At 34.3% G+C, this 280101-nt stretch overlaps 28 protein-coding genes, 2 long non-coding RNA genes and 2 other non-coding genes across 62 annotated transcripts; 12 read left to right on the forward strand and 20 right to left on the reverse strand.

Moving 5' to 3' along the window:
• Nucleotides 1-21735: 21735 nt before the first annotated feature.
• Nucleotides 21736-22648, reverse strand: LOC110175977 (uncharacterized). Its single transcript, XM_020942172.2, has 2 exons — nt 22380-22648; nt 21736-22308 (listed from the first exon to the last, which is right to left on the reverse strand). The coding sequence occupies exons 1-2, from the start codon at nt 22476-22478 to the stop codon at nt 21922-21924; spliced, it is 486 nt and encodes a 161-aa protein (XP_020797831.2). The 5' UTR covers nt 22479-22648; the 3' UTR covers nt 21736-21921.
• Nucleotides 22645-25448, reverse strand: LOC147642733 (uncharacterized). Its single transcript, XM_086839241.1, has 4 exons — nt 25246-25448; nt 25049-25171; nt 22724-24988; nt 22645-22652 (listed from the first exon to the last, which is right to left on the reverse strand). The coding sequence occupies exons 1-4, from the start codon at nt 25364-25366 to the stop codon at nt 22645-22647; spliced, it is 2517 nt and encodes an 838-aa protein (XP_086695367.1). The 5' UTR covers nt 25367-25448.
• A 1274-nt stretch (nt 25449-26722) lies between these two features.
• Nucleotides 26723-27938, forward strand: LOC110175947 (putative RNA-binding protein 18). Of its 2 annotated transcripts, none has more exons than XM_086839144.1 (5): nt 26723-26957; nt 27025-27101; nt 27217-27291; nt 27359-27451; nt 27515-27938. In XM_086839144.1, the coding sequence occupies exons 3-5, from the start codon at nt 27223-27225 to the stop codon at nt 27800-27802; spliced, it is 450 nt and encodes a 149-aa protein (XP_086695270.1). In that variant the 5' UTR covers nt 26723-26957; nt 27025-27101; nt 27217-27222; the 3' UTR covers nt 27803-27938. The 2 variants fall into 2 exon arrangements, with proteins under 2 accessions (XP_086695270.1, XP_020797793.1); XM_020942134.2 differs by having other exon boundaries at nt 26814-26957; nt 27171-27291.
• mRpS25 (mitochondrial ribosomal protein S25) lies at nt 27891-28726 on the reverse strand. The gene is made up of 3 exons (XM_020942136.2): nt 28457-28726; nt 28193-28387; nt 27891-28123 (listed from the first exon to the last, which is right to left on the reverse strand). The coding sequence occupies exons 1-3, from the start codon at nt 28591-28593 to the stop codon at nt 27952-27954; spliced, it is 504 nt and encodes a 167-aa protein (XP_020797795.1). The 5' UTR covers nt 28594-28726; the 3' UTR covers nt 27891-27951.
• Nucleotides 28727-28793: 67 nt separating this feature from the next.
• Nucleotides 28794-29991, forward strand: nmdyn-D6 (nucleoside diphosphate kinase 6). The gene is made up of 2 exons (XM_020942291.2): nt 28794-29234; nt 29297-29991. The coding sequence occupies exons 1-2, from the start codon at nt 29029-29031 to the stop codon at nt 29562-29564; spliced, it is 474 nt and encodes a 157-aa protein (XP_020797950.2). The 5' UTR covers nt 28794-29028; the 3' UTR covers nt 29565-29991.
• A 30-nt stretch (nt 29992-30021) lies between these two features.
• On the reverse strand, nt 30022-54858 carry sbm (L-type amino acid transporter sobremesa). Of its 12 annotated transcripts, none has more exons than XM_086839149.1 (11): nt 54719-54816; nt 38720-38891; nt 38441-38538; nt 37433-37479; nt 35584-35685; nt 34194-34300; nt 34058-34133; nt 33494-33992; nt 33327-33423; nt 32251-32569; nt 30022-32178 (listed from the first exon to the last, which is right to left on the reverse strand). In XM_086839149.1, exons 3-11 carry the CDS (start codon nt 38461-38463, stop codon nt 32108-32110), a joined length of 1341 nt encoding a protein of 446 aa, XP_086695275.1. In that variant the 5' UTR covers nt 38464-38538; nt 38720-38891; nt 54719-54816; the 3' UTR covers nt 30022-32107. The 12 variants fall into 12 exon arrangements, 8 of the variants coding, with proteins under 8 accessions (XP_086695275.1, XP_086695274.1, XP_086695271.1 ...); XM_086839148.1 differs by lacking the exon at nt 54719-54816 and adding an exon at nt 39449-39715; XR_015273092.1 differs by lacking the exon at nt 38441-38538 and having other exon boundaries at nt 32251-32507; nt 54719-54832.
• A 2412-nt stretch (nt 54859-57270) lies between these two features.
• On the reverse strand, nt 57271-58655 carry Gr10b (Gustatory receptor 10b). Its single transcript, XM_020942349.2, has 3 exons — nt 58425-58655; nt 57623-58348; nt 57271-57429 (listed from the first exon to the last, which is right to left on the reverse strand). The coding sequence occupies exons 1-3, from the start codon at nt 58653-58655 to the stop codon at nt 57271-57273; spliced, it is 1116 nt and encodes a 371-aa protein (XP_020798008.2).
• An 887-nt stretch (nt 58656-59542) lies between these two features.
• Nucleotides 59543-61019, reverse strand: Gr10a (Gustatory receptor 10a). The gene is made up of 2 exons (XM_020942348.2): nt 59946-61019; nt 59543-59701 (listed from the first exon to the last, which is right to left on the reverse strand). The coding sequence occupies exons 1-2, from the start codon at nt 61017-61019 to the stop codon at nt 59543-59545; spliced, it is 1233 nt and encodes a 410-aa protein (XP_020798007.2).
• A 1767-nt stretch (nt 61020-62786) lies between these two features.
• On the reverse strand, nt 62787-64423 carry Or10a (Odorant receptor 10a). Its single transcript, XM_020942293.2, has 5 exons — nt 63882-64423; nt 63517-63704; nt 63164-63453; nt 62909-63061; nt 62787-62837 (listed from the first exon to the last, which is right to left on the reverse strand). The coding sequence occupies exons 1-5, from the start codon at nt 64418-64420 to the stop codon at nt 62787-62789; spliced, it is 1221 nt and encodes a 406-aa protein (XP_020797952.2). The 5' UTR covers nt 64421-64423.
• Nucleotides 64424-73471: 9048 nt separating this feature from the next.
• On the forward strand, nt 73472-84398 carry Gs2 (glutamine synthetase 2). 2 transcript variants are annotated; one of them, XM_020942230.2, is made up of 5 exons: nt 73472-73704; nt 75993-76165; nt 82294-82634; nt 83111-83302; nt 83382-84398. In XM_020942230.2, the coding sequence occupies exons 1-5, from the start codon at nt 73694-73696 to the stop codon at nt 83772-83774; spliced, it is 1110 nt and encodes a 369-aa protein (XP_020797889.2). In that variant the 5' UTR covers nt 73472-73693; the 3' UTR covers nt 83775-84398. The 2 variants fall into 2 exon arrangements, with proteins under 2 accessions (XP_020797889.2, XP_020797887.2); XM_020942228.2 differs by lacking the exon at nt 73472-73704 and adding an exon at nt 75667-75828 and having other exon boundaries at nt 75981-76165.
• A 1391-nt stretch (nt 84399-85789) lies between these two features.
• On the reverse strand, nt 85790-95830 carry Evi5 (ecotropic viral integration site 5). Of its 4 annotated transcripts, XR_015273094.1 has the most exons (9): nt 95383-95830; nt 93637-94672; nt 93465-93579; nt 93223-93240; nt 91984-92651; nt 91803-91920; nt 91639-91737; nt 90533-90836; nt 85790-88848 (listed from the first exon to the last, which is right to left on the reverse strand). XR_015273094.1 is itself a non-coding variant. In XM_086839151.1 (8 exons), exons 1-8 carry the CDS (start codon nt 95618-95620, stop codon nt 88708-88710), a joined length of 2433 nt encoding a protein of 810 aa, XP_086695277.1. In that variant the 5' UTR covers nt 95621-95830; the 3' UTR covers nt 85790-88707. The 4 variants fall into 4 exon arrangements, 2 of the variants coding, with proteins under 2 accessions (XP_086695277.1, XP_086695278.1); XR_015273095.1 differs by lacking the exon at nt 93223-93240; XM_086839151.1 differs by lacking the exon at nt 90533-90836.
• Nucleotides 95831-100248: 4418 nt separating this feature from the next.
• Sk1 (Sphingosine kinase 1) lies at nt 100249-105391 on the forward strand. 2 transcript variants are annotated; one of them, XM_020962994.2, is made up of 2 exons: nt 100249-100420; nt 101811-105391. In XM_020962994.2, exon 2 carries the CDS (start codon nt 101874-101876, stop codon nt 103857-103859), a length of 1986 nt encoding a protein of 661 aa, XP_020818653.2. In that variant the 5' UTR covers nt 100249-100420; nt 101811-101873; the 3' UTR covers nt 103860-105391. The 2 variants fall into 2 exon arrangements, with proteins under 2 accessions (XP_020818653.2, XP_086695279.1); XM_086839153.1 differs by having other exon boundaries at nt 100263-100462.
• Nucleotides 105392-117569: 12178 nt separating this feature from the next.
• On the reverse strand, nt 117570-118162 carry LOC147642734 (uncharacterized). Its single transcript, XR_015273096.1, has 2 exons — nt 117842-118162; nt 117570-117738 (listed from the first exon to the last, which is right to left on the reverse strand). It is a non-coding gene; the product is annotated as an uncharacterized LOC147642734 (long non-coding RNA).
• Nucleotides 118163-119363: 1201 nt separating this feature from the next.
• On the reverse strand, nt 119364-121383 carry LOC110175963 (uncharacterized). The gene is made up of 2 exons (XM_020942155.2): nt 120976-121383; nt 119364-120913 (listed from the first exon to the last, which is right to left on the reverse strand). Exons 1-2 carry the CDS (start codon nt 121381-121383, stop codon nt 119708-119710), a joined length of 1614 nt encoding a protein of 537 aa, XP_020797814.2. The 3' UTR covers nt 119364-119707.
• Nucleotides 121384-122189: 806 nt separating this feature from the next.
• Nucleotides 122190-126843, forward strand: Ntf-2 (nuclear transport factor-2). 4 transcript variants are annotated; one of them, XR_015273097.1, is made up of 5 exons: nt 122346-122617; nt 123603-123674; nt 123743-123841; nt 125134-125451; nt 126454-126843. XR_015273097.1 is itself a non-coding variant. In XM_020942263.2 (4 exons), the coding sequence occupies exons 1-4, from the start codon at nt 122510-122512 to the stop codon at nt 126565-126567; spliced, it is 393 nt and encodes a 130-aa protein (XP_020797922.1). In that variant the 5' UTR covers nt 122190-122509; the 3' UTR covers nt 126568-126843. The 4 variants fall into 4 exon arrangements, 2 of the variants coding, with proteins under 2 accessions (XP_020797922.1, XP_086695281.1); XR_015273098.1 differs by having other exon boundaries at nt 122392-123033; XM_020942263.2 differs by lacking the exon at nt 125134-125451 and having other exon boundaries at nt 122190-122617.
• A 429-nt stretch (nt 126844-127272) lies between these two features.
• Nucleotides 127273-130658, reverse strand: LOC110176048 (uncharacterized). 2 transcript variants are annotated; one of them, XM_020942262.2, is made up of 3 exons: nt 128864-130658; nt 128152-128275; nt 127273-127796 (listed from the first exon to the last, which is right to left on the reverse strand). In XM_020942262.2, exons 1-3 carry the CDS (start codon nt 128915-128917, stop codon nt 127579-127581), a joined length of 396 nt encoding a protein of 131 aa, XP_020797921.1. In that variant the 5' UTR covers nt 128918-130658; the 3' UTR covers nt 127273-127578. The 2 variants fall into 2 exon arrangements, with proteins under 2 accessions (XP_020797921.1, XP_086695280.1); XM_086839154.1 differs by having other exon boundaries at nt 128868-129379.
• Nucleotides 130649-132573, forward strand: Mgstl (Microsomal glutathione S-transferase-like). 2 transcript variants are annotated; one of them, XM_020942096.2, is made up of 2 exons: nt 130649-131532; nt 132167-132573. In XM_020942096.2, the coding sequence occupies exons 1-2, from the start codon at nt 131401-131403 to the stop codon at nt 132491-132493; spliced, it is 459 nt and encodes a 152-aa protein (XP_020797755.1). In that variant the 5' UTR covers nt 130649-131400; the 3' UTR covers nt 132494-132573. The 2 variants fall into 2 exon arrangements, with proteins under 2 accessions (XP_020797755.1, XP_020797754.1); XM_020942095.2 differs by having other exon boundaries at nt 130649-130806.
• Nucleotides 132574-132654: 81 nt separating this feature from the next.
• On the reverse strand, nt 132655-133763 carry Nubpl (NUBP iron-sulfur cluster assembly factor, mitochondrial). The gene has a single exon (XM_020942236.2). It carries the CDS (start codon nt 133642-133644, stop codon nt 132739-132741), a length of 906 nt encoding a protein of 301 aa, XP_020797895.2. The 5' UTR covers nt 133645-133763; the 3' UTR covers nt 132655-132738.
• A 147-nt stretch (nt 133764-133910) lies between these two features.
• On the forward strand, nt 133911-136642 carry LOC110176056 (uncharacterized). Of its 2 annotated transcripts, none has more exons than XM_020942269.2 (4): nt 133911-135453; nt 135508-135687; nt 135744-135992; nt 136050-136642. In XM_020942269.2, exons 1-4 carry the CDS (start codon nt 134074-134076, stop codon nt 136440-136442), a joined length of 2202 nt encoding a protein of 733 aa, XP_020797928.2. In that variant the 5' UTR covers nt 133911-134073; the 3' UTR covers nt 136443-136642. The 2 variants fall into 2 exon arrangements, with proteins under 2 accessions (XP_020797928.2, XP_086695282.1); XM_086839156.1 differs by having other exon boundaries at nt 136059-136642.
• Nucleotides 136643-137022: 380 nt separating this feature from the next.
• Cbs (Cystathionine beta-synthase) lies at nt 137023-141972 on the forward strand. 3 transcript variants are annotated; one of them, XM_020942106.2, is made up of 4 exons: nt 137023-137140; nt 140004-140228; nt 140295-141336; nt 141404-141972. In XM_020942106.2, exons 2-4 carry the CDS (start codon nt 140006-140008, stop codon nt 141711-141713), a joined length of 1575 nt encoding a protein of 524 aa, XP_020797765.2. In that variant the 5' UTR covers nt 137023-137140; nt 140004-140005; the 3' UTR covers nt 141714-141972. The 3 variants fall into 3 exon arrangements, with proteins under 3 accessions (XP_020797765.2, XP_086695283.1, XP_086695284.1); XM_086839157.1 differs by having other exon boundaries at nt 137115-137211; XM_086839158.1 differs by lacking the exon at nt 137023-137140 and adding an exon at nt 139467-139571.
• A 640-nt stretch (nt 141973-142612) lies between these two features.
• Nucleotides 142613-146106, reverse strand: Stt3A (catalytic subunit 3A of the oligosaccharyltransferase complex). Its single transcript, XM_020942324.2, has 6 exons — nt 145965-146106; nt 145374-145702; nt 144915-145304; nt 144420-144707; nt 143738-144223; nt 142613-143530 (listed from the first exon to the last, which is right to left on the reverse strand). Exons 1-6 carry the CDS (start codon nt 146062-146064, stop codon nt 142976-142978), a joined length of 2148 nt encoding a protein of 715 aa, XP_020797983.1. The 5' UTR covers nt 146065-146106; the 3' UTR covers nt 142613-142975.
• On the reverse strand, nt 143605-143689 carry LOC147642735 (small nucleolar RNA Me28S-U3344). The gene has a single exon (XR_015273112.1). It is a non-coding gene; the product is annotated as a small nucleolar RNA Me28S-U3344 (small nucleolar RNA).
• LOC147642736 (small nucleolar RNA Me28S-U3344) lies at nt 144786-144869 on the reverse strand. The gene has a single exon (XR_015273111.1). It is a non-coding gene; the product is annotated as a small nucleolar RNA Me28S-U3344 (small nucleolar RNA).
• An 861-nt stretch (nt 146107-146967) lies between the features above and the next one.
• Nucleotides 146968-182404, forward strand: bves (popeye domain cAMP effector bves). 3 transcript variants are annotated; one of them, XM_020942089.2, is made up of 9 exons: nt 146968-147322; nt 156033-156303; nt 156439-157152; nt 172948-173105; nt 173201-173303; nt 173381-173530; nt 174613-174754; nt 179323-179355; nt 180536-182404. In XM_020942089.2, the coding sequence occupies exons 3-9, from the start codon at nt 156595-156597 to the stop codon at nt 180598-180600; spliced, it is 1209 nt and encodes a 402-aa protein (XP_020797748.1). In that variant the 5' UTR covers nt 146968-147322; nt 156033-156303; nt 156439-156594; the 3' UTR covers nt 180601-182404. The 3 variants fall into 3 exon arrangements, with proteins under 3 accessions (XP_020797748.1, XP_020797749.1, XP_020797746.1); XM_020942090.2 differs by lacking the exon at nt 179323-179355; XM_020942087.2 differs by lacking the exons at nt 179323-179355; nt 180536-182404 and adding an exon at nt 175734-175927.
• LOC110175913 (uncharacterized) lies at nt 157856-164453 on the reverse strand. The gene is made up of 3 exons (XM_020942086.2): nt 162732-164453; nt 159490-159734; nt 157856-159044 (listed from the first exon to the last, which is right to left on the reverse strand). Exons 1-3 carry the CDS (start codon nt 163406-163408, stop codon nt 158596-158598), a joined length of 1371 nt encoding a protein of 456 aa, XP_020797745.2. The 5' UTR covers nt 163409-164453; the 3' UTR covers nt 157856-158595.
• On the reverse strand, nt 168920-170605 carry LOC147642737 (uncharacterized). Its single transcript, XR_015273099.1, has 2 exons — nt 170390-170605; nt 168920-169706 (listed from the first exon to the last, which is right to left on the reverse strand). It is a non-coding gene; the product is annotated as an uncharacterized LOC147642737 (long non-coding RNA).
• A 9591-nt stretch (nt 182405-191995) lies between the features above and the next one.
• stg1 (stargazin-like protein) lies at nt 191996-202841 on the forward strand. Its single transcript, XM_086839159.1, has 8 exons — nt 191996-193079; nt 198416-198591; nt 199199-199294; nt 199549-199689; nt 199752-199969; nt 200452-200849; nt 200908-201548; nt 201608-202841. The coding sequence occupies exons 1-8, from the start codon at nt 192178-192180 to the stop codon at nt 202270-202272; spliced, it is 3237 nt and encodes a 1078-aa protein (XP_086695285.1). The 5' UTR covers nt 191996-192177; the 3' UTR covers nt 202273-202841.
• Nucleotides 194177-195857, reverse strand: LOC147642738 (uncharacterized). Its single transcript, XM_086838972.1, has 3 exons — nt 195771-195857; nt 194386-195709; nt 194177-194330 (listed from the first exon to the last, which is right to left on the reverse strand). Exons 1-3 carry the CDS (start codon nt 195832-195834, stop codon nt 194177-194179), a joined length of 1542 nt encoding a protein of 513 aa, XP_086695098.1. The 5' UTR covers nt 195835-195857.
• Nucleotides 202842-206277: 3436 nt separating the features above from the next.
• unc (uncoordinated) lies at nt 206278-210979 on the reverse strand. The gene is made up of 5 exons (XM_020942103.2): nt 210495-210979; nt 210113-210421; nt 208535-210054; nt 207537-208480; nt 206278-207477 (listed from the first exon to the last, which is right to left on the reverse strand). The coding sequence occupies exons 1-5, from the start codon at nt 210820-210822 to the stop codon at nt 206406-206408; spliced, it is 4173 nt and encodes a 1390-aa protein (XP_020797762.2). The 5' UTR covers nt 210823-210979; the 3' UTR covers nt 206278-206405.
• A 6006-nt stretch (nt 210980-216985) lies between these two features.
• ldd (lipid droplet defective) lies at nt 216986-236980 on the forward strand. 3 transcript variants are annotated; one of them, XM_020963005.2, is made up of 15 exons: nt 216986-217530; nt 228948-229370; nt 229444-229586; nt 229640-229723; nt 229779-229922; nt 230012-230071; nt 230427-230566; nt 230629-231638; nt 231693-231813; nt 231878-232068; nt 232135-232472; nt 232536-233194; nt 233257-234512; nt 234570-235275; nt 235334-236980. In XM_020963005.2, the coding sequence occupies exons 2-15, from the start codon at nt 229069-229071 to the stop codon at nt 236201-236203; spliced, it is 6024 nt and encodes a 2007-aa protein (XP_020818664.2). In that variant the 5' UTR covers nt 216986-217530; nt 228948-229068; the 3' UTR covers nt 236204-236980. The 3 variants fall into 3 exon arrangements, with proteins under 3 accessions (XP_020818664.2, XP_086695286.1, XP_020818665.2); XM_086839160.1 differs by lacking the exon at nt 230012-230071 and having other exon boundaries at nt 217069-217530; XM_020963006.2 differs by lacking the exon at nt 216986-217530 and having other exon boundaries at nt 228925-229370.
• A 28215-nt stretch (nt 236981-265195) lies between these two features.
• On the forward strand, nt 265196-266417 carry ccb (central complex broad). Its single transcript, XM_020942292.2, has 2 exons — nt 265196-265851; nt 265932-266417. Exons 1-2 carry the CDS (start codon nt 265320-265322, stop codon nt 266150-266152), a joined length of 753 nt encoding a protein of 250 aa, XP_020797951.2. The 5' UTR covers nt 265196-265319; the 3' UTR covers nt 266153-266417.
• A 4283-nt stretch (nt 266418-270700) lies between these two features.
• Nucleotides 270701-274455, reverse strand: LOC110175967 (uncharacterized). Of its 2 annotated transcripts, none has more exons than XM_020942160.2 (7): nt 274305-274455; nt 273718-274239; nt 273537-273650; nt 272853-273470; nt 272074-272730; nt 271656-272000; nt 270701-271586 (listed from the first exon to the last, which is right to left on the reverse strand). In XM_020942160.2, exons 1-7 carry the CDS (start codon nt 274329-274331, stop codon nt 270915-270917), a joined length of 2955 nt encoding a protein of 984 aa, XP_020797819.2. In that variant the 5' UTR covers nt 274332-274455; the 3' UTR covers nt 270701-270914. The 2 variants fall into 2 exon arrangements, with proteins under 2 accessions (XP_020797819.2, XP_086695288.1); XM_086839162.1 differs by having other exon boundaries at nt 273537-273653.
• Between the last annotated feature and the right edge of the window lie 5646 nt (nt 274456-280101).

Genomic DNA, 280101 nt, shown 5'->3' on the forward strand with positions numbered 1-280101 from the left:
CATAATATTTTTGTTAAGTGCTGGCACTACACTAGGCCAGGCCGTAATTATTGGGCTTTGATTAAATCTTTTCCCAGTGTTTGTGGATGTGTTCGAGTGTACATTGTATGAGTGTGGGCGTGGCAAATATATACACACACACCCACACACATACGCATTCATTCGTCGAGTTGATTATGCCAAGGAAGTTTGATGTTGTCAAACAAAAGTGTACAACAAAACACAAGTGGCTGGATGTAAGCAAACCGGCTTTAGCCTCATGACCGACTGATGACACGGTGTGAAGAGTTGATTTCTACAAAGAGATGACACTAAATAACGATATGTAACTAAGTATATCGAATTGATAACGATATAGAGGCTAAAGGTGCTTAACTCCAATTAATTTGGTATACAAGTTGCGAATACGTAATATTACGTATACGTTGATTTTTCTATGAGCAATATCAAAAGGTAACAGGTTTTTGGAAACCCTAAATGAAAATTGGTATTTATTAATAATAAAATACTAATTTTAATAATAGACCAAAAACCTTATTGAAATTGAGTACAAAGTTAACTATAAAGAAATTGCGTATACGTTATATCTAGCACAAATCGCATTTATTCTGTATACTTTTGCAGGTTAACAGGTTTATAAACATCAAAAATATATTATTAAAATGAATTTTAAGAGGAAAAACCAATTTTGGAGTTGCTTATAGAATTAAATTTGAAAACCCTGTGTATACGTTATATTACGTATACGTCGCATTTTCCATGAGAAGTATCAAAATCTTAGATATTTGAAAACGAGTAATTTGTACAATTAATTTAAAGACAAAAGAATTAAATAAGCAAACATGGCGTATACTTAATATTACGTATACGCCACGTTCCTTCTAACAAATAATAAAATCTAAGAGAATTATTTTTAAAAAACACCTAAAACAATTAATTTTAATACAAAAATCCATAGAAGTAGTAGAAAATTTAATACGTAATAATTGCGTATACGTAATATTACGTATACGTGGTGTAACTTCTAAGGTTTATTAAAATTGGATTTTCAAAACCCTATTAAAATAATTGGAATTAGTTTGTATATAGCAAAAATACTGGACTTGCCTAAAGAATTTAAATATATTATGGTTGCGTATGTGTAATATTAGGTATACATCGCTTTTCCTATGACATATATGAAGGAATAAAAGGATTTTAAAGTCGAAAACAAAAAAAAATGCTATTTATTTCAATATGAAAAGAAATTAATTTTGGTGTTCTGTAATAATTTATAATATATCAAAGTTGCGTATACGTAATATTACGTATACGTTGCCATCCTTAATATAAAAAGTTTTACTTTCACATTTAATAACTTAAAAAAAAAAAAAATTGAAGCCTACAATTTGAAACATAAACACTTGAAATAATTAATTAGTTTATTATATTTATATTTATTGTATACAATAATTTTTAAAAAATATTTAATTAGACATCTAACGATACAAGTTCTATATATATTTTTAGACACAAAACACAAAATTTTTAACCATTAACACATTCTCTTTTATGTTAAATGGTTTTAACATTTATTAGAGCTTCGATATTTTTGAAATATCAACCTATATAAATATATATATATGTATATATGCAACTCTATCCTGGCTGGTCCCTCAGGCCATTCGCCGTTTTGGGGCCGTTCATCATGGAAGGCGTCGCAGCTGCAAGTGACGCCGCCAAATGCCAAATGCAAACATCGAGGAAGCAGTCAGCAGAACAAAAAGAACAAAAAAATAGGAAAACGAAGGGAAAACATGAACGCAAAATCAAAGCAAATGCCACAGGGCAAGGAAGGGGAAAATCGGAAATTGAGGGAAACATATACATATACATGGGGTTAGTTCTGGAAAAGCCAAAGGACAGACACCCAAACAGTGAATGACAACAATCGAAATGCAAATAAATAATGAGTCAATAAGCAGAAGGGTTTCTTTTTGGGTATTAAAGAGTTATGTGAAAGATAAATATGGCTTAGAAATACCTGTCTTTTTAATCTAAATCTAATTTAAAACCTTTATACTCAATGGTTTACCCTTACCAATTAAAGAACAATCGCAAAGAACGGAATAAATTAGTATGTCAACTTTCCCTTGTAGTTTTCCCTCTTGAAAAGTTATCTTTTTTTCGGTTTGCCAAAGAGCACTGAAAATAATTTAAGCATCGAAACCCACAATCAAGATAATGAAAGACGTGCTGCCTTACACACACATACACAGAAAGCCCTTGTGTGTGTGGATTACAAAACTTGACCAGAAAACCCAGGGAGTGCAATGGCCCGTATAAATAGGCAATAGTTTTTGCCAAAGGCGTACAATGGGTAAATAACTCATATTTCATGATAAAAAATTAATAAGTACCTTAATTAATTAACTTAATTATTAAAAACATAAAATATATATCACCAAAAACTATTTATATAAAAACGTAAACCTCAATTTCCTTTAGTTTTCCCCCACAAAATTTGATCATTCACACCATGGTTTGCTGCCACAAAAGCCACACCAATGGTGGCGACAACGCGGCAAGGTTAAAGGGGTGGTGACTAAGGTACACACACACACACACACACACACACCTCAACCTCGGTCGCCATGACCGCAGTTCCCAGAATAGACCAGCATCCGAAATGCAAAAAAAACCGGCAGAGAATAACCAACCACCAGAAGGGAATTTTGCAGTACGCCAATGTGTCTGCTCCCCCGTGTATTTATGATATTTTGTAATGGAAAACCGCAAGCGTACTCTAATTAGCAAATACATGGCACACACACACACACAGGACACACACCACACACGGACACGGACCCACGCGTGCACGTGTGGAGCATCTTTATTTGGATATTACGCATACGCAGAGTCATCAGTTCAGACTCTTACAGTTTGTCAATTTTTTTGTTATTTAGGGAGCCTGCTAAAGGAAACAAATTTGTTTTAATGAGTACATAAAATTGACAAAAAGATGTGAACATGCAGATGGGGAAAAACAAAGGACATTTAAGGTTCTTAAGATGTCTTTTTCATAGCAAAGGATGTGCAGTAAAATGTCCTGTGAGCGTGTAGTAAATTTATTTTAAATTTAAAACTATGAATAACTAATAAATAAATATTTATTGAGGAACATTCCTATACTAAATAAATATATTTTAAGTATTAGCTTATGTGTAATGTGATATATATTTAAACATATAGAGATATAGGTATTTAAAATATTTAAAATTGACTAAATATCGATACTATCTTTTACTCCCAATTTGCCTTATTAAATTTATAAATTGTGTAACCTGAAAAAAGCTTAATAAATGAATTAACACAAGGACTTTCAATGCTTGATCCTAAAAATAACTGAATATCTAAATTCTTCTAAAAGAAAATACCTATTCTTTATTTACTTTGTAAAACATAGTAATTAGAAAATAGTACATATATAATATATCATATTCCAACTAACACTACAAATTATTCCCTACACATCTCTTACCGTATATTTCAAAATTTAATGAGATAATTGCAATCCCCCCGATTTTCGGGTTAAACATTGACGAGATTTTGATGCTCAGTTTTCCGATGGACAACCACAATGGGGCGTAATTATGGTATTCCGGCTTGGACAATGGCATGAGGTATGAATGTCGCATTAAATTGTGAGCTTTTAAAGCCAGAGGAAGCCGGTAAAACAATTTCACACACATGCATTTATAATTCATTTCTGTATTTTGGACAAACGCTTTATCCTTACCCCCACCCACCCTTTGGAAAACTCAACAAATTAAGCTTTAATGAGCCGCAGAGGAAACATTTTTGTGTGCTGTGCACTTTTTAGTTGATTTATTCCCAACTCCTTAGCGCCTAAACTCCGTGGGTGGTGGCAGATTGCAGCCAATTAACGCTGCTGCTGCAATTAATTTTAAATGCATCGCATCAAAACTAATTGCTCAAAACTGAATTAATTAAAAAAATACAAATACTGCCAACGCAAGCCAAACAAACACAAGTAACCAACCAGGAGCAGCAGCAGCAGGAGGAGAGTGGGAAATTGTCAATGAAAACTAGTCGAAGCAGGAATACCCTTTAATGGTATTACAATGGTAAAGTTAAAAATTTATTTAATACAATTTTATTTTAATTATATCACTATATTTCCAGTTCTATAGTATTTGTTATTTTAATTGCTACATTAGCCACAAAAGTAGTCTGCTGAATTCCAATTTGTATTTGTTATATTATATTTGTTTGAAATTCTGGTAATAACAATAATACACAGCTAAGAGTAACATATAGCTTAAAAAATTAAATACAAATATTTGCGTTAATAAAATTTACAAAAATAAACAAAATGTAATATACATAATACAATATAAATATACAAATTATTAAAAATGGAGAGTATCTTTTTGCATTGACGTTAGGAAAAATAGAATATCGATATATTGATTGTGTATCGATGAATATTTTGAGGTTGCGATAAATGTTGGATAAAACGATTATACGTTTGGTATTTCGGATATAAAAAAGTGATAAAAAAAAGATAATAATAATAATCAATAAACAAATACATGCTAATTAAATAATTGTACCTGAAGATCCAATAATATTGATCATTTAAATTAGTGTGCAATATTTTTCGATATTTTACAAATTGATTATTATAATTTTACAATTTTACAAGTAATTCCTTAAACATATAGTATAAATTTTAATGGATATATTTCATGGAAAAATTCCTCTCGTTTTACTATACCTAGCTTAGCAAACATACTCCTGAAGCTGCACTAAAAATTCCCAACGAGGTCTAGCAGCAAACTGATGACTTTCAAACTTAAATTGTATTATAAGTGTTTCTATTTATTCTTAACATAAAAATCCTTTAAAGACATAAACTATAAAACTCAATAGCTATTCTTTTATGCTCTTGAAGTATTTCTTTCTGTATTATTTCTGCTTATACTTGATCGCTCAAAGGCGTGCCGTAAATCTTGGACAGCCTCACATACCCCTTGTGTCAGGATAAAGCGAGCATTGGCAAAAGGAAGGCGAAGGACGAATTGGAATCGGAGGAGAGCTGGGCGGACGGGGAGTGTGGGAGGAGGCAGAAGGAGGAGGATTAGAAGCAGGGGGTGTGGCACTGGGGGCTGGCCCCTCAGCGCCTGAGCGTTGCAGCAACAAAGTGTGGTGAACGGAGGCGCCATATTGTTAACAATTCTGTGTGCATACTAAAATGGCAGCACCTCTCCACCTCCACCGCCTTTCAGCTGGTTTCCCTTGATGCCGTTGTGTTTAATTTCTTTTTGCTGCTGCCGCTGCTGCTGCTGCCATTTCTTCTGCTTTTCCAACACTTTGCCCCGCCTACGTTTGCCACGATTTTCCTCTGCTTTTCCGCTGCTACCGCTGCTGCCTTTGCGCGCGGCATGCAAATGAAATGTCATAAAAATTGCAACTCGGCAGCGACGCCGACAGTCGGCAGCGGCGTCAATGTTGCAGCTGCCACAGTTGCTACACAGAGAGAAAATATGGGGTATAGGGTATATATAAAATAAAGAAACAAACAACAATAAAAGCTTGGAAAGGCATAACATATAATAAATATATCTATATCTTAAATGTTACATTTAGTGATGCTTTCAACATTCAACTTTATATATGATTTTAAAGAGTTTAAGAATTAAAAAACTATACTTCCGCTTACTAAAAAATTAATTTTAATATAATTGTGTAATGGTTTTTAATTATTATATATAAAAAATACTTCATTTTAAAGCTACTTAAACTGCAAATTGAGAGGAAATGTTCTAAATCATACATCTAAAAAAGTATCGCACTTCATATCATATCAAAAACATGATAAACTTTGATATACAGAATTTATATCTTATAAAAGAATCAATAACATATTGCATTTTATGATAGAATTTAGATATAAGCAAAGTAAAAATAAATATCAAATGTATTTAATTTATTCTTATTCCATTTCCCTCTTACAAAGATATGAAAATCGATTAATTACTAATATAGCAACGTTTATAATATAAAATATCTTTAAGAATATCAATAAATATGTATTTTTTTGTTAAACCTATTCCCAATTCATATTTAAATAACATTTTGTGAGAACAAATAAAATCAATTTCTTATTAATATTTAATTTTTTAAAATTACTTTTGCCGTGTGACGCTGCTGCTGCTGTCAACCGCAGCAACGAAGCAGAGAAGCAGCGTGCATATTTTTTCAGCAATTTTCTTCCTTTTTCCAATTTTTTTTTTTTTTTTTTTTTAATTTTAGAAAAATGTAGACAACATTTTCTTTCCTTCGGTTCTTCTGCTTTGCCTGCCTGCTGCTGCTCCTTCGTACTGTGGCAATGTTGCATAAATGAGAACGGGAATAGAAAAATGCACAGAGGCCGCATCACACCACACACTGCACACACTACACACACCACACACACTACACACACTACACACACTCACACACACACACATGTCCTGAGAGAGACTGGCCAAAGAAGAGGGGCGTGGGTGTACAAAAGGGACGAAGAAGGCCAACGACAGTTTAGAAAATGTGTAAAAGTATTAAATTTCAGGCGTCCAGGCCGCAACAGCGGAACTGAATGGCATACAAGGAGTTCCGCCAGGAGTTCAGGAGGTGGCCCCAGAGCTTGTGGTTTTGGGTATTGAGGGAGGGGGCTGAGGGGGCTGGGCCACCAGGATCAACGGACACAGAGCTGCGGTTACCCCACCGTCCCCAAGGTACAGAAGGAGCAACAGCAATGGCCACAGGACAACAGGATATTGTTACTTGAGGCGTTACCAAATAAATAAAAAAAGATGTATGTATGAAGCGTAAGCTGCCAGCAAATTAATTACTCTGTGCTAAATGTAATTACTCTCGGAAATTGTGCCAAACTCTTACCTGATTTGTAATCAATATTACTTTAGGCATTTCCAGAAATTTTTTACTAATTGTTGTGCTTAAAGGGGTATTGGCTTTTAATAAATACAAAACTTTAACTAGAATTTTCGAAAAAAAATTGTGCCTGACTATTGCCTGATTTGCAACACAAAAACCCTTTAAAGAATTCCCAGAAATTCTTAACTTTTATTTTTGAAAAATATAAAAAAATAAATATAAAAATATAAACCTTTAACTAGAATTTTAGGTGTCTAATTTATAACCAATATCCTTTAAATTCTTAACTAATTTATATCCCTTGAAGGTATAATAAATACAGGACTTTAACTTGTATTAATTGCAGGAAACTGTGTTTAAATGTTGCCTGATTTGTTAACAATATCCAGTTAAAAATTATACAAATTCTTAACTAATTTGAATATTTAAAAAGGTATAATCTTTAAATAAATACAAAGCTTTTACTTGTATTTGTTGCCTGATTTGTAAACAATAACCTTAAAATTCATAATTAATTTACATCCCTTAAAGGTTTATAAAAAACAGGACTTTAACTATTATTTTCACCTTTAAAAAACCAATACAAATTTAAATTCTTACCCTAAGATTTCGTTATCAACAATTATTGTAGTTTTCTACCTTTCTTTGGTGGTCATTCCTCCTTTGCTGTTTATCTTCAGGTATATCCTGCCTTTCCCTTTTGCCTTTGCCATTTCCATTGTACTCATTTCTATTTTTCCTGGTATCTTTTCTAAGCTCCTTGTGGACACATTTCCCCCATTTACTCCTCCAAAAAATTCTCTCCATTATCCTATTGGATTGAATGCTTATGCGTCCTGCTGCCATTTTAAACGACCGCCTTAACTCTTTCGAAAAAAAAACAGCAGCAGTTAAAGGCGAAGAAGAAGATGTATAACCAGCTAGAAGCTAGGGAACTTTTCTCCACCCAACCCCCAATTTTCCCCACCATCATCTGGCACCACTTCCTCTCCACACACTCAATGCACTTGATGATGATGTTGCTTCAACTTCTCCTTCCCAGGGAGCCATGCTATGCCATGTGGCTTGGACTGCCCGGACTGCTGATGACCACAGGCACCGCACACTTGACAGGCACCCCTCCAGATCCCCCAAAAAAAGACCAGGGACTAGGGACCCCTTCGGAGTCCACTCCGGGAGTCCGCCTCCTCCTCCTCCTCCTCCTCCTCTAACAATGTGCCAAATGTGCGTGCAAAGTTCTTCCACATCGAGGCAACTTTCATCGGGCTTAAGCCCGGGTCTAGGAAAATCGGTCTCATATGGCGGCCCTGTCTAAAAGAAAGAGTATCAGACAAAGTCCCCTCTTTGGGCAGAGGCGTTGCAGGATCACATTTATATAAAGCAAAAGGGTTTTTAACTCGTTAAATTTAAGTCTATATAAAACTAAGCAAGCTGGCTTTATAATGTTTCATTGTTCCTATTTTGCTAACTATTATTTGATTATAACTTTCATTATTAATCCTATTATACCCTTTTCAGGGTATTTTAATTTTAGACAGAAGCTTAAAAACAAGTGAAGGAGTCATTTTCTACCCAATAAATCATATATATTATTGATCAGCATTAAGAGCCAAGTCGATCTAGGTATCTCCCACAGAAAAAGAAAATTTGGAACATTTCTTAAAAATTTTATAAGGGGTTACATCGATAAATTTTTTGAAAAATTAAAAAAAAAATATATATATAACTCTTTTAAATTTTAAATTACTTATGCAGATTAATTAAACTAACAAAAACTAACGTAGAAAAGCTTTCCGAATTTACATTTTTTTTTGGCTTAGTTATGGGGTTTAAAAACATTGATTTATTGAAAAAATTGTCATATAACAATATAGAAACATACATTTATATTGATTAAGAGAATGCGAATATTTTATTTTATTTTATACTTCACAGTATCATACTTACTTAGTTCTTTAATTTGTAACTTAAATTAGAATTCCAAAACTCTACAAAAATCACTAACCTTAAACAAAAATATAATTTTTTAATAAATGATTTATTTTTTCTATTATACAAAGTTCAATTTCATACTAATATATTTAAGCTTAATATTTATAATATCAATTCCCCCTTAAAGCATTAATTTTTAATTTCATATAATTTGAAAATCCCCCTCCAGCGCCGCCACTGCCCCATTCCAAATAATCCTCCCCTTTTCCCCCAAATTCGGGAGGGGGAAAATTCCTCGAAAATACTGCAGGAGGGAACTGATCAAAATTATTTGAAGCTTTTGCAATTTTTGTAATTAAGCGAACAAAGCCAAACATTGGCTCAGGCATTTTGCTCATTGTCCGAGCGGTGGGTCGAGGTCGGGTGATTGGTGGTCAGTGGGAGGTGGGAGGTGGGAGGGAGGTGCTTTTTGGGGTGGCTTTTTTCGGGGATTCCCCCTCGAATGTGCATGTGTGTGTGTGGAATCTGCTGCTGCAAGTGGCAGCTGAAAGTGCCAGTTTTATTGTTGTTACTGTTAGTGTTACTGCTGCTGCAGTTGCCTTTGCCATCAGCCTTTACTTTTGGCTGTAAAGTTGCCGGACAACTGAAAAACTGCAGCATGCAAATCGAAAAATAATTACAATTGCGCAAAGTTTTAAAACGAACAGACAACTGAGGCTGAGGCTGAGGCCGAGGCCGAGGCCGAGTCCTGTAAAGGAAACGAGGGGCAGGCGGCAGGATGAGTTATCCTTAAGGCCATGGAGGGTAGCAACGGGTAGGGTCCTGATTTCTTTCCGTTTCCGTTTGTGAGAAGAGGTTTGAGGGGGGACACCGGTCGTCCAATGTCAGTGAGAATTGTAGATAAACCACATATGTAAGGGGACAGAGGGGTGGCTAATACACAGGACTTTTGAGCACTGAAAAAATTATAATAAATTTGTAATGCATTTGATTATAAACTAAAATCTTTAAATACATAATGGTAGAAAGTAACGAGTCTAGCAGGCATAGAAAGGAAATAGCTAAGGTCACACTAGCGTGAGAAGTTGCAGCGAGTAAAATACGGTAACGAAAACGAGTAACTGCGGAGTCACAAAAACGAGTAAACTTGATAAACTTTTTGATAGTATCCTGTTTAACTTGATAGATAACTATAAAATATATTTCTTCTGGCCTGTTCAGATTCATAGTTTTTTGGAGTAATTCATTGGTAAGTCATTAATTATATTTTAGTTTATATTTAAATTAACAAGTAGATTCGCAGAGAGTGGAAAACGGTAACGATAATGTATAACTTTTAGAGCGGAGTAACGATATCAATCAGTAAAATGTTAAATATATCTTCTACCCTTTTTCAGCTTCATAATTTTTATATTTAATTTGTTATTATATTCAATGAATTCTTAGTTTTTGATTTCCCAACTGCTTTTCTCAGTGCTTCCATAGCGTGTGCATTGTGTCCGTGTGTAGATTGGTTGTTCATGTGTTCTTGTGACAGGACATTTGGACAGTTCTAGCAAAAGAATAGGAATAGAAATACGAAAAGGAATTTTTTGGGGCAGGAATAGGAGACAGTGGCTGCTCCCCAAAATGCATTAGACCCACACATACGCACACACTCTCTCTCAGGGAAATGCCAAATGATTAGGCGCTTGCCTTCACCTCCTCCATCTTCCCCTGGCTGACTGCTTGGAAAACTTTGAAAACTCATTCAGTGTCATGTAGATTTTTCGTATTTTTGCGTTTGCTCCGACAAAAAATAATTGTTAGCTAACTTTTTGCCAAGCTCATAAAACTGTGCCCTGTCTTTTTCTGTCTCTCCGAAACCCATTCCCCTACCCATTTTCCCCATTTTCCATTTGCCATTTCCCTTGCCCGCAGGCAGTTATGCTGCTGGGTTGGTGGCATTTTAAAACTATTGTTCATTTCAAGCATCAAGAAACTTGCCAAATTGTTGTTGAAGCGCTGTCGAAACTTTTTAATTTTGACGCCTTGGTAGGTAGTTGCTGTTCCATGTTCAAAAACCTTGGTTTTCTGAAAAAAAATAATGCATAAAAAAAGAATTTTCAAAACATCAAAAGTAAGACTAGCGGAAACTCTAATGTAAATTCAATAAACTGACTAGGATTTTTCAGGGTTTTGCTTAAAAGAAAACATTGAAAGGAAACCAAAATGCAAGTCTCTAAATAAGCCGCTGTGACTTCGTTTATAAATATAATAAATTAACCTCAAAAAGAGATGCTTGATTAACTACAATAAAATATTAATCATTATTAAGAAAGCTAAACAAAAGCATTTAAACAAGTCAAGTACTCTCTGAAGTTGACTTCCGAAACACACACACAAAATACATGCCACCGATACCATCGGTCATCATCCGGGCACTAATCTCATTTGGATTTCCATTTCGTGCTTAAAGGACATTGCTCATACGACCATTAATCCGGCAAGAGTGAGACGGAGAGAAACAGCATCGCCTTTGATTCAATTAACTTTGTTTATCGCGCATAATGCATGGATTATCAATATCAATTGACATCAATTTCGGTCGCTGTGGAAACCAATCGCATTACCAACAGCAACGTCCACCAATCGGGGGTACCAAAAATGTTTGGACAGCGTTTTGTTCTGTGGCATTAAAAAGTTCTCCTTTTTGCTGTCCTGGCCTTGCCCAGGACGAGGGCTCGTGATGGCAATGGCGATGGCGGTGGCGGCATTCCAACTAAATCCTCCCCAAACTAATTGAATTGAACGAAAATTGAAATGAACGCCGCCGCCGACATGGCTGTTTTTCATACGTGTGTGCAGTGAGAGAAAAAATAGGGGATAAAAAAAGGGATAGAAAAAGGGGATCAAGAAAAAAGGGGTTTGAAAAAAGGAGCTGAAAAGGAGATGCCTCCATAAAGTAGGCAATGATTTGTGGACTATGATTCTAGCGTATTTTTATTTTACTATTAAATGGGATTTTTCGATATATTTAAATAGTTTAAATTTAAATTCAAATATTAAAATAGTTTAGGGTATTACAGAAATGATTAGTTAGCGTTTCTTTAAATTATTTTTCAAATTTAAAACACTAACAAAATATACAAAGAATTTAGTCCTTAAAAAATGCATAGCATACTTTTAGACACGTTTTTTAAGGGTTAACAATCCCTAGTAATTTCTAAAGCATTGTAGGACATAGTATATATTATATAAATAAAAAAAAAAACGATAATAAATATTAACAATATAATATTATTGTAAACAAGAAACTCAAACTGAACTCCAATCTTGACTGATTTTTCATCCTGCATCCTTTTTAATTTGTGCGGGTATTTGTTTGTATGTGTTCACTTAAAGCTGACCCTGTGACCCATTAAATTCCCCAGCATCCACTCTTCGGCGGAAAGCGAAAACACAAACCAAAGTCATTTTAATTTTAAGACGAGGATGAAGTTGATTGGGGATGACAGAGCAGCGTAAGCCTGTAGAGTATGCCATTGCTTTTTATACATACAAACACATATATACATATATGTTGCTTTAATTGCCAACAAACATACACACACCCAGAGAGATACACACAGCTCGCACAGATAATTAAAAAGTTTTTTTGCCGCTGTAAAGTGGGAAAAATCGCATATTCCCATCTTCAATATCAAGAGCATTCCCCTCCCTCCCCCCACATTTGCTCATATCTTGAAAATAAACCAAAAAAAAAAAAAGAAAAGACAAAAAAAAAAAAACGAGAGTTTGTGGGAGGAGCTCTACAACTTGCCACAATTTATGCATTATTATATGTCTGTTGTGGTTTTTCATTCCATTCTTTTGCACTCTCGGATTGTCTACTTTCAGCTGAGATACATATGTAACGCAGGGTATTTCGGAATGAAAGGTAAAAAGTTGACAATTGAAGGATTACCATTGGGTAAGATTTTTAAATATGAAACCTTAAGTTTTTGATATTAAAAAAAATATGTAAGAAAACTCAGCCAAAAAGCTATAATCGTTTTAGTTTCTGAATCCCTTGAAACTATGTCTAAAAATATACAATGTAATTTTTAAACCCAAAAAAGTTGTTAAATTAAAGAAAGCTACACGTTCAATAGAATTTTAAACCCCTTAAAACTATGTCTTTATACAATATATGAAGTAGCAAATTCATTATAAATAGGTGTTTTTTTTTGACTAAATTTATTTTGTGTGATAGTTTTCGAAACATTTTTAGGAGTTTTCAAGACCCCTCTGTGTTTTTTTAACACAACTCGGATAGTATTATATTAGTTATAAGAAAACAATATCGAAGAAGGTTCAATATGATTTTTTAACCTCTAAAAATATAAGAGTTCCTAAGGCATTTTAGTATTTAAACCCTGCAATATAAATATATATAATATATCAAACATAACATAAACTGGAAATTTAATGTTGTAAACTTTTGTTGTATTCTATTGAGTGTATTTTTCAAAGATTTAAAAACTCCCTATGCTTTCACTAACTTCCTTCAACTGATTATAATTAATTGTATAGTTTTTTAAATATTATTTTATTTATTAAATAATACCAAGAGCACCTAGTCTGCGAACCTAGACTTTTACTAAATTGTGCAAAAAATGCTGTTACTCTTAGATATTTTCAAGGACCCTGTAGGGTATCCCCGAGTCGTTCAATCAGCTGCCGAAGCAGTTCAAATGGTTGCTCCTACATTTATGTTGTGCTTTTTATTACCGACGTCAAAGAAAGCGTCTTGAGATGAGCGAGAGAAAGTGAGAGAGAGAGTGAGAGACAGCAAGAGAAAGTGAGAGAGCGAGCAGCCAAATGTCATTTCGCCTTGGCTCCCATAATCAAAGCAGCCTGCGCTCTCCCTCGCACGCGTGCTCCGCTTTTCGACACATCAGCGACGACGCGACGGCGCAGCCAGCGTTGGCAGAATGTAATTTGTTTTATGGTTTTGTAACAGTTAGTTTCCATGTACACATATGTAAACATACATACACACATACATATATCTATCACACACACACAGAAAAGGGGAATTACTTAAGTATGTTAATTTTTTCTGAGTATAGCAAATTTACATATATAAAATGGGATTATACTAATAATTGTTTAGTTTCGTTGATAAATTTTATTCAATTAATTTAATTAGCAATTTTATCACTTACTTATGAAATACATTATGCTTCTTTTTTTTAATACTTAACAAAAAACAATATTAAAGAAATAATTATTAATATAATTAATAAATATATATATATATCGGAAATATAAAAAGCCAGGGATTTAAAAAATAAGCATTAGGAAATGGGTTTTTGAATGTATATCGAAATAAAAAGTTCGATAATATATCGACCAACATATCGCTCTAACTATCATATCGAAATTATATTAAAGTTCAATACATTGCAATTTTAAAAATTAAAAAATATAGAATTATTATATATAATTCAATACATAGCAATTTTAAAAATTAAAAAAATATAGAATTAGACATTAATATATGAGAACTATCAAAAATCGATCTTTTAAATATTTGAAAATTTCATTTTTATTGTTATTTACTATCTACTTTATTGTAACTTATATTAAACCAAAATCTTGTATTAATTCTTTAAATTTGTATTCTAAAAAATAAAGTTTGAACTAGGTTTATTCTCATTTGGTATACAAACCAAATAGAATATCTAGTTATGGAGCATATATTTATTTTCCCAATCGGAAATATCATAAAAAGTCGATTTATTTATCAAACTTCGCATTAACTAATTAGTAACATATCGACAGAAAGCCCTGTCATTAATCAGCAACCTTTTGTGAAAATTACGAACATTTAAATTTATTTATAATATATATTTTCTAATTTATTTAAATTAAATATCCAAAAATATAAGACAGCTCAAAACTCCTTGCAGTGCACTCACCAACACAGATACAATCTCATTCTTGAGTGCATTCTGTGCTATATAAATTTATGCAGCACTCGTCATGCCTTATTATTGTTAAAGATTCCAGCAAGCAGAATTCGTCGAATAAGCTTTTTAATTAAAATTAAAATCAAAATCTGTCTGCCTCTGCTCTTAGCCAATTTGCATTGCATCTTAAGGCAGTTTGCACCTTTTGAAAATGCTTTCGTTGGGCGGCTGGAAACTATGTAACAATCTTGACTTGGTTGTAATTTACAACACATTCACTCACTCACTCAGTTTTGTTATAGTATTTATTTGAAATGGAATTAAATGCACTCATCTGAATTAATTAGTGCTAATTGGCATTATAGAACTAATCAAAGATGAGTTGAAATCCATCGAGGAGCTTCTCATTTAGCCGAAATATATATCAATATATTAGAATCATTTTGTTTGTGATGCAGTGAGAAATTTGAATTTAATTATTATTAGACATCTTTGCACCTTGAGGTGCTTGATGGGCATTGCAACACCTTTTCAAAGGATGCTCCAAAAGTTAAGGATAAGCGTTGTATCCTGCTCCTTCTTTCAGGACAGAAGTTTTCGGCTGAGGCTTTTTATTGCCTTCATATTTTGCATGTCGTGATCCTAGACGCTGTCATAAATTGCGCAAGCCTTGCACAAATGAACTGTACACGGATGCCCTCGGAGGCAAAAGAGGATGCAGGACGAAGGACAAGAGAAGATATACACACACACACGCAAACATAATTTGAATACCTCACAAAAATGCACATTTATCGCATAATTCTCTCGTACATCAGCCTGGCAAGGACATACACACACACACACACACACGCAGGATCCTGCCTGTTCTTGCCCTGTCCTATTTTTTTTCTGTTGAGTAGGGTCCTGCCTTTTATATGGGGGCCAGTGGCTGGCAGGACCTAAAAGGGATTTTGTCTACCAGGCTCTGCGTTCCGTTGAATGCATGCAACTAAAATTATTAATAACTGATTCAGTTAGCTGCTACACAGAGAGAAATAAGTATTACATAATTGGAACTAAAGGGTCCTTCAAAGGATAGATTTCTTATAACTACCAATTGTTATTGGAACAAGGTTTTTTTGGTGTACCTTCGAAGTGTCCTGGAATATTAAGTACCTACTACTCCCCGTCCCTCTTAGTATCCAGCTGGCAGGATATCAAGTCCAGGACCTCTCCCCTACTCCTTTACACCATTTACTAAACGAATGTCCGGCTTCCCGCTCTCCACAATGGAGAGAAAGAGAGAAAGAACTCATGACAAAATCATTACAACCATTTTGTTGTAGTTATCGTCCTGTTTCCATGTACATATATGTATATGTAGAAAATGTATGTACACACTTGCATACATACATAAATATATCCTTGCACCGCCACATCGCCCTTACGCCATAATGTTGGTCTACGAAATGGCAAAAGCTGTAAAAAATTTCCATTTTTATAACAACTTAAGTCACCAGACGACTCTACTTTTCCAAGCACTTGAACTGGTTTTGCGTCTCATACAAAAAAAGTTTTGCATGCGTGCCGCCCCAAACGTAAGTATATATAAATATTTATTTATAAATATATATGAACATATCAGCATATCTAAGCTATAAACACGGAACAAAATTGTGTCTTAAAGGAGTTCTTAAAACTTGATTAAATAAAGACATTTGATTTATCAAAAAAATCAAATTTTTAGAAAAAGAATGTATAACTTTTATGAAAATCGGAATACTATATAATATAACTGCCAGAGAAATGGTTGGTAAAAATATAGAGGATCAGTAAGTATTTTTCAAGAGTAAGCAATTATGAGCCGTAATTAGATAAGATCAGTAAATAGCTGTAATCAGTAAGTATCTAGGACTAGTAAGTAACTATGATCATTAGTTAAGTATGATCAGAAAGTATCTATGAACAGTAAGTAACTCTGAACAGTAGGTATATATGATCAGTAATTAACTATGATCAGTAAGTATCGATATACATTAAGTATCTATGAACAGTGAGTAACTATAACCAGTAATTAACTATGATCAGTAAATAACTATGATCAATAATTAAGTATGATTAGTAAGTACCTATGACCACTAAGTATGTATATATAATCAGTAATTAATTTTGAACACTAGTAAACAATGACTTGCAACTTTTGTAACACAACACGTGTCTAAAACTTGGCTGGCAGAAGACACTTCGTTCCGGGGCAGTTAGAACAAGTTGGGAATCATATGCAAAATTTTACTAGTATATAAGTCGAAGCATGGCGAATCAGTAGACTATATATATACATATATATAGCTTCCATAGGAACGATCAGAATATTTTAAGAAAAAAAAACTTTTAATAAATTAATTCAATTAATTAATTAATTTGTTATTTAAATGTAACTACCAATACAATTAAGAATACATTCTACATCCTTACAGCTTATTATTCGTACAAATTTTGTATCGTTTTTAACCGGAACCGGAAGTGCCAGTATGTGGTCGAGTTGGGGATTATTAATGATCGTTTGCTATCGCTACTTAAATGGAATATTGTGCTTATTTATAACTGCTTACTTGTACTTTTTTTTATTTATTATTTATAATTTTTTTTCATTAACTTAATTAATTTATTTGTTAATTTATTTCATATCAATTAAAAAATCGTACGAAATGTAAGCTGACAAAGAATGTATGTAGCTTTAGGAAAAGGAAAAAGAGAAGGCTAATTAATTGATAATTAATGATCTCTTAACTTAATACCCCATTAACTTCATCTTATTTTTGTCAGTGCATATTTGTAATAGTATGCGTGCATTTTTAATAGCAGTTATACTCATGAACTAGAAAGAGAAAACGTTGAACTTAAAAAAAAAAACAAGTAAACGGGGGAAGAACCGAAAAAGGCAGCAAAAATTGTGTCCATTCTGAAATCCGCCGCAGGCGCGGTGCACACAGGGCAAAGTGGTTAAAAGGAAAAGGGACAGGAGCAGGGGGGAGGGGAAGGAAAAGTGGATGGAAAAGCGGGCGGATAAGCGGAACGACATGTGCCAGGCAGTGTATAAAGTGAAGACATTTCTGTAAAACTACCAAATGTATTTATAAAGCACCGAAAACAAATGACAAAGTTAAGCGAAATGCATCAAGTATTAAACATTAAGGAGATATTTCTTATAAATTTGAGTATCTAATTATGTTATATTTAGTTAAATAAATCATAAATATATAGAAAGAAAAGATTTGAGAGCTTCTATCTTCATATAATGGCACATTCCTGAAGGGACCACATATAATTAACAATTTAATTGATATAGCAAAACATTACATTTTATTTAAATAATATAAAAATATTATTAAATTGGTTATGTTATTATACAAACTTTTATGGGAATTTAAAATGAAGTCTAGTAAATGTTATAAATACAAACATTGAATCCTAAGGCTCAGTATAATAAAAAAATTTAAACTACACCACTTTAGTAATAGTACTTTTAATATATATATACATAATTAATTAAAATTAATTAAACCATAAACATACATACAGTGTTTGTTGATAATCCAAAATATTCAGTGCATTGTAGTAAAGTCCTGGAAAACTCCTTGAAATATGCAACAGCCGTCCTTCGTACAGGATGGAAATAACTTGATGCGAACTCATGTAGACACTGCTAATGCGCATTGTATGCGATAAGTTCTGCCTTCCTTCCTTGGGGACTCCAAGGACGACATCCGGACATCTTCATCGTCGTCAAACTGTGAGCCGAAAGCCTTACAATTTGTGGCTTTACATATTATTATTACAAAATATAACCTTTCCCAAGTGTAGAAGATGATCCGGTTTCCTATAAAGTAGAAGAAATTAAATTTTAAAAATTTATTGGCAGTTGGTCAAGTCTTATACTCGCTCCACTGTGCACATCATCGCTGAAGTTTTGCATCCGCCAGTTAGCCACTCCACATGCTGACCCTTGGCCCCTTGGTTCTATATCCTAACACCAGCTCTGCTGTATCCTGGCCCAGTCTCCAGTCTAGTTTGTCGCACGACCAACACAAATTACCATCGTTGAGCTGAAGGACCACTAACAACCAGACGGAGATGGGAGCCGAAGATGTGCGAGATCCCAGGCACATGGAGAAGGAAAAATGGGGGGTTTTTCAGGGGGGAGAAGGATGCAGTTGGGGTTGGTTATGGCGAGACAATGTCCGCTTTGAGTTAAAGAGTGATGATGAAAAACTGGTTCACTTGATGCTTGTCCTCGGACCGCTGCAGGAGCTGAATCGCTGATGCTGCTCATGCTCCTTCTCTGGCTGTTAGTCCTGCTGCTGTTCCTTTTCCTGCTCCTTTTCCCACTCTCCTGCTCCTGCTCCCTTTCCCACTCTCCTGCTCTTGCTCCTTTTCCCCATCTCCTGCTCCTGCTCCCTTTCCCACTCTCCTGCTCCTGCTCCTTTTCCCACTCTCCCGCTCCTGTTCCTGCTCCTTCTCCTGCTCCTTCTCCTGCTTCTGCTCCTCCTTCTTTACCCACTTCCGCCTCCTGCTCGTGCTCCACTGCTCCGTTTAAATAATTCACCGAGACGAAACGCTGGACTCCGGCATGCATATCGAGTTTGTCCAGCCGGACGCGCTCACATACATATGTAATTCAAGGAGTTATCACTGACACGAGGTCACAGAAGGCCTGAAGCCTGGACACTGGCAAAACGTTGTATTCAGATAATCCAAAAGGATCCAAAGGCTGTCACAAATACAGAGCTACTTTTTACACTTGTTTTCAAATGCTACAATTAATACATACTACAAAGGCATGAGAGTCCTTGAATCCTTCCTTAAAAAACCCATGGATAGTCTGCTACTTGATCTTGACCTAGAACCCATGGTTTCATCATAAGTTTTTGCTGTGTGTTTTTGCAGTGTATGTGTATCTGTGGAATGCAGTTTAGTATGCATGCTGCAATTTCTATATGGCCATGACGCTGCAATTGCTTGCTTGTGCTCCTTGTGTGCATATATTTTCACCATGCTTCGTCCTTCGTCTCATCCTTTTTGCGCATAGTTCTACGGTAATTTTTTATGGCTGCGAGCTGGGTTCGCCGGGTTTGCCGGGTTTGCTGGATTTGCTGGGAGCAACATGTTGGTCATTTGCTGCATACGTAATTCTGGCAGCAAATCACTTGATGGGCGCTGAAATGATGCCAATTTAGTTGTGGGTGCATGTCATGTCAGCCAACTGACATTAGCGAACGGACCAACCACTTTAAGCAGCAAAATAACTGCCTTGGTCTTTGGTTTAAAGGTTGAACAGCTTCCTGTAAATCTAAAATGATAAAAAGTTATTATTAGAAAATTTTGAAATATTTTTTAAACAAAAATATAGCTGTCCTTAAGCCGTAATAACCGCCTTGGCCTTTGGTTTAAAGGTTGAACAACTTCCTGTAAATCTTAAATGTTAACAAATTACTATTAGAACATTTTTAAATATGTTTTAAACAAAAATAAAGCGTACAGAGCAATCACTTTAAGCCGCAAAATAACTGCCTTGGTCTTTGGTTTAAAGGTTGAACAACTTCCTGTAAATATAAAATGATAAAAAGTTATTATTAGAAAAATTTGAAATATTTTTTAAACAAGAATATAGCGGACCTCAAAACGTAATCAGTGCCTTAACCTTTGGTTTAAATGTTGAACAGCTTCCTGTAAATCTAAAATGATAAAAAGTTATTATTAGAAAATTTTGAAATATTTTTTAAACAAAAATATAGCTGTCCTTAAGCCGTAATAACCGCCTTAATCTTTGGTTTAAAGGTTGAACAACTTCCTGTAAATGTTAAATGTTAACAAATTACTATTAGAACATTTTTAAATATGTTTTTAACAAAAATAAAGCGTACAAAGCAATCACTTTAAGGCGCAAAATAACTGCCTTGGTCTTTGGTTTAAAGGTTGTACAACTTCCAGTAAATATAAAATATTAAAAAATTACTATTAGAACATTTTTAAATATTTTTTAAACAAAAACATAGCGTACAGTCACTTTAAGCCGCTAAAATAATGCCTTAGTCTGTGGGTTGAATGTTTTAGTTTACGGTTCTATAAATCTAAAATAATAAAAAATTTTAGTACAACATATTTGCAAAAACATATTTTATACAAATACTTACAAATACTTTATTTGAAGATAAAGGGAGCTCTTTTATGTGCAATTTCGCTGTGAAACCCTAAGATTGATCTAATTACTATGTAAATTATCTTTATAGTTCTATTAAAACTTACCCTAATTTATGGACACTGTATAAATAGTAAGGAATTATACATAGTTAAAAAATTATAGTGTGTATAACAATCTTAGATGAGAAAAAATTGGCAAATATAATTCAAGTTCCACTCGTAAGTAAACTTTATAACAAAGCTTGGATTTCCTTTTAAATTTCTCATTTGAATCTTTAATTGTCTTACTCTAATCTTTAAATTCTTTTAAATCTGTTAAAACAAATGTTATATTATTAATCAAACATAAATTAAAGCAATGACTATGTTTCATTGAGGTTTTTTTTTAATATTGATAACAGCAAACATTGTTGCTTTCTCATTTTATTCATTCATTTTTAAACATCAATAACTGCAAACATTTATGGTTTTCCCACATCTAGCTAGTATTTCAAGACTTCTTTAAGGCATTAAGTTAAGTTAAAATAAAAAATATATAATATATATCAAGTCTGCATTAAAAATTAAAGTATTTAAAAAACAAGAATGGAGAATGTAGGCTAACTTTGCCTAAACTTCCTGAACATCCAGTTACTATACATATAATTTGCAAAAAAAAAAAAACACTATAGTTTCGTTAACTTTAATTTTAATTTCAATATTTATGTTTATTTAAAAAATATATAAATTTGTACTGATGGAATTGTGCAACATTCTTAATAAACATAAACAAGAATCATGATATTTCATAATACTTAAATATACATGACAGTGTGACTTCTTTTGTTTCTTTTTCCAGTGACTTCGTCTTAGTTGAGGGTGTGCCTCGCCCAAAAGGATGCCGTTTTTGAATTTCTCGAGATCAACCGGTGGTAAATTGGATATGCGTTTAAGCTCCGCGCTCATCCCGAGCTTCCCCACGAGATCCATCATTTTGGTCTTCATCTGTGGATCCATCATAATCGCCAAGTCCCATACGATGTTTATCATAAACCGCCTTCCTCTGTTGCTTGCGCACTTCGATCTTCAATTTGCTCGATTTTTTTATAGGTTCGGACTCATCATCAATGGATAGAAAACTCAAGTTGATAGGGCTATGTGGCTGTGCAGAATTTGGCGATGATGATTTTAGAGCACATATTTCTTGTATCATCTTTTGAGCCTTCTCCTCCAGATTACATTGTTTTTCCTCGAGGTTACGCTTGTCCTCGAGAAGACTGTAAATTGTCCTGGCCATGCGTTCCTTCTCCGATAGCATATCCGCCACCTTCGATTTCTAAATACATACATACACACAAAATTTAACATTTAAGGAAATTAACAAAAAAAATGTATATAAAATATTACCATAGATTTTTCCAGCTTTTCGTTCTGCTCCTTGAGTTTCTGGCATTCATTGTATGCTGTTTCAGCAACCATTTTCTGATTAGTTAAGGCATCTTGCATAGATGCAAAATCCTTCTCGTTGCCCTTAAGTTGCGCTATGAGTGCAGCCTTACGTTTATTATCCTGATACAAGGATTTGATCTCTTCAGCCTGCGACTCTGTCTCCTTCGTCAAAGAGGATATATTCAAGTTTAGGAGATTCTTCTCCCTTTCAATTCCCACAGTTTTAGCATCCTATAATGAAGAATTAATTAAATCAATAGTTAAAATGAAAGTGTAAATTAAATTTGCTTTATTTACCAGACTTGCACGCAGTTGGTCGCACTCATTGGTTAGATCCTCGATTTCTTTGCGATCAGATGCCGCATCCTGGCTCATCTCTATCAATTTCTGATTGTTTTCCAATTCTTGATCCATTAGATGCTGCTCCAACTGAATTATGTTCTCCTGCTGTTCAGATAGTTGAATTTGCAGATTGGTGATGGCCACATGCTCAGCTTCCGCCTGGTTCTTTAACTTCAGCTTAAGCGAATTATTCGACGTTTTTTGTGCCTTAATTTTATCTTTTAAGGTGTCTATAAATTCATTGAAATCGGCAATTTCCTCTTCGTGCTGTATTTCCTTTTCACACATCTTATCCTCCGCAGCCTCTAGCTTCGCTGTCACATTTGAAAGTTCCCCATTTGCAGTATCATTTGCATCCAGGATATGCTTCAAATCCGAACGAAGTTTTTGTATTTCCTCGTCGCGATTCGATGTTTCCTTTTGCGAATCCTTCAGTTGAGACTCCAGGGTGATCACCCTTTCCTGCACAGTGATAAACTCTTTATTTACCTCCGAAAAGGATAACTTTAGCTCTTCATGGCTATCAGACTTCTTAGCAGTTTCTTGCAGCTCCTGTACTATGATTTCGAGACTTGACTTTTGCTCAACCAAAGTATTTAAATATGTACGCATCAGATCATATTCTCGCTGGAGACTTTCGTTCTGCTCCTTCATCATTTCAAGATCATCTTCGGCTTTTTGTATTTGTTCCTGTAACTCTGCCCGCATTTGTACCATTTCCTCCGAGTGAGCAATTTGCATCCGGTTCATGTTCTCCTCTGCCTGAAGAAGATTCTCTCTGAAGGCGTTTTGGTGTTTCGCGATCTCTTCGTCCACTCTACGTTGATTTAACAAAGTAAAGGCATCCTTAAAGCGTAAAAGCTCATCCTTAAAACAAGACGTGACCGTTGAGAGTTCAGTTGCGGAACGCAATAGTTTTTTCCTGGTATCCTCCAATTCTAGCTTATGTGCTTGGAATTTTTTAGGCTTTTCATTCTTCATCGCCTCAATGATTCCCGTATACTTTAGTTCCAGGGCAATAATCTCATCACTATGCATCTTCACTTTCGATTCTAATTCTTTTTCGATTTGTTCTACGTACTCAGTTGGTGGAATTGTCTGCATCTGTTTCGGATAATCTTCGTATAGGGAACTGAAGCCAGTTCGCACATGTAAATCCAGGTCATGAATAAATTTTGTTAATTTGTCAAACTCTTCAAAGATATCCTTTTGAGAGCCCGGCTCTAAAGTATTAACGGCTTTCTCCTCGAAAGATTGACCTGGCTGTTGCGAGGTCACCTGAGATACACGAGTTGGTAGATCCCTTTGAGGGGCGATATCCATATAAAATTCCTGCAACTCCGGCATCTTAGATGGACGAGGCAGACGACTGAATTCTGGAATGATGGCCTTGGAAATCTCGGGCTCAGCATCGGTCCCGGACATCGTGACCGGACAGGAGCCGCAGCGGCGCATTATTTGAAACGGCTGACATGTGACATCCCCAAGCTCATCGTCATAAATCTCGGTATCGTGACGCTGCATCATCAAGGGATCGATAGTGTTTACCTGCGGATGTACCCGGATCATCTTGGCCAGCATCACAATCTTCATTGTCGATTGTGATTCCACAATGCTCGATGCTTTAATAGTTCCAATAATCGAGATGTAGGCGTTGCCGCATAGCGATGCCTGCAGAAATCGCGTTAGCTTACATTCCCCGAAATTGATATTCGTTTCGGGATAATTGAATGACAACTTCTTAATGACATTGCTCAAACACATCAAGCTTTTGTCGATATATACCCCACCAGTGGCTCGGGATGTAATCGGGGAATCCCCACTTAAACGCTCAGTTCCAGACAAGTCCACAAAATCGAGAACACTTTGAAGGTAAGTGTTGCTAAGGTCACACTTCCACTCGGTGATGACACGAAGAATGGCATGTGAATTGTCGGTACGCAACATATTACCCTGGCAGACAAGTTCCATAAGCTCGTTCTCGTTGGATATTATGAAATCCTCACAATTGACCCAAACCATACCATTGTGACCCTCAATTATCTCGAGATCTTGATTTTTCTCGTTAAACAAATCATTTACCTTCTCATTGAATATTTCGAAATAACTTGCATGCACCACAATGTCGTAATCGGCTGTTAAAGAGATTTGCTGGAAAAGCTCTCTAACAGCCATTTCCATAATTCCACAGTTCTTCGCATCACCCATCATCGTATAAGTTTTCCCTAAGAATATCATTAATCAGCGTCTCAAGCAAGTGAAAGAAAAAAAAATTACGGACTTACCCGACAATTTCTGGCCGTATGTGAAAATCGTGCCATTGATGCCGTGCACGCATGCGCGCAGTATATGCTTGCACATGCGGTTGAAAACTTCGAGGTTACCGGCTCCCTCATCGAACACAGAGTCTATGGGGACAGGCAGGACAGGTTTTCTATGACTACAAAAAAAAAAAAAAAGCGGAAAGTGCTACATCACTTACCAAATGTGTTGCGATCCCCAGTGCTGTCCACCAGTTGGATGGAACGGCCTTTAACCACCCACGCGGATGAAAGGCCGGCCTCGACGGGGCGCACACGAATGCACACCTGCATCGAAGCCATTTTCTTTTTCTTTTGCTCCCGAAAACTTAGAACTTTCCGGAACACACACTCGCCTCAGACACGTGAAAATTTTTGTGACCAATTCGAATGACATCCAGTGACAACGAAAGATTTATTAATCATCGATAACTATGTTTCATAAATCTAAAAATTTATCGTATTATTGCGTGAAATTGAAACAACTCGGAATGGATCGGAAGTTGGAATATTAATTACATATGTAACGCGCTAAATGGCGTCACCGACCAACATCTCATAATTTGAGTATTTTAAATGTCTCTTGTGAATTAAATCTCATATATTTGATCGTATAATATAGCATTTATTAAATCAAGCTTTTCTAGCTGGTTAGAAAAGCGCTTCATGTGAGCAATGTTGTTATTTTGAAAATTGATTACCGTCTAAAATTGATATAAAACTGCGTTTAAAATTATTTATTATAATTTTAGTCAGAAGTTTGCAACGCAATGATAGATACATTTCCGACTATATAAAATATATATATTCTTGATCATTATCAGCCGAGTCGAACTAGCCATATCCATCTGTCCGTCCGTCTGTCCCTCTGTCCGTTTCTACGCAAACTAGTCTCTCAGGTTTTAAGCTATCTAAATTAAACTTTATAGTTAGTCTTCTGTATACTCTCACTTGTAAATATGTCGGAATGGGACGGATCGGACGACTATATCATATAACTGCCATAGGAACGACGAACAAATTCATAAAATTAAAAACTATAACTTTTTCAGTTTTCAAATTTAAGGTCAAGCCGTTTTCACAATTTTGTGTTAAATTTTATGAAAATCGGACAACTATATCATATAGCTGCCATAGGAACGATCAAGAAATTAGTACAATAAAAATTATAACTTTTTCAGTTTCCAAAAGATTTTCTTAAGATTTTAGATATAGCCCTTATATATTATTATAGAAATTGGTTTTTAATTTTATGAAAATCGAATGACTGTATCATATAGCTCCCGTACAAATGATCGGTAGATTTAGAGGAAAACGCAAAACTGTGAATGTAAAACTGTAACTGTAAAACTGTAAATATATTTTTTGGCATAAATATATGTATAATTTATATTGTATTAATTCCTAGTGATTAAACTGTAACCTGCTAGGGTATAAAAAGTTAGCTTTTTGATCGGTCAACTCTTTACTTTTTATTTTTTTATATATTTCATCATCTCAATAACCAAGGGAATTTTAAAATCAGAAAGTTAGTCTTCCTGATTTTAATATTGGTTTATTGTATACATCATTTTGACGCTTAAAAATAAACTTAAATATGATGTTAACACTTGGCTTTTAGTGGAAAAAGCTATTTGCATGGAAACAGCTGTTTTCAGCGGCCATTTTTTGCAGAAGTACAGTTATGTAGGGATTCCCCAAATATGCGAAATTTGAATTTTTTTTCAACAAATAAATCGCCAAAGAGATAGCTATTTTCTGTCATGAGATTCATCCCTGGACTTAACCGTGGTGAATTTCCGTTTTCAATACACAGCTGACGGCAATTCACCACGCACCAAAAATCGTAGATAGTTTTGTGTTTATTTTTTTAGCAAAGAAAATGGAAAATGCTGTGAGTCTTAAAGCCTAATCGGAGTATATATTATATAGATAAACACATATTGAATAATTATATGCAGGCATCCACATCGAGCAGCGGAAATACAGAGGAGCAGCGACGCATTTGGGTAGGAAATCTGGACTCTCGCATCACCGAGTAAGTTGATTGCAGCGGCTTCTTTTATAATCGGTGCTAATTATTCCCTTTGCATATTGCCTCCTATCGGTTCCAACTCCTCAAACTGATGCAAAAATGCGGTGCCATCGAGAAGTTCGACATGCTGTTCCACAAGGGCGGCCCCATGGTTGGCCAGTCGCGTGGCTACGCCTTTGTCACATTCGCTCAGGTGAGCTCTCCCAGTCTTTGCAACTGCTTCAGTTTCTTAATCCGAATTCTTGCTTAATCCCTTCCAGAACGAGGGCGCCACTAATGCCCTGCTGAAGCTAGACGGCACCAGTGTAGGCAATCGCTCCATAGCTGTTCGCCTGGCTAAAAATATCAAATATGTAAGTTGCTCTCTAGCTAATTGATTTCCTTATCAAATTAATACCTGGTTTATTCTCCTCCAGGATGACCTGCAGAAGCCCAAGCCGCGCATTGAAATCCCTGCTTTGGGCAGTGGCAAGCGTGAGGAGAAGATCAGCAAGTCGGAGGCCATAAGAGCCATTGAGGCCAAATTAAAAGTACTGGAACGGCAGACAGATGACAATCTCGAGCTGAATACCATGGGCAGAGGTGAGGCGAATGTGCCCTTCATCCAGCGCTATCAGTTCAACAAGGATCGGGATGGAACGCAGCGCTATGGCAAATCTTCCTCAGCCCCATATCATCGACAGCAACGACCCAAGCGTCGCTAGAACCTAAGCATCCGCCTCCACAACCATATAGTCTGTAAAAATAAAATCTTTAGTAATCTTAGGGCGCTACCTCAGCAGACGAGCCTCCTTGCAGGTGTAATTTACAATTTATTTATTAAAAAAAATGACGCAAAAATATAAACCTATATCTACTTGGGTGCAAACTTGATCTTGCCGCGCATGTGATCGGGCAGTGGAACAGTGCCTGGGCATGGCACCTGGCCGGGAATCTCGCAGATGCAGTGCCTGCCGCAGCCGTAGCCAAAATTGGCCGGATTGTCCTTACTCTCCTTCAGACGCGTCTCAGCATTCAGTTGCTCCCTGGAAAAGTACCAAGCAAAATGAATTAGATACAGGTTTACAAATAAACTCTATGGATTAGGTGCCTACCGCGTCTTACCCACCACCTGGATGAGGTGCTCGATAATGTCATCTCTGTTACGGCTGTCCACATCGATTAGCATGTCCCGGCCGTCCTCAAAGTAGCAGCGTACAAACGGCGACGGTGTCATATTCTTTAGTGTGAGCACCTGCACATCCGGGTTCTTGAACTGCACTTGCGGTATGTTCCAGAAGACAAAGTCCCTGTCAAGCACATTTTAAAAATAATTATAGTTAAAAGTTAAATAGAAAAGTAATCCAATTAAAACATACCGGGCTCCGGCATGATGGTCGCCGTAGGTGTTGTAGTTGACGCTAAAGATGCGCACGTTGTCCTTCAGCACCAGCTTGCCCGCATTCAGGTACTTCAAAGTGCGCCGAATGGGCTCGCGTCCTTTCATAAACGGCATGATTGTGTTTTAATTGATATATTAACTAATATTTTAGGGAAAACAAACGATTTAGTGCGGTTGCTTGTGTAACGGGGCCAGCTGATGGGCCAGTGTGACCGCATCAAGCGGGGGAAGAGCATGAAAACAAACCGTGGTGACAGCAGCTAGCCAAAAATAGCTAGATTTTGATTAGCGGTTTATGACGTTTTCTCTTCTTTATATTTATAATTGCGTTTAGTTTAGCTTTTAGTTCTGCTTATTTTACTTTCTTAATTATATTTATGTATTTTTTTTTTATTGTAATAACACATTTTTCACAACCAGTTTGGTGATTGCTGCTCCCAGCCGGTTTGTCATTTTTTTCATTAGCTAACTATGGTCACACTTGTCCGCTCGGGCAACTTTTGCAAATAATTAAATTCAATTTTTGGAAACATTTTATTGTTTCGCTGAATGATGACTGAAATAACACTTGCTCTGATTAAACCGCACGTGCTGCGTAACACCTATGCAATGCAGCAGATTCTGGCACTGATCGGACAACACTTTACCGTGCTCGGCCAGAAGGAGGTTCACATTACGAAAGAGCTGTCTCAGCGATTCTATGCGGAGCACCAGAATAAATTCTTCTATCATCGCCTCACCAGCTTCATGAATAGGTAATAAACATATTATTTAGTTTCTTAAGATATAGATGGATAATATATGTATATAATTTTAGTGGTCCCTGCTATGCCTTGATTCTACAGTCGGAGGCCAGTATACAAAAGTGGCGGAATTTGCTGGGCCCAACAAAGGTCTTTCGTGCGGTTTACAGCGATCCCAACTGTATCCGGGCATTATACGGACTGTCCGATACCCGTAATGCCTGTCATGGATCCGATAGCGAAGCCTCAGCCCGCCGGGAGATTAGCATACTGTTTCCAGAGTTCAAAGACGCTCTTTTGGATGCACAAGAACCCAAACAGGAGACGACAACGACGACGTAGCCCAATGATAAGGCCTAAAAGCAGTTGTTATTGCATAAATATGGCTTGTAGACACTCCAGGTTGAGCCTGGAAGTACTTGTGCCTTAAGGACTTTGGATCTCGCTAAGATGAAGGTATTGCCAGGACATTTCCGAATCGCCACAGTCTCTTGTTAATTATTATTGTTCCAGCACTCGTTAAAATTGTATGTATAGTTTTGTTTTTAAGTAAATTTTGATATTTAACTTAAAATAAGCCTATAATTAGAAATATTAATAGTCTAAGCATTATTTGAGTAACATGAAAATTAAAAAATTATAGAAATATGAGCCTGACATTAGATTAGTTGACCAATGTTAATGTGCGTTTTAAAAATGCATTAAAATACTTTTAAAGAAATCGTAAAATCAATTTAAATAAAACAAAATCATATTTATAAGTAAAAAATTGTTTTTTTTTAATCATTAGACATTATTATGTGTTTCAAAAACTTTATTTCTTCAATTTTTGTTTACATAATACAATTTCTTTACTCATTAGGTGGTAGGTACATGTATAGATAGAGATTTTCGATTTGTTTCTGGTTAACTCCGTTTAACTCATTTTAAATAGTTGGGAATACAAATTTATAAACTTAACAAATTATATAAATATATATGTGTAAGTTCTGTGCTATCCCTAGATAAGGGTACAGGTATATGTATTTAAGTATCTATATGTTTTTTTTTTCTTTTCTATTTATTTTTTGTATATCGGTTCAGACCCTTTCAGCTTATTTCTGTCATGTCTTGGTGAATCCGTGATTGAGCTTATACAAAGCCTTTTTGTAATTTTGCTGGCTTTAAGGAACAAAATTAGGACAAAAAAAAACGGTTATCGGGGGAAGAATGAAAGGATATATGTTTGGGCTTTAGGTATGCTGCTCAAGGACAGCAAAAATTGGAAAAATAAACTGAATTATGGCTATAAATTTATAAGTTATTCGGTTTAGAGCGAGGTGGCATCAGCATCTACTGTCTTTTTCTAACTCGCGTCAATGAGAATAAAAAGCACATATATTGAATTGAAAAGAGATATAAAAACCAAAAACAATGCTATTTATGTATGTATGTCTCTGCTATTTTAATAGTAATAATAATTGTAATAATAATAATAATTATAATAATAAAAGTGGCAACGATTTGTCAAAGCTCCCTATAGACGATGCAAAAAAAAATGATTTATTTAACAAGTATTCTTAGTAGTATTTTTGTTTGCTCTTTGCCTTTGTTTTTCATTTTTCTTTAGTTGACCTTTTTCTATTTTTTTGTTAGCATTTTTCTCAGTGTTTTGTTTGTTTTTTTACTTTTTGGTATCAATTACAAATCTTTAGTTGCAGTCCTACAAAATTTTAACAGGCGGCGTCTTTGGCGCATCAAAAGTTCGAAACATTCAGTTAGGGGTTTTAAGTTTTAAGTTTTCTTTTCTTTTTTTCGTTTTTTCTTTTCTTAAGTTTTGGCCTTTGTCCTCATTTTTATTTTTGTATTTAATCCCCATAAGCCCCGCTTGTTGCTATATAAATATTGCTATTCCAACCGATCTCTAGATCGCTAAACACGTATATATATGCATAATGCGGGGTAAATATATAAAAAAGCAAAACGGGAGAATCAACTTTGGGGAGATAAAAACCGAAAAGCTCTTCTGCCGGCGAGTATTGTTGTCGGTGTGTAGTTTTTCTTTTCTTAATTTTTAGGTGGGTACTGTACGGATTGGTCAAAGACAATATAAAGCATAAGATGCATTACGCGATGTTAATTTTGACAAAGAGCTTTATATTGCCTACCGATTGGGTGGTATCTTCGATTTGTACCTCCTATAGCCCCCCAAAAAACACTTTGGCGATTTGAAATCTCTCATGAAATCTCCTCTTAAGCCATACGCCATTTCCATTTTTTCCTTCGGTTTCCCCATGGATATTTCTTTACATACATAAAATCAATAGGGACTTAAAACTGCTTAAGGGTGTGTATGGTTGTGTATTGTTTTGTCATTTGTTTTAGTTTTTTTGTGTTTTTTGTTTTGTATCTTTAAGTACTAGAACATAAAAATATATGTATGTATTTATGTATATATAGATTTGTTTTTGGTTTGTAAATACATACGTACGTATCAACTATGCAACTTGGCCTATGCGCGCTACATACAATTATTAAAGATATACACATATATCCATACTAAATAGTATCCTGTATACGCAAATATATAATCTTTGAATGTAACCAGCTCATAGCGTAAAAAGACTATTTCGAATAGTTTCCGTTTTGTCAACGACAACGTCAATATATACATATATGTATATATATATATATATATATATATATATATAGGTTGCTCTTATAATTCCACGACAGCTTCACATCATCTCACACTATACCCAGTCATCTGTCTATGCTTCCTTCACTCCTAATATATCCATGTATAGTAAATAAGCGAATGTATATATATATTTGCTTCATTCCCTCTGCTGAGGTCCGGTGAGGTCCTCAGTACCAGGCCCAGTCCCACCTTATGCGTGTGGCTTTCACTCGAACATGGCCATCGATGAGGTGGGCACCACCTCCAGCAGCAGCTGGAAGAACAGGGTCACCTTGTCTGCAATGTGAGGAAAATGATTCAATTAGTAACAAATTAATTATAATTATTAATTATTAAGTAGGGACTTACTCATAAACCTCGGTGTCATGCCCAGCTTTACAAAGGGCACATAGAAAATGAGGCCTGCAAAGATGAAGAGCAGGGCATAGAGATACTCAATGCGAGGCGTCTCAAATATCGGGGCTGCCACAAGATAGATGGAAATGACCAAGACCACAACGGGAATGATAATCGGCACTTTGTACGGCCGTGGATAGTTGGGTTTGGTGTAGCGCATCACGATCAGAGCCAGCATAGCGCCACCATAGAATATCCAGGCGGTGAAGCTGAAGAAATCAATCAGCGAATCAATTGTGCCATGGAGCACCATTGCCGAGGCAATCAGCGACTGCCACAGAGAAGGATAGACATATATATATATATAGAGAGAGAGAGAGGGGAGAGAGGAGGTTGAAAGGAGGTTAAATAGGGTATTCGGAGCACTAAGGATGGTCTTTTAAGAATATTTATTTTAATTTCAATATATTTATTATGTACAATATGTGGAAAGTACTTTTGAATATCAAGTCTACATAAAGTGAAATCAATTAACAAACAAAATGTGATGTAAAGAATAAGATGAATAACGCTAAGCGATTGTATTTGCTAAAATTTTTGGGTTTGGCTTCAAGATTTTACAATATGTTTTTGAAAACTCACACAAAAAAAGAGAGAAGAAGATCTATAGCCTGACATTGTATCTAGATCTTCCTCTCTGTATACATTTAAGAAGGTTCTGTAAATACTCCTATAAGGAAGCCTATGCTATACTTAGTCCTTAAAATCTCAAAAATTGAGCAAGAAAGAGAAATCTAAGCCGCTACTTATCTTATTTCTTAGAATGCCTTTGCCTATATATCTTTTAAAGATCAATTAATATATTTATACAAGATTATTTAAGGAATTCTTTAAATAAATAATGGAATGTAATCCTTAACTAGAATTATTTTAGTATTAAGAAGTTTATAGATAAATGTATCAATGGAATAATTATTAAATAATGATTTTTGTATGTATTTTAAATGCAAATTTACTAATTCCTTCTATGATTTCTTACAGAAAACTATGCAGATGATAGTCCTATGAAAATATTCTTAGATACTTACGTGGAATATCAGGCCTGGGGCAGGTGTGAGGCGTCGCACATGGACATAGGAGAGTATATCCAACAGATGACCCTCTCGACTGGCCGCAAAGCACAGACTACAAAGGGAAATAATATAATTCATAAGAATCTACATAATAAACATTATTCTACAATATATTCCCCTACCGTCCAGCTGCAAATAGTGTGCCATTGGCACTGCCAAAGGTGCTAATGGTGACACTGAGTGGCATCAGCCAGGCAAGTGCTCCTAATATGCGATTACCAAAGGTAACAGCCACTGCCTCCGATTCGATCATTTCCTGCGGCGACATGGCCGCCAGATAGGAGATATTAATCAGAGCATAGCAGAGTGTCACCAGCGGTATACCGATAATAATCGAACGCGGTAGATTCTTGCTGGGATTCTTGATCTCCTCGGTGACATAGTTGAGATTATTCCAGCCATCGTAGGCCCACAGACCCGTGTAGAAGGCCGTGGCAATTGCACCCACATTTGGCATTGGGCCATTAAATGCATTCGACAAATGCTGTGTATTGCCCTGCATTAGCTTATAGGCACCGCCACAGATTACGATCACAACGGCCACCAATTTGGCGGCAGTGAATACATTCTGCACGGCCATACCCAGATTAACGCTGTAGCAGTTCACGAACAGAATCATCACTGTAATGGAGATGCAATTGAGAGTTAAGTAGAGCTATAAGATATGGAAAGCTATAAATACTCACCGATTGCCACCAGGGCGACCATCTTGACCACACCCCTGGGCGGATCACATTCAGTCACAAAGGCCTCAACGGCATACTGTGCAAATGATAAGCATATTATAGCCATTTGAGATGGCTTCAACACCAATGTCGATACCCATGAGAACAGAAACGCCGGCGCCGGTCCATAGGCATCCATAAAGTACGCCCACTCCGCCCCCGATGATGTGTTCATCGTGCCAAGTTCAGCGTAAGCCAGAGCGCCTACGCAATAAGTGGAAAACCAAGGGAAAATTAGAACAAATGGCAAGTGTATCATGCTTAAAAAAAAAGTAAAAATAAAAGAAAAGAGCCCAGCCTAGAGGTCACTTAAACGACCTACGCAAAATTGCTTACAAATTCAATTTGGCCCTCAACTTAGGGTTCAATTTTCAAGTGTTTCTTTGGAAAAGTTAAACATCGAAATATGTATAAATAAAGGTTAAATATTTGTATATATATTTAAAGGTTACTTAAGTACTTATATTTCAAATAATGTGTATTATTTTTCAGTTTTACAATTCTCTTAAAAGTTCAAAGGAAAAAATTAATTGGTTTCAAATTTTTACCAAAAAATGTCATCACAAACAGTGACTTCTTCTTACATCTTTGAATTTATGTTACGACCAAAATATAGAAAATTGAATTGTAACCTTATAAATATATTAAATTTAATTATTATAGAAGTTTATATATATTAAATTTAAATTATATTTCATTTAAATAATACAGATTTATAAATCTAATCTTATACCCTTTTCGGGTATTATCATTTTAGTCAGAAGCTTGTAATGCCATGAAGGAATCATTTCCGGCCCTATAAATCATATATATTCTTGATCAGCATCAACAGACAAATCGATCTAACCATTTTAGAAAGAAAAAAAATTTTAAAATTTTTTCAAAATTTTATAAGGGGTTTCATCATTAAAATTGTCAAAAATGTTGAAAAAAATTTTCATTTTTTGAAATACAAAAAATGAGTATACAGATTTGTTAATCTTATAAAAACTAACATAGAACCTTTTCCCAAATTAAAATTAATGGATTTTTGGCTTAGTTATGAGATTTAAAAAATGTGATTTATTGACAAAATTGGGATTTTGAGAAATATTGAATAATTTTAATTTAGTTATGATCGATCTTTGTTACAATCCTATTATATAAATTTCGGCTTCCCGAAGTTTGTTTATTTCTTGTTCTAACATATATTCTATAATATTTCCCACATTTTAATGAGAATATTCTTAAGATGTCAAGTAAACAAAATATTAAAACCTTGATTTTTTCAAATAACTTATGTTTCTCTTCATTTTCTTGGCTTCTATAAAAATTTAAATGAATAACTAATGACCTCAGTACTATATAGTGAAGAGTAGCGTATTTTTGGCCACTTGCCAGGCGTGCAACAAGTTGATGGGATGTAGATAATGATGTGTAAATAAGTGGGTCAGCTGCATGCGGTGCACGTGGCTGGTCAAGGGATTAACGTATCGAATAATACTTACCCAGCAGCGAGAGCAGACCACAGGCAAGCCAGATTATAAAGCTAACTCCAACGGAACCAGTGCGAACCAGTAAACCGGAGGGTGACACAAAAATTCCAGACCCTGTAAATGAAACAAAAGTACTATATATAAGGAGAGTTTAAGAGAGTTATGGTTGGTAATGCCTGACTAAGGTATGTATATTCAGAGCAAAAAATGATGGGCATGAAAATAAACTAAACTAAACTAATAAAGGATATAACTAAATTAATAAATAAATTATCTAGGTACACGAAAAAACATCTAACATGTTGTATAATTTAATATTTTACAATTCAAAAGTCGGAAAATTGCTATAGAAAATTCCTAAAGTTGAATAGCTCAATAATATTCCCAATAAATTCCTAGTTCTCAAAATTCAATACTATGGTACCCTGTAAAATAATATATATGTATTAAAAATATACATATATCCCACTGTGCAATGCATACGTCACAGCTGCAATTGAAAAGAACAGCTGATTTTCCGTGGATTCATTTATGTTAATGTGGGTGGAAAATATATGGAGAGAGAGAGAGAAAGTCAGAGAGAGAGAGAGAGAGAGAGCGATAAATCGCAAAATATGTAGAACAGTGGGTGTTGCCGACGTCATCTGCGGGCGGGAGCTTCGGAAAAAGCTCCGAAATAAACCACGAGGCAAATAGCACAAATACCGGTAAATAATGGGTTTTTCTTTTCGTGCAAAGCATTTTCCCGGAGCGACAGGCGCATCCGGCGAGCGAATGAGAGCGAAAAAGGAAAGAAAAGAGGACAGAGAAAATGTGGAGAAGGCGTGCAACAATTTGGTAACACAACTGCGTGCCACAAACTGGCACCATTGCCTAAGGTCAAAGTGCAATACCGATAATAGCCGGTATTCGTGTCATAAATGTGTAACCTAACCTAACTTTGGATATATACATACAGTCAAGGGTAATGCAATAGGGACTTCTAGGAATATTTTAAAATATTAATATACCGTATGACAAAAATGATAAAGACTATCTGAAAAGGAGATCAGTAAAATGTCTGATTTTTTCTATACTATACATATTTAACCGTTTATTTTGATATTTTACGATATTTATTAAACCAATGTATAAAAATTCACGATATTTTCATAATTAAATACTTATTTTGATGGATAAATTTTGAAAGAAGAAATTCCTTGAAAACCCTTTTAAAATTCTGAAAAGTATGCTACAAAAATTTCACTGTAGAGATTTTATTTTTTGTTTTCAAAACCTTTGCTATTTCTGTGGCTTCTTGAATGTAATATATCCAAATTAAACTTATTCAATTCAGAATACTTATTCTCTTGACCGCAATTGTAATTTTCTTTGGAGTATTTCGCTGCAACCTTCATATACACGTTTATTTTACTTCATCTCAATAAAAAAAATGAAGGAAAATGCCGGGAAAATGCCATGTATACATATATATATATTCATGTATACACAATACAACACCCACGGGCAGACAGGCAACACCTACACATATATCCCGGTGCTATGAATATGTACTGCCACACGTAAATACATATATCTAAATTTATGCGAACGTATTTTTGGCCATGCGCGCCTCCAACAAAAAATAAAAAAATGCTATGAACAAAAAAATGTGCCTCAAAAATGTTAAATGTGTAAAAAAACAAACAGCAAGAGAATGAGAAAAACGAATCAGCAACAACAATGGACACAAGAAAAATCCCCATTTGACACGGTCCAGGGAAAATCGCATGTTTCTCTTGATTTTCAAGCAACTCAGTGACTTTTCTCCTCGCTCATGTTTTATGCATTTTCTTTTAGCTTTTCATTGTTTTGCACTTACCTATCATGGTTCCAACAATTAAAGCCACCCCACTGAAGAGGCCCAGCCTGAAAGGACACAAAGGATATGAGGTAAATTTAGTTTAACAATTTTCCAAGTTGGCATTTTATACACTGGATGCTAATCGGTTTTTAAAAAATGCAAAAGGGTGTCTCGGTTAAGATTAGAAATTGAAGATTTTTAAACAAGAAAATAAAGCTAAATTCGGAGACCGAATATATTTTTATATTAATAATAACATTAGAGTATAATATTTATGTAGGAGAACAGCGGTAGGATATACATAGGTTACTTATTACTCTTTTATTACTATTTTATATTTATTATTTAAAGACTATTCATTAATATACATAGAAACAAAAAGAAAAAAACGTTAATGAGCACAAAAACTTTGGACTTGTTTTCTAAAAATACATATATGTTTGCATATCGTTAGTTCGATGTCAAAATCCAATCTGTAAACTTGTTAATTTTAAGTGAGTAAAGTACAAGTTTTGATTAACACCAAAGTGTTAAAAATAAATCAGCTGTAAAGCACGTTTCGGTCTAGGTAAATAGAAAATGTTTACGAAAACACACTGAAACAAATACCGACAACAACTATTTATGAGTAAACAGTATAAGATCAGGCATTAAAACAGAGAAACGTGAATCGCAAAACCACTTTTTGGGGTAATATTTTTCAAAGCTAATAAATTTACCAATAAATTAAAAAACTAAAAATAATAAATACATAAAAGTACAGCTTAGTACATATTTTTATAGTTAAAAGTTAGTCCAGTAATTTTTGATATTTGTCTAAATTGTGTAAATATTTAAAACTAATAACAAGGTGAATTGATAGCATATTAATTAATAATTAATGAATACAACGAGATTCATAAGCTCTTGTTTAGTGATTTATTAAAAAAATAGGGTAAAAATAAAAACAAACAATTACAATTGTGGGATTTTTTTTGTTCAAGACATACAGCGATATCTAGATCAGATTCCATTTCGCCGACTTACCTAGCAATCGATGTGGTTACCATCACTGCAACGCTAATACCAGTTGGGAATTATAACGTCACAGGGGTGGGAAAAACCTCGCAACTAGGCTCATCGATCTGCCATAAGAAATACATATCTAAAGCGTTTGGATGCTTCGATTGCTGCTCTGGGCAACGGTCATATCATCAGCAATGGAAACTGACGTTTTCATATTTATAAATTTATTTTATTTTTTTTTTTTATGTTTTGCAAAACAATATTGATAAAATATATATAAATATATATATGATATCCTACCTTCTCTCGAGGTGAACAACGTGGTTCTGCGTTGAGCCATTCCTCTCCAGCGGCTTCCGCATCCTCCCGGTCCCTGATGCGTCGGTCTCTGTCGCTTCGGGCCCTTCTGTCCCAAGAGACCCATTGGCGCACATTGTCCCGTTGCTCGTTGCTTTTGTTGGCACATTATGTCCTGCAGGATCGACCAAAAAAACCAAAAAAAAAAATATTAGAACAGAACAACGGATTAGCATCGAATTACAATCGAAAGTATCATCAAATCACAATCAAAAAAATTCATATAAATGGATAAAATCAGATCACATGGATTATTTTCGTTTTGAATATTGATCTTAAAATATCTGTTCCAAAATAATCAGACAGAGAGCACATGGGCAGAGGGATTAGCATAGAAAAAGTATTATATATTTCGAGATATGTTCGTTATTTGTGGTTTCTAAATTAAAAATGCCTTGGAAAATTGGATAAGAATATACAGTTAATATTACACGGAGATTAAGTTATTTTAATAATCCGGAAAAAACACACACAGGTCAGGCACTAGAAAAAAAGTATATTACACGAAAAATAGTTTTACATTTTACTTAAATATTTCTTTTAATATTCAGAAAGTAATAACACAAAAACCATCACAAGGATAATCTACTTCATTTCGTTGAGTATTTGTGAATCATTCATAGAGAAAAATATGAATGAACACTCTCACACAAACACACACACAAAACACACCTCTATTATCTGTTGAATTATTATTTTTGCATGCGGTTTTTTGCAAGCAAAATAGTTGTGATATTTTATCGCGCATGGCATGGACGGATAACAAGTTGCTAAAATTATTTCGCCGCGAATTTCAGCTCTCAGCGACTACGAATATAAGTGAAGCGGCCAAAACGGGAACAGGAACGTTGGATAGAACGGCGGTGGAACGAAAAGTATCGTTGAGCTTTGGGCGACAAATAGCAAGTGTCCGCCTGCCATTTGGCGGCGGCGTCAAATAGTCCGCACGGCGAGAGCTTTCTCCCGAGCGTGGTCCGAGTGCGAGCCGAGTGACAGTCGGGCCACAGCCGATGGCAGCCGATGGCAGCCGAATAGCAGACGAACAGCAGACGAAGTGCTGACGAGAGGCTAACACGAAGAGAAGTTAGGATGCTGTCAATATGATAAAGACCAGTGATGGCCAAAGGCAATACTTTTGTCCAACTGTACCCAAAGATATTTCTAATTTTACGGTACAACTGTAGAATTCTTCTGCAAATTTTTCAAATTTAACGATACAAGATTTTTTTAACAAGTTTTTCTAATTTTAAGATACAAAATTCTCCCTTAAGCTATCCGTTTTTGATCAAATTTTTCTAATTTTGCTATAGAAAATTATGCCTTCCTTAAGGTTCAAATTCTTCAATGAGTTCTTTTAATTTTACGGTACAAGATTTGCCTTTCCTTGAGGTTCAAGTTCTACTACAAGTTGTTCAAATTCTGCGGCAGCAGATATTCCATTGATGTACAAGTTCTACAACATTACATTAAGAATATTACCATAACAGATTCTCCCCTGAGGTACAAACTCCTGCACCTTAGCAAGAAAGAAAGGCATTAGATGTCCCTAAATTAAACAGGCTTAGTCCAACTGTAGTTTCCTAAGGAAAGGCACTGTACAAGTACCTATGTATCTAACGGATTTAGGTACAATATTCCAGTTTGCACCCAACACTGTCGCGTACTCTCTCTCACTCTGCCTTTCCTCCCCCACTGGCTCAGATTCGCCGTTAGCTTTTCGTCGCTGTCTACGTGACAGAGTTTTGTGTATGTATAAAAGTCCTCCCGTGCTTCTGACTGATTTATGAAATTTGTGCCGACTGTCGTATGTTTTCTATATTTTTTTGTTTCATTATAAGATTGTCAAGGTGAAGGCATCTGGCTCTCTTGCTGGTCGCTCTTGTTGGCGCTTTCGCTCTCAAGTTTTCCGGCTATTAATAACTTGAAATAAAAAATTTCAAATTGAATTAGTCGGCTAATTCACCCCGGCGACGTCAGAAGGTTCCAATGCATCCACACTCTCTCTCCCCATTCGCACTCTTTCTCTCCACTCTCCACTCTCTCAATTAATTGTTTGTGGCGCATTTCATTCGCCTCAATTGACCGTTGATTTAATTTTTTTTTCTTTTTTTTTTTTAACAAGTATTTGTAGGGGGACTCCGGAGCCTCTCTATTAGGTCATGTGCTGCTACTCCCATCTTCATCTACGTCATTGGGTCTTTGTCTCTCTGTCGCTTCTTGTATATTCTCTCTCCCACGAGGCGTCGAAATTTCATCAGACCGCCGACTCGTTTGTACCCAGAAATGTCCATACATATGTACATACATACATATTTATATGTGTACATCCGTGCATACAATTGTGTTTCCAAAGTTTCATAGTTGCTTTCCCTCACTATTTTCGTTTCGTTCGATTCTTCGCCTGGATTTGCCCCCAAAAAATCGTATACGTATCGAGAGATAGTGTTAAACAAGTGAGTGTCTATAGGCAAAAAACATAAATATCATACGCATTCGGGGATTTGGGATACACAAGCCTTCACACACGCCGGGAATTAAATAGCAAACGATTTTTCACTGACAAAGGCATCAAGTTTAATAAGTCATTATTATTCTAACATATTAATTATATCATTGATAAAATATTACTGAAAGCCTGCAGAAATGCAGAAAATTATAAATATGATAATACAATCTGTTTCGGTATTAAAAATGATTATGTTTGAGACAACTTTGCGTATACGTAATATACGGATTGGTAACGTATTTACTACGTTTGCATATATCACTCTTACGTTGGTATTTTTTTAGATAATATTAAAAAAATCCTTTTTTTTTTAGATAATAATAAAAAAATACTAATTTCGAAGTTTCGAATCTGTAAACACTGTTTGGGAACACTCTGTGTATACGTAATATACGGATTTATAACGTATTTATCACTTTTGCATATATAAGTCTTATGTTAATATTATTATTTAATAGATAATAATAAAAAAAATCCTAGTTTTGAACATACAAATTTGTAAACACTGTTTGGGAACTCTCTACGTATACGTAATATAATATTACGTATACGCCACTTTGAACATATATTACCCTAGCAATTAAAGCTTTATTAATTTATTATTATTTTTATTTATTGTTCAGTATAAATTACAAATCAAACTATAAATTTTAAGGTTTAAAGTAGTAGTAAAAGTTTACACATTTGGGGAAATACTGCGTATTCGTTACGTATACGACCCTTGGGAAATAAATTACCCAAAAACTTTCAACTTTCTTTACTATTTTTCAATGGAAATAACACATTAAATAATAATTTACATTTTTAGAAGTATTTATCATGATTGGGGGGCAACACTGCGTATACGTGATATAATATTTTTATTACGTATACGCCACTTTGACAAGAATTTTAATTTAAAACTTTATTTAATATTTATTTTTTATAGGAAATGTCAAATCAAAGAATTATTAAGAAGTACAATTACAATTACATTTCCTACAAAAGTAGTAATAATTTTTGTGAACCCACTGCGTATACGTAATAAAATTCTGGGTTTTTGAAAATATATTACTCTATTTTTTATTCTCTATAGGAAGTAAGAAGTAAGAAAATGATCATAATATGCAAGTTGAAAATTAGTAAGCTTATTGGTAAAACACTGCGTATACGTGATAAAGTACACGTTACGTATACGCCACTCAAAACATAAATTTAGTCAAAAAATAAGTTCTTATTAGTTATTAGCCAAAATCAAAATAAATCATAATTTCCAAGCTGAAAAATAGTTGTTAGGAAACACTGCGTATACGTAATAAAAATATACATTAAGTATCCGCCACCGTTAAATTTATTATTTAAAAAATAAAAATAAAGAAGTTTTAATAAATCAATTTTAACCTTATAAGTCATAGTTTCTGAGTAAATAATAATAATCATGTATACGGGAAACACTGCGTATACTTGATCAAATATATTTATTATGTATACGCCACATGGATAATAGGTAATTTACTTGAATATTAAAAAAAAACTTATTTCTAAGTTAAAAATTTGTTCCAGAAATACTTAGTCAAATAACTATTTAACAAAATCGTTCAGCAAGAAAATTATAAGCTACTTTCTTGAATGGGATATTTTAGGGTATTTTAAATTGCTTGGGATTTCAATATATGAACAATTTATTATATTTTTATAAACTGCTCCTGAGTTTCATTAACAAATAAATCCAAGCTCGACTTCATGCTGATAAACACAACAAGATCTTGTAAAAGCGAAGCAATAGTATCGGATATATATATATATATATATGTATGCATATACATTTCTAGATATATTCTGTTTATATATATTGTATATCAAAGCTCAACTCTCTACCTGAAGGCTAAGAAACCTAAGAGAAATGCACTATTGTTTTGACCGGCACAGTACCGAGTGTATAAATAAATAATCTACGTCTGTACCAGGCTACATATATCCCATAAACATAAATAAAGGGGTCCTATGTTAAGCTCTCTGTCGCCTTTCTTTCTATATCTCTCTCTCTACCTCGTCTTTCTCCTCAATGTATATGTTTTTCTGTCATAAAAGTCACGAGGCCTGTGAACATTCCGTCTTCTGATTGCTTTTGTTTTTTTTTTTTGTTTCTTATTTTATTTTGTTTAGGTTTTTAGCCAAAGGGGCGTGGCAGGCAGGTAGCAGACATCGAGTACTTTACTTAGCGATCTTAATCATTCTAAGCCAAACAAGTGCAAAAGTAAACAAATAAACAGAACGAACGATCGAAATAATTCTAGAAAACGAACACTTTATAGAGTTTGGAATTCACAGACAAGCGCTAGATCAAGTTACTTTATGATATACTTAGTGAAATCATTCAAGCAAATTAGATTTTTGTTGTAAGATTTTCTTTAACTTGGTGAATTTTGAAGTTCTTAATAGTTAATATTTTATAACAGATTATTGAAAGGAAAGTGCAGCAGATTGTTTTAGCATACTGTTTATCTTGATCATAAAAGATAATCTGGAAACTTTGCTATCGATGGAACTTTAATATTTTTAGTGTTATATATGAACTATCATGATCATATCATTATATCATAAAAGATAATGTGGAAACTTTGCTATCGATGGAACTTTAATATTTTTCGGGTTATATATGAACTATCATGATCATATCATTATATCATAAAAGATAATGTGGAAACTTTGCAATCGATGGAACTTTAATATTTTAAGGGTTATAAATATATGAACTATCATGATTATTACATTATACATAATAAGAAAATATTATAAATATTATATATATTATTAAAATAGTTTATATAATTTTAATCATTAAAAAAAACAGATGGATGTAAGACACGGTTTTACTTTTTTTCCTGGGACATCTGCTTAAATATTAAGTAGCTTCTCTTTTCCTTTTTTAAATATTATATTAATGTTAACCCAAACATTTTCCCGAAGTGTATTCAATATATTCCTCTTTCCCTTTCTTTCTTCTTTCTTTCTTTACCCCCCACCCCTCCCTTTTTTACCATCCAACTCCAGTGACGCAAAGAAGTCGCTGCCTGCCAGCGCCACTAAATGAAAATGAGTAATAATCACGCGCTACATAGCACGGAATTTCTGCACCCCCTCGGACCCACTGATTTCCTCAGTGATTTTGCTCGGCAAATACTTGGCTATTTCTTGCAAATGAAATTTTTAAATATGCCAAGCTCAACGTCGAACAAGATGATGGGGAAAAAAAAGAGATCTCAAGAGAGAGAGAAAGGGGGTGCATCTTAATTGGCATTTGGCCAAATAAAAATCATTTTGTTGGTAAATATTTTCAGGTTTCAGTTAATTTTGTTGTTTTATTTATTGTTTCTTTTTTTTTTGTTCTAAATTGAAAGGTGTATATAGTGACTGTAAGGCATCGATTCACAAAATAAATAAATAATACAAATACCGAACTGAAGCTTAGAGGTTAATTTAAAAAATGTTTCATCAGGGAAACCCCTTGATTCATGGATAAAAAAAATATTTAATTGCATAAATCAGAAGTAATTTTAATTACTAAGAAGATTAGAGTAAAAAAAGTCATATAAAAATATATATAGAAAATAAAAATACAAAATAAATAAGTTATATTTATTACTTGGCAATATAAAATGTTATAAAGCATTTTGCAATGAATCCCCTTTCCCCCGTTTCACCCTCTCCGATCATTTCTTTCATATAATTTAATGAAAATGTATTCAGGCACAGCCGCCGCCTTGCCGAAAATTTAATTTAACATCATTTGTTTATTATTTAGCCTTCGTTGGCTGTTAATTAAACGGCGCATGGAAATGCCTTTATCTAACCAGCAGCTTGTGTCGCAAAATTCATTTGTGCTAATTATCAAAAAAATACTTGCTTGTATTGATTGATGGATTGATTGATCAACTGTTGGATCGATTTACCTTTGACCAAAACGAGTAAAGACCCGCAGTCATTCAATAAATTAAGGATTTTGGTCACAAGTGTTTGCTTAACCCTCCACTGACACGCGAGCCCAAAATAAAACCACACGCCACTTTACTTAACTGATTTGTTTCTGTTCCTCGAGAGTCCCGAGTTCCGAGTCCCGAGGAAGCCGTCAAAAGTGTCAATGGCCCTGTCCCAGACTTAAGTCCCAGCCCCTCCGAAAAGTGCTCAATTCGGTCGCCCACTTGTCCATAACCAGATCAGATGTTTATGCGGGATTAAAATTGGGACATTGGTTCATGATAAAAAGAGGTTTTTAAAAAATTATGATTATGATTATGTTTATATGTATTTTTTAAAACTATTTTGTTTTTATTTTCATTAGTGAGTTAGCAATATAATGTTTATTGTTACTGTGGTGTAGTAACTTTTACAATACTTTATTATATTTACAAATGATATGCAGCTGTTTTACTTGCTTCTCAATTTTCAATTCTCATTATATTTGGTTAATGGAGCATATACATATATGCGTGACATATTAATTATAAATCATTCATTTAATTTCATTGAGCAGTTCTTAACACCTTCTAAGCGCAGATGTTTGGCTGATAAGTCAGGTGTGAACCAGTTGAAATTTAATTGAAATTTAATCTGTGACTCAATTGTTTATATAGGAGCAAAGAATCATTTAACAAACGGGTTGGGTACCGTTGGGAATTGGATGTATACAATATATTCCATATAAATACGAATTATTAAACATACCTTTTATATACTATAAGTTGGTATATATCTTAATCAATATAAGATTTCCTTTTAATTTCTTTAAGATATTTAACTCTTTCCTAAATTATATTTTTGGGGTCCTACTTATTATTAAAATAATTATTTTAAAGCTGTCTTATTAATAATAACACTGTACTTTTTCCTTTTTAATTTGATATAATATATAACATTATATTTAAATCTAGTTTGATATAATATGACATATATTATAAATAGATCATATTATGATAATTAAAATAAAATTGAATATATTATGGAATATTATTTAGAATTTAGATTAAATAAAACGGTCCTATATTATATTATATTATATTATATAATTACATTTAAATTAAATATAATATCATATATTATCTCGAACTAAAATTAAATCAGTTTTATCCGTGTTCATGATATCCTTTTGCGCATAAATCATGAAATACACTTCTGAATTTCTGTATTATTTTCAATATATATCTTTTGCTCCATTTGCGTCAGACAATAACGGAAAAGACCCACCTCAGCCCCTTTAGATCTCGCTTTATTGGATGCTGTCGAAATGTAGTCTAAATTGAAATGTATCGTTTGTCGTTTAACAGCGCTGTTCGCCTCTCCCTCCCTCTCTCTCTCCAAGCCTTCTATGGATTTCGTTAATTGAGATCCCGCAATGCAATCGGTGAGGGAGGGGCGGGGGTGAAACAGGGTGGCAACGGCACAGGCGGTGGGGGGAGAAGAGGGAGGGAGGGAAGGGTCATGAGGCGTTGGAAGCACGACAAAGTCAATGTCAAGGCGACCCGTGCACACGGGTGGCAAGTGTCGGGGGGAGTGGGGGGAAAGTGTAAAGGCGTGTCGCCATCTTGTAATGCCAAATATGTACATGAAAGAGCAAAAGGAAATGAGAAAAGGGAGAGGGGGAAATGAGAAAGGGAAAGGGTTAAATGGGAAAGAGAACGGGACAAGAGAAAAGGAGAAATATTGTGGCATGTGCGAGAGGTCGCAAATGAAATCAATTTCATGTAATTTGAGTATAGTTTAGTGATTACTAAAAGTGATTACTATAGTTTTTCAAACAGAAAACAAAGAAAGGTTCAAGATACTGGAATTTCCTATAGTGGAAAGATTTTTATTTCAGGAATTTATCGAGTCTATCGGATATCGAAATGAATTACAAATCTTGAAAAATTCCAATTCCTAAAGAATACTATTGGTAACCCAAAAGAAAATTAAGTAAATATAGTAAACGTGATCATAGATAAAGAAATTTTCAACTGTTTATAGAGATTCAAAGAAATTACAACAAATTAAAAACTAAAAAATCAATAAATAATATATAAAAGAAGCTTTGTTTTCATAGAAAACATTATAATGATATTTGTGTGCCACCAAGAAACCTTGGCAAAGGTCACCGACTAAAAACTGACAAACCCTAAACACAGCAAAAAAAAAAAATATATATAAATCTTTTAAGGAATGATGTGGAAGAAGTAAGGATATTGCAAAGGCTTAGCCAAGGATCTCAGAAGTGATTCAGAGCCTGGAAAACCCGTTTTTAGCCCAGGAGATTGCCATAGATTTCGAACAAGGAGTGTGGGATGTGTGATATACCTCCTGGAATTCCCGCAAGGAACAATGATCGAGAAGATATATCTAATATATTAAAGTATTTACCAACAAACCTAGTCAATCCCTATAAGATCCTATTGCAAACTATAACATTATTAATATTAAGCTGCTTAATACCTAATCCGATCATCATTCTCGTCTATCCTGCTTAGCTATTTATAATCCTAATCCAAATCTGTCCAGTTGATCTCTATATACAGGCTTATGCATTTTTCCACATCTCTTTTCAATTTTCTACAGACGGACCTCGGACCTCTAATTATCGTATCGCTGTTTTGCCTTTTCCGTTGGCATTTCAATTTAACTCAATTGATTTTTATTCGACTCGTGACGGCGACTACGAAGCCACGTCTCTGCCGGCGTTGATGATGACGCTAATGATCAGACGTTATAATTACAAAGCGATAAATTTATTTGAAAGACGAACAATCGAGAACTGAGACAAGACAACGAGAAATTGAAGAAAAAGTGTTTGTTTTTGGTCGAAAAAAATGGAATACTATAAATATTTACATTAAACGAAATCAACATCAATCAATTTATATACATTTCTAGGGAAATATATGGAGTTTATATTGAGAGACTTGCTTCGATCTTAGTTATTAAGTAATTAACTCTTTCAAAAATTCATAATACTCTACCCATAATTTGGATATTTGTCTATATTCTTGTTTAAATAAATATGCAAACTATATATCCGTGGACTGTTAATGGATTGGGAAAACGCTTCTAAAAATATATCACTAAACAGCTGCACTCAAAGGCACGGAAAACGGAAATGGTTCTCCCTTTACGTTTCTCCTCCTTCTGATTTTTGTTTGTGGTCATGCCTGGCCTGACCTGGTCCACAGTACAGCCTGTCCTCGATCCCGTTATCTTTTATGCATGGTGGCAACCTCGGCACATGTCCAACTGGGAATCCAACTGGATATAGCAGCAGGCCGAAAAAGTTTTGTCTTACCTCCCCACACAATGCTCATGCAAACTTAATGCTTGAATGGTGAAGCCCAAGAATTGGCTTCTTCGCAGGCTGTTGCCAGGAGGTCACAAGGAGGAGGTGGGTGGTGAAAAACAACACCAGACAGATGGAAAATATAAAACACAGAGAGAGCGAGAGAGATAGAGAGTCACTGAACTCGATTTTTTTTCCTGCTCGTAGCGCCATTCAATTATTTGTGAGCCCAGCAAGGACACGCACACACAGGAGCAAGGAGAAAAAAAAAAAAACAAAACAAGTATACACAAGCACGAAACTTTTTGCTCGTGGGCGGGCTATGAATTTTAGAGGCTCGTCGATTTTCCCCCTTGTAAACGCTTTTTCCATATTTTTCCCATATACTATAGTTGGTGTTGTGTATTATTTAAAGAGCTAACTATGTAGAAATATATCTATTTATATCTATATATTATCAATAAACTAACAAACCTAACTAAGCTGTTTGGAAAATGAGCATTTCTTTTAAAAATGTGGCAACTCTTCGTATTTTCCCCTAATCGGGGAACTGAAGATGATATATTTGATAATGTTTGTTGCGTTATTAATTTCTTTTCAGTTTAAGATATTTCACAAATTTACAATTAAAAGAAAGGTTAAATATCTCAAAGAATTTTAAAATATTTAAATTCTGAAAAACAGTTTAGTCTATAAAACTTTAATTTTTGCTTGGCCACAGAATTCCAATTTGGGAATTATAAGTGCACTCGTTGTAATAACTTTAGCTCCTTTTAAGGTTCTTTTACATGTTCATACACATTATTTTATCCTTCATTCAGCTTATATGGTTTCAAAAGAAAACTTTATCCTACAAATCAATTTGTTTTGCCAGCAAGTTAAATTTTAATTAAAAAGGGCATTTAATGTTTCTGCGAGCTGGGTTTTTTCCCCATCAAAATACAAATTCATATAAATGGGCGGACAGAAGGCGGTCGGTCACACGTGTCGCCTCTGCATATCCGCGGGTCACGCCCCTTCGTTGGCTCGATGGGCGGTGACCACCTGTTTTTATGGCACACACCCCACATTTAGACTTACGCAATGGAAGCCGGCTCCCGGTGACGTTGTCAGCTGCTCATACATACAAACACACACACACACTGACTGGATATTTATGTGCAGGATGTGCGTGCGTGGGCCGAGAGTCTGGGCCAAAAATAGCTGAGCCAGAGAGCAGTATATATATATATATATTATGATATCCCGACTTGGCTAGAATACCGGTATTTTGCCCAAGGAAAAAAAGCTTATTTTGGCTTTAACGCCTGCGCTGTGGATCGTGTCCTTGGCAGGACATATCTCGCTGCTGCTGCTCCTGCTTCTGCTGCTGCTGATAACAGAGCCCTCTCGCTGGCCGCCTTATCGGCCGCATACTTTCACTAACCTCGTGTATCCTGGTAGCTGGTGTGTCCTGCTGCTGCCACAGAATCCTGAGCGCCGCATAAGCAACGTAAAAGTTTCTCGGCAACGCCAGAGTTCCACCCCCAAAAAAATATCAAGCAGCACGTAGCACATAGCACACGCTTTTTGCAGGGTGGCTCCAAGGGCGACCCACCACCCACCACCCACCACTCACCACCCACCATCGCATATTGTAATTGTGCCACCCACTTTGGGCAAGTGACAAAGCCAAGGACAATGCGTGCGGACAATGGTGAACTCCTTAGCCCTGGTCCTCAATTTAAGAAATGGCGCAGACAACGCTTTTGCACGATTTCGGAATGAAATAAGCTAAGTGCTTGCCATTGCTTAACCCTTGTTTGGCAATACAATAGAAAAAGTTCGCTAGGTAATTGCGATGACTATTAGATAGTTAATATTCTCTGATTAAATGTGATTGTGGGAATTTAGTTAGAGAATTTAAATATTTTAGTATATATTTTTTGTTCAAAAGTTCGTGGTATTAATAAATTGCTATTTTATTTATTATTATGTTTAATGAATTATTTAAATATTTAAAAAGTAAGAGGGACAAAGCTTTGATTTTTTTACATTAATTAATAAATACTTGGCATAGCAGAAAATATGCAAATAAAAAACGAAATATTGATATTTGTCAGGAAAATGTATGTTTCGTTACAATATATGCGACATAAATTAATATAATGTTTAATAAATTTAGCAAAAAAAAATTGGAAAGGGAAACAAATGAATTCAATAACATGTTTCAAACATTTCTCAATAATATCGATAACTTGACTTTAAAAATTCGATAAGTTAAAGATATATTCGATATATATATAAACGATTTTTATTTGATATGATATTGAGATATCACTCTCTTTTATTGAAATATCATATCAAACTTTTCTTTAAACATCCTTTTTTCCCTTCCCAATTTTTTCTCCCTCAAAATATTAATTATTGTTTATCAATAATAATTTATATAATTATTATTATGCATTTTAACATGTAAAAAATATATTTTCAAAAAATTCAGTATTGTTTATCTGTCATTAGGACAATTGCTAATCACTGGCTAATATTTATTTGTTAAATGTTTTGTTTATGACATGTAATTGTTAAGGAGGTTGGTAAGGGGGCGGAACTGGGAACTGTCCACACACTCGATGGGTTGCACAAGCGAGGCGAACGCGGACCTCAGAGATCTAAGGGAAACCACCGGGCGACATCTTGCTCTCTTCTCTAAGTGTGATTAATGACGGCAGCTAAATGCATCCGATCATCAGTGAAAACTATTTTTGCACTTGCACAATAGACGGCAATTACAGAAATTAATTTTTTGCTATAAGGGAATGATATACTATATAGGAGATAATGCGTTTCAAGCTTTTCCAAGAAGAGTTTTGGGTCTCACATAAATTTAATCAAATTTCTCAATAAAGAATATTAAGGAAAGACAATTTAAAAGGGCTGCAAGCAAATTATTTTACTGACTTCAAAATGATAATATTTATAATACCTTATAATTACACAAATATCTAACAATTCTTACGATTATTTTTTCAAACAAGAGAGGAAACTAACTTTGAAAAGCCGAAACTTGTATACCCTTTATCAATTTTTTTAATGACAATTTTATCGAAAAAACAAAGTTTAAAAATTCATAACTTAGTCGAAAAAGCATTAATTTTAACTTGGGAAGCTATTTTATGTTAGTTTTTCTTAGTTTTATAAATCTGCATACTCAGTTAAAAATTTTAAAACAACTAAAATTTTTTTAAATTTTTGACAATATTAACGATGTAACCCCTTATAAAATTTTGAAAAAATTTGAAAATTTTCTTTTTTCTTTCAGAGATGGCTAGATCGACTCAGGTTTTCATGCTGATCAAGAATATATATGGTTTATAGGGTCAGAAATGATTCCATCACTAATTTGCAAGCCTCTGACTGACACTATAATCGTCTTCAAGGGTGTAAAAATGATAAATTAATTAATAATCTTCCTAAACGGTATAAATGAAAACTATATCCCATTTACAAAATAAATTACTGCAAATAAGACTATTTTTAGATATTTAAAGGAAAGATTATCCGGGTTCTAGAGGACAATGGTACGTATACGTGATATTCTATGTTGATTGGAGCGATGTTACGTATACGTAATATTTTCATTGGGTTTCAGATTTTAAAAAATCCATATCTAAGCCAAAAACGCATTAATTTCAATTCGGAAAGCTGTTTTGTGTTAGTTTTTATTAGGTTAATAAATCTGCACACTCAGTTTTACATTAAAAAAATTAAAAATTTTTTGTCAAATTTTGTCAATTTTAATGATGAAATCCCTAATAAAATTTTGAAAAAATTTTAAAAATTTGTTTTTCTGCAGGAGTTGCCTAGATCGATTCGCCTGTTAATGCTGATCAAGAATATATATAATTTATAGGGTCGGAAATGATTCCTTCAATGCATTAGAAGCCTCTGACTAAAATGTGAATACCCTGAAAGGGTCTACAAATTCATAATATATCTACAAATAAATTATATTATTATTATATTATATAAAATATTATTTTTATCTTTATTTATGTTTTAAATACCCCTACACATATTACATGAGATTCCCAGCCAAGTAAACTGCCATGCTGCGACCTTGCACCCCTTTTGTGTTGCCTTGACTTTGCCCTTGACTTGGCTTGACTGCAGCTTTTGGGCCGCCTAATGGCTTCCGGCGCTGCCAGGCCATCTCGGCTTAGCTTCGTGGCCAACAAGAAGTTAACTCGGCTTTGTGCGTCAGCCTCCTTTAAGCAGGAAAGCATATGTACATAATTGTGGCCACTTGGCACCGGCAGCGCCCAAAAATAGGCAGCACCTAAGCACAAAGTAGCATAATCGGAAAGAATGCCAGGTGCGGATGCGGATACGGATACGGATACGTATCTGTATCTGTATCTACAAAGGGGTTGGCTTGGGTTGGCGGCAGTTGGCTGATAAGCGGACCTTCGGCAGCTTTTAACGATTGCGTAACTGACAAGGCACCTCTAGGAGGGGGGCAGGCAGCCCAGACTTTGGCTTTTAGGGACAATAATGTAAATAACGAAATTCAAATGAAAGTGAAATTGGTAATGAAACAAAGGGAATGACAACAAGACCAGTAGTATAATCAGCAATTGGCCATATCTATCTAGTTCACCGACTTGGATATTGACACTAGGCAAAGAAAAAGATTTTGCCAACACAAACATCAAAATCAAAGTCTTTATAAAAGTAATCTCTTCAAGGCTTTGTTTATCTAGTTAACTTTTAGTTTTGAATTACATCAAGTTGGTGGAAAATAATGTTACCAAAAGATACACTTAAAAGATGCACTGAGAATTTTCATAAATTTATCTTGATTCGATTAAGTGTTAAACTTAAAACTTAAAAACATATTAATAATATTAAAATTTTAATGTATCGCCAGGAATATTATATTTAAGAATATTTGCAAATTTTATTTACATTTCTTAACACCTCTTTTTTTATTAAAAAATTTCTAAAAAATATGAATTTGCAAGGGTATCTCAAGGACGAGATCACTTGACCTTTAAAAATAATAAAAAATAAGTTTTTTCTTTAATTTTCAGATTTTTTAAAGTTTTTTTTTTATGGTTTTAGAAATATTTTTGGCAATTTTTGAAAGTGTTCGAAGATAGAGTCTTAACTGAGAATTAAAAAGAGGTTTTGGCTTGGTTTTGAAGTCGTTTTTAGAAATAATAAGTTAATATTTAGAGTTGAGTGCCTTTATGGATTTATTACTATGAGCATATGAAATTTTTCTAGGAATTGAAAGTATCTAAAAATGTCTTACACCAATCTTCAAGGTCGGAGCCTTGACCAACCTTGACTGAATGCCATTCAAAAAAAGGGAGTAAAACAAAAGGTAAAGCTTCACCGATATGTTTCTAAAGATATTGACTTTTAGAATCCTTAAAGCTTGATTCTTGTAAATAAAATAAAGTGCTGATTTTGTTTTTATTGCAAATAATTATTTAAGGCTTTGTTTTTTGTAAGCTTACTCGCTCTGTATGGTTTAGATATTCCCCTGAATATTTTATAAATATTTTTCGAATTGTTTTCCATATTTTAAGGGGGTTTGTTTACGGCAAATGTACCCCCCTCTATCCTATGTGGAGAGGGTGTGTCACAGTGGCATTGTTTTTGATGTTGCAACTTTTATGAACTTGGCTTAGTGTGTCTGGCCGATTGGGGGAACAGCTGTTCGATTGCACTAGCACCCACGCACATGCATATCATCCACACACACACACACAGTCACACAATCACACAATCACCCATTCATACACACACATACACATGGGAAACCATTCGCCGGCCCGTAATTAACCGTTATTTGGCCTGCGCATGCGTCCTCTTTCACACACTAATTTCACATGAAAAAAAACCTCGGTTCAAGCTGAAAAGTATAAAAAAATATATAAAAAATAAAAGAAAAACGCGCACACACACACAGACACACACGCACGGACGAATGGCATCACATGCAATTTGTTTGCGCCGTCATTTAGCACAGCGTCGTCGATATATGATATATGGAAATATAATTCGGATAATCACCACTAATAATGCAAATCGAACGAACCAGGGGGTAAAAAATAAAAATAAATAAATAAATAAGGAGAGCAGCGGCAGGGCAGAGGCGATAACTCACCGTTGGCGTGAATATGATTTGTGTTGTTTGGTTGGACATGCTGATACATGACTTGCTACAGTGCGCCAATGTCGTCACTTTCATGTCACTTTAACACTGAGAGAGAATGAAAGCGTCGGCCCCAAGCTCTGCGTATTTATAAGGCGCCGGGGAATCGGTATCGAAATCGAAATGGTTATCGCAATCGGACTTTCTGTGGGTGTCTCTTTCGCACTCTGCAGTCGCTGCTCTCTGCCGCTGCCGCTGCTCTGTCGCGGTCGCAGCCGGCTTTTTCCCAGTATTTTTTATAATTTTTTTTTCGCTGTTCTGTCCTTTTGCGCAGAGCTTTCCACAGGCAGAGCTCAGCCGGCGGCGAGCAGAATAAGAGCAATGGGAGAGAGAGAGAGAGGATGGGAGAGAGCCAAAGGAGAGCTTTGGGAGTGAGAGAGCATGGGAGACACAAAGATGGTGGACAGGAAGTGAGGCTTGTGACGTATGCATGTACAATGGCACCCACAGAATATGGGCTTAAAGCAGACCCAAGGATTACGTTACCAAAGAAAATCTTAATATATCCTCAAGGACGAAAAGGAGTAGAAAAACAAAACAGAAGAATATTCTTTAATTTTCTATGTTGATCATAAATTTAGAATTGGTTGGTGGTAAGGATCCTACGTTGAAAAGAAAGGTGTCCAGCCGTGTCCTTTAAAGGAAATGATAAACAAAATTGCTTGAAAGCGATTACACCACATTGTTTATATTTAATATTTTGTATTTCATTATTTTTCATTTTAAAAATATTCTTAGTAAACATGTAATTTTAAAATTGTATCATTTTAAATCTAAAAAATTGGGAAAAAATAAACTTATGCAAATAATTGCATAATATCCTATGTTTATAAAAATCTATAACAACAAGGAAAGAATTCAATTCAAGGAAATATAACTTATAGAATTCCACAATTCCGTTTGAATTAACTAAAGTTGTAGGACTTTCTCTTTATCTATAAAAATATAATGTATAAGAAATCATAATAATACCTGAAAATAATATAGCTGAGAACTTCTGCTATACACTTAGCAAATGAAGCTTTGGTTTTCCAATATTTGCCAATCACAAACTTAAAGTTAACAAACAATTACAAAAAAAGTATTTATAGGCAATATATCCATATATTTACATACGTCTCTGAGCTTGGGTTACATAGTATATTTATATATGAATTACAGTGAAACCGAATACCGAATGAGTAACACTTAATCATAATTATTTGATTTTCTATCTTGAAAACTTGAACGTTTTATTGATATTTCTTTATATTTCAACTATATTTACTTTATTACTTTATTTATTTATTAGTTTCTTAGAAATTTATCAATAAATTAATAATTTTACTTGTCATTTTGCATATAATTTTAATGACTAATAGCATGCAAAGCTTTGGGCGCCAAAATTCAAAATGACAAGTGTGGTTTGAGCACAAACTAAATGTAAATTCAAGTTGTCATACGACTTGGGTCTTTGTTATTAAAAAACATTGTTTTTTTATTTGAAATATATTAATAATTTAATACAGATTAATAATCTGTACAAAATCCTTCTGCCATCACTGCTTAAATATTTATAATAAGCTTGCATTGATTTTAATAAGCTTTTTTAGCAATGTTTCTCACTTTTTTGTTTAATTTTTTTGCTGATGTTGAATGTGAAATTTTTCTAATTTAATAACCTTTTTGTATAAAAGTTTGTATAAGTTTATATTTTACAAAGGTGAAAAACAAACAAAACTATAAACAAAAAATGTATGGTGATATTTTCAATAAGATATTGAATGCCATATTTTAGTCAACATATCAATAGACTTTTTCTCTCTCTACATCTCAACTATAGATTCGACTTCTTTTGAGTTTTAAAAACAAGCTGTTGTTCTTAACAATTTTTGTAATTTACAGTTCAATTATTTTCACACTTTTTTAATGCTAAGTAAATTTTAAATAAATATAATTATATTTATTATTATATATTTTCCTGTAGCTCCTTCACGTTCTATAGCAAACCCAATTCTGAATGAGTTTCGTGACTTTTCTAGTCAGCCAGAAACTCACTACCTTAGATAATCTTTATTAATTTTCTTAATTAAATTGATAGAGTGCTGATTAGTTTGTTGAAAGGATATCGTGTCAGTTATATATCTTCTATAGGCCCAGACAAATGACGAAACGATTTAAGTTTTTACCCAAATATCTGTATTGTATAATTTGTTATTTAATTTCGTTCTGTCCCAATTTTAACCCATTTTTTCTTCCATTTAATACTAAGAAATATCAAAATACTCAGGGATAACAACGAAAATTAATCAAGGATAATAAATAATACATAATAGTAATTCTAGTTGGTTTTCTTTGTGAGTTAAGCCTTAGTTTTAAAGTCTTTATTGAAAATTTTCTTATGTACACTTTGTAGTAAAAGTTGTTATTAAAAATATATATGAGATGATGGTTACTCACATTGAAATCTATTACAAAAAAATGTTAGTATTATAAAAATATAAAATATATACTATATTACAATATTATACATGAACATAGCCCATTTGTATAATAATAATTCCATAGGAAAGACTGCTGCTAAGCAGAGCGAAAGCACAGCGCATGTCCATTCTGAACAGACCAAGGACCTTTCTATCCTTTGAAGCTTCTCTAATAGCTCGTCTCAGGATAGATAGTTCCCACTAAAAGTAAAATGGGAAGAAAGTATAAAGAACATTAGAAATTATAATTTTTGTAGACTTTTTCTATAAAAGATTGCCTACTTTTAGGCTTCACGGTGCCCACAGAAACTATAAGTCCTTGCAGCTCTGTTATAGACTTTTCTTTATGAAAATAATTTGTATTTTATGATTTTCTTTAAGTACTAAATCTCACCTGCCTTTCGGCTGCCTTGGCATCTTGATCACACACCTGTGGACTTCCGCATAGCCTCTTTTCCTGACCCAACAGGTGTTCACAGACAATCTGCAGGAGCAAACAGTCCGAGAGCTTCACCACCAAGGATATGGTGCTTAAGATGATCTTCAGGTTAGACAGACGCAGTCCCACATCGTCCTGTCGCTGGATAATAAAGGCATAGCCCAAATAAATGGTTCCCAAGTTGAAGAACATCTGGAAGAGCAGGCTTGAAGCCACCAGCCAGGCAAAGATTCGATGCACCTGTCTTTCCAGGAACAAGAGTCGCTCCTGCCTCCTCAATTGGGCCATCAATTTACCATAAGAATCCTGCTTCTGCTCACTATTTAAACGAAGAGCTTCACTAAAATCCAGGAGGAGCAGGAAATAGGCAAATAGAGCCGATTCCCTGACCACTGAGCTGTACACAAAATAAATGTTGGCCAGGACATCTGCTATTCCCACCGTGCGCTTTCCCAGGATCATAAGGATGCTCAGCACAAAGTTAAAGTTGTGCAAGTAATTGTGAACCTTGCCAAAGAACACTATGTAATAGAAACGACTTTGCTTCTTTTGGCCCAAATCCTGATCTAATATATCCGATAGTTCGTTGTATATCTGGCACACCTGTTTTTCGTATTTTAAGCGCACAACTAAATGAATTATCAAAGGCAGTAGTTGGAAGATCACACTGCCCTCGCTCATCTGTTTATACAGATACAATAAATATAAATAAATAGAAATAAATATATATAAAATATTTTAATATATTCTCATATACCTGAAGCACAAAACCCTGTCGTCGAAAGGTGCCTTTGGCAAAATACGCTCGGGCATGTCCCCAGAAAGGAATATATAGTCCCAGGCCAATGGTCATCATTAGCCAACTGTAGGTTTGCAGGAACCGAGAGTGCCTTAAACGCTTGTTATATGAGTGGGAGGATAAGCCCAGGATAATGACCAGACTCATCCAGCAGCGAAGGATCAGGCGGCACAACCTGCGAGCTCGCATTGTGGTTAATAACTGAACTGGTTCTGGCAAGGACGACGACCCATCGTGCGGAAAGGAAAGCGTTATCTATCGAGGACTAGGTGCTTATCTCGGAGGGAGTGACATTAAAATGGCAACTAAACAGGACACGCCTCAGACGATGGGGATATAATACCTTTTACCATTATTAATATAAACTATTAGGAGACTATTAGTTTATTATTAGCAACTTGATAAGTCAAGATTCAGACATTCATTTGTGACGTTGTTATACCCTTTCTTGTACCCTTTTACTTATTACTCTTTCTTTATTTTGAAAATAATATAATCAATAAATTTTGTATTACATACAATAAATGACAAATTTCAAACTGTAATACATATTTTCTTGTATAATTTTTAAAGCTACTATATTTAAATAACTAAAAAATATTGATTCTTGGGTATATATTATATTATTTTTATTAGTATAATTTGTTATATTTTTATATTATTTATCTTTTCTTATTGAAATTATATATATTTATAAGCTTTTCTTAGAAAAAGATACCACTTAATAAAAGTTTTTCACAGATAAAAGGATATACCAAGACAAAAAATCTTTTTCAAACATTTACGAAAGTTATCTATAAACTTGCATATATGAAAATATGTAAGAAATATATATGAAATATATGATGATAAGCCCCAATGAACACTTAAATCTATAATTTCTTAATTATAATAATTTATATTATATATTAATAGGTTCTCAAAAAACTTGTTTTTTCATTTTTAAACTTGATTTCTTTTAAGTTGGTGTTATAAATTCGTTAACTTGATATTTTTCTGGTGTCTTATATTGTTCATATATATTTTTATGCATATATATATGTTTTCTTTTATATTATATGTTTTCTTTTAATTTTCTATGACCTTTTACGTAGATAAAGATCAAATTGTACCAAGGTTATGAAGTACGAAAAGGCAGTGACAGCAATAAGATATACCAAACGTCGATCCAAATGCAAAAGACCACAAAGCATGGGAGGTTGGCAATTGAGAAGTTCCAGGGAAAAGTGTTCTATCTGAAAATCGGAAAAAAAGGGTTTTTTAAATAGAAGATTGATTATATAAAATTTAATAAATAAATTAAGAAAAAGAAATCAACTTAAGAAGAACACTGCAATAACTTGAACGGAGCGTCATATAAATGATTTGTTGTGTCGAGTTCAAAAGAAAGGTTTTGAAATATTTTTTAATTCTCTTTGTAAGCAAAATTAATTAGCATTTTTTCTTTAGTTTCAAATAACTTTAAGCTATAACCCTTACCTCCCTGGTTAGCCTCTCATCCCAAGTTGGCGGCTCTGCAAATCTCCTCATGGTTAGACCCACTCCCTCCAGTTCCAGTTTGATGTGCTCATTGACCAGAGTCACTATATAGGTATCTATATAGAAGCCAGTTGCATAGGCTGAACCCACAATGACCGGAAAACTGACCTCGTCCAGTGATTGCTTGGCCAGCATATGGAAGAGCGTATAGAAATTGGTCAGATTATTGATCAAAGTGCTCAACATGAGTCCAATTAACTGAAACTGATGCATCCGGAAGCTCTCCTTCTGGAGGCCATTAATCTCTGTGCAACGTCGTCGCAACTCCTCGAGGCGATCACTGAGCACACAACAATGTTGCAAGAGCATCCCTCCTGGCCTAAGTCTCTCCATTTCCTCTTGCAACGATCCCAATTGGAGGTTCAATTGACGATAATACTTCAACACCGAGGCATTAATCCAGTAACAATAATCGGCCATATTTTCGGTGTAATTCCACAAGACAAAGGCATAGATGGCAAAGTGAACACGAACTCGACTGACCATACCCTCCTTCTCACTATCCTCGCCATATTGTGCAAATATGCCAATCACTTGGATCATCATCATCAGATTGATCAGACAGAACTTGAAGTACATGAAGAATTCGAAAGGATCCTTGGGCTCACTAGGAGCATCCTTAAACTCTTGCTCCAAATGCATCCTCTGAAGCGTGCACCTTTGATTGATTGCCTCAAAATGCACTGTATTTGCCACATATGTCACAATCACTGTGGCATACTTGATGGCCGTGTTGGCAAAGCTCACATATAAGAGCAATTGCAACCGACGGTCTCTGGTATCGGTGAGAGTGCGAAAATGATAGCCAAAATATCCAGGTAACACCACAATCAACAGCAAACTGAACAGGTGACCCCATAAGATGAGTAATACCTTTACACTGCGCTTAAGACGTCTCTGGGGTATATAATCGATTACCACTTGGCCATAGATCACGGCATAGACATGTCCATACTGATAGAATTTAAACTCATGTCGATCCCAGAAACTGGACTCTCTAGCCGGCTCCGACATTCCGGTTTCACTTTCTTTGGTCAACTAAACATGGCCAGAAAAGGTAAACAACAAACAAACATCTTTTGTTCTATCTAGTTGCGTGTGTATGTTGATTATTGGAGATGAGCGATAGAATAGGTTTCGAAAAAAAGGATAGCGAAAGGTATGGAAAAATACAGTTTTCCCCTTCAATTGATTTTTTTATTACACTACACCCAGTGAGAGTTTACTTCATGTGCTCAAGGAATTCATAGGAATTTCATGTGTTACAGGAAGCCTTCCCGTTCCATCATGTGGTCAGCAAAAGACTCAGGTAATATCCTTTGTATCCTTCAGTATTCCTTGCTTAAAGGGATATTTCAATCTAAGAATTATAATTTAAACTTAAACTTTAAAATAGCTTAAAGAGTAAAAGTAAATATTGAAGTAAAAAAATATATAAATAAGAAAGGAAACTAGCCAAATTGTATATACCCTTGCAATATTCAAACAGCATAAATAGGGTCTAATTGTAAATCGATCAAAATTAAGCTTAAAATATTTGAATTCCTTGAATCAATATTTATCGTTATTTTTCAATGACAATTTTTTCAAAAAATTAAAGTTTTATAAACTCATAACTAAGCCAAAAAAGATTTAATTTTACTGCGGAAAGTTGTCCCATGTTCGTTTTTATTAGGTTAATAAATCTGCATACTAAATGTTAAAATTAAAATTTGTGTAAGTATTTAGAAAATTGTAACGATGTAACCCCTTATCTTTGTTTTTTTTTTTTAAATCAACAACATTTTTAAAATTTAAGTTTCTAGACTAGATAAACTCGTTTGTTGATGCTGATCACGAATATATGTGATTAATAGGGTCGGAAATGATTAGTAAGTTTCTATGACCAGTAAATAATTATGAACATTAAGTATCAATGAACATCAAGTAACTATGATAAACAAATAACAATGATCAGTAAGAATCAATGAACATTAAGTAACTATGAACATTAATTATCTATGACCAGTAATTAAGTATGATCAGTAAGTATATATGACCAGTAAGTATGAATGAACAGTAAGTAACTCTGAACACTAAGTAACTATGATCAGCAAGTATCTATGACCAGTAAGTAACTATGATCCGTAAATAGCTATGATCAGTAATTAAGTATGATCAGTAAGTAATACTTACTAAGTATCGATAACCAGTAAGTATGCATGATCAGTTACTAACTTTGAACACAAATAAACAATGACTTGCAACTTTTGTAACACAACACATATCTGATACTGGCTTGGAAGCAGTCACTTCGTTCCGGGGATGTTAAAACAAGTTGGGAATCATAGGCACGGCTGTGCGAGATTTCTTTTGAAACAAATTTAAGCTATTTGAATGAAACTATGGAGTCATTCTTCTATATAATTTTACTGGTATATAAGTCAAAGCATGGCGAATCGGTGGACTATATATATACATATATATAGCTGCCATAGGAACGATCAGAAATACATATATAGCCATGGTAAATTGCCATTATAAGATAACCTACAATTTCGTGTTAAATTTTATGAAAATCGGACTACTATATCATAAAGCTGACATAGGAACTATCGTTAAAAATAGAGGAAAATGAAAAACGGTGAATGAAATGAAAGCAATTATTAATTTATTGTTTTTTAACATAAATATATATATAATTTATATTGTATTAATTATAGTGATCGAATTTAAATCTCTCTTTCTTGTTAAAACATAAAATCTACAACAACTGATCTCTTTTTTTCCATTTGTTTTTTTCTATTGAAAAGATTTGACCAAGGCAATTATTGAACCCGAAGTCTGTAGAATCTAAAATTATATTATATATAGTATTATTAAATCTGCAATATTTTAGTATATACTTTAAATTCTTAACTTACCGAAGCAAATGTGGCCAATGAAGGTGAAAAGAAGGGCACTGCCATGCTCAAGGCTCTCTGTGATCGCAAAATAAGGAGCAGGACCAAACGCCTTTGTACGGGGGAAAATAGATGCCAAGGACAGGAACCCATAACTCTGGATAACTGAACACTCTATGAAACATTAACATTAGTTTTAAGAAAATCTAGAGCTTACTTCAAGGTCTTAATGATTTAATCAAATGAATAAAATCATGTTCCCTGATCAAAACTTACACTCTCAGCCACCAAAGTTCCTCCATAACAATAAACCAAAAGTTGGCTTAAAGCTGCAATTGTATAGGCCACGTAGAGAAGAGCTCCTAAGCCATTAGTGCCTACGGTTAGTAAATTAACCATACTAAAACCTATAACCATTCCAGCGGAAACAAAATGTGCCAAAGTTATAATGGCATAACGTTTTCGAAAAAATTTGGTTAAGTCAATTATAGAATTATGTTTAATGATTATCGAACGCATTTCCTGCTCCAAATTATAAAGCTGCAATGGTGAGAGCTGCAAAAGATCTTTAATAATGTGAAATATATATTAATTTATGAGATGGTTTTCTAGGATTTAAAAATATTCACCTTTGTAGGGCTTAAAAACGGCTTGAATTTCGGCTTGTAGAACCTCGAAAAGCGCTGATATATGGGCACAAAACTCAAAATAGAAACCATCACAGCCTCCAAACATAAAGATGGTCACATATCCCGTATAGGCAATAAAAATGTAGGTCAAGGGGAAAAAGGGAGATCTCAAGAGAACTGGTGGCATGCTGTGGAAATTAAAGTTAAATAATAATATATATAAGTAATCAAGTCTATCAACTAACTAATTTAATGAAAATTAATAAATAGAAATGAATGTAATAACATACCCATATACATTTATATTTAAATCTTAAAAATACCTTAAGAATACCTTAATAATAAATAATAATACCCCCACTCACGTCATATTAAATGGTGTGACCCAAAGTATCTGATCTCCACGTTGCTGCAAAAACAGTACCAAAGCCATTAATATAGGTTTCAGATTGTAGGTTGTACAGGTAAAGAAACCCGTTGATAAAGGCCAGAAATTAATCCTTGCCGCCATCACCGAGTGCCTTAATCGAATGCGACGCTGCTCCGGTCTCTCCTTCTGAATCTCGAAGAGCAACTCCCTCAACCTGGTCCAAATATCGCAGAGATCACTCCTATATCGCAGCATCAGGAACATCTTGAGGAGAGTGACAGCCGAGGTTCCAGCCGGACAGAGGGTCTCCAGTGCCAGAGTGATCTGTTGCTGATCCAGAAAAAGGAGACCAGCATGAAGTTCGGTGAGTACTCCTATTGCCAGGATAACAAAGTGGACAAGAGCACGGAATGGCAATCGCTCCTCACGCTTTCCTGGCCAATAACCCATCAAATTAAGGCTTAGATAAGGTACAGCAAAAAAATACACAGCCAAAGGTTGATTTCGCTTTAAAAACCGGAACCACTGCACCATGATTGAGAGAGTTTTTTTTAACAACTAATGATGTCCTGCGGACAGGAATCTTACTTATAAAGGAAGCGATGCAGGTGAGGCACTACACTGAAGAGAAATATTTCCATTTAATTAAAAGAATCGTAAAGATTAAATGGGATTTTTCCAATAAAAGATAAAGAATATGGTTAAATATTTTATATATTTATTTGTATATTGAAAAGTATTAAGTTTTGATTACTACAATATTTGTAAAAAATATGTTTTCCTAGAATTCAGTTAAGAGAGTTTCTTAATTTATGTTTTATAATAATTTTAATTGTATTTTATTTAAAGAAAATATTTGATCAAGACTTCTTTGTATATATTTAAATTACTAATTCAATTTTCCAATTAAAAAATAATCGTTATTGGTTACTACAATAATTATAAAAAATATGTTTACCTAGAATTCAGTTAAGAGAGTTTCATACTTAACAATTTATAACAATTCTAAATGTATTTCATTTAAAGAAAATATTATAATCAATTCCATTTTATATGTATATAATTCAATAATTAATGAAATTTTCCAACATTTTATTCCAATTAATATTCTGCTTTAATTACTAAAATAATAATATATTAATATGATTACCTGGAATTTAGTTAACAAGATTTCCTTATTTAAGTTTTAAAATAATTCTAAATATACTTCATTCAATTCAATAATATATTTAATTTTTTAAATGTTAAAAAATGAAAAAAATGCTACATTTTCACAAATAAATACATGATAAAAGTTTATAATATTGTCTAATATTTTAATTTGCATTTAATATTATAATATATAAATATTTATATATTTTTTTATTAATATTTTCCCAGTGTAAAAACCAACCTCTAGTTAAAAGTGTATTTCCCAGTTAATTGACTTGTTATGCAGTCGAAAGTTTTTGAGCAAAAAACTTTTCTATAATTACAAAATCCTGGTAAACTCGTGGCTCTCGTTTTGTTATTTATGGCCAATGAAAATTGTTAATAAAAAATCTAAGCCAGGCAACGACAGGCACAAGTATTTTAGACGCCGCCGCCATGGGGAACGAGCCACAATCAGAGCTAATCCATCAATTAGCGTTAGTCGCTAATTTCAGTAATCAAAATACAAACAAATCAAGATTAAGACACTCGGACATCGGACTCGAATAATTCGTGCGTTTTTTTTTGTTTAAATAATCTCGTGGCCCATTCACGCACAGCATGAAGTAACAGGAGCGGATTAAATAAATTTAAACGTTAAATATTGATAAGGAGTGATAAGGAAATATGGTATTTATTTAAATGTAATTTTTAAACATAGGAAAAATATTATATTATTGACTGGAAATAAAAAAAAGTGGAAATCGGATAGTTAAACAAGATTGATGTTTTTCTGCTGTAAGGCAAACCGATTTGTTTAAATAATCTACTTCACTTGTCGAGACTCAAAAGTAATAATAAATAAACTCATAAATTACAGTTTATTATTAGTTTATTTTTCAAGAAATGTAATGAATTTAATTTAATTTTTAAATGTATTTTTTCTACATCAACTAAATCTTTAATATAGAGAACATTTTACAGGGTTTTACTCCCTTAAAGAAATTTATATTTATTATATTGCATTAATTTCAATTGTATTAATTTATTTGTAGTATAAAAAACTTCTTCTCTTTAACTTTATTATCAAAAACAGTTCTTAAGAATTAAGATAAAAACAAAGCAATACACTAATATTTTATTTATTTATTGAATCTATCTTATTTCAACAATCTGTTTACTTTCTATAAATAAGATTGAACTGACATTAAGAGCTGGAGAAATCCCCAGATTTGCCTAAATTTTCCTCAATTTTCTCTTACTATTTATCTGCTGTCTTATCTCCGTCTGTCCTCTTATTTATGTAAAACAAATATAATGAGTTTTATCATGAAGCAAAGCATATTTGTAACTTTTGCTCGACTGTAATCCCGGTCAAAACCAGAAATGTTATGACCTTAGTGAGTCACATTGATAAGCGTTTAATTACACACAACATAGATGGCTTATCACAACTAGAAAAAAATATAGTAACACAAAGATTGGATATCACGTGATTTAATGATAAAAAGAGTTAACCAATGAGTGATTTTAAAGAGTTGGAATAAATATAACTTTAGAGATACCTTTTTTATTAGATTATATATAGAAATAAATATAAATATATTTTAAAGAACATTTTATGTTAAACAAAGTAACTAAAATAATAACTATTAGTAGAATATATTTAAATCTTAAACCCAAAATCCCTTTTATGCTTTAGTTATACAAATTCGCACCTGTCCAAACCAATGCCCAACAGCTGGAGTCATAAATCATGTGTCTAAAACATATTGAAGTTTTGTCAACGACTCTCAGACGAATCCAAGTTGATTTTTGTATATATGTATATATAGTATATATACTTAAACTTAGTATATTTTGCAGGCACACTTAGATTAGCAGCGCACGTTCCTTGGCCAGGTGACGTCAGTGGCGGCGGCACACGGGTTTCAGTTTTTTTTTTGTATTTTTATTTTAGTATTTGATCGAGTTTGAATTATAAAAAAGCCGCGACACCATCGAAGGTCGATAATGGGTGTTGATAAGGTTTACGCCACAAGTTCAGTCTACGATTTTAAGGCAGGTTAGACACATAAAATGACTCAGGAAATTAAAGAAAATTGTATTGAATTTGTAATGTATGAAATTAAAAAGAGCAGCTGATATATTTTATATATTTTCAAAGAAGAAGTAAACCAATAAGTTGTTATAACTAAAATATAGTTAATAAATAAATATTTGCATTGATTTTTATAAGTAAATTTTGGTTCTTTAACCAAGTTTTTGCTAAAATTGTATTAAATTTGTAATGTATAACACTAAAAATATATTTAATTTTAGAGCAACTGATATATCAAAGAAGAAGTAAGCAAATAAGTTGTTATAATTAAGACATAATTAATAAATAAATATTTGCATTGATTTTTGTAAGTAAATTTTGGTTCTTTAACCAAGTTTTTGCTAAAATTGTATTGTTCAAAATAAGTAGTATTTTTTTGGATAAAATTTCGTATTAAATTAATTAAATAAATAAACAACAAGGCGGCTAAATCAATTCTTCCCCTTAGATTGCTCTAAAACAATAAGATACATAACGCCATGGAATTTTTCACCCTCTTATATCGGTGCCAAGTATCAAATGGTACTCAAAGTATTATTCCACAGATGTTCTTCCCTAATCTAAATGGAAAGTCCAGTACAAGGGCATCAAAATTGATATAAAAAACACTAGATGAATGATGATGATAATAATGATAATGATGATGATGGGTAAATTGCTTGATTCGCGGGATTGGGATAGATTTGATGGGCATAATTGCATCGGCAGTGCCGAGTACCAAGCAATTTTTTTTTTTGCAAATTGAATCAACGCCAATTGTTGAAAACGTTCAGCCGTGTTTGCCCCTTTTTTCTATAATATCTTTAGCCTCAGTCCCCCAATGCATTTGCTTTGAGTTTGTTTTCTATTTTGTTTCTTTTATTTTCTCTATTTTTTTTTTTTAATTTTTGTTCGTTTTGTTTTTGGTATAGCTTTTGTTTTTGTGTTGCCACTAAATCGCAGTGCAGCTTCCTAGCAACAGAGCAATTGCTTTACGTCCATCAAACTTAAAACACACACTATTCACATATAGAAAAAAACACACGCACACCCAATGAACAACACGCAACTTGAGTACAGTGATACCTCAGAAAATGTAGTTATTTAAATTGTTTTTATAAATTTTAATTTAAATATTATAAGATAAGTAGTTGTAGTTTTTTTTAACTAAGTCTCTCCAAGTTTCTTTTCTTCTGGCTATATCTTGGACTTTTATAAGATCGATATTTATTGTAATTTTGCTTTTTCGAATAAAGATGCATTGGAAAATCGAAAAAATATGATTTTCTGAATTTTTTCTATTTATTTTAAGGCAACTTAGTACTTAAATCAAGAAAAAACAAAAGTGCAAGGGGAGAACTCTAGATCTGCGGGCTGGAGACACAAAGTTCTATTTAAATTTCCTTTTTCCCTTTTTTTGAATCCTTTAAAATATGTATTCTATCAAAATTTATATTATTTAATATGTTATATATATTTTTTTTATTTAATTTCTTTTAATAGCATTAACTTTACTTTGTACATAATTCAAGGAATACCATATTGCAAAGGGGGAACTCTAGATCTGCGGGCTGGAGACACAAAGTTCTATTTATATTTTTTCCCCCCCTTTTTTTGAAACCTTTAAAATATTTATTCTATTACAATTTATATTAATTAATATATGTATTCTATTACAATTTATATTAATTAATATATTATAAAAATTTTAATTTAATTCCTTTTAATAGCATTAACTTTACTTAGGCATAATTCAAGGAATACCATATTTCAAAGGGAGAACTCTAGATCTGCAAGCTGGAGACATAAAATTCTATTAATATTTTTTGGTTCTCCTTTTTTTGAGATCATAGAATTGTGTGGCTTTTAACAATTTCGTATTATATCGTATAATATATATCTTTTAGTTAAGTGTCTTATTAAAACGTGCTGTTTCTTTACTATTTCCTTTTCTAAAAATTATTATATAGCTTTCTTCTATAGCTCACTGTAACATACTTTGGTGGCCTGACATTATCTGAATTTAAAACAGGGGGATTATCTGTGTAAGGGGGTAACCCCAGTGTCCAGTATCCAGAATTCAATTTCTCTAACCGATCACACTGTTGCATGGCAAGACCAGCAAAAAAATAAAAAATAAATAAAAAATACTGTGTGCACATGACCATTAGATAAGTTTATTATAAATAAGCATGCGGGCTATAGTCAGAAAACCCGAATGCGAATGCCATAAAGAAGTTAAGCAATTCCAGACAGTTTAGAGCATAAATTGCTTAATAGAGTTTATATGCCACAATTGGGGGCATAAAGAGTGTCGCATTTTATAATTCGGTTTCGTATTTTTTTTTTGCTTTTCCGCCAAGCAGCAGACATTACCTATAAAAAAAATAACCAAATATAAAAATATAGCACAAAGTGTCCAGATAAAGTACAAGAACACTAAGAAAGAGTATTTAGTAAATGGATTATAAAGATATAGATTGTTTTTTCTAGGAAATAGGTAGAGAATTTTTAAGTCAAGCCAACTAAGAGCTGAGAAAATACTCCTTTAATTAATTTTCAATTTAATTTTATTCAATTTTTAATACAATTATTGACACTACAAAGTATTGTGTATAAATAATATTTTGTTTGTTAAGAAATTCTTATTATGTATTTTTTTAAATCCTAAAAACTCTTGTAAAAAAAATTTTTCTTTAACTCTTAATAATTAACCCTGAAACTCTTAACCCACTGATTTAATCTACATTTTTTTGGGGGGTCAAAAAGCACAAAAACCCAAGGGGTTGCCTTTCCTTAATCAATTTATATGGCGATGGCGTAGTGCCTCCAATCTTTGGCCGGCTGGAGTATCGATGACTTACGCAATTTTATTGGGGCTCCACAAAGTGGCTAAGCACCAAAATGGGGCAAAAATAAATGGCACAAGTAACAAAATTCACGCGATATAGAGACCGATAATCATCAGTCATCAATAAATTGGCGCCAAACTAAGACCAAGAAAAAGTGATCCACTTTGGATTTTTCTTTTGTAAATATACCCCTTAAAAATATAAAAAAAACTTTTTTAAAATTTTATATTTCATTTACATTAGTTTGTGATTAAAAGGAATTATCTAGGGTCAATAATTATATAAAGATTTTATATTAATTATAAAGGTAATTGATTTGTAATTACTTTGGAATTTATTTGAGTCTTATCACAAATATTTCAAGAGGTTCAAAATCTACGTTAAGAAATAATGTTCATCTTGAAAAATTTTTTAATAATTAGAGAACTAAAACAAATAAAAATCCTTGGTTAAAATCAACCAACAATTGATTAAATAAAATAAATAGTAAAAATTATAATAAAATGCATTTATTTAATACTATTATCCAGTGCAAAATTGTATCCATCCGAACTGGTGACCCCGATATTTTGTGATCCATCATCATTCGGGAAAATTTGGTGCTTAGTTGCAAAAAAAAAAATAATAAAAAAAAGAGTAAGCAAACAATGGGCCTCGATCATAAATTGCCGCTGATGATCACCAATTAAGCTGGCGAAATTAATTCGAAATATGAGACGTGATAATTTCAATTCATTCTTCTCTTTGAGTTACAGTTAGAGATCATCAATTAGTCGTATATATCGATGAGAAACAACATACATACAGCCTTGAGATAAATATAGAAATGGATTAGATATATCAGTGAATACTAATGAACAGAAAAGAAATAAGATAAATATAGGTTCAGCTTAGGAAAATTCTAGACTCCAGAAATTTCGGAGGTCTCCCTGACCCCTAATTCACCTTAAATTTCATTGTTTTTTCTCCTAAGTATTTAATAACTTATATTTAGTATTAGCACTACCTTTAACTACTTATAATTGAGAATCTTATCGACGCCACGCGCCGTACTCTGTTCCATTTCGTATTTCACATTGTTTCGCTGGCATTTAGGGCAGATTCCAACCTCCTGGATTCCTAATCTTGCCCGGCTTTATCATACGCCTATCGAATATTTTGCTATAGCGGACTTTATGGCTTTAAACGCAAAAAAAAAAAAAAAACATTTTTAAATAAAAATAAAAAAATATATGTCTGCTAAACCTAAAAAGCGAAAAGCCTCGACTAATGATATCAAAAGCAACAGGAGACAGACGGCAGACAGAGGCGGCGGGCGACGACCGCAACGCATGCGCAGTTCACGTGAACACAATAAATCAGCTAACTTGGGGAGCGTTGCCAGTTTAGCGAATATTTTCTGGTTTTTGGAGGTGGGAAAAATATTAACTATATTTTAAAATATTTTTAAATATTATAATTCATTTTTTAACTTTTAAAAATATATACTTTTCAAACCTGCTTCGAGTCACAATCCGTAAATAGTTTGATAATATATAAAAGAAACAATCAAGTAAAGTATATAAACTTAAAGCTAAAACTGGTTGTAATGCGGAATTAATTTAGTTTTGTATTATTATACTTCATATATTTTAATACTTCAGTATTTTAAATAAGTTTAAGAATAGGTTTCTTCTGTAAGTCAAAGTATTTGTATATATCCAAGTTTTCAGTCTATATATTATTCGGAATATACATTAATCATTTTATTCAAATTTAAAAAGGAATTTTCCTTTATTTATTAATATTGCTTTATTAATTTATTCTTTTTCCCTATTTTATACATATTCCTTTACTAATTTACTGTTATTATTTTTATTTTATTTCATACTGTAATTATTTATAATTCAATTATTTATTTACTGTAAGGAAACTTGATAACCCTTAAAATACCTTTAATTTTGTACTTCTAAATAACATTCTAGATATTTTAAAGTTGCTTTAACTTATTATTAAAATTTCTTAATTTATTATTTTCTAGGGATATTATATTATTCAAAAAATAAATTTTCGTTTCTCTCATTAACCTTCTGAAAAACTTGGCCAACACTGAATTGGTATCAAGATGCCGCCGACGATTAATAGAAAATTATTTCACGTTTTTCTGCTTGTTTTATTTTATTGTATAAAAATGTACGATCGCCGGTTTATAGGTTTGTCTCCGCATTTCGCGGCTGAATAATATATGTACATGTATTTATGTACATACAATATGTGTGTTAATTGTGCATTTAAAATTGAAATAAAATTTAGCTTGTCGCTTTTTATTTGATATGTTAAATTGATGTTTCTTTTGGGCCGTCTGCCTGCCAGACACCAGACATTTTTATTTGCATTTACAATTTAGATTAGCTTGAGATATTGTTACACCCAAAGAGAAATTATTGTTTTTATAAAGGCTATATCTATAAATATATATTTTAGTTTGGCTATTTTTATAGTTATCTAGAATGGAATAGTCATGTTTTTAGCATTTTAAATAAAAAGGAAAAATGAATTGACAATTTATACCCTTTTTATTATTATTATTTATGTCTCATGTCTAGGGTTATTTACCTTAATAGTTAATACAATTAAATGAACAGTTTTTGAAATTAAACGATCCTTATAATTTCAGAACCTTTTAAGTAAACCTTTTAAATAAGTAAAAATCTATTTTGGGAAATATAAATAAATCTCAAACCTTGAAATAAATGTTATGTAACATGCTTGTTTCTTTTTTAATGCCAAAAAAACTGCTTCCAGAAGCTATAAATTCCTCTTAATTTACATTTTATCGTCTAGACAAAAATCCATAAAACCAAACAGTTAACCCTTTCTGTACGAAACTTGTTTGCAATTAACTTTTTCACACCTTACACGCTCGAAAGCAGTGCTAACATTTTTCTGTGGGCTATATAAGGTTAAATCCAAAAGATAATGGAAAAATGGTGTTACAATTGTTTAAAAGTCAAAAGAGAGCTAAGAGATTAAGTCTACAAAAGGTGTTAAATTTTATATATATTTATAAATATTTATATATTCTTAGATTTACCTTAAAATGTACATGTTTTAAAGCAATTGAAAGCTAAAAATAAACATATATTACATAGATAATTCCTATTTAATGGCATATCTTTTAGATCCTTTGTATTTATTAATATCAACATTTCTGTGGTTTATTTATATTATAAACTTGTTTCAGGGGTAAAAAGGGACATTGCTCCAGTTATACATATCGTCTGGCAGCTTCTAATTTTCCCCTATTTTTATTTAACAACTATTTATTTTTGTTTTGTTTGCCTGACGAGGCAAGCGCAACGCCAAGTAATAATAAAAAATTGGAGAATCTTGAAAAGGTAATTAGCACATGGTCGTGTTTGTTTTATGCGCCATAAAAATAATCAAAAAATCGAGTCACACATCCGAACATCTCCACCAGTTGTCCGAGTGCAAAGTGATCGGCTCCGGGAACCTATAAAAGCGGATCAATCGTCGATGGATTTGCGCAGTTGCCCCAAAGAAGTGCCCACTGTATCATCCACGCCCACTCCAAAAAAAAAAGACGAGCTGACCCCAAACTCCCCTCTAAGCCAAAGTGTATTTCAGTTCAAAAGTTCGCGTGTGTTTGTGCCAAGATTCATTCACTTTAGTTTCCAGATCAGAATCGGAATCAGATCTTAATACAAAAAAAAAAAAAAAGAAATAAAAAACAAGCACAATAAAATGCATTCAGCGTAAGTTGTTCATCATTACATCAGCCGATTTGCCCTTGTCCTTGTCAAAAAAAAATATATATACATATATATACATAAGGAACAAAAAATTACAAAATTTCATGATAATCATTTACACGCATTTACTCCGGACATCTAAAGTGAATTAAAAATAAACAAAACAATTTGGCAACTTAACCTGCAACTGTTATTTTCTACACTTAAAACAAGTTCATGGTGGATTCAAGGATTTATAGATTAAAATTCAAGAGATAAAGGATATATTTAAAATCAAGAAAGCTGTGAAATTATTTGTATTATATTTTTTTCTGTTTTATTTTGTTCTTTGAACAATGGTTTAATACAATTTAACATTTTTAATTCTGGAAGAAAGACAAAGAAAAGTTTAAGTTTTTAAATAAATATATACTGAGAATATAACAATTTCTATTCTACAAACAAATTGTCAGAATAACAGAATTAAAACATTCTATGATATAATATTAATATTAGAAGAAGAATATAAAAAGTTTGTAATTAAAAGAAGCAAAGTCTATTAAAAAAATATTATTTACTCCCTATTTTAATGTCAAATTTTATTTCTGTAATTCTTAAAATTAATAAAAATCTATAATAAAGGTTTTCAGTTAAATAAATAAATATATAATTCAAATTTCTTACTTGAAAAGATGATCACTAGCTATTTTTAAATTATTATAAATAATACTTGTCTTTAATAAGGAAGTTAGTAAGGAAGTAAATTACTTTTCAAGTGAATTAAAGACAATACTTGCATTTTCTTGACGTGTAACCGGAAGTGTCAGCCAGGAATCCAATTGGGAGAGAGCACTCTCCCTCTTGCCATCTCGTTCGCTCGTAAGCGACAAACTGCAAAGCGTCTAATCTGTCTGTGGGTGGCAGTTGGGGTGGGGAGGTGGGGCGTCGATCGTGCAGCAACTGCGCCGCAGCAGAGGCAGCGACGACGACGTCGGCAGCGGCTGCGGCGACAACAGCTGTTGCTTTTGTTTTCAATGGCGAGCTGCCTTCACTGCACTATGGGCCAAAAGCTACTTTATGCGTTCAAAATAATAATTTAGAAATTTTAGAAAAAGTGTCAGTTGTTCCCTACATAAGATTATCGTGATATAAAAAATTACCAAAGCGTTTTAAATCAAATTTTACAAAAAACAGCAAACGATATTTTTAAAATTAATATAAAATTCGTTTTTATAATTACATCTATAAAACCGTATATAAATTGGTTGTAAATAATCGTTAGCAAAAGAAGAGCTTGGTCAACGTTTTCATATATTTTAATCAAACAAACTTTCACAAGTCTTAAATATGCAATGACTTTCATAAAATGAAGCCTTTAAATTTTAATAAAATATTTACAAAAAATAGTTTAAAATATATATATATATATATAAATAAATGCAAAAAATATTTATATGCACGTTAGTTTAGGAATTATTTTAAAATAGTCCTTTTTAGTCTATGAAGGCAGTCTTCAAGTTTAAGTCCCAGAAATGTATGCTATACTTTTATTCAATATTATTTTGCTTCTTAACCAAATTTTTCTTTGATAATTTTAGAGCTTTCTGATCCTTTTCTTTCAAAACATTATATTTTACTTTATTGATTGAGATATATATATGATAAACTCATACATCACTTAAGCATTTTTGTCCAACAAAATTACCTTTCGACCCCATAGTGCAGCGACTGCTAGTACGCTGTAAGTGGAAGTGAATTGGTATTACTGTGCTCTATGTTAGTGTAGCCTAGTGTAGTGTGTGCAGTGCATAGTATATTATAGTATAGTGTAGTGTAGTATAGTATAGTATAGGATAGTGTATATAGTGCGACAAGAACAACAAGCAGCGTAATAATATTATTAGTGGCGGGCGGGCGAGCGCGTTGCTTTTGTTTTGTTTCGTTGTTTGTCATTATAAATTGAGTGGGAACAAGGGGCTCCAGCTTAGTCGTGTTCCAGTAACGCTTCCGCGCACACAAAAAAAAATAATAACAATAAATAAACCAAAGGCCAGTTAAGAATCCCGACTAGCGAAAGGACTCAGCCGCTATCCAAAATCCTCGACTAAATCCCAATTATAATCCACAGTTGCCAAGCAAATCATACAGGTGCGAATCCTCTTCAGAAAAATAAATTCCTAAAAAACAAGAGTGCCAAATTATTGAATATTGTTTATTTCTGATTCGCTTTCGACTTCGTTTTCGCTTGCCTTGTCTTTTTTTTGTTCTGTTGTTTGGTGGCCTTAATTTGCAAAGAGCAGTATGTCCGCTAGGATCCTGGAGGACTCGCCCAACGCGCGCATCAACAAGACGATCCTGGATCGTTATCTCTCGCTTCCGCTGCAGGAGAATATCGTCCAGGCCACCTATGTGTGGATCGATGGCACCGGCGAGGATCTGCGCTGCAAGGATCGCACCCTTGACTTCATCCCATCGAGCCCCAAGGGTGAGTGTGTTACTTAAGTCGAGAGATTGTGAATTTTAGTGGTTTTTAAGTGAGTTTTTTGAAGATATTTAGTTAGACAAATTTATTATTAGTTTTGAAATATTGACAGACATTAGATAAACCAATATTTGTTATTTCCTAATACAACAAGGAATAACTTAATATATATTATTAGTATTGGTCACATGAGGTTCGTGAATTTTTTAAATATTAAGGAGACATACTTTTAATCATGCAAAGCAATGCTTTTAATTTAAAATTTGAATTTAAATTGCTGCTTCTCTTTATAAACTAAAATCATACAAATTAATGTTCATAAACTAAATTTAATATTTCTGAGTTTGCTAAATAAATTATTACAGCGCTGGAAGCTATTAAATAAATTTATAAAGGCATATTTAGTAATTTTAAACTGTTAAAAAATACGTAAAATAAATATCTAAAAGCATATTAAAGTAATATTAACTTATTAAACAGAACGTAAAATAAATTTATAGAGGCATATTTAGTAATATAAAGTTATTGAACAGAATGCAAAATAAATTTTTAAAATTATATTTAATAATATTAACTCACACCTGTCGTCTAGCCTTAATTATCATCACTTAAATCAGCATTTAAAAATTTTTTCTAAGCAAAAATTTAATCCTAATTCCAATCCGATTAGCGCCTGCCTCAAGTACTTATAGTAGAAATACCTACATTAAGTAATTTTGTTCTTATCGGAGCATAGGTCGTGTCCGCACTTGATTTATGTGCGAACTATTTGATTTCTGCCAGTGTAATCTTATCAACCATAAGTTGGAGTGGGACAACTTAAAACTGTCTTCGTTTCAGACACTGGCTTGATTTATCGCAGTAATTCACTATTTTATTCTATAAATCCCCGATCTAAGTCTCTTTATAGCCAGTTAAGCTCTATAATGGTTGTTTAATAGATCTACAGTGAATTAAATTAAATGAAAATCAAATGAACTAGAAAAATTGAGACTTAAGGAAGTCAGAGTTAGTATACCCTTTTGAGAAGAATAAGATATAATATAAATTAATTTATAACTCATATTAAACCAAAACTAATTTAATTTTTAATTCACAAAATCACCTCTCTTTGGAAAACTAAATAAACTTTAGAATATCTAAAATATCTCCTTTGAATCTATGCAAACTTGCTACCAAAATTATAAAACCCAAACTAAGTATACATATTTTAGTAAATCTTTTGTAGAAGAAAATAATGAGGAACCAGAACATAAAGTAACCTATATTAAAATTAAATTAAATAAAATGAAGGCAGTTAATAAGCAAACCTAAAGCGAAACCAACTAAAGATTGCCATAAACTTTTATTTATTACAATTTCAAATAGACTTTTATTAAGTATTATTGCCCATAAAATCAATTCATACAGAGGTATAAATATTGAATAAAATCAGATAATAAATGTCTAGAAAAACTGTTGTCTCGACAGGTGATAATTTATTTAAATTAGTAAAACACCTTCAAAGATCATGAATATACACAAGTTTATAAACATGTTCCGAAACGATTCAGTTAGAAGCTTATTGGGTGAACTTCTAAGTTGGAGAAGTTGTATTTGTCCTTTAATTATAGTTTATAAGTTTTATGTAATTTATAAAAATAATAAAAATGATAGAATATAGTTTATGAAACCTTAAAATAGAATGACGAGTTCGGAAACAGATTTAAATGAAGTACTTAAAGAATAGAAAATAGCTGTTATTTATAGATACAAAATATAAATAATTTCGGTATAATAATTAATAGTTCAAATTTGATATTATTAAAATATAGTTTTAAATTGAAGAAAGTTTATAAATATAGTCTTAAATTATTCATAATTCTTATAGTAATATTATCAAAATTCGCATATTTTCTACATTATCTTCCGCCTTTCTATTTGTCACTATTAATTTGTCTTAATTTATATTTGACGGCAATTACCACGCAATATAAATAAATATATATCTGAACATATATAGACTAGCTATAGCTCTGACTATACTAAAGTGGATCTGTGCGATTTTATGAGCGTCTGAAAATCTAGCCCCATAAATGCCCAAAAAAAAAAAAATTTAAATGGTGGCAATGAACGGGCTTCGTCTGTTAAAGCTTATTGCCCGCTGCGGTTTTTTATTGATCCCTCATAGCACTGACGACGATGACCTTTGCCTTGGCACGATTCTGGCGGTGGTTCTCCATTCCATTCGATTCAATTTAACGTCTGGGAAGTGCTTTATGGTCTAAATTTTCACGACTCAACTCGCGTCTGATAATGCGATTTAATCTCCCGGGGGGGATATGGGACGCCTCATAAAAAAAAATGCCGTATGAACTTGAAAGAGTTTATTTTTTAGCAGGCGTGTGAGTGGGCTCCGGTGTTAATTGATTGGCTTTTAATGTGCAATTATAACCATGGACGAGTCAGCCGAAGAGGAAGTGATATGGGGGCATTATAAACTATTTTTAAACCATTTTTTTAGACTCTTTTGGGGCATTAATAAGTGACGAATTTAGGATAGGTTATAAAATGTATGAAGATATATTCCATGGAATATTGGGACTTAAAATCAGAGTCGAAAACGGATCACTTTATCTGACTCTTTGTAATCTAGATATCAGAGACTTTAAGATATAGGAAAAATCTTATAGATTACTCATAACAAAATTATTTTAAAATTTATTGTTAAGAAAACAAAACTTGAATACAAATAGAAACATTTAAATATAAAATAAGAATTTTTATATCAATAAAATTGATTCCCATACTTATAAAGATATACAATTTCAATTTCAATTCAATTAAAATTATAACAGTTCCACTAGAGTTGACCTAGTGGAGCCAGTGTTATAATTCATTTACAAACTATCAATGAAGAAAAAAGTTTCCTTTTCAATTCATTTCAAATCAAAACAGTTAAGATATTCTATTATTTGCAAACAAAAAACGTTCAATGAAGAAGGAAGTTTCAATTTTAATAAATATTGAAACTCTATTACAGTTGACCTACTGAACCCACTGTTAAAATTCAAGCAAAAACTATTGAAAGACAGGGACAAGATGATAGCAAAGATTGATCAGCCGATGAAAAAAACGCTATTAAAACACTGATCAGTCAACTTGACTAGACAGATTAATTATTCCACTTGCACTTGAAAAACGAAACACAAAAGCAGAGGCAATAGCAACAACAATAAAAAATGACTTAATGCGCACACAATTACTAATTAAGAATCATGCCTTCTTTATCCCACTCACACGCAGAGTGGGAATGCATCTGAAATGGGTTTGGGGGAGGAGAAAAAGCCACACGCGCCTCTCCAAGCTTTTTTTTTTACACACAGAGAGATATAAAAAGAGTGTAAGAGAGAGATAGAGATTAGGAGAGAGATAGAAAGAGAGTAAGAGAGAGAGATAGAAAGAGAGTAAAAGAGAGAGATAAAGGGAGAGTAACCCTTAGCTTCACCTTTTTTATTCAAAGGGAAATATTCTAATTGGCAATTTTCGAACGAAATGACAGTTAATCGCTGAAGCGTGCTTGACAATCGATTTTTTTGGTTTCAATTGCAGCTACTAACCCCACCCCATTCAACCGCAATCAAAAGTAATTGAAAACTTTGTAATACGGTTGCATTTTTGAGCACTTCAAGCCGTCAAGTGCTTGTCATTTCAAGGATGATGGGCAAGACAGAAAGAGATAGGTATATCGTTTGTGTGAATGCCTGAAAAAAGTACAGTTTGCAGGGTTTGCAAAAAGGGTCAAATCAGAAAGGGATGGAGGTAGAAAAGTACAGTTTGCAGGACTTTTAAATGGGTAAACCCGGAAAGAAAGGGAAACAGAAGTTGAAAATGGTTAAAAAGTCCAGTTTACAGGTCTGGGGAAAAGGATAATGGAGTTGAAAGTAAAGTACATTTTGCAAGCTTTCCGAAAATGCTGAATCCAGAAAGAGATAGAAATAGAGTTTATAAATATTCGAAAAGTACAATTAGCAAGTTACTAAAAGGAGAAAAAGATACATTCATTAAACTATTTACATTCTATGTGGTATTTAATAAGAGCTTAATAATGTCATTTGTTTATAAGCAAATACTTTATTAAAAAGAGTCAATTAGGAAGGTGTTGATATATCTATTTTGCTTTCAATCATAACAATTTGTTTTATATTTTACTTGAACTAATGTAATATTTACCATCAAATACTTTCACAAAACAAGTTATCTTTAATTATTATATTATATACATGCAGATAACTCAACATTTAGATAGCAAATTGAAAAAAATTACAAAACAAATATGATTGATTTATTAAAATACATTATTTTATCAATTAAATAAGAAAAATAACATTTTAAGTCTCAAAAGTCAATTGATTTTCATATACGCTCTCTATTACTTTAGTACTTTCCAATTAATTATTATTGTATTATCTTTTTAAGAGTGTAAATTACTTTCAAGATCAATGATCTCTCTGGAATTGTAATCTCTGTGATCGAGTGCTAATCTAATCAACGCCTGACATTGTTTTACCGCTTTTTTTAATCGGAAGCAAATAGCAACGCTTTTTTTTCCACAAAGGTGTTACCTGACGGTGAGGGGTAACAGGTGGGAGGAGGGGAAGGGGTACCTTTAATGGGTGGGTGGGTGTTGGAAAGGTGGAAAGGTGAGAGCAAGGCTAATAACAATAACTGTAGTGGCTGGCACAGTGACACACTGACATATGAAAACCTGTACCACAGAGAGAATCTACAGCTGTTTATCAATTGGAGTGTTCACACACACACTAGCTATGAGGAATGATAGAGATACCAGTTTTGTAAATGAAAACCCAGCCTCAAGGTCACCCGCCACTGTCTGTTACAACAACAGCAACAACAACACCCATCCCCCTCTTCATCCTCACGGTGAAAATTTGCATAAGTGAAATATTTTCATTAGCATTATTTACAGTGTCAGCAGGGGGGAATTAACTATTTATTAGAATAAACAACAAACGGCTGTCAGGTTTCTCTCATATCATAGTTTCAAAGTTCTCACTTTACCCAGTTTTTTTTTTTTTTTTTGTGTTTTTCTCTATGATGGATCATCATGACCATTTAAATACAAGGCGAGTTTCCGGTAGATGAAAAATTGGGGAGAAGTGTAAATAATATAACAAAGTACTTCTAATAATGGACAAAAAAGAGGGTGTTGGTGAGAGGTTTTTTGGAAGGAAATGTTATATGTGCACAGAATTTTTATTATCATTTAAAAAAAAAAACTTATAATATGCAGTTACAATGGTTACATAAAGACAAAAAGATTTATTGTAAGGGTATTTTTAATTACTAAGAAGTGCAAAGATTTGAATTTAATGATTTTAATTTATAATATATTTAAATTTACTTTAAAGGAAATATAATGTATAACATATATATAATATATAATTTGTTAATCAATATATTTTTATTTTTACATTTTAAATATTAATATAATTATATTTTAAAATAAATTAATAATAAATCAATAAATAAAAGTATTCATAATTGTTATTACAATTATAATTTGGTGATTAAATGAAACCTTTCTCTTTTAAGACTTGAACATCATCTTTAGAAGTCTATATGTTTCAGATCCTATTTATTTTAGTTTAGTTAGTTAATTAATAATAAATTAAGTGAATAAATTAATTTCTTATTGTTTCTACAAAATGATCTATTAATTCTCACTTTGTTATATTTCCTAGGCACACGAATACAATGTCTATATATAGCCTAGTCATAACTCGTTTAGTTTCCTATTATTCCAGTTCGAAAACAATTTCAATAATAATAAGTTGTAGTTTGAACACAATTTCAATAAAAAGTAGTAGTAGTAGTTATAACTATAGATTATATGCATTTTTCAATAATATGGTAACAAGCAAATACTGAATGTGAAAACCTGATGCATTTTTTAAGAGCAACATGCTAGTTTTTTAAACGGAAGTCCCCCTTAGAGACCACCATTGCCTTCAATTACACTTAACTCGAGGGTATTACAATTTACGTGGGTGACCTCTATATAAGTCGAACCCCTTTTTAAGCCCCCAACTAATAGGTCATGGTTTTTTTTTTTGCTTGCTTTATTGCAGAGCTTCCGGTTTGGAACTATGATGGCAGCTCGTGCTATCAGGCCGAGGGCTCCAACTCGGACACCTATCTGTATCCGGTGGCCATCTACAAGGATCCCTTCCGTCGCGGCAACAACATCCTGGTGATGTGCGACACCTACAAGTTCGATGGTACTCCCACGGATACCAATAAGCGCAAGACCTGCCTGGAGGTGGCCAACAAGTGTCTGGATGAAGAGCCCTGGTTTGGCATTGAGCAGGAGTACACTTTCCTTGATTTCGATGGTCATCCGCTGGGTTGGCCCAAGAATGGTTTCCCAGGACCCCAGGGACCCTACTATTGCGGTGTGGGTGCCAACAAGGTGAGTTTTAGCGATGGTTTTAAGGATATTTTTCGATTGATTTTCAAAGGATTTTCGATATGTTTTCGATATTTGCATTTGACAGAAAGAAATACTTTATTTATAGGGTTTTTGGGACATGGAGAGCTTAATAATAGCTCAGAGATTTGAAGAGGATATTCTAAATTTATATTTAATATATATTTATGTGCCTTTAAGGATCGTTGTTAGTTTGAGAAGAGATGCTGTTATTATATCGATAACTATCACTGTAGGGATATCTTTTCTAATATCTGTATATCAATAGAAAAGTATTTTATATGAAAAGCTTGAGAATACTTAAATATTACAAAAAAAAATTGGAATGAGATAGTGTAGCTTTATAATTAAACATTTGATTTCGATTATTTATCGAGCATTATTAGGATTACTGTCACTGTAAACGATATTCTGCTATATAAAAGCTTATTTTTGATATATTTTTGATCTTTTTTTAGGTTTATGCCCGCGACATTGTGGATGCCCATTACCGCGCCTGCCTGTATGCCGGCATCAAGGTTTCCGGCACCAATGCCGAGGTGATGCCCGCCCAGTGGGAGTTCCAGGTGGGACCCTGTGTGGGAATCTCCATTGGTGATGACCTCTGGATGGCCCGATTCCTGCTGCATCGTATTTCTGAGGAGTTTGGTGTAAGTTTTGAGATCTCTTGCTCCTTAAACTTGTGAAATTCAGTATTTAAATTATTTAAAAATGTATATTAACTTACAGATTGTCTCCACTCTGGACCCCAAGCCCATGCCTGGTGACTGGAACGGCGCTGGTGCCCACACCAATGTCTCCACGAAGGCGATGCGTGAGGATGGTGGCATTCGGGATATTGAGAAGGCTGTGGCCAAGCTATCCAAGTGCCATGAGCGTCACATTCGTGCCTATGATCCCAAGCAGGGTCAGGATAATGCCCGTCGTCTCACCGGCAAGCATGAGACGAGCTCCATCAATGACTTTAGTGCCGGAGTGGCCAATCGTGGATGCAGCATACGTATTCCACGTGGTGTCAATGATGATGGCAAGGGTTACTTTGAGGATCGTCGGCCCAGCTCTAATTGCGATCCTTACTCCGTGGTGGAGGCCATCTTGCGCACCATTTGCCTGGATGAATAAGCGGTAGGCATTTCCGCTTCCGCTGCGAAACATTTGTTATCGATTTATCGATTGTTGTTAAAACACACACACACCTTGGATCCATTTGACCCGTCGTCACTGATTACCCGAACATCGAAACCCGAACAACACCCGAAGTTATACGAAGCATTATGTAGGCTTAGAATTTAGACGTAATTAAAGCTCGCACTCAAGTTTACCTAATAACGTATTTTCCCCCCGAGAAAAGCCAGAAAAGTAGACACCAGAATGAATGAATGAAATATTTTAAGGCAGCCCCTCGTCTTGCTGATATTTTTTTTATATATTTGTGTTTTTTCAGCTGCTGTTATTTAGGTTTTAATGAGGTATTTTTTTTTTTGTTTTTTTTACTGATCCTCAGGGATCAGACATTATGTAAGAAGAGCAAGAACCCAAAAAGACATCCCCCCTACAAAACAAAGAAGACAAAGCTCTAGTATCAAATCACTCCTGTAAGACCCAGAAAACAAATCCCTACCCATGTATTTCTTAATGATATTAAATAATTAACTTTAATCCTAAACTATATATACATACTATATACTCTTTAGTTAAATAAATGCACTAAAAAATAAACAAAAAAAATATAAATACAAAAAAAAATGTTTTATTAATAACTTGGGATACTTTATGGAACTAATTAAACAGATTAAATTATAGGGAAAACTATTTTTCTTTAAAGATATAAGGTTTATATAACAAATAAAACAATTACACGGTACCCAATTTAAAAAAAGCATGGAAAAGTTTAATTTAATTTAATTTGATCAAATTTAAGTTTAAATTTAAAAAAACTTAAATTAAAAATATCGAAAGGCATTAGAATATGTTGACAAGGTTGAAGAGAAATGTTTACAACAGCTAGGAACATATTGCGCAACAGCCAAATAACAACAAATGTTGCTATCCAAATGTTGAGCAACACTATTTAGTACCCTAAAGGTAAAGGGCATAATAATATATAACTTTAACGTTTAAATTGCTTCTCTCATTACTTATTAAATATTTATTTATTTTTTTTATTTTAATTATTTCTTACGCCGCTAGCACGTCTGGGTTTGCTTTTGTATACTGTATAAATAATGCATATATATTTAATTAATCTGAAATGCAAGTGTTAGGGTTATCATATATATATATATATATATAATTAATTGAGTATGAATTAGTTTCTGGTTTGATCTCTCAATGAGCGACTATAAAAGATTAAATTGAACTAATATATAAAATTCATTGAGATAATTAGTAAGTAATATATTAGAAAAAAATGAAAAATGAATTAGTACAATTTCAAAGCTAAGTCCTATGTAAATGCTTTACACAAAGTATATATATATAATAAATATATAATATAATAATATATAATATAAATCTGAGTATAAGTCATTTTTCCCTTAATCTTTCATTTAATCTCAGTTTTCTGAAAAATTAATCTTTAATAAGCTTAATAATAATCGTAATTCATAAATAATAAAAACGAAGGCTGTGCAATTGTTTTATTTGCAACCAAGTATAATTTATTGTGTGTGCTTACTAATTAATTGGCTTTAAAGGATTGAGATTGGGTCAACAAATCATTATCGTTCGTGTCCCAAAAGTTCATTGTCATCCAGGTTCGCACGTTTAATTTATAAATCAAAAGAGATATTTTCACAGTATCAAGCATTTATCAAGCAGACAAGGGAAAATATACTGTAATTAGCTCACCAATCGAGGGTTCAATATTCCCAATGAATCACTTGCAGTGAGTTCAAATTGTTTGAACTGTAATTTGCACAGGTTTCCCCACACTTATTAGGTTGATCTATTAGCAACAAGTATAAATATAAATATTTGCCAGACAAGTCTAGACTTTATAGCCTAAAAAAGAATTGTTAATATAAATATTGAAACGTTTAACTTGCACTTTCATTTGCTCTAGAAATGCTCCAAAAATTTTTAATAAATAAGCTGAGATAGTCTCCTTATAAATCCAAATAAATACAAGTCTTTGATTTTTGCTTTTCATTTTTATTTATTTAATACTACAAATTGTTGTAACTTTGATTTCATTTTGTATGCATATCCGTTGAATTTTTGTATTGATTTTGTATATTAAGTTGAATTTTACCTTTCCAGCTCTTTCTTTGCGTTTTCAATATTTCAGTTTTATCGTTATATTGATATAGGTAGGTAGGTATATATGTATACATTTTGTTTCTCTTTGTGTGGCTGTGTAAATGTTATGTATTTAACACTATTTGTGGTTTTATTTTGCCAACTACATACATTTCATTTCATTTGTGATTCAGAATTTTGTTTACTTGGATTTACATATATATTTCTCTCGGGCGTCACTCAGTTTTACAATAATTAATGGTCAACAATCGGTGAAACGAAAAAATCACAATAAATAAGTGCAAATAAAAGGGAAGCTGCGATTGCGATTTTTTAAATTTATAAACCAAAGAAGTATTTTAACAATTCACAAGCATTTATCAAGCTGACAAGGGAAATTACATCGAAATAAGATCTCTTAACATTATTTTCGATTTTATTATTTAAGAGAGCTTCAATTTTGTTGAACAGAAATTCGCACAGTTTTTCCTCTACATAAATATCCTTTACAAACATTTATCGCAAAATACATAAATGGGGGAGGGGGCTTAGACTCATATTAACTAGTTTAATAATATATCGTTTAATTTGTGCTTTCGCTTGCCATAACATAAGTAATACGCAATTAATTCTAGAGTCGCCAATAATATCGCATTGCTCTATCCCGGTCTCCTCTGCGGCTGATGGGGAAATTTATTGACTTTGGGGAATGTTTTTTTTTTATATATTTAAATATGTTAAAATATAATAGTCTGTCAACTGCAGAGCTGATCGTTAATAATACTGCCCCACCAGCCTTCTTTTAAGGACAGTTAATGGTTGTTTGCCGCAGAAATATACATATAACATATATTTTACATTTGCATAAATCGTTAATTAATGTTAATGCATTAGTCGCGATTGAACATAAAATTCGAATTGTTCTGCGATACACAAATACTTAAAGTTAACATAGCAAAAAGTTTTTGTAACATCATTCTTCAGCATTATTTTCTTACACGCTACGAAATAAACACATTATATCGATTTGTTGTCTGTTTGGAATTACACAAATTAAGTTAATTTATAAATCTAAACACTGAGGACGTCATGCGTTGGAAGATTAACAAATGATAATAAAATCTTGATATAAAATATAAAAAAAAAATAATATTTATATATTGCACATGAAGAACAACAGTTTAAACTGAATGAATAAATTTTTTTAATCGTAAATCGTTAATCGTTTATCATTAATCGCATCTCGTTCGATTGCTTGATATCGATTTTCGTGCAAGCTGCCCGAATATGAGTAAAAAGGAACCATATACATATTTATAAATCATATTTATGTTGTTTTTTGTTTTTGCTTCCAAGTTGAATATCGTGAGTAGTGCATGAATATCGTAGATCGCTATCTTAATATCGTTCTTAAATGGAGTTCCGTGATTCTTTCACATATCGTTTTTAACTATTTTAAATAGTTGTATTATTATTTTCTTTTTGTTTTGTTTCCTCAGTTTCTGATGCTGCATATTTATTTTGCATTTGGCAACGCTTTTGTTACTTTGTTACTTTCGCACTTGGTTTTTTTTTTTTAATTTTTGTTATTATAAATCGTGTTTGTGTTTTAAGATTGGTTTAGCTTATTGGCTTTTAAGAGTTACAAAATTCATTCAAGTGTTATTAAATATATATTCAACCTACTGGGAGGAAATTAAAATCAAAAACGTAAGAAGGTGTACATATTATTCTTGTTAAAAATCTGATATTGATTGATTTTAAAAACGTTTTCTTTAACATTTTCTTTTTTTTTTTGATGCGCTTAAAACTTACACTTAAAGTGACTCGTGGGTTGGGAATGGGTTTCGGGATGGGGTTTTTCTCTTTTGGGTTTATATAAAATTCATTGCATTGCCTATGTGCTACAATCTAAGGTGATCGCCAAAATACTCTTCTAAGTCGCCTAATCGCATCATGGAAACAGTTGCCTCTTCTTATCGATAAATGTACAAAATAAGTGAAATATTTGAGTCGAAAATGTATTTTAAACCGTTGAGATTTGCGAAATTTGAGGGTTTTTTATGAAAATTCGAATTGAAAGCTTAAAGAAAGTGGTTGAAATACTGTAAATATCATTGATTATTTATACATTTTAAATCATTTTAATATATCTTCTCAAAAATTTGCTTAATCGGTTAAAACTAACCTTAGGACTAAGCGAATAAAGGGTTCTTTAAAACACAAAAACTGGAAGACTATATTCCTTATAACATAGCTGATCATAAAATGGATATGATAAAAAAAACATATATTGACAAGAGAATACGGAAGTATCTGCTTATTGGTATTAATATTTAATTCACGTCTCTAAAAGCAATCAGTAAAAATTGTTAAACATTAATCGAAGAACTTCAACTTCCTCAAAACTAGCAACAAATTTCGCAAATCGGTTTAAATATTTTTTCAATGCAAACAAAAATATAATAATATATATATTCAAATATATATATTACCACTTTCACTGCTTTTTCAACTCATTTCTTAGCCACAATATCGTTTTGATTAGGTTTTAAAATAAATAAATATGAGTGTTTTTTGATGTTGTAAAACTTAACAGAAATAAAATTATTGCAAAAAAAAATATTTATATATATTAAAAATTAAATACGGGAATTAAACAGATTATAAGACATAAATAATATTGTAATGGGTTTGCAACTACTACTTCCTCTCCATTTCCATCTTAAACATTTACTTCCTGTTTCCGATGTCGCTGTCGCTGATCCGTAATCACATATATATATCCCTCGATGTATATATAGATAGAGTTAGGTTATGTGGACAGCTCCGTGCTGCCACGCCTCACCATATTCAGATCGTTGAAATCGATCTCCGTGGACTCGATCGATTGTATCGATGACGAACTGCGCAATTTGGTGCCGGGAAATTTGCCACGACTCTTCAGTGCCGTCAGCTATATATATTTAAATTGAAAAAAATGCATTATTAGTAAAGATATTTGGAAAAAAATTAGATAATATATAATATAAGATAATACTATAGATATATTTATATATATAATTAGATATATCTAAGAACGATTTCAACAACAAATGTACAAGGCCAAAATGTAGAAACTTTATTAATTATTAGTCATGCAAGGATTTTAAAGAAAACTCTAAATTTAATCAAAAATTTTTGCTTAATTTTGGCGATTTTAAATTACTTTTAAAAAATTTTTAAGCTCTATTTTAAAGCTAATATATAGTATATAAAATATTATTAAAGAGTTATGATAGTTTTTCAAGCTTTTGAGATTTTTTTTTTTAAACAGAAAGCAAAAAAACTGTATAAACAACTTATTTCAATTCTCTTTTGACTATAATATATTTCGATTTTTATTTATGTAAACTAAATCAAACTTAAAAACAATAAACCATTCTTAATTTTATTTTGTTTACAAAATTGTGTGAACTACCTTCAAATTTAAACTTGATTTCCCCGCTAATTATCTTTCATGATTATGAAACAAATTATTTCAACCTTGTTGTTATATATAAATTTAAAGAATACACAACTTCATTCACATTAAAATCTAAAACGTGCCTTAAATATCTTATAGATTAAGTGATTAATTGCTTTGAATATGTCAGCTAAGGCTAAGGCCAAGGCATGCAAGCGTGCAGAAGAATAATAATAATATTAATACAAAAAACAAAAACACTCCCTCTTAATATTCGCATAGCTACTGTTTAGCATATACTATATAGTATTAAATTTTATAGCAAGGCTGAAAAACAAACTCGTGTCAAAACACAGCATCAATTGCCGTCAGCAGATCATGTCAATTTTTGATGTCTTGACAATGACCAATGTTCATAATACAAACAACACCGAAAGTCGATTAAATTCAGGTTAGAACTATTTAAGCTGGATGCAATAGGTTATAATTCTACAGGGAATCTTAAAAAAAAACTATTCTTTACTTACTTTATTTCTTTTAAAAAATAAATTAACAAAATAAAGCATTTCATTTCTATATATTTTTCATTCAAACTAAGAGTTGTTGTATATTTTTATAATATGTATTATAATCTATCCTTCTTTTCCTTTTTTCCCTTTTACTTTTGACTCTTCAAAAAAATAAAAAAGGGGAAAAAATACCTTTAATATTAATAGAGGCTCAAATCTATCATTAGTTTTTTTTACCTTAGTTTGAAAAACTTTTACTGATAAGTTTCAGATAGATTACAACTTAACTCTAACAGAGGTTCGAATATTAGCTGAAAGCTCTTTTTATGTTTATCTACACTAATCAGCAAATTTCGAATTAAATACATTTAGAAAGAATATATTCTGAATATAACGATTTTTGATTTAAATTCTGAAAAGCTATAAGTAATAAAATAAATATTAAAAATAAGTAAATATTCGTTGTATATTTCTAAACTCTTTTCTTTTTAACATAACCTTTTTAAGTTAAAGCTAAAATTCATGCGAATTCATGCTATTTAGAAATGGAAATGGGATTTAAAGAAGACTCTATAGACCATGCAAACTATAGGCAGTATTGTTTGGACAGGAAAAAAAATCTACAAATACGCTTTAATTAAGAATACTGAAAATGTTTTTTGAAGTTTTTATAATCTTATAGAGACCTGAATGTAGTTTGAAGCTTTGGCCTGCTGCTTGAGGTTGAGGTTTAAATATGTTTATTCGGGAATTGAGATTAGAGGAAAGGTTTTACTTTTTCTGGGTGTTTGTAATTCGGTAATTTCTTTGTATTTTGATTTTGAATTTGTAATATTTTTGTTTCATAAATTAATGCTTGTTTTTGTTTAGATTTCATTGAATAGTTTTTCATTTGTTTTTTTAATTTTGTTTGTTTTGGGTTGTGTTAAGATTAGTTTAGCTTATCCATTTCCACGGCTCAGTGTCGGGGCTGGTTATTGGCGTGGGATACTATATATATTTATCGCAAAACCAAAAAAACAACGCATATTGTTTGGTTTTTTATTTTCGTGTGAGAAAGAAAATGCAATGAGAAATACATACAAGATTATTATCTTGGCTTTACAATGTGATTAAAAAGAAACATTTAACCAAACGAAAAATATTTTGAAAACATTAAAGAAAATCACAAAAAAGCTTTAGCAAAATGAAAATATTTTGGAATTATGCCACAACAGATAGCGTAAGAGATTTAAAAATGTGTGATTTGCTTTGTCAAAACCTGGCTTACTTTTGGAGCCTAATATTTTATGTATTATTCATTTGTATAAATTAACTTAAAAACATTACAAAGAACTTTAAGAACTTTGTTTCTTTGACCTTATAATATATAAGATGAATAACGCTCTTATATTTTAAGTACCATATAATTTTAGTTATCGTAAAGATTATAAGGTCATTTTATCTATCAAATATGACTTTTTAGAAAGTTTTTCTGTCTTCTTTATATTTTAATGTAAGCAAGCGCCAGTATTTATTAATTAAAAGTAATTATAAGCCTGCATGTAACATTTTTAAGTAGCAGTATTTTGAAATAATGAATACCAGTTTCGAATTCTCGGAATTTAAGTGATTTTAGTGTGAAATGTGATCAGTGCAAGGGGATTATTTTTGAAGAAATGCTAGTTCTGCTGCTGGCATTGGATTAAATATAAAACTTAAAACTTTAAACCTAAAATATAACCGAAACCGAAAAGCAAAGGCTTGATTTGTGATTTTATATGACAGAAATAAATATTCTGGCTGTCCTTACCTCCGCCTTCATGTCGGCCAGCCTGTCCTGCAGGTCGCGCACCTTATCCGAGTCATCAAGATTGGCACGCAGTTCCCCCTCGGCAAGCATTTCCGAGTTCTAAAAATAAAATAAATAAATAAATTAAGGTAACTATATAATAGGTATAAATATACAATTCGAACCTTGGTCTCCAGACGTGAAATTTCCTGTTTCAGTTCGGCCACCGTTTGGCTTTGCTCGGTGAATTTAATTTTCACATTCATTAGCTCATCCTTCATGCGAGATTCCAGATCCGAGTATCTATAAATACAATAAAAAGCTATAATAAATATGTTTCTAAATAAAAATTAATATAAATCACACCTGTGTTGCTGTTCGCGTGCCTTATTGGCCATATCCTTCTCCCTGGTAACGGCCATTTCGAGCTCTTCCTTGAGCTTCTTGTGCTCCTCATCCTGTCGCCTCAGCTGATTGGTGGACACCTGAACCTGCGTCTCCAGCTCCATAACTTTAAGGCGCAGCTCCTTGAGCTCGGTGAGTGTCTCCATCTCTCGAATGCGTGTCGTCATCAGCTCCTCCTCGAGCTTCTGTGTATGCTCACTGCTCTTGGAGCTATCAAAGAAGTTCGTTAGCAGTTTTTTGGGTGTGGAATCCACCGCATTGGTGGTGCGTTCGGTTTCGCTGCGCTGATTCTCGGCCAACTGACGCTGCCATTGGGTGCTCAGCTCCTGGACCCGCTGCTTGAGATCCTTCAGTGAGAGCGATGCTTCCGCCTCACGCAATTTACTGGCAATCAGTTCGTCCTGCAAATGGGCCACCGAATTATCGGGCGTCGTCTCCCGCAGCGTTTTCTTGTCCTCCTCCAGCTCCTCCACCTTGGCCTTGAGGTTACGTATCTGATCCTCGCTCTCGGCGAGTCCTTGGCGCACCTTGACGAGCTCTTCCAGCAGACAGGAGACCATCTCATCGCGCTGCTTGAGAGCCTCTTCCTTCATGCAGAGCTCATCAATGGATGACTGACGAGAGTTGTTCTATATTTTTGGAAAAATTATATAAGAAATTAGTTTTCCATTCGGACAAAGATAAATATTTTTTAATTGATTATTTGGGCAAGCAGAGTATGTTTTTGTGTGGCTAGTAGCTAAAATACAAATGATTACAAAAGCTTATTATTATAAAGATGCATTTGTAAATTAAAGAAAACGTTTTAAATAGCTTAAAAGTAATTGTTAAAATAAATATTTGTATATTATTTGTAGTAAAAGTTAAGTAGGTTAATGGGTAAATATATATTAAAAAATAAAAGTAGTGTTAATGATTTAATGTTTAAAAACTTATGGGTATAAATACATTTTTACTATTATTAATTAAGTAAAAATACTATTTTCGATGGTTGAAATATCAAAAACATGTAAATATGAATAATGTATTAATACTTAAAATATATTTAATATATGAATCGATATATTTTATTGTTGTATTTTTATTTTTTTGAATAGATAAATTAATATATTTTAAAACAAGACAATAAAAACGTGCAAAAACTGTACATTTAATTACAAAATAAAGACTACAAACCATAGTCACAAGAATTGTACTTACGCTGTCGATGGACACATTCTGTTTTTATAAGCATTTATTTTTTTGTTTGCATTTTATTTTATATTTATTTTTTTGTATGTATTAAAGCGATATGTATGGATGTGTTTTGTGTGTAATTTGAAGCACCACAACCATAGAAATCAAATAAAATAGAAAAGAATATATGTAGAAGATTAGCAACAGATTCAATTTTAGTTACAGGACAAGGACAAGGGCATGGGATTACTAATTAAAATACTCACATTCTCCTGTAGTCGTAGGCTAAGACCACGAACCTCCTCGTTGGCATTCTCTAGATGATGGGATACCTCCAGGTAGGAGCGCCGCAGCTGCATCAGTTCCGTCTGAATGGCAAAGCTGGGAAAATCAGAAGATTTAGAAATTATTTAATTTCTTTAAAGTGTTAATTATTACCTAGTTTCCTCCTCCTCGGCCCTGGAAACCTGTCCACGCACCAAACGATCCGCCAATTCTGCACTCTCGGCCTCCAGTAGCTCATTTCGCTGCTTCAGCAGGCAATTCTCCCGTCTCAGACGCCTGAGTTCCGCCATTTCCTCCTGCTCCTTCTTTTTGAGATCCTGATACTCCTTCTCCATCTTCTTCATTCGCTTGCTATTCAACTTGATGGAATAGGCCAAGTTGAAGAAACCCTCTACGTCCGCTTCAACTCGACCTGGTAGCTCCTTTTGGAAGAACTTTAGCATGGCCTCCATGTCCAAGCAGAGCAGCGTCTCCTTTCCGGTTAGAAGCAAGGCCAATGCCACTTTGAAAATAAATTCCATGCCTTCGCTAAGGAATACATCCATAATGCGGCAACTGAGATTCACATTCAATGTTGTGGTATACAGGGTGAGGAACCAGCTGGAGGCATACATGGTCGTCTGGAAGCCCTGCTGCTGGAAGTGTATATGCATATCGGGTATCTGCTCCTGCACCAAACTCTCCAACTGATACATGCACAATCCCAGCTCCGACATCGATGGCTTGAACATGTGACGCATCCGATGCTGTTGCATTATCTGAACCAGCACGGCAAAGGCCTCCTCCTCGGGCATTTGCATGAGGAGCAAGCCAACGATAAAGCCAGATCCTTGACAATAGCCAACCTCACGATCGTGCAGCGAATATGCCTTGATCACATTGAACAGGGCCTCCTGCCCGGGTCCATCCTTCTCCTTAAAGAAATCCACCTCGGGATAGGTGCGTGCAATATCCCGTCGGATCACCTTCTCACAAGCACTGGTCGCCTTAATATATTCAGCATACTGCTTCTTGTCAGCTTCGGCTGCTCCACTTAATTGTTGCCAAACAATTGCCCGGAAATGATGCGGAATACCACGACGAACTAGTTCACTCACACAGGGATTCTTGCGCTTGAGGGCGCCATCCCAGTCATACAAAATGGTGGCCCACGTCGTCCATACATCCTCCTCGGCCACCGAGTTGCCGCCTTTAAAATAAAATTAAAGAAAAATAAGTAAATATTTGGAATACTTGGAATATTTTAAGTAGTAAATAATTCAAAAAAGAAGAAATAGGGATGGCAACAAATATCGGTATAACTATATTGTATCGGTATTTATCGCTAAAGTCGATATACAAATCAATACTTTCATGATTCAAGAAATAAATATAATTTATATCTAAGAAAACAATTATCGAAAAAGAGTTACAATTACATAAAATATTAATCTTTTTTAAGGTTAAATGAGTTCTTTTTCGATTTCTTTAAGTTAAAAGTGATGATTTTCAATATTTTAAAGTTCTTTTAATCAAGGTTTTCAATATTTTCGATTTGATATTCAGCAGGATATCTTAGAAAATATATTTTATAGGTTTTTTACTTTTTATATATAATCCTAAAATGGCTAAATCGATTCGCCTGAAGATTCTGGTTCAGAACTGCCTCATTCCGCCTGTTTGAGTGTATTTTTAGTGAATTTAGAAAGTATTTCGAAAGTAATTTGAATGTATTTTGAGAGTATTTCCGTAAGGCGTTAAGTACCTTATTTTTATAAGACCTACGCTGAGGAATTTAAATATTTTGTATGAATTTAATGAACAAAAAGAAGTTAAAAGATAACATAGCTATATCAATATTGTATAGATCCCAAATTCTTATTTAAATTTATAATTTAATGACTTTTGATAGTAACTTACTCGATGTGAGACTTATCTGACTCGTATCCGAGTTCTTGCGACTGTGCGTTGAGTGCAGAGAGTTAAGGGATTTGGCATCGCTCTCGATGAGCTTATTGGCCGCCTCCAACTTGGCCAGCAGATCCATCTCGGAAGTGGGAAGATTCTCTTCACCTGGAGGTACCGGATCGCCGCCCTTAACATCCATTTTTGCTTGGCTCTCGGCTGATGAGGCAGTGGTCGTTGTGGTCAGGGTCATTTTCTGCTGACAAAGAACTAGTCTCAGTCTATTACACCCAACCCGTGTCCCAAAACGAATCCCTTAGTCTTGCCTCCTAGATTTTCTAGGTCAAAGAGGTTATCCAGCAAAGTATTCTTTCGTTTTTATTTACTTGAATGTAAATGTATCCTTTTGTTGCGTTCCTAAGACCGCCGCATATTGTTCCACATAATGCGCAGGTTCACAGAACTGAAATAAATAAAATAAGTTACAATATTTAGTAATTAGATTCATATATATTAATGTGGAACAAGAAGTAATCTTTAAAAATGTAATTACCACCGAAAGAGTGGAAGTTGTTACCGGATCTTGAGACAGCACCGGACAAATGAACCTTTTGCTCGAGATATGAACATGTGCCAGATACTCGTTCTACAAAATACAAAAATTATAAAACAAATAGTAGCGAGTGCAAAGCGAGTATATATATATTTTCAGTCTGTTTGCCAGCTTCTCTGTCCCTCTCTACTGTTATTGTTTTGTTTATAATTCGTGCGCCCTACAAAACTTGCGCTGAACTGAAACTGAAACTGAACAATAGCAAAAGCTGTCAGGGCTTTCTGTTGTCAATTTTTGCCTTGCTGGGTTTTTTCAACTCTGCCACCGGTAACTAAATTTACTTTCTTTTTGACAATCAATTCCCATCAAGTAATTTAATTTTTAGCATAGAGATGATGAGGATTTTCATAATTAATTTGGAGTTTATTTATGTTTATTTTAACCAGATTAAAAAGGGATGCAGAAGAATGTAGCTATATATATCGAATGTAAAAGTTCGATAAGGTGTATCGAAAATATCGAAAACTGATATTTTACATTAAAAAAGTATCGATAATATCAGAAAATAATATGTATAATATATTAATAACTTTTTGCTTATTATTATGATTCAATACATAAAGATGAAAGTTTATTTAAGGCTTATATATCGCAAAGTTTGAAGAACGATAAATATATATCCACTTAAGCGATTATTATCGATATTTTCTATCATCTCTTAAGCTACTCCAGAAATGTTTTAAAAATTTTAAAGTTAACTAAAATAAATCTGTTATATTATTAATTTGTTTATTTAGAATAGCAACATTTATAGATCATTTTATATACCAACTTCAAAGTAAAATATCGATATATTCGATCATCTCTAAACATTAAAAACAATTGTTTTTCAAACTAAAATTAATTTCTGACAAGGAAGTATTTTTTTTCTAGAGAATGTGTGACCTTCGTAGCTCCCCCAATGGCCTGAAAACAAAAGAGTTATCAATATAGAGAGAGCAAAAGATAGCAGAAGAAGGAAGAAAAACAATAATAGGCGCAGTATTAAATTGGCAATAATTAAACGATTCTGTTTCTTTTGTCACTCTCTCTCTCTTTTATTGATAACTTCTTCACACAAATCAATCAGTTCAGTGATAAAAGAACTCTTTATCTGTAAAGTTTTTTTCTTGGTGCAGTGAGTATAAAACAAGGAATTCTTTTGATTTTCTAATTATCTCAATTTTTTGTAAGAGTTATTTTCATGAATTAATATAAATAGATATAATAATTTATTATTTTTCTTCCACGTATTCTAAGAATTACACTTTATCAATTTGTATTGCATCAAGCAAGAATCGTTTTCTAACTTTATCTAAACAAAATATTTCAGGTTCTAGGGATTTATTGATAAGCAAATATGTCATCCATATAAATATGATGTATTATTTTTAAACGCAAGAAAATATTTCAAAGAATTATGAAATAAATTATAATTTGAAGGGAAATGTAAAGACATTTTTATGGAATATTGTTTTCTGTCATATTATAAACTATTATTTAGATCTATCAATCTTCCCTGTCTAAGATATATAGATAAATATATATCGATTACTGTAGGACTGCATTTATCTTTCTGCATTCGAAATATTGCTCTTGCAACTGCTGTTTCATTTCCAAACAATTGAGATTAAAAACCAAAAGTAAATTGAAATAATAATGAATGTAGGTCAAGAAACGATAAACCAAAGCAACTAGAATCAAGAATCACTATGGGGAAGTGCATTGCATATGTATATTCCATTGGTTTGAGTTTAACCCCTTTTGTCAGACCTTAAAATAATAAATAAACACTGAATATTTTTCAAGACAAATTACATTATAATTGCAAAGGCAAAGTGGGGAGTGTAATTCCATGGGTCTTGCCTATATGTCTTCTTCAATTAATTTTTGTTTTTGGTCTGATTCATGTACATTTATACGTAGGTGCGAACACGAAAAACCTTCCATGAATCACACATAGAAAGGAATTAAGCCCATTAAAAATTCCATTTTGACGTGTATTTTTTTTACAAGGCGTAGCTTTCAATTTAAATTACAGTAAAACCAATAAAGACAGATATAAAGTACGTCAATAGGGTTCAAAATTAATGCGTAGTTAGGTGTGTTTTATTTTTAATAATATTAAATTATATTACGATGAAGTTTTAATGATTTTATATATAAATCATAAATTTGCATGCTAAAAAATTACTAGAAATAAAAATAGCTCCAGTAAAACAGATCTAGACTGCTTATTTTGCTTTAAATTCACAAATCTATATTGGAAAAAAATCTGTAACTCTTTATTTTCCGTTTTCCAGTGTTTCCCAGTGTAATAATTATTATTTTTTTATATTGTTATTATTTTTTACAATTTATATTTTCTGATACCTCTTGAACAATAAACTTCGCTGTCTTTTGTATGTGTCCAAGAATGACCAACACATAAAATCAACACAATTTTTGTACAATCTTTATTCCTTTTACTGATATCAACAAACAGCTCGCAAGCAAATAAAAACCGAAATACACCAACAAAAAATATATATAAAATGTGTACTTGATTTGTACACCTGCTAGTGGCTAAGCGAAAAAATATTGAATTTAATTATTCCAAAGAAATCGCAATTTATTTACGATGAGCCCTTTAAACCAGAGATTGACAAGCCATATCAAAGTATACTATATATGTATATATATCACGTGTGAAAGAGTTCCACCGAAATGTTTATTTAGCTTTTCATATATTTTGTTTCTTTTTTTTGGAAAAGCTTGTAGGTGACATTTTCTACGAACTCCAAGGGGTTATGGTATGAGTCATAATGTGGCACAGTTATCGTTAGGACAGCTGATAAGCGATAACATCGTTGGACCAACGTGACGTATGTGCAACAAGTGGAGAAACACTAGACTCACAACCCCATTAACACTCAATAGTATTACTCATTTATCCCACGCAATATTATTGATTACAAATAAAACAAAAGAGGGATATCACATGAAGGAGGGGGTTGAAAAAATGAGTAAATGAATGAATGAATGAAAGCCAAGTGTCGTCCATGCAAGCAAACTAATGCATTGTGGATATACTTGAATCTATTGCAAGTGGCAAGTGAGTGTACAGTGGGTACTCATAATAGAGAATACATATAGCCTAATACCAGGTTAATATCTTTTATCACATCATGATAACAGAAAGTATTCTATATTTTAATCTAACATGAAATAACAGAAAACAAGTATAGTAAAGTTGTGCTAATTAATGATATTTTTTATGGTAAAAATGTATATCGATAGGAAAATATCACACTTTAAAATCGATCTGTAAAAAAGTAAATTTATATAAAAATAAAAATAGACTTAATATAAATTTCATATTTTTATATAAGTTGACTGTATTATAGATTGATAAAAAATACGGTATTTAACGAGATTTAAAATGTCGGTATTAATATATCCGATTATTAATATCATATCGAACATTTTGGTATATTGAAATTTAAAATATCGATAAATATCGAATTTTAAGTTAAAATATGGATATTATTAATTTTATGACCATTTTTCGGATTATATATATTCGATGCACTAAGAAAAATATATATTTATCGAACATAGGTATATCGCAATGTCAAAATATCGATTTTTATATCGACTTTCTAATCAGTATTGATATATCGATATTTTTAGTTAATAATATCGACTGCCTACTGTTTTGCGTAAAGAACACAAATATATATTAAAAAGAAAAAACCTATCATTGCTTTTCCCCCTCACAAAATGCAATGTCGAGTCGAAAGCTCTCGCCACAAGGTCAAAGGCGAAAATTATTCAATTGCAGCTCAAAAATACAAAAAAAAAATATTCGTAACCCACACAGAAAAGTACACTAAGAAAAAAAAAAGACACCGCCTACATTTTGTTTATTATTATTAGACAAACAAGACAAATAGTAAATCGAAAAAAAAGTAAATATATTTATATATATATATATATATATATGAGGGTTAAAAATAAAACTGTAACAGGTGGACAACAACTGGAAAAGATAAAGACACTGGAAAGGCAAAAGGCAGCGGGTAATATCTCATTAATACGATACGTGTTGATTAGATTTCGACACGAAAAAAAAACAAAAAAAAACAAAAGCAACAATTTGTATGTGGGGTGTATTTGGGGTGTGAGTGGGGTGTGTATATGGGGTGCGTATGTGTATGTCTGTGAAAGTAAAAAGCAAAGTCAAAAAGCAAAGCCAAAGCCAAAGCCAAAGCCAAAAGCAACAATGCAATCGTAAAGCCAAGTCTCCATTGAAAATAAGGTTAGTTCACCCGCGCGTTTCATAGTTTCAGTACGAATTGTCGTGTCAAGCGCACAGGAAGCGATCGCAACCCGGATCGGATTGGATCGTATCGGATCGTACATATATATAAATATATATATACTCAGCGTCGGCGATCGCATGCGGACAAAAAGTTAAATGTAATGCCAGACGCACAATAATAATAATAATAATAGTAATTGGTAAACTCATTTAGCTTCGTGAGCCCGGTTATTTATAAACAATAAAATTGGTCTATATAAAATGAACCTTAACTATATAGTATGCTGGTTTGCCTTAAAAACAAAATATATAACTAACTGAAAAGATCCCATTAAATAAAAGATCAATCAATCAATCAAGAATTTGAAAATTAAATAAAATAAACAAAGACATACAAATGCTCTAGTATTACAAATAAATAATATTTAAATTAAAGAACTACAAAAATAATTTCAATAACAAACTCAAAAACCCTTTACAAAGCTTGGAACATTAACAAAATATATGCCATATGTAAAAATGGTTCAATAAATGAATTTTATAAACATTAAAACACTTATTTTGCGTATATTTTTTTTAACTAATGATTAACCTATTAAAAAATGTCTTTTAAAAATATTGATTTCATATAAATCTTTAAAGAAAATATAATAAATTAAATATAAAGATAAAGTCTAAATAGAGTACATTCCAAGTCTAAATCAATTCGGCTGTTGATGCAAAAATATAAAAGCCATTAAATGAGGCCAGAAAAAAAAACACATTTGCTTGGCAAACTTATGGTAGAAATCGGATACCCTGCAAGCTGCACATAAAATTAAACTAAACAGTTTCTAAACAACAAAAAACAAATGTGTTGAGTTTGTGAACAAAGAAAATGAATCAGATTTTTTTTACGCAAGAAAATAAAAATATAACAAAGGTTTGAAAAGGTTGACAAACTCGAGGAGCAGAAAAAAATACATTGATTTTTTTTTAAGAATATACAAATGTGTTAAATTGTAAACAAAGAAAGTTATAGAAATATGATACTCATATTTTAAAATATACATATATTTTGTTAAAAAATGCAACAAAAGTTTAAAAGGATTAAGAAAAATATTTTTTTTTTAGTTCTATTGATGTTTTTTATTGTTCTTTATTTGTTTTTTATTACTTTTACAACATTAAAGTGAACTCTCAACAAAACAGAAAGAGAAAAAACCCAAAAAGTAACCGAGTTTCCAAAAGCTTTGTATATTTCCACATAAATCGCACAAAGTAAAAGCAAACAAAAAATAATCACACATATAATAATTGACTTGAGCGAACAACGAAAAAAAAGAGCACACAACAAACCAGTTTTTTAACTCTAATTTCACAAAATACAAAAATAAAATGGCTCCAAAAAGAGCAGCAAATCAAAATAAACGAGTTTCAAAGTTGGCAAATTACACATGTATATCAATATATATATCCATATAACACCTGATTACACCCTTATATATTCATGGTGCCTTGTGTGATTTGCTTATATTTTTTATTTTTTTTTTTTTTTTGCATGTGAAGACAAGGTCAAAGACGTGCCAAAAATCAGAGACAACCGAAGCTGAGGAAATATAAAACACAAAAATGACGGCCAAAACGGAGATTAATTTACTGGATCCGAATAGTCAGGAGCAGGAGCAAGTCACTACACCGGGAACATCCATATCCACAGCCTCCGAAGCGGAAATGGAAATTGAAACGGAAACGGAAACGGAAACGGGAGTGTGTGCCAAGACCAATGAACTTAGCGAAATCTTCTTTGTGGATAATAATCGTAGAAAGCAGAGCATTAAAATTCAGGTTAAACTCTGTCCGGAGGGAGTCTATTTGCGACGTGAAACGGATGAAGATGATCATATCAATGAGCAGTTAATTAGGATCGATGATATCATTGGTTCCCGCTTTGGACCGCGTTTAAGGAAACGTGCCCGCGGTGGCCTCAACTCCTGCAAGAATCCCAATGTCCAAACGGAAGAGGCTTCACCGGAACCGGACAGTGATAATAGCGCCTATCTCTATATATATGCTTATTTGAAGAAGGAGAAACCCTTGAGGAGAGTTCAGACCCTCAGGATACTACGCTTTCGTTCTAGCCATGATTATGCAGTTAATTTAAACACTGCCGAACAATGGCATCGAACTATAAGGCAACATAAGAGAGGCAGTGCTGGATGCAGTGCCTCCAGTCACATTGGTGATTCCAGCAAACAATTACTGATACTCCTAAATCCCAAATCCGGTTCCGGCAAGGGACGAGAGCTCTTTCAGAAGCAAGTGGCCCCACTGCTCAGCGAGGCAGAGGTCCAATATGATTTACAAATAACCACACATCCGCAATATGCCAAGGAATTTGTACGAACTAGAAAGGATCTGCTGGAACGTTATTCTGGCATTGTGGTGGCCTCTGGCGATGGTCTCTTCTACGAAGTGCTCAATGGTCTTATGGAACGCATGGATTGGAGAAGGGCTTGCAGGGAGCTACCCTTGGGCATTATACCCTGTGGCTCTGGCAATGGTTTGGCCAAAAGTGTAGCCCATCATTGCAATGAACCCTATGAACCCAAACCCATTCTACATGCCACTCTCACCTGCATTGCCGGCAAGAGCACACCCATGGATGTGGTTCGAGTTGAGATTGCAGCCAGGGATAAGCATTATGTAATGTATTCCTTTTTATCAGTAGGTTGGGGTCTTATAGCCGATATTGACATTGAAAGCGAACGCTTGAGATCAATTGGAGCCCAGAGATTTACCCTTTGGGCTATAAGACGTTTAATAACATTGAGGACATACAAGGGCAAGGTTTATTACCAATTGCCCAATAAAATAACTAAAGTGGAGCAGGCCAAGGAAGCCAAGGAAATAACTAAAAAATCTGCCAACTTTACACCCACTTCAAATGCTAATTCCAAGGCAGAAGCCAGTGAGTTTCATGATTTACCCGAGGAAGAGGAAGGGGAGGAGGATGCTGAACACTTCTCTGATGCTATATCCCTGGATAGATCTGTGTACCGACAAAATGCCGATAGTTGGCACTCGGCCATGTCAAGGAGAACCGCTTATTATTCACTGGGTGGTCCCAGTCTTCGTTCAAATCGCAGTCGAATGAGTATAAATCAACGTATTGAGGCAGCAAATGCTGAATTTGCGGAATTGGTGCCATCGGGCACTATTCCCGGGTTAAATATGCCATTGGAGTCCAAGGATGGTTGGATTTGTGAGGAAGGTGACTTTGTGATGGTTCATGCTGCCTATACCACACACTTGTCTTCGGATGTCTTCTTTGCCCCGGAATCCCGACTAAGTGATGGACTTATCTATCTGGTGATCATCCGTAGTGGAGTGAGTCGCCATCAATTGTTGAACTTTATGTTGAGTTTAAATACCGGCACCCATCTGCCCATCGGTGAGGATCCCTTCATCAAGGTGGTGGCCTGCAGAGCGTTCCGTATCGAACCCCAGACCTCCGATGGCATTCTGGTGGTCGATGGTGAACGTGTTGACTATGGACCCATTCAGGCGGAGGTAATGCCGGGTCTGATTAATGTAATGACCACCAATGGTCAGTGATTTTTATGGACTAAAGCTACATAAGTGGAACAGGTTTATAGAAAAGTTATGTTTCCAAGTCATTAAATCATATAAAATATAGAAAAAAGACAACACCTAACAAAAGTATATATATGTAAATCGAGCAACGAACCTTGCTTTAGACCGAAAAATTGGTATGGCGTTATACATCTTATTGTTTGTATTGTCTCAAAAAACGCTATATGCAAGCTTGATTTTTTTTTTAGAAAAAAACTATATAAATAGTAATTAGAAAGAAAAATTCCAATGACAATATGTTTATAATTGTCTCAAAGAATGCTACATTTAAGCTTGAATTTCTGTAGGAAAAAATACATGTGAATAGAAACAACAAAAAACAATACAATATTATACAAAAAACATATTTTTAGAATTAATATTTTTTTCCTACATGTTTTTTGGGGTACCAGGTATCTCATAGTCGAGCACACTGAACTAAAGCTTTCTTATTTTATATAAATGCACCTAATGGCCACTAAAATAATGTGATTAAAATAGTTTAGTTACAAAAATTAAATCATATATTAACATAAAATATAATTAGTAATAATTTTAGAATTTTAAATGTCCAAAATGACATTTAACATGGTATTATGATAAAAGTAACCAAAATGCATATGAAAAATTACATCTTCAGGTAGTAAAGTTAACCCAGATCTTGCCCTATTAGTTTATATATAAAAATGTTATAAATAGGAAATTAATTGTAGTTTTTTTTTAACTAGAGTTTATCCCATAGCTCTCATAGATCTAATACGTAATATATGTATGTAAACTTTCCATCCAAAACCAAACAAAATGGAACTTTACCAAGTATACTAGTTGGTTTTCTACAACATATATAAATATATATATAATTTTGTTTTAATCGGCCAGTACGCCAAATAAAATCAATAAAAGCTATAAAAAAAGACTTTAGATTATGCGGGAGGGAACAAGTCTTAGTGGTATTTTTTGTTTTTATTTTGCAGGTGCTTTTTTTGTAGCCGTGGAAACAAAACGAATTGACTTTGGAAAAGCTTAAAAAAAATTCACTAAACATACAATAAACAGTATGTTCACTGGCTCATCCGGTTGCATGCCGATCTTTATCGATATCAGCCTTTAAAATGGGGCCTTGATTGGCCTCTAAAATAACCACCAACACAATCACGAGGAACCTACACCTGTGGTCGATGTTCAAGTGGGGACTTTAATAATTGTGTTAATACCGAACACTAGTCAAGATTGGCAAGATTAAACCTGGAAAAAAAGCTAACACTGCGAGGGATAACTTGATAACTTGTAGAATTAATGCAAAGTACAAGGTTCTTGAATTTGTTTAAAAATCTATCAGATTCCTTTCTTGTCATAGAAAAAATAAGATTACAAATAAGTAAAATGTAGTTTTTTGTTTATTAACATTCAAAGCTGTCTACTTTATCAATATATAAACGTATTGTTAAGTTTTCCACACATTTAGGTGTCTAAAATACCAGGGAATAATTAAAAAAATAAACTATATAAAAAAATACATAATTTTCCAGTTTTTAATTGTAATAAAAAAGTAAAAGGTATAAAACAAATCACCTTTTAATTAGGATTATCTGCACTTTAAGGAAATTCAAATAAAACTTCACTCTCGTGATGACTGACATTCGGAAAGGGCAATAACTTCAATTGCAGCCAAAAGCAGTCCCGAAAAGCCATTAACAAGGGTAAACTGATTGTCACTATTGGAGCGCTATTTTCATTAATATTTTCTTTTTTACCTTTTCATACCGACAGACGAGTCTGGTGTGTATAGATAACAGCTTTAGGTCTTATCACTAGCACACACGCATGAGGATGTGGAAGTGTTTTGAATGGGCAACAAATTTGGTGTATACTTTTAGGCCCTGTTCGATATAAGTTCAAAGAATATTGGAGATTATATGTCATGAAAAGATATTGATGATAAAAAATAAAAATATATATATTTATAATTTAAAACATAGTCTTTTTAGTTATAAGGGAAGTTTGTAGTAAATTGGGAATTAGATTGCATTATATTATATTGTAATCTGTTGTCAATTGGGAACCTTGCAATATACACAAAAGTATAATTGAATGAATTAATATATTTATTTCTTCTGACTTAACTTGCTTTATTTTAAATCATTAAACAGTCCTCAGTTTTATTTAAAATAAAAAATAGAATAAATAAATAAGCAAGTAAGAAAACCTGACGAAACTTTTCAAACACAGTTATTTTCTTAATTCAATTAGAAATTTTAAAAAATTATAGAAAAAAATTTAATTTTTGTATGAGCCAAGTTTAAAACCAAGGTATGAAACTCAACTAACCCCTGGAAGGGAGGCTGAGTGACAAGGATAGAGAGAATAACTTAATTATTTAAAAATAGCCATAAATATTATCCGATTATAGTCAAAACTTTCAAAGTACCTTATTGAGTAAAGATTTATTCTTCTGCCTATATCATATATAATCCAGGTTGTCTAGGTTATAATAAAAACCAAGGTTACTGAATCACTCTTTACTTATCACACACCATAATGAAGTTATTCAAGTTCTTGTGCAAATATTATTATTTCTAATTTAACAGAGGCTTTTTTAGTACTCAAATATACATCTGTACATACATACATATATTATTGTTCTGAATTGGCAATTCTCGACATTGTTTCGCTTTTCGCTATCAACTCAATGCGAAGATAATTGCGACAGAGAGAAATCAAGCGAAAATATAATACAAGCAAACAATGAATATATATACGTATAAATATATATATATATCACAGAGTAAAGATAACAAAAACTAATTGTGGTTACAGTCTGTTAACAGATGTTAACACTCTGTTGGCTCCCAATGTAAAGCTGCCTCCCTCTGTCATTAATTAATTAATGGACTCCTTAATTAAGCAATTTTTTAATGATAGAGCGCGGGTTGGGCTTATGAAATATATAATTTTTTGCCATGGTCTCTGGGCGTATACTATTAACTTTGGGTTCTAAGACCTCTTTAAATTATATACACAGTGCAGAAACATTAAAACATACATATATGAAGTACATACTCATATCATGTGTGTGCTAGCAGATATTTCTGCACTATTTCCATACTAATTCATTCATAAAACTTCTCTTTACATTTTTTCTTTCTTTTTTTGTCTGAAGACAGCGGCTTTTATGAGAATTTCAGGAAAATAAAAAAGAACTCGTTAACTCTTAAGCCTTTAACCATGAACACGAACGTATGTATATATATTTATATATTTGTACTCCAAAATCCAAGCCAAACAATAATTCCTATTATATTCAATCCTATTATATTTTAATCCGTTGAACCGCAGGTAAAAGTTGTCAAGCCCATTTTTGCTGTGACTAATACTCGGCATTTGAAATGTATAGCTTAAATATGCCAACAAAACTTGATTGGCCAAATATTCCTCTCACTTGAATATATTTAATTTATATGTATTTGTATTTAAATTCAAAATAAGCTATTATTAGGGGATTGGAAGAAATTTCTTCAATTCGATAAAGAAACTACATTTTAGGAGTGTCGAATATTAATTGAATTTTAATTCTTCATATGTTTTCCCTTTTAATTTTCATAATAATTATTTAAAGCAAATATCTTAACTATATAGGGCCACTAAAAACTTTTTAATACAGCTCTGGAGTTTAGTAAAAGTAATAAGATACATAAATTATATAACTTTTCCAGTTTTTAACTGCTATCTTTTATTATAGAATTTCGTTTTTAGATTTATGAACATCCGAATACTATATTATATAACTATGATCAGTAAGTATCTATGATCAGTAAGTAACTATGACCAGTAAGTAACTCTGATCAGTAAGTATCTATGTAAGTATGTGTGATGATCACTTACTTATTTTGAACACTGATAAACAATGACTTGCAACTTTTGTAACACAACACATATCTGAGACTTGGTTGGCAGCAGTCACTTTGTTCCGGGGATGGTAGAACCAGTTGAGAATCATATACTTAGATATGCGCAAGTAAATCTGAACACTAAGTAACTATGACCAGTAAGTAACTCTGATCAGTAAGTATCTATGAACAATAAGTAACTCTGAACACTGAGTAACTATGACCAGTAAGTAACTCTGAACACTGAGTAACTATGTCCAGTAAGTAACTCTGATCAGTAAGTATCTTTGTAAGTATGTGTGCATGATCACTTACTAACTTTGAACCACTAATAAACAATGACTTGCAATTTTTGTAACACAATACATATCTGAGACTTGGTTGGCAGCAGTCACTTCGTTCCGGGGATGGTAGAACCAGTTGAGAATCATATACTTAGATGTGCGCAACTAAATCTGAACACTAAGTAACTATGACCAGTAAGTAACTCTGATCAGTAAGTATATATGAACAATAAGTAACTCTAAACACTGAGTAACTATGACCAGTAAGTAACTCTGAACACTGAGTAACTATGTCCAGTAAGTAACTCTGATCGGTAAGTATCTATGAACAATAAGTAACTCTGATCAGTAAGTATCTATGTAAGTATGTGTGCATGATCACTTACTAACTTTGAACCACTAATAAACAATGACTTGCAATTTTTGTAACACAACACATATCTGAGACTTGGTTGGCAGCAGTCACTTCGGTCCGGGGATGGTAGAACCAGTTGAGAATCATATACTTAGATGTGCGCAACTAAATCTGAACACTAAGTAACTATGACCAGTAAGTAACTCTGATCAGTAAGTATATATGAACAATAAGTAACTCTAAACACTGAGTAACTATGACCAGTAAGTAACTCTGAACACTGAGTAACTATGTCCAGTAAGTAACTCTGATCAGTAAGTGTCTATGAACAATAAGTAACTCTGAGCAGTAAGTATCTATGTAAGTATGTGTGCATGATCACTTACTAACTTTGAACCATTAATAAACAATGACTTGCAATTTTTGTAACACAACACATATCTGAGACTTGGTTGGCAGCAGTCACTTCGATCCGGGGATGTTAGAACCAGTTGAGAATCATATACTTAGATGTGCGCAACTAAATCTGAACACTAAGTAACTATGACCAGGTAGTAACTCTGATCAGTAAGTATCTATGAACAATAAGTAACTCTGAACACTGAGTAACTATGACCAGTAAGTAACTCTGAACACTGAGTAACTATGTCCAGTAAGTAACTCTGATCGGTAAGTATCTATGAACAATAAGTAACTCTGATCAGTAAGTATCTATGTAAGTATGTGTGCATGATCACTTACTAACTTTGAACCACTAATAAACAATGACTTGCAATTTTTGTAACACAACACATATCTGAGACTTGGTTGGCAGCAGTCACTTCGTTCCGGGGATGTTAGAACCAGTTGGGAATCATATACTTAGATGTGCGCAAGAATATCTGAACACTAAGTAACTATGACCAGTCAGTAGCTCTGAACACTAAGTAACTATAACCAGTAAGTAACTCTGAACACTGAGTAACTATGTCCAGTAAGTAACTCTGATCAGTAAGTATCTATGTAAGTATGTGTGCATGATCACTTACTAACTTTGAACCACTAATAAACAATGACTTGCAATTTTTGTAACACAATACATATCTGAGACTTGGTTGGCAGCAGTCACTTCGTTCCGGGGATGGTAGAACCAGTTGAGAATCATATACTTAGATGTGCGCAAGTAAATCATGAACACTAAGTAACTATGACCAGTAAGTAACTCTGATCAGTAATTATCTATGAACAATAAGTAACTCTGAACACTGAGTAACTATGACCAGTAAGTAACTCTGAACACTGAGTAACTATGTCCAGTAAGTAACTCTGATCAGTAAGTATCTATGAACAATAAGTAACTCTGAGCAGTAAGTATCTATGTAAGTATGTGCGCATGATCACTTACTAACTTTGAACCACGAATAAACAATGACTTGCAATTTTTGTAACACAACACATATCTGAGACTTGGTTGGCAGCAGTCACTTCGATCCGGGGATGTTAGAACCAGTTGAGAATCATATACTTAGATGTGCGCAACTAAATCTGAACACTAAGTAACTATGACCAGTAAGTAACTCTGATCAGTAAGTATCTATGAACAATAAGTAACTCTGAACACTGAGTAACTATGACCAGTAAGTAACTCTGAACACTGAGTAACTATATCCAGTAAGTAACTCTGATCAAGTATCTATGAACAATAAGTAACTCTGATCAGTAAGTATCTATGTAAGTATGTGTGCATGATCACTTACTAACTTTGAACCACTAATAAACAAGGACTTGCAATTTTTGTAACACAACACATATCTGAGACTTGGTTGGCAGCAGTCACTTCGTTCCGGGGATGTTAGAACCAGTTGGGAATCATATACTTAGATGTGCGCAAGAATACCTGAACACTAAGTAACTATGACCAGTCAGTAGCTCTGAACACTAAGTAACTATGTCCAGTAAGTAACTCTGATCGGTAAGTATCTATGAACAATAAGTAACTCTGATCAGTAAGTATCTATGTAAGTATGTGTGCATGATCACTTACTAACTTTGAACCACTAATAAACAATGACTTGCAATTTTTGTAACACAACACATATCTGAGACTTGGTTGGCAGCAGTCACTTCGTTCCGGGGATGGTAGAACCAGTTGAGAATCATATACTTAGATGTGCGCAAGTAAATCTGAACACTAAGTAACTATGACCAGTAAGTAACTCTGATCAGTAAGTATATATGAACAATAAGTAACTCTAAACACTGAGTAACTATGACCAGTAAGTAACTCTGAACACTGAGTAACTATGTCCAGTAAGTAACTCTGATCAGTAAGTGTCTATGAACCATAAGTAACTCTGAGCAGTAAGTATCTATGTAAGTATGTGTGCATGATCACTTACTAACTTTGAACCATTAATAAACAATGACTTGCAACTTTTGTAACACAACACATATCTGAGACTTGGCTGGTAGAAGTCACTTCGTTCCGGGGATGTTAGAACCAGTTGGGAATCATATTCACGGATGTACTAGATTTCTTTGAAAAAAATTGAAGGTATTTGAGTGAAACTATAGGGTTATTCCTCTCTATAATTTTACTGGTATATAATTCGGAGCATGGCGAATCGGTGGACCATATATATACATATGTATATATAGCTGCCATAGGAAGGATCGGAAAATTTAAAGAGAAATAAGTTATAACTTTTCCAGTTTTCAAGAGATTTTTATCAAATTTTAATATATATAGCCATTATAGATTAATCCAGATTTTATGAAAATCAGACTACTATATCATATAGCTGCCATACAAATCATCGTTAAAAAATAGAGAAAAATGCAAAACGGTGAATGAAATTAAAGCAATTATTACTTTATGGTTTTTTAACATAAATGTATATAATTCCTTGTGATCAAATTTCAATCTGAAAGGGTATATAAACTTCGGCGTGCCGAAGTTAACTCCCGTTTTTGTTTTTATAACTTTTATTGATAAAATCAAGCACTCTCTTCTGTACGTTTCTTACTTCCTCCTATCAAAAACCATGACCACTTTAAGCTGACTTCACTGTAGAAAAGCGATTAGTCAGGAACCTGTTGGTGAATAAGCTTTAGATAATATTTCTGCCCCTCGCAACTTTTTAAAACAAATCCATTTGCTGTTTTACTTATTTCGTATTTTGTTTTCTTTTCGATTCGTATTTTTTTGTTATTTTCGGAACTATTTGTTGGTCAAAATGAATAATGCATGGGTGACCGCTGGGGGCCAAAGAAAATTAGCAGAGCTCATTTGTAATCTTGTTACTGTTTTAAACGCACTAGAATTTAAATTTAAGAATGCATCTTAAGGCATGCCCCAAGCAGATGCTTCAGAGACCACCACATTATCATGGTTTTATGGCGGAATTATTGGCATTCTGGAAATTAGCTTGATTATTAATAGAGCGCAGCGGGCATAAAAAGTCACATATGTGCATATGTCCGCAGTTTCTGGGAATTCTAAGATATATATTTATCTTTTTCAGTTTGTATTTTCCTACAATAATATGTAGGTATCTGCTGAAAATGTCTCGTTATTAAATAGATTTAAAAATGTATACATTATTATTTGATTCACAAATTCAATGACTATGTTTTAAGTCATTATTATGTGTATTAAATGTTCATTTTTGTTGGCTAATCAAATTACTGTATAATTATCCCAACCATATGTTTATGAGAAGGTCGCTGTTTTCTTGCAGACAATGCTGAATTTTGGGAACAGAAATTCACAGGCTCTATATTTTGTCGCCATTGTAATTTAAGACCAATGAATGGCACGCCCACATTGCCCAATCATAAAGCTACAAAAATATATACATAAGTACATATATAAAATAGATGTAATATATATACAAGCCAAACCCTCAACTGGCCAACTCTCATTAACCCAATTTGAATTGTTTGCAGGGCAATTGAGCCCTTGGCACTGGAAGAGACTCTAGTAGTTTATGGAAATTTAAAAAACTAAAAGGAAATGAATATATAACTAAAGTTGAGCTGTAAAAATATTTTTAAAACACAAAAAGGAAGCTAAATATCCCCCCTCTGGTCTTTAAAAATAGATACCCACATGGCCATGTTTATAATTCAAAAATAGTCCCATTAATAGATTTTACCATTAGCTCAGCTAGATCCCAATTTTTTTAAGTGGTCATTTCCGAATGCATTTACCTGTCCCTTCAAGTACACCATTCTCTGTGTACCATTTATGGCAAATGCTTATGCAAGGTAAACAATTCTCTCGAGTCGCCCAAGTCAATTTCCCTAATTATCAGAAGGCCTGACATAGAAACAGTAACTGATAGGGCCCAAATAATAATAATAACAATAACAAAAAACAGCCAGAAGCAGGAAAAGAAGAAATATAACTCCACAGGGGAAAGAAATGAGGCCCAGACGATAACAAATGCACCGATTTCTCAATCAGACGAAGGCGGGCGGCACTCTGCGAGTTCGTACAATTTCAAGATTCGAGGAAACAATGAAACTTTATCGCACGAACTGGCAGTCATTCACAATTAAAGTGGAATTGTACAAAAAAAAATAGACATATACACATAGATTGGTATGTAAGATGTGTATATTAGCTAATATATAACTATAATAATTTAATATAAAAAATTTACGAGGTCATAAAAATAAACAAAAAAAACAACCTTCAAAGTTCATTTTTTGTTCATTTTATAAATTTATATTACTGAATACATTATTTTTTAAATAATATATGAACTATAATAAACAACATTAACCAATGAACTACAAATTGTTCATTTAATGGTCATTTATAGTACATTTTTTGTTCATTTATTCATTTTACAAAGATTTCCCAGCAATTTCAAGTGGCAGGGTACAATCAAAATATAGAATCGGAAATCGGAATGAAATTATGAAACATAAATCCCCTGGGCTGAAGCAATCCCATGGAACTCACGCTGCCATTGAGCTCAAACTTATTTTTATTTACCAAATGCTACTATATGCTACCGATGCACTGACAAAAAATGTGAAGAATGTCTAATAAAATACGCTTTTTTGCATGTTTTTTAATTCTCCCTAATAATATTACGCATTTTAGCACGTTAATTATAAAGAGGAAACATTGACTTTGAAACTTAATCAATTTAATTAGCATAAATTAGAAGAAAGTTCAAGTTTCAAGTTCAATTCCCTTTGTAAAATACCCAGACATACAGACGCCAATTAATTAAATGTTATGTGATATTTTGCAGTGTATACTACCGCTAGTTATTTGTTATTTCAATCCCTATCGAATGGAAAATCACATATACAATAGCATTCACAAGTGCACCAATAATAAACATTTTTTAATGCCATATTTGAAACGTTTTGGATTTCAACAGACACCAGACACCAACCGAAACCAAGACTGAAATTAAATCAGGTGAGACTTCTTCGAGCCACGTTGAAAAAACAAATAAAAACGATATGTCTGCGATTGCATGATTGCAAAAATAAATAAAAAAAAAATAACAACAATCGCTTCAGCAAAATAGGAAAAAAAAAAAAAAAAAAAAAAAAAGAGGAAAAATTCAAACGGAAAAGAAAATTTAAAAGCCTCATTCAAAATGCATTACTAGAAAACTGGAAATATACAGTAGATAAAAATACAATATTAAATACGTTTAGAAGCGTTTTGGAAATATTCAGAAATTCTTTAAAAATATATTAATTTTGGATAAATATTTTATATATGACTACAATTTATTTTACTTATTTAATTTTATATTAAAACCAAGAAACAATATATTAAATAAAACAAAAACACTTTAAAGCTGTTTAACAAAAACGATTCCAACTACAACTATAAGTTATCCTACATAAGTATGTTATTTGTATATAAATTACAATATAAATTTGTGTGCTTCCATGTATTTTCTTAAGTTGTCATAGAAAAAAAATAGATTTTCCTTTCAAAATTTGTAAGAATCAGAAATTCATTCGGCCTCTTAACGGCAATTTACTTTACCCCAAAAAATACCAACACGTCAACGAAAAGATTGGCACACATATTGGAATTGGCTGTGCGCCGCTTCTGCTGTTTAACCCGATTTTTTTTTTGCTTTACTCTTTGCTTTTGGGGCACAATCCATCAGGTAAGTCTCCATTTGTCCAGGTGGCAACAATACATTGGCTACATATGTATGTACATGTTTGTATTATGGATGCTGGCTGCCTGACTGCTGCCCCATTGTTGTTTGATTTGATATTTCTGGTTGTTGGTGTTTTTTGTTGGTGTTTTTTTTTTGGTGTTTTTTTGTTGGTGTTTTTTGTTGTTGGCTATTTGCTGCCGTTGCCATTCATATTACTATTGCCTGATCTTTACATAACGGCACTTTTTGTGCCGAATAATAATAATAATGAAAAGGGACGGAAACAAAAGCAGCTGCGCAATCGCCAGAGAAGGCAATGATTATTATTTATTTTTGAAAAAACTCGAAGACGAATGCATACAACAACACTTAAACAGTCGTTTTTGGTTAATACCAGAAATTACAAACAAAACGATACATAAATAAGCTTTAAAGAATGTCTAAAATTGATAGTTTTCTTAAGCTGAAGAAGTCAATGGATGAGTTACAAAATAAGAAAGCTCTAGAGGGAGCAAGAAATTTTAGTGAGAGATATAATTCCAAGTCGTTAAGCATCTTACTATTATACTGTTTTGGGCTAAAACATTTACTCCTTTTTAACTTTCTTTCTCTAAGATACTTTATAAAGAAAATTTCGACCCATTAATTGATTTAAGTAACCCTTTTTTATACGTTTATATTTTAATTTTTAAATATAATTAAATATTTAAATGATCATTTTGTATTTTCCTATTTTCTAGAGATCACTGTAACTTCCATGTTAGCTCGCTTAATTTGCAATTATTTTGGCAAGCGCTTGTTATTGTTCCGCTCACGAAATTATGAAAAAAAGGTACGAAAACAGGCTCAGGTGAAAATTGTTGTTGTGTTTTTTTACATACAAATGTACATAATATTTTTCGCAGCTTTGCAGCGAAGGTCAAAAGCTTGACTTCAAGTTCCACATGGGCAACATAATAACTAACAATAAACAGCCGCCAAAATATCATAAAACAATACAAATAATAAAACATGGCGAAAACACTTGAGCAGATAATTGAAAAACCCGCCTATATTTTGGTGTTACTTTTCACCAACACCATCACCAAAGTTGTTGTTTTATTTTTTTTTTTTTGGCAAGAATGAAGGCTATTCTGGTCTAACCTTCCAGATAAACAGATAATGACAGATGACAAACCACTGACACACAAACACACATACACCCGCACTATCTGCAAATTTATGATCATAATTAACATGACGATGACTCTCTGGCCATGTGTTGGGCAGGTTTTAATGCTCGTGATTTAAATAAATAACACAACTATGTACAAATGAAATATGAATAAGCACGCAACATCTCCCTACGCACACACCCAACACAATGGAGTATAAATATGTATAAATAAATATATATGTCATTTTTGTATATGTCTCATACAACAACGAATACTAATTAGAAACAAAACTTGCCCTAACAATTATAATTTTTAGATATATTTCACATTTAATTTATTCATATATTCCAAGTTACTTTAGAGAGATGCGAAAATTAACCTATCTGTACGGATATCTATGTAGACTATATAGTAGAAATCATATAAGTACAAATCTTATAGATTTTGCCTTAAAATAACTGTATTTTAAAGTTAATTTTTGTCATCGACAAGATATATATTTAAGAGTTTTTGAAATATACTATATAATATTGTAAGTATTTAGCTTGTTATAAAGCTGGCTTCACCAAAAAGTTCTTTTATTTTGATTTTAAGTTGGCTTAGCTTTTTAATAATTTTAATATAAGTATTATTTTTTATCTTGAACATCACAATTATCAATCACAATTATTAAAAAATACACGTAGGTTTAAGAGACGATATACATATATGAATTTAAGGTTATAGATAAGAAGCTAAAAAAGATCTTATCTAAAACCGGCAGTCAAAAGTTTAATAATCGTTAACCCACATTCACATATATATCAATATAAAGATATAAAACTATATATCTTGTATGACATTCTGGTGAATTTGTCATAAAGAAATCGTCTAAGGTTTAAAATATTTTGCCATTTATGCCGAGAGTTTAGAAATATCTATTATAAAACGCCTAATGATAGGATTCTCATAGTCACAACTATTGAGTAAAGTAACTATTTAACTATTTTTCAGCAATTAATGTTAAGTTTTATAGGTATTATTGTTTAGGTGTTGCAAACTTGAAAGTAAACAGCCCGAATACTAACCAAAATTATGATTAATTTCATTAATCATGTACATTTTAAATAAAGTATAAATATTAAATACAAATACTGATAAAATAACAGCTGAATTTATTTATAAAATGTAAAACCAAAGCTGTACCCCTAATATGTCGACCATCACTGTGCCACTGTATGTATTTACGTATATGTATACATGTACATATAAACATACATACAGACGTGGGCCTGTGCACTGTGGCACTGTGGCCGCCGCGCGACGTACAAGGTGTCGCCGAAGGTGGCAACGCGCAGGCGCAGAAGAACTTTAGAGCGAGACGACGCGCCATCAAATTGCACAAAAAAGTGGGTGGAAAAAAGACAAGGTTACAACACAACACACACAGCTGATATATCGGGGGTGAGTGGAGCCAGGGGAATGGGCCTGGACACTGCACCGTTTCAACTTATTATTGTTGCTGTTGTTGTTGTTGTTCTCTGACTGTAAATGAAGCTGCGAAGCAGGCGGTGGAACGATGATGTATGATGAATGATGCTTTTAATCATATCGATGCGTTGAATAAATGTACATATATGTATATAGAAATACCGTACCAGTTTTTCGTACTGTATTTGGAGAAATGGTTACCGTTGCGCTGCTTCGCTAATTTGAGTTAACACACACACACACACACGCAAGCAGACGGCGAAAGAAAGTTTTGTGTGTTTTTTCTCTCAATTTTTTTTTCCGTTGATAACTTCATACGTATGTATGCACACGTACACACGTAAAAACTCTACTTAACAAAAAAATATAAATAAAGATGCAAAAACTCACCTGCCTGCTCTTCTCCTCTGCCTCTGCTTCTGCTGCTGCTGCTGCTACTGTGAATAAACCGTTATGGGTGCCGCGGGTGGTGGGTGTTGCTGCTTTTTTTTTGTTGTATTTCTTATGCCTCTGCGACTGTTGCTGATGTTGTTGTTGTTGCTGCTGCTGCTGCTAATTGTTTCTTACGCGTTTTGGCCTGAATTAGAAATACACGGGAATCCATTAAAACTCAAAAATAACTTCCAAATTTTGTCGACACCACCGAACTTTTTGCTGCTGTAAACGTCACATACACTCACACACATCAATATATATGTAAATACACGGCGACACCTTTCGCGCGCCCGTCCACGGGTCTGCGGCTTTCTTTTGATTTTAACAAACACTTTTTTCGGTTTCTAGGCGAGTGCTTCAATCATATTTCATTTATCGCTTGAAATATCACATGAAAAAAACAGTACGGCGGAGGTGTTGTTGCAAGAAAGTTTTTTTTTTTCTTATTGGTGGGGCTGTCGTTGAAAATATATCAAAATATCAAATTGATTTCAATTTTTTGCTTTGATATTTTTTAATACGTTTTCTTTGGTCACTCTAAATCCAAAGCTGCTATTTAACATTTTACATTCTACACGTCTGAAAAGCGATTTGACACGTTTTATAAACAAAAAATATCACCGATTCGACATAGTTTTACACATCGAAACCCTTACTAGTATCCGTAAAAATAGCTTATTAAATTAATTAATTAAGTAAAAATTAATTTTCCTATTCTATTATATAATATATAAGATAAATTGGATATTATTTTTAATACGTGTGATTATTATAAGAAATAAAAATATTCCACCTGTATTTACGGGCTCGGTTCATTTACATATTCAGTACTATTGAACCAACTTTTTACTTAAACTACTAATCGTTTTATTGTTTTGTTTGTAAAAAATCGTTTCAAAATAAAAATAACTATAATTATCTCAAATGAATTCCAAATTCCTACCTCTGAAACAATAAAATCGACGATGTACTTGTTAACATTTTGCTATTAGCTATTTTCCCACAAGGTCTAACGATTTTAAATTTCCAAATTGTGCTGTTTTCAGACCGAATCTTGCATAATTTTTTCTGTAATTAATTAAGAAATATAATAATGTATAAATTCTCTGGTTAGCTTATTTATTAGCATTTATTTTTTATATGTAGCCTGTTTTAGCTTTATTTGCACAGAATCTAGCTTTTTCCGGTGGCCTTAACTTGCATCACTGTCACCCACTAACGCAGTCAGTGTGGTCGTGTAAGTTTTAATAATATATACTAGAAGGAAGAAAATACCAAATACCATAGCAGGGAAAGCCACCAAGGTGTGAGACCTGGCTGAATTCAAATTGGATTCCAGCTTAAATTATTCGATTTTTATTGTTAAATTTATTATATTAATTGGAAATGTTTTTATTTGATATAAATAAAATTATAACAAATTTAAATCTAAATTTATTTGGAGTGGTATTGTAAAGAAAGAATTCATGTTAAGTTGTCTGGCAAAGTTGACCATTCCATAGCGAAAAGCATTACATTATTGTGAATTTTTTCAATTTCTTGGATTTTCAAATAAAAAATTAAAAAAAACACGAAATTCTTTAAGTAAAATTCAATTAATTAATTATAATAAATTAAAATAAATAATCCCAGCTCATAAAATAACTAATTTCACGTATAGAACTATTTATATTCATTGAAATCTGTTAATTTTCTGCAAATATATTTTGAAATTTTATTTAATGGTATTAAAAATGAGTAATAAAATTATTAAATCACTTCAACAAGTTTAATAATTATCGATATTATTTATTTATCTTTTCTTTTTAGTTTATATGTTAAACATTTTTAACATTTTATGTTTTTATGGTACACCAGGTACAAACTAAGGCTATAGGTTCGACAATGTGCAGTTTCTAATAAGTACAAGACTCGCAAATAACAGTTTCCTGAATATACAGATTAAAACAAATGTAGATTAACAATTACTTAACGATCGTAACAATAAATCAACTGAGAATATTTAAACTTAAATAGAAATGAATTATTTTCGGACTGTGTGCAGGTAGTATAAAAATATAAATGTTTTTGGTTACGAATATATTATTAACGTTAGCTTGACGCTGACTTGGTCAACTCATGGTCACATCTTGCTCTACTTTGGGCGAACTCCAGTCGAACTCCACCGCCTCCTCCTTCCATTCATGTTCGTCTTTTTGTTGCCACTCATCTTGTTCTCTCTCCTGCTTATTCTCAGCTTTATCAGCATTCTTCTTCTGCAGCTTTTTCTTTTTCTGCAGCAGCTCCCCTTCCTGCTCTTCTTGGTGCTGCTGCTCCTCTTTGTTCTCCTCTTCTTCCTGTTCCTCCTCCTGCTCCCTCAGCCACTGCTGTGTCTTCCGGCCGCGTCGATGGCGACGCAAGTGCAGCTCAAGATTCTGACGGGTTACGCAAGGCTTCTGGCAATGGCTGCAAGCGAAAGATTCCGGCCAAAGCTTGGGATCACTCCCCGCACCGGCTTCCTCCTCACTCTCCGCCTCCTCCTCCTCGTCATCGTCTTCGCCCTCGGCAGCATGCAGACGCTCGTGGCGTAACTGTGAGGCGTGTGTTCCAAAGCGTTTCTTGCAATGACCGCACTGGAAGCGTCGCTGACCCTCGTGTACGACCCTGACATGGCGGCTAATGGCACTTTTGTGACGAAACAGCTGCGGGCACTGTTTGCACTTGAAGCGCTCCCAGGTGGGATTATGGGTGCGCAAATGGGTTAATAGCTCCGTTCTGGTCACCTTGGCCACGCCGCAATGCTCACAAACGTGCTCCTTGCGCTGGGCATGGCGCTTCAAGTGCTCACCCAAGGCATTCTTGGTGCTATACTGACGGTTGCATAGCTCACACATGAGCTCGCGCAGCTCCTGGAGCTGCTGCTGGTGCATCTGGGGATGGGGATGCGGATGGGCGTTCCGCATGTGCGAACGCAGCTGCTCGTAGCGGGTGAAGCACTTGTCGCAGCTGCGACAAAGGAACGGTTTCGTGTAACCCTGATGCACGCTGCGGATGTGTGCCTCCAAATAGGGCAGCTTGTACACTTGCTTGCCGCACTGGTCACAGGCCAAGCCGGCGCGTCTTTTGTTTGGCGAGGCGGTGTGATTCTTATTCGGACGCTGCTCCTTGTTCTGGTCCTGCTCCTGCTCCTTTTCCTGCTGCTGCACCTCCTCCAATAGCTGTTGCTCTTGCTCAGCGTTTTCCTGCTGCTCCACCAGTTTTTCGAGCTGTTCCAGTTCCTGTTGCATTTCACTGTCCTGAGAATCATCTTGCCCTTGGTCCAGTGGCTCATCCTTCACCTGCGGAAACCCTAAGGGAGTATTAAACTCTGGCCAAACCTGGCATATCATATATATCCCACCCTCTCGGCTGGCATTTCCACTGCATTCGGTTTGGGATCGGCTTCTTTCGTTCCGATCAAGAAGCCAGCCAGCTTTTCACTGGTCTCCCTGGCCACCTGACCCAGCTCCTCGAGAAGGGCCATCGCGTTATGACACAGCTTGCAGATTTGCGTTGGAAATCCGTGCGGCTGCTGCAGGACATCGATGTCGAGGAACTTCTTTAGCAACTGAATCAGGCGGGGATTCGGGCACTCCGGGTCCCTCAACTGGCGCAGGCAGATCCTGCATAGCCTGGCCAAGTCGGAGGCGGTCAACATTTTGCTGCGATCTGAAGCAAACGCCCGACAAGTTCTAAAGAATCTGGAGGACCTTCTTAAATTTCCAAGTTCGTGGTTTCGTGGGTGTGGATTAGAGGTGGGGAAACACATGTCATCGATATTTTTGAAACATATCGCTGAAATCTGGCGGAAAAGAAGCTAGCTGGACTTCAGTGCTAGCAACGGAAAAAAGATTATGTCTTCTTCTTTTCTGTGCATGTTAGAGGTGGGGACAAACCAAAACGATATTATCGATGCACGAGCACAGTTTTTATATATATATTATATTAAATTTTTACTTGTATTATTATGATTAATGTTTAATTAATAGTTTAGTTCCTTTATTTTTAATTAATTAATACTAAAGAGTACAAAATCGAATTGAAACGTAACAAATAATATTTTTATTAATATATGTTTTAATAAAAATTAACTATTTTTTTTGGTTTTTATTACTTATAATAATATAAGAGAATACTAAAGTTAATTGAAACGTAAAAAATCATATATTATTATAATCTTTCACGTTTAAAACAAAAAAAAACTTATTTAATCATCTTAATTTAAGGAGTATGAATGAAATTAATGAATAATTACTTTATTTAGGCCTAATACTATTCAAAAATAATGGTTTCGTACAGCAGATCACTGATCAGTGATATATCAATAATTTCACACAAAATTCTTCTGTTAACTGCTCAAGGCACATTCTGCATTTTTTTTGAACTATCGTGCTTGTGCGGCTTCCGTCGCCAATCTCTTTATTCTGCGTTTAAGACAACAGCTAGAGACATTCTAAAGTGTTCTTTAAGCTGTCCAAGCAAAAAATTTTAACTAAACCCTTATAAATTAATAAAAATAAATAAAATAATTTTCTATTATTATTATCGATATTTCGACCATCGATATAATCCATCAGTATTGTGCCTTATGTTCAGTAGTCATGCAGGTTCAGCTAAACTATTGATAGAAATCGATCAGTGATCAGTGATCATGTTTTTAAATTGTTATCTGCACGTGTAATATGTAAAATATCAAAAAATCAAAACATCGATAGTGCAAAAAAATCAACCCATCGATAGTTGTGATGTGATAGTGATGTTTTGCCAGCACTAGCATGCAATTGTGTGCGCACAACTTGTTATTTTATTAAATAATCCAATCCGCCCGACGCGATCGGTTTCTGAGCTGGCCCCCATTGTACCGAGACCCGAGTGTAGCAAATAACGGCGCAGAGATGTCTCTGAATCTACAGTACGAGGATATTGGCAAGGGATTTGTACAACAATATTATTCGATATTCGATGACCCGGCGAATCGGGCGAACGTGGTGAACTTTTACAGCGTGAGTGGTGTTGTTGTTGTTCTTGTTGCTGTGCTTGCTCTTGGCTGAATTTTAATTTCTTTATAATTTGCAAAGAGTTAGGGCTCCCCATCCCCCCCTTCACCGCTCTCTCCCGCTGCATCCCAAATCCATCTGTTGCTGTCTTGCTCGCTCCCGCAGTGCTCAGGTGACGCGCGACGCGCCCTTGAAAAATTCCGCCTTCCGAAAGAAGGAAGCAGCAGCAATGGCAAAAAAGAGCGCGCAAAAAATAACAAGGAGCTATGCTGCAGCTGGTGATAAACGGAGAAGTCGGTGGAGATAATCAGTGAGAGGGGGATCGGAGGAGCAAGAGCGGGAGCGGAAGCAGACGGTGCGGGAGCGTTCCGATTCTCGAAGTTTCGAGTGACACATACCGCCCATACCACAAGCATTGTGATGTATGTACATATATGCATATATGTACATTCATACATACATTTATAGACATCATTCGGAATCATATTTATGTACATAAAAAAAAAACGAGGTTCATAATATCAGAGATTGCCCCAAAATACTAGAAAATTGATCTGATTGATCAAATTGAAATAGAAAAGCATTTACTTTATACGAAAAATGGTAGCAAACATAATTTATGTATAATCAAAATATATATATATATATATATATATATATATATATATATATATATATAATAACATTTAACACCTTCAGATAAACCCAAAAATGCTATTAAAATATAGATAGTTCAATGTGATCTGTAAAGATCAGTAAATAGCTTTTAAAATGACAGTCTTTTGAAGGACCTACAAGATATAAATAGTTAAATAGTTTAGCCTTCATATTTGGAACTCAGCAAGCCTTTAGGATTAGTCACTCAACGACATTTCACATCTTGACCTAATCATTACACATCTAAAGTATAACTTTTAATATATATATTATATCTTCTATTCCTATTTAAATTTCATCATTTAATCATATGTTTCTTATTATTACATTACAGGCCACCGATTCCTTCATGACATTTGAAGGCCATCAAATACAGGGAGCACCCAAGATACTCGAGAAGGTTCAGGTTAGTGGGGAATATATTATTAATTAATATTACATACTTATATATATTTTATATTTAATATATTGCAGAGCTTGAGCTTTCAAAAGATCAACCGTGTAATAACCACTGTGGATTCGCAGCCAACCTTTGACGGTGGTGTGATTATAAATGTTCTTGGTCGATTGCAGGTAAGCAGTTTACTCAAGTTTATATTATTTAAATTAAAAGTAGAAAAGAAACATCAAAAGGCCCAAGTCCCCTGTTAAATTTGACCACAGTTTACAGTCGTTAAAGGGAATATTTTATAAAATATCTCTTAAAAACTGACTGTTTTGTGTACAGTAGCGGTCAGGATAATAGCACGTACAGTCTATTTAGATTGTAGATCATCTTATTAATCATATTTTTGTATACATAATCACACAGCAATTATTTTGTAATTTTCTTTTAGCAAATCCCTTACAACTAGTAGCATTTCTAATAAAATCTTGCTAAAGATTCTAATTATTATTTATTATTTGTAGCTAATAGAAAGAGCTTTTTAAAATATTGTTTTTTAACATATACTTTTTTGCAAATATATATTTATTATTTATGTATTTTTCATCAGCTTAAAAATACTATAAATACCTTTGAATATATTAAAAGCCTTTTGATATACAAATTCTTTGATTTTAAAATGGCAAACCCCATAAAACTATCCACAAATATTAAATATAAAGTGGTAGATAATATTCTTAATAAAATAGAAAAATTATCTCTTTGGAGTCCGTAAAATGTACTTACAATATTGATATGAACTAGAGCTTAGAAAATTAGGTTTATCAGCTCTTTGATTGATCTTTTATGGAATTAAATAGTTTAAATCTGACAATTTATAATATTTATCTTAAACTGAAAATGCGTTTAAACAGATTTAAAGCAATTTGATTCTTTTGAAGCCAAATAAATGACCAACCGAAACCAAAACAAACCATATTGATATCGATTTCTTCGCAGCTTTTGTTTAAACACACTTTATACTCAGAATTATCATATCAAATCAGTATTTGGAATGTATACCAATAGGAAAACTCCCAAACAATACATCAAAACAAAATTTCTCACTCAATATCATATAGAGAATGTTGAAAAATATTGAAACTATTAATATTGCTGAAATAAATATGAAACATTTTATTATTTTGTCCCCTTTCCGATTATATTGATACGATATGCCAAAAAGAACATTGCAAAGTTAAAATATCTTTTAAAATATCCATTTTCGCTTCAACCATCGATACAGTATCAGTACAGCTTACATAGAAAATTCATTTCGCATATTTTACATCAAAAAAATTGGCTCTGGTGCTATTAACCTACCGCAAAACTGGATCCAAAGTCTCAAATTTCCACAAACTACAAACATATATTGTATATTTCGAATATCTCAACATCTTGTTATGTTTGTGATATGAATATGAAAACCCGGACGATGCAGACCGATGATGATCAACCGCATGCCTACATTCAGACCTTCGTCCTGAAGTCGGTCAGTGGTACTTTCTTTGTGCAGCACGATATCTTTCGATTATCGTTGCACGACGTGTAGCCCAGTCTCCAGACTTCAGCGCCAGACCAAGTAAATCATAAAAGTCAGAAACGAAAACCAAAAGCAAAATCAAGACCCACAAAAGCAGCCAAATGATCAGCATAATCTGCAGAATATAAAAATATACAAAATTGATTATAAAATCAAAAAGCAAATGAATCCTTGCCGTCCCATCGTCTACAAGTTTTCTTCTCAATTTTCCTCACAGTACGTGAAGTTCCAACGGCAATTAACCACAAAAAAACAATTGTTATTTACATTTAAATTGTTTCTTGCATGGTTTTCGTTTTCATTTTCGTTAATTTTGTGTTGTGCTAAGAACCAATTAACAAATTGCCAAGTGGTTGTTGGGAAACTTTTACTTTATTGAGATATAGTTTAGCAAGAGTTTGCCATTTTTTATAGGTTGGAGTATAATAAGTTTATAGAGTATATTTACATTTCTGATCTATGATGTATTATTCAAAATGATCCTATTATAGACACTTATATATACATATTTATTTTAGATGATAGTATTTTATTTCAATAGTTTTTCGAATTGTTAAAATTATTTTAAAGCTAAAAGTGTGTTTAAAATAATGACAAATTAATATGAAACTATTTTGCTATGCATTATTCATTGATTTTATTTAGTGAACTACTTATGTAACTATTATTCACTTGGTATTAATGAATAGATGACCATACAAACCATTTCTTAATAGTTAAATCATTAAATATTGATCCAAAAATGTTTAGCAAGGTTTTTATATACATGTTTTTATTAAAGATTTTCTACTTAAATATATAAAATGATTGGAAATACCCTTTTTTAGCAGGCTCGGGCTTTAATATAACCGATAGTTTGTTATCTTAAACTTAATTTGTAATAAATTTAACACCCATTCATGATAAATATCAGTTAATTATTCATTGTTTTTAAGAATTTTAATTAATTTTGAATAAAATCCTCTCTTTTATAACTATTTTCATAGTGTTATATTAATTTCTAATATATTTATTAGATTTATTAATGAAGCACACACCTTAAACCACAACACTTGCTCCCTATGGCTCGAATATGTGTTTTCTTACCATTTCTCTTAAAACAAATATCAATATTGAAATCTTTATGCACGCTTGTTAAACGATTAAATAAATAATAATATATTGATGACTATTAGTAACTCATTGCAATTAATATCTATTATTTTCTTTACTTTCAAGTGCGACGATGATCCACCACATGCCTTCTCTCAGCTGTTCGTGCTGAAGGCCAATGCTGGCACCTTCTTTGTGGCCCACGACATCTTCCGACTCAATATCCACAATTCTGCCTAAGGGGCACACCACACCAACACACACACACTCTGCTGAACAAAAATCTATGATTTATATTCACAACGCAAAACTGCAACACTCAACCACACACCCAAAGATGGAGCAAATGACGAAGCTGTAACAACTGGCTTCCAGGCGACTCAATAAGCAGAAAGTGTTCTCACGTTTATCAACAGTGGAAAACTAAACAAAACAAAACATAAAGAAAAAAAAACAACAAAAACACACACAATAAACAAAAATTAAATGCTAACTATTATTACGATGTAAACAAAATGAGCAACGAGCTCGGAATTTACCTTTATTTGTTTGTTTTCTCTTACCCCAGTTTTGTGTCGTCGTCGTCCCCTTACCCCGGTACTCTGGATTTGTGGGGATTTCGACAACATATTTAGCTAGAATTATGAATTATTATGAAATTTGAAATGGAATGGAATGTGTGAGGTATTTTCTGTGAGAGTGCTCAAGTTTGTAGCAAGAAATGTTTTCGTTATGTTTTTTGTATTTTTCTGCACACATCAAAATACATTATAGTAATTCAACGAAATAATGGATAGTTTTTTCCTTTTTGCGGTTTGAAAGGGTAAAGAATCTTTAAAGTTTTAATGAAATATAATTAATTAATTGAAATATTTAGAACAGTGATGCCCAGAGTCAGAGTACCGGGATTGAGAACCCTCTCAAGTTGAAAAATTATTAAAAGAGTGATGTGAGAGCTAATTTTTATTGATACAAAAACAAACAAAAAAAAAAAAGAAAAATATGCTTAAATATACAAATATATTAACGTTAAACGGATGTATGTGTTTTTCGAAATTATAAATAGAAGCAGAGAAAGAATATTCGGTAGACTTACAACTATTAAATGCATTAAAAGAAGCTCTCCTCAAGCTGTTATTCCAAAACTTTTAATATTATGGCTTTAGGTATGTTTACGATGCGATATAATTGTTGTTTTTCAATGATGATAAATGATTAGGCCGGTTTCCGCCTCCCTTGATCATCTTGGACTCATTTATCGCGAAATGTAAAGACGGCATCGAATCCAAAGAGTACACCATTCACAATGGATAGCGAGGCCTTGATGAGGGCCAAGTCTCGGGTTCGAGTTCTGAAGGAAAACTCCCAGGCTTCGATGATGAATACACCGCTGGCCACAAATAGAGTGCAGCCAAGGACACTGAAGAAAATATCGATGCGTTTGTGTATGGGTGCACGCATTAAAACCCCTGGAATTTAGAAATAATATATGATATATAAAATAGGAGTTCTATTTGGAATGCATAGAAATGATTGATGATGCTGTCTGTACTTTAAAATGGTTTTGAGAAAGTATTTTCATAATTTTTTAAAAAGTAATAAATAATTATATAATAAATGGATGTTAGATATTTACCAAAAACTTCGTAAATGTGTCATGATTTTAGAATGAGTTTCGGAATATTTAAAAATTGTATTTAAATTTTGATTTGATTTATATTTGTATTCCTTATTATTTATTTAATTTTTTCAATGATTTATAATAAGATATTGTTGTTTCTATTTTTATTTTAGTTCTCAGAAGAAATTGTTGTTAAGACTCACCTGCAAATACTCCAATTACCACTATTATATAGCCCGTAAAGGTACCTGTGGCCAGAAACGATGTCATTATATCCCGATCATTAAAGCTATAGAAATGTAGCACTAGACACGCCACGGCAAAGCCCTAGGAAAGAGAGATAGTTAAAGATTATAAAAATTATGATTATCTCAAATAATTTTTTAACAAATAAAAAAGAATAATAATAATAAAAAACCAAAATATTTTTGTGAAGAAATTCGAACAACTTTATTGGAGATATAGAACCTTTATCTATACATACAATTTATAAAGATATTGTATATATTCCCTCCTATAAATTTTTTGAGAATTTAAATTTATTATTATCTTAAATAAAATGTTTAAATGTGGTTCAAAAATCACAAAAAATAACTATTACAAGAAGTACGAAAATCAAACCCTTTATTTCTTTTCAATCTATTTTATACACTTGATTTTGAAAATATTCTAAAATTGTGTTCTAAATTTCATTTTTAAAAAGGACATCAATTAAATATGTGGTTTATGGGATAGAAAATATCTCCTACACTTTCTTCACTCCAAAGTTCTTACTTAAACTCTATTTAATTATGATTTCAAGAACATTAAGCAAACCTATATCTTTTTAATATACCATAATTTTCTCACTTTAAATTCAAACACAAAAATCACTTGAAAAAAACGAACAAAAAAAGAAATATAAAAATGTTTTACCAACTCCAGGAACTTGACCACATTGAGGCGACCTTTTCGCTCGCCGTGAGACATTTTGTGAAACTGCTGCCGCTGCTGACAGTCCTCAAAGATGTTGTCCAGTTTTAAAGATTTCTTTTTTACCAACTCTTTTTATTCCAAAAAATATATACCGAAGAAATCTTTTGAATAGTCCCCGATTTTAATCGGTTTTGAAACGTGCACACGACGACAGAGCAAAAGATAAACTGATTCGAATGAACGAATGGATGGATGGATGTGGGGATGCCAATGCAAATTCTGCAGTCTGCAGCGCAGCAGCAGCAGCCACTGAAATTAATTAATTACACTTAGGAAATAGGCTTTTCATAATTTCCATCTCTCTGTTGTTCGGACCGCCCGTCGCCTCGGATTCGCCCATTCGGAATTTCAGAATCGTCTGCTGGAATCGTTCCTCTGTGTAAACAGCACTTGAGGCCCATCCCTTGCAACTTGATTGAGTGGCGACTGTCCCCAGGGCCCGACCCGGGTCCCCCCGTGTGGCATCATTGTGATTTGCATTTAGCCCCCAGAAGGTTGTGTCCAAGATCGGTGGAAATGGGGCCAGCGGGTTAAGTCGCTAATTCCTAGTTAGCAACAAAGGGTTATACATAATGGAAAATAGATCGTTCTATTAAGATCCAAATCATTTCATTAAATCAGGGTCGTACATATGTATAAAGGGGAAGAAATTATATTAAATTAAGTAACTCTTATATAGTTCTTTTGGGATCTATTAATGTGTCTTATCAGTTTAAGGCACCTGTTGATATTGATACATGTATACATATTTGTACATCAATCTATACTTAGCTCTCTTATCGCGTGACCTATTCGATTAATCCATAGTTTCATTTCTTACTACTCATACTTAGGTATGCATTTTTAAAATGTTCAATTTAATACATATTTTAACATTGTAAATAGATTCTAAAACAAATGCTGTGTGATATGCTTTTCAAAGCATTATTTTTGTTTACAAATTGACTGTAATTACCCGCAATTCGTTTGCTTTTATGCATTCACTTAATGTTAATCATCAGTACTTAACAATAACAACAACAACAAGAATACATTGAAAAAAGTTGGAATACTATAATCGAGTATGCTTGTATTAAATTAAATTCTAGTCTCTCAGTTTTGTACAGCCTTTTCAGGGTATTATAAATTAATTCTGAAGATTGCCACATATTTTAAAATGAAGTATTTCATTTTATATATATTTTATGTATTTAAAAAAGAACAGAAAAAGAACAAATTTTAACAAATAGTCCCTTAAGGGAATACAAAAATCGACTTTAGGGTGTCAGTTCATTTTCTTGTTAACAATATTTTATAAAAACCGGTATAAAATGTATGTAAATTCAGAACAAAAATTCAATAAATACATTTACAGAATAAAGAATTTTTGAAAACTGCAGAAAAATATTTACAAAACTTTAAAGATTATCTTTTGAATATCATAAAGCACATAAGGTGGCACTGTTTTCATTACACATTCTAAATTGTCAGTAAATTACTTAATAATAAATCATTTTTATATTTTAAATTAATTTAGGTACATCTGTTTCTCATGAAAATTGATATATTACAAAATATATAGCCTTTAAAATGTACATTTATTTTCTTTAATTTTAATAATGACATATTTTGTACAAACAAATTTCTTCTTTCTAATTCCAACTGTTTATAGTTTTTCTGGGAAGTGTAGAAGTGTCTAGTTTGTTTCCCCTGTATTTATTCTAGAGTCGATTACACTCAGTTGCCAGTACACAAGTGCACTTGCAGCTCTCAAAATGCTAGATATCGGATTGATTTCTTTGGAAAACCAGGTTTTCCGTTGCTATATGGGATGGACGGCTATTTTAGTGTTGAAAATCTTTGCAGCTGGCATTTATACGGGTCTGATGCGCTTTTTTACGGCCGTAAGTTAACTTTTGATTCTATTTTATGTTATTTAAGTTTCAACAAAGTATCTTCTACATATGTATGTAGTTATTTACATGAAATCGACAGATACAAGGGGTACCTATGCATGCTTTCTACATTTACAGTCGCGGTTAGTTATATATGAATCTAAATTACTGATTATTATAGATTAGATAACATTTCACCTAACTTGCTACGAATTTACAAAACATTTTCTAAGGTTTTCTTAACAATTATGTTTGATATTTAATATTTTATCTAATATAGAATATATACTATAAGCTTGTCCAGTGTTGTACTTTATAGCATGTGCTATAAAGCACTTGCTGCTTCAGAATGACTTGACACTTTTCCAACATGAGCTAGAGGGAGATAGCGAACAAAGAGAGAGCATTAGCGTGAGAACAATATTGTTGTGCCGGCGATATTGAAAGAGAGAGCCACGAGAGGGTGCGGTATAAAACAAGAGAGCAGACGCTTGAAAAGCTCACTAGTTTTTTTCACTTCCAACTAAAAACACCGGGAGACCGAGGCACTATCTTAATAGATCCCCCCATAGATTACAATACATAAAACTAAAATCAACTAAAATGGCCAGCCCCGTGGAACTGCTCAGCCTCACAAATCCCGTCTTCAAAAGCTTCGTTTTCTGGGTCGGAGTGTTGGTGATCAAAATGCTGTCCATGAGCCTGCTCACCGCTATCCAGCGCTTCAAGACTAAGGTGAGGAGGGGGAAGGGTGGCAAGAGCGAGCACAGTGGGGTCAAAGTCTCAAATACCACGAATAATTTGGACAAAACTTAGGGTTAAGCACTTAGCCTAATAGCCTAGTTAACCTGGCTCACATTTCCACCTTGCGGTGAAAGTGTATAGGTATATACTAATACCCTATCGATAAGATGGAATGAAATTTAAAGTTAATTTTAATATATAATATTCAGGAAGAGTAACCCATTAATTTTGAACTATAATGAAAGCAAATAAGCAAAATGCCAGTGAAATTGCGCTATTAGTTATGTATATAAACCAGTTTTCGACAAAAGAAATTGGTTTATACAAAAGTGAAGAATAGTATTATCTTTACCACCTAGTTTTAGTGATTTGGGTACAAGAGAACCTCAAGTTTTTCTGCTATAAACTATAATTATATGCATGACTTTTCAAATATCAAGTCATAAATATATTACAATTATAGAATTGCATATTATAGATGAAGATTTCCATCAGTTTCATAAAGAGGCTATAAAACCCTCTTCCATCTGATCAAATTTGTTAACTAAATTGCACTGCCCTAATTATTAAATAATAATCTATTCCAATTCTAACACTAAAACCTAAATTCTCATCCCATTTTCAGACCTTTGCCAATCCAGAGGACCTTATGTCCCCCAAGCTGAAGGTCAAGTTCGATGATCCTAATGTTGAACGTGTGCGTCGCGCTCACCGCAACGATCTGGAGAACATTCTGCCCTTCTTTGCCATTGGTCTTCTGTATGTGCTGACAAATCCCTCCGCCTGGCTGGCCATCAATCTCTTCCGCGCCGTGGGTATCGCCCGCATTGTCCACACTCTGGTGTACGCCGTGGTTGTTGTTCCCCAGCCATCCCGTGCGCTCGCCTTCTTCGTGGCCCTGGGTGCCACCGTCTACATGGCTCTCCAGGTTATCCTTGCGGCTGCTTTCTAAATAAATAATAGTTTACGATTTCATTCATATTTTTGTATAATTTTTTAAATATAAAAGGCTTTGGCTCTTGTTTACTAAGATTATTGGCTGCTGTGGGTTTTATTTTGTAAAGAAGAGGGTGCCTAAAGACCACGCACAGAATGTAAAGAACCCACCTCAAGTTTTACTTTGTGACAAGTATTTGATATATATTTTCGTAAACAAAAGCTTTAACAACTTACATACATCAATATTTAGTGACAGCCTCAAGAGTTGCCATCACTCGTTGCCTTATCCTTTGGCTGCTTTTCCAGAATATTCGAAATGTCACCGGCCAGCTGAGTGAAGAGTTTGGAGTACTCGCTGTCGGGATACTTGATGACCACGGGTACACCGATCTCACAGCACTCGGCTATGTGGGGATCAAGGGGCAGGGAGATGAGCTTGCGCGGCAGTGCCTCCTGGGAGCGGGTGCAAGTGCTGTCCTTGAAGAACTCCATGCGTTCGTTGCAACTCTGGCAAATGGAGTAACGCATATTCTCCACCAGACCGAAAATGGGTACACCCAGCTTTTCGTACATTTTGGCACCGCGAACGGTCACCTGAACGGCTGCCGTATGTGGTGTAGTTACCAAAATGACGCCCGTGATGGGTGCATGCTGGGACAGCGACAAATGTACATCGCCTGTGCCCGGTGGTGTGTCCACAACGAGAACATCCAGTGGTCCCCATTCGGCGCCCTTCAACAAACGCTGAACGGCAGACATGACCAAGGGGCCGCGCCAAATAATAGAGCCATCCGGTGGTGTTAACATGCCCATCGACAGGCACTTGACATTGTAGTTTTGCGGCGGAATCATTAGGTTATTGCGATCGTTCACCAACGGCTCGCTGTGCACATTCATCAGCAGCGGTATGCTGGGACCAAAGATATCCGCATCCAGGAGACCCACACGTTTGCCCAGGCTGGCCAGGCTGCAGGCGAAATTTGCGGCGACGGTGCTCTTTCCCACGCCGCCCTTGCCGGAGGCCACCACAATGATGTCCTGGACGCCGCTAATGGGCTCCCGCTTGGGTAATCCGCGGGCCATCAATGCCGCCTGGTGATCGCTTAGTTTCGTTCCATAGAAACGGCGCAGCAGGCCGCTGGCGTTGGACAAAGGACGCAGCATCAGTTGGAATTTATTTCCTTAACTAATAGTTAGTAAATCTTCAATAATTATGACTTTAAGGCTGTTATAAAATTTGTAAACAAAAACGCAATGACCATTCTTGTGATGGCGTTGCCAGATCAAAACACTAAACAGCTGTTAAATAATCGAAATAATTTGCGGGATATTTAAAAAAGAAGCACTTCAATGGTATTCCAAAATCTCATTCATTTAAATTCATTTAAATTTCACTTTTCAACACCATACTAAATATATTAAATACTATACTACATTTTAATTAAACATTTTTCCAAAACCAGAATTCGTTCACATTAAAGAATCAAAGTTGACGTCTTTATTGTCATCTGTCATTCGAGCTGAAAATTTTCATTCGTGCGACTGGAAAACAGTGTGTGTCAAAGCAAAATCAAAAGCGAAAAAAAAGAGAAAATGTCTGGAAACAACGGCAAATCTAATTCCAATCTGAAGGAGACCGCAGCAATGAATACTTTGAGTGGCTTGAGTACTGAGCAAATGGCGGAACTTCGTAAGGAGCTTGCCAAGGTCTCCGAATCGGTAAAACAACTCGACATTTCTGTCCGCACCGGTTTTAGTCGCTTCGCTCCGCCTCATGAGCTGGTTGGATTACCAAAACCGAAGCAAACTATTCCTCCCTCTGAGTACGAAGAACAAATCGTTGCACTTATGGAATCATTGCAGAAAGCCGAAAATGAGCTAAAACTCAAGGATAAGGTAAGGACTGATGAACTTAATGCCTTGCAGCTGGAGTTCTCAAAAAAATTAAAGGCTGTCGAAAAGGAGAATTTTGATAAAGAATGTGAATACAAGTTAAAATTGCTGGAGGACAAAAACAAGTTACTTCGTTACGGAAAAGAGCTCTCTACATTTACTGATCGGTGTCAGGAAGATGTATTGCGCTATAAAGACACCTTTCGTAAAATAGTGGAAGAAAAAGAAGACTTAAAGGCCCAGCACCAGGAAGAGATCGCAAAATACCAGGATAAAGAGATAGAAGATCTCCTTGAGTTTGACAATTACAAGAAGCGGATGCATGATGCCCACTCAATTGAATTGGAAAGAGTCCGAGCGGACTTCGAGCTTCAAATCCAAAAAGCCGAAGATGAGCGTAATAAGGGCTTGGATGAGCTTGCCATGATGAAGGCGCATATCCAAGAGCTCCAGCAAATGTATAACCAGCTGGATGCTGAAGCCAATAATCTGAGGGAGGAAAAGGTAATGCTTGAGCTTAAGGTGGAAAAAGAGCTAAACAATGCTCAGCTAAAGACATCTGGCCTTGACGATCTGATATCGGAGAACGAAGAGCTAAAGCTATGCCTTTCGGTGGCAAAGGGAGTGTCCTCCACTCTGCAGGAAAAAGTTGATAACCTGCAGTATGAACTGCTTGCTGCTCAACAGGAAATCTCCAGTGGTGATGAAGTAATGATAAGACTTCGTTCAGATCTAATGCAAGCCCTGGAGTTAAAGGATACTATGATAACGAAGCTAGAGGCAGCGGAGGATAAGATGTCCCAAGATGGTATACAGTTCGAAAAGGTGATTGCAGATCTCAATGGTTCCATAAAAGACTTGCAGCTCAAGTTGCAATACTTGGAAGATGATAAGGAAATTCTGGAAACTAAAAACGGAAAGCTTAAGGTGAAGCTGAGGAATCTCCGAAATCTTTTGCAAAATCAATCAAAAGAAGACGAAGCCAATCAAGAACTTGTGAAGCTGCGAGAGGAAATGGAATCTGAACGCCATCGAATGGGGGAACTGTCCAAGGAGTGTGACAACCTACGCACTGAGCTAGTAAGTTCATTAAGATTAATAATAATAATTTAAAAAAAAAATGTGTATATTTAGAAATCCAGGGAGACCTATATGCTAACGGAGAGGGAGGGCATGGCCGCCAACATTTCCAGTCTCGTCGAAGAGAAAAATACGATGGAGGCCAATATCAGCTCCTTGAATCTAGAGAAAAAACGTAATGCTGAACTCATAGAAAAGTTCGTGGAACAGATCGAATATCTACAAAACTCTTTGGTAATATTTAAAATAATATAATTCTAATTTCGTTTATGTGAAATATGTACATTTAGAAATCCAAGGAGGGCATGGCCGCCACTATTTCCAGTCTTCTAGAGGAAAAGAAATTGATGCAGAAAGACATCACCTCCTTGAATCTGGAGAATAGACGTAATGCTGACCTCTTGGCAAAGCTTAAAGCCAAAGATATTGAATCTGAGTCATTGCGAGAAGCCTTAAATAATGAAAAGTTAGTTGCTGAAACAGCAAACGTAGAATCCCGGAAGTTAATGGAACAGATCGAATATCTACAAAACTCTTTGGTAATATTTAATATAATATTATTGTTATTTAGATTAAGTACAATTTAATATATTTAGAAATCCAAGGAGACCTATATGGTAACGGAGAGGGAGGGCATGGCCGCCACCATTTCCAGTCTTCTCGAGGACAAACGCAATTACGAGGAGAAGCATTGCAATCTGGAGGAGAAGATCGGCAAGCTGGAGGATGAAATCTCAGCATTACAAGCTATGAGTATCAACAGATCCCCCTCAGCCGTCGAGTCGGATGTCTCATTACAATTACCATCGACGTCTTCTGCACAGCCTCGTAATCTTCTTAATATGGATCCCAGTCCCAGGTCTAGTGCCGAAGTTATGAAGAAATCGAGCTTAGATGGGCTCGCGGCTCGCAAAGAAAAGAGAAAGACGGCACATGATGAGCACCGAATGGGGCTTTTGGACATGGAAGAATCTTCAGAAGAAGATTAACCTGATGGAGAAGCCCGGATGATCAAGCAGCACGAACAACTAACCAAGAAGACCCATGATCTCAACACTAGAATCACATATTCAACTGACCCCCGGTTCATCTCCAGAAATAGAAAACGAAGTCCCTTGGGAAGGGAACAGCTACAGCCAAGGTTGAGTCACTGGAGTATAAACCAAACAGGTCATGCCGGATCCGGATATATTCAATTATTAGGATATTTCGAAATATGTCATCAATAAACTTAAAACAAAAACAACAAAACAACAACAAAAAATTCTATTTAAATTAATTCAAATATAGATGTCGAGCGCGCTGAATTTCAAATTTATATGGCGCGCTTCCTGCCTATCGATGTGCTATCGGGACGGAACTATCATCCCTAGCACATACCTAAGCAGCTGTTATTCTTTAATTTTGTTTTTATTATTTTTTTAATTATTTTTGGAGTACGGAATGTTGATTAACAATTTTCTTTGTGCTAAAAGCTATTTCAAGTGGTAAATGAGATAAACCATGTAAAGTCCGTTAATGTATATTTACGTATCGTATCGTATCATATCGATGATATTTTTTGTGTACAAAAAATAATAATATCGATGTTAAAATATCGATACAAGTTGAAATTTTGATATATTTTCAACAAGCTTACTTCGCTGCGGTTTTTTAGTTTTATTCAAAAAGACATCACAATTAAGCAGTAAGTATTCGTTTAACTGCGGCTTTCAAAAGTGATTAGTTTATTTAAACAAAAAAGAAACTGCTCAAAAAGTACGTTAATCCTGTGTTCCTTTTAGGCCCAGCTTGTGGCAGTTAAGGCTTTATTATTAAATGCGTTTAAATGCCAGCCGGCTCATTTACGTACTTAAATAACTAAATACGTGTATGTGAAAATAGGGGGCTAAAAAACACATGTGCTTGGCCTTTCTTTTGTTGTTTTCGTTTTTTAGCTGCGCGTTGTTTTTCTATTTCGTTATTTGCATGTGAATATAAATACTTTTACGTGTGTGTGTAAACATGTGCCGTTGAAACGGAAGGAGAACATATAAACATGCTTGAGAGAGAGAGAGAGAGCAGTAAAAAATCCAGTTGGAATTCTATCTGTGCAACTCCACTCCTCTCCCACTCACTCCACTCCACTTTCTCACTTTACTCTTTGGCCGGTCTCTTTGGTGAAGAAAGTAAATTCAAGGAAAAGATAGAATAAAAAAGAGAACACGAAAACGGTCTAATAAAACAGAAAAAATAGAACTAATAGATTTACATATATTTAAATGTTGGAAGATCGTAAACTTAACTTGTTTCAATAGTATCTTAACTTTAATTCTTAAGTTAAAGTCTCAAATAAGACTTGTGAAAGCTGAATTTTTAATACCCTTGCAGTTTTCAATTGTAGAATAATAACTAAGACAAAAATGCATTAATTTAAATTTAAAAATTTAATTTAAAATATTACATTTAAAGCTCTTCTGTGTTGGGTTTTATTCGGTATAAAAACCAACATGTGATGTTTTATTTTGACTTATGCAACTCTTCTACAATTTAAAAAAAAAAAACGTAATAAAAATATAAATATAGGTTTTTGGTTTACAAATATTTTATTTTTATTAATTGGAATTTTTATGGTGATTATATTATTTGGTTTTTGGCTAAGAACATGCATTATAGGAATTAACATAAATCCATTAAATTGATAATTTTATATATAATACTTATATATATATTATATATTTTAATATATTTTGGTCAGATCAAAGTTCGTCAAATATAACTAACTAAGCCTAATAAATCATTAATTTCAATTCGGAAAGATTCATTGTGTTAGTTTTTATTAGTTCAACTAATCAGATTATGAACTTTAATACTTAAAAATGATTATTATTTTTGTTTTTTTAATTATTTACAATTTGAATGGTGTAACCCTTTATACAGTTTAGAAAATATGACTGAATATGTAAAGCTGTTGATGTTGATCAAGAATATATATGATTTATAGGTTTAAAATGATTATATAAAGTATTGCATAACTCCGATCCCTTGTTCTTTTTCGTCTCAAAGATCAACATTATTCCATAGCCTTAAAAAAGGTTTAATTTTTGTTATGTCATATGAAAATGAGACACTTAAATAAACTAATTAATGAAAAATAAGCTTTTAATATCAGGCAACCCTTTTAATGTTTCCGACCTACCTTAGGAACCCAATTTATGGCACATTATAAAAGTAACAAATACTAAAAACAGAGTGTGTATATAGGTTCCCTTATTTGGTCTGCTTCAAGTGGCGTGTCGATTGCTATCAATCAGTGCCACCTGGGAACACCTTATCTAAAGCAGTAAATATATATATATATATATATATATATATATATATATATGTAATATATACAGGCAACTACCGTTTATTGGCCAACTTTGAGAGGGTACAAAAGATAAACAAAGTATCAATTATGCTTATAAAAGAAAACAAAATAATTCCACTCGACTACAATCAGGAACTTGGAAATTTCCTCCAGAATTAATTGCATAATCACAAACTTTTGCTGATTTCACAATTTTTGAGCTTTTCCCCAATAGGTGTCGATAAGGAAGTATCTGAAGTATAATATATACAGGTTTATTGACCGACTTTGTGAGGGTTTAGTTTCCAGATCAATCCAATATATAAATATATCAATCTACAATAAGGAACTTAGAAATATCCCCAGTATTAATTACATAATCACTTTTTTTTTTGCTGATCTCACCATTTTTGAACTTTCCCCCAATTGGTTTTGATAAGGAAAGACCTTGGGATTTATAATAATCAAATAAACGCGTCACAGGGCTTTATCAATTTCTCTTATGGCCACATCCAGAGCCAATATAAATTTATTTATTTATTTATGATTCTAAAAAAAATTAATTTTACAATCCCTATTATCTTGGGAATTTAGAAGCTCGTTTTTTCAAATCCCCTTTTGCACGTCATCGTTTCAAAAGCATGCTCGACCTTTTCGCTTTCGATCAAATAATAATCTCAGGCTATATATAAAAATATCACCAAGTACACAATGAGACAACAAAAAAATCTATTTCAATTCCGATTCCAAGTCATACTTTTATTCCTATTCCAAAATCTAAAGCGATAAGGTCTGAGGTCTAACTGCACCATCTGGCGATTCGAATATTGTGAAATAAACAGATAACAAAATTCAAATGTTTTTCGAATATTATTAATGGAAAAACAAGGAAATCAAATTATTTATAACATTTTCTTTTATTTAAATTGACGTTTTGTAATATCTGAATTCTTAAAATGTTGTAAAAATTACATGTTACTTAAAAACCTAGTTGCAAAATTGTATTTCGCTGATTTAAAAGCTTACCTTAAGTATTCAAGATGGCAGATATTTTCAATTTATCGATGCTGTACCGATATATGAGACGAAAGTCGATATACAACTTCGATAAATCTTATACTGAATGTGATGAGTCTCTTAGTCTAAATATCATATCATACATGATATATATATTTTCCCCTCAATTTACATGACATCCTTATAATGTATCCTTTTCCCGCAGAGATGCCACAGCCTAAGCCATACGAAAGGCCCGCCGATTACATCGATCCCGGAATGCCATCGAAATGCAAATGGCATTTGGGAACCACCGAAAAGTCACCCCATACGCAGCGAGGCATTGCTCACCGTCAAAAGATCACACCGGACATCCTGGAGGTGATTGGATGCACTCCACTGATTAAACTTAATCATATTCCCGCCGCTGAGGGCATAGAGTGCGAGATGTGTGAGTTTGTATAAACAAATCCCAACTGAGGTGTATCCATAATAACTTTCCGATTTCCTCTGACAGATGCCAAATGCGAGTTCCTTAATCCCGGTGGTTCGGTCAAGGATCGCATCGGCTATCGTATGGTCCAGGATGCCGAGGAGAAGGGTATCCTTAAGCCAGGATTCACGATTATCGAACCAACTTCAGGAAATACAGGCATTGGACTGGCAATGGCCTGTGCCGTCAAGGGTTACAAGTGCATCATTGTGATGCCAGAGAAGATGTCCAATGAGAAGGTATCTGCACTTCGTGCTCTTGGAGCTACGATAATTCGTACACCAACGGAGGCTGCCTACGATTCACCCGAAGGTCTGATCTATGTGGCCCAGCGGCTGCAGAGGGAAACACCCAATTCGATTGTCCTCGATCAGTATCGGAATGCGGGCAATCCGTTGGCCCACTATGATGGCACTGCTGCTGAGATCCTGTGGCAATTGGACAATCAGGTGGATATGATTGTGGTCTCGGCCGGAACGGCGGGCACCATAAGCGGCATTGGTAGGAAAATCAAGGAGCAGGCTCCAAATTGTCAAATCGTTGGCGTGGATCCCTTTGGCTCCGTCTTGGCCCGTCCCATTGGGATGAACAAGAGCGATGTGACATTCTATGAAGTCGAGGGCATTGGCTATGACTTTCCACCCACCGTCTATGATGAAACTGTGGTCGATTCGTGGACCAAAATCACCGATTCCGATTGCTTCCCCATGAGCAGGCGTCTGAATGCCGAGGAGGGCCTCTTGTGCGGCGGCTCCAGCGGCGGTGCAATGCATGCTGCCCTCCAGAATGCTCGCAAACTGAAGAAGGGCCAACGTTGTGTGGTCATTCTGCCCGATGGCATTCGCAACTATATGACCAAGTTCGTCTCGGACAATTGGATGGAGGCGCGTGGCTTCAAGGAGTCGGTTAACGAGCATGGTCACTGGTGGTGGAATCTAGCGATTCAGAAACTAAAGCTTCCAGCAGTGCCAATGGTTCTAAAGTCGAACGCCACTGTGGGAGAGACTGTGGCCCTGATGAAGCAGCACCGCGTGGACCATCTGCCCATGGTAGATGAAGAGGATGGGTAAGGATTAATTGGTTAAACTAAAACTAAAATAACTAACTCACTTTCTCTCTTATTTTTTTAATAGTTCCATTTTGGGCGTGGTTAGCCAGGAGACGTTGATCACTCAGATTGTGAGCATGAACCGCCAGCCATCTGATCCTGTAATTAAGGCACTGAATAGGCGTGTGATCCGTTTGAATGAATCCGAGATTATTGGCAAGCTGGCCCGCGTTCTTGAGCTGGATCCCACTGTGTTGATTGTGGGCAAGAATGCTTCAGGCAAGGAGGAGGTTAAGGCCTTGGCCAACAAGCTGGACGTCACAGCCTTCATCACAGACGCTGGAAATCAGAATTCCAAGTCAAATGGCACCACCACAAATGGCGGTGGCCACTAAAACGTTAATAGAAATTAGCTTTATGGAGTTAGAACCTATCCTATAAACCTACCGACCATAAACCTAAGCACTATTAACTTATATAGCCTAATTCCACTGTCCATTTTTAAACTATTTTGGATATATAAACTATAAGTTAAAATCTGAAAGAAAGTTGAAATATGTACCAGTCGAAATTGGTTATTATAATGTTAAAAAACAAAACCGGCATGCATTTTTATATTTGATAATAAATATCCTTTTATAAATAAAAAAAAAACTTAACGCGTGTTTTTGAGGGATAGAAGTAAGCATTGAACTTGCAGTTTTGAATTAAATTATAGGATCGAATCGGAAATAATTAAGCTTCGTATTCCTTAAATCAATAATTTTTTTGTATGACAATTTTTTCGAAAATTCAAACTTAAAAAATCTCATAACTAAGCCAAAAAAGCATTAATTTCAATTCGGAAAGCGTTCCTATGTAAGTTTTTAAAAGGTGTATAAATCTGCGTACTTAATTTAAACTTTTAACAAATTTTAATTTTTTCGAATTTTTTTCATAATTTTTAACGATGTAACCCCTTATAAAATGTTGAAAAATTTTTTCAATTTTTTCTTTCCTCCAAAGATGGCTAGATCGATTCGGCTGATGATGCTGATCAAGAATATATATGATTTATAGGGTCGGAAATGATTCCTTCATATAGTAACAAGCTTTTGAATAAATTATAATACTCCATAAGGGTATAAACATAGAGAACTCTAGATTTTACTATTTTATAAGGCAAAGTTCCAATATTTTACTGAATTAGATACCCTAGTTGTTATTTAAAACCCTAAAGCAATATTTTATAAATTCACATTTGAATTAAAATGCTTACTTTCAAAACCGCCCACAAAATGGAAACAATTATCTATTTAAATTGATCACTTTTATCATATCTATATATATTTTTCGTTCGATTTGCTTACATGTGTTGTGTTCTTGTTCCAGATGAGAAATATTTTAAAGTAAAAAAAAAAATGGTACAAAAAAACGAAAGGCGTGCAACAAGTAGCAACAATTAATACTCAGGGAGCAAGAGAGATTGCCAAATGATTCGATATAAATAGAGATACAGAGCGAGATGGAGAGAGACGTAGGACTGTAATGTACAAACATAGAATGGAGAGAGATAGAAGATCGATGTGACATCGAAAAAAATCGTAGATGTTCTCCTTCCAGCTCTCAAAGAGATGGCGCCACACTGGAATGTTTGTTGCGACTCCTTGATTCCTTTTCAGACTCCTCGATTTGGCAGATCCTTGACCTTGTAGATGCGCACCAGCCAATGCTCCGTGGTATAGGCCTCCTCCAGCACATCAAGCTCAAAGTCCTTATTGCCAATTTCCGCTGCACGCACTCGATCATAGCCCTGGGCCTTGCCACCCTCCGTGTACATTTGGCCAAAGCGATAATAGCACATCTTGTACATCAGACAATTGAGCAGCGTTGGCGAACCCTCCTTGTCCACACGGAACTCTCCATTCGCAGCATAGTAATCCTTTTCACGTATGTGTGCACCACGATCTGTGCTCCCACCAATCCGTACCATCCACAGGAACTTGTTAATATCATCGGATGAGTAGCCAGTCAAACCGCCAAAGATAACCAAGACATAATCCACATCCAGTTCACGCATTATCTCATAGGCCTTCTCCTCCGACGAGGCCATGGCTTGGCCCACACGTGAAATGTGCGTATTATTCCAAGTATTATTATCCACCAATATGGTACGATTGGCCATGGCTGTTATTTGATAGCCATAATCCCACCAAGACATGATGCGAGCGTCCTGCGGAAATAAATTAAGAAAAAACATATAATTTAGTTATACAGTTCTTAAGAGAAAAGTAATCATTATTTAATTTCCTTGTCAGCTAGTTTGTTTAGTACTCATTATGTTTCATACTCTTCCTATCAAGAATTTATACAAGTAGTCATCATTTTAGGCAAGTGAGGAAATTGATTAATATATAGTAAGTAGAAAATGTAGACTCACTTCCGGTGTATTCATCTGCAGCCAGTAGTAGGCCTCACGGAAATCATCAAAGATAATCCGACCGCCGTCATGCGATCGTGCGCTCAGCACAATGCTGGGCGAGGAGTAAGCCTCCGAGGTGACCCACGTGCAGTGCAGGGTATAAACTATAAGCATCAACGTTATAATGCCCACAAAACCAATGGCCACCTCGCTCTTCACACCGCCCGTCTGCTGCTCCATCTTCTTGTGCTGCCGCTTGCTCTCCACTCCGCCATGCTTGGACGACGAACTGCCGGCATCCACACTCTTGATATATTTGGCCAGCAGATGTGATACGGCAATTCCAGATAAAACGCACATCACGGGAGCAAGAACCAGCATGAGACGCACCATAACTCCAGCGAAGTAAATACTTGTGACGCCATACAATATAATGAATATATTCGAATCGGTTAGCTTGGAGAAGCAAAAGTACAGGCCAGCGGGAAAGAGAAATACCAAGATCTGCAAAGGATGAAATATATACCAATTAATATATGGAAATATAATTTAAAATCAACTAATTGGCAGACACTGCCTCAGCGATCAAAGTGCAAGGTAATCATTCAAGTGCATTAAGACGCAACACTCATTCGCATCGTTATAAAGTTTTCATCTTTTGGCTGTTTACAATTACAAAAAGAAAACTATAAAAACTAACCTGAAGATCAAAGTAAAATGATGACCAGGATGTGGGCTGATGTTCCGACACAGAGGCAATAATTGGAATATGATTCTTGGCATAAGAAGGATCCAGCAGTGAATAAAATCGTCCCGTCCAAGGGGATACCTTGCCGGTTATGGTCAGCAGAGTGCCCACAACAAGCACCACAGTCAGCAGACTGGACATTAGGGTCTTAAAGAGCAGATCAAAGTGCTCTTTGGGTATGCGAGAGCGCAGATAGTCGACAAAGGCGTGAATCTGGCAAAGACCAAAGACACCTAAAGCCTAAAAAGAAATAATTAAGAAATATTAATTATTTTTATTAAAAATGAAGGGATTATTAATAATTAACTACTTTCAATGATCAAATCAGCTTGGTTGTTCGTACTCATTATGTTTCATACTCTTCCTATCAAGAATATAAGAAAGTATTCATCATAAAATGATCACTTAAGGTTAATCTCTCAATGGTACTATGGATACCACACTTACCAGCATATGCTCCGAGCTTTGGATGGGCTGGAATCCCACAAAAGAGATCTGCATGGACAGGATTGTGCCCACACAATACAGCGTACTATAGGCAATATAGATCCTATGCGAGAATCTGCCCGTTATCATCAGAGCCACCACGTGCAAGGGTATAAGGTTGATTAGGAACACATAGCCACCCCATGAGGAGACCATATAGAAGTAAGCCAATGCAGCCATGGCTGACCAAAAGATGGTGCCCGTCTTGACGGCCTTGATCCACAAATAGTAGGTGAAGAGCATGCAAAAGATGGCAATCCCCTCATTGTCATAAGATCCGGCCACCGAACGGGATATATAACCAGGAACTATGGAGATGAGAGCGGCAGCCACCAGTCCAGCGCCAGTGCTCTGAAAGAAAGAAGAGAAAAACATGTTAAGTACAAAAACCACGTGTGAAAATTAACCTCCAAAACTTACATGAATCTCCTTGGTAAGAGCATAGGTAACCAATGTGGTAAGCGACGAAAAGAACGGCGCCAGGAAGACGCACACATTCCTAATATCAATAGTCACATTTAGCAGCCACATGAGGCGGTAGAGCGCCGCCGAGGTTACCATCAATCCGGGATAAATAGTGCCGCCAATGATGCGGCCCAGGGGATACCAGGCGCGGTCATCGAACCAATTGTGGAACTTGTAGAAGCCCTGCTCGGCCAGGAACCGAGTGGTGCGGTAGTTAAAGTACGGATCGAACTCATGGATAACACTTTCGAATCGCAGAACAGAAAAAAGGCGCGTGGCGAATGCTGCATGCGGTCAAAAATTAAAAAGAGGAAGTTGAGTTTTAGTGATGGCAAATTTCATTTAATCGTTATATCGATATCTTCAAAAGGTGCCTGTATTCACTATATCAGAACAGCTGAAGTCTAGCGAAGACATGAACCTTTCGTACGAACTACCACCTCTATCAGAAAATATCGATATCGAACAAACTCACGAACCGCATTAGTTTTTTTTTGTTTTTTAACAATAACTATTATAAATTCCCAATATGGCATATTAACTCACACAGAACGGCCGCCAAAATGAGTATGGCCAGTTTAACTAGATGCTCCTGCTTCTCCCATGTGAGAAAGCCTCTGGCGACGCCGCCCACGTCAACCGTCATGTCTTTTTTTTCTCTCTCGCCTGCCGGCGTTTCCGGCGTTGTTTATTCCAATTCAAGGTCACCAAATTAACCGGTCTCTGGTTTTATAGGTGCTCCGTAAGCTTATTTCGATTTATATATCACTGCACTAGGTTTATTGTTGCTATTATTCGAAAAAAAATTGGTAAAAATAATGCGCGACAGAATTTGCAAGCCGTGGCAGAGAAGACTTTATCGGTATCGAGCTATCGATATAAGTATTGTAAACGTAATGGCAGCTCACAGCTTGGCACGATTTTTTCTTCCGTTTTTGCCAAAACATGTTTTTTGTTGAATCATCGTTTTGATATTAACATTCCCTTAATTGTAAACTTATGGCTAGCTTATGTCGGGTGACTAATTTAAAACATTTAAGCCAAACCGGCTGTTCTTCCTCTTATTGTTGTCATTGCCAGCTGTTTTTCCGCTCTCTTTTCAAGCTTCGCTCTGCCTCCCTCTTCAGCTCTCTCAAACTCTCGCTCTCCCAATTGCCGCTGCGATGACATAAACTAGATTTAAATGAATGTAAGCTATATTAGGTATTTATTCTTATAGTTTATTGTGATATTTGATCCCCCAGTTGTATTTGCAAGTCTATCGTTTTGAAAAAGGTTATTTGTAAAAAGGAGAGAGAAAGAGAGGCCACGCAGAAGAGAGCGAAAAAAGGGCTAGTGAGTGCTGTCACATTGTAGCTAGAAAGTAGCTAGCCTTAAGGGACAAATCAAAATATTGTTAAAACAAAAGATATGCAACTGCAAACTAAACGTAATTTAATAATAATTTATTTACATTTTTATTCCTGCTATTAATGCAATAAATAATCGGTAAATACATATATAGAAATTATTTAGCCTTACCTCTAACCCCTACTTCTGTTCTTAACAGCTTTTTTCAAGATAGAACTTTGGCATCACTGGGCAAAGCGAATCGAGAGAAACGGCTGTTTTGCGGGAGAGCGGAGCTCGGGAGCAGAGTGCAGAGAGCATTCGAACAAAATTTCTATTTAAGCCACCGCAAAATTCACTATCATTGTTATTTTTTCAACCGAGCTGCGCTGCCAAAAAGAAAAGGAATATGGCAAATAAGACATTCGTATCCGATTAATTGCCGGGCTAAAACATAAACTAACTATTGATATCAAACATCCGCATATATTCTGCTACATACATATGTATATATTTCCCAACACGAGACCACAAAAGCAATCGGATCGCGAAACAAATGCAAGTGACTTCTGCTGGTAAATAAAAGTTTGCTTTTCCCATTAAGAAAAACAATAAACTCGAGTGTTAAAGGCATTAACAAATAAAGTACAACAGCAACGAAAGGGAAAGTGTGTGTGTGCATGTGAATTATCTTTAAAATCATTAATTTTTTTTCAAGTGTTTCGGTGTCATATACATATATGTATTTACATGTACAATACATGTACATAGGAGACTGGCGGCGAAGGCGTTGTTTGTTTGTGTTTTTGCTGCCTGACTCTCTTTATTTTTTCAAGTTGCGCCAAAACTAATTAAATAATAACCATTAAAGTTACATACGTACATACTTACTTATATGTATGAGTGCAAGAACGGTGAAAAATCGAACATCAACGCTCTAAAAAATGTGGTATACGATGCATGTGTGTGTGTGCGTGCGGGTGGTGGCAGCGTCGGCAGAGGCAGCGATTGCAGTTGCCAGCACGCATCAAAGAAGTCCAAGAAGGAGAAGAAGAAGAAGCAGAAGTAGAAATGGATGATTGGGGAAGGGGGAGATATGGAGTTGGTAAAGAGTAAAACAGCAACAAACCCCAACTCCTGCAGCTGTTTCTCTCCCCCATATGTGTGTGTGTGCGACTGTGTGGGTGTTTGCATTTGCATAGCATTTCTGGCATGCAACTTTTCAGTACATGTTTGTGTGTGCGTGTATATTTATGGAAGCTAGTTTGCCTAAAAGAGCAAAAGAGAGGCGAGATTGGGGCAATATAATGTACGTATGTATGTACATACAATGTACATAATACATACATATCATAGATATTTATTTATTCGAGTTTCAAACAGCCGGTTGACAAACAGCAATAAAAAAGCAATTGCAAAATTTTTGCATCCCATGGAGAGAAATTAATTAATGTAGGAAAATCACAAAAAAAAAAAAAAAAACAAACACAGATTGCTTCCCAGAAATCAAAAGCAGCTGCTGCATTCCAAAAATGTAGTAATAGATTCAAAAATAGATTGAAAAGTTGAAAAACATCCCTAGATGGAAGCGAGTGGATTGGAGTGGAAATTTTTTTTTTTTTTTTTTTTTTTTGTAATTATTTTGATGATCGTTGCGTGTGAGCTTAATTAAACAAATCTTACAAATCGCTCGGGTCAAGGATCGCTCCCTAAATGCTTTAGAAATAAAGCTGAGTATTATTATTCCTATAAAGTATTATTATAATTTACTTAAATTAAATTAAAAGTCACTCAGTAAGTGAAAGCTTTCAAAACAATAAATAAATACCAGGTATTAAAGGATAGAGTGAAATACAAATAATTTTTGTTGATAAATACTCTAAATAAACTTAGTTAATAATCATTATTATCATACACAAAGTTGAATAACTTCTGCTATTTGATATCTATTTTTATTTAAAAGAATTTAGATAAGATACATAACTTATCTATTTACTGGAAAGTTTCTTCCGTTGTCAAGTTGATAATTTTTGGGCAGTCAGATAAAGTTAATGATACAAAAATTTGGTTATCTATCCTTAAGCTAGACTCATTGTCAAGGTCATTTCAGAAATGTATCTGGTATTTATCTTTTTCGATCAGATAACTGTCAGATACTTTAACAGTTGAGAGTAGAAACCATTCCTTAGTGTTGGAATAGTTTTTCTATCTCGTTACTCCATTTGTTGATTAAATATATACATATTTTACAAATGGAAAATATTCGAAATACTGCAAATAAGAAAACATGATTGTCTGGCAATCCATCAATTTTCGATGGATATTCATTGTTTTCCCCAACCCATTTACAAAGTGAATGAGTGATTAAGTAATTTGATTTCTTTTCGTTGTCTTAGTTATTTTTTCAAACCCTTGTCTTGCTTTGGTTGTTTTCCCTTGTTTTTTGAGCATAAGAAAGATATAAAAATTGAATACGGCATGTGTTTTTGCCTCTTTATTGTTATTGGTATAATTATTATTTTTTTGTTGCTGGTTTTTGTTTTTTGTTAACGCGTGGGAAACGGAAATTGGCAAGAAACCAGAGAGAGAGAGAGAGAGAGAGAGAGAGAGAGAAAAAGTTGCCTCTCCACTTGCTTCACCGTCTAAAAACTGCTACGAAATTATTTTATAATTGTTAAAATGCTATTTAAGCAAAGAGAAATACAAACTTGGAAACGCCCTAAGGGGTCGGTAGGGTATTTAATCTTTTTTTTATTTTTGTAAATCATATTTTGATAGTTTGGAAAATGTTAATAAGTCTTTTTTCTAATTTGTATTCCGTTTCTAGTTTTTTTTCTTCATAAATAGTGTTAGAAAGGCATTTAATTTAATTATTTCAAAACAAAAAATATTGAAAAAGGCTAATTTGAGTTCTTAAAGAGTTTTACATTTTGTATTTTCATATTTAACTCCTAAAAACTTTGAGTACCGGGTATTCCCTAGTCGTTTACTCTCGTTTCTAGCTTTCTTACTTTGTTTTTTCCTCAATTAATTTCTTGTAATTAAACTATTACAATGTGTACAACTTGATGACTTGTTGCTAGGGGAAAATTGATGAAAGGGTGCCTCTATTTTCACTTTTTCCTTTTCTATCGACATTTCCAATTGCCGCGGCATACATAAATGTATACATATGTACATATATGTTCCGTTTCCAATTGGATTACGACCCAAGCGACCATAATTTGTCTGCGGGCCAAATAACGATTAGAATCGGCCAAGATATGAGTCGCTGCGGGCTATATTTTATTTGCTAGCTTTCGTTTCGAAATAGAAATACCCTATACTCTATACCCTATAAATATTATTATTTGTAAATATATAAATACTATTATTTAATCTGGTTTAATTTGTTACCTTATAATTTTAGTTGAATGATGTCAATCAATTCAATTTCAATTTAATTCATGATTAAGGATAAATACGTATACGTAATATTGTTAGAATAAGTACGTATACGTAATATTGTTAGGTGTTATTTCTAACAATATTACGTATACGTATTTATCTTTTATAAGCATCAACAGTAGCTTAAATCTAGCCAAGTTGGTTTCCAAGAAAATTATTTATCTAATTTAGATGAAATTTTCAAATACTTTCATTTCCCTTTTTTAGGGAAAGGCCATTAGGATCCTGTACAGTCCCTTTTGTGACTCATCTAATTGGAAGGCAAATGCAAACAAATAGGGATATATCTTATATCTTATTGCGATATCTCATTAGATACTTTTACCCCCCCCCCACACGATAATTTTACGATGATTGCGTTTAAGCAAACACCAATCAATCGATGACTTCGATAGCAAATTACCTCGCCGCAAAGAAAAAAAAGGGCAACGAGAAAGAGAGAGGAGGCTTTGACCATTAACCTCCTCCGCCTTTCCCCCTCCCATTTCTTTACCTATATTGTCACTATATTGGTCATTGATCCATGCCCCGCTTTTCATCCATTACCCATTGGTCTTTTCACTCCACCCATCTTTTCCTCAGTCATTTATCAACTTATTGGCATTTTCACAATAGGAAGTTTAAGATTTACTTTTTACAATTTTATAAATATTAAAATTATAAATAATATGAAAAGTTTTTTAAACAATATTTTTAAATAGACAAGAAAACTAACTTTGACGATATACAAAAAATATACCTGAAATAAATCAAATTGATTATATAAACAAATTAATATTATTAAAATTTTATTGATTATTATTGGTTTATTAATATTTATTACTTTCGAAACCCTGTTCAATAACACGCTTTTAATATGTTTTGTAACTTATCAGAGTTTAATAAAAACTATAAATTAATAATGATAATTTAGCATTTCTTTAAGCTCTGATTTATGGTTTTCTTGTCTTACACATTGTATATTCCATGTTGCCCTCTTTTTAATATTCATTCTTTTTTATTTTATTGTTTTAAAGTTCATTTTTTTGTATATATATTTTTTTCTTTACATTTTTCTCGAGTTGTTCCCATTTTGGTCTTCACTTTTTTTTGGTCTTTTAAGCCAAGTCGCGCTTAGTTGTACATATATTTATTTTGTGTTTGTGTTTGTTTTGTTGTTTCGCTGCTAGTGTGGACTTTGTTTTATTTGTTGCTATTGTTGTTGTTGTTTTCTCTTCAAGGCAACAAAACGATGACTTCATCTTCTCTGCCCACAAAATGTGTGCGTGTGTGGGTGCATTGATGTTGAGGTTACCCTTTATCATAAATACGATAAATATATATTTGTAGTTTACTTTAAAATTTGTATATCAATTCCTTAATTGATTAATTCTTTGACTCAGTATATTTTGTTAATTTATCTAAAAGTTATCTTGCAAAAGTTTGAGCTGTAAAGACTAATATCATACTCATTTATTTAAAAAGTCTTTTATTTATATATACCCTTGCAGGCTAATATTCGATCACTAGGAATTAATCCAATACAAAATATTTATATTTATGTTAAAAAACAATAAAGTAAGCCGGCTTTCGTATAATTCACCTATAAATTTTATATTTACAGTGTTACTTTCACAGTTTTCTATTTTCCCCTATTTTTAACGATCGTTTGTATGGCAGCTATATAATATAATAGTTCGATTTTCATAAAATTTTACACAAAATTCTAGATTAATATATTTTGGCTATATATTAAATTTGAAGAAAATCTGTTGAAAACTGGAAAAGTTATAGGTTTGTTCCAACTATTTATGATTGTTCCTATGGCAGCTACTATATATATGTATATATATAGTCCACCGATTCGCCATGCTCCGAACTATATACTAGTAAAATTATAAAGAAGATTAGCTACATAGTTTCATTTAAATAGATTGCTCTTTGTTCCAAAACAAATCTCGCACACTTGTGCATATGATTCCCAACGTGTTCTAACATCCCCGGAACGAAGTGCCTGCTGCCAAGCCAGTATCAGATATGTGTTGTGTTACAAAAGTTGCAAGTCATTGTTTATTAGTGTTCAAAGATAGTAAGTGATCATACACACATACTTACATAGATACTTACTTACTTACTGCTCAGAGTTATTTACTGCTCATAGTTACTTACTGATCATAGATGCTTACTGGGCATACTTAATTACTGATCAGAGTTACCGACTATTCATAGATATTTACTGATCAGAGTTACTTACTGCTCATAGTTACTCAGTGTTCTGATTTATTTACTGGTCATAGTTACTTAGTGTTCAGATTTACTTGCGCACATCAAAGTATATGATTCCCAACTTGTTCTAACATCCCCGGAACGAAGTGACTGCTGCCAAGCCAGTATCAGATATGTTGTGTTACAAAAGTTGCAAGTCATTGTTTATTAGTGTTCAAAGATAGTAAGTGATCATACATACATACTTACTGGCCATACTTAATTACTGATCAGATTTACCGACTGTTCATAGATATTTACTGATCAGAGTTACTTACTGCTCATAGTTACTCAGTGTTCAGATTTATTTACTGGTCATAGATACTTAGTGTTCAGAGTTACTTACTGGTCATAGTTACTCAGTGTTCAGATTTACTTGCGCACATCAAAGTATATGATTCCCAACTTGTTCTAACATCCCCGGAACGAAGTGACTGCTGCCAAGCCAGTATCAGATATGTGTTGTGTTACAAAAGTTGCAAGTCATTGTTTATTAGTGTTCAAAGTTAGTAAGTGATCATACATACATACTTACTGGGCATACTTAATTACTGATCAGAGTTACCGACTATTCATAGATATTTACTGATCAGAGTTACTTACTGCTCATAGTTACTCAGTGTTCTGATTTATTTACTGGTCATAGTTACTTAGTGTTCAGATTTACTTGCGCACATCAAAGTATATGATTCCCAACTTGTTCTAACATCCCCGGAACGAAGTGACTGCTGCCAAGCCAGTATCAGATATGTGTTGTGTTACAAAAGTTGCAAGTCATTGTTTATTAGTGTTCAAAGTTAGTAAGTGATCATACATACATACTAGTCATAGATACTTTCTGTTCATATAATACATAATACATGATCATACATACTTGCTGGTCATAGATACTTAATGTTCAGAGTTACTTCTCATAAGTTAATTAATGTTCAGAGTTACTTACTTGCCATAGATACTTACTGATCATAGTTAATAACTGCTCTTAATAACTTAATCTTGAAAGATACTTACTGATTCTCTACATTTAACATCCGTTTTCTGGTAATTATATTGTATAGTATTCTGATTTTCATAAAATTAAAAATGAAATTTTATAATAGATAGATAGCTTTAAACCAAATTAAAGTAAGTCTATATGAAGACTTACTGTAAAGTTTCGCTGAGATACCTTCAAAACTGAGGAACTAGTTTGCGTAGGGTATACAAATTAAATTAGCATCTAAATATTATTTTTATTTGCCTAAAAGGTATATCAAAAATGGTTCACTAAAACTTGTGTTTTAAGGGGTTTTGATTAATAATGGTTTTAATAAAGATATAGACAAGGTCTAAATGTTTGTGGAAATTTAGGAAATTTATTTTTATGATTTATTTTGATTTTAAATATTCTTGTTTCCTTCATTTGTTGTTTTTACTTCAACATTTGTGCGAGACCACAAATGTTACTAAATGTTGCTGCTGCTGGTTTTGTTTTTATTTCTTTTGAAAGTGTTGGCTTTCTTTGTTTGCTTGTGTTGCTGATGATGTGTGTCACTTGGCGCTATCATCACTATTATCATCATTGTTGCAGCCACCATGCAAAGTGTTGAGTAATCATCATTCCAACCGACATCGCCATCATCATCATCATCGTCGTCGTCTGACTGTCAGTCATCGCTTGGCTGACCGCTTTCAATACCGAAAATGCAGAGAGAGAAAAAATACTAGTGTTTTCGATTCCGATACATAGAGAATAATATTTAAAAATACGCTATGAAGTCATTATATAATTTATTTGAGTTTTGTTTATAGAAGATAGATATGCGCTAGTTATGAGAATTTGTAGATACATGTATACATTAATAACTATTTTCAAAAACTATGACTTTTTGATGTTTGTAATTTTAGTATTTGATTTAATGAGCTTTGAATTATATCGTCTTAAATGATTTACATTATCCGCATAAATCTCACTTGGATCATGTCTTTTTTCCGGGTATATATCGTTTTGAAATGACATAAAATCGTGCAATAAAATCAGTTATAAAATCAGGAAAAATATTTTAAGCACATTCTCATTTAATTTATAGACTAGGAATGTTTATTTCGAAGAAAATATGTCACTCTCGTTTATTATTTTGGTTATTTATAATTTTTAATGTATTCGGAAAATTAAATTATATTTAAATACCAATTTGATGTCAAAGTTTTCTCTCAGTGCATTTGAGACCACGAACTTAGTGACATCAAATTGATTATTTGAATGCCCTTTGTCGTCGTCCCCTCTTGGTGTGTGTGTGTTCGCCTTCCTCTTTCGCGCTATCTGTCCTTCTCGTTGCCTTTGTTTTATTGTCCACCAGTCCAGGCCGGAAATGTTTTGGTTCTACACTCTCCAGACCAACCCCAATATAGAATATATATCTACTCATATATATGTATAGTGGGAACCATGCAGATGTGGTCAAAAGAATAGCAATAATGACAGCTTTACCTTTAAATTCAAAATATATAGTGCCACTTTTGAGATTCAAGGTATATCATATAAGAAACAAAATAATAATAAATAATAATTAACTAATAAGTAATAGAAATAAATAACTGATTATGTTTGAGTTAAAAATAAATTATAGATCACATTGGGATTAACTAAATATAGATAATTATTTTTCTAACGTTTTAGAATTTTTCTTTATTTTAATAGCAAGCTTTATTATTTAGTATTATTTTGTTTACTATATTAGAGTATTTCTTTATTTAAATATTTATTTATTTATTATTTTCTCCTTTACTTATTCATTAATTTAAAATTTTATTTTATTTTTGTATATTTTGTTTTACATTTTGCTGTTTAGATTATTTCTTTTTAACCACAACTGTATATGCTCTCCCACTTCCAATCTTTTGAAAGTCAGCTAAAGAAACCTTTTCAACTTTTCTCACACACACAAGTCTGCTTTATTTTGTATATACAATAGATACATATATTCTCTGGAGAGTTTTGACCAAATTTTGGTTATTCTGTTGAAATCCTTATTGTGTGGATTTTTGGATGATTTATTGCAAAATTTCTTGAAACTGGAAATACAAACTGGAGGCCAGTGGAAGCCAGGGATATTTTGAATATTTCTTTTAGATTAGAAAATGGCAGAAAAAGCTTAATATAAAAATCGATATTTTAATGCTGCGATATATGTATGTGCCATTAATCGATATACTTTTGATATTTCAAATCAATATAATCGGAGAAGAAAATGTATTAAATAACAGTTTTCAGATGTTTTTCGATATCAATATTTAAACGGTTAATTTAATTTTGTGATATTAAATTCTATATATTTTCGATATATCAAAGTTTTTGATTTTATATTGGTCAATATAATAAATCGACTTATTTTTTGTTGATATAGATTCCTAGACTTGTAAACTCTTTCCATTGTACTTGTGCATATGTGTAATTATATATTATGTGATCTCTGGGAATTGCTGCACAAGCTGAGTGAATTCCCAAAGGGTTGCAGCAATATCGATTATATTATTATTTATTGATTTGCCAAGGCTAAAATTGTCTCACGAAGTTACCAATAAATTTGTTTTATTTTTGTTTTCATCCATCAGCTGCCTAAACGATGCAACAATGTGACATGCGGCGGAGACGGCAGCAGCAGCAGAAGCAGCATCATCATCATTATCGGAACTTTACTCTATTATTAACTATCCGAGGAGTAGCAGCATTTGTCAATATAAAAAACGAATTATCAAGGGAAATCCCCCAAGTAAAACTTTTTCAAGCTACAAATTAGCGAGGTCTGGCACCACTCAAAGCTAAAGTGTTCTACTTAGTGTTGACCAAAACCACGAAACGGTTGGATTTTTTATTGTTTTCAAGGTGTGTTAACAATTTATTATAAATAATATTAAAATAAAGCAAACATCAGTTAAAACCTTAAATTCGATTTTATAAAATTTTAAAAAATTATATAAACCCCAAATAATTTAAAATTTTAACTTTTTAAAATGAAAGCTAAAGCGAGGACACCAACCAACAAGATAACGAGTGATCGAGATTGGATTTTTACGAAACAAAAAAACCAACCCAAAGACCACAATTTAAGGAGAGTGACAGACTGAAATCAAGGAGAGAAAGGAAGCCAGGAGGAGGCGGAGGAGCAGCACTGGAATGCCCAGCACGGCGGGCAGCAGTGCCGCCGGCGTTGGCATGGGCGCCCTAATCAATAGCGCCGGCAGCAGTGCCAGCAGTAGCGTCATGGGCATCGGTCTGGGCTCTGGATCCGCAGCGGGCAGCGGCACTGCAGCAGCAGGTGGATCGGAGGCCGGAGGAGCCGGTTCCCTTATTGCACAGAGCACGGCTGGCACTAGTGCCGCCAGCAGCGGCACCATCACCTGGGACAACAATGGCACCCTGCGCTCCATCAATCCCGGCGATTGGTCCATCGAACAGTGCCTCGGATGGCAGCAGCCGCATCATCTATACTTTCAGCTCGGCTGGGCCTTCCTCTTTCTCGCCTTCCTGGCCCCGCATGGTCCCTACGGTTCGCTATGGATGCGAACGATGCTCCTCATTGGCTGTTTGATGATGGGCATGCATGGCTATCTGGTTGCCTGTACGCCGGATGTGGTCCTCTGGTCAGGAATGGGAATGGCGGTGAATTTTATCTACCTGGTCGTGGTGCTCTGCCGGCTGAGACCGGTTCGATTCGAGCAGGAAATTGAAGCGGTAAGTGGAAAGTTTCATTTTTGTTACAGAATTCGTTGAATATTTTAAATATGGGGTACTAAAGTATTTTAAATATTTTTTTTTATACATTAACATATGGTTTTTTATGTTTTAAGTCAATAATATATAAAGTTCCAGAGATGGAGAGCCTTGTAAATATCTCAATAATGAGAAATACATTTGTCTTTAATGTCATTAATGTAGAAAGTTTAATTTAGCTTTCTTACTTGTTAAAGTACAGTTGTGTACAAAGTCCTGATTTTCTAGTAGAGCTGTCAAAATATCGATAAAAATAGAGAATATACAAATATCGTATATATTAAGATAAATCGAAAGATTCATGTTCTTAATATCGATATAAGGATTAATCAAATAGAGAATATACAAATATTGTATATATTAAGATAGATAAATCGAAAGATTTATGTGCTTAATATCGATAAAAGCAATAATTAAATAATTGAAAAACTGATCTGAATTGACAATAAGATCTATTTAACAGATATATCTATATAATAAATAATATGATTATAAAAGTTCTTATTTAGAGTATTTAAAATCTTTAAAATGTTTCTCAACATCAAAACTTAATGTCATCTTTTCAATTTCAAAGTAATTATTTTAGAAGACAAGTTTATAATGTTAATAGTTTCTGCTTAAATTAATTTAAAACCATTGAAACCCCTTTGAGAAAAAACAATTATTTATATTTTAGCGAAAGATTTCGACTTTGCTTTAATATTTTTTTGTTTATTGGTTTAATTTCTGTGTTTTTATTTGTTTGTATTGTTTTTTGTTTGTTTTGCTTTTGTTTTCATTGAAGTTTCTTGTTGTTCTAATTTAAATTATATATTCACTAATATATCATAAATACATAGTTTCGATAAATTAATAAATAACAGAAAAAACACGTACTGATTTTGAGTTATATAAAAAAAAAATAATATAATTAATTATGAATTAAGCTATTAATTAATTAATCTGTGTAAATTATTGGCTATCGACTATAGACTAAATGTGCTGCTGCGGTTGGCGGTTGAGAGTTTTGTGGAGTGGGAGTGGGAGGCGGGCTGAGTTTATCACAGGAAATCAGATTGGAAAATCGTAGCAGATGATGTAAATATTGAAATGTAACATTTTTCGTTTTTTCTTTTGCTTGGGTAATATTATATATATTATCAATTGTTCAATAAGCATATTATCATTATTTTTTTTTTGAGAAAAGCACTGAACATTGCAATATACGGTTGGTATTGTGATTTAATGTGCTTATGGTGATGATGATGTTAACTTATTCTATGAGGAATGCCCAGCGAAACCTCTTTTCGATTTGAACAAATTAATTTTCAATTGATTTCAAAATTCGTAGAGCTAGGTATATGTGTTTTTTTTGGGCATCCCTGGTTCTCTAATAAATTCTTCACTCCGCTCAGCCTTAGTGCCTTAGCTGAAATGTATTTTCGATGCCAGAAAATACAATTGCAGACACGTTGTCAGCATGACGGTCATATTGCCAATGGCAATGGTCATGTGAATACGCCGGAATCCCTTATGAATGCGTTGGTAATGCGGACAATCGACAAGATCGCCCTGAACCAAACTGCCAACCTCCTGGCCACTTCCAATTGCATCCTCGATCCTGTATTTCTCGTGCATCAATTGCAACATCGGTGGCACCAAATACAGACGCACCACCACCTCAATGCCGGTGGCCAAGGCATGGGATCCCATTTGGATGCCAGCCGCCGTTGTCCATCCGCTCAAAAAGTATTTGGCATAGACAACCAACATGGTTAAACTGAGCATTGCATTGAGGGCAAAGTAGCGAGGGAATAATATTTGCTGGCACTGTCCGAATACATGACGTGGCAGGGAGAAATATAGCGAGAGACCTGCAAAAAGGGATAACACATAAATATATAGAATAGTAATTAATTAATTTATAATTAATATAAAGCTCGTTTAAGATGTAGTTACAGTTTTCGGCTTGACTATGATTATGTTTAGAAAAGCGTCGCTTTCAAGAGATTTATACTGAAGATCAATGATCACTGATGAATGAGAGATGATCTGCTGCTGCAGAAGAATACATCATTTTGAGAGGATCACAATAACAAAAAGAGACACACACTGATGATTTATGTTTCGCTTAGTGACACTTTGGTGACATTTAAGAGTAGCTTTTCAAGTCTAGCTACGGTTTTAAATGTTGTCCTTAGCCTGGGGTCTTATGAAGTATGCCTTGCCTATGATACATGAAGTTCTCTTGAGTGTAACATGGTTTGGATTACTGATTTAAACATGATTATTTTTTTAATACTATTTGTTAAAACTTACCAGACACAAATGTCATCCAGATCTGGGATCCAAAGTGGGTGGCAAAGGCACCAAGATAGACCAAAGCTGCTGGTATAGTCGATGGTCTTGATGTTGCTTCTGTTGTTGTTGCTGATGTTGATGTTGTTGTTGATGTCACCGTAGTTGTCGTTGGATCGATGAGATCGCGTCCCACAGTCATTAGCACAAAGGCCAATATGCCAACGGCTATCAAGTGTGCTGGTTGTGTTGTACGCGTCAGAATTCTATAAGAAATAATCAATTTTGATACCGAATTTAGTAATTTTTTCAAAATAATCAAAAGATTATTCTTAATTCTGATATTAACTAATATAAACCCTGATAATAATCCCTACTAATCCAAAATTTCTTTCAAATTATTTATTGTTTTATTTAAAATAGGGCATAAATATTTAAAAGCCCTGAAATTTGTGAAAGTATTCTATGATATATAGTACTGCCTATATAAATTATGAACTTAAAAATATTCCTTACTGCCTGTATAAATCTCAACTGAAAGATATATCTTATAAATTTCAACTGCCTATATAAATCTTAAACTTAAAAATATACCCTACTGCCTGTATAAATTTCATCTATAAGATACATATATCTTACAGTCTGTATAACTTTTAACTACCTCTATAAATCTGAACTTTAAACTATCTTATAACAAGCCCCAGATATTGTCGTCAATTGTCTAGTAGTCTGTGTAAACAGACTCAAGTGGCTACCATATAATCGGAGCGGAATTGAAATGGATTTATAAACGTAATCGTAGCACCATCGATTGGGTTATATATAAGTCCAAACTCCAGATAGATATAGTTGTCGTGAATTATTACGTAGCCACGTGGCCCTCGTAGTCGGCTGATTAGATTCCATGTCGGGATCCGGAAAATATGTAGATATATTTAGGGGTTTTAAACAATTCAAAGGCCCCCCTTTGGTTACGCCACTGGGCTTGCGTTTTTTTTTTCAACCTTTCGCACATTGTGTCTACGCATTTGTTGCGTCGTCTGTCTGTCTGCCTTCCTTTCGGGTTTTTGGTTTTTGCATATCTCTTTGCCACTATTTTTCTATGTTTCTCTATTTTTTTTTTGCCACTTGCTTTTTTGCATTTTCAATTTTTTTTTTTTTTTTTGTCATGCGGCAAATACAAAGCCAAAGTGGCGTACGTGCGAAAACGCATGCAACCAAATATTGTATATATTTCAAGCGGTGCTCCCTCTTAAATGCGGAGACCAGAACTAAAGCCAGAAACTATAGAAAATATATATATACATAGTCGTAATCTTCGTATGCATATATACATATATACATTTTGCACTTGCACTTTTACAAATCAGCTGACGAGCGTGTACAGCTGGTAAAACTATGTAAAACAAAAGACGAGACAAAGATAATTTACAAATAAATAAATAAATAAATAGTAAGTTGGTTATTTAAAAACCATGAAATGATTTCTTATTTAACAGTCTTATTTGTTATAAAATCAAGACACACTTCACTATTATTTTGACCGCAATTGTGACCTAAAAACCTAGAAGTGACGTTTTTTAGGAACCCCATTCGAACAGGTAATAGCACCTGTGATGATTCAGGGCGTCTTTAGGGAAACTCTGTTGACTTGCGATTTTTCGTCATCGCGTTGCGTTGATCATTAGATAAGGAACTTAAGGGGTTAACTTATCGCTTGGCATTGCGGTCAAGGTAAATAAATATAATATAATTATATGTTCTAAATATATATAGAATTATAATTAGTAATTTTTTTCCAGTTGGCTAAAAACCCTATTAGTCACAACGCAAAAATGGGAGGGATGTTTTGTTAGGTAATGTTAAGGGATAAATAACTCAATAAATTATATATTTTATAGCCTAGAATTCCAGACTTTTTGGCCCGTGCTATGCTTGTCACTTTTTTTAAATTGTTTAGAGCAAGGTATAAATTAACCATATTGTGAATATCACGAGTTCCAGTTATTATTAATTAAGTGCTAATAATCTTAGGATGATGAAGGGGATAAGATATTCAATGAAATAGATCTGATCAAAAACATTATTATTAAGATCTCATACAGTCTATTAATAAACTATATCACTTTATATAGTTCATTGTTGATCATTTCCTGTGTTGTATATTATAATATTTCACTTTCATTTTGATCTAATGACTTTGATTCCGTTTAGCTAGTGACGCGTGGATTAGTTTACCTGTTAAACGTTTTCCATTTCCATTCTCTGTTTCTTTTGAAAATGCATTAATTCTCTTCCTTTTTTGTTTGCATAACGGCATTCGCGTCTAGACAACGAGTAAATAAAACAGCTGACAGAGTCAATAATATACAATAGGGGCGTGTGATCAGCATGATCCATCGCCGTGACAACGAACTGATAAGCATTTTCTTATAGGTTCTAATACCCTTCCTCCTCCTTCATTCATAGCTTTGTTCTTATGTCACATGACAAAATTATGGGAATCTCTTTCTTGCGACCAATGAACCGCAAAAAGTAGATAATATTTATCGTTTTATCGCTGATTTTTATAATACACATATATTTTTGTTTTAAATTTTTGTGGGGCAAGGTTATTGATTGAGGAAAAGTTTTATGAACAATAAATATAGCAAAATATTGATTACTTTTGTTGATTCTTTGGGTGTATTTTAATTCGAAAATATTGTAATAATATAATATATAGAAACGATAACGAATTAATCGAATTAATGCCTCCACGCTTCCTGCCATTCCCCACATATTTTTGTGTAAGCACGTGAGGCGCGTGCCAAAGTCTACACTGAATGTTAAACGGAAATCATTATATATTATTAATGTGCTTAAATAATTAAATTTGTCAAGTATTAAATACTTTTTAAAAGTGAAAATGTATGTGTATTATTGGGAATACTAATAATATTACTAATTAATTTATTGGAAAAAATTAGCTAAGATCTAACTTGATCTCAAAAAGAAATGGTTGTTTCTCATAATAAAAATGATATATGGTTCTTAAAATATAAATTTTAAGAACCAAAATATGATATTTCTATATTATATAGATATATTTTACTTTTGGAACATTTTAAAGGTACCTTATTATATGATGAATGACCTCTAAAATATGGTCTTTATATATAATACGGCTATTTTAACTTATTTTATACCTTTTTCTATTCCCTTCTTTGTTTTATTGTTTAGAATTTTATTTTGTTTATATAGTTTTTGATTTAGAAACTTACGTGTATAAACGGCTGGCTTGCAGCTGGGCCACCAGACAGGTGATACGCTCGGACACCTGACGGGTCATCTGGGTGCCAATGGCCAGAGCATCGTCCATTGAGGGCTCCATGGAGCTAAGCTTTCGCTGCTGTTGGGCTTTTAGAGCGGCTGCCGAGAGTTCCGTTATTTCACCGCTCTCCGCTTCCTCTTTCTGTTTCTGCTCTTTCATTATCATTTGTTCCTGTTGCTGCTGTTGTTGCTTTTGCTGTTGTTGCATTTTACGGTAGTGCGGGCAGAATTTGAGAAGTTCACTGTTAATATTGCTATTGAAACTGCCCCTTTTGACGGCAGTGTCAGCGGTGATTTGTTCCTTAAAGGTTACTTCCGAAACGGTAGCAGTTTTGTTCACAGGCGCAACATCGGCACCGCTATCCTCGCTATCACTGGCGCTGCTGGCGGTTGCATCGCTGCCGCTGCTGCTGCTGCTAAGTTGGAGGTCCTCCAGTAAGTGTTGTTGCTGTAAGCTTCTCTGTTGTTGCTGCTCTTCCGCCTCCTTCTTCTGCTGCTGCTTCTTCTCGCGCTTCTTTAGCGTATACTTAACGCTGCGCACCGCCTTGGAGGGCATACCGCAGGCCATGTACCGTTCGATCTGCTGCTCGTCGTTGTTTTTTTCCATAATGGCCGAATTGTGGCACATCTTTGCATTGGTTTCCTTTCTTCCTTCTTTCTGTATTACTTTTTCTTTTCAGAGAACACACTCTCTTTCTTTTCTTTGTCTTGCTCGCACAGCAAAAAAAAAAAAATCAATCGGTGTTAGTGGAACTTTTTTCGGGTTGTTTTCTTAACTTTTTGACTTTTTTTGTGGGGTTTTTTTTCTTGCGTTTCTAATTTGATTTGTATTTTCCGCGTTTCTCGGTTTAAAGTGGAGACTGGGCTTTGTTGGGGTTTCGGCTTGGGGTTAATATTGTCTGGGGGTTATTTGCTGGGGAGGCCACGACGCGGCGCGCTAAGGTGTGCGAATTTTGAATGGGACGTCGACGGCGATGCCATTTGGTTTTATAGCGCTGCGCGGCGCGACGCCAGTTCTTGCGCTTCGTCAACGCCAAAGCTCTGCTTCCGCTCGCGTGCTCCCCTGATCGATTGCCATGCTCTTTCTCTTTTTTTTTGTAGTCTCTTTGCTTATCGCTCTCTCTCTTTGGCTTTCACACGCTGCATGTTCCATATTTTTTGCACTCGGATCAGCTGGGTGTTATCTCTAGGTGTTAGTGGGGGTTTGAGGGGGGGCGAAGGGCCAAGATGGCAACCTATTTCATGGACTTTACTGAAATTTTGGATTTTTTACAATATTTTCCAAATTCCAATTGGGATTAAGTGCAGCTTAATGCCAAAGAGAGGGAGGCAGCACCTCCTGCATTCGTGCTCTTAAATTGCAAGCTTGAAAGGGAACAATGCTAACGACGTAAGAGAGCGCCTCAATTAAATGGTGGGGGGGGGGCTGTCACGCTGCGATCGTTTGACATTATACCGCCCCTTATAAGCACCTGACAAATGGGCGCCACATGTGAATAGTTTTCGGACTAACCTTCGGGCGGTTGCCCTCCCTTTCTCCCTCCCCACTCCCCCTCTCTCCCTCTCTCTCTTTACCTCTCTCTCTCTCTGTCTGTCCCGGTCTTTCTTCTCTCTTTCGGAAACTTTCCATCGACACATTTATGTGGCTAAGTTTCCTACAACAAAATTGCGGCCAGCAAAGAAACAAGCGTAAATACCTCAGACGTCATAACGCTTTGGAGCAATCCCCGATCTTCGGATCTACCAATTCTTGTTTTCCAAATGACTCAACTTCTTAACTTCAACGTATACTTGATTTTTAATAACTGACGTTGCTTCTGAGAACTTTTCTGATTGCAATGATATATGTGTTTTCGCTTTAAGCAAAAAAGGTGTTTGGGAAATATCAATTACATATTGCCAAATGTCTCATGTCAGGTATCCCCTAGGGGGTAATAAACCCTAGTGACAGTAGAAGATGAAGAATGCTTTTACAAATTACAAATTACAATTTTACAAATTATTACAATAATTTTCATTCAAAAATTATTTAAATTTTCATTCAAAAATTATTTAATTTTTCATTCAAAAATTTTTCAAATTTTTATTCAAATTTTCATTCAATGTTAATTCAAATTTGTATTCAAAATTTGTTTAAATTTGTATTCAAAATTTGTTTAACTTTTCATTCAAAATTTATTACAATTTTTATTCAAAAATGATTTCTATTTTCATTCAAAAATTATTCAAATTTTTATTCAAATTTTCATTCAAAGTTTATTCAAATTTGTATTCAAAATGTTCATTCATAATTTATTACAATTTTTATTCCAAAATTATTAAAATTTTTATTTAATTTTTCATTCAAAGTTTATTCAAATTCGTATTCAAAATTTGTTTAAATTTTCATTCAAAATTTATTACAATTTTTATTTAAATATAATTCAAATTTCTATTCAAATTTTCATTCAAAGTTGATTCAAATTTGTATTCAAAATTTGTTTAAATTTTCATTTAAAATTTTTTAAAATGTTTATTCAAAAATTATTTTAATTTTCATTCAAAAATTATTTTAATTTTCATTCAAAAATTATTTTAATTTTCATTCAAAAATTATTTTAATTTTCATTCAAAAATTATTTTAATTTTCATTCAAAAATTATTTTAATTTTCATTCAAAAATTATTCAAATTTTTATTCAAAGTTTATTCAAAATTTGTTTTAATTTTCATTCTAAACTTATTACAATTTTTATTCAAAAATTATTTAAATTTTCATTAAATTTTTTTTTTTTATTTTTATTTAAAATTTATTCTAATTTTCATTAAAAAATGTAATAAAATTTTCATTAAAACCTTATTTAAATTTTCATTTAATTCATATCAATTTTTCATGCAACATTTATTAAAATTTTTTATTTAAGAATTATTTCAAAATTTATTTAAATTTTCATTCAATATGTATTCAAATTTATTTAAATTTTATTCAAATTATTCACTCTAAGTGGTGCCTCATGTTCAGGTCTAAAAATCAGTAGATTTCTCTGAACGACCTTTGTGCGATAATAATATTTTTGTGAGTAGATCTATAGAGTAGATCTTTTAGAGCTAATTTTAATAACATTTATAAATATTAAGTATTCAAATTGAGACTATAAAACAATGGCGCTCAAAGCTCTGATTCTTGATCCTAAAGACTGTTTTTGTTCAATTTTATTCCTAGATCTAGACACTTTTAGAGTTTATCTTTTTTTTTAATGTAACATTACACAAAAATCGTTCCCATTATCGTCACATATCTAGACACTTTGTTGTATTTTTAACTCCCATAAATGCAATCAAGTTCTAAGAGTTTGATGAAAGTTCGAACAATCCAAATGAAATCTCTCACAATAACCCAAACGATAAGGATAAGAAAGATTGAATCAATGTGAATCAGCCACTGAGTAAACCCAGTCGTGTCCATCGAGGATTGCAGGTCAAGGTCCTATCCCGAAACTGACCACCTTTTGATCGCCAGATCCTGAGATCATCGTGGATTACCCACAAATAATGCGCAAAAGAAGGCAAAGGCACACGCAATTTTAGACTGGCAAAAAAAAAATAGAATAAACAAGCTGATTAGTTTGATTAAAGGTCAGGCAGTAAAGCGAAATTGATTAAGCTATAAGGCTTAATCATGGACAATCAGTGGACGCACCGGACCCCCAGTATCACAGGCGCGATATACATATTCTATATGAATATATATATGTATATATCCGCCGGGCGATTCTTGAGAGCCACGATGAGTGGCCAAGAAAATCGCAGTGATCAATGTCACGATGTCTGGCCCCAAAATCAGGGGGGATCCAAAATCGGAATTAATGCCGGCATTTGTATGCACAAATAGGAAGCGGGAGCTACCCAAAAAAATCGATCGATGTCGTCTCGATCGGAGAGATCTACGTCCGGCCAAATAAATTCACCAACAGAACGCAATGGTTTCGAACCGCAATTAGATAATGAGCAGTTTTGTGGGCAAAGCCAAACAACATCAGTGGAATCGTATATAGAAAGGCACTCTCCATGTATATCTTATCCGATTTGCCGGTTCCGAAAAATCCTATTGTTATGTCGTACACGTTCCATAATCATCGGCATCGGCGGCTACACACACAAAAAACCTACTAATGAATGAATCTCAAAATTGAATATCTAGAAATGGCACTCAATCGATCAAATGCAATGATCGATATATAAGCAGGGGGATAGTTTTTGGTAGAAAAAAATTAGAAGCAAGAAAGTTACAAAGTAAACTACACTCATCAATTAAAAAGATAAAGTACAACATTTCTTCAGAAGTCTAGATATGTTTTTTTTTTTTTTCAAAAATGTATAAATGATAATGGTAATCAATTAGGTTTAGTTTCTTACGAAATTTCAGATATGTTTATAAGAAATAATGAATGAGTTATGAATTTTCAAAAAGTATTCCGAAAGATTTAGTGTAAAAAACCTTAAACTGTGGTAGTTGCTCTAATTTGCCTGCAATGTACAAGCAATAGGAAACAAGAAAAAGTTTCGTTTTAAACAGAAACAAGAATAATAAGAATAAAACGGGAAAAAATAGCTACTAATTATTGTGTGATCTAGGAAGCTGAACCTGCAATGTACAAGCACTCTTCTACTCTTCTGTTCCTATAGAGTAGTAACTTTTACAATAGTATTGGAAAGATTGATACATGCTGTTTCTCATGAGTAAGCCCCAATTTATTGGACTTTGCTTTGGCTTGGTTTTTTTTTCAAGACTTATTTATTTTTTTTTTTCAATCGGTGTGGCGAATTTCATTTAATTTGCCCAAAATGCGGCGGACGTGCCCGGCCGGCTTTCGCGTCATATGATGATGAGGTTTCCCTCCCCCGCTCCTCGCGGTGCTTTCTTTTGGCACCTTGACGCACCACAAAATTGTTGTTGAGGAACTCTGATGAAAGACGGTCCGCGTGTCCAAGTCTGCGTCAGCATTCGGGCATCAGTTGTCCAACGTTGTGATGGCTCTGGTCCAACAGATACTTATGATGGGAAAATATTTTTCACACATCACCGGTACACACCTCCTCCCTGCCCAAAAACCACCCACACGCCTTCACTCAATCATTGTCTGAAATCTCCATGTAATCCCTATGAGGAAAAAGCATACAAATAGATATTGGCCCACGTGATAAGGGAAGATATAGATATAGGCCCATTTCTTCCAAAATTCTTAGAATGACTCACAATTGGATTGATAAAGTTTATATTATAGAAAAGTGAAGAATATATATAAGAATGTATATATTGTAACGTTGTAAAGCTATATAATATCATATCTATTACAAAAAAAATGAGTAATCTCTTTTTTTTTCTAGTAAAAACTCTTTAGAAATATAGATCAAATGGTATTTCACCATAAATGGTTTCATTTTCGGAGCGTCAAAGCTTGCATGCACAACTCTTCTGCTTATGATAAGAGACAGTATCAAGTTAGACAGAGAGAGAGAGAGAGAGAGAGGTAAAGAGAGTGAAAGGGGAGCGCTACTGTTATCACAACAAGATGGTTGTTTACGGGCGTTGAATTGTTTACAAGCTCCATTGTTTTCACACGATTGACTTAACGTACATATTTATTTTTTGTATTATCTTTTAACGATCGCACTGTTGCCGACTGCCTGAAAACCTGGGGGCTATCGATCGCTCTCTTAGTAAAGAGAAACTGCAATTGGCTCTCTTTGCTGCTCACTTCTTCGATCAACCACCTGTCTGCCCTCTCCTATGATCTCTCCATTTAGTGTATATTTAGGCAGGTCAGTTAAGAGCTAACCAGAAGCGGAAAAAAAATTTAAAAGATAAAGAAATATAAAGAAAGAGCTACATCATCGATCGAGTAATGAAAGAGCTACATCATTGATCGATTGAAGAAAGAGTAACTTCATTGATCGATTGAAGAAAGAGTAACTTCATTGATCGATTGAAGAAAGATCTACTCCATCGATCGAATAAGGAAGTAATTAGTGTTGAGCTTTATGAGCCTCAAATCTTTCCTCTGGGTTGCTCCAGAAGAATTCCTTGCGGTTAATTGAACTCTTCTTATAAATAATTGTTGACATGCCGAGCAGATAAGGGAGAAATTAATTCATACAAATTTACCAAAGACTTTTCCCCTGTCATTATTTATTAAGTCTTTCAAGTGTAATATCAACTATGACTGCACAGAGAGAATTCACATAAAAGATTTAAATTTCAGAATTTTGTGTCTTTTTGTAAAGACTTTTATACTCTTTTACAGTATAATACCTTTGAGTATAACAATTATATTACTTTCAAGTATAACAATTCTCAAATTAATTTATATTCCCTTTAATTTAATCAATTTCAAGATTTTACACATTATAATTTATGTTATTATAATTCAAGCAAGAGTCACACCCTAATTATTTAAAGTTAGTATATCAGTTTTTTTTTAGATAAGTTTTTAGAATATACCAGTTTTAGTATACCAGTTTTTTAGCATACTTTTTTTATGCAATATTTTTACCCATATCAAACTATGTATGTACATATGTGACCTTATTTCTTATCATTTGATCCGATTTGATCCAAAGTTGAGTAGCATTATCTCTGGCCAACGATCGCTTGCAAATTGTTTCAGCTTAGTTTCGGCTTTATGTTGAGTTGTAATATTTAGTGTGTTTTATTTTTGCTGTTGGAATTCGTGTTCGCTTTCATTGATTTCAATTTGCAAATTGCGAGCGAACTCAATGGAATCCGCGCTTTTGTTTCCCACAGCATAGGAATAACGACCCCAAGCTCATCCTCATCCCCGTTCCGAGTGGCCCGGCTCTCCCAGTTTCCAGTTCCCAGCCAAGTTCCCGTCCACACACCAGTTCAGTATCATCAAGAGGCCGGTAATCTGCCGTATCTGCAGTACACTGAACAAAAATACCACTAATTAAATTTTATGTGAATTAAATCCAAAAGATATTTTAGTCAAAAGCTTGTGAAACACTGTGATGGATACATTTCCGACCCTATTAATCATATATATTCTTAATCAGCATTAAAAGCCAAGTCGATCTGGACATATCAGACAAAAATAATAAATTTACAATTTTTTAAAAATTTTATAAGGGGTTACATCGTTAAAATTGGCTAAAAACAATTTATTTCTTTAAAATTTAAAATAGAGTATGCAGATTTATTAACCTAATAAAAACTAATATTGAACAGTTTTCCAAACAAAAATTGAGGCTTTTTTGAAGAAGTTATGAGATTTTTAACCTTTAATTTTTCGAATAAATTGTCATATGAAAATATCGATAACTATCGATTCGAATGCGAATATTTTAAGCTTAGTTATGATCGATTTCCGATACAATCCTCTAATTCAATATTAAATTGTTAAATCTTCGTCTTTTCAAAGTTAGTTTCTCTTCTGTTTTATTATAAATTCATTTATTTGTTTAAGCTTAAGATGCTCTTTATTTTTTCCACTGCATCTGTATCTGGGACTAGCTTTGCCCCTGGATTCCGCCTTCTGCGGCTCTTCTCCTCTCACTGTTGCTGTGGATTTTTATTATTTTTTTTTTTGTGTGATATTTTTTATTTTTAGTACTTTTTTTTCTGCTGCTTTGTATTTTGTGGCTCTCTGAGCTTGGCTTTAGCTCTGGCCTACGTGACTCGGACATTTGCGGCAATGTCCGACGACCAACTGGCGGCGACTGGCGGCCGGCGACCGGCGGCGACTGTTGCAAATCGCAAAACGATCCGCTGGATTCACTGAATCCGCCACCAAAAACCTGCCCCGGATCACAATTTGTATGAAAGCCCCCCTTCCCGCCTGCCCAGCTATGCCCCGTGCTAAACTTTTGATTATGTTATTTATTTATTTTGCCATGCTCGTTAATGTTTAATGTTATTGCTTGTCGTTGCCGTTGCCACTGCCTCACAAAAATAAAAAAAAAAAAACTGACAAAAATAAAACTACAATCAGGAGATAGGGAGACTCTGACTAAGGCATTACTAATTTTGTAGTGCTTTTCATTTAATTGGTGCCTGTCACTTACTTTTTTTTTATATGTTTGTTTATTTATAATAACGATATAAGATTTTTTTTTAGAGGATATAGAATAAATATACTACTGAAATTTAAAATATATATTAAAACTTTATTACCGTATTTTTTATAGGATATAAAATATATATGTATATTACAGAAATTTAAAAGGGCTTTTTTTGAACTCTCGAAGACTTGCATCAAAAAGTATGCTATACAATTTTGCATTGGAGTTGGTGTAAAGTTGGAGTTGTTTTTGGGATTTTTTTTTGCAGAGATATTAAAATGATAGGATTATTTGTATTATTCGCCTAGTTTTAGGACTTTCTTTTAAATGAATTTAAATCACTAAGAGTTTATAGGAATTATATTTAAACGGAAGCTGCTACAGATTTTAAATACTACTAAATTTTATAGTACTTTACTACAACATTGTATGTTGCAGACTTTGAATAGTTCTTTAAACACATTTTACATGCATTTCTTTACTCAATTAAAACATTTTGATTTGATATATTTAACATAGGGTTTTATTATATTTATTTTAATGATATAAATAGTCTAATATACCCCAAATTATGAGTAGTGAACAAACAGTTGAAAGTTGCCAACGTTTCAAGTAGCTCGCCGCAATGCGATCGCCTCCCATGGTTGCTACCCCCAGCGGCGTGTGTGTGTGCAAGTGTGTGTGTGCGTGTGGAAGGTGGGGGCTGGTTGGGTTTTTGAGTCTAAACGGGGGAGGGGGAGGGGCTGGGCCAAGGGGGGTCTGTCTTAACGGCTGCGTCAGCAAATCGTATAATATTTTTGCATAGCAACAGCAATGTGACGCTGTTGTTGCCACCACGAGTCTTACATTTTGGACATGTGATCGCTGGTGGGCCCAATCTAGCTGGCCTCTGTTGGTCTCAAGCTCATCCACCACCACGGCAACTCTACTACATGTGAATATATACACAAGAAAAAAAATATATAGACAAAAGAAATTATTTAAAAAAATATTACAATATAGTAATTATATATATCAGAGATTTTTTAGTAAAAGTATTTGAATATTAAAAGTTATAGAACAATTATGTTAAATATTTTATCAGTTAGCTGTTATTTTATTGAGACTATAAAGCCATGTATATCGATTAAATTATAGCGGTTTAAAATGTATCGAAAAATATTCTATTAAATATTTCGTAAAGTATGATTTATGTAAATATTAAATATAGAAAAATATCACAATTATCGTTTATATATAGATTTTAAATATCTGAACAGTGTTTTATTATTATTTTTTTCTCTGAGTTTTTGATTACATTGTTTCGATATAGCAATATAGATTTATCGCTGAAAAATGGCTAAAATATCGATTTCTACTTATATCGACTTTCCTGTCAAAATTCGATATTTTATCGATATATTGATATTTTCTGCACTTCGTAGGCAACCATTAAATTGTTGTAATACTGGGACTCTGTTTGTCCTTAATACTTTACTTTTGACTTCAATAAGTATATGTATTTTCGCTCAGTGTACGCCATAAGTTAATAGCAGGTAAATAGAGCAGTGGGAAAAGGGGGCACGATTGTGGGTTGTTGTACTTGATGCAATGCAAAACAGTTAGCACTCGCGTTTAGCTATAATATTTATTTATTTGCATGCTCCAACCGATTATTGCTTGCTTGTTTGATTTCAATTTGTATTTTGCTTTTTTTTATGACCGATCGTTGACAACAGAGATTCTCCCAAGTGGTAGACACAAAAAAGTCTAGGGAGTTTCCACTCCATATCGAATTGCAAATTGGTTTTGTTTATTACAAAAGACAGTAAATTATGGTCATATAAACTAGACGATTTATGTGAACGCAACGGGAACAAAAAACGTAAAATGACTAAGCCAATTTATTTTACGGACTGTTAATGTAAATCAATCTCGGGAATTGTTGGATATGGTTTTCAAAAAGACAAGCGAGAATACTCTATTATCAGCTAAAATGTATGTGGTATTAATTGGAAAAATATATAGTATGTGTATTGAAATCTTTATTATTAAATTGACAGATTAATTTTGATTACTAGTTTTTATTGAGATTAATTCTAATCTTTGTGTGTGGTTTCTGAATTTTCAGGTTTACCTGGCGCTTTTCCAGCCGCTGCACGTGACCCGCCATCAGTTCAAAAAGGTGCTCAACTGCATGAAGGTGATACGTGCTCTAAAGTACCAGGAGGTTTACGCCCAGGAGAAGGTCACCAAGGTCGACAGCCTGTCGCTGGTGCTGAGCGGCAAGTGAGTGTGTTTGAAGAGTCATTTAAACTCAGTTGACTCGTTCCCTTTAAAAAGAAATTAATCAAAATGCATTCGTTACTCTTCTTCCCCCGCAGATTGGTGGTGTCACAGCATCAGAGAGCCCTCCACATTGTGTTTCCCCATCAGTTCCTAGACTCGCCGGAATGGTTTGGCGTCTCCACCGACGACTACTTTCAGGTGGGTGCGGTGGTCAGCACTTTTGAAGCATTTTGATAACTCATGATTTACTTGTTTTTTTTTTTTACAAACAACAGGTCTCCATTATGGCGATGGAGGAGTCGCGGGTGTTGATCTGGCACCGCGATAAGCTCAAACTGTCAATTATGGCCGAGCCCTTTTTGCAGACCGTCTTTGATCACATCCTAGGCCGTGATGTGGTCAAGAAACTCATGCAGGTCACCCAGGTAAGGGTTGATTAATGGTTGAATATATCAATATCAATAGGAAATGTTTAATGTGATATATCTACAAAACAATACAGCTCAATATCATATAAAATCAAGAAAAACTATATGATATAGTCGTCCGATTTTCATAAAACTTTACACAACATTTTTGATTAATATATAATGGCTATTTATAAAATTTGATGAAAATCTGTTAAAAATCGAAAAAGTTTTTTTTTTTATTAAAATTTTCCGATCGTTCCTATGGCAGCTACTATATATATGTATACATATATATAGTCCACCGATTTGCCCTGCTCCGACATATATACTAGTAAAATTATAAAGAAGAAACACTCCATAGTTTCATTCAAATAGCTTAAATTGGTTCTCGCACACTTGTGCATATGATTCCCAACTGGTTCTAACATCCCCGGAACGAAGTGTCTACTGCCAGCCCAGTATCAGATATGTGTTGTGTTACAAAAGTTGCAAGTCATTGTTTATTAGTGTTCAAATTTAGTAAGGGATCATACATACTTACATACATACATAGATACTTACTGATTAGAGTTACTGGTTACTGGTCATAGTAACTTAGTGTTCAGAGTTACTTAGTGGACATAGTTAATCAGTGTTCAGAGTTACTTACTGGTCATAGTTACTTAGTGTTCAGATTTACTTTCGCGCATCGAAGTATATGATTCCCAACTGGTTCTAACATCCCCGGAACGAAGTGACTGCTGCCAAGCCAGTATCAGATATGTGTTGTTACAAAAGTTGCAAGTCATTGTTTATTCGTGTTCAAAGTTAGTAAGTACATACTTACTGGTGATAGGTACTTACTGATCATAGTTACTTACTACTTATAGTTACTTGATGTTCATTGATACTTACTGATCATAGTAACTTAAAGTTTACAGATTCTGATCATTGTTAATTACTGATCAAGTAACTATGATCATTTCATAGTAACTTAGTGTTGAAAGATACTTACTGATTTTAGATTTGAATACTCAAGTGAATTATTTTAATTTAAATATGTATGTTTTCAAAATAAATGAAGGAAATTTAAATATATTTTCTAATTCTAATCCTAGGTGAGCGAGTCGATAGCCAGCAATGGCTTCCTGCCATCGGGTGGTTATGCAGAGGATGCTGAGGACAAGCCCATGTTGATACTCAAAAAGAGTGTGGATGTGGGCCATGGACTGACGGCCCTGATCAATCGGCAGCTCCAGGGTGAGTGCTTCTCTCTTATCTCTCTCTTTCTCACTCTCTTAAAATTGCCCCTTTCCTTAACCTAAGCTACTACAGCTGCGGCTCACAAAATAGTATCACTGATTAATTAAAAACCACGATATTAACACATTAGCGACCATGTTTTCTATTCACAATATGCAAGAAAATTAATTTAAAAAAAATTTTAATCAAATTTTAAGATAATATTTTGATAAATAAATAAAATATATATTACAAATATATGCTAAATATATATATTTAAAATATATATATATATATAAACAGTAAAGCAACTAATAAAGTTTAACTTAGTTTTTTCAAAGTATTCATTTATGTAATAGGCAAATTTTCAAATTTAATGTTACTTTCTTAAATTATATATTTTCCGACTGGATTTGTATTACTTTCAGGGAAAAGATTTAATTTTTTAAAGAAAATACAGATACATATTTGTCGCTTTCAGATATTTAATTAAAACCTATGCATTAAAGTTTAAAGAGTTTTCTAAATACTGTGAATCGAAAAACCTGTTCAAAAATGGTCATCTTTTAAATTATTATTAAATATTTCTACTAGCGTTGTGGCCGCTGCTGTGTATCCAAATATTTCTAGATGTGTTTTTCCTTTTCTTTTTGGGGTTTCTTTCTTTTCAAATGCAGTTTTAATGTCTTTCTGTCGCTGCTCTTCCCCCCTCTCTCCAACTCTCTCCCTCTCTCTGTGTGTGCACGCAAGCTTTTTGCTTTTAACGGGGCTTTTTGCATGGCAAAAAAAAAACCTAATTTCCCTTCTCACTTAACCCTGTATTATAGTTTAAATTATATAGAATACATATGTATATACTATATCTTAATTTTACATTGCGATTCTTTTATGTTATGTGCATTTTGTGATTTTTCGTTTATATTTATTTCTGTTCTGTTTACCTTTTTTCTACGCAACAAAAAAAAAAAAAAACGAAAAACAAAAACTCTAATTTTAGAAGAGCATGTTCCTTTACTTGGTCGCACGTACAAACAACAACAACTACTGCAACAACTAGAACCACAACAACCAGAAGCAACAACAAGCGCCAACAACATCGAGCAAAGTGCAATTTGAAAAATATTATGCAATAAATACGAATACATGCCGAGAAAAACAAAACAAATAAAAAATTGAAACCAGAAAAAAAAATGAGATAACAAATCTATTGCACGCGCACCCACGCACGCAAACACACGGAGCCTCCTCAGTCAGTCATCGTACCTTCAATCCAATCCCAACTCTAACAATCAATCATCAATCACCGCGAACATCAGCAACAAAAGGCCACAATCACCGATTACCGAAAGAGCTGCCTTCGATTCCATTGGCACATTTCTTTTTTTTTTTTAACATTCTACTAAATGTATAGATTCTTTTACCCTAGTAAATTTTAAAGAAATATGAAAAGAAATATTAGTATTATGTTAAAGTGATTCCACACAGAGTAGGGATGTATATCGAAAAGATTACAATTGTATTTATCGAAATGTATAGTACTGAATGTTGAAATGGTGATATTTTTATCGTAATTATTATTTTATTTCATAACCTCGAAAAATTGTAAACATATTATGAGATTTTATATATTGAAAAGGAAAATATCAATGTTTTTAAGGCTTTATTTTCATTTGTATTAATATAGTCTATTTTATTAAATATCAATTGATTTCCTTTAGTTCACAATGTTAAACTATTATTTTATTTATCTATTTCCGTCGCAAATATTGATTCTGTAATTATAAAATTACCAATTTCAGTATATTTTTATATTCTATAAAAAAAAGAATACCATCCGTTTTGATATATTACAGTTGTTTCCAAACGATTGTTTAAAATAATTGCAAAAACAGACAACAAATATGGTTTTTGTACCATTCACATGTCGTTCCAATCCACTTAAAGTGTGTTTAATAAAATGTGCCAATGGAATATTAGGTCATTTAGATCTATAAAGTCATTTCATACTTACGTAGCATAGCAACTATATATCACAGACACTAATCAAACGAATAATAATCCATCTAATCATTCTAAAAGCCAATCTTTGTACAACCCAAAACAGATTCAATGATTTTTTATGTAAACTTTTTAGCTTATTGTTAAACAAACACACACACACACACACTCCTCGTCATCACACCAGCAATTGTTCAGCATAAAATTTCCATCGCAGCGGAAATGTACTCAAAAAGAAAGAAAGAAAAAAAAAAAAAAAAAAAAAAAAGCAAATCCTTAGCAAAAAGCAATCATTATTAGTTACAGTCTAAAACCAGTTATTGAAGTTTTCAATTTATGTTCAGTTCAAACAGTTTTCTTGACTTATCATGGCTGTGTGCATTGAGTTTGTAGTTAAACAAGACACTTGATTGCTCACGAATTATAGTAATAGTTTGAGTGGGTTTTTCTCGATTAGACAGCTCGAACCAAGGTTTTGGACTTTAAATTAATCGATTATTAGACAATTTAAAGCTGAGATCTTGAATATAAATCACCATTTAGCAAGATCAAATAAAATTATATCAATATCCATGAAAAGATGGCATTTGTACATTAGAATTTTCTGGTAAATATTAATATATCTGTGACAGAAGTAAATGAAATTAAAAAATTAGTTTAAAGATGTAATTATCAGTTTTTTCACAAATAGATCAACTCAAACTTTTGTAAATAAATTAGGTTTCTCTTAAACATATAGTTTTTCAACTTCCGTCTTTAAATGTCTATATTTTATTGATCTTTTGACAAGGATTTTATAATAACAAGATGCATAATTCTCATCTTTTTCCATACAAAATTTGTTTACAAATAAAATATAATATGGTGTTATTGATCTTGTTATTATAGAGTCTTTGATTTTGTTTCTTAACTGGAAAAGTTTCAATTTAGAATTCAGGAACCTTTTTTGGAGTAATGGAAATTTACTGTGCTGGCACACAAAAATACCTACAATTATTATTTTGACTTTAACACATTAATTTATTGTTCTTTCATTTTATGCATTAATATTTTTTTTTTCTGTTTCCTTTTTGCTGATTTTAATTTGCATACGAATTGAGCTAACAGAAAGCGTGAAAACTAATTAGAATTAATATCGAATAATTATTGGCATAATGTAAGCAATAGCATAGCCTAAGTCTCTGTACATACAAATAAACATATATATATTTATATATATATATGACATATATGACCAATAGCACATTAAATCTATACATATATCTTATGTACATAACCCCCTTTAATCAATATCCAATGTGTAATGAAACGAAACGAAATCAATGTGAATGTAAACAAGCCAAAAACGAAAGCTAATAAAAAAACACACGCATACGAGTATGTATGTATGTAATATGGATATGAAGTATTTGAGATAATCCCAATGAGAATCGATCGGGTGTCAATATCGGGAGTCAGACTATATATATACTATATACATATGTATATATCAAAGGCACGCGCGCTCAGCCAATTTGACATCATTATTAACATTATTTTGTCGCAAATGGTATTGATTTGTTTTTTATTTTAATTCGCAATTATTTGGTTTTGCCGCCGCTCTGGGGAAAACAAAAACAATAACAAAATGTAATATATTTCTACGTAAATATATATGTGTGTTTTTTTTAATTGTTTGCCGCGTGTTAATTGTCTGGGTATACGTTTTTGTGTAGTGTAAGGGAGTGTCTTTGTAAACTATCGCGTTGAAAGCAAACAAAATAATAAAGCATGTCTATAAATTTACACACAAAGTGCAGCCGACAATAATAATATTAATATATATCTAAAACATTTTTATTTGGTGCTATAAAAGCTAAGGAACATTTTTTAGGAATAAACAATATATAGAGAAAAGTTAGTCTTACTTGGAAACTTACTGGGAAATCTGTAAAAAAGTTTTAACTTTCAAAATCTATACAAATTTCAAGAAGTTGTTTTTGTTTTCGTTGCATAGAATTTATATATATTCGAAGGAGCAAAGGATTTCACAGAAAGTTCTTACAACCCCCAAGGAAGGTGCTCATAAGTATGCAATAAAAATTATTAGTCAGTGTAAATGAACAAAAAGGAAGAAGTTTTTCTTCCTTTTCCTAAAATCAATATATCAAGCAAATTTTAAAAATTTTAATCAAAATTTATAGTATTTACTAGAGTCTAGCTAAATTTTAATTGACTTAATTTATGGAATTTACTTTAATTTGTAACAAAAATGAAAATTAAAGTTCATGGATTTATGTGTTACATTCATACATATATGTATGTACATTACTATATGTGTCTGATTTCACACACTGAATCCGCCCCGCCCCCCCTCTACCACCTTCTATATATTCTACGTTCTACAAATTATATGTATGTATGTGTTTAATTTGTGATAAAATTTATGTATTTGATTTTCTATTTTTTCGGTGACTATAATTTTGTTGTATGTCTAACGTAAACGTTCCAAACCAAAAAATTGCATCATAAACGTTAATCAACAACTACAACAAAACTACAACCAACACCAACAATCCAAAACCAACAACAACAACATCCAAAAACAGCACTGCCCAGGATATCGAAGTACTACGATTGCGGTAAGTTCATAAATCCAATAAAAAGGATATATGTATATAGCTTTTGAGGTGAATATTTAAAATGAAACTATCAGACTGATTGCTTTATATGAGTTTTTATATCAATCTATTGATTAGTTATTATAAAACATAAAGTAAAGGTCATATAACAACAAAGATGCAAACCGCCAAATGAATATTATACTGTATTTGATGAAATGTAGGGATAAACTTGTAGAAAAATATTTAAAATGTAGGAAGAGTAAATTTTGAATTTAAATTTAAAATCTTTAAGAAAATAATATTACTTTAGTATTTTTTATAGAACCACTTATAAATATAGTTATATAGTTAAAGTTACTGGTAGCTATTTGCTCGAAAAAGAAGGATATGTAATATTTAACAGCACAAATGACAGCACTGTTATTTTTTTAAAGCTCAGATAAATTAAAGGAGGGTAAAAATCCGCAAACGAATCTGGTGATTAAAGTTTTAACAGAGTCTTAGAGTCTTTTAATATTAAATTTATTTTTAATAAAACAAATGAAAGTCAGTAAAATTAGCATAGAACAAATGGACATTTTAAAGTATATATATAATAAATTTATTAATTCCTTATGTATTTTGTTTTGGTTTGTTTATCCGGAAGTCATCTTTACATAAATTTAACTTTATATATTTAAAAAAAATATTAAAGAAATATGTAATGGCTCTTGTTGTCCCTTGTTTGTTAAATATTTGTGGTACTTTTTAATTTAAAAGTCATAAGACAAGGGTTTGCAAACTATAAGCCGCATAGCAGAGTATGTACTTATGATAGTCGTGTGTGTATCTGTCTCTTTCTCTGTAAAACTATCTATATATCTCTCTCTGAAGTCTGTGTTACAATTTGTGTAGTGTGACCATGCCTAGTTTTGTTGCAAAAAAAGCTTTTAGATTTGTGCATGCGTTCTACGGTGTTAATTCCACATTCTTGAATACATGTTAAAGAGCAATTAAAGAAAAAACAAAATAATATGGATAAAATAATATATATTAATTTTAAATCAAATTTTGTCGCCGTTTTCCATTGAATTGAATTATTAATATTTTTTATCTTCCTTGAAAACTGCCCTAAAATTGTTTAGATTGAAATATATAACTGAAGATCCTTTAATATATATTTTCTCTTTTCTTTTTATTTCTTTTATATATATTTTAGCTGGGGATCCGAACTCCTGGCGCCTTGGAAGGATTGATGAAACTGATCATGAGACGGCCGTTTGAAAGGGATCGACGACGAATTGTTTAGACTTGTGTGTTTTGAGTATTATTAGATGTATATTTTAGGCCATACGCTGGAAGTCCCAGAAAACAAAAACAAAGGATCTAAGGAAACCCAAAGCCATGATTCGTTATACAGAATTATTTATATATACAAATCTATATAGAAAATTGACAATTTAAATACGGGTATTCCTCTCTCTATATCTGTCTTTTTATAGTTTAAAATTATTTCTTTTTATTTGTATTTACCTTTTTTATATACATATATAGGAAAATTTACAGTATTGCATTTGACTGTATTAGGAATTTAATAAATTGGTAGAAATTAAATAAGTAAAATCTTCTGTAATTTGGCATTAAAAATATCTATTAAGAAAATAAGTTAATTAAAATTAAAATTACAATGTGACAGCACTGATTATATATTTCGTTCTCGATTTTGTTCAGAGAAATTTTTGCTCATTTATAGGAAAAGTTTTAAAAGATTTAGTTTTATATGAATTACCAAATTATATATTTTTTATGTATTTATTTCTATAAGCCACAGAGAGAAGAATACCCCAAAATCAGAGAATGAATAATATATACAAACTATATATATATATATATATATATATATATATATATATATAAATTAAATTTAATCTAGTTGCAAATTGTATTACGCTATAACTGTGGGTTAGATGATTGACAGCGCAGAACAACAACGGAATTAAATGGAGAAAAATGTATTTTTTTATTACCCTAATGTTAAGAGATTAAGAGAGATATTTAGAAAAGAAGAAAGTAATACAAAATCGTTGAGTGTACAACTTGTGCATGAATATATTGTATATGAGTAGTTAACAAGAAAACCAAACAGAACAAGATATGTTTGTGGCTAAACCCGCTAATTCAAGAGAATAACATTCCACACATCGTCCCACAAAAAAAAAAAAAAACAAAAATACACCGATATAACCAATATAGTAAATCATAAAACATATACAATATCACCTCCCTCCCGCCATGTGAAATCGTTAACACCTTTAATCATTTTACAAAACCTGTAAATTGATTTATTTAATTTTATTTTTCCGTTTGCCTAAAAGTATGATATACAAAAATGTAGCAATATGCAAAAAAGAGAGACTTCTGACTCGGATAGAAAAAGTTTGTTGAAATGTGAGTGGAAACCTGACAATGTTTTGAAATTGTATATTTTATTATACCATTGTTGCTTTTGTATCTCTGAGTGTGCTGTTGAGTGAAATAAAAGGAAGTGGATACGCAAATGAAAGTGGAGTGAAAATATGAAAAAGCCCTACCAATTAATTAATTTTGTTGAGTAATTCAATGTTTAGCTAGGTATTAAATAACCAAAACCAAATAAACAAAGTATGACTTCATAAAAGGGGAGCCAGCGGAGAGATAATTAAATTCTAAATTGTGGTTAAAATATGCTCCATATAAAAAAATAACCCATGGAGGTTTCATTTCAAACATTTTTCACATATATTTCAAAACAAAATTTGGTTTCATTTCCCCTCCCAAAAAATTGCATCGCATTGTATTGTTATCGATCCCAACGCTTGCCTCATGTAAGTTAAAGGTTATATTAAAAAATTACAGATACACAACAGAAATTTCCATAAACAAAAGATTTAAAAAAAAAAACTACAATAGAACAGAAACATAAGAAAGAGAAAAATAAAAAACCAAATCAAAAAACCAATAGTTCAATGTATTTCGTACCTTTGAGAATAGTTTAAAATAAAGTAGACTGGACATGAAATAAAATATACCTAAATTTATTTGGCAGAAACTTGAATTTTAAATGTATTTGATTTTCTAGATATTTCCAAGGTGATTTCTCAGGTAAGTTTCAGTCTTTTTAGGTAATTTATAATATAATTTTTCTTTGGCAGTTAATGTATATAATAAGTTACAGATCTGGGGTCCAAACTTTGTGGTCAAAATTCATGTTCGTAATGCTTAAATTCCCAAAAAGTTAGCGTAACGACTCTTTTATATTTTATGCGGTTTTTTGTGCACACAAAAAGAAAACAAAGTCACAAGATTTTAGAAAAATAATAGTCTTGTTAAAATTGTAAAGAATGTGTCTACCAACTCCAAGTAAATGAACGATTTAAAAACATATTAAAAAATATACAAATATTGAATATATTAAAATATAAAACATTACAATATAAAATTAACATTTCTGTGATAGTTGAAATATAATAAATATTTATATATTCAGATTTAATTGAAATTTCATGGAAAGACTAATTTACAACTCGATATTCTTAAGTAAAAAATCGATAATATTAAATTTATAGGACTTGAGCTAAGAAATGCCTTAAATTTCTTTAAAATATGAACTAATTAATATATAAATATGAATTAATTTAAAGTCATTCCGAATTTATTTTTATTTATTTATATGTATATATTTTTGTGATATTGTTGTTTATTCATAAATTGTCATATAATTTTTCTTTATATCTTTTTGAAATATTTTTATATGAATATTTCTTTCTTTCTGTTCATTATTTTTTCTTACACTATTTCTTTATTAGTTTTCCGCAAAATTCGGTTTAATATATATATATTTTCTCCATTATCACTACTTAAAAATACACATCCTTTTTTCCTGTGTATTTGGAGGACTCATCACGTTATTTATATATTCAAATTCTGTAGTGTCCATCCTCTGGCTCCGCTTTAACTTTGTTCGCCGCTCATGCCGCAGCGCTTGGTTTCCATGTGGGTGGCATAAATAAATAATTTTTAAAGCATTTTTGTAGCTGGAAACTTTAATTATAGTGATCGCCCAGCAGTTGTGTCTGCTGCAAGTTTGTTCCCGGCTGAGCACGAAAAGTGTTGCATATTTAGGCGGGCCACCGCGTTAATTAACTAGGCGAGACTTCAAAGCCTCGTTTGTGCTTTGTGCACTGGTCTGTATCTTAGTACCTGCTTAGTGGTGTACCTTTGTGTGTATACACACACACACACATATATATATATGTACACAATACTCCAGTTTTATGGACAAGAGGGGCGACCCTTGGTTTATTTTTAACCCAGTCTCCTGGTCACGTGACCACACGGGGTAAATGTAATATAAATATATATATATACCTACAAATTTGCATATATTTCTTTTACATTAAGATCAACATAAGCCTTAAGCCCTTAATAACACGTTTTATATAGTCACGCTTATTTGATTTTTGTTATATTTATACAAAGCACAAACATGCCTATGTCATATACCAATACCAAAAAGGTATTATAATTCGGATCATATATTTGCCATGATTTATACTAAAATTTAACAGAAATATAAAGAAAAAGGTCCGGAAATCAAAGAGGCTATACTCTTCAAATCGCGAATAACCGTGAACTTGTACGTAGTGGACGCAAAACTCGGCTCTTGATGACTCCCACCCACCCCCACCAACGTTTCCTTACTGAATGCTCCCAAATCTGATTACCACAAATAAGACTTGATGGCAATCCGTAGGGATACATTGGTCGGGATGGTTGCGAGTCATAAAGAGCCAGGTTTCCCGTCCGCCAATCAACATGGACCAGGTCACGATTATTTTCGACTTGAAAAGCATAGCTTCTTTGGTCTTCAGTTCCTCTCCTTGAAGTATTGAAGAGTAATGGCCGTCATCGTCATCGAAATCGGTTCTTGTCCGTGTCTTGTTGTGGAGCACCTCAAGGAGTCGGACGAGGCGAAATGTGTCCCAGTGATGTCCTTGGAAGAAGCTCTCATGATCGTTGGCGGAGAGTCTTCTATCTGGTCATCCTATATAGAAATATATATGGTATAATTTTAGTCTGAAGCTTATGGCACTGTGAAGGAGTCATTTCCCACTCTATATACCATATATATATAAGTATTACAATTAATATAAACCCACCTCTGAGATTTTTGGAAATTTTGGTTGAAATGCATGATACATGCAATGCCTGAAAACCGAAAGTGGTTCTTGGCCGTGTCTTGTTGGGGAGCGCATCTTGCACCCCTTGTTCTTCAACGGGTATGTCCCATTGGTGCCCTTGGAAGATGCTCTCATGATCGTTGGCGGTGAGTCTTTTATCTGGTCATCCTATATATAAATATATAGGGTATAATAATTTTAATCTTAAGTTTATTGCATTGTGAAGGAGTCATTTCCGACCCTATAAACCATAAATGGGCACACCTTGGCTCCATGGAATTATAATCAAAATTATTAGGACATGGTTTGGGAGCTAGACTTTCGGTTTAATACAAGACTAGATGGCAATATTTAAGTTTTAAGGTTAAGTATAAAATCATTAAAATGTTAACAAAGCAACTTAAATAAATAAATACCAATACTACAGGAAAGCTAAGTTATGAGTTTTTTACGCTTTGGTTTCTACAAAAAAATGTCTTAAATATATAGGTAAATGTTAAGAAAGAATGGAGATATATGTATATATATACATATGTTTATGTTTTCGGTTGTGCAGGAATGCATGAAAAGGGTTGCCACTTTATCCATTAACATGTGTGTTCGTACGTAACTGTACTTCCTCGCAGCTTTTTAGCATTCGACGCGTCGCTGTATGTACATACATACATACATATGAATGCACCAATACCACAAACACATGTATTTTTTTGGCGATACAAAAAAATTAAAACTTGCAAAGAATTCATTCTGATGCAACGCTGGTTGTTAAAATTTGATGTCTGGCTCATAACCTTATTTATATACATACATATATATCTATATATATTACAATTACAATGAACACACCGCTGAACTTTCTGGAGATTTTAGTTGAAATTTACATTATTTGGAGGAAATTCTTTAATGGTCTTGCTAGTTCGACGAATGCAATTATAATGAAAATTATTAGGAACATGATTTGGGAGCCAGATTTTGGGTTCAAGTTTTTGGATTTTAAGTTCAAGTATGTATATAGTTATGTATATATATATATATATATTTTTTTTTACTGTGCAGAAACGGAAGAAAAGGTTTTCCGCTTAATACATACACATGTGTGTTTGCATGTGACTGTACTTACCCGCCGCTTTTTAGCATTCGACACTGTATCCACTTATGTTTGCATTAAATTAATGCATTCAAATTAATACAATTAAACTCTTTTAAACTTTTAAGTGATTGCCAAAGATAGCTAACAAAATTATGTTAAACTTTTCCGATGAACAATATAATTGCAAATTAAAATTGCAAGTACTTCTCTGCTTCGACTTCTCTTTCTTTTTGAGCCACGCGATCTAAAGTATGACCATAGACCCATTTCCTCCATAATCCGATATTTACAATGATTTTATTTTTTATTTGTTTAAAACATTGGGAATGAAACATTTTTTACAAAATGCTAACTCCAAAATGCTGATGTTATAGATGTGGTAATGCTCAAAGCTCACAATAAAATATCAAAATGCATTCATATTTCACATCAAAAACAAATATATTCAGTGTCATTGTTTTCATTTCGGAGGGGGGAGTGGGAAAAAAACAATCTCACAGACTCATTTAAAAACCATTTATTAAAAAGTATGGTTGACCAGCCATTGAATGATTGATTCCTGCCGATGTCGGGAAAATATTTACCGTTTTTCTTTTACCATTTCCGATTATTTCAACAAATAAATTGCTTCCCTTTTCATCAATGATTCTCCTGGCAGCAGTTACCTTTATTGGTTTTTTTTTTGTGGATAATTAAAAGTTCAAAAATGGTTGACTTTCTCCATATTCAAAAATTAATTGCTGGGATTGTGCTTTGCTCATTTCGTTTGTTTTGCCGCATTCCGTAATCCGTTACCTGTGGTCCGTAATCCGTTACCCGTTACCCGTAATCCGTAATCCGTAATCCGTAATCCGCTTCCGCTCCACTTACGCCTGAAGTTGCCACCTGGAGTTGTCGCAGTCGGAGGAGCCGCTGCTGCTGCGGCATATTCAGGTTAGTCGTTCACCTTAAATCAGTTAATGTTAATCAGCGGGCGGAGTGGGTGGAGTGGCTCTGGGGGTGCCGAGGTGGACCTGGTCCTGTCACTCAACTCAGTCAATTGCTTTCGTTTCCGTTTGACGCTTCCCTCATCCGGCGACGGGATGAGCAAGTGGTCTGGTTATGGCTTCAGCTCCTCCAGCTCCTTTTCCTCCTCCTCCTTTACGGATGGCTGTCGGCATTGTTGTCCCCTTCAATGCCTCAGTGTCTATGATGGACACTGCAAGAAAAATGATGGTTCAAATGGATGGTGAATTAAATATCAAACTGACTAAAGCAATAATTATATTAATAATCAATGTATTTTGACTTAAAACAAAAGCTTTCAACTAAATGAATGTAGTTCAACTTTTTCCTATTTTTACCTTTTTAAAAATATCCAAATTTGTTGTATTTAATTTATTTTTTATTTGATTTGGTCCCATATATTAATTAGAATATTGCTTTATAGCAAGGCTAATATATCGATAAAATCGAAACGATAGAAAAATATAAGCAAAATGTCTTATATTATATTATATTGATAATCAATATTAAACATTTAAATATTGTTTTATATATAGACTTAAACATCAAGTTTAGTACATATATTATAGATAAATATATATTTTAATGCTTCCCAAGAAAGTAATAAATTTGAACTTAAAAGTGTATTTATTTTGTGCAATAAACAAAAAAACCAGATATTTTTTAGTTGATTTTACATGATTCAATTATTTTATTTTACTAGTTATAGTTTATAGAAATTTATATAAAAATGTATATTTAATTTTAAAACTTATATTTATAAAAAAGATCTAGTTAAACTGCCAACTTAAAGGCCTTGTTTTGAGATTCTAAATATACATATAGAGGGAGAGAGATCTGAACTTAACTACCACTTAATCAATAAAGTTTTCTTAGTATATATTTATTTAAAAAAATATTCCTAACTTTCCCACGAGTAGTTAAAAATATTCTTTATTTTTCCACGAGTATTTTAAAATATATATTTTCTATTAATTTATAAAATTTTTAAATCTGTAGAGTATATATTTAAGGTCTATTAAAGAGTTTCCAGTTAATTGTTACCTTTACGAGTGACAGAATTAGGTTGTTATTTCGCTCACTGCTTATATACATATATATGGCTATATGGTTTATATATATATAAGTATATACAAGTGATTGGGTCAGTCGGTAAGGCATCGAAGCGTGCCACCCCAAGACCACCCTCCATCCCTCCGTCAATCCAGCAACCCTTCGCCAAGCGGTTTGGTCAATAACCTTAATTGCTCATCAATTTCCACAGCAGCAGCAGCAGCAGTAACCTGAACAGCAGCAACATCGCATCAATGGAAAAGGCGCTAATCAGTCAACACAACAGCAACAAATCTGTCCCCGCGGTCTATGTGTGTCAACGTGCCAGGATTCGGAGCGTTCATTGGCTTTGAGTTTTGTGCATTTAATCAATATTTGGACACCAGCAGAAACAACTAGTCCAAAGTGAGCTAAACTTGAATAGGACACACCTGTCAATGGAAAAATAAGCGGAGCTTTAAGGAACAAAATATATACATAACATAGTCTTGATAATCCTTTATACTTATCAAATTTAGGTAAAACAACAAACCAAAAAATCTATTTTATTTTGAGAATACTACTTATATTATATTTAAGTTATCATAAATGGTTGGTTATAAACTAAAGTTTTTGAACGAAATAGAAACCCTTAAAAGTAAATATTGAAGTGGCCAAAGTTCTGCCTTTCTTTGCCAACTTAGCCAACATCCTTTTATTAAATGACAAAGGAAGCTCACAAAATAGGAGACAAAACTTTGAGAAACCGAGTAGCTATCATCCAGTTGTTAAACTTGGAGACAAAATAAAAGATCATGACAAGAAACTATCGACTATATAAGAATATTTTAAGAATTTAGCATACTTACAAACTAATAAATGATTTGTTTTATATTAAACATATAAGTAAGGTTTATAATTAGAACATTAAAGAAGATTTAAGTATTTAGGTGTAGAAAGACTATATTTATAATAGGGATGTTAATTGAGTGGAAAAATTCGACATATTGACATATTAAAAACATATCGATAACAAGAGTATCGAATTAGTAAATTTCGAAAAATACAGCACTAAATATAAAAAAAATAAAATAAACAAATAAAGAATAAAATAATATTCAAATATCAGAAATCTATTATATAATTTATTGGTTTTGTTCTGATTAAATTTCTAAATCCAATTTTTTAAAAAGAATATAGATTTATTTTATAGTTAAAACATCGATTTATACATTGGATTTCGCTTTAAAAATAAATAAAGTTTTAATGGATACTTTGTGACTACTTTATTTAAAAAGATTTTAATTAAAATTGGTATTATAATCCCTATGAAGTATATATTTCCAATCCTCGTCAACAGCCCAGTCAATCTAGTCATGTCTGTTTATCTTTTGATATTTTTCCTTTCAATTTAAGCTTTAAAAAACAAAACAAACAAACAACTTCGCTTTTACAGAATAAAGTAAGACAGCGTCAACAACTGAATAAAAAAATGACGACAAGCCGTGAGCAATGTCATACCCTAACAGGACCTCTTAAAAATGCGCAGGATGCGTCTGCAAACATTTGACAGTTGCAGCAGCCACCAACAACAGCTACTCAAAAATAACAAAAAAAAAAAAAATAAAATAAAATAAAATAAAAGAAAATAGTAAAAAACCAACTAAAAAATAAACTAGAAAAGGGGGCAAAAGTAAACTGCCAAAAGGCACAAACACAAACAAAAAAAATGAACTTTTCTGTTAGCTTTCTCTTTTGCACTTTCAGTTGAGCAATGCAAAAAAAATGTATATATATATGCATGTAAATGTTAAAGTAAAAAAATAAAAATAAATGAAAAAAGTGTTGCCAACATTTAGATGAAAACTTTTGCAAAAAGTTGTAAACTCCGCTTCTATGTATTTAAATGCAGAAATTAAAAGAGTGGAAAAGGAAAGCTTAATTCTATGGCAAATTAAAGGCAAACGCTGAACAACTTGTTGAAATAACGCACAGTTGTGTTGTTTGTCAAGAGATTTGAGACTTAAATAATATATTTTGGATATACACTATTCAAATATTTAATAGTTTATTCAGTTTTTAAGTGTGTGTGTACATTGAAAGGTTTTAGAAATTATTCTTCTGACAAATGATTATGTTGCATTCCTAATTTTGTATGTTTTTTGACAGTTCACCAGGAGTTTTTATTTACAGCTCTGCTTAGGAGGTTTTCCATACATTTTTATAAAAGCAAATACTATTTTCTTTTTGGTTTTCATTTTTTTTTATATTCATTCAAATCTCAACCCAGGTATTTATGTCTTTCGACACTGAAGTCAGCTCTGGAAGGCCGCTTTACTTCGGTTGCTTTTTTAGACTTACAGAAACACCTTGGTCCTTGCTTGCAATAATCTGCAGCTTTTGTTTTCTATTCACCAAATGATTACTCGGGCGTCCCATATGCACTCAATCCTGCACTTGGGAAAATACTATTTAATTTTAAAGAATTAGCTCAAGATTTGAAATCATTTTAAATGGTGCACACATAAGTATGCTACATTTTTTTAAAGCAAGAAATTGTAATGGCATTTGGAACATAAGAGTTTTAAAGTCTATTTAAATTACTTTAAAATTTAACAACGATTTCTAGGGCACTCCTACATATTTATATCGTTTCAGATTTCGATATTTTATATATCAAAATATAAATATTCGAAAACTAGGGATGGCAGATGCTTCAAAAAAAGACTGTCTAAAAGTAATCAATAACAATTTTTTTAGAAAAAACAATACAAATATTTTAGATATGATTTTTTAGGGACTTATATCAAAATAAGCTGTGTATTTTTGTATTTATTAGGTAATCATTTTTAGATAACCTTTACATTTTCTTAGATATTTTGTTGCAGTGCAACCTTTGCCGCTTTATCTACTCAGCTTTTTGTTCTGAACTCTGCTCTTGGGCTTAAGGCCAAACAATTCTGCACTTTCACTTCGTTCTCATCGGCCAACTCAGCAGTGCACTTAACAAGGTGCTTTCAGCCAAAATTCAGTTTGTGTTTGTGTGTGTGTGCCAGTGGGCAGTGGGTGGTGGGTGGTGGGTGGTGGGTGGTATTGGTGGTGGGTGGTGATGTTGCCTGGCGGACAGGTGAATTTTCGGTGGTTCTTCGTTATCCCTTTAATGTGGCACAATCATGGCACGAACTTGGCCCAATCACATGTGGGAATTCAATTAAATAAACGAGACTTGCACTGAGCCACAAAAAGGGTAGTTGTAGAAGATGGAGGAAGGGCTGCAATAAGTGCTTAGATTTGCAGCAAAGTGCAACAAAAACAACCAGGGCCAGGTACCTTAGCTATAGGATCCTTGTACATATGTATGTACAGGCTTGTCTACGCATACAGATTTACGGTTATATCCCCTAGCGACCGGAAGTCACTTTTAGCTAACAACGGAAGTTGCAAACGTCTGCTGGTTGTTAGTTGCCATTGGGTCACAGAGAGAGAAATGTAAAGTTTACTTGTTAACAGTAAGTGATCATTAATTATTGTTTAAATATATTTGTTATAAATATAACTAAGCATGAAATAGATAATTTTAAGGTTAAAAGTCTTTCTTTTGTGGAGAAGGAATTAGTTTAGGTAAAGCCTTTGCTTTAATTATCTTCTAACAAACGATTAATAAACACCTCGAGCTATAAATTATTAATTTATCGATATTTTATCAATATTTCATGGGTCGATAAATTGGTATTCTAACGTTTCGGTATATTTTATATATTTTGTTTATTTAAATTTGTTTTTAAATCACAATAATTAAACAAACAAATATATATGTTATTTTTGTTTGTTTATTTTTAGATTTTACCAATCATGTGTATTTCAATAATCTTTTTAAAAACCAGTAGAAATATATATATAAATAAAAATATTTATTTTATTTGCAGTGCATTTATTCAGTCAATCTTAAATAATTTGTCGATTATTGTATGTTCTATCCCTACATATTTGTCAGAATAGCTAGAATAATTTATGAAAGCTAAATAAATGTTAATATAACTAATTTTTTGTTGTGATTTTTTGTGCCTGTGCACTTGCAAAAATTCATTTAACATTGGTCATAGCCACTACCTTTTTGGGGGTTTGAAAAGAAGAGGACGAATCGAGGATTGCTGATGGAGTTGGAGACCATCAAAGCAGAGATAAAATATATGGCTGATGTGTTTTATAATCGCCACAGTGAGAGGCTGTGGTGGTTCATCAGCGGCCGCAGCAGCCGAAGGCCCACATCGCCATGCTCGTTTCATTTCGTTTTACATGACCGAGTCCTTTGGCCAGGACCAAACTTTCTGTTAGTCGAGTGAAAGTTCTTCAGCGCAGCGGACGTGCCCGCAAATACGATTTTTGTTTTTCATTTGGCGCGCTTTCAAAGTGTTGAAATTGTTGATGTTTTAGTTATAGAATTATTTGTTTGGTGTTTTGTTTGGTTTTAGAGGTGAGGTTTTTTTTTCGTGTGTTGTGTTAAGTGTATTCAGAATGAGGGACCATCCTTTGGTACCCAATGTGTTCCGTGTGGCCTCCACACACAGCATCAATAGCGAAAATCCCTATAGCAGTGCTTACAAGTCTGCTAAAAATGCCAGCAACTGCAACACGCAACAGCAGCAGCAACACCAGCAGCAGCACCAACAGCAACAACAGCAACACCAACAGCAACAACAGCAACACCAACAGCAACACCAACAGCAGCAGCAACAGCAGCAGCAGCAGCAACAACATGGCGGCAACACCATCGAGCAACAGCCAATGCTTCCCCCGCCGCCACCACCAATTGCTGTGCATCAGCTGACCACCAGTGCTTCCATTGAGCACAGTCATCCTTCGCAGCAGCTACAGCTGCAACACCAACACCAACAGCAGCAACACTCGCCGTATGCAACATTGCCTCGTGGCCAGCGCTTCGCTCCAGAGCAAAAGCAGCAAACTGGCGTGATCAATACTATCTCTGGCAGTATTCCGGCTACTGGATTTGGCACAATGTCTGGTAGTTTTAGTGAACTGCATCTAAATAATATCAGCAATATTGGCAATCATAATAGCAACAATAACAGGAGCAACAGCAACCACCGAAGACAGCAGCAGCAGCAGCAACGACAGGTGGCCTCCTTGGGTCACTACAATACAGCTAAGGAGCTGCAACAGCAACAGCAGCAACATCAAAAGCAACAGCAACACCAGCAGCAACAGCAACAGCATCAGCAGTCGCTTCAGCATCAACAACATCAGCAGCAGCAGCAGCAGCAACATCAACAGCGACAGCAGCAACAACATCGTCTAGGCACGGGTGTAGGTGGCGTTACCGATCCGCAAGGTAGAATCACAAGCATGGGCAGCGTTAGCGGAAGTTACCTGTGGCTTCTCACACCTGTTGCAGCCAGGTTAGTAAAGCAACAAAATTTATTCAATAATCTATGATTACTTATATAGATATTAAAAGAGAGGAGAGGAGAGAAAGCCCTACAGTTCGATTAAATTTTAAAGATTGCAGCTGAAACTAATCTCTTTTAGGGGTTAATATCTATTAATATTAGTCAGAAATATTATTTTATAAAATATTACCTAAATTGTAAGCTATTTTTTCTGCTACCTACACACTTTAATATATTTCCAACTCTTATAAATTCAATTTGAACACATCAATGTATGGCCTGGTCATTCCTGCTTTAGATCGACGATGAAGAGCTTGAAATTCCGGTTGCCTGAATTCCTGCAAAAGACGCACTGACACACTCTCAGGAAATTTCCTGTCTCTCAGAGTTCTGTTTAAAGCAACTAAAGGAATGCGATAAAAGCGATTTCCAAGTTTCACGTGGCAGCCACAACATCAGTCACAGCAGCAGCAGTGGCAACGGAACTGGTACAGGCATCTCGTCCTTGTCACAAGAGCAACCAAGAAACATCCTTGGCTGCCTCCTTCATCCTTGTTGCTTGACAAATAATTGTGTTAGCGACACAAATCACTGCAAAGTGGGCTTAATTTGTTCGCAAACTATTTCGCACGAAGGTGCACAGAGAGAGAAATCATCAAATGTTTTTTAATAACACTTTTATTTCTTATAAAGTTGTGTGATATAAATTTGTATACAAAAAATATATAAATATATCTAAAAAGTAGGAATCTTTAATTTCAAGTCTTGTCTCAAAATGTAAGAAAAATCCATAAATTAGTAAGACTTTGGGGTTTGAGATTTAGTATGACATTGTTGGCTGTTTGTAATTCTTGTTGTACAGACTAAAAAAATATAGAATTAGTTAAAAAATTGAGGTAAGACGCTAAGTATGACCCGTAATATAAAAACATTGAAAACATCTCTTTCAAACATTGTCTCAAAGTGTAAGAGGAAAAAATGCAGATATCACTAAGAAGTTGAGGTGAGAGATTTGGTATGACATTATTCCCTGTTTGTGATCATCCTGTAGAGAGTGAAAAATATACAAAATAGTAAGAAATTGAGATTTAGTATGGTGTTTTTTCCTATTTGTGATTCTTTTTGTACAGATTGCGATTGCAGGCTCCAGGGGTATGCATTCGCTTAAAGCCTGCCGTGCGAAATATCTGCCCACATCTATCACATTTTTCCGACCAGCTATGGTGTCCAGTGTCCCTTTGGTGCTTAGACAAGGAGCGGCTTTAAAGAGATGATATTATAATATAATTATATTATTTTTAATGTTTAAACCCACCGCATAATAAACTCCTGCTTGCAAGTGGCCTCTGGACAGTTGAAGATGCGAGTAAACTTGAATTCTGGATAGTTCTCCTTATCCTCCATGGCAAACTCACAGTTTACTTGCTGAACAGCCTGCAACTCGGGCAGATTGTGGTTTTGGAAATTGGCCAGGTTGTGTGGGATGTCAAGCTCCACATGCTCTACAGTTTCCTCTACCAGATCAAGAGATTCCTCCACTTGCCATACGGTTTCTTGATCTTGCCAAACTAATTCCTCCATTGGCTCTTCAGCTTCGTTAATTTGATTTACTGTTTTCTTCACTGGCTTTACTGGTTTCTTCACTGGGTTTACTGGTTTCTTCACTGGGTTTACTGGTTCCTCCACTTGCTCTACTGTTTCCTCCACGTGCTCTACTGTTTCCTCCACGTGCTCTACTGTTTCCTCCACTAGATCTAGTCCTTCCTCCACTAGCCATACTAATGCCTCCATTGGCTCTTCTACTTCCTCCACTGGATCTACTGTTTCCTCACCTGGCTTAACTATTTCCTCCACATGTTCTACTGTTTCCTCTACTAGATCTAGAGCTTCCTCCACTTGCCATACGGTTTCTTGATCTTGCCAAACTAATTCCTCCATTGGCTCTTCTGTTTCCTCCACTGGCTTTACTATTTCCTCCACTGGATCTACTGTTTCCTCCACTGGATCTACTGTTTTCTTCACTGGATCTACTGTTTCCTCCTCCGACTCTATTATTTCCTCCACTGGATCTACTATTTCCTCCACTAGATCTACTATTTCCTCCACTTGCTCTACTGTTTCCTCTACTAGATCTAGAGCTTCCTCCACTTGCCATATTGCTTCTTGCTCTTGCAATACTGTTTCCTCCTCTGGCTCTCTCATTTTGATCCCAATCAACTTGCTCATTGGTTCGGATTCCTTTTTGCCAAAGGGTTTGTTCCTCTTGTCCTTCTCCTTGGTCGTTTCCGTTCCCATTCCGCCCACTTGTAGTGCAAAGTCAGCTGCATTTCTGGCCATTGTGGCGGGAGTGGGTCGACGTCCACGGGATCTGACATTATGGCTAAATTCGTGAGTAGCCGTCGTTGGATCATATTTGGGCATTAGCTCCACAAAGTTCCGCTCCTCGATGGTGCGACGAACCACAATGCTAAGCTGATCACTGGCCATCCAATTATCGCCTTTATCGCTGGCCTGATTGTTTTGATCCTTGGATGGCTTGAAGCGTCTGCGGCAGGATCTTTCGTAGGCTTGCGGTCGTCCTGGAGGAGGCTCCTTGGGTCGCTCATATAGGGGCAAACTAGGATGCAAGGCACGAGCAGCTAAATCAGAGATTGTTTAATTAGTTTTTATATATTTCCAAATCCAAGTTTATTTGATTACCTTCATAACGGTCGTGGAACTCATTACGTTTATTATTGTAACGATTGGAAAATAGGCTTCGCATTGTAGAGTTTTCTTCCCATCACCTTTGGAAAGCTCTGGAATGCAGAAAATATAAGGAATATAAATATGGTAAGTAGGAAATTAAAGTGAATAAAACTGGGGACTGTGAAAAGTACCAGCTGCCTTTGGCAGTTGCAAAAAGTTGATGACAATTTCTGCCAGGACCAAATGTGGTGACTTTTGTCCTTTATGCTTTTATAATTGCACAGTCTATTGTATTTTTTTCTCGTATTATAAAATAATTTGGGAAAGAGATGGCATTGCGAAACCTTGAAAAAAGTATTAAAAAATCCTATTGTATCTTAGTTTGTATTAATTCATTGTTAAAGAACAGCTTAACAAGGCTTTGAAACAAGAGCAAAACTCGTTGGGTGTTATGGATCTTATTTTTTCAAGGTCTTCGGTAAGAATTTCTGTGAATTTACGAAATTGAAATTGTAAACCGTATTATTAAATAATTTGTGAGAGAAAAACTATGCCTTTAAATTGCATCTTCCAAATTGTGAAATTATCAATGCTTTAGATAGAAAAATTTAAGATCAATTGTAACTAAAAAAAACAAAAATAGGGCACTAATCAACACAGTTTTTGCATTCACAAATATCCGCCGGCGAGCTTAACAAATATGTAGCTTCTGAGCCAGCTCTGAGTGTACTCACGAGTGTATTCATGAGTAAGTACCTGGGGGGGGGGGGGGCAAAACGCAGCCTCTACAAAAAAAATACCCAACACCCCCACTGACCTTTTTCTTTATTGCATTTCAATTGCTGCCTTTTTTCGCAGATACATATTTTAGCGTCAACAATTTTATTTGAGCCAGTTTTCGATTTTTTTTTTTGTTTTTTTGGATTTTTATTTTTGTCATGGGGTGACGACATTTATTTGCATACCACAGTGTGTGGGTGTGTGTGTGTGTGAGTGAGTGTGTGTTCAACCGGATGTGGAGAAAGGATGAGTGAGACCCGCAGCACACATTAACTTTCTTTTTGTTTTTGCAGATTTTTGGCATCGCTTTTTTGGGGCCAATGCCCCCGCCACAGACCACAGAGTCAGGTTGAAGTATTTTTTAATCAGCAGACACACACACACACATATACACAGACACTTAATTTTTGGATTGAACCCATCATAGGTATTTTCCTTGATTACTTTCCGATTCAGTTCCTGAATTCGATTTGTGGAATGCAACTTTTCCGTATTAAGACAAGGAAAAATAAACTTTATATTTTTAAACAATCCATAAATCAGGGGAAATACATATGCATACATATGTAACATATGCATGTATTTATCTAAATGTATTTTCTAGTGGTACAAATAAAGGCATTGCTAAATGTTTATGAATATCTATGAATATATTATATATCTCTAGTTTACTCCTATCTAAATTTTAAAGTTGGATCCCAGTAGGTCAGTAAGTCAACCTCTATCGCATTTAATTTTGTTTGTTTATTTACATACATATATATCTCTTGGCGTTGCCACCTAATTTAATTAGAATGAGGTTAGTTCCGTCTCGCCACATGTTGATATCAATTTTAAAGAAACTAATTTCGTGTGTATACAAATTAATGAAATGGTATTCAACACATAACAGTGTTCAACTAATTATTTTAATGAAATCAAAGAACACACAGTGGGTGTTAGTTGGCCTTTAATTAGGAGATTCGCTGAACAGTGTTGGAAAATGATCAGAGCACAATGATGGCAAACCCAGCCGAAAATGTAAACAAACTTTGCAAATTGCAAACTTGCAACAAAACAGTGAAACTTATTAAGAAAAGTAAGTGAAATCAAAGAAATACAATTTTATCAAAGTTAAATGATGAAGTCCAGATTAAGCAGAATAGGATTATCTTATTATTACTTTCTTAAACTGAGAATTGAACTTGCAATTAGATTTCTGCTCACCCAACTTGGTGGCCTATTTTGACCGCGTGCTTGTGTTTATTTTTCTTGGTTATTAGATTTCAATCTTTCGTTTTAATATGGACTAATCTTAAATTTATGATGAATAAATACTGTTTAAATTTCTTATTTCACTTATTTTTTGTATTCTAAATTATACTTAAACTTAACACTCACGTTTCAATTGCCGCTTCGCCCAAGTATGACCGTGACATTCTTTGTAGAAGAATACCGAGTCTTGATATTTATTTATAAGTGATATACATCGCATTAAGTTTAAATTCATCGTTTGGGATAACTTTAAATTAAAGTTGTGACAAAACATGTTTGCAAAATCCTTGCAAATCTGATCAGATTATGACAAGGATTGGTTGTTAGTGGATATATTTGAATTATAATTTGGAAACTCACGCTCTTCAAATGTATTAAGGTAGTAGACTTAATAAATTTTAAAAACAAGTACAGATTAATTTATAAAAAATTCAAAAACAGTATAAAGAATAAGAAGGCTCTGTAGCCTTTAAAAGATCTCTCTCTCAGATTTTGCAACAAATGTTTAAGAGAACCTGAAGTTAACTAGAAAACTTTCAAAACAAAATATCGTTTGGCTTTATATATATTCCGTAAATAATTGTTTACCTATTTACTTACTTTTCCTTAATTTTTCCTTGCAGCATTTCGGTGGCCATTGTCATAGCCGCCCTTGCAGGACCTCAATGGCTTTTCACGGAGGAAAAGTTGCCCAATTATAAGTACAATGGAACTGCCAATATAAATGCTATGGATGATGGTGCCTATGTCACCAAGTATACAAAGTCCAGCCTGTGGATACTGTGCAACACGCAGCCAGGTGAGGAATTGAAAATCAGTTTTTCAGGCTTTTCCAAGTATTAAAACAATGAAGACGAATGGGACAGGTGTCGATTTTGGTATATGTATTGTTTATTTATTTATTTGTTGGTCTGCAGTTTCTGAATGGAATGAAATTGCGTATACGTCATGTGGACTTTAGGCCTTTGCAAAATCAAAGCGAAATCAGGCTGGCAGATCAATCAATCAATCAATTGAAACGGGCTCTTAATTAACAGAAAATGTTTAAAAAAATTTCAATGTGCATATTTATTTTTGCACAAAATTGGGAAAAATGTTTTTCACTAATTTGATTTACGATGGAAAATGCAGATTTTTAGGGTATATATTTATTTATTTATTTTTAAGCTATATAAAGAGGTGGAAGAGTATGTTAATTAAATAAAACATTTGTTGTGTGTTATTTGTTTTTATAGATAATTCGTGCCTTAATTCGGCTTATAATTTTATTTTTATGTATATTTGTCGCATTTGAGGAGTCTATTAATTGATAAGATATTTAATAAAGTTATTTTAAATGTACATATGTTCTTTAATATATTTCTAGATTAATGTCCTTAAATTTGTTTATTTTTATATTTCCAAAGGACTCGATGTTGATTCTTATAACTGCGTTAAGATTGATTATTTCCCCAAGGAAGGCTATCAACCGGATCCGCATGACTCAACTGCGGCAATACCCTGTAAGTACACAGCAAATATAAATTTATATCTATATTGTTAGCTTAATTATCAAGCTAAATATGTCTTTTAGAAACAATATATTAAATGATTATTTTCCATTTATTTCTTATGATTGTTCAGAATAATAATTATACATTTAAATTAATATATTAATAATATTTACTTGAATACTTAATTGATTATTGATTGATGATAGTTTTTCTTTATTTCATGGCAATATGTAAAAATTTTAATTTAATTAATCATTTTATAGATACTGTGACAAAGTCGTGTCCCATTTTTCTGGCCGCTGGTGTATTTTTGATGATCAGCTTTATAGTCTTTTTGATACCCACTTGCTCGCATCGAAATAATCTTTATTACTTTAGTGCCGGCATTCTGTTTATTGTGAGCGGTAAGTTATTATCTTTAGGAATTATATTTATAAAGATTAAAATGATTTTTTATGATGGACAGGTCTGGTGATGCTGATTGGACTGATTGCCTATATATCAATATTGAAGGCAGAGATTGGTTCGAAATTGCGACCCCGTTCACCCCTTCAACCGGCCCTTGTTAAGGTCACATATGGCCAGAGCTTTTTTCTCTTTGTCTTTGGATTTATTGTCACCGAATTTGTGGGAGTATTGAATATATTTCTGTTTATAAACCTTCAGGAAGTGAGCTACTACAGTGTGAGTATGAGTTGGTATATATATGTTGTATATATTTTAAAGAAAAATAATATTATTGGTGCCAAATATGGATAAATCTATACTATAATTTTGTAGAGTAAACCAATATATTTTTATTATATTTTTTTTTTCATTGCAATGTCCGCAGAATATGCATCATATCCTTGTTTTCCTCAGAGAAATTTTGCTAAATTAGTTAATTCTTTAAATTCATTTCATTGCTAACTATTTTTTCTTGACTTATTTGATTCATTTGAATTTCCCGTGTATCGTTTAATCCCTGGTCACCTCATATTTCTACTGCATAAGTGGAAAAACCTTTTAGCTAAAATGCATATCTAAATTGCATGAGTTGTCCCTTAAGGTTGCATCCTATAAGCAATATTTCTCTCCCACTTTTTTTGTATCTATATATAAATATATCCTTAAATTCTCATCTGTACTTTCCTATCAATCAACTTATGTATACTTTTTCTCCACAGAGACTTCCCTGCTTTAGTGTAGCCAATATGCAGGCCAAGTTCAAGGAGGACCAGCAGCCGGTAATGAGTCACTCCTATAAGAGGTACAAGCAGCCTGGCAATGCCGGCAGCCAGGAAGGACTCAGTGTGTCGAATCGGAATAGCAGGGACATCCTTCAGCCATCAAGGAATCATCACCAGGAGGCGGCAATGCAGCCACAGCCACAGTCTGGAATCCTAAGGAGCAGCACTGTGAATGCTCGACAGCATCAGGTGCATGATGCACGACGTGGTTTACCAGGAGGACACCTGGGACAGCAGATGGGTTATCCTGGTCAGGCGCAGACGCTCCCAGGAGCCTGTCGCAAACATCCAAATGGGGGATCGAATTTGAACCTCAACAATGATCTAGCAAGGCGGTAAGGTTATTAGTTTATTAATATAAATTATAATTAATTAATAAGTATATTCCTTTAGTTTTTATTTTGAAAAGCCGGCAGTGTCCAAATGCAATCTGCATTCTCGCAGCTTTGCCAAATCGCTGAATGAACTTTGCACTGAGATATCGGTATCCATGGCGGCATCTTCTCCTGCTCCTTTGCCGGAGCCTTTGCCTGCCCCAGCTCTCTTTGCTGATTTGCCACAGGAATTTCCTTTGACCCGTTCGGTGTCCACTGCCACGGATATTTATACGGCACCATCAGCACCTGTAGCACCATCCTCCTCCACTTCGGCACAGATAAAGGGTAAACAGCAGCGGAATATGGCCACCAATACAAGATCGAGATCGGGTCCAGGTCCAGATGATGCCCAATCGCGATTGTGTGGCCTGAAGAGGGGATTGCGAAAGACCAAGGACGAATTGTTTCAGGAGTTTTGTCGCAGGGCTGGAATGCGTAGCAAACCCAAGAATATATACTACATCAGTGGCGGGGATGAGGGTGAGGATGGTGGCCAAGGTGAGGAGGTGGCTAAACGGGAGGATACCCTGGCCAGTCCAAAATCTAATTTAAATCCAAATGGAGACAATGATGATGATGATGACGATGATGCCGATGGCGATGATCATGGTTTCAGGCAGTTCCGTTTGGAGGAGGATCATCTCTATGTTGTGGGGGGTAAGTTAGTCTTTTACATTTTTAAACAAAATTAATGCTAATTTAAATACTATCCCCAGATCATGCCCAATTGGTGATGCCGCGTCGTTCCTCAATGTGCGTGGATTCCATGGGACAAACTTTGCGACGTTTAAACTCAAATCTTTCGCTGCACACAGATCCCAGCTATCCGGGTGTGGGTTATCCCAATATGCGAATGTCCCTCCCACCGGCCAGTGATCTTGGCCAGAGTCGTACCCTGCCGCGTTGCTTCCTCCGTCAGTCCTCGGATTCCCTGCAAAGTGGTTTTGGTCTGGGCTCCAGTCAGCAGCGATTCTCCCAATTGATGTTGAATTCCCAGCAAATGCAGAAGCAATCACAGCAACAGAACTGTTACCTCTCCACCTTGGCCCTGCCACAGGTTACCCAAGCTCCACCACCTCCCAAGTCGCAGGTGCAATGGCCAGCGGCAATACCTTCATCGCCATCAAATTACTCGAATGGCTATCAGCAGCATCCGCAACCGATGTACCCAACTTCCGGTGGAGTGATGGGAACAGGAAATACGACAGGAGCGAAATTTCAACGTGGCTATGCCTTCGATGATCCCCAAAGGAGATCGAGTTTTGTGAGTGAAGCCTTCGATCTGGATGAGATCGAAAGGGAGAGGCGGCGATCGCATGCAAGTCTCTTTGGAATCAATCAAATAGATCCCTATGATCTCATCAATGGCACAGCCGTCTAAACAATTAGTTATCCTAGCCTATCCTAAGAAAAAACTAAAACTGAAGAGTATAATATCAAAAGGAATGTAAAGGGTAAGATGCATAACATCCATGGATATGTATGAATTTCCAGTTTTCTATTAGCAATCGAAATTTGCTTACATTTAAATCTCTTTTATAAATTTTAAAATATAATAATAGATTGATAATAAGTGTAGATAAAGGATTACTCTATTCGATCGCTGTTTAAACAAACTCTTAATTTACTTGGCTTTATGCATCTTATTATTTATATTGCCTTTGATTAGGAGCTCACTGAACCTTGTTTGTTTTTTTGTAATACTGATATATTCTACAAAACTATCTATTGAAAAAAATATTAATATATTAAAGAAAGCTATTAAAATAATAATAAAATCTACATGAAAAGTTTATATGTATATCTGTAAGTGCGCACAATTTTAGGTCTATCAAATTGAAATATAAAAAATATATCAATAAAATATAATAAAAGTATACTAGCTTAAATGGAAATACACAGGTCTCTGAAAATTAATAAAACGATCCGCACAATTTTGGCAAAGAGAAAGGATATGGCAGTTTCATTTTCTCTGTTCAAATATCTTTTTAATTATTATTTCCTAATTAATTTTAAAGTTAAATAAGGTATTCAATGCATTACCCTTAAGCAATTTAATTCCAGGGTAACCAGGTGAGTTCTGGGTCAACCCCAACTTCCCTTTTTAGTTGGCTGAAATTTTAATTAAATGTCGACAAAGTTTCGTGTGTGTGATTTGTGGTCTCCAGGGGGGAGGATGACCGACGCCAATCAATTTCCAATAAACAATGAATAATGAAATCAACAACTCATGTCACTCTATGTTTGCGATTCTATTAACTTTTATACAATTGGCTTTTCAAAATAAACACATTCATTTGGAATTGTGAAAGTCCGCAAAACAGGGCATTGAAATTCGTTTTAAAAAGGCCCCAGGCTTAGATTTAGAAAATAAAAAATCTATTAACAGCAAATTGGTTTGATTTTATTGGAGGAGGTTGACCATATAATCGAATCCTGTTTAGCCGCAGGATGTTGTATTTCACGCACACAAGGTTTATTTAAACAGAAATTGTGGAAGGAGTATGACTGAGTGTAGCTAAAAGGATTTATTAAAGTATAAAAATTTAAAACAGTGACTGATTATAAGTTAGTTTAATGATCTGTATTAAAAATATAATCTATTTTTAAGTCCTTCAGAGAGCTTATTGAAAAAAGTTTATAGAAAAGCCAAAGTCCTTTATAATTTCAAGACACAAACATTGCGCTCAATATCATATCGAAAGTATTGTATATTTTAATATATTGAAATTTAAAATATAGAAAAAATTAGACTTAATTTTAAAATATAAATACTATCGAAGAAAAAGTATACAATGTTTTTATTTTTTATTTTTTTTTATTTCTTTTTATAGTTTATGTTAAGGTATTATATTTATTTACTTATTATATTACTTCCCAAAAATGATAGTTTAATTAAAGATAAGGCTCTTCATTGGTTTTTTTTTCGATATATTAAACAGAATATCGATTTATTTAAACGTTACAATATGAATGCATATATCCTTCTTAGGTATCAACAATTCTTTGCCATTCTTCAGACTGATGAAGGCTTACAAATCTAAATACTTGCAAATTTAGTTGTTTCGAGTGGAACCTCTTTTTCACATAACTTTAAATTTAGTTTCGTGTTAAATGTGATAGTCGAAAAATGCATATTTCGAAATTTTGAAAAGCATTACATCAAAAACAATATCGTTGGTCCTCTAATAACGTTCCCCTACGGATCCCTTTTCTTTGGACACCAACTGATTCTGGGGCTGTTCAGCTACATCTTCTACGGTTTGTCCAACCAATTCTACGGCACAATTCGAGGCTCCAGCAGTGGGTTTTATGGATACAAAATATGTATAGCATACTCCTTCATCCAAATTACGTTTCTTTTCCTCTTCGAGCTGCAATTTAATAAACATTTCACCTATTCTATTGATAATCTGACGAGCTCTGACGTTCCTGATCTTTTTTGCATGTCGATTTATGGGAAAAACGGGACGTTTATATTGAACATTCCTTAAATTTTCCATAAAACCCTGCTTCTGTTCCATGTGAATGATTTCCACCTTCATTTCCTCCAATTTTTCAGCAATTTGACGCATCCGTTTGCACTCCACGGTGTTCTTTACGACTTCAGCAAGAAGATCCGTAGTAGTGGTATCTTCGAGGCTTGAAGTTGAAGGCCGAGTGGAATCTCCCTCATTCTCGATTAAGTCCAGGACTTTTCTCATTCGGAAACTCTCATCCTTTTTCAGTTCCACCTCCAGCTGCTCACTTGTATAGCAGGCCACTCCATTAACCACGAAGTAAGGCCTTTTTATGCGATTATCCCTTTCAGGATTAATGGTCGATGGCACCAAAGCTACATCTGAATTAGCCACATTAGCTGCAAGTAAATTAATACATATGTTTTATAATAATTATTAAATAAAATGAAAGAGTAGCATATCGAAGATAATTAGATCAGAAAAATCACACCCAAGGAAAAAATTAAGCTTTAGAAAATATGTTGCAAAGAAAGTGCTCTTGAAATTTGAAGTCTGAATTCTGTGACATGTTTAAAAAGGTGCAAGGCTATAGTCTTTTTCCCCTTGTATCTATTTTAGTCATAGTACTTAATCAACAATTAAATAATTATATAAAATAAATAGAAACTTACCTCCACGGCGCAAAAACGACAGTATACTTCCCATGTCGTAAAGTAAGATTCCTTAAGCCTGATAAAAGGTTCGGAAGGTTCTCTAGATTCTCTTTAGTTCCAGATGCAGCTGGTGTTCCCTTCACTCACTTACAGTAGTCTCGGGCTAAGGTGGATTGGCTAGATTTGATTTTGACTGAACAAGAGGATGGCGACGGCAATGGCAAAGGTAATCCTGGAAAACAAACCGTAGTACAAATTGTAAATTTTCACCGCGATTGTAAAAGTATACTAATAATTACCAGGTTACCGAAAACGAATAAAAATGTAATTTTTTACTGATTCCTTTATCAGGCACAAAAGATTCTCTAGATTCTCTAGTTCCAGATGCAGCTGAAGGGAACTTCAACTCACTTACAGTAGCCTCAGGCTATGGTGGATTGATTAGATTTGATTTTGACTGAACAAGATGACACGCAGGATGGCGAGGACGAAGGCAAAAGTAATCCTGGAAAACAAACCGTAAAACAAAGTGTAAATTTTCACCGCGATTGTAAAAGCATGCAAATAATTACCAAGTTACCGAAAACGAATACAAATTTAATTTTTCACGGATTAGACTTGTTGGAAAAGTATTATTTTTAAATAAAATACGAATACTAGTTGTTGCCAGTAATGGGATTGGAGAGTGAATAAGAACTTACAGTTGCTTTCTTACCTAAGTAATGACAATTGCTTGATATTTGGTTCATGGCATACTTTGATCAATTTAAAAAATTACTTTCTTTTTAAGTTTGTGTGTATTTAGTGTTTATTTTAAAAAATATTTAATAATAAAATATATGGATTTTTGGTTAGCAACATTCCCTAAAGGATGCTTTCCCAAATCAGCAAGTGGTAAGGAAGGAAATCGGAATCCTTCCGTGTTAAATTTTGTACTGTTTGCTCAGGGATTTGTCTTAAAATAAATTAAATCTTAAGTATATAAAATTAAAAAATAAAATTTAAACCATTAAAGGTAAAAAATTGAAAATGGGATGCAGTTGTGGAAAGAAGAAACAAAAAATACAATAATTTGTAATTCACAAAATATTAACACAATTTCAAGGTAAAGATTCAAGAATGCATTTGAAAAAACAGAGGTAAAAATTCAATTCACATGGAATAAATAATAAATAAATAATTATTACAAAAACCAAAAAATGTACTAAAAGATTGTCGATGAAATTTAATTATACATGTATCTATACAATAATTATAAACAAATTAAAAGAATTAAATGCTGAATCAAAGTAGTTCAACCGCACTTTATTTCTTGGTAAATACCACTCACTGTCTGTTTATATTTACACATATTTACAATTATACAATGTCTAAAAACTGTAATTTCATAAATACTTAAACTACAAGTTCATGCGATTCCAGAAATCTTGACTAAATGAGACCTCTGGTGTGGTATCTGGACCCATTACTGCACTGTCAACCAGCTCCTCGAATGATCCACAAGGTGATCTCACCCTGGGCAGGCTACTTTGGGATGTACTGGTGCTGGTACTGGTGCTGATCTCCACCTGGAGGCCAGGAGATTGCTGTGATTCCTGGATGGGATACAGAGTGGGTGCAGTGTGGGGTCGTGGTGGCACAAGCCTCACATTCTCCGCTCCTGTCGTAGGAGCACTAAAAGGTCTCGTTGCAGATTTATTAAGCTTTGAAGATTTTTGCATCTTGGTTTTACTTGACACCAAAGGACCACCGAAAAGTAGCTCCATTTTGGCCATGGATTGCTGCAGCTTTTGACTAGGCGAACGGGTCACTTTAAGGGAGGGATCCTCCAGGCTGGAGCTATCGGTGCTGCTATCTAAAAGGGGATTAGGGGATCGCAGGCCCAGAGCATTCTTAGCTCGTCGAAGGAGCGATCTCATCTCATCATTGCTGCTGCTCCTCGAGGGTGTGATATCGGAAAGTTCCGTGGGTTTGACAACACTCAAAACCTTGGGCATCTCTGCTGGTATCCATTCAGTCGGTGGCTGGAGTTTCTCCTTCTGCTCCTGTTGCTCTATCTCTGCCACCTTTTTCTCCAGATTTATCTCAGCCAGCAGTTTTTTTCGAGCCTCGGAAATGGCATTTGTAAAGTGATACTTGTCCTGGCCAGGGTTCTCCTCTACCTCCGATAGCCAGATGGGTGAGGATAACTTGGAGTCCACCGTGGGAGGCTGATTTTGCAGTTCCTCCTCTCTGAGAGTTGAATCTTCTAGGCGTATACTTCGATGCTGACCCATGAATGTGTCCAAAGTGCGATCTAATTGTTCCTGCTGCTCTCTTAATTGAGAGATTGGTGGAATTTTACGTGGTTTAAGGGGTTCTTTGTGGGATTTCTGGTTGTTTGTAATTGCTGTGGCCTTTGCCTTCTCCAGATAACTGAGAAAGCTTTGCTCCAGGAGGTCACTTTCCTCTTCCAGCTGCTTCATGCGATTCCTGAGGGATTAAAAGGGATTCATTAAAAGTTATAGATTTTAAAGAGTTGCTAAACTTACTTGGCACTGAGCAGAGCCTCTTCAAAGCTGGGTCCTTGGATTGCTTGACCTAGGGATAGTATGGGTTGTGGTGGTGCTGGTTCTATAGTATTTGTGGCCACATCATGCACTAAAGGTTTTACAGGGGGTTTTAGGGGTGAAGAGGGTTGAAGTGGAGTTTCCTTTAATTGCTCAGAAGATCCTGAAGCGGGAGCAATGACAGGGGAAGGTGTTTCCTCTGCAACTTTGACCCTTGCCGGTTGGGGTTCCTCCCTGGCAACTTTTGCCGGAGAAACATTAGCTTCATTTTTGGGAGATTGGGTATTGTGACCTGGCGGAGTGGCATCTAGTTTACTCGCCACAGGAAGAGTCTCAGGAGAGCTAACTGAAGTATCTTTGGGTAGTATCGATTTCCTGCCATGATTATTAGTCCTGGCAGAAAGACCTCCTGCTCCTGTTACATCCACAGGATCACTGGAATCGGAGTTCCTGTAAAATCTATAATGTGATGCCAGGCGTGGTTCAACCGGTATATAAGCCGCAGGAACTGGTATGCCATTTGTTGGAGCCACAGCTACCAATTGATAAGTCAAACCCGGATATGGATGAGGCATAACCTCCAATGAAGGAGCAGGATGATGAACAGGCAACTGTACAGGATGACTGGGCTGTATGGGCTTGGATACCTCGCAGGATGTGACTGCCACGGAGGATGAAGGAAGAGCCAGGTTTACCTTAACCGTAGCAGCTGAAGAAGAAGCCTCAACAGCTGGATTACTCTCCTGACCAGTCCACATGGGCACAATGCAAGTGGCCTGCTCGGCGGCCATCTCAGTCTGTTGAATCTTCTCCACCAGGAGACGGTGATGGGTCTCATAATGCTCCAGCAGGCGGAAGATTTTCTGGACAAGTTCCTGAGTCTCGGCGGATAAATGGGAATCACGTTGAACGCGGCGGCACATGGTCTGAGGATGAGAATTAATTAATTAGTTGGTTTACAATTAATTAGATATACTTACCCGCCAAGAGTTTTGTCTTCTGGTGAGTCTTAAGATCTCTGCTTGGTGTCTTAACTTCACCAAATAGAGTTCGTCCAATCGCTGTTTCTGCAACTTGAGAGCCTTGTTGAGGGAGAGTTCCACCCGTTCGAGAAACAACTGACCACTGGCACTGTGCAGCATCTCATGGATCCATTGTTCGTAGGTCCTTTTCACCTCCATGTAAACTTGGGTGGTGGCATCGCCCATGGACTTGGCATCCGTTTGTATGTAAATGTGATTCTTGGGCGTCAATCTCTTCCTACTCGTCTGGGTGGCTTTACTCCTTAGGGACTTTTCTTTCACCTGAGTTGAGGTTTCCTTTTTGTTTTTCGAGCGATCATGCTGCTCTCTTAGCCGTCCCTCCTGAACGCCCATAAAGTGACCATGACTAAAGCCCTCCAAGTAACCCTCTTTGAAGCCCTTCTGCTGCCCCACCGCATATTCCTGCTCCATGGATAGATTCAGCACATTTCCCAGCAACTGGACACAACCGCTGACATCACTCATTAAAGTCTCCATGCGTTGAACGGACACATACATCCTTGCTTGCGGCTGTCTGGTTTTCTTCTGGGCATTATCCAAGGATTGCCGGATCACAGCCAGGCTGGAGAATTGCTCCGGATGCAGGGGCAGCACTCGGGGTAGTTCCACCTCACCAGCGGGTAATATAATAGGACCCATTTCAGAGTTGACCACTTCATCCTCTTGGCTCGGTTTGACCTTCTTTTTGGGTGGTTTTTCCGGCAACTTGATCACCGGCTCACCGGGATTGAAACTCTTTCCCGCCTTGGTCAGACGATCACGTTCACGGAGTTCCTTTTTCAGGAGTTGCTCGAAGGATTCCTCGGATATCACCTCCACTGGCGGTGCACAGGATTTGGTTAGCAGGCGTAGATTTTTCATTAAGTCTGCCATTTGTTGTTCGACAGCATGCAGGGATTGGGAGACGCGAGGTCCCACAAAGACACTACGGCCATCGGCTCCGAGGATTAGCTCCTGCTCCTCGGTTTGATAGAGGCGACTGGTGTCCACCTCGGGACGAGCTTCCAGGCAGGCAGCCGGCTCCGTTTGGGAGCCACAATCAACGGGGGTGACCGTATTATTCTCTTGGGAAATTACCAGCTTCTTGGTCTCCACCAATGAACGGACGAGAGCCATTAGCAGACTCTGGGTTTGACCCGCCAAATCCTCTTCGTAGTGACCCTCCACCAAGCGGTTAAACTCCGGATCAGGTTGGAGTTCTTGGTCACCACCACCTAGTACGGCACTAAGAACCTGCTGCAGTTCATCCGTACGGAAGCGAAACTCTGGACGATTCTCGAATTTGGGCAAAGTATGACGATGGGGCATTTCGCTGCAGAAGACGGACAAAGTGAAGTGACAGTTCTGGGAGTGCAGGAACTCTGCCACCAAAGTGGGCAATGCCATGGCCAGTGGTGAGGTGAGCAGGGCATGTGATTGGGACATTTGCAAGCCGGCGGCCTTGTTTAGGAGCTGTCCTGTAGGATAAGGAATTAGTTATTGGAACATCTTATATATATAGTATTTAATCCTTACCCAAAGCCGTATTATTAAAGCAATTGATGAGCTCTGCCCTTAGGTGGGAATGCATTTCCCGGGCTATGCCCTCCTGGTCCAGCCACTTACGGAATCCTTGCTCGAATTGCTGCTCTGGCAGCTGGGTTAGCTCTTCGAGCTGAATCCTTAGGCGATCCGCCTTGACATCGCTGCTAAGCCGGGAATCCATTTTGGAAGGAACAGAATCCTGGGGATTCATGGAGGATTCCTCAGAGATTTCTGGAGTCCGGTGCTCTGGTTCAGTAGTTGTGGCTGCCGACTCGGGTTTGTGTGGAGCTTCCGAGGGTGCTTAAAATAATTATCATTAATTAATTAATTGATTTATTTATTAATTATTATCCGTATTATGAACTCTGCTAACCTCCTTTTGATCCTTTTGATCCACTGCCGCCGTATATCTTACTGATTCCTGATCCTGACCTGCTTTTTCCCGCTCCTGCCATTGTCCTGCCCCGATTGGATGGTTGATTCCTATCGCCACTGACCATGCGATGCTGCCGCACCCGCTGAGCGGCCGCTGCTGCCGCCGCCAACGCCCTGTCCCGCTTTACCTGCTCCTCCCGTTCACGTGCCGCCATCTCATGTTTTCGCTCCCGCTCGCAGGGTATCCCGGGGACAGTTGGAACCCATTGCTTCGACCGGCCGGAAGCCATTGACGTGGATCTCGTCTGCACTTGACGGGTTTTCATCGCAGGATCTTGGGTCTCGTGGCAGAACTCGATTGCAATAGGTCCTGTCGCGACCGTCCTTCGTGTGCGAGTGAATGCAATTATCCCAGGTGAGGCAAGAGGCGAGAGGTAAGGCCAGTGAGCGGCACTGCAACAACCACCAGCTGGGTTTCGTGCATCGACTGTGACAGGTGCTGCCCGGCCTGCTCAGGTGAGGGTGGGGGGAAAGGTGTTCGTTCGCAAAGGATGCCAGGAGTTAGAGGGGTAGGTGCACTCAGGCGAGAAGGAATTCAGCTGTAATAGTCACAGAAGGGTAGAGAAATAAGGAACAATTTTATCTAAATTTGTTTTACAATAAATAAAAAGAAATATATAACAAAACATAAATAATATACAAATTAATCACTAAAAAACATATTTATTTAAAAATGTATTGTCTTAAAACATGTAACTATCCTTAATATTTAAAATGTATTAAGCTTTAAGCCTCGTTTTATTATTATTGTTTGTTTTTATTGAAAAATTTTACAATTAATTACAATATTGTTTAGTTTAAAGTGAAAAAACGAACTTAAAACAACTATTTTTAGTGCCAAACCTTATTTTATTTATTCAAATAAATAAATTTATCATAACCCTTTACTTTTACATTAAATAATCAATTAAAAAACCCAAATAAAATAATTTCTATCCACCCACAACAGCTGCTTTTCCAGCTAAAATTTAAATTTCAAAAAATCGACTACAACCACTCGATATTAGTATTTTTATTCGATACTTGTGTGTGGTATTTTATTGCAAAACAAAATATTGCTAAATGTTATAAAACAAAGGCGCGCAAAGTGTTAACCATATTTTCAAAATAATTTTAATAAAAGTATAAGAAAATAAGAATAGTTTTGAAGTGAAAAGTGAAAGTAGAATTTTAAATTTAAAAGGCAGAATTTAGTAGAAGGCTTATAACAGAAAAACCACATTTCTATTGTTTAAATAAATATATATGTCTTATATCTGTAAGCTTTAGAGAGCCATAATTTTTGGTATTTTGTTAAATGAAAATAATAATAAATGTTTTCATTTAAATAAAATTAAATGTCCCATAACTTTAGTAAATGCATTAAGCCCAAAATAATTGAAATTAAGAAAATTTAAGGAATTTGTATGTTACATAAATATGTATGTTTTTATTTTGGTGTATCAGCTGTTTGCGTTATTCGATAGCCGATAACAATGAGCTGCTTGTTGTTTTTCCCGGAAACACGGAAGAAGCAAACCAATAACATTTTCGGTAATTGCGAAATTTCCTTTGCATTTTCTTGTTTGCTTTAATAAATATATGCTAATGTATATTAGTATTTTGATTAGACAATGTCACACATCCTTAAACAGAAACGCCTTCAATCCAGGGAAACCAAGGAGCGGAGATTTTCTATTTCCCGGAACTTAGCTGCCCCGAAAGTAACAAAAAGGTATAAAAGTTAATTATTTACAAACAGTTTAATGTAGCTAGTTATTTACATTTTCAGATAATACCTAACTGGTTAGAAATATGAATTACTATCTGTGTCAGTTTAAAGAAACCCTAAATAATAGGAAATGAAGACGAATGACTTGGAAGTTTAAGCTTGATTGCAATGCAATATATTTTCCGACTCTTTTAAACTCTAAAAAACATTAAGTAAAAGTGTTCTCTATTGACACTTAAATAGCAGCCACAATAACATAAATCTTTAACCGACTTTTTGCCTAACCAAAATAATGTTAAAGTTAAGATTTACCGCATTTCCATATTTCATATTTCATCTTTTTACCGTAGTTGGTTTTGTTTATGTGTATATAAATTCCACTTCCACTGAAATTTTTCCTAAATTATATTTTGCTAATTTTTAAATACTAAAATATCAATAAGAATATTTAATTTAAAGGGCAAATAAACTTTTACTTGAATATTCCATTCTTTAACAAACTAGACTTTAATATCTTATAGCTTTACTAATTAATTATACTCTTAAATTATTATTGCCAACCTGATTGATGATTAAATTGATTCGAATTATTTATCATGACAATAAATCTAACGTAAGTTACAAAACGATTTAAAGTTAATCTGACTCTTATGCGAAAAGCTTTACTAATTTTTAATGAGATGTCAAGAATAAGTGGCTTGTTGAAATGCTTTGTGTGATTAAAAAATATATAATATGTTTAAGTGAGGAGAAAACTAAATAGCTGGAAAATGGGAAAATAAACTTGATCTGATCATAACTCATTCAGAATGTAATAAGTTGTTTATACAAATTAAGGATTATATTTTTTCTTATTACTTACAGGAGAGAAGTTAGCAGCAACTTCTGCCATGTCCAATATAAATAATAAATAAAATAAATAATCAAATCAATAATACTTGATAGATTTAAAATATACTAAAACTTTCCTTTGTTCCCGGCAAATGCCAGACGGAAGATACTGTTTTATTTTCCTCGAAAGCTAACAGAGGGGAAATAAAAATCTGTGATGATTTCCCGGAAGTAAAAAACGGAATCCAATCTAGGAAATCGTCTTTCTTTTTCGGAAATATAAAACTGAAAAACTGTAGAAATTGTATACATTTCCACAGAATAAAAATAATCATGACTCTGTGTATTGCAAATTCGTCGTTTTATAATAGCATTTAAGTGGAATTCAAGTCAACTCCGCATCGCGCTAACTGTTGTATGTGTTTAACTAAGCTAATATTAACATATAAAGATTTATAAGTAAGTATGTGCACCTGCCTCTGTCTATTGACAAACTGCAAAATGTGATTGCGATTTCAGTGACTGTAGTAGCAACATCAGCTTCCTCCCTTCTGAACCCACTTGAATTTTTTTTAGCGTCTGTTGCTGCAATTATTTATTTAGATACACTTTGTGGAGAGAAAATACTCTATTCTTTAAGTTTAGGAGCTTAAAAGGTGAGATATATTAAAATAAAAGCAAAATTGGAGACTTACATTACAAGCTCTACTCCTTCCTTTTCTTAAGTATAAATAAATTCGTTAGACTATATCTTAAGGCAAGTGTATCTGAACTTCGTTAGGAAGTAGCTGAATTTCTTTCCTGTTTATTTATGAATGTGTTTGCTGGATGACTCTCTGCCGCTTGATTGGCTTCAATCCTGACCTTGCCGGGGTCAAAGGCCAACGCCAACCTGTGGCTAATCCCCTAAAGAGGGTGGTCTGGTATCTGCTAAATCATGAAGGGGCATCAAATTTTTAAGATGGAAGCCTGATAAGGAAATGCTTGTAACAGTTAGACCGTTTTTTTTTATTATATTCTAAATAATATTTAATAAAAATAATTAATAATTCGCATAAGAAACTTTTAACTACTGATTTTTCCCATTTTTCGCGCTTTTAAGGGGTAAGCTTATTGGAAATGTAAGAAAATTGAGTCAACCGACTTACTTCCTGGGTATATATTCACATATATATATATTTTTTCTTAACTGTCTGTAATACTGGGTTCGGGTTAATGGAAATCGGCTGTGAACTTACTCACTCAATTAACCCGGAAAGATGATATCAAGGAATTAACAAGATGCTCTAAGTTTAAAATATTGCGAAGTTTTTGGAGCTACAATAAATGAATCAAATCAACGCAGACAAAGATAATCAATTAATCAATATAACATATAATAAGGCTACTGAAACTAGCCAAAAGATATATTATATATTTAAATACGACAATTAAAAATATTTAATATACAAGTTGATTTCAGTAACTAAAAGGACTTTAATGATATGAATAATTTTTTATAAACAAAATTATCCCAAATCTCTGCGATAATATCTCTCTCTGTGCAATTAAGAATATTTATAATTATAAACGTGGCTTAAATTGATAGTTCTTGTACTATGTACCATGGCTCATGGCACCGGCAATTGCGAAATTAATATTCTTTGTTTCGGGCTCGTTTAAATTTAATTATAATTACTTTAGTGCTACTTGAATATTATTTTTTTTCTGTATTGTCATTCCTAGTTGGACATTTTAGCTTTGTGCTGGCCGATATAACAATTTCGTAGTTTAGATTTTTAAATTTTTAATTCCAGCTTTGTGGTTTTGTCTTTTTACGATTTTGGCCATAATGACTTTGGCAATTATGCGCAAATGATAAGCAGCCAAGCGCAACTTTTGGACATTTCAAAGCGGCTTTCGCCTGTCGGGGGACACGGAATGCGAATCCGACTGAGAATGAGAATGGTTCTGGTTCTGGTTCGTCAGGTTCAAGGGGAGAGACAGCAAGAGGAATATCGAAACAGAGGTTTTGTTTTTTGATAATAAAACACTTGGCAATTGCTAAGACTTGGACAAAGAAATTGTAGTAATTAAAATATGTATATTTTTTATATCCTACATACTTGTGGTAATCTGAGTACTATGATAAGAATGCTTCCTTCTGTTCTTAAAGTGTTATCTTTTTGGATTACTTCTTTTAAAATCATAGAGTTTATTTCTTTTAGCAGGCATACCTAATCTGTTAATATATATTTATATATCTATTTTTTTTTCTTTAAATTTGAGTAAAATTGAATAATGAACATGGAAGATATATTCTACTTTTGAGTCTGAAGATCATATACATAGCACGTTCGAGGCCTGCTGCATACAGTTTCAAAATGTATTTATGATAATATACTGAAAATAACTATTTAAATATTTATAAATATAATACCATAACAATATATAATCTTTATATAAAATTATATTACAAAAATATATATTTTTTACTTAAAACTATAAAAACCCATAAAAAACTTAGCTACTTGGCACTTATTATATAAAATCTTAGATAATATTTAAATGTACCTGAAAAACCTTACCGTATATCTACCTCTATTTTTAAAAATGTAATGTAAATCCTTATAAAAATATGTTATAACAAGATTTAGTGTTCTTTAAAACTTAAGATACAGTAGCATTACCCCTAAAATCCTAAGTACTTGACACGAACTCTCTCAAATCTTAACTATAGGTTATTGCCTATATTATTTATGACGTTCCCCAAAAACCTTACCTTATATCTTCCTTTTATTCCTAAAAATATAAAATCCATCAAGTCATCGCTATATGCTTATATCATTCTTGGGGTTCCGAATCATTAGTTTCGGAGTAGGAATAGGAATCAAAATCGTAATCGGAATCGCTCCCGTCCAGGTACAAAGTGCGCACGTTATAGCCCTCTTTACATGCCCGACTGACTCTCTAAATTGGCGCTAATTTTGGGATTTGTTGGCTTTGTGAAGGGATTTTTGTATTTTTGACATTTCATTGGAATTAAGTACAGTTGTCCGGTGGCCAAAGGCTGCAATTAGTATTTCCCAAAAAAAAAAGACGGGCTAATTAATTGCGTGTCACGAAACACGGAAATTGAGTTAGAACCAAGAACAAAAATACAGTTAGAAGCCGATGTGCGTGCAGTTGGTATATCTGATCTAAGCAAGATTTATAAAAAAAAAATATTGTAACTGTGTAACAATTGTACAACAAATCTCACCCTAAATTTCTTAGCCAAGATTGTAGAAAGTTTGTGGGAAAACCCAAATTTCTTTATCTTAAATGGAGAAATTTGTGAGGGATAATGGTAATAATTCTAAAACAAGATTTACATATTTTTAAAGCTCTTGAAATTAACTTATATTACAATGTAATTAATATTATAAACCATTTTAATTTAATTTATAACAGGTTGTAATAGTAAGGAACATCGATCTTATTGTTAAACCCTGTTGGGAATTGTAAAACTCATAATGAACACATACTTGCAGATTTTGTTGCATTAAAAAACACAAATGTATGGGATGTATTTTTGAATTAAACATTTTTTTAAAGAGATAAAAAATAATTTTCAAGAATAATTTAATTTTCTTTAGTTTGATTTGGGTTTTTTTATTTGTTTAATTATCCCTTATTGATTTCAAAAAAGGACGTAATGTAGCAGAACCATTTAAAATTATTATTTTTTTGTTTTGGTAATACATATTACCTTAAAATTATATTTTTAGATCTATTTTTTTTTTGTTCCAAATTATGATTTCCTGATTAGCAACATGTTGCTGTTGCAACATATGTTGCCTCTGCTGCCGCCCACACATTCACAGCAACAACAACAACCTGGGAGTTGTTTAGAAGTTGGCGATCGCAGTGACGTCGACGCTGGCCGAGGCAGCGAGCGTGGAACAGCGGCTTTGGCAGCGGAATTAAATAATTTTCCGTAAGCGCGTTTAGTAAAGCTCAGTTCAATTGTGGCTAGCATTGTTGACGGACGTCTCAGTCTCTGTCTTGGCCGAAGTTTTCAATTTCAATTTCAATTTCAGTTTTTAGTTTTGGTTTCAGTTTCACTTTAAAATTCAGTTTAAGCTTCCTTAATATATATATACATTTTTTTACCTGTGCTAACTGTGCGATCAAGAGCGGAAGCTCCAAGAAAGAGAGATAGAGAGCGATCGAGATTAAGAGAGAGAGAGCATAAAGATGCAGCTACAGAAGAAGTGAAGTATATGTTTGTATGTACATATGTACGTATATATGTATGTATAGAAAGCCGCCGTGTGTGAAGTAAACAACTTTTGTGACCGAAAACCTTAAAAAAAAAAACAAGACCTCACGCAAAGCAAAGAGAGACACCAAGGGGGAAAAGAAGTACCTAGCGGCAATTGCAACAACAACAACAACAAAGCTAAGAGAGGTTAGTAAGTCACCAAGTTCTTTTGTCTTTTTGTTGCTTTATTGGCCTTTGGCAAAGTTTATTTGGTAATGCAGTTACTAGTTGCAATATCAAAAGGCTACACAGAAAATATTATTTGGGAACTTTTATGGTTTAAAAATATACTTGAAAAATTTGAACTGAAACTATGAAGATTTATCAAAGATTTTCCAAGCTAAGATTTTGAAAAATATTTTTAAATTGAAATAACAAAATCACACTCTTGTAAAAAATGTATATTAAATTTACACAATGATATATGCTTAGTTAGAAAAAATAGCATTACATTTTTAGGAGCTATTTGTTGTTGTCTAAAATATTTACACATCTTTAATAGTCACTATTTTCTTTTATTTAGATTAAAAATTTCTTGCTGGTTTTCGATACCAAAATTAATAAACAAGTATTATTTATAAAAGGTTTAAAGTTTTAAGATCCAATCGGTTTTATATATACAACATTTAAATCTATTATAAATAATTGCAATTGCAATTTATATATTTTAAAGTATATTTATTAATTTTATCTATTAACAAATTTAGTGTTCTATTACATAAAAATTTACCATATATTACAGAAATGAATTAATATATATATATATGTTCTGAAAACAAATGAAATACATATCTTCATATATCTTTAAACATAGAGAATCCAATATTTTATTAAAATATAAAAAGAAATTCGATAAGTATAAAATTAACTACAAATTGATATACAACTTTTGAAGATTATTTATTATAAACATCTCTTTACATATTGACAATATATATATTTAATCATTACTAAGTAAAATATAAATGTATATAAAATCAAATTCATTATTTAAATACTTATTTAATACATGTATTTATTTTGCGTAATTTAAAACCAATGTTTGTATTTCTTTTTTATTATTCATAAGCGTTTACGGATTGGCTTTTCTTGTGTTTTGTTTCGCTTTTCTTGGCACGTTTTTTTTGTGGGCTCATTTTTCAAAGTGGATCGTGGATTGTTTGTAGTAATGTTAACAAAAAAGGGCGGACAAAAACAAAAAAAAAACAAAAAAAAAGCCAGAGCGGAACAAAAGCAATGAACAAATTGGAAATTGGCCATACAAAATGCCTTGGCCAACAACACAAAGACTGTAAATATATATATTGTTAAAAGCCAAATGAGCAAGAAAAAAGGTGGCAATAATAGCCAATGAAAGTGAAAACCAGGGAAAAAAAATTGTTTTTAGGAAACAAAGGGAATTTTAAATACTCTAAAATTTTAAAAAATGTTTTGAACTTATATATAAACAACACAAAAAAAGAAAGCTAACTTCGAAGTATATACATATATGACTTCTGACAATCTTTGTATGCTAGGCAAATTAAATCAATATTTTTAATGTTATTTTTATGGTTAAAACAAAGTTTTTCAAATATCATAACTAAGCCAAGAATGCATTAATTTTAAATCTGATAGCTTTTCTGTGCTAGTTTTTATAAGGCTAACAAATCTGCATACTAAGTTTTAAAATTAAAAAAAAATAAATTTTTTTTTCAAATTTTGAGAAATTTAATGATGTAACCCCTTATAAAATTTTGAAAAAATTTAAAAAAATTATTTTTCTACCAAACATGGCTAAATCGATTCAGCTGTTGATGCTGATCAATAATATATATGATTTATAGGGTCGGAAATGATTCCTTTGGTGAATTGGAAGCTTGTCAGTGAAATTATAATACCCAGCAAGGGTATATTATAAATAAAGTATTCCCAATATTTTATATAACAAAAAGAAATGAAGCTAACTTCCACAAGCCGAAGTTTATATACCTTGCAGATTGAAATTCGATCACTAGGAATTAATGCAATATAAATTATTAATATTTATGTTAAAAAACAATGAAAAACCATGAAAAACAATGAAACAATGCATCATTCACCCCTATATTTTATATTTTATAGGTCTGTAATTTCCTATATTTTTTAACGATTGTTTTCTATGGCAGATATATGATATAGTAGTCCGACTGTCATAAAGTTTTACACAAAATTCTAGATCAATATATAATGGCTATATATTGAATTTGATACAAATCTGTTGAAAACTGGAAAAGTTATAATTTTGTTCTTTAAATTTTCCGATCGTTCCTATGGCAGCTATATATATATGTGTATATATATAGTCTACCGATATGCCATGCTTCGATTTATATACCAGTAAAATTATATAGAAGAATAACCCTATAGTTTCATTTAAATAGCTTAAATTTGTTTCAAAAGAAATCTCGCACATCCGTGCATATGATTCCCAACTTGTTCTAACATCCCCGGAACGAAGTGACTGCTGCCAACCATGTCTCAGATATGTGTTGTGTTACAAAAGTTGCAAGTCATTGTTTATTAGTGTTCAAAGTTAGTAACTGATCATACATACATACTTAATTATGGTCATACATACTTACTGATTATACTTAATTACTGATCATAGTTATTTACTAATCATAGTTACTTAATGTTCTTTGAAACTTACTGATCATAGTTTATTTATAAGTATAAGTATAAGTATATATAAGTATTTATTTTGTTTATTTAATTTACTGATTACATATTTTTTTGGTGACTGTTTTATCTTTAGTCTGACCCCTTTAAGTAGTGCCCTTCTTTTTTTTAGAAGAACCACTAAACTAAAGCATAAAATCTGTAATGTGCATAGCCAAGCAATTAACACGTGTGAAGTAGTATTACGGACAATTTCCGCTGGAAGGTTTTCGACATGGTCTGTTCTCAGGCATTAAAATTAAAACTAAAGTTTAAAAGTTACAAAAGTCGTGAGAACAGACTCAGGGAAATGATCGAAGGTTTGAAAATGATATATTTCTTTTCTAGCTTTCTATTTAATGTCTTTTCATTTAATTATATATTACAAATTTAATAAGTCTTACGTATTTATATTTCTCCATACATTTGAATAAAAAATATATATAAATTGGTAACAATTAGCTTTAATAAATGAACATTTTTTCTTGATTTAATTAAGTATCAATTTATTTACAAGTACAAATTATAGAAACAAATTAAGATGCCTGAATAAAATCTTAAAGCTAAATAGACTTAGAACTACAATTGCTTCGCATTTGAAAAAGTTTCGAATACTTTTGGCGCCACTGTTTAACAACAAAATGTTCCTTAATTAAACCTTTTTTTTTATTATTTCAAGCATGTTGTGTGTGTTTTTTTAGGCAGGAGAAATTAAAAAATTATAGCTTACGCTGATTTTGTGATAAATACATTTCGTTTCGGGTCTTACGTGTTCTGTAATAAATTAGGGGAACAAATACTAATATTGCTTTTGTTTCTGTGCTGTTCTGGACAGAAGAATTCTCTGTTTTTTTTTTCTTTCTATATCTTCCGTTTCCTAGTCAATGATAATCACCGGTATTACCATAAAATCTTGTAGCTTTTAGCATACCGCTTTCAAAGGCCCCCGGACGGTTATTATCAGACTGGTTATCGTGCACACACACCAGACACACACACTCACTCTTGGCGACTATTTCTTGCGACTTGACAGAGTTAATTGCATTGCAAGTTTTTTTTTCTCCTTTTTTTTTGCACATGTAAGCTGCGACCTTGGTGACTATTGCTGCTGAGCGGGCTTAAAATGCGAAAAAGCAGCAAGTAGCCATAAATAAATGAATAAATAAAGCACAACAAAAAAAAAAGAAAAAAAAAAGAATAGTAATAAAAAAATGTTGCTGTATTTCCTATGGTTTATAAATAAATAAAATATGCGACAGAATCCGCAAGCGTCTGGAAGTGTGTATAAAAATATATAGCCAAGTCTGCGACGATTCTTGCCAACTCATGCTGAGCCGATCGCTTATTGAATCGAAATCGTATACAATTCGATCCGAAGTGGAGTTATATCGAAAGTTGAAGTCCAAGTGGGACCTGAAAATGACTCAGGTCTTTTCCTAGATCATTGGAGTTTATAGTTCTTTAAAGGGAAATCGTTGTTTTTTTAAATTAAATATTTATTATAGATTATTATTATGCATTTAAAAATATATTTCATTTATTTTTAGCTGAAAATATATATGAAATATTATTATAGTTCAAGTGGGAATTGAACTTGACTCAGGTCTTTTCCTAGATCGTTGGAGTTTATAGTTTTTTAAAGAGAAATAGGGGTTTTTTTAACTGAAATATTTATTATAGATTATTATTAAGCATTTTCAAATATTTTTCATTTCTAATAGTTGAGAATATGTATGAAATATTATTATATTATTATTTAGGCATACATATTTTAAATATTTTACTAAAGCTTCCTTAAAAAGAAACCAAGTATTAGTTTTAATCTTATTATTGATCTTAAACTTGATATGTGTTTAATAATATTGTTAATATTTGATATAAATATCTAGTATGCATAATATATTTCCTTTTAATAAGTTAATAAATTTCTATATACAAAATATATTAAATATTTAATATAAACTCAATTTTCTCTCTTATTTAATATAAAAGGAACATGTAATCTTTAATTATCCATACTTTGTAATTGCTGATAATTTCTATATAACAATATTAATTTAATAATTATATATGTATCCATATTAATCTTAAAAATCCAGTATTTCTTACTAATTGATTCTTGAATGGCACCTTCTGTCATTTAACTTTAGACGTCGTATATTAAACATTATAATATGCAGTTAATGGTTGAGGCCAGCTTCTCCTATGACACTGAAACGGAGGCTAAAAATGGCTCATTGTCAGCCCCTTAAAGTTTTAGCATTGTGATTTCTTCAGGCATTAAAGTTCTCTAATGATTAAGGAAACTTAAAGGTTATTTATATTCTTATTTTTCTTAGAAATTTAAAACGCTCTGAAGGAGTCATTTCCGATCATATAAATCATATATTTTCTTGATCAGCATCAACAGGCAAATCTATCTAGCCATCTCCGGTAAAATACAAATGCAATTTAAAAAAATTTCCTTTTTTTTTTCCATTTTTTTAAAAAAAAGGAAAGGAGTTACATAGTTAAAATGATCAAAAATTTACAAAAAATTTAAATTCTTGTCATTTTCAAACTTTGATTTTTGCAAAAAATATGCATTTAAAATATCATAAAATATCGATTTAAAGAATGGACATATCTTAAGCGATTTTCGATAATCGATTTTCGAGTCGATCTGATAATAAGATTTGCAAACTGCAACTAAAAAAAAGACCTAAAAAAATCGTAGAAAATATTGTAAAATATAAATCTATACAGTTTGGATTTATTTATATATATATTTTAATTTATTTAACAAGATACATAATTTTTTAACACTTCAGAAACTTTAGAAGTTTAAAGGAATGAATGATTATATATATAAATAAATATATTTCTAGGAAATTACAACCCTATTGAGCTAACTATTGAAAGTTTACTTTTCATGGCTAGTTTATCGTATTTATTTTCTGCACTTGACAATAATATAATGCTAATTGAGTTAAAATCGCGAAAATCACTGACGTTTATCAGCACACAAGTTAAAGTAGAACACGAGATATATATTGATATATCAATCGAAATACTTTTAGACAAATTGTACTATAAATTGAGCCATCAACGAGACCCAAAATAACTCAAATTTAAAAACACGCGAATCGGAGGGGAGGGGATTTTGGAACCCAGAAAATAAAATTTAAGTGGGTATAATCATCGATGCACTATTCAGATACAGATATATCCGATTTTTTTTTAATGGTGATCAGGGGTTCTGGTTCTGGTCGGCGACAAACTAGTTTCGCCGTCGTATTTCTTTATTTATTTTAATATTGCCAGCTTAGTTAGCGAGTTTTATCTCTGTGAGTGTGTTTGAGTTTGCTATTTGATTTCGCCTTTAACGATTAAGTGAAGATTCAAGGTCAAGGTCGGCCCGAGAGCCGTGTTAGCCAACAGATCAATGATAAATCACGCCTAGAATACGCTCATGGCAAAAACTCTGTGGCGGGAGCTTTTATGTTTATGCTGATTACGTGTTTTTAGTGGGTGAGTGTTCCCTACACAGCAAGAAAATATCTATAAAATAGTAAAGATTTTTTGTACATAAAAAATAAATTAATTAACTCCAATTACATAAAGTTTACAAGTGTACAAAGCGCATCTTTTAAGACACAATTTAATTACTCACAAATAAATAGCAAAGTGTTTGTAATTGTATTTTAATTTTAATAAATATAAAGATAGCATACTAATTCATTAATTTATTTAATTGACATATATAATAAAGATAATGAAAAACCTGTTCAATTTTATAAGCAACAAAAAAAAGCGTGTAATCTAATCGCTTTTTATATGTATGTCTGAAAAGGTCTTAGAAACGAACTTTCGATTAAGAATCATTTAAGTGCCTGCTGTCTGGGGTTATTCCAGGAATACACTTGCATTTTGTTGACTAACTAAACGTGATTAAAACGAGTTTTGATATCGGCGGAGAAGGTACTATATACTATATATACTATACTACTTCGAATCCCGTTTCGCAACTGAATCAACTTGGCTGTGTATTATCGCTTGATTATAATTATCACAGAGCCAGGCGGTGGTATTAGCATTTCGCTTTTCAATTGTATTCAAAAACTATTTGCGCCTGGAAAAAAAAGAGAATAAAAACAAAAAACACCTGAACATTACATTATTTTACCTGAAGACGAGGTGTTGTACCTGTACGTGATGGGAGTCACTAATTGTTGCCGGGAATCGAAGGAATTAACACATTTGCATTTGGCCAAAAAAAATCTTCCCTGAATTTGGGTAACAGTTTGGCTTGTTTGGCTGTTTTCAGACCAACGATGTAAACAAGTCGTAAAAAAGCAAAAGAAATTGATCGTTAAAGTAGTTTAATTAAAGGTTTTTATAGTTACATATTTGTTGCAGAAAAGTACAAAGTCTTAAAGTCTTTAAGGGTTTGCTTAAAGCTTTAATTTAATTAAAGTCAACCTAAGATCTAAAAGAGTAGAAGATATTATTGGTTATAAAGAAGCTTTTAGTTAAAGCACTTAAATCAATTGTTTGTTCATATAAAAAAGAAAATAAACACAGAAAGAAATTCAGGAAGATTCAAAGAAAAGTTATATTTATTAAGATACTTTATCATTTTCGTTTTCAAGATGTATTCAATTTGTTTAAGCTTCAAAAATAATTTATATATGGCAATGATTAAAAGCCTTTTAAATTACTATAATATACTGTAATACCTTATTAGAATATTATAAAAAAATTATATATAAATAATGATTTTTTAATGTCTAGATCAAGAATTTTTATTTTAACATCTTAACAATAAATTATATTTATATATATTTGTTTATAAATAGTAATATGTTTCATGCTTAACTGTCCTTCCAACTATTTATAAATTTTGTGACTTCGATGCGTTTACTCAATCAATGCCGTTTTGCAGAATAGGAACACTGACGTTGATAAGCCGCAAATCACAAACAAATATACATATTTAGTATACTATATACAATATATAATAATATATAGTATTTGTGCATAGTTGGCATCGATTTAATTGAGCTGCGGAAAATTAGAGCGATCGGTTCACGCAACATTAGCCGGGGATCAATCAAGTATTAGATAATCTCCGATGATGATGACATTGGCGCTAGTGCAACATTATGCTATATAGAGACTTGGATTGACTAATCAGCAAATGCAGCTGAAAGTAGATTTTGGAACTGGAACTGGCTCTGGTTTTATACTAGATCTGGTTCCATATACACATATTAACTAACCAGTTGGTGATAGTAGTCGCGTCGCTTGACTAAGTTTCACTCTAAAGTAAACTATTGTTTTATATTTTTAATTCCAAATGTTATTTAAATATTTCGAATATATAATATATTATATATAAACTGGGGGAAATTACACTTTGCAAAAGGTTTCGACTTTGATTTTATACAAATTTAAACAGTAATTCTATGTAATACTTAAGGATATTGAAATGATGGAATATTTCTTTGAAAATTGCTAAATCATTTCAATCAATTTCTAGGAAAATATTAATGCATTCTCTTTAGATTTTCAAATCAAAAAATATTTAAATTTTCATTGTATTCGTGGTAGAGAATTTTTGTATTTTATTTTTATAATAAATTTCTAAAATTGTTATAAAAAAAAAATTGAAACGTTTATTGAACCATTTTCAGCAATCAAATTTTATAATAATACGCTCTCGCAACCAGAGTTGTTATTATAATAAGTAAAGTATAATCAAAATTAGAAAAAAACCTGTTTATAAACAAACCAATTATTACAATTAGTAGAACGTTTCGACTAAGCTTTGTATATAGGGTAAAACTAGGTGAAATGTTTCAGCAAAACTTCAGTCAGTGGTTCTTGGAAAATCGTTTAATAATTTTAAATTAATTAAATCATCAAATAGATATTCTTTTATTCACTTTTGGGTGAATTGGAATTTAGAAAAGTTGTTAAGTAGACCTTTTAACCTGTATCTTTGTTTTAATTCTCTTAAACTTAAGCATATCTCTTTAAGTTTATTTATTATCTTATTTTGTTGTAAAACTTTTTGGCACACCAAACTTTACAGATTATATATATATATATACATATATATTGCCTCACAACTTTAAGATTCTTTTGTCTTGGCCTCCGAGATTTTCCCATTCTGATACAAGCTATAGGGCATAGGTCAGAAAATATTCTCAGCAGTTACGTATTCTCGTTGATCGATGTCTTGTTAAAAGTTAAAAAAATAAACACTAACTCAAGAGTCTGGCTTTGAATACCAAGCAAAATCTAAATAATGAAGATGTTTACTAGAATATGATTTGCAACTGGCTTCCATGGGCCTTAAACATAACTAATCATAAGTCATAGCACCAAACAATAAAAAGTGAGGCCGCTCATCTTCCATCTAAACAGTGTAAATGCCATAAAGATCGTTAAGCATCTCAACCTTGGCAAATTTTCAGCTCCTGAACAACTTTACGAGGGGCCTAAACCTTCAGGGGAAAATGTCAAAGATACATCTCAAGACTTCAACAATTGTTAGCTAAAATCAATAACATATTAATCAGTTTTTAAGGATAATTATAGTAAACACTTAGTAACTAGCAGTTAGTCATACATATTTGCTACTTTAACTCGACCGATGAACTGTCACTATAAGTGCTGCTGATCGGCTGACTCAGAAAATCGGGTAAATAATTCAATTTAAGTGGCAAAACACTCTTTTTAAAATAATTATCATTAAGTGGCTCTTCAGCCATCACCGGGAAGCGTTTTTCTGCCAAGGCGAGCCGCTAAACAAAATGAATTAGCAATGCGACAAGCGTAACAAAGTCGGGCAGACAGGGGTTAATTATGTTGGGGAAGCGAAATCCTATGTGATTAACACCTGTTTCACTTTTCCGCCGGCAAAATGGGAGAGAGAAAATATCACAGATTGTCATAGTTAGTTAGCTAGATTTCCATATTTATGGCAACGGGATAAAGATCTTACTTGTTCGGATAGAAATTATTTCTAGAGTTTTGCGAATAATGGTATTTAAAAGTGTTTGTTGGGAAATAGTTTTCAAAAATGTTGCTACTTTAGGCAAAATAAATCGATACATTGATACTGTACTGTATTGTAGTGTAATTTTAAGAGGGAGTGAATATAAATAATAATAGGTATTTTTGATCAGCATGAAAAGCAACCTCCCGCAGAAAAAAGATGCTTTTAAAAATATTAATTTTTTTTTTAAAAAGGGGAAAGGGGTTATATCGTTAAAATTTTCAAAAATTTTAAACAAATTTAATTTTTTAAATTTGAGTAAATGAAGTATGCAGATTTTTTAACCACATGAAAATAAATTGAAATTAATGCATTTTTGGCTTAGCTAAGGATTTTGTAATCGTTGAAACTCAATATAAATAAAAAAAAATTACGTATACGTAATATTACACCAACCATCACAGAATATCACGTATACGTACCATTGCCCTTCAGAATCCGGATAATCTTTACATTAATTATCTTAAAATAGTTTTACTTTCAGTGATTTATGTTGTAACTGGGATATAGTTTCATTTTTACCGCAACACCGTTAAAATTGTCAAAAATCGTGAAAAATTTTATTTTTAAATTGAGTATGCAGACTTATAAACCAAAAAAACTAACATAGGAAAGATTTTCGAATTAAAAATAATGCTTTTTTGGCTAAGTTATAGATATCTTACATTTTGAAACTCAATATAAATAAAAAAAAATTACGTATACGTAATATCACCCCTAACCAACATGGAATATCACGTATACGTACCATTGCCCTTCAGAATCCGGATAATCTTTTCATTAATTATCTTAAAATAGTCTAACTTTCAGTAATTTAATTTCTAACAGGGATATAGTTTTATTAATACCGTTTAAGGAGATTATACTTTCATTTATAATTTTTACACCCTTGAAGACGATTATAGTTTCAGTCGGAGGTTTACAAATTACTAATGGAATCATTTTCGACCCTATAAATCATATATTTTCTTGATCAGAATTAATAGAGGAATCTTTCTAGCCATCTTTTGCAGAAAATACAAAAAATTCAAAATTTTTCAATTTTTTTCAAAAAAAGGAAAGGGGTTACATCGTTAAACTTGTCAAAATTTGACATTTAAAATTGAATTTTAATTTAAATTTTAAATTGAGTACGCAGATTTATTAACCTAATTAAAACTAACATGGGAAAGCTTTCCGAATTAAAATTAAAGCTTTTATGGCTTAGTTATGTTTTTTTTTTAAACTTTGGTTTCTTGAAAAAATTTACATATGATAATATTAATAAATATTGATTCTAGCGTAGTTATAATCGATTTCCCAGATGAACCTATATTCAATTGCAAACTTCAAGGGTATATAAACTTCGGTATACTTAAGTTAATTGCCTTTCTTGTTTCAATATATTTTTGGTTGATTTTCGAATATACCGATTTTGATGAATGTGATATTTTTATATTTAAATAAATAAATAAAAAAGAATAATAAATAAATAAAAAAATATTGAAAATATTAAAAATGTATTTAACATATATATATTTTCAATATTTTTTATACATTTTTGTTTAATTTTTCGATAATATTGATATTTAATGATAAGTATCATATTTTTGATAGCATACAACGTTAATATATCAATATTTTTGATATGATATTGATCGCAATATATTTATCTATATATCACAATTTATCTCTGAATATATGTACATATGCATCCCTAGCTCTTAGTATAACTAATTATTATAAAAATTGACATTCCGAATATTAAAACCCCAAAAAAATATGTGAACTCCCTACACATAAATATTCTTAAAAAAAATCATTAAAAAAATAAACTATACTTCTTATTCCCGCATTTTAGCGGACTAAGATGCCCGAGTGATCGTGCCATCTCAGCCAGCGATCAGAACAGATTTTGTGGACAGGAAGGAGGAGCAGGAGGAGCAGGAGCAGGAGGAGCAGGAGCAGGTGCACCGAAAGCCATGGGAATGCATGTGAATGGACGCGAGGTGCGAGAGCTGCTGCGCAAGGATCTGATAGTTCGATGGCGCCAAAAGGTGCTCAGCCTGATCCTGCTGGCCTGGCCAGTGATGATCTTCATGCTGCTCTATCTCATCCGGCTGAAGTATGGCTCGGAGGAGGTGCAAGCCTGCCAGTATCCAACACGATTGCTGCCCACCAAAAACCAGGTGGTGCCCGCTGCCTTCTCCTACATTTGCAGCATTGAGAATCGATGCCAGAAGGCGCAACCCTACGAGGAGTACTCCCGATGGAAGGAGGCACCGTAAGAGAAGCTTTATTACCTTCTTTCTTTATAAAATAATAAAATTTAATATAATTTTCTTGATTTTCCTTAGACTCCACTCTGTGATCGATGTGGTTAATGCCTTTGTGACCGACGAGCGACTGCACAAAGCTGTGGTGGAGTTGGCCGACAAGGCCAACTTTGTCTCGGCCATAACCACGCTGATAACCAGCGATCGACTGGACATCATAAGAAGTAAGTAAAGTCTCTAATATTTGATATATTTAATATCCTTGTCTCCTTACCAGGTAACATTAGTGAAATTATTTCCCTGGTGCCGGAAATCGAGCGACGCATGAACTATAGTTTCGATATCAAGCACTTGTTTTCAAGTAAGTTAAACTTACTCCTTTGAATCTTTCAATAACTTAAACTTATTTAAAACAGATCGCGAGACCTTTGTTAAGCTGGGCGTTCTGCTGTGCGGTCATCCCTTTCCTAACACGGATACCATTCCCTTAATTAATGAGATTTTGGAATCGGAGGATTTTAGTGAAGCTGACAAAGATGTGGAACTTGAGGCCATGCCAAGTGAGTAGTAATAAGAAGAAGGCCAAGAGGTGGTCATGTCCTTAATTTTGATTCTAAATGCAAATCAAAAAACCTTGCTCTGCCTCCAGGCCGCCATCGTAGTCGTCGTCATGTAACCGATAATAATCTTCCCCTGGACTGGAGGCCAAGTGAGCATCAGAGTTCTTTATAAACTAACAATTTAGATCTTTATTTATTTATGTATATAAAGTTAACAAATAGTTTTAAACTAAAAGCTAACTAATGGCTAAGAGTCCTAGGCCTTTATCCCGCTGGTTGTGAAGGATCATTCAGATATATTTATAGCAAATCATTTAAAATTAAAGCTTTAAAGGCCAGCCCTAAAATGCTTTCATATAACAAGTTTCTGAAGGATATATTCTTTTAAGATATTTTTCCTTGGTGTTATGACCTTGCTACATCTTTATTTTCCTCCCTAATTGTTCCTTAAATTCCTTTGTTTTAATTTCTAACTATTATTATAATTTCCTTCTTATTTCCCAGCCAAATACTGTAAGCAGCTCTATAGAGATGTGACATCCACAAACCAAGGTAAACTCACCTGGAACACCATTAAGCCAATCATTCAGGGAAAGATTCTGTATTACCCCGATAATGAAATCACCAAAAATGTGGTCAAGTTTGTGAGTTACCAGAACTCGGCCTAAAAAACCTTCATTAATCAGACTTTTCTCATTTTCCCCAGAGTAATGCCACCTTTGAGGAGCTAAACAATATGAAGGAACTCTCTCGTGCCGCAGCCACGATCCTAACCAAACTTCACACGAATTCCACCTTTCAGGAAGCCTTTGAAAGTCTCCTAAAGTTGGCCCGATCGCCGCTGGTCAAAAGCCTGGTGGGCGATGATTTTGATATAGGGGAAATCGAACGAGTATTCGAATATATTCGCACAAATCAATTAATACATGATATCCTAAATACTGTGGCTGATCTCATGGATTGTGTGTCGGCGGATCGCTTTGAGGCTGTGGATACACTGGAGGCCTTGCAGAGGAGGGCCTATGAGCTGAATCAAAATAAAATGTTTCTGGCTGCTCTCAATCTGGAGGATGTGGGTCTCAAGCAATCCTCATATCGCCTGCACATGGACACGGACAATACGCAACCGACTTTCGAGAATCGGAATCGATTCTGGTTCCCCGGACCCGCTGACAGCATGATAATGGATCTCAAATATCATCGAGGATTTGTTCAGCTGAAGCAAATGGTGGATTTGGGTATCATCAAGGCCAAGCGGGATGAGGCTGGTTTCTTGCCAGAGCCGGAGGAGGATAATGACAAAAACTCTTCAGCATTATTTAGCATCAAAACTATCAATTCCGATGACGATGATGATGATGATGAGGATGATGATGCTTTCGACGATGAAGATGACTTTTTTAATAAGGATATCAAAACAAACAAGACTTTGCCAGACCCCGAAGATGAGACCACTCTGAGACCTGAGTCAGAAGATGAAAAGGAGAGTGTGACCACCACGGAGCAGATTATGACTACAGATCAACCCAATTTAAGTGAACAACCTGATTTACTTCTGCTCAAGGATCAGGATGTACTGAAGCGTACAAAGCGACAAGGATTCTTGGACTTATTGGGAGGTCTTGGTGGAGCTAAGGATAAGAAGGAGAAATTCCAAGTGGACGATATGCAGTTCTATACCAAACAGTTTCCTTATCCCGCCTTCCTCAATGATGTGTAAGTGTTAAGGGTAGTGTTTGGATTTTTAAAATTAACATTTTCTATTTGCAGTTTTAAGCGTGGTTTATATTTGGCCCAAGGTGTCCAGGTGGCCTATCTCCTGGGTCTTGTTGTAGCCGTGGCTCTTTGTGTAAGGGAACGCATCTGGATGAGGGAGAGTCGTAATAGCATGGTGAGTCTTGAAAGGATTTGCAAAGGAGCTTTCTTTAATCCTTATTTATTTCCCTCTTTAAAAGCTAATGCGTTCCATGGGTCTTAAGGCTCATTCCGAGCTAGTGGCCTGGGCCTTGATGAGTTTAATGGAACTGTGCGTGATCTTTATGCTAATTAGCGCTGTTTTGTACAGTGGCGGTATCTTGGCATATACCAATTGGTTTTTTATGATGTTCTATTGTCTGACCTTTGGCATCTGTTTGATCTCATTCTGGTGAGTTATACTCTTAATCTTTCTAAATAATAAATAAAGACTTAGTTTCTTTTCTTTCCCTACCAGTTACATGTGTTCCAACTTCTTTAACTCGGCCAATATTGGAGCTGTGGCCACGGCTCTGCTGTTCTTCATCACTTTGTGTCCTTTTATCCTAGTCCTGATGTTTGATGCCAAGTTGAGTGTATTTGAGAGCTTCTTAATTGATTTATCCTTTACGACGGCCTTTGCCAAGGGCTTTGGTGAGATAATGCGTATGGAGTTGCAACAGGAGGGCCTCACCTTGAGTCACCTCTTTGCCACGGGTCCTGCCAGGAGCGAATGTGCCATGGCCTTTCTCATGTTCCTCTTGGATTTCCTTCTGTATGCGGTTATAGGTTTAGCCTATCAGCGGTACAAGAAGAGTGAGTGTAATCATGATATCCAACTAGATTACTTCTAAACCCAATTTAAACTTTGTTTTCCAGCTAACTACAGCTTTGTGAAGGTGGCTCGCTCTCAGCTGGATGACAAACTGGGTGCCTCCATGGCCAATGTGAACAAGTTGTATGGCAGCAAGTTGGCTGTGTCCAATCTTACCCTGGATTTTCCCCGAAACCAAGTCAGCTGTCTCTTAGGACGTAATGGTGCTGGCAAGAGCACTTTGATCAAGTTGCTCACTGGTCAGATCCGGCAAAGTAGCGGCAAGGTTTTGCTAGCCGGTGAACATCAGGTGGGAGTCTGCTGGCAGGATAATATCCTTATACCCACTCTCACCGCTCGAGAGCATCTGCATCTATATGCTCAAATTAAGATGTCAGCGGAGAGAGAGGAGATTGCTGATGCAGATGAGATCCGTGCAGAGGTGGCACGCACCTTGCAGAGCCTGAACTTTGGCAAACACGAATCCTATGCCGCGTGGCAACTATCCGGTGGATACCAGAGACGCCTCTGTGTGGCCATTGCCTTTATAGCCTCACCTAGTGTGGTAATTCTGGATGAACCCTGCAATGGAGTAGATGCCAAGGCACGAAAGGATATTTGGCAGCTAATTGAGCGTCTGCGACAAGGACGAGCGGTGATCTTTGCCACACACTTTCTGGATGAGGCAAAGTATCTCAGTGACTCGCTGGTTATCATGCGCAATGTAAGTTATATCTTTTATTCTATTAAGTAAATTATATTTAATTTATTTTTGTAATAATCCAGGGCAGCATTGTGGCCCAGCATAGTCGGGACTCTTTACAACAACTCTGCACTGCCACATATAGCATTAGTGTGCGCTGTGTGGATGCCACCACCTTGAGTCACATTGTTCAACAGGCCCAGCAGCTTCTCCCTCAGAGTCAGGTGCTCCATTTGGGTGCCGGTGATCATCCGCATAGTGTGACTATACAGGCCAGCTATGAGGAGCATTTGACACCCGGAGCCTTGGAGTTCCTGGAGTTGCTGCAATCGCAGGAGGTCGTTGGAGCTGTGACCGATGTGGAACTGGCCAGCAGCAATAGTTTGGAGCAGGAGTTTGAGCAACTGAACAGGAAGAACGGAGGCGAGGAGGTGAGACGAGTGAGAAGCGAAGGAGTAACCACACCTGCGGAGTCTGTAACCACACAAGAGCCACCCTCCAGTTGCACTCAGTTTGGACTCCTGATGAGCAAGAGGATTAAGCATTTATCCCGTAACTATCGCCTGCTCCTGTATGTCCTGTTGCTACCCGCTCTCTTTGAGCTCTGCGCCATGTGGTTTGTGAGTTATCGTTTGGAGGATGACTTTGACACAGTCCTGCCTTTGAGTAGATCTCTTTACCCGAAGTCAACGCAATTCTGGTCCCAGGAGCAGGCCACACGCTTCACCGAGCAACTACAACTTCATCTCAAGACCAGCTGTGAGGATTTGGGAGAGTGCCGAGAGTTTACCAGCTCGGAGGAGCCTTACAATTGGATTCTCAAGACCCATGAAAAGTATCGGGAGAAAAGATATGGTGGCTATAGCTTGAATGGCTCTGGAGCCACTGTGTGGTACAATAACAAAGGCTATCATGCCATGATGGCCTGGCTGAATGATCTCAACTCGGATTTGCTACGAACCACACTCAATGACTCGGAATACAGCTTACTGACCCTCAATGAACCCTGGAAACTGGGCTTTGCCGAGCTAAGCACCAGCTCTATACTCCGGCAGGCCGGTGACTCTTGTTTTGTGTTTATTCTACTGATTGCCTTTGGCTTGGTCGTGGCTGCCGGATCCGTGTACCTGGTCAATGAGCGCGAGAATGGAGAGAAACTGCAGCAGAGGTTGTGTGGTGTCAGTGCTGTGACCTATTGGCTGGTGGCCTTTGTCTGGGATTATCTGGTCATGGTAATGGCCTTGGTCGTGTGCCTAGCTGTGGTTTTACTATTTGGAATGCCCGTATTTGTGGATCGACAGCAATTGGTGGGCATTGTCGGTCTGTCCTTAGCTTTCAGGTGAGTACTCCTGGCTTTAATCTTTAACGAAAGTATATTTAAATCTTTATCTTATAGCTTCGCCTGTGTTCCCGCCGTGCATGTGGCTGAGAAACTATTCAGCGACTCGAGCATTGCCATTGTGACCATTTTCTGTGCCAATTTGATCATCCCTCTGGTCACCATGGGCATCATTCTCATCCTGGGCGTGGTGGGTGATGGTCCAGCTTGGGATAATTGGCGTCATGCTCTGAACCAGATCTTCCTCATCTTTCCGCAACATGCTCTGGGCGATGGTCTTTTGGAATTGTGCAAGAACTATATGGTGGCCCTGGTCTTCCGGCGCTATGACATTGATTCGTATAAGCATCCATTGGCCAGTGATCTCCTTGCTCGTCACTTCACGGGTCTTGTGCTCGTGGGTGTGATCTTCCTGATCCTTAATGTGCTCATTGAATGGCACTTGCTCCGCCGGCTGTGGCAGCGTGTGGAGCGATTGCTTGACTGTCACTACCGCCAGGAGCTGGATAAATTGGGTCAACTTAAGTTGGTTAATATACAGAGTATCTTCAAGAGCTGCGTGGCTGCCGGTGAGGCTGTGCGAGCGGAAAATCTTTGGCTGGCTTACAGCCGAGGCAGGTATGCAGTCCGCCAGGTGCACTTTAGTGTCCAGCGTGGTGAGTGCTTTGGTTTGCTGGGCAAAAATGGAGCTGGGAAGTCCACAATATTCAAGCTGCTGACGGGTCAGTTGCAACCGAATGTGGGGCACATATACTTTGAGCAGGTGAGTCTTCTTTCTATTACTTTAATTTAATAAACTAAAAACCTGTATCTTCCCTCAGCCGGGTGTCTCCTACTGTCCGCAGAGTAATCCTCTGGATCCTTTGCTTACAGTCAGCGAATGTATACGATTTTATGGCCGCCTGCGTGGTATTCGAGAGGTAGATCAGTTCCTGGAACGTATGCTGGATACCTACGAGCTGCGTCCTTACAAGGAGGTGAAAGTGCGCAATCTCAGTGGCGGCAACAGGCGGAAGCTAACCGTGGCCGTCACCTGCTGTGGCACCACACCCACTGTCCTGCTGGATGAACCCACCAGTGACATGGATCCTGTAACCCGTGATTTGGTCTATGCCACCATTGAGAAACTGCTCCTAGATCGTCGTGCCGTGGTGCTCACCTCACATTCTGTGTCAGAGATTGAGCATCTTTGCCAGCGGGTTGCAGTGCTCCGAAATGGTCAGGTGATTGCCAGTGATACACCCGAGAGGCTGAAGGCCGAGCATGGTGGCTATTATGCGGTGAGCTGCTTCTGTGGTCCCGCTCAACAGGCTCTGCTGGCCAGGAGTCTGGGTCAGAGACTTTCGGGTATAAGAGACCTCCAGCACTATGGACACAGTCTCCGCTTCCTGGTGAGGATTAGGGCACCGGGTAGCCCGGTCTCTCCAGAACAGCCACTCCTTTCCGAGCTCTTTGTGATTCTGCGGGATCTGTGCCTGGATGTGGGACGCTTCTCGCTCAGTCGTTGCCGTTTCGAGACCGTTTTCGAGAGAATCCTTGACAGCTGTGAGGCGAATGGAGCTCCGGCGAATGGAGTGAATGGAAAGCTTCATCAGGAAGTGGGACAGGATCTGCCGGCAAAATCACCTGCGGTTAGCGGCTCCCTGGAAACGGGTTACGTTCACTGTGCCTACGAGGAGACGAGAACCTAAAGGAGAACAATCCTCAAAACCCTTTCCAGTTTCCAAAGAACTTTCTTCTCTTTTTTCATTTCCCGAAATTGTATATTTTGAAAATGTCAACACACGACACAAGGGTTAAAGGAATATTAAGGATCTATATATATTTTTGCCTGTACATTAAGTAGTATTTGATTTTGGGTCGTTGGATTAGTTGCGAATATATCTTTAAATAGCAAATGGACTTCGGATCAGGATGGACAGAATTTTAAAATAAGATTAGCTTTGACTTTGAGAGGAAATATTAGCTGGAATTTTAAAAAAATTATAGTTTTAGATCAGAGTTTAAATAAGATTTTATTAAAAATATGAAAGTTAACTCGAAAAGCCAAAGGCTCTTGAAAAAAAACCCCTCTTCCAAATCGAATTCCATTTTAAACATATATTTTTTTACTATATATAATAGTTAGGAAAGTTGTTTATATGTGATAAGATCGGTTTTGGCTGCCAAGTCCAACTCCAGGGTCGATCCAGTGATATATGTAAGTTCTGGGTGTTCTGTGTCTTTTTTTTCTTAGACAGTAAGAGTTGTAACTCCTTCCCTTCCACACCGACAAACCCCTCAATAGCTTTAATATATAATTTTGTACTGTACTGTACTGAGTGTGTGTATGAAATTCAGGACCAAACCTAGCTGTAAATATATATATAATATCTGTGTATGCGCAGGCCATGATCCTTATAGGATCAGGCACAAATTTTGTATGTATATTTCAATTTGATAATAAATAAAATTTAATATAAATGAAATATTTGAATAGAAAATTATTTTATTTTTAAGGAGAATGTAAAAAACTGTTTAAAAAGCATCACAAATTTAAATATTGAGAAACCTTTGCTTTTTTTAAAGCTTTTACCATAAAAAATAGACTTAAATTTCCAACAAAATCAAAACCCAAATTTGATTGTTAAATAATGTGCTTAAAAAGTGCGGTGAAAGCTGCATTAAGCGACTAAATCAGCTTATTGGCCAGATGCAATTATTAAATTATAAACGACAGAGAGAGAGAGAGAAAAACTGAATCTCCGCCGTATTTAATTAAGCTCTTTGAAATGGCAGCCGGAAGTGAAGCGAAAAAAAAAAATTGTGCACAGAGAGCCGGGTCAAAAGCCAAAAAGTAATTAAGCCAAAATGGTGTAACATTAACTAAAACGTGACACCACCATTCTCGTTATCAGCGCTTGGCACTTTAAAGCCTTTCAAGTATATTTTTTTTAGGATTCCTTTTTTTTTTTTTGTTTTTACGTTTTTGCTTCTATTTCGAACAGGGAAAAGCTGAAAAGATTCGCTCTTGACTAAAGTGCTTTTAAAAATTTGACTTTTCTTTCCCGCTTTTTTCTTTCCACCGCTTTCCCGGGGTGTGTAGGCGGAGGTGTGTGTGTTGTGTTCAGTAGTCCTTGCCGGTCAATTCAACACACACAAAAAGTAAGAGATGTTATAGTCGATACAGACCATGTGATACCCGGTAGGTGAAATTTCCGGTATTAAATATGGGGAAATGTTCAAAGTAAACATTGTTATTATATTATTTAAAATTTAACATTTTAAATTTACATTTTTATGAATAGTCTTTGGCTTTTTTGTCTTTCGTATACCAAGAAGAAAACCTAAAATATCTGTGTATTTTAGGTATTTTTAATCGATTTTTTACGAACTATTTTTTTGAGTAAATCAAAGTTTTTCATATATCATAACTAAGCATAATATATATATATATATATGTATATATACATATATATAATTTTAATTCGGAATCCTTTTCTGTGCTAGTTTTTGAAGGGTAAACAAATCTGCATATTGGGATTTATATTTTTAAAAATTTTTATTTTTGTTCGAATTTTTGCAAATTTTAACGATGTAACACCTTTCCTTTTATTTAAAAAAAATTTAACAATTCTGTTTTGCTACATTAGATGGCCAGAAAGATTCGCCTGTTGATGCTGATCAAGAATATATATAATTTATAGGCTCGAAAACGACTCCTTCGCAATTTAAGAAGCTTCTGACTTAAATTGTAATATAATTCTTTGAGCCGATTTATATATATATATATATATATATATATAATATAGTTTTAGTTAAAAGTTTGCAACGCAGTAATGCCCTTATTGAGTAAGCATATTCTTATCTTATCTTATCTAAAAATAGAATCAGCATAAGCAGCTCCCTCCCCCTTTCGCTCTTACTCTCTCTATCTAACTCCCACTGTGCATCTCTAGAGCTAACTGTTTCTCTGTATGTCGCTCTGCCCTACTCTTATTCTCTCGCTCTCTTTCTCTGTTCTCTTGCCTCGGGAAGTATAAATAGAGGCACTTCGATCGCAGCGAGCTCAGTCTGTCCTAGGGGTACCTAGTGTTTACATCGTGATAGTGATTGTGATAGTGATCTGCCTTCGGCCTCAAAAATGTCACGTGGCCAATTTAATATGCAAATGGATAACAAGCAAGTGATATTCGATTCTATGATTACCCTAATTAAAGAAGGAAGGAAGTAAACAATGACGTGTCCTCCACTGGGGTAAGTCTTAATCATGACAATTATAGCTTATACAGATTATATTATTATATCATATAGATATTATATTATTTTATCATATACATATTATATTATTATATCATATACACATATACATATATGCTATAGGAGCTATCAACCCTTGATCTAGATACAGCTCTGCTAGCTTATCATTTTTTTTTTACCAATTAATTCCCTTATTGCCATAATACCCATTGATTAATTATAATTTAAAGTGATACAGCAATTTAAATTGACGATATCCACAAACCTATTCTGAAGTTACATTAGTTATAAGTTACGCTTATTAATAAATTGTTATCGAATATTGAATTCTTACAATTTTGATAGTTTTACAATTGACTCTTGCAGGGTATTATAATTTCAGTCAGTAGTTTGCAATGCAGTGAAGGAGTCATCTCCGACCATACAAAGTATATATATTCTTGATCTGTCCGTCCGCCTATTCGTCTGTCTGTCCGTTCGTCCATCTGTCCGTCTGTTTGTCCGTTATTTATTTATGTTATTTTGTCAATGTTCATAACATTTCTCACTTGTTCGTAAGGCAGCTATACGATATAGTTGTCTAAGCCGATTCTTTCCGTCTGTGCTAAAATAAAAAAAATGTATTTGGATGTATTTTTCACTTACAAAAAATCGCAATCTGCTCTCTTAAACTTACAATTTAACTAAGATTTTTATATTTTTAAATTATTTTGAACAATAATTTATTATTATTATTATTTTTATATAATCTATAAGGTCGAAAATCCCTTCTTCTCCTGTACATATACATATGTTTGGCTTTAATTCATAATACCCTTTTTACCCCTTTGGGCACAATGATATAAAAAATGCAGCTCTTTTTTTTGCGAAAGGATTAAATTAAATTCCATTTGGTTTGATGCTGAAAACTTAACGAACGCAGGTAAAAATTAAATCAGCGAAAAATCAACATAATTAAAAGAGTTTCGTACGCATTCGCCGTGCTTTTATTTGCCCATTTCACACATTCGCTCGCTTTTCCATTTGCCCGCTTTTCCATTTTACCCATTTTCCGTTTTTCCCCATTTTCTAGAAAACGATCCAATGCATAGCCAAATTAAAAAAAATAAAAGAGTCCTGTGTGCGTTGAAAAGGCATTGTGTTGTTTTTTTTTTTGGGATTTCCGCCTTTGGAAAATCCATTCAAAGACAACCAACGGTTGCAAATTTTTTTCGGCTTCAAAAGCCAACGGAAAGCTCATTTAGACGCATAATAAGCGGCCAAAAAGGTGATGTTAAAATAAAGCATTACAGCTGCATAATTCATGCATTCGTATTAAATGCGTTATTTCCCCCATTTCATGTTTATTCAATTATGCCATTATTAATTGGAGCATTAAAAAAAAGTGAGGGAACCAATTTAATTGCGGCCCCTAATAAAAATGCTAATAAATTAATATAAAATTATTTGTTTGTCTTTCCGTTTTAATTATGCACAGACAGCGGATATGCAAATGGCGAACAAAATCTGGCAGTCTCTGTATATAATATATATATTGTTTTATCCACTTATATAAAAGGGTTCAAACCCCTCAAACTTTTAAGTAAAAATTTAAGTATCTATTAGATACTTTACATAAAATTTAAGTGCATTACTTATAAGAGGAAAAATGATTAAATATATATCTTAAGTTATATCAAAAATGGAATTGAACTTCGGCAAGTCATTATAATTTGTATACCCAATTCCTTTACCACCAAAAGTATTAATTAATACTTATAAATTATCATCATTTATCCCTTTTGGTCGCCATGAAAATTGATTTTTCAGCGCAAAAACTGTTGCCGCTGTTGTTCAAACATATTTTGGCAACTAATCAAATCGGATTCGAACTCCGACCGCCCATTGAAACTTTGATGATTAATTCGACAGGCCCTTTTGGCCTTGTTACCAATTTATAGCTGATTACAATTCATCAAGACCGATGGAACGATGGCCCAATGGCCCAACGGTGGCCTTCCCGATGAAAGAAAAATGGGAAATGGGATGCAGGGCAAAAGGGGGAGGGGGGCCTAACTTGGTTGGAGGCCTAAACAAACGAACTGGCCAGGCCGCAAACTCGGCTCAACAAAGGGCTAAATGCCTTCAACACCAATTTGTTTACATGGCATCTCTCCGGCCGCCTGGTCTCCCTTTTCGTCCTGATGGCGTTATTTATTGTTATCAGACACTCGAGCACATAAAACATTTTATCACTTGGCCTGGCTGCCCCAAACAAAACAGATCGAAAAAGGTGGCCAAGGGAGGGGCTTGGAAAAAAAGAATATGTCAGGGGTTAAGGCCAGGCTAAAGGCTTGCAGAATGGGTGGTCACAGCAGGGGGACGCTCCAGTATCCGTGTATCCAAAAGGATTCAAGGGTTTTCGGGGGCAAGGTAGGGTACAACAGGGCCGAGACACTGAAACTTCATCACTCAATGACGGCGAGTGTTGAATGCCGGCACCGGAAACGGAAATAACGCGTCGTTGCTTGGCCACGCCCCTTCGAGCCCTCTTCTTCCGCGCGGCACCATCATCTTCTTGTTCTGTGACTTTAGCCACATTCTTCACCTCATCCGGTCGCTCTCTATCCATCTTTAAGTAATTTGTGCCCTGTCCCTTTGTGTTTTTTCCTACACTTTGAGAAAAAAGTTTGATTAAATTGAATAGGTTTAAGATAACTTCAGAAATATATATGATTTATGGGGACGGAAATGATTCCTTCGCTGATTTCCATGCTTCTGATTAAAATAATAATACCCTGGAATGTCAGAAAAATATTGAAATATTTTATATTATATATTGGAACTCATTTGCAAACTACGGAATAATTTAGCTTTATATCCAAACATTTATTAAGATTATATAAAGGTTTATAGATACATCGATGGATGAATAGATAAATATATAGGAAGATATAAAGTATGATAAATAGATAGTTCGATAAAAAGAAAGATAAATAGAAATATAGAAAAATAGATATTTAGATCGACAGATATTTTGATTGAAATATAGATAGTTAAATATAAATATAATATAAATATAAATAAAAAGTTAAATATACAGACAGATATTTATATAATTAAAAAGATAAATAGAAATATAAACAGACGCACATGTATTATTGAAAATTAAAAACAGGAAAAATATTTCATAATTAAAGTAAAAGTAGAAAATAGTAATATAAATTCCATTACAATTTTCTAAGACTCTCACATTTCTCTCAGTGCATGGCCAGTTAGCCGGAAACGGAAAATTGTGCGCTGGCGAAAGCAGACAAAAACGGACTCGCAGACGGAAAGGAAACGAAAAGAGAGCGATAAACGTAAAAGCTATGGAAAAATCACATTTATGTCTAATAGTTTTTTTCTTCTTCTGTGTGTGTGTGTCTTTGTGTACCGGACTCACTTAGCCATGATTAATTAAGCCTGCAGCGCACGCCTAATGGCCATGGATCCAGGAGTAGTTCCATTTCCATTTCCATTGCCATTACCATCATTCTCGTCCTCATCCCCTATCTGCATTCGTATCTTTATGCCATTTCCTTTATCCCCGGATCCGGAAATCCAGCTTAATATTTTTTTTTGGTTTCTTTCTTTTTTTTTGTTTTTACTTTGCCATCATGTCCGGGCCATTGACCTTGGCGGCGTTGGCAGTCGGACTAATTGGTAATGGGGCTAAAGATGGCCAAAAGGGAAATGGTTCAGGCCAGAAAATGGGGATTATGATGAGCGGAAAATGAAAAACTGAAATGCAGAATGCCTCTCTCTAGGGAGAGCGGCGGGTCAAGGTCGATTTCAACATTGAGCTATTTGGGGTTAATGAAAAGGGGACTTTGTGGGGGAGAACTCATCATCTTTTTTTTGGGGTCAAAGATGATTGATTGCAAAAGGCATTCTAATTGATGGCATTTTTGATTATTAATGGCCGTCAAGTACACTAATTGAAACTAATTGAACATGGTTTTATTGCTATTAAAATGTATTAATACAAAAGTATTAATGATGTCAAAGGGGTTAAGAGGTTAATCTTGATAATATAAAACCAGGCTGCCTAGAAGGACTTTTTGATGTATAAAGAGTCTGGGCAATCCTGTAATTTCGAAAAGATTTTCTAATAGAGATTTTGCTATATTCTTTTTTAAAAAGAAACAGCAATGTCTTTACACAAGTGTCTGGCGTTCCATCATAAACTTTAAAAATCCCCCAAGACCTGAACTGTTTTTCCTATGTTTTTCCACTAAAATTGCCAAATAGCAAGCTCAGAAAATTCTACATCTTTAGAGAATTTCCCGTACCCAAATCAAATTATACCAAAAACCCGGTCTCTACATACATGTACATATGTACGTAGTATATAGAGCCATTAGCAGCACACCTTTGAGGGGTGAATTTCGAGAGGTTGATTGTGCAACAAGCTGGGGCAGGACCAGGTAAAGGAGCTGAAATTGGAGCTGCAGCTGAAACAGGACCAGTTGCAGTTGGGATTCACCTGGCCTGGCGGTTAATTGCTGCTTACCTGCTTCAGGCCGAAGCTGCGCAAATAACTCAATTAGAGCTGCCATGCATTTTCCTCCATTTTCAGTATATATATTTTCCTCAGCCTTCACGATTTTTCTCTTACTCCTCCCCTCTACCCAACGAGGTATTTTCCGCCCGGCACTAACTTCGTTTCTTGGACCAAAAACTTTTTGGACGCGTTGATGAAGAAGTGCACAAAGGTGCGAAGACCAGCGGCAGGACATGGACCAAGGACCAAGGACCAGGGACCAGGGACCACCTGTACCGGGAGCAAACAACAAACAAAAAGCAAACTCAATGCCAGGGAGAAAAACCTCGGGGGAAAATTGGTCCGTCCAGGCCCACTTCAACTGCAGTTGCAAATAAATAAAAGCGCAAAAGTGTGCGAAAAGGCGAAAGAAAATTAAGCCAAAAAAATAGCGTGAAAATGTAAAAAACAAAGTTAATTGTTTGGCGGGCGGCATCCCGCATTTTACCATTTTCCCCCACCATTTTCACGGCACGAACATAGACACAAGTGCATAAATAATGAAATCTGTCTGCAGCTCTCTGCAGGGATCTCGAATTAGTCGCAAGTGGCAAACTAAATGGCAATCATTAAGCGGCAAACAAACTGAAAACTGAAAACTGAAAACTGGCAACTGAAAACTTACGAAGGAGTACAAATAGGCTAGGTTTTCCTTTTGGAAAACTGCTGGCAAAGTTTCGTCTCGTTTTCACGGAAATTGCAGGACGCTTTAGTCGCAGTCATTAAAAAGATTCTAAAAGTTCCAACGATTGCCTGGGATATGTACGAGTTATTTCTTGTATTAAATTTTTTTATAGAAGAGCATGGTTTTTATTTGAAATTTAAATAAGAACTTCAGTTGATAGAAAAGCTCTCATACCAATGTGCATTAAAGACAAAGGAATTTTCCACCTATTTGGTTACGCCGGTGCTCCCTTCGTTGATGGCTTACCTGCGATGTAGATTAGCATATGTCTTCATTGCTATCTTCCATCTCCATCTGGATCTCCATCAGGAGCTCCATCTGCATCCCAATCTCCATCTCCATCCGTCAGCGGCTTCTATCAGCCATCCATTTACACCCAGTCCCAAGTGCCACGCCCCCTTCGTGTCGCCTTGTTTGGCATTTAAAGGTAAGCAGCTAAGTGGCAAGTCACCTGCCTTTTCTCCTCTTCTTTTCTTTGTTACACACTTCAAAATACTATGAAGGAGTTTTTGTTTCATTGTAAAGATTATACATTAATTTGTATGGGGAAATTTTCAAGGGAAAAAATTATTATTAAATTACATTATATATTATATTAAAATATAAATATAATAAAATTTTGAAGCTATTTATAATAAGATCGATATGCCTGAAGTTTAAGTAAGGGTAAAATCGAATTAAGCCAAATTAATCTATTCCTTTGGGAGGTTGTGTATATTTTAATTAGTGAAAATGATGTATATATTTGTTCAGTGTTAGAATTAACCTTAAAAGGCACCTGAAGGGTCTATAGAAAACTGATCTATTATGTAAAAGCAGTCTAAGAAACGATATAAATTAATAGGAGACATACCAAACTTTAATATATTTTATTAACTACAATTATAACGAACAAGAAAGGAAAACCGAAGTTTGTATACCCTTGCATTTAGCCATAGAATCACAGGTTCAAATATTCAATCCAACTAAATTGCATTAATCTTAATTTGAAGAGCTTTTTTGTGTTGACTTGTATTAGGATACCAGGCATATTGGGGTTTAATATTTCAATTATTTAAATAGTTATAAATTTTTGACAATTTTAATAATATTACCTCATATAAAATTTAGAAAATTTGGTTTAATTTTTTGTAGAATTTTATTTTCATTGTTTTATACTTTATTAATTAAACGTTGGGTAATCATTGGCTTTCAGGTCTTCGTATACCCTTGAGAAAACTATAAATATTTTTATATATAATATAAGTATGTAAATATTAAATCCATATTTTTATATGCATACATACATTCTGCATACAAAGTTTTTAAATCAAATAAATTAAATTTTAGTTCTCAAATTTTTATAATTTTAACGATGTAACCCTATTTACATTTTTTTTAAATTTCAAAAAATTATTTTTCTATCCAACATAGCTAGATTGATTCGGTTTTCGATGCTGACCAATAATATATATGGTTTATAGGGTTGGAAATGACTCGTTCTCTCTAAAGTTATAATACAAATATATTGCTCTCCTTGATTTTATATATATTATAAACTCCTCAAACCAATTACCATTTCTCTCAGTGCATACCCCGCAGCGGCTTGTCAATGACTTTGATGTACGAACACACAGCGAGCAGAAGCTCCCGCTAAGAGGGCGTCTCAAGGGGGTGGCGGGTGGTGGAAAGCGGAAAATGTGGTAACTTAAGAGAGAGAGGAGACCCCAAGTGGGGTTCAGGGGGCAAGGAAAAGCTGACTGCCTGGCTGGCTTACTTACAAAGCGACGTCGTCAGCGTTGTCAAGTTGCATTTGGCTCAATTGAAATCGAAGTTGCATCTTCTGGCATCTCTTTTGTCTACGCGAGCATTCTATGACTTCTACTTATTCGCAAACCCTACCTCCCCCTACCACCCCCCGCGGAAAAGGAGGTGTGGGAGGAGTGGGTGGTGGCATCAACATATTAAGGTGAAAAAGGTGGGGGGCGTGGCCCGCGCGTGCAAAATACAAATGTGTGTGCACACATTTTGACGGAGACATCGCTCGGATTTCTGGCATCAATGCGCAGCATATGGGAAGAAAATGCCAGTCAACGATGAGGGGGAAAACCAGCAAGGAATAGGAAAAACCGGAAGTGGGTGGAGTCGGGGGTACGAAGCATCCTTTTTATTTCAAAGTCGCAGCGCGTAAAACGAAATTGACAAAATCGCATGAAAGTGGCCCGGGTGTTGCATGGTGGTGGCGGGGCACTTCCCAAGGATGTTGCGACGACAGTCACTTAAATTTAACTGTAACTGTTCCTTATGATAAGTAAGCAAGTCTTATGTCAAAGCAACATACAAAAAAATATCAAATATTTTCAGGCGTTGAAAATGGCAGGGATTTATCTTAAGGACGAACGGGAGGGGAGAAGGAGCTTTGAGCAGAGATTTAACAGAAGGCGTAACCGGGACTAGAATATTTGAAAATGGCTCCCCAGAGTTGACTTATTGATTGCTATACTCTTACAGTCACAGCAGAGATAAATCGATAAAATAAAGGCGTCTTGGGGGTATGTTATATTCCATATCAATTTTCTTTTTGGCATTATAATTTTTAGCGATACTTTTATGATATTTATAGTGAGTCAAGGGATCGAAAGGAAGTGTTTTATATGATATATTGATAGAAATATTAAGCTTTATGGAACAAATACAGTATACTTTTGATTAAAAAATTTAAAACACAGAGGAAAAATATCAGGGTTTATATTAAAATATTGAAATGATCGAAAAATATCAGAGCAAAAGTTGTACATTTCTTTTTCTGGTTATATATAATTGATAAATAATTCTAAATATAGTTTTATCTCAACATTTAAATATGGAATTATATATAAATTTTAATACATTATCAAGAAATCAATCATTTCTATAATTATCCTTATTTAAACAGTCATCTAAATTTAATAACACCTTCGATACAAGTTTTTTACTTGGTTTTGAAGATAGAAGCTGTTGTTCAAAATGATTTTATTCAAATATACTTTGCTACAAATCAGTATCCTTATGTCCAGACAACTCCACAAATACAATTAAAAATTAAATTTCAGTAAATTCACGCTTCAATTAATACACCTTTTGCCCTTCAATTAGGCTTACGTTTTACGCCCAGAAATGTAAAACCTTTCAAGGGGAAATGGGTTTCGACGCCATTTTGAAACGGAAGGCATATTGGTGAGACGATATCGTTTCCGGTTGCCATTGTTGTTGTTTGTGGCCGCAAAGTGTTTTTTATGAACTTAATTTGCGGCTCTAGCTTAAACGGTTCGCATTTCAACGGAAAGCAGCCAGGATCCGGTAAAGTGGGCGGCAAATGCGTGAGTAAGTACCGAATTTACTGGCGATGAGAAAGAGTGGAATACGACCAAGTTTCTGGCTGAAAACTTTTACCTTTCTCTCCACCTTTTCCCCCGCGGTTTTTCTCTCCATTTTCCCCGCTGTTTCTCACCTGTTATTTGTTGTTTGTTTTATCTACGTACCTCAGCGTCAGTGGAAAAGCTTTAAAAAATTAACTTGAGACGCTCCTCGAGGAGGACTCTCTATCCCTGGGACTGCGCACTTAATGAGCGTTTAATTGGCTTCATTGTTTACATTATGGACGTGTCCTTAGCTGGCGCAGAGTGGAGAGTTTGGCTTGATTGAATTTCTTGAGAAAACTCTTTAATTACATCCCATTGTTGCTGCAACAAAGGCAGCCAAGCGAACGATCAAATACAGCACGAAAGCAGAGAAGAAAACAAATGTTTAAAGTTTAGTTGAATATTGAAGTAAACTTGCTTGCTTTTATTTAACTTAAAGAATGAGTATTTATATATTATTCTTAGAAACAACTAAAAAATGTAGCCTTATTTGCCGCGTCTAGTGTGTAGTGAAGTATAAAGTGAAATTTACTGCTCGGTGCGTTTTAAAAAGCGCGTGGGCGATTTTCATTTGGCAAATTGCACAGGCAGACATAAAAAATTTAGAAGGATCCGAATCCGGATCCGGGTCTGGGGTCCGGGGTCCGCTACAAAGACAAGAAAAGCACGCTCGGGGTTTGACCCCTTCTCCTCTTACGCAGAAAAAGAAAAAAACAAAAATATTCCTCCTCCGCATCCCTTTTTTTTCGAGGGGGAAGCCTGATTTTATTTACAAATGCTGCAGCATTTTATGCGGCCATTAAAATATTTTATTGCTCTTGGCGTAAATTTTAAGCAACAATAAAACGTGTATATCCCAGAGCCCAGGCAACACCAGCCACAGAGACGTGAGCCAGCCACAAAATAACATCTCCAAAATAACAAAGTATTTAAAGAAAGCTATATATCGCTGAGAATGTATTTACCCTACATATATATTTCATATATTTCCTAAAAGAATTCTTTACTCTAGGAAGACTTTTCCATTATATACTAGCTTTGAGAATATCTACTTAAATTATTTTATATTTAAAGCATACATTTTATAGCATGATTACTAATAAAAAAAATTCGAAATGGATTTGTTTAAAAGGTGTTTACTATATACTTATTTTATTGTATGTTTTAAGCTACATATTTTTATCATTTAAAAAATGGAAAATATTTGTGTTAATATTTGTATCTAATTTTTAATTGATAACCCGTATTTATATATATTTTTATTCATCCATAATTGATATTATATAGTATGCTGAGCTCATTTTATATATTCCGCTAATACCCCGGGCTAAGGACCCTATTTTTTGTTGTTGTTCTTTCGACATGCCGACACGACCACGCCCCGGTCGAGTTTCGCCCTTATTTTTATGACAGGCCAGGCATTTTCCCCCTCCGAAAATTTCCCTTAGCGATTCGGTGAAAATTGAATTTGCATTTGCGCATAAAATGCTGTTCCATCGCCTCCTTTATAGAAATGGGAAATGGGGAATCTTCTCGACACGCCCGCTAGTTCAATTTGGATTCCTTTTTTTCGATTAGATGTTCATTTGTTAATAACAAGTACTAAAATTAGGGAATTCAAACAATTCAGATATAGGATTTTATTTTAATAAATTAGTAAATTGAGGCAATTAAATTTTGTTTAAAATAACTACAAGAAAAGAGTAATCGAAGAAGGAACTATTATTTAATTGATTTCTATTTCTTAGAGTTTGCTTTATAGTTTGAATAAAGGTTGAGAATATTTAAAGCTGTTTATAACTATTTATGGTATATTTGTATTTACATCTTTAAACATTAAATTTTATAAAATTCAGATTTATAGACCAAATTAGCTAATTGAATTGGTTTAAAATAGCTACAAGAAAAGAGTAATAGAAGAAGGAACTATTATTTAATTCATTTCTATTTCTCAGAATTTGCTTTAAGATTTTAGTTAAGATTGGGAATATTGGTAGCTCTTTAAAATTAGTTCTGATATTTATTATGTAATGTTTTAAACATTATAATTCTGTTAATTTAGATATAGGTTTTAATTTAATCAATAAACGAAAATTGCCAATTAAATTTGTTTAAAATACTCGAAGAAGGAAGAATGAAATGTTCTTTAAATAGTTTATATTTCTTAGAGTTTTCTTTATGATTTTTATTTAGAGTGGGAATATTGATAGCTCTTTAAAACGATGTATTAAATATTTTTATATACATTTTTAAAATTATAATAAAAGGATTTCCTAAGTTTTTTCCAAGGGAAGTAGGTACTTAGTACTTCTCTTTTTTCAACTATGTAAATAATAATTTATCAAACTCATCTTCCTACTTTTAGTTTACTAACATAGTGAACTGAATATTAAGCTTAAAATCTGCTTTAAATGTTATCTGTTTGAGCTATAGTTTCAAATAATAATTAATTGGGACTAAAATAAGAACGCTGCGTGTTTGCTGTACCAAAGGGAGTCTAATCCTTCGATACTCTCTCTTAAAAATGATATAAATATATAGATATATATATATTATATTTATATAAAATTTTCATTTCTAAAGTGCACAGTCCCTTGGTAAATTTTTCGCCCGTGCAGCTATTTATGGCAGCTGCTGTTCCCCTCCTTTTGCCACGCATACAAATGGCAGCCAATTGATTTACATGTGCCGGCAGTCATTTGTTTTTCCACCCCTCCATCCTCACTAACACGCCGGGAAAAGCTCCGCCCTCGAAGCCAAGACTTAAATTTTACTATTGGAAAAAGAAAATCGTCGTGAAAAACCGGGTCTGCGTTTTATGGCTCAGTCCAAAAAACGCTCCGCTTTTCGCTTCGAGTTCTCATGTAAATTATGTTTATGATGCCCGGAGTCCAGGAATCGGTGGGGAAAATATCGCCTGGAAAAACAACATCCAGACGGTGCATACATAAATATATACAAATATATATACATATATATTTTGTATATTTATATATTTACGCTTTTCTGTTTGTGCACCAATTGCGTTTCAATTAAATATCAGGTTTTTATTAAATTTGTACTTAATTTGGTTTGCGAAAACCATTTTAATTTGCGTTTCACTTTATTTGTTTATTAATTCTATTAAATATAGCGGGGTAGGGCAGGGAATACGCACAACATTTGCTCACCATTTTCCTTTTTAATATTGAGCAATAAAAATGTCGATGAAAATATAACAACAACAAAGAAAAATTGTTGTGTGAAAATATGCAATATGCAATCGAAAGTCTCTCGTTTTACCTTCGTTATATCTATCCTTTTCCCACTTTCGGACTGTGTGTGTGTGTGTGTGAGTGTGTGTTTATGCAGCAATAACTGTAAATGACAAACAAATGCGCACGTTAAAATCGTTGATTAAAATCAGCATAAACACACACAGGACAAAGGCTGAAATGCCAAAAGGCGGCAGTCGGCCAAAAGGGGTGGGCCAAACATGTAGAATAATATTGAACCAAATAGTAGATAGTCGACGGAAAGTTACCCTGGAAAAAATATATATATTCATAATTGTAGATTTATGAGTATTTAAACGTAATTTTTACTCAATCGCATAAATAATCACCATACTTTCGAGCGAATTTATAATTGATTATAACTAAGCCACAAAAATATTATTAGTATTTCAATACGAAAGTTTTAGTTTTTAATAGGTAAATATTTTTGCATATTGGGTTAAATTCATTAAAACTTAGATTTTCTTTTAATTTTTTAGAATTTGTTTACTCCTTTTAAAATTTAAAAGGACAACGGTACGTATACGTGATTTTCTTTATCGGTTGGGGCGATATTACGTATACGTAATTTTGGGTGTTGGATTTTAAAATTTAAATATCAATAACTTAGGCAAAAAATCTTTAATTTCAATTCGGAAACCTTTCCTATGCTAGTTTTTATCAGGTTAATAAATTTGCATACTCAATTAAAAATTTAAATTTTTGCCGATTTTTGACAAATTTAAAGTTGTAAAGGAATAAATGAAACTATAAACCAGTTCCATAATAAATCACTGAAAGTAAGACTATTTTTAGATATTTAATGAAAAGATTATCCGAAGTCTGAAGGACAACGGTACGTATACGTAATATTCTATGTTGGTTGGGGTGATATTACGTATACGTAATTTTTTTTTTTTTTAATTTCAAAAATTTGTTTTTTTATAGTATATAGGGTATAGTTAGATCGACTGGACTGTTAATGCTGACAAAGAATATATATGGTTTATAGGGTCGAAAATGATTATAAATGTAATACCCTACAATCGTATAATTAGCCTAGAGTTTTCAGAATACATTTTTTAATATCTATAATCTATAATGTAAAATTTAGTAGATAAATCTATATCTATGTTTATAACAGTATTTGCAATAAATCGAAATTTTGTGTGAGATGTTGATTTAAATTGAACAGATAGAGAGACAAACAAAGCAAAAATTTTTGGATAAATTTGAGAAGTAATATACAATAATATCTGAACAAGGACGCTGTGTAACTATATCTCTTAGAATCCTGAATAACTTATATACTTTCCCTACCAAGGAGTATAACAAACAGGCCAGGACTCACTGAAGGGGGGGAGGAAAATGCTTGGTGATGGCGACAGGACATTCAGCCAAAAGGATCCATAGCTATGTAGTGCGTCATTTATGCGGGCCTATAAGCACTCTGGGGGAGGGAACAGAGATGTGTGAGGGGCGACCGGCTTGCTCAGGTAAATAAGTTGCACTTTAAAGCAAACAAAACCCCAAAAGCAACCTTCCCGCTCACCGCTTTCCTCCATTTTCCCCCCCGCACATCAACATTGGCCAAACAAAATGGCTTCTGTCCCCACATATGTGTGTGTGTGTGGGTTGTGTGTGTGTGTTTGCTAGTGTGTCCCCGGACTGCTAGTTCCAGAGCCTGTAAATGTCATTGGCAGACACAGACGAAAATATTTTAATAACTACCCAAATTCGTTTTGTTCCAGCAAATGTTTTCATTAGCAGCAAAAGCAAAAACAAGAACAAACAAAAAAAAAAGAAAAATCATAGAACAAATATGAGGGAAATAGAAGCTGATGATAACAACCAACCAAGTGGAGTCATAGAAAGAAAAAGAGCTGAGAAAAAACAAAGGGCGAAAAATAAATGGAAAGTTTTCGGTGGCATCCACAGCCAATTAAGTTGAAGATCGAGCAGGCCCTCAAGTAACTCCACAAACAATTGTGCTTGAAAAGTGCTGGGGACTTTAAGGCCAGAGATTCTTAAATATTTAACTACTTTTACCATAAAATGGAAAACGAGACCAAAGTTTTCCCCATTGATCTCTGGGGAGTCGTAAAGAACAAAGACGAACGTTTTTCAGCAATTGGAAATGTTTAGCTCTCAGAAATGTCAAAGGTAATTTGCATAAAGATGAATGTTTTTGATTCCTTTTAATATTGGTGTATAATAAGTATAAATGCTTGAAATATTCACATAGGTAAATATACATTTTCAGGCGTTTTAAGATCAATTTTATACAATCTTATATGTTATCCAAATGAAAAGTATATATGGCTTTCGTTTTGTAGTTCAACTTACCTGTTTATTGAGTTTTAAAAGACTTACAATTCCCTATCATTGTTTTCCATGGCTTTCCAAAGTAGTATTGATAGATAGATAGATTTGATAGATTTGATAGATTTGATAGATTTGATAGATTTGATAGATTTGATAGATTTGATAGATTTGATAGATTTGATAGATTTGATAGATTTGATAGATTTGATAGATTTGATAGATTTGATAGATTTGATAGATTTGATAGATTTGATAGATTTGATAGATTTGATAGATTTGATAGATTTGATAGATTTGATAGATTTGATAGATTTGATAGATTTGATAGATTTGATAGATTTGATAGATTTGATAGATTTGATAGATTTGATAGATTTGATAGATTTGATAGATTTGATAGATTTGATAGATTTGATAGATTTGATAGATTTGATAGATTTGATAGATTTGATAGATTTGATAGATTTGATAGATTTGATAGATTTGATAGATTTGATAGATTTGATAGATTTGATAGATTTGATAGATTTGATAGATTTGATAGATTTGATAGATTTGATAGATTTGATAGATTTGATAGATTTGATAGATTTGATAGATTTGATAGATTTGATAGATTTGATAGATTTGATAGATTTGATAGATTTGATAGATTTGATAGATTTGATAGATTTGATAGATTTGATAGATTTGATAGATTTGATAGATTTGATAGATTTGATAGATTTGATAGATTTGATAGATTTGATAGATTTGATAGATTTGATAGATTTGATAGATTTGATAGATTTGATAGATTTGATAGATTTGATAGATTTGATAGATTTGATAGATTTGATAGATTTGATAGATTTGATAGATTTGATAGATTTGATAGATTTGATAGATTTGAAGAGATAGATTTGATAGATTTGATAGATTTGATAGATTTGAAGATAGATTTGATAGATTTGATAGATTTGATAGATTTGATAGATTTGATAGATTTGATAGATTTGATAGATTTGATAGATTTGATAGATTTGATAGATTTGATAGATTTGATAGATTTGATAGATTTGATAGATTTGATAGATTTGATAGATTTGATAGATTTGATAGATTTGATAGATTTGATAGATTTGATAGATTTGATAGATTTGATAGATTTGATAGATTTGATAGATTTGATAGATTTGATAGATTTGATAGATTTGATAGATTTGATAGATTTGATAGATTTGATAGATTTGATAGATTTGATAGATTTGATAGATTTGATAGATTTGATAGATTTGATAGATTTGATAGATTTGATAGATTTGATAGATTTGATAAGATTTGATAGATTTGATAGATTTGATAGATTTGATAGATTTGATAGATTTGATAGATTTGATAGATTTGATAGATTTGATAGATTTGATAGATTTGATAGATTTGATAGATTTGATAGATTTGATAGATTTGATAGATTTGATAGATTTGATAGATTTGATAGATTTGATAGATTTGATAGATTTGATAGATTTGATAGATTTGATAGATTTGATAGATTTGATAGATTTGATAGATTTGATAGATTTGATAGATTTGATAGATTTGATAGATTTGATAGATTTGATAGATTTGATAGATTTGATAGATTTGATAGATTTGATAGATAGATTTGATAGATTTGATAGATTTGATAGATTTGATAGATTTGATAGATTTGATAGATTTGATAGATTTGATAGATTTGATAGATTTGATAGATTTGATAGATTTGATAGATTTGATAGATTTGATAGATTTGATAGATTTGATAGATTTGTAAGATTTGATAGATTTGATAGATTTGATAGATTTGATAGATTTGATAGATTTGATAGATTTGATAGATTTGATAGATTTGATAGATTTGATAGATTTGATAGATTTGATAGATTTAATAGATTTGATAGATTTGATAGATTTGATAGATTTGATAGATTTGATAGATTTGATAGATTTGATAGATTTGATAGATTTGATAGATTTGATAGATTTGATAGATTTGATAGATTTGATAGATTTGATAGATTTGATAGATTTGATAGATTTGATAGATTTGATAGATTTGATAGATTTGATAGATTTGATAGATTTGATAGATTTGATAGATTTGATAGATTTGATAGATTTGATAGATTTGATAGATTTGATAGATTTGATAGATTTGATAGATTTGATAGATTTGATAGATTTGATAGATTTGATAGATTTGATAGATTTGATAGATTTGATAGATTTGATAGATTTGATAGATTTGATAGATTTGATAGATTTGATAGATTTGATAGATTTGATAGATTTGATAGATTTGATAGATTTGATAGATTTGATAGATTTGATAGATTTGATAGATTTGATAGATTTGATAGATTTGATAGATTTGATAGATTTGATAGATTTGATAGATTTGATAGATTTGATAGATTTGATATATTTATAGAATGCGTATATTGTCATCTTACCGATGATCGATTTTCAATTTATTTGCAAACTACAAGAGTATATAAACTTCGGCTTCCCCAAGTTAGTTTCCTTTCCTGTTTTTCCTTGAAACTTGTTCCCATTTAAAGCACACTAAACCCCATCCCATCCATTAGTCGACACTAAGTGGGATGACCAATATGATTAACCCCTCTTAGCCAGCTCTAAAACTGCGTAGCGCAGATGGGTTAAGGGAGACATCGCTCTGGCAACGTGTACAAGGAAAAACCCACATTGTTATTATTTTTAAAAGCGATTTTCGCAACCGGCACGCAGCTGGGCTCGTTAAAAGCACAAACAACAACACAACGACAACAACCAACAATGGGGGGGAGGAAACAGGGAAAATCCAGAGGGAAGGGGGGAGAAAAGCCGCGGCTTGGGGGCTGCATAACCCCATACACACACACACACACATGCAGGGGGACATGGAAAGCAGTTAGTACCGCGGTGTATACACATAAGTCATTTATTGAAAATCCACTGCAGCAAGCAGCAGGAAAAGCGGAAAAACAGGAACAGGAACGGCAGCAGCAGCAGCAGCGGACATCCAAAGTATGACAAACAATAGCCAAATGGGTTTTTCCTACAACAACAATTTTTCAATATGCTCCAGCCAAAATGACCAAAAGAACGCCCCGAAAAACCCAACCGAAAACGGGGCACCGAAAAATACCAAAAGCATACACTAGGAAAAGGGGTGGCCAGCACAACGGAAGGGGTGTCGCAATTCCTCGTTATTGTTTGCATACCCTGTAAAAAGTTGGCAGAGCTTTATGAGACTTAAAACCAAGATATTATATGTTATATATTATCTAAAAAATATTAATTCTAGAGCTTGAGGATATCTCACAGATGTTCTTAATGATAGCTAGGCTTTACTTTTTTAAATTGATATATGTATATTTTCTTCTAAAATGCTTTCAATTTAAATTTAAAATTCTCATGCAATTGTATTGTTTTAGGTATTTTTAATATTTTAACAATTACTTACTACTGGGTACTAGGAACGTCTAGGTATTTCCCTATTTTTCCTCACATTATTGCCATTATTGCGCATTGTGGCTCTGCAGCAGCTCGGTCCTGTCCTTCTCTCTGCCCCCCATTTTTCCGACCCCCAAAAAATACACACACACTCACACCCAGAGAGAGAAAGAGAGAGAAAGAGGCGGAGGTCCAAGGCTAAGGACATTCATAGGTCGATTGTCGCTGCCATTAAGTGTGCATAAATGTGACAAAAACAACAATAAAAAAAAATGGATAAGAATGGGTATTCAAATGATTTTGAGTGAATTTCAAATGCCCTTTCTTTTTAAGGGAAAAATATAACAAAGCTAAAGAGAAGGGAAATACTTAAATACCCAGCAAATGTATGATAAATTTAAGCAGAAATATATACAAATATACTTTAAGAATTTTAATTTTTGAAAATTAATTTTAAAGATCCAAAGACTGCATTTAGAAAACTAATTCCTTTTAAAATGCCAGTCTCTCTCTGCTTCAACACTATTTATATAGTATCCTATTAATTCCATTTTTTAAATTCATATATATTACTTATAATTAAAACATTAAAAACCTAATAATACAATTATTCTTAAGCTCAACTCCTAGCTTAACAAAATTTTCGTACAATCGCCAGGAAAGAAATATCAGCTCGTTGCGATAACTCTTTTGTGCATTTGTTTATTTGTTGCGTATCCTGCCAGCTGCTGTCCAGACAGCACTTTCAAATATTCAGAAGCCCAGGGCAGGGGAGGGGCCCACCAGGCCAAAACCTTTAAATAAAAATTGCCGGAAATACATTTTAACCAGGAGAAGAGAATGTGTGTGGTGTGTGGTGTGTGGTGCAGGAGGAGGGGAAGCCTTAAAAAAATATGTATGGGGAACATGGTCATCGAGACTCAACGGTATTGTGACAGGTTATCGATATTGTCGCAAGCTCGAATGGCTGACAATCGAGTGGCGGTCTCGAATTGGTCAATTACTTAACTGCCAGCGAAATCGGCTAGCTTGATTGGATTGTACTCTAGAGCGAGCCATTTTAGTGGTACGTGGTCTTTCTGCCCATGAAATCAGTTGAAACAGAACATGATCTAATTGGGAAGGAAATATAGGAAACAAGAAAGGAAGCCTATACACCCTTGCAGTTGAAATTCGATCACTAGGAATTAATACTATATAAACTATATATATTTATGTTAAAAAACAACAACGGAATGCCTGCTTTTTCTCATCATTCACCTATACATATTATATTTACAATTTTACATTCGCAATTTTGTATTTTCCTCTATTTTTAAATGTCGTTTGTATGGCAACTATATGATATAGTCGTCCGATTTTCAAAAAATTTTACACAAAATTCTAGATTAATATATATTGGCTATATATGTATCAAATTTTATGAAAATCTGTTGAAAGCTATAAAAGTTAAAACAGATTTTCTTAAAATTTTTCGATCGTTCCTATTTTTATAACTTTTCAAGTTTTTAAATATATATATATATATAGTCCCCTGATTCGCCATGCTCCGACTTATATATTAGTAAAATTATGTAGAAGAAAAACTCCATAGTTTTATTCAAATAGCTTGCTCCATGTTCCAAAACAAATCTCGCACATATGTGCATATGATTCCCAACTGGTTCTAACATCCCCGGAACAAAGTGACTTCTGCCAGCCAAGCCTCAGAAATGTGTTGTTACAAAAGTTACAAGTCATTGTTTATTAGTGTTCATAGATAGTTACAGATCATACATCAATACTAAGTGGTCATATGTTGATACTTACTGATCAGAGTTACTTCCTGTTCAAAGTTACTTACTGTTCATAAATACTTACTGATCACAGTAACTTTATGGTCATAGCTACGTACTGTTTAGAGTTACTTATTGGTCATAGTTACTTACTGTTCAGAGTTAATTACTAATCATAGCTATTTGCTGATCATTGTTACTTTCTGATCATAGTTACTTACTGGTCATAGATACTTACTGATCATATTTAATTACTGATCATATATATTTACTGATCATAGAGAGCAAAAGCTTATTTTATTTGTTATATAAATGATTCTTATTTTATATATTATAATTATTATGTTTGTTGAACTTAAAATATATATATTAAAAGGTACCTGAAACACAGCTAAATTTGAATAGGAAACTGATAAATAACAAATTAATCTGAATAATTATATACAAGTGTATATAATATAATAAAGTATAATACAAGTTTCTTTGACTTGAATAATCTGTTAATCATCTCATAAGAAACGTGAAATAAAAGACTTTTTGCTGAGAAACTGCCTGGCATTATTGAGACAAAGGACTGACTTTGGTTGGACTTTTGTATTCAAGTCCTGTGACTTGAGAAAACTCGATGGCCTCGAGCGGGTATCGACTAAGGCGGTTTCCGGTTCAAAATTAAACATAATCATGTGCAACATGTGCCGTTTTGGCCTCCGCAACCCCGCAATGCTGTTGATATTTGGCCAAAAGCAAAGAGGATCGGAGGCGGGCCAGGAGGTAGCGGCAGCAGCAGCAGCAAAAAGGAGCAGCAGTCACAGGAGCAGCAGCAGCAGCAGCAGCGGCTTGCAAAGTTTGCATAGCAAACAATGTGCACTTCTGGCAACACACACACACACCCTGTACACCCATAGAGACACACACACATAGAGACTACTGTTCGTTAGAGTGGCAAATCAAACAATCCCCCCCGAATGCCGCCCAATGAATATGTTTATGCCAGTTGGCATTGCAATAACTTCATAAATATGCAGCACTGCAGACAGCAGACTGCAGACGGCAATCGAAGCTACTGAATTTAAATTCAAACTGCGGCAACAAAGACGGATTTAAGAACAATGCAATTATGATTCAGCTGTCAATTAAATGGCAAATTTACAGCACTTCAAGTGCAGCAACAGCAAGAGCAACAGCAGCAACAGCAGCAACAGCAGCAGCAGCAGCAACAGCAGCAACAGCAGCAACATCAGCAACATCTGAATGGAATACAAATAAAATGGAATAAAAATCATAAAAATATCGATAAAGCAAGCACAAAAATTTATTGCAGAAACATATACACACTGGGAAAATCGACGGAGTTTGAGCAGTTGAGCCCTGACAGTTCGACTGTGGCTTCTTTATATATAATATGTGTACATATATGGCTTCTTGATACTCTTGCCAAAGTGTTTAATATTCTTCATATTTTATAAATATTTGTAAAATTATGAAATTAATTTTGAATTTTTTTCTTTGATTGCTCGCTGAAAGGGGGTAGCATATAAAACGTTTTCAAGATGTTATTTATTAATTATAACACTTGATTTTGCTTAGTTCTATAATGATAGTAAAGCTATGAATTTTGAACTGTGTAATATATAAAATTAAAATAGGTTTGACTTAAGAAAACTTGGCATTTAAATTAGAATATTTATGCTAAAATTGAATAGTAATTCATCACAAAACAGTCAAGATTTTAAATAGAGAATTAAGAATTCATTATTTATTTACATTTAAAAGATATGACATCACAGGTTTTTCCATTATTGTATATGTATATATACATATTTGTAGCTTATATATTTATCATTTAAAGCTCATATAAAAATCTGAGAACATATAAAAATCTGAGAACAAAAGCCTTATTTATCCACACCCAAAATATTAGTAAGGAAAATCCCTTCATGAGAGTATATCTTTATTCGTCTCTGTCCCATTTTCCTTCAGCTGGTGTGTTGGAAAATACTCGTAAATAAAGTATTTTCCCCTCGCTTTTCTTGCCATGCCCTTGGTTTTCCTTCGGTTGAGGCCAGCGGCAAAACGATGACGAGCTGACGATGTCGTTGTAAATACCATAAAGAAAATCGTTGCCGACGTGCGGCGCACCGTCCTTGTGTCTGTGTGTCCTGTGTGTCCTGTCTGGAGTTGGAGGCCAGAAAGGAACGGAAAAGGAGCAACTGCAACTGCAACTGCGACTGCCACTGCTGGCCAGAAGGAAGCCCTGCGAAAAGTTATTTATTGGAATTGTGTAATAAATGTGACCGAAAGTGCACTCGACGTAAACGAAATATGGCAGAGCGCCCCTTAAAGTTCCAAGTTCCCAGAATTAGGAGGCAGCCGCTGAGTGGAGATGCAAATGAACCAGGACATGGACATGTTTGGACTCACGTTATCCTGCGAGTGTCTTGCGGTGTTTTCCTCTTGGAGAGGAGGGGGGCCATATCCTTGCCAGCAAGAGATCTTCATTATCCGAGGGCTTCCATTTCAATTTGCTTCTCATCTGTCAGGGCAAGTCCTGAATGTGCAAAGGAAGATGCGTGGATCTCATGATGAGAACGAGATGAGTTGGTACAGCTTCCTTGAGAAATATTTTATTCCTACAATATTCAAGTAGAAATATTTATAAACAAGAAAGGAAGCTAACTTCGGCACGCCGAAGTTTATATACCCTTGCAGATAGAACTTCTATGAATAGGAATCCATACAATATAAATTATATATATTTGTGTTAAAAAACAATGAAGTAATACCTGCTTTCATTTCATTCACCTATACATATTATATTTGCAGTTTTACATTCACTGATTTGCATTTTTCCTCCACATCAAACGATCGTTTGTATGGCACCTATATGATATAGTCGTCCGATTTTCATGAAATTTGCCACAAAATTTAAGACTTATATAAAATGGCTATACCTCAAATTTGATGAAAATCAGCTGAAAACTAAAAAAGTTATAAATTTAATTGTATTAATTTCTCGATCGTTCCTATGGGAGCTATATGATATAGTAGTCCGATTTTTATAAAATTTCGTACAAAATTGAAGAGTATAGTAAAATGGCTATATCTCAAATTTGATTCAATTCTATTGAAAACTGAAAAAGTTAAAATTTTTTTTGTAAAAATTTTCCGGTCATTCCTATGGCAGCTATATGATATAGTCGTCCGATCCGGCCCGTTCAGACATATATACGAGTGAGAGTATATAAAAGGCTAACTACAAAGTTTCATTCAGATAGCTTCAAAACTGAGAGACTAGTTTGCGTAGAAACGGACAGACGGACAGACGGACAGACGGACAGACGGACGGACGGACAGACGGACAGACGGACAGACGGACAGACGGACAGACGGACATGGCTAGATCGACTCGGCTGTTGATCCTGATCAAGAATATATATACTTTATATAGTCGGAGGTGCCTCCTTCACTGCGTTGCAAACTTCTGACTGAAATTATAATACCCTGCAAGGGTATAAAAATAAGCAAGCCTTCAGCAATCAAATGAATAAAAAGAATTGCTTTGGGCTGACCCTCGTCAATCCATCAATAAATACGTGCTTATGTAAGCTAATAATCCTGTGCAAAACTGAGATGTCACGCGTGATTACCCAACGTCCTGGCAGGACATTTCATGAACCTGTCACAAGGATGCTATGCAACCATTTTGTATGATCGCGCGGACAGCCGGAGAGCTATACATATACGATTATGAGGACTACGTGATCGCTGAGAATTGGGGAAAGGATAATGGTGCAGGTGCAGGAGCAGGTGCTGGGGTCAAGTCAACGCAAATTGCATCTGCATGTGAATAGTCATATATATAATATAACCATAAATTGTGACCAAGCCAAGACAAGGACAAGGAAGTCAGTGGAAAGCATATTTTAGTTTTCCAGTTCTGACAATTTGGAGAAATTTTAGCCAATTTCAGGGGGAAGATTTTCCTAAAATTTGGTTTACTATAAGATTGAAATATTATAGAATATAAGAGATTATTTACATTAAAATATTATATAGGTTTCATTTACAAGTTAAACCTTAAAGACGTCAGAAATAATGAAGTAATATTACAAACCAATAAGCTTTTGGCTAAGAATACAAGTCTTGTGGTCTTGTTAATATCCAAAAACATAATTAATACAATAAGGATTTAATTTAATGTACATATAATATTCAAAAAACAACCATTGCCATATTAATTTGCTATTAAAAATGGTATTATTTCCATGAGAAACTTTAAACAATGCCGAAATTCGGACAATAAAATGAGGCTTATGTATTTAAATACAATTTTTTATTGTTGTTGTTGTGGTATTGTTAATCCATGTCTCGGCCATTATTGTTTTTTGGTTTTATTATTATTTTGCCAACGGCACCACTGACCGGCCACCCACTCGTTCAGGAGGTCCTTAAAGCTACTCCTCGTTCCACATTCGTCTGCTATATATATATACATATATGTACACACACAGGTGCAAGTTGCTTTGTCCCGAAAATTTCCATCGATTTGATTTATATGGAAAATATTTAAATTTTATTGCCAGCTTGCATATGGCCCAGACAGACGGACAGATGGACGAACAGAGCAGGACCCCAGGAGGCTTAAGTGAGATCGATAGTTATAGTTCCACACACACACACATACACCATCCTTTCCCCCCAAAAGGAAAGTGGGGAAAACAGCCAAGGGTTGTGTAGAGAGATAATTTATGCAGATTTCGGTAATATTGAAAACGAAATTTAAATGCAAACAAGGGAAAGTGTTGGTAAAGCCTGCAACGCAACGCAACGTAACGTGTAACCTAAGCCCTCACCTGTTTTTCCATCCTCTTTTTCAACCTCCCACCCCCTCTCCCACATACATTTGTTTTTGCTTGTTTTGTGGAAAATGGGAAATGGTAAAGGTCCTTCGAATCTTGAGCACGACTCCTGGGATGCAGCTAATCAGATGCTCGGGATGGAGCAAAGTTCTAACATTTTGTTTTTATTATGTCGCCCAAGCAAGAACACAAATACAAAGAAAAAAAAAAAGAAAAGGAGCGGAAAATGGGAAATGGAAAACGGGAAAGGGACCGGGACCGGGACCGGGGCGTGGGCGGCCTGTCAGAAATTATGTTGATTGTTTGCTCTAGCCAAGGAAATAATTAAGCAAGACGTGCCAGCCAGCAAACGGAGACACCGACAAGAAACTCTGCCACTTTTCGCTGGCGCCAAGTCAAAAAAAATATATATATATTTTTGTGCAAACAAAAATATTAAATATATACATACATATACATATTTAAGTGCACAGTAAAGAAAATTGTATAGTTTATAAGTTAGAGATATATATATCTGTACTTTTGGAGGGTATTATAATTTGAGTGAGAAGCTTGAAACTAAGTTAAGGAATCATTTCCGATCCTATAAATCATATATATTCTTGATCAGCATTACCAGGAGAATATTTTAGGCTTAGTTATAATTAATTTCCGATTCAAATATATAATTTATTTACAAACTAAGACTTTTCAAAGTTAGTTTCCTTTCTTGTTTTAAATATTCTTTACCAAACTGTATAATTGTCTAAATATTTCTTTATTAGGCAAATATTAAATTCAGGAATTTTTTAAGGAAAGTTTTTCAGTTCTTGTTTAGTAGCAAAATAAAAGAAAAGTTACAATATAGATATCTTAATGACATCAAAAAAGAGCTATAAAACAAACCTTAATAAGAAATATGGCATACAATTTAAGACTCTATTTAGATGGAGCTCAAGGTTTAAAAATCGTTATATATATTATAAAAAAATTCTATTGTTATAGTAATCAAATTATTTTGCTTTTTATTTTCCATATACTCAGAAATTCATCAACTAAAAGATATAAATTTATTGAATAACTTCTAAAAGTCCAACATATTTCTCCCGCTGCATATATCTATCGCAATGCCGTGCAAAAAACTCCAAAATTCCAAATTGTCAACAGCTTTTTGTGACTCACTGTGCGTATATATATAAACATATATATAATATAAATTTATATATATAAAGTACCGGTTTTTCTTGGCCGTTCCATTTTAAGTAATCTAATTAGTCAGCCACTTGGAGCTGCAGTTTTGATTTACATTTGGAGCTGCCGGCACTGGAAATTAGCCAGCCCAAAAAGGAAGTTGTCCTTGGTTTTTTTCAACACCAACGCAATGGAAATTTCTTGTGCCTTTGGAAATTCATTTAGAGTGCGCAGAAAAAAATATTGTACTAATTTCCGCACAAAATTGATCGGTGACCGCTCATCTCTGTCTCTCTCTCGTTTGGCATTCAAATCGGCCATTATTTTGGTTCGTTTTCGGTTCATTTTATCGCATTTCATTAGCGACACACAAACGGCTTTTCCAATTTCCCATTCGTTCGTTTTTCATGTTCATTTCTATTTAGTTTGTTCGCCTTGCATTTTCTAAAAGCCCCGCCAGCATTGGCATTTGCATTCACGCCCCCGGGAGGGGCTACGTGGTCCACTGCTTCCACAGGGATTTAATTTATTTATTGCGTATACGCCGTGGTGGCAATCGAAGCACTGGCCTTTGTCCTGATCGCTGCCTTTGTTTGACGCAAAGCTGGCCAAATATTTGACATTTGAAAAGCGGCGGCGGGGAATTCCTCATCCTTGATGAGCGATAAGCCTTGTCTCGCCAGGACCATGAATAAATTATTTGTGACTTTTGGGGGGCTGCCTGGTTCCGACTATCGTTCCCTTGAGGCAAGAAAATATCATAACATAGGAAAATATAGAAAAATTGTTAAAAATCTTTGGCAATAATATGGTATTTATACTCCTAAAGTTTCCATTGGTTTTTATTAAGATTTGTTCTATATTCGTTAAGTACAGGCTAAACTAAGAAGAGCATTTAATAATTTGTAAATATTCTAGCAAGCTTTGCTTTTTACATTCTCTACATCAATGTTCGTTTGGAAACATAAGTTCAGTAACATTTGGTCTCTCGCCAGTGGCACTTGTTTTACTTTGAGCATATTTCTAAAGTCTAAAAAAATTAATCTATCTAAAATTTATAACCGAAACTATTTATAATGGAGACTGAATTATTGAAGATCAACAAGGAAGAGCAGAAGGAGGCACTGATCTCTTTGGTGCCTCGTAATCTACCGAATATTTACACCACCTCTGAGCTATTCCGTTCGCTAATTATGTGGACCAACCCCATAATGGATGTGCTCACCTGGCAGGTGCCATTTGTAACCAGTTCCTGGCTGATTCTTGGCCTGGTCACCATCTATATTCTGGCCAGTATTAGTCTGCCCAGCCTGGTGGGCCTGGTGGGACTGATCCTCATGGGCATGGTCATGCTCTATGCAGCAATTAAGCGCGTTGAGCCATACCAGGAGTTGGAGTCCAACGAGATCCTGGCCAAGATTAGAGTGCCAACGGAGGTGGTAGACCTGGTGGCCGACAGGGTGACCATTTGGATTAACCGCTGGATGGCCACCGGGATGTACGTGATCTTTGGCCAGGATTATCGTCCCAGTGTCCTGGTGTCTCTGGCTGCCTTCTATATTACCATGATGTGCGCCTTCTTTGGCAGCTCCACAATGATTATGATTGGTTAGTAGAGGGGCAATATCAATGGTTATTTTCTATTTAAATTATAGATTTATTTGCAATATTTTCCCCCTTAAATTTAGCTTATTGCTTTGCTTTCATTTTGCCTTTATTGTGTCTACATTGGCACCACTTCAATCAGTTGATTTGGCCGCAACGTAAGCAGTTCAAGAAGCAGAATTTCCTACAACTTAGTGAAGAAGAACTTGATGTACAGGAGGAGATACCCCTTAAAATGGAGGAGATTATTCCAGATAAAGTAGAAAATAAAGAAACCCAACACCCGGAGGTCAGCAGTATTTAAAAAAAGGTCAGGATAGGGAGCAGCAGCAGCAATTCAAGAAAACAAAATCAAACAAACAATCAAACAAAAGCAACCTAACAAATATTTCAGGAGCAGCAGCAACAAGAGAGAAACTAAACCAACTCATAAAAGCAATTTAAAAACACTTAATTTCAATTTTAAATTACTTCGTTTTATTTTTACCTTGTTAAATGCAGTGGACTTTAAAAAATGTTCAAATTGCAATCACTTCCCATCATATGTTAATAAACAAAAACACTAAACACTAAAACTAATTTTGTGATATTATTTAAATTAACTCAAGCATTTGAAGATTGTTTTTATATTCTAGGAAATGTATTATTTTTAATTAATAGCGAACAATAACAATATAATATAGCAAGAAAAGAAGATAGCATCATTAAGCCGATGTAAAGCATCCAAAGAAGTATTACTAGGAAATTTTTTAATTTATTGATAGATTTTTCTATTTTTATATACATTTCTCTCTTTCTGTTATCAAATTCTATTTCTCTTTTTCTCCCTCTCGTCCTTCCTTTCTTTCTATATTTTTCAGTATGTTCATATTTCTCTGTGCTTCTCTAGGGATCTCATTCTCTCTATCTCCTCTGCCTATGTCTCTCTCTCTCTCTCTCTAAATTGTAATAAAGATATATACAAACCTATACTCAAAATTAAGAGCCTAACTTACTTATAAATTATTCACGAATACCGATTTTTATCCAATTTTTGGTCCATTATTAAACTTTTGCTGGATAAAATTCAGTTCAAAAGCTTGCAAGTCAGTAAAGAAGTAATTTCCGGTCATAAAAAGTATATATATTCTTGATCCTTCCGTCTGTCCGTGTCTCCTTAAAATATCCTCTAAGTTTTAAAGTTATTTAAATTAATCAACAACTATATCCTATAGCTGCCATAGGAATGGTCATTAAATGTAAAGGAAAATGCAAAACTGTGAATGTAAAACTATAAATTTAATATGTATCGATGAAAGTAATAAAAGTAGGTATTACTTTGTATTACTTTTTTAACATAAATATATATAATTTATATTCTATAAATTATTAATGATCGAATTGCAATTTGCAATGGTATACAAATTTTGGCTGGCGGAAGTTGGTTTCGGTTCATATAATATCATTATATTGTAATTGCAGTGAATAGCTTACTCTCGCCATCTCTTTCAGTATGCCGCTATAAGCCTCTGTCTCTCGCTCTCTCTCTTACTCACAATATCTATTGGTATGTCTGCCTCCCTCTGTTGCAGCTCTAGAGATGGCGCTTATGCTCTATCTCTCTCTCTGTTGCAGCTCTGGAGGTAGCTCTTTCCCTCTCGCTCTCTTTCTCTGTTCTCTTCACTCGGGAACTATAAATAGAGGTGCTTCGGTCGCCGCGAGCTCAGTCTGTCCTAGGGGTACCTAGTGTTAACATCAATAGTGATAGTGATTACCCTTCGACCTCAAATTTATGATAAGATGTATATAACATATATATATTAACTCACCAGGAATATAACTCTACACCTAAAGGAATCAAGGAATGACGAAAAATAACGTGTCCTCAAGTTCGGTAAGTCTTTACTATGACATATTATATCATATATGTATATAGATAATATAGGCGAGATCAGGCCTAGGTCTAGAATCAGATGTGTTAGCTATGAATTTATTTTCCTATTAATTTTATAATTTTCTTATTGCCGTAAATCCAATTCACAATTTTTTATTTAAAGTGATACAGCAATTTGTATTAAGAATACCTACAAGCAAATGCTCAAAGTTAACTTCTTATTTTAATTATAAATTATATATTATATTATATACATATTAATTTATTTATATATATTTAAATTTATAATATTTTATATATTTATATATATATATATATATATATATATATATATAATATATTATATACATAAATAAATATAAATATAAAATATATAAATATATATATAATTAAAACTTTAATCAAATCGTACTTTGGCAGCACTAGAATCAGGTTTAGAAATATCATTATATCTTTACCACATTTAATAAATTTTCTTTAAATATTGCAAAACTCTAAAATGAATCTATATTGAAATTACATCAAATTTGCATCTTTACAATCATTTAGTTTTTGAAGTGCAAAATCGACACAGCAAAAAGCTATTAACTATAAAACACAAAAGATATAGTAAGTAATGGTGCTTGTTAAATTCTATTCCACTCAATTTGTATCCCCAAAAAAATATATAGCCAGAGATATTAGCCAGATATTGTGTGAGATTCGGTCGTTGAGGAATTTAATTAAAGTCTCGTGTTCCTGTTCCTGTTCCTGTTCCTTGGGTTCCATGGGTTCTTCGAAGCGATAAACATCGCGACCAGAACGTGACAAACGACGATGAAGTTGAAGGCGGCAAGCAAACAAAGATACGGCCCAGCGATGTGTCTTGTGGCAATGGGGGGCGGGGGGCGTGGCAGCTTCGGCCTTTGCAGTGTGGTTAATCATTAAAGGCACCCCCCTTTGGGCCACCCCCCCTTGTGCTGTGTGACTCAAGACGGTCAGATTTATTCAGGGAAATCCCTGCGGCTCACAGGGGCATTAAAAATTTAGTGACCTCACACAGCACAGGAAGTGCACGAAAATCGAAAGGCGACAGGAAGTGGGTTCAAGGGGTGAAGGGGATTCGGGGGTTGCGGGTTGGGTGCTGCGAATGCAGGTCCTTTCCTTCTTGCAATTTGCACTCAATTGCAATTTCCGTTTGCCGCTACCATTTGCTACGTGGCTGCTACGTGCAGAAGCAAGTTGCCTCCACTTCCACCCACCACCTCTTGCCACCTGTCTCGCCCCTCCCCCCTTGCAACCCATTTTCCACCACCGCCCCCTCCCTGCCTACGTGCTAAACGCGGCAGCAATACGCGCAGAAATTTGTTTTGCCATTTTGTTTAGTTGTTTCTGCCACCTCCTCAGCCCCGCCCTCAACTCCAACTTGTTGTTTTTTAAATATCAATATAAAACGTGACAGAATGGACTTTTGCCTCGACAAAGCTCAGGAAGCACACTAAGGATGGCCGACACTGCGAGAAAAGTCGAAGCCGAAAGATAAGCAAGGAAAGCTGACAAACTTCTCAACCGAAATTGCTTCGTTGTGACATATAACAAATATGAATACTTATTAGTTCTACTTATATTTCCCTGAATTTCCATATAATTTTCCAACTTATTTAGCTCACATTTCTTCGAGTGCAGCGTTTAAGGCCAACCTGGCGAGCTGGGAACAGAAATTCAGTAAGCGGTTTAACTGCTCAGCGATGGGCAGGCATAAGTAGTAGGCGGTGGCGGTGGCGGTGGCCACCAGGTCGATTGGGTGTCCGGGGCTCACGCATTATAATCCGTTTATGGACGACATCGTGTCACCCCCCTTTTGGGCAAATCCAAGGAAACCAGAGAGAGAGAGAGAGAGCTCCAATCTCAAGGAGGCACCTTGCCGACTTAGCCGAATTTCCGCATCCTTAAACCAACGGATTAGGTTACCCGAAATCGAGGGATACAGGCAAAAGTATAAGCTATATATACAAGCTATATATACAATATATCTTTTAAACATTTCAAAAGTTAAAGGTGTGCCTTAATATTACAAACTATTATAATGCTTCTTTTAATACAATTGCAAGAAAGTTTTACAGATTCAATTTAAGGGTTTTAAGTTTCAAAGACACTTCTTTTAATGTAATTACAATAAAGCCTGTATTTTATACAGATTTACTGAAAAGCTTTCAAAGTTCATAGATACCAAAATACTTTAGGTTTTGTTTTAACTAAAAACAATATGTTATATCTAAAATGTAGCTCCAATTAAATTTTATTACATTTTTAATCAATTAAAACAAACAAGTTAAATTACATTTGTTTTGCCTTAAGAACCTTTCTCAATACAAGATGATATCTCTCCGTAAAACCCTACTATATCATTCCGTTGAACTTTAATTTTGTTTGCGTAAAGGACCTTTGCCCATTGAATCCTTTCCTTGGACAGGCATATGCGGATCCATATCCTTATCCGGGAGATCCCCTTTTTGAGGGCCTTGGGGTCGCTTCTCCTTCAGTTTTGGCCAAATGGACTGCTTTGAAAAGGGACTCGGCATTATGGCGATTTGAATGGCGTTGGCGGTGGAAAATCAGACTGCTGCCATCACATCAGTGAGGTTTCCATGGCTGCTCATTGTGTGCATAAATGCTGGAAATATGGGGAGGGGGAAGGGGACAGAAGTGAAAGCCTGGGGCGGCGGTGAAAATTGCATTCAGTGAGTGTTTTATGGCCATATTTGGTACTCCAACAACGACTCCAACTGCGACTGCGACTGCTTTATGAATGCATAATTTTATTATGCACAACAAATTCTATTTACAACGCGACACGTAGCGTAGAACGGTTCATGGAGCGCCTAATGCGAGGGCAGTTTCATCAATTTAGCAAACAAAATTCAATATATAAAACAGTTTGACTTTATTTCTGCTCGTGTTGTGTATAATCAAATTTAAATGTAATTTGAGATCTTAAAATTCGTTCCAATGCATACATTTATTCATTAAAGTTTTACGTATATAAATTTAATAGGAAGCAGTTGTTTCATTTTAACATTAGGTATAGAATCTGATGGCATCTGGGTATACATTACATAGAAATTTGCAAGTTTAAATTTGCCAAAATTGTCAAGTATATGAAAATTGAAAACATTTGGTACAAGGATATGCCTACATTTTGTTTCCTTCGCTCTTAGTTCTGCGGATAATTCCTTCTTTCCCACAAATTGCGCCTTATTGGCGGTTGCTTTACTTCGATAGGTTTTTTTGAAACCGTGAGATCTGCCACTGCATCTAGGAATTGGCTACGACGGCGTCCTTTTCTTGAACCCAAGCTAGGAAATTCGTCCTGCGACTCCACTGGTATCTCGGCAGACTTTGTTGGATCACCTCTTCCTGCTGGTAGTATTGCATTAGAGGTTTCCTTAGCGCCGTACTTTCCTGAATTTCGGAATAGTAGAAATTTCAAGGCGCTTTCCTGTTCATATATTGTCGTTGCAGGTTGACCTGTAACTTGTAGGTTTCCAAAATATTTAATCTCACACGGTTTGCCCTCAAGATCAGCATTAGGGCCAGTTGAAGTTGGTCCATTTGGGGCTAGGGAATTTACTCTTTTTTCCTCAGCCTCCAATTTCATAGCACGGGCTTTCTCCTTCTTTTTTTGCTTCCTCTTCTGCTGTTTTGCCTTCTTCGCAGCCGATTTCTTGGCATCCACATGATCCTTCTCCTCACCAGCAGTCTCGTCCTTAGTTTCCGGAGGAGATGCTTCCGCCACAGAATCTTCCAGCAATGCAAACATATTTCCGGCTATCAACTTCGATCCCGGCTGCTGCTGCTTGCTGCTTTGTATTGAATGCTTTTTATCCTGGAGACCAAATGTTATATTATCACATTGCGGGCTGCCTGGAATCTTTTTATCATTTAGAGTACTCACGAGTTTATGTTGTGAAACTTGCAGAGCCTGCAAACTGCCACTTAGATTTGCTGATGGATCCTTTTGAGCTCCAGCCTCGGCTTGGCCGCCACTTGACTTGGCCAATTCCTTGCCATAGCGCTCCATGTTTCGCAGAATCTGTTTGGGTTGAAAGGTTGACTCGGTGTCCCCGACATTTGTTTGATTTCCGAAGGTAGTCTTCGAGAATCTATTCTCATTGTATCGCTGCGAAGGTTTGAAGACATTCGCATTTACCGAAATGCTTTTCTTGACCAAAGATGGTCTGGTAGGTGGCCGGGTGCCCAAAGGTGGCCAGGAACTGGTCTCGTCATTGATTCCCTTTGGCTTAAATGTAAATGGAATAATAATTTCAAGGATTAAGGGAAGATATGACTTGATAATAGCGTGTGGCACTTACCTCCGGACCTGGTAGCGGAGCTGTGCCTACCGCTTTCGGTTCACGGCGCGGAGAAATCTTCGCCAGAGTTGCCTTCTTGGCAATTTTTATAGTGTCTAGGCCAGTCGGTTTAAGTAAATCGTTATCCGGCTGCTTAGACACGGTTATGTCTTCGGAAGTCTGATCACAAATGGGATCAGGCTGTTCGATGCAGAGTTCTTCCTGCAACAAGATCGGCACAGCGACCGGATGTTCAATGCAGGGTTCTTCCTGCAACAATATCGGTGAAGACGATACAAATTCCTCCTGCAGCAAAGTCGAAGGTGAAAATAATATAGACTGTTGAGACGATGCAGATTCCTCCTGCAGCAAAGTCGAAGGTGAGAATAATATAGACTGCGGAGACGATATAGATTCCTCCTGCAGCAAAGTTGGAGTTGAAAATGATATAGGCCGCGGGGACACGAATTCCTCCGGCACCAAAGTTCGAGCTGAAGATGTTGACTCATCCAGTGATTCGTGAATCTCCAATTGGCTTTCGACCACCTCCTCCGTCTGTGTATCTTTATCCTCTAAAACACACAGCACTCCATCACATAATGGACGTGCTCGTGGTACGGTGTGTCGAAGCCAAAAGCGATTCCGTCGTCGTCGTGGCAGGGGATTTCTGTAAAAACACTACAGAAAACCAGTGTTATTACATGCATTCTATAAATGGACTTAGCTTAACAATTGTCTAAAGCATTATGCGAAAGCGAATATGATGTAAGGCAAGCATATTTGATTTTTCTCTATCTTACGCCTCTGATGAGCTGAGTAAGCTCACTCAGCACTTCATCCGCACAGCGACGTCTCTCCGGAACAGCACTGTTCCCGTGGGACATCTCGATGTCAATCGTTAGCTTGTTATGGGTTCTGGTTGCTTGAACTCCGGCTCCCAGATTGATCTCGACCACTTCGGGTGGAGTCTCGGCCTCAACTACTTGGGGCACTTGCGTCGCTTCCACCTCTTGTTGTGGTGCCGGAACAGGAAGTGGTACTTGCATCGGCATAGCATTGGGTGCTGCCACGACCTGTGGTGCCCTCGGGACCCTCGACGCTCTCAGATCTTGTTGAGCTGGCTGGCTTGGCAGCGGGATCTGCAGCTGCTGCGATGAACAAGATGGAGAAATTATTTGCAGCTGATGCGATGAACAGGATGGAGAAATTATTTGCTGCGATTGATGAGATTGGGGCAAGATCTGCTGCTGTTGCGGCTGCAGCATGACATCCTGATGCTGTCGCTGTGATGGATACATTGGCATCAGAAAAACCTGCTGCTGCTGCTGCTGCTGCTGATGCTGCTGCGGCTGGTGCGTGGGACAAGCCGGAGGCATTACCACCTGTGATTGATATGATTGAGTCAAGATCTGCTGCTGCTAAAAGGGATGAGATAGCAATGTGACTGGCTGCTGCTGCTGCGGGAATTAGAATGGCGACATTACCTGCTGCGAGTGATAGGATTGAGGCAAGATGTGCTGCTGCTGCAGGCGGTGATGCGTGGGACATGCCGGAGGCATCACCACCTGTGATTGATAAGACTGAGGCAAGATTTGCTGCTGCTAAGAGGGATGAGATAGCAATATAACGCTGCTTGGACTGTGAGAATTAGAATGGCGATATTACCTGCTGCGATTGATAAGATTGAGTTAAGATTTGCTGCTGCTGCTGCTGCCGCTGCTGATATAAAATTGATGGTGGCATTGCTGACTGTTGCAATGAACAGGATGAAGTCAACTGCTGCTGCTGCGGCTGCTGCAATGAACAGGATGAATTCATGTGCTGTTGTTGCTGCCCCAGCTGGGCGGCCATGGGATATTGTGGCACGTGCTGCTGCTGCAGCTGCAGCTGCCGCTGTTGTTGTTGCTGAAGCGGAGCATGATGTGGCTGCCCCATCCATCCCGCCCAAGGTCGTCTTTGTAGCCTGGCGTTGAACCAACAACCATTTTGGTAGTAGCCCGGCGTGGAGCCAAAATTCACGGGACTCCGCGGAATTCTCGGTCCATGCAATTGAAAACACGGCCTTGGAGGAGAGCGATAAGGCCCATGGCGAAACCAGCCACTGGGCCGTGCAAAATCCCGTTCTTGGCAATGCGCAGGCGCATGGAACGGCGTCGGCGGTGGGCTTGCGTACGGGTAAATCGGTCTCTGGAAGTAAATATCAATAGTTTCATACCTGCGCACAATAACAACCACATTATATGCCAATTTACATGTGAATATTTCGGGCAGAAACTCATTGTTTGCAATTTTTTTTTTTTTTCTGCTCACAAATCAAAAATTCACAAAACTTTTGTAGAAAAAAAAAAAACGGAAGTAGAGATGTTAGTGTTCTGGCACGCGGCGTGGTTAGCTTTAGGGACGTTACTGACGTCAAGTTCTAAAACATATCGATAACATATATTTTTAAAGCAAAATGCTACTATGTTTTTAAGGAAAATTTATACATATTTAGTAATGAAAATAGTAAATGTATGTTTCTAATATATGCAGGAGAATACATAATTAACAAGAGAACTTGTTCTTCCTTATTGTGCGATTAAAAGATTTTGATGCACAAACTTTTTACCATCATTTTGTTATCGGAATGTTTGATCTATTTTATTCTTTTTTAATATTAATCAGGGTGTTATGTATGTCTGATATATGTTCAAATGGCTTAGAAATAAAGTAAAAGCAGCTATTTCTGTTAAAAAATATTTTTTTCAATTATTTTTGTTTCAATTCCAATTGTCCCAAATTCCTTTTCATTGCGCTTTTATATCAATTTTAATTTCATTAAATATTTTCATAATAACCATATTTTAGACATATTTTGAATAGAAGAATCTTTGAAAAAATATAAATGTTTTCAACCACTTTTCGATCACAAAAACAATGCGTTTTCCAATTATCACAAAAACCATGCTTTTTTTTCAACTATCGCACGACAATTAGCGATAGTACTATACGATAGCACCTCGCTGCCCATGTGATTGTAATTAATATTTGCATTTCAATTGCATTTTCGCTGGTTGGCAGTAAACCTGGGCTTTGTGGCCAATGGCCAAATATTTGCATCCGTCCACCCACGCCCCCAATTATCACATATGGCGGGACATTAGTTAAACATTTAACCGCCCATATGTATTTTAATAACTATTTCGGCACCCGCAAAAACAATTTCCCAATTTGCAGCTCTCCACCCACCGCCCTTTCCTGTTAATTGTGCAAGTTTAGTGGGCGTGGTCGATTACTTGTTTATTGGCCAACTCAACCCAAGCAAATGCGAGGCTCGAATTGGATTTACAATTGTATTGAAGCTTTACACGGCGAGAAAAGAATATTTCACAATATTTATTCTGTATGTATATGTATATATGTATTTATATATGATTGTAACTTTATTTCATTGTATTATTGTTGAATTGTTGGAATAATGGTAAACGACCGCATATTCTCGGTGTTATGGAAGTCCCATGTGAATCCACGTTGTCCCTATGAAATGGTCCATCTGAATCAGGAGAGATAATTCGCCAGTACAAGGTGCAGTGCGTCCTGGCCAAAATCCATAATGCTGGCCTTGATTTCCTGTGCAGCCTAAAAATTTATTGGAAATTTTTCTCTCCGTGAAGGCTCCTTTCTATGGGCATCTGGTTATGGCAACCCGGCGATGATTGCTTCCCTCAGGGCCCCCGGCATCGACATTGACATGGTCCAGTGCGTATAAATCAACAGCTGCAGCAGGTTTTTCTCCACCCCAAAGGGAGAATGGAGACGGATGAATGAGAAGGATGTAAAGGGACGATGGGAGGCTCTTGGACAAAAGTCGGGGACAGCGGGTTAAAATCTTTTCAAGTGGTCAACGCTCGCAAATCCCTGTCCCTGGTATCCCAGCATCCCAGCTTCCCAGCATCCCAGTGAGTCCCGGCCTCCCAGCAGCATCCCGTATACATCCCGCATCCTTGTGCCTTTGCGGTTGAATTAAGTCAAACAAAAGGCACTGAAGAGTGCTGGGGTATGTAGAGCTCTGCTTAGATTACGCATACGCCGTGTTGAGCAGTCGCTCCCCCGGTGAGTGGAGACTAGGGGATGAGGTCTCCGGCTCCATCTCAGGCTCGGGAATGAGGTCGAAAAAAAAAAGAAAGTGCAACTCATATGCAGAAAGAGACTGGAGCAGGAGCAGGAGCAGGAGCCGGAGCAGGAGTAACGAAAAAGGGCAAACGCAAAATGTAAATGGGTCTTTCACAAAATGAATATTAAATTGCAAGTCCTACTCGAGGAGAAGTAGAAAATGTGGGCGGAGCTGTGCAGCTTAGCCAAAGGGTGTTAGACATGTCTGAGCCGACATTACACACATGGCCGAAGCGGGGTTTTTGGCTTAGAAGCCTTTTCTTGCACAGGCTTTGATTTCAAGTGGGTTTTGGGTTAGGAGGGTTTTCCGTATCTAAGTCCTGTATTCCCCCAAATAATTCAGATTCTTTTGTGACCGTATGGAATATGATTATCGCTGGGAAATCGCACACCCTGTCGTCGGGAAAGGGATTACAATAAACATTTTTTGGCAAATAATACATCAAGTTCCCAGCATCAGTCTGGATTTCCACCTAATGAGCTCATTGGCACGTCAATCTCTGACGCGATTACGCCCCCGGAAAGTTGCTCCTTCAACAATACATAATCCCAATTAGATGCCGCCGCAAAACCCGACTAATTAGCATTGACGGAATCTCGAATATCCGACGTCTAAAAAAGGCGTGGGGAATTTTGTGCAGCTTCCTGGAAAACCCAACAAGCTCACCTTCCTTCCCACCCTTCCGGAGGCATCCTTGTCATATGACATGGCATATGCATTGTTTTCAAAATGATTTGCGGCTCTAATTTCTTGCACAGAGACGGAGGCGCAACACTCGAGGAGAGGGGATTCTCGCAGTACTTACTTTGTCGTCGCATCTTATTTTTGTGGCTTTCGCTGCACAACTTGAACAGTTCCTCCTCCAGTTGCAGCTCTTCCTAGGGGCCAGGCTCTGTAGTATCCCCGTCCCTGTCACCGATAGCCACAAAGTGTGCAGCAAGTAAGAGGCTGCCACAAACCGCATGCCGCTCCAGCCTTGGCATCGTCTTTGGATGAGAATACACTTGGACCAAGAACTCATGTTAGTTCACTTTTTTGTTGGAAAAAAAAATATATTAAAAATATGTTTTAAAATTACCGAAATGTTAAGCTAATTTTTAAGCTTCTTAACTCCATAAATGCTAAATTTGCATGCTAATGCATACTAAGAATGCTATTTCCGGTGTATGCCTTTTTCTGCTCCGCTCGCTATTCGTTCTGTGTGTGTGTGTTTCTTTAGTTGAGGCGCCAAAACAAAGCAGAAACTTCGCTTGGTTCAACATTTCAACTGCTTGGAAATTTATTCATTCCCATACTCATTCCCATACCCATATCCATACCCATACCCATTCACATTCACATTCACATTTCCTTTTCCCCCGTTAAGGCACTCGTACTCGTTGTATATCCTGGCATCTCCGGCTCCTTCTGTCGTTTTGTATTTGAGCATTTTGGTATTTGAAGTCCTCCCATGCTGCTCTCCTTCGCACAAAAACTTTGTCGAGCAAATAAGTAAATTTTTAATTGAAACTCACATGTAAAGAGTCGCACCAGCATAGAGCGTTTTGTCAGTGGCAAAATTTGATAATTCAAATGGCATAGAACGTTTAATAATTGATGTCGCTCACACCTTCACCTTCGTCCTGTCTCTGGCTCTGGCTCTAGCCCCGGCAGAATTTAATTTCTCTTGTCGAAATCAATTAAAATGCCTTTCAAAATTTATCACCTGCAAAAATGGACGATTTGCGAAATTGGACTGTAAGCCAGTCCTTCGTCTCCTTCAATTTACTCTCTGGCCAACTTCGAATGGAAAGTTCCTTCTCCTTTTCGGCCAAGTTAACAAATCTTTTTACTTTTTTTTTTTCGTTTTTTGCTGTTTTTTGTGCTTTCTCCGCCTGCTTCGCCAGAAGTTGGGGTTAGTTGTGTACTGAAGTCGAAAGTTTTTCAAACACATGCCGGGCGAAAGAAGGGCTGAAGTTCGGCTTGAAGTAGGGACAAATATTTTTCAGCAAGTTTCAAATTTTGTTGTAGCCTCGTTGAGCATCGAATGCAACTAAGTAAATGCAACCTGCAAGACATAGTTCTGAGAATTTTAGTTGGGCTTCAAATAATACGGAAACAAGAAAGGAAGTTACCTCTGGCAGGCCGACGAGTGTAGATATACCCAAACTAAAAATCTTTTTCGGTTAAATTAAAAAAATAACACTAAGACGAGAGCCATAAAACATTTATATATGAGTCAAAACAAAAATATTTTCCTGATTTTCTAGGATATTACTTATAAGAGCGATCGACTGCATAATGATTTAGTTAATTGATTTTTCTAGTTTAGCTTAAAAATTGTGCAAATTCTTTAAAAAGAAATTCAAATCTTTTTTATTAAATTAAAATAAGTTTTAATTAAAAGAACACAAATATTAAAGTTTCCGGTTGCTCCATACAAGACATTTATATCTTGCCTGGAAATACTTTAGTGAATATAATAAATACTATTTTAAAAGTTTATTTTCTATTATTTCCATAAGGGGAAAAGAATATTTAATTTAAAAAAAATATAACTATCTATTGATTTCGGTTTTCTTGCTTTTAAAATCAGCGTTGACTATAAGTGAACTGATTGCAGGACGTTGTAATGTTGCAGTTGTTGCTGTAATGTTGCTGCTAATTTATCTGGCGAGTGCGCCAAATGCATGTAAACAAGCTTCTGGCCAGGGATGTGTTTTTCCCGCAGTCCTCGTGAATCTCCTCCTCAAATAAAAACATCCCATCCAACTCCACCCCCACCTGGGCAGCGTGGCTCTCATGCAGCCCATATAAGTAGGCAATGGATTTTTGCCTATTGCCATTTCCGTCGATGGAGAATGTTTGCGGTGCTCCGGTTGTGGGTGTGTGTGTCTGTGTATGCACTCAAAGACCATGGTTGAAAATTTGGGACATTTTTAGACAATCCAATAAGCTTTATATTTTTACATATTACTTTTAAGATCAGTCCAATATATCTTATTTTATTTGCATCTAAATATAAAGGAAGCCCCATGATAAGTTTATTTTTAAGAATTAATTGAAATACCTACAAAAAGTATATACACATTTTCCCCCTGTGTATCAGTCCTTCCTTGGGGCCTACCTCTCCTAATACCCACAAATTAAAGAGCTCAGACAAAAGCTTAACTTTCATTAATCGCGGCAAATGTCAGCGCACAGATTTCCCGCCAAAAAAAAAAAAAAAACAGAGGGCATGGCCGGAGATGAAGGGACAATGGGGAAAACGTTGCTGTGCGGCTACAACAAACTATCAAAATAAATAACAGAACGTGACGGCCACGTAACGTGGCACACACTCTAGTGCCCCAACTGCCACACCATCCTTAATGCCCTGTCCCCGGGCCACCCCCTTTGCCCTTTTGCACACCACACAATTGCCACACACAAAACGAAACTTTTCAGCCACGAAAATTGCACATAAAACTTAATTAGTTTTTTCTCTCTCGGTTTTCCTTGTTTTGAGTGTGTGTGTGTGTGTGTGTGTGTGTGTTTCGCGCTGTTTGGTCATTTTTATCATTTGCACTTAATTAATTAAGTTGTAGCATTTTTATTGCTCGGAAAGCAACAGCAAAAACAATAGTTGTTGTGTTAGAGAATACGAAATAAAGGAGCCAATCGTACGAAATACCCCAGGAACAAAAAAAAAAAACTATGTATATATTTTACCAGATGGAATTTTTTTGGGAACTTGCAAGTAATTACAGAAAAGAGAAAAATTTGTCAAAGTTTTTTTTTTCACGACTTGGAGATGTGCAAGTTTTTGAATAAACGTGAAGCTTGTAGTCTCAAGCATTTTCATTTTAATTCTCGGAGTCCAAGTCAATTTCGATATCTAAAAAAATATATAATATATTTTTGGCATACATATGTAC

This window comes from Drosophila serrata, unplaced genomic scaffold (genome assembly GCF_035046125.1).
Source record: "Drosophila serrata isolate PLE 108 unplaced genomic scaffold, ASM3504612v1 contig_362, whole genome shotgun sequence".
Taxonomy (NCBI): domain Eukaryota; kingdom Metazoa; phylum Arthropoda; class Insecta; order Diptera; family Drosophilidae; genus Drosophila; species Drosophila serrata.

What these genes read in the sequence shown, in the direction of transcription:
- LOC110176056 (XM_020942269.2), top strand. Translation starts at nt 134,074, where the DNA reads ATGTCTGGAAACAACGGCAAATCTAATTCCAATCTGAAGGAGACCGCA. An exon ending in ACAACCTACGCACTGAGCTA is followed by an intron (nt 135,454 to 135,507) that starts GTAAGTTCATTA and finishes GTGTATATTTAG; the next exon opens with AAATCCAGGGAGACCTATAT. An exon ending in AATATCTACAAAACTCTTTG is followed by an intron (nt 135,688 to 135,743) that starts GTAATATTTAAA and finishes ATGTACATTTAG; the next exon opens with AAATCCAAGGAGGGCATGGC.
- LOC147642738 (XM_086838972.1), bottom strand. Translation starts at nt 195,834, where the DNA reads ATGCGAAGCCTATTTTCCAATCGTTACAATAATAAACGTAATGAGTTC. An exon ending in GTTCCACGACCGTTATGAAG is followed by an intron (nt 195,710 to 195,770) that starts GTAATCAAATAA and finishes TCTCTGATTTAG; the next exon opens with CTGCTCGTGCCTTGCATCCT. An exon ending in AAGCAGGAGTTTATTATGCG is followed by an intron (nt 194,331 to 194,385) that starts GTGGGTTTAAAC and finishes ATCTCTTTAAAG; the next exon opens with CCGCTCCTTGTCTAAGCACC.
- LOC110176048 (XM_020942262.2), bottom strand. Translation starts at nt 128,917, where the DNA reads ATGTCTCACGGCGAGCGAAAAGGTCGCCTCAATGTGGTCAAGTTCCTG. An exon ending in TGGTCAAGTTCCTGGAGTTG is followed by an intron (nt 128,276 to 128,863) that starts GTAAAACATTTT and finishes TCTCTTTCCTAG; the next exon opens with GGCTTTGCCGTGGCGTGTCT. An exon ending in GGTAATTGGAGTATTTGCAG is followed by an intron (nt 127,797 to 128,151) that starts GTGAGTCTTAAC and finishes TCTAAATTCCAG; the next exon opens with GGGTTTTAATGCGTGCACCC.
- sbm (XM_020962995.2), bottom strand. Translation starts at nt 39,524, where the DNA reads ATGCGCGATAAAATATCACAACTATTTTGCTTGCAAAAAACCGCATGC. An exon ending in ACACTATTTGCAGCTGGACG is followed by an intron (nt 33,424 to 33,493) that starts GTAGGGGAATAT and finishes TTCCCTTTGTAG; the next exon opens with TCTGTGCTTTGCGGCCAGTC. An exon ending in CCCCAGGCCTGATATTCCAC is followed by an intron (nt 32,570 to 33,326) that starts GTAAGTATCTAA and finishes TCTCTGTGGCAG; the next exon opens with TCGCTGATTGCCTCGGCAAT.
- LOC110175947 (XM_020942134.2), top strand. An exon ending in CTGGACTCTCGCATCACCGA is followed by an intron (nt 27,102 to 27,170) that starts GTAAGTTGATTG and finishes TGCCTCCTATCG; the next exon opens with GTTCCAACTCCTCAAACTGA. An exon ending in TGGCTAAAAATATCAAATAT is followed by an intron (nt 27,452 to 27,514) that starts GTAAGTTGCTCT and finishes ATTCTCCTCCAG; the next exon opens with GATGACCTGCAGAAGCCCAA.
- Stt3A (XM_020942324.2), bottom strand. Translation starts at nt 146,064, where the DNA reads ATGACGGTTGACGTGGGCGGCGTCGCCAGAGGCTTTCTCACATGGGAG. An exon ending in CATTTTACTTTGATCTTCAG is followed by an intron (nt 144,224 to 144,419) that starts GTTAGTTTTTAT and finishes CATCCTTTGCAG; the next exon opens with ATCTTGGTATTTCTCTTTCC. An exon ending in TGCAGATGAATACACCGGAA is followed by an intron (nt 143,531 to 143,737) that starts GTGAGTCTACAT and finishes TTATTTCCGCAG; the next exon opens with GACGCTCGCATCATGTCTTG.
- unc (XM_020942103.2), bottom strand. Translation starts at nt 210,822, where the DNA reads ATGAAAACCCGTCAAGTGCAGACGAGATCCACGTCAATGGCTTCCGGC. An exon ending in CTTTAATAATACGGCTTTGG is followed by an intron (nt 210,055 to 210,112) that starts GTAAGGATTAAA and finishes CTTATCCTACAG; the next exon opens with GACAGCTCCTAAACAAGGCC. An exon ending in GAGGCTCTGCTCAGTGCCAA is followed by an intron (nt 207,478 to 207,536) that starts GTAAGTTTAGCA and finishes TTAATCCCTCAG; the next exon opens with GAATCGCATGAAGCAGCTGG.
- Gr10b (XM_020942349.2), bottom strand. Translation starts at nt 58,655, where the DNA reads ATGCGAGCTCGCAGGTTGTGCCGCCTGATCCTTCGCTGCTGGATGAGT. An exon ending in GACAGGGTTTTGTGCTTCAG is followed by an intron (nt 58,349 to 58,424) that starts GTATATGAGAAT and finishes CTGTATAAACAG; the next exon opens with ATGAGCGAGGGCAGTGTGAT. An exon ending in CCAAGGCAGCCGAAAGGCAG is followed by an intron (nt 57,430 to 57,622) that starts GTGAGATTTAGT and finishes TTTTACTTTTAG; the next exon opens with TGGGAACTATCTATCCTGAG.
- LOC110175963 (XM_020942155.2), bottom strand. Translation starts at nt 121,383, where the DNA reads ATGTGTTTCCCCACCTCTAATCCACACCCACGAAACCACGAACTTGGA. An exon ending in TGGAAATGCCAGCCGAGAGG is followed by an intron (nt 120,914 to 120,975) that starts GTGGGATATATA and finishes GGGTTTCCGCAG; the next exon opens with GTGAAGGATGAGCCACTGGA.
- stg1 (XM_086839159.1), top strand. Translation starts at nt 192,178, where the DNA reads ATGAGGGACCATCCTTTGGTACCCAATGTGTTCCGTGTGGCCTCCACA. An exon ending in CTCAACTGCGGCAATACCCT is followed by an intron (nt 199,295 to 199,548) that starts GTAAGTACACAG and finishes ATCATTTTATAG; the next exon opens with ATACTGTGACAAAGTCGTGT. An exon ending in AGGAAGTGAGCTACTACAGT is followed by an intron (nt 199,970 to 200,451) that starts GTGAGTATGAGT and finishes TTTTCTCCACAG; the next exon opens with AGACTTCCCTGCTTTAGTGT.
- Evi5 (XM_086839151.1), bottom strand. Translation starts at nt 95,620, where the DNA reads ATGACCCTGACCACAACGACCACTGCCTCATCAGCCGAGAGCCAAGCA. An exon ending in GCCGAGGAGGAGGAAACTAG is followed by an intron (nt 93,580 to 93,636) that starts GTAATAATTAAC and finishes TGATTTTCCCAG; the next exon opens with CTTTGCCATTCAGACGGAAC. An exon ending in TGGCCGACATGAAGGCGGAG is followed by an intron (nt 88,849 to 91,638) that starts GTAAGGACAGCC and finishes AAATATATATAG; the next exon opens with CTGACGGCACTGAAGAGTCG.
- ldd (XM_020963005.2), top strand. Translation starts at nt 229,069, where the DNA reads ATGGGAATGCATGTGAATGGACGCGAGGTGCGAGAGCTGCTGCGCAAG. An exon ending in TCCCGATGGAAGGAGGCACC is followed by an intron (nt 229,371 to 229,443) that starts GTAAGAGAAGCT and finishes GATTTTCCTTAG; the next exon opens with ACTCCACTCTGTGATCGATG. An exon ending in GGCACATATACTTTGAGCAG is followed by an intron (nt 235,276 to 235,333) that starts GTGAGTCTTCTT and finishes ATCTTCCCTCAG; the next exon opens with CCGGGTGTCTCCTACTGTCC.
- Gs2 (XM_020942230.2), top strand. An exon ending in CATCCCATCGAGCCCCAAGG is followed by an intron (nt 76,166 to 82,293) that starts GTGAGTGTGTTA and finishes GCTTTATTGCAG; the next exon opens with AGCTTCCGGTTTGGAACTAT. An exon ending in GCGGTGTGGGTGCCAACAAG is followed by an intron (nt 82,635 to 83,110) that starts GTGAGTTTTAGC and finishes ATCTTTTTTTAG; the next exon opens with GTTTATGCCCGCGACATTGT.
- Cbs (XM_020942106.2), top strand. Translation starts at nt 140,006, where the DNA reads ATGCCACAGCCTAAGCCATACGAAAGGCCCGCCGATTACATCGATCCC. An exon ending in GGGCATAGAGTGCGAGATGT is followed by an intron (nt 140,229 to 140,294) that starts GTGAGTTTGTAT and finishes TTCCTCTGACAG; the next exon opens with ATGCCAAATGCGAGTTCCTT. An exon ending in ATGGTAGATGAAGAGGATGG is followed by an intron (nt 141,337 to 141,403) that starts GTAAGGATTAAT and finishes TTTTTTTAATAG; the next exon opens with TTCCATTTTGGGCGTGGTTA.
- Nubpl (XM_020942236.2), bottom strand. Translation starts at nt 133,644, where the DNA reads ATGCTGCGTCCTTTGTCCAACGCCAGCGGCCTGCTGCGCCGTTTCTAT.
- Gr10a (XM_020942348.2), bottom strand. Translation starts at nt 61,019, where the DNA reads ATGTCGGAGCCGGCTAGAGAGTCCAGTTTCTGGGATCGACATGAGTTT. An exon ending in ATGAGAGGCTAACCAGGGAG is followed by an intron (nt 59,702 to 59,945) that starts GTAAGGGTTATA and finishes TCCGATTTTCAG; the next exon opens with ATAGAACACTTTTCCCTGGA.
- mRpS25 (XM_020942136.2), bottom strand. Translation starts at nt 28,593, where the DNA reads ATGCCGTTTATGAAAGGACGCGAGCCCATTCGGCGCACTTTGAAGTAC. An exon ending in GACCATCATGCCGGAGCCCG is followed by an intron (nt 28,388 to 28,456) that starts GTATGTTTTAAT and finishes TGTGCTTGACAG; the next exon opens with GGACTTTGTCTTCTGGAACA. An exon ending in CAGGTGGTGGGTAAGACGCG is followed by an intron (nt 28,124 to 28,192) that starts GTAGGCACCTAA and finishes GTACTTTTCCAG; the next exon opens with GGAGCAACTGAATGCTGAGA.
- Ntf-2 (XM_020942263.2), top strand. Translation starts at nt 122,510, where the DNA reads ATGTCTCTGAATCTACAGTACGAGGATATTGGCAAGGGATTTGTACAA. An exon ending in ACGTGGTGAACTTTTACAGC is followed by an intron (nt 122,618 to 123,602) that starts GTGAGTGGTGTT and finishes ATTACATTACAG; the next exon opens with GCCACCGATTCCTTCATGAC. An exon ending in AGATACTCGAGAAGGTTCAG is followed by an intron (nt 123,675 to 123,742) that starts GTTAGTGGGGAA and finishes AATATATTGCAG; the next exon opens with AGCTTGAGCTTTCAAAAGAT.
- LOC110175977 (XM_020942172.2), bottom strand. Translation starts at nt 22,478, where the DNA reads ATGCAAGATGCCTTAACTAATCAGAAAATGGTTGCTGAAACAGCATAC. An exon ending in AAAAGCTGGAAAAATCTATG is followed by an intron (nt 22,309 to 22,379) that starts GTAATATTTTAT and finishes GTATGTATTTAG; the next exon opens with AAATCGAAGGTGGCGGATAT.
- Or10a (XM_020942293.2), bottom strand. Translation starts at nt 64,420, where the DNA reads ATGGTGCAGTGGTTCCGGTTTTTAAAGCGAAATCAACCTTTGGCTGTG. An exon ending in CGTTTTTAAGCCCTACAAAG is followed by an intron (nt 63,454 to 63,516) that starts GTGAATATTTTT and finishes ACATTATTAAAG; the next exon opens with ATCTTTTGCAGCTCTCACCA. An exon ending in GAACTTTGGTGGCTGAGAGT is followed by an intron (nt 63,062 to 63,163) that starts GTAAGTTTTGAT and finishes AATGTTTCATAG; the next exon opens with AGTGTTCAGTTATCCAGAGT.
- LOC110175913 (XM_020942086.2), bottom strand. Translation starts at nt 163,408, where the DNA reads ATGTGCCACAATTCGGCCATTATGGAAAAAAACAACGACGAGCAGCAG. An exon ending in CAAGCCAGCCGTTTATACAC is followed by an intron (nt 159,735 to 162,731) that starts GTAAGTTTCTAA and finishes TATTTCTTATAG; the next exon opens with AATTCTGACGCGTACAACAC. An exon ending in CTGGATGACATTTGTGTCTG is followed by an intron (nt 159,045 to 159,489) that starts GTAAGTTTTAAC and finishes CCCTTTTTGCAG; the next exon opens with GTCTCTCGCTATATTTCTCC.
- bves (XM_020942087.2), top strand. Translation starts at nt 156,595, where the DNA reads ATGCCCAGCACGGCGGGCAGCAGTGCCGCCGGCGTTGGCATGGGCGCC. An exon ending in TCGAGCAGGAAATTGAAGCG is followed by an intron (nt 157,153 to 172,947) that starts GTAAGTGGAAAG and finishes CTGAATTTTCAG; the next exon opens with GTTTACCTGGCGCTTTTCCA. An exon ending in GATCAATCGGCAGCTCCAGG is followed by an intron (nt 174,755 to 175,733) that starts GTGAGTGCTTCT and finishes CTCTAATTTTAG; the next exon opens with AAGAGCATGTTCCTTTACTT.
- ccb (XM_020942292.2), top strand. Translation starts at nt 265,320, where the DNA reads ATGGAGACTGAATTATTGAAGATCAACAAGGAAGAGCAGAAGGAGGCA. An exon ending in CTCCACAATGATTATGATTG is followed by an intron (nt 265,852 to 265,931) that starts GTTAGTAGAGGG and finishes CCTTAAATTTAG; the next exon opens with CTTATTGCTTTGCTTTCATT.
- LOC147642733 (XM_086839241.1), bottom strand. Translation starts at nt 25,366, where the DNA reads ATGGCTTCGATGCAGGTGTGCATTCGTGTGCGCCCCGTCGAGGCCGGC. An exon ending in TGGGGATCGCAACACATTTG is followed by an intron (nt 25,172 to 25,245) that starts GTAAGTGATGTA and finishes CTGTCCCCATAG; the next exon opens with ACTCTGTGTTCGATGAGGGA. An exon ending in ATACGGCCAGAAATTGTCGG is followed by an intron (nt 24,989 to 25,048) that starts GTAAGTCCGTAA and finishes TGATATTCTTAG; the next exon opens with GGAAAACTTATACGATGATG.
- LOC110175967 (XM_086839162.1), bottom strand. Translation starts at nt 274,331, where the DNA reads ATGAGTTTCTGCCCGAAATATTCACAT. An exon ending in AATCTTATCAATCGCAGCAG is followed by an intron (nt 273,654 to 273,717) that starts GTAATATCGCCA and finishes CATCCCTCTTAG; the next exon opens with CAGCAGCAAATCTTGCCTCA. An exon ending in CTCCGCTACCAGGTCCGGAG is followed by an intron (nt 272,001 to 272,073) that starts GTAAGTGCCACA and finishes TTTACATTTAAG; the next exon opens with CCAAAGGGAATCAATGACGA.
- Sk1 (XM_020962994.2), top strand. Translation starts at nt 101,874, where the DNA reads ATGACGGCCAAAACGGAGATTAATTTACTGGATCCGAATAGTCAGGAG.
- Mgstl (XM_020942096.2), top strand. Translation starts at nt 131,401, where the DNA reads ATGGCCAGCCCCGTGGAACTGCTCAGCCTCACAAATCCCGTCTTCAAA. An exon ending in TCCAGCGCTTCAAGACTAAG is followed by an intron (nt 131,533 to 132,166) that starts GTGAGGAGGGGG and finishes TCCCATTTTCAG; the next exon opens with ACCTTTGCCAATCCAGAGGA.
- nmdyn-D6 (XM_020942291.2), top strand. Translation starts at nt 29,029, where the DNA reads ATGATGACTGAAATAACACTTGCTCTGATTAAACCGCACGTGCTGCGT. An exon ending in CTCACCAGCTTCATGAATAG is followed by an intron (nt 29,235 to 29,296) that starts GTAATAAACATA and finishes ATATAATTTTAG; the next exon opens with TGGTCCCTGCTATGCCTTGA.